We start from the raw sequence: 250,720 nt of genomic DNA, 5'->3' as shown, positions 1-250,720 counted from the left end.
GGCTGGTCGGGTTGGGTGGTATGTATACTTAGAGCATTCAAGGCAATGTATAATGGGGGTATAATGCCCCCCATTATATCGAGCCGTGTCATGGAAATTACACGTACAATACTGATGATGCGCGTCAGTAAACGCATAACAACATCAGCAAACGCCCAAATATAGCCAAAATGAGACAGTATTTTACAACGGTCATTTTTTGAGCCAATCATTTTACAACGTCCTTTTTTTACAACGACTATATTTTAGCAACGGATAATTTATTTTACTTCCTATAAATACACAAAGTATTTTTTTTATTTCACCTCACAATCTTTTACTCCATTATGTCTCCTACTCCCTTATTCATTATTTTCAATCTCTTTACATAATTTTATAAATTTCATTATTTTATCATTATGGATGAGAATCTCAATAGTTTTAGAAATATGTTAAATAGTCCAAATATAGAAAATTCATCTGCTTCACAAAATCAAAACCACCAAATTTTTCAAAATTATCCAAATTTGCCAAATTATCCATTTTCAATTCCAAATTTACCCAATTCCAATCATCCATCAAATTTTCAAAATCCACCACATTTTCCATATCAAATTCCCATGTATCCGTCACCTAATTATTTTAATTCTTCTATGAGAAATCACTATACACCGGAGTATTATAACCTTGGTACGGGTTGTGGAGGCTCAACGACTCCGTCGGAGATAAGGAAGGATTTTGATTTCGCCGGTCAACAAGATAATGCAACACCAACGAAGTCAATTTCGGATTCTCAATTTCCGCCCTATTCAACACAACGTGAGGTAGAAAATATAAATTTCACAAATGAGGCGGTGGAAGAACCTGACGGTAAACGCGTTCCATGAAGTGTGGATGATGACAAATGCTTGCAAGTGCTTGACTCACAATTTCAAATTGCAGCATTGTGAGTAACTCCCAAAATGAAGAGAGTTTTTGGAAACGAGTCGTCGACTACTTCAATGAGAATTGAAAATCTGAACCACCATGAAAATATAAAGTAATGAAATCACAGTGACATTGGTTGAGTCGGATGGTTAATGAATTTAACCAATATTACAACAGATTGGTCGGCAAACATCATAGCGGGTGGAATGACGACCGGATCAAGCAACACGCACGTGAGCTATTTCATCAGAATAATAACAAGTATTTTTTACATGAACATATATGGGTGTTGTTGAAAAATGATTTGAAGTGGAAAGTAGAAACTCCTATGCAGCGTTCTTCAAAAGATAAGGACTGATGAAAGCGGGGCATACACTTCTTCATCCAATGCGGATTCAAAATTTTGGCATCGATGATAATGAAGCACGTGAAGTTCGCCCACCTGATCAAAAAGCATCAAAGAAGGGATGAGAGAAATGCAATAAGAAACTGGCATGATGATGATGAAGAACCAACGATCCCTGTGACTCAAGGTTTAGTAAAAAATTTTCACCATTATCTTCAAAGGAATGCAGAACTACGTGATCGGGAAGTACATCATCAACTTCGGTCGGATTTGGTCGAGCATATTTGGGAACGATTCGGAGGAAATAATAATGAAAAGTATTATTCGTTATATTATTATTTGTATTTTATTTAATTTTAATATTATGTCGTGGAGTTAAATTCAGTAGATAGTGTATTATTAATTAATAATGGATTATTATGCTATTTTCACGTTTGAGGTGTCACGTCAATAATTTATTTTTAAAAATAACTGTTTTTAAAATAATAAATTTATTTATTTATGGGTTATGAGTTGTGCATTATTAAAATAAAAGAGGAGATAGTGAAATACTAATGTGGCATGTGGATCAATGCTATTATACTCTGTGAGTGTAATAAAAAGAGGAGATAGTAAAATGCTGATGTGACACATGGATTATACCCGGAAGAATGTGTGTAAATCATTATGGATGCTATTAGTACTACTAACCAAATTGCAAAGACCTACATTATGATTATGATAATGATGATGATGACGACCAGCCAAGGCGCCGCCCGCTCCCAATAATTTTTTTTGGGAATGGTTGGTTGACTTTGATTTGTTCAAGTCATTTTTTGTGGTCCTATATGAGGAATACCTGTTCAATTATTGAAGAGTCCAAAACGTTGAAGAATGAAGAGTCCAAAAGTAGTTGAAGAATGAAAGAAGCTTGGCAGAACGTGATAGGCCGATGAGAGTATTATTGGTGTTTCAACTTTCAATTCATTTATTCCGGCCCGCCGGAGCAACCCCCCGAAAATAACAAGACATTCCATTCAATTGGGAAAGTGATACTCCATCACTACTGCTTACTACTTTTTTTCTTAAATTTTTAGAAGAAATAAGTTTCTTCTAACTTGAAATTGTTGGATGATAATTTTGTCACAAATAAGCTCTTAAACAAAAAATGCCTAGTTCAAGGGTTTCCGTCAATTTTGAGCGTTAAATATAGAAATTAGGGGCAAAACCTTTCAAACAAAAAAAAAAAAAAATTAACCCACTATTTGGTTAAAAAACCAACTATATTAAGTTAACTAATAATATGGAATTTAATGCTCTTCCTTGTCTTTCATCTTCCACCTTTTTCTAACCCTAATTTGATGAAATAATCAGTCAACGAGACTTTTTAGGTAATTTTCGTGGGTTGATTTTTTTATGTAGTCAATTTTACCCCTAATCCCATCACCTCTAATGGCTAAAATTGACAGAAATCCTTAAACTAAGCTTTTATTATTATTATTATTATTATTATTCAAATGCCTTTTTGTGACAATTTATAGTTAATGGGTCAAAATCATATAAAAGCAATAGTTTAGATGCTGTCCAAAAAATTTCCTCATCCTCAAATATCTTAGATCAAAACCCCCCACAATGCTCTGTTATACTAGCTTATCAAACTAATATGTGTTTTAGTTAATAACTTCTAGGCAAAGCTTAGTCAATAAATATCTAAAAATTTTGAAGCATTTCATTATAAATTTTGTTATATCTATCTATAATCATTTCTAACCATAACTCATCTAAAAACATACTGACTCTAAACATCGTAACTACTAAAGTAACAACCATTTGATGAGAAAAAGGTTGAAATACCACCATTTGCTTTAGTACTTAAAATTTTATATAAAATTATTTCATAAAAAAAGTATTTATGAATTGCACACATATGGTTTGTGATGTGACTAAGCATTAATATAATATAATATAATATATAAAGTGGGAGCAGGAGAGCTGGTGTAAACAATCCGATGTCACTTTTTAAAATTTCTTTTTTACTCTTCAAATAACTTTTCACCATTAATTCACTTCAACTCAATTACTAACATCACACAACCAATAAAATACATGTTTATTATTTAAACATAACCGTTTACACATAAATTGTTTGATTTTTTATATTGTTTTGTGTTATTTATTAATTTACTACCACTAGTTTTTGTTGTAAATAATGAATCTACTACATTCATTAGTTCCACAAAAAGATTTTTTTTTTTTTAGCAGTTGTACGTATCGAAAATAATTTGCGGGGAACAACAATTGCATCCTCAGGAAAGGGGTGGCGATCCTTCTACTCGTACACTTTGTGAGTGGAATCTGGCAGTTCCATCAATGCCGAAGAAGTTCGACGATAGCGTGTTAGTCTGGAAGACGAGACAACGACTTCAAGCTATCTGTCACTTCGATAACGATACAAACGTGCGCGGTAAAATGACGACGACGACGACTTCAAGTCTCCCTCCCCTTGCGTGCTTGTGGAGAAAATCCTTGGTGACCGATCCACAGCCAACAAACACTAGTGGGGACAGCCAAGTTCCAACGACAAAATACTGGCAGCAGAAAACAAGAAGCATGAGCATAATTGTGCTAGGTTTTGCCCCCACTTAATCAAGAAAATTATACACACACACACCTTTGCCTCCCTTGAAATTGAATCCAGTCAGTCGTTAACGATTAGTATTATATAACACCGACAAACCTTACCTTCATAGGCACCAGCGAAAGAGGATCGCCCGACTGCCCATGTTGCATCAATAATGTAATAGGGACAAACATCCATACAAGGCACAAACACACATGATGGAATAGGGAGCCTTATTGAACAAAGGAATAGTAAAGTTTTTGATTAAGACGAGGGTATCAAAATAACTTGTTGTGTTATCAGTTAGCTATTATAATAGAGAGTTGTAGGAATTATAATTGGAATGAAGTAGTAAAATTAATAATTTGAAATATTATTTGAATAGGGTATTATTTGAAATATTATTTGGAATAATTACTGTAGCACTTTTTGTGATGTGATGTATGTGAGATAAAAAGGTGGTTGGGAATATAAAAAGATGGGTTGGAAAATGTGTTTATGATGCAAGCGAAATATTATTTGGGATAAGTTTTGTATCCAAACACTCCCAATATTAATTTGTTGTGTTTAGATTGTATTTTTTTAGATTTTTTTTTTTTGTAGAAAAATTATCGTAATGATTTGATATATGTGAGACAAAAAGATGATTGAAAAATGTGTTCACAGAAAACGTAACAATTTTTCTTTAAAAAATGACTGTCCAAACAAGGTGCAACGAGGTGTTCCAAATTAATGGATGAGGGCATTTGAAATGTTGCAAAGAGTCAATTGTCATCTGTTACTTATTATAGAGTTATAGGAATTGATGATTTGTGTCATCGTTTACTTATTGTAGGAATTACAAAATCGTCGTCTTTTCGCTGCGAATTCATCCACGCTGCTCTTTCTTTTCGTTGTGTGTGTGTGTTTTTTTTTTCTTTTTAAATTTTGTCCCAGACTCAAATGATGCTGGAATTCAACAAATGTTTAAAGTGGAAAGCTGCAATAGTAAAATTTTGTCCCCGATTCCCGTCCACCAAATCCCTGCATATTCCCTCACTGCTCTTTCTCTCTCTATTATTTACCTAAAATCACACCAGTATTTATACATCCACCACACCTACTCAATTCTCGACTATGCATGCATACTACGTACGACTGGATTGATCGTCTCCAACAACCCCCTTCTTCTTCTTCTTTTTTTTTTTTTTTTTTTTTTTAGAGATTAGAAGAGGCAACCCACCCTCCGTCCCCACCCCAGCCCAAAAGCCAAACCCAAAAAAAACAAAAAAAAAAAAAAGAGAGAGAGAGAGAAAGAAATGCTAACACAGCAATCATACCACCAGTAGCACTCACTGCTCTACAGTCTACATACAATTAAAACACATAAACCCGGGCCCCGGGGGGGGGGGGGAGAGGGGCATTTGTGATGGCGGGCGTGGGGCAAATATTTATACGAGAAAGCTCACCATTTTGTTTGCCTAGTGCCTACGCAGAGCACCGGAAAGACTGAAGAGAGAGAAAGAGAGGCGAGGAAAAAAAAGAAAAAGAAGACAGCTCCGCATAACGGAGATGGCTTCCTCTGCAACAGCAGCAGCTGCAGCATTCATTTCTACGAAACTCATAACTCAGCAATCCTCGGACTTACCTCCTTCCTCTCCTACTCCTACTAATAAGCTTTCCTTCCTTCCTACTCCCTCCAACAACTCTGCTTCCTTCAAACTCCTCTACGCCCCATATAGAAATAGGTCCTCTCCTCCTGTTCTCAACGTTCTCAAAACCGCCGTTGAATCCGCCTCCATCTCCTTCTCCGACCCCACCCCTCTCCGTGATTCAATCCTTACCCCTCCCAAACCCACCATTCTTGTCTCCGAGAAGCTCGGAGAAGCCGGCCTCCAGCTCCTCCGCACCTTTGCCAACGTCGATTGCTCCTACAATCTGTCCCCCGACGACCTCTGCGCCAAGATCTCCCTCTGCGACGCCCTCATCGTCCGCAGTGGCACCAAAGTCACCCGACAGGTCTTCCAGGCTGCTCAGGGCCGTTTGAAGGTCGTCGGCCGTGCCGGTGTTGGAATTGACAATGTCGATCTGCAGGCTGCCACCGAATTCGGCTGCTTGGTCGTCAATGCCCCCACCGCCAACACCATTGCTGCCGCCGAGCATGCCATCGCCCTCCTTGCTTCCATGGCTCGCAATGTTCCTCAGGCTGATGCCTCCATGAAAGCTGGTAAACCAAAATTTTCAGTTTCATGTGCAAAATTACTCGACTCTTGTGGAGTACTATTATTACGTATCATTCATTCTTTCTTCTTCTTCTTTTTTTTTTTTTTAAAAAAAATATTTTCTTGGATCAGATCAGTTTTTAAAAACGCGGCTAAAATAGTTGTTGGATGGGATCGGATGTTTCTATCCGTCTTCTTCTTTTTGTATGGTAATAATAATATTTTTTTTCCATGCGTTGTGCTCAAGTTTTGGCTTACTCGGCAGCTACGTACTGACAGACCGTTGGACATGTATTTTGGTGTAAATATATTAGCAGCTGTGGGTTTCTTGTACACTTGATACTCTCTTTTACTTTCCACGGCTGTTACTAGTAGGCTCAGTTTTTGATCCTGCAACATCAGAAGTTTATGATGTTTCACTCGTCAAACCTTCCTACTTCTCCATGTTGCTTCTTTTTTTTTTTTCTGCCCTTCGAAGTTTTTAAGTTTTTGGTCTCCATGCTGTTGATAGTCGGAACTGACTTCTGTACAGAAGTTTGGGCTTATGCTCAGTTATTCTGACTACGAATTACCCCAAATCTGCGACAGCCTTCCAAGAGTATGAAATAAATACTTGGTGATATATGAAATAAGTACAATTTGTGCAAATTACTTGGTTTACCCCGATATTGTGGTTGTCAGATATCAGCTGTTCTTTTAAGGGGAACTGGAGGATTTGCTTTTAGGTAGCATAAGCAGATTCACCAACTGTTATAGAACAACGTCGTGCCTTTAGTAAATTTTGCTGCCAATACAATGTCATATTTGCTCGGAATTCAAATTTGGTCTTCTACTATAAGGTTCATATTGACGGTTACGCTTGGACATATGTAGTTTAGAGCTTCAAATTGGAATTGAACAAGTTTGCAGAGCAATGTGATTTTCCAATACAGCATTTTATTGTAGTTAGATTTTACTTGAACGTGCAAAAACCATGATTTTTCCAGGAAAATGGCAACGTAACAAGTACGTTGGTGTTTCACTGGTTGGGAAAACACTGGCTGTTATGGGATTTGGAAAAGTTGGTTCTGAAGTTGCAAGGCGAGCAAAAGGCCTTGGTATGAATGTTATTGCACATGACCCCTATGCCCCGGCAGATAGAGCCCGTGCCATTGGTGTGGATTTAGTCTCTTTCGATGAGGCAATTTCTACTGCGGACTTCATTTCACTTCACATGCCTCTTACTCCTGCTACTTCCAAGATATTTAATGACGAAACATTCTCAAAGATGAAGAAAGGAGCACGCATTATAAATGTTGCAAGGGGCGGTGTCATTGATGAAGACGCATTAGTTAGGGCCCTTGACAGCGGTACAGTTGCACAGGTATGCTCATCGCGGTTTAACTCTTATTTCTTTTGGTTTTACAGGTTAGATTTTCCATATATCAACCTTTCAGATGTGACAGTCAAAGTTGGGTTAGCCTTCAGTTTGTACCTTTGTCAGTTACAAAAAGTTCTCTTAAGAGTGTGTTTTCCTTTGCTTGCGATATTATTTTGTATGACTTTAATCCAAACTCCGGTGCTTCGTTCTACCACTCAGCCGTGTTTTTATCCTGGCATGCAACAGGCAGCACTTGATGTGTTCACAGAGGAGCCACCGCCAAAAGATAGTAAATTGGTGCAACATGAGAATGTCATTGTTACACCACATCTTGGAGCAAGCACAAAGGAAGCACAAGTATAGATTTCTGTTCTTTTGGGATTATTTTCAACTGTAAATTGACTGTCATTTCTTACTTTATCATCCTTTTAAACACATTCAGGAAGGCGTTGCAGTTGAAATAGCTGAGGCCGTTGTTGGTGCATTGAAAGGGGAACTTGCGGCAACTGCTGTAAATGCTCCTATGGTTCCTGCTGAGGTAATCACTTAAAGGCATTGATGTTTCTATGACCCTTATTTGTTGTCTTCCATTTGGCTGAGGTGATCACTAGAAGACATTGATGTTTCTATGACCCTCCTTCATTGTCTTCCGGTTGGCTGCTGTACTCAGGTGATGTCAGAGTTGGCTCCCTATGTTGTCTTAGCTGAGAAGTTAGGAAGACTAGCTGTGCAGTTAGTAGCTGGTGGGAGTGGCATCCAATCTGTGAAGGTCGTCTATAGATCAGCTCGGGACCCGGACAACTTGGATACCAGGCTTCTGAGGGCCATGATAGTGAAAGGCATTATAGAGCCAATATCCATCTCATTTGTAAACCTGGTAAATGCTGATTTCACAGCAAAACAGAAGGGCCTTCGGATTAGCGAGGAACGAGTCTTTGTTGACTCCTCCCCTGAGTACCCTGTCGACTCAATCCAAGTTCAAATTAGCAATGTTCAATCTAAATTTGCAAGCGCATTGTCAGAGACAGGAAATATTAGCATCGACGGCAAGGTGAAGTATGGAATCCCTCATTTAACAGGTGTGGGATCATTTAGTGTGGATGTTAGTTTGGAAGGGAATCTGATACTGTGCCGCCAAGTTGATCAACCCGGAATGATTGGGAGAGTTGGGAATATTCTTGGAGAGAGCAATGTCAATGTCAGCTTTATGAGCGTAGGAAGGACGGCTAAGAGGATAAAGGCAATCATGGCCATCGGAGTAGATGAAGAACCTGACAAGGATACCCTTAAGAAGGTGGGGGAAGTGCCTGCAGTTGAAGAGTTCGTGTTCCTTGAACTGTAGAGCGCTTTTGCTGGTGACATGTTTTGGTGTCTTTCTGAGGATTATTTTGAGAACAAAAGGTGACTGCTACCAAAACCATGTGTTGCGCTCTATCTACTTCCAGAAGGTGAGTTTTCACGGAAACCCTGTTGTAACTGTTCATAGGGATATAATTATCTGTAGCAAAATGTCAGGAAGTGATTGTTGTTGCTTTGTTTTCATTGTGGAACATCAATTGCGGTCTACTGCTGTATATTGGCTTGTATTTTGTGTTTTTTCTGTGGGGCGGGCGGCCCTTTCATAAAATTTCATGCATTCTGCTTCGTATTCAATCTTCGTTTCATGATATGTGAACGAAATGTTCATTCAAGAAAATATTTAGATCTGACACACTAGTGTTCTCCATTTAGCCTTTCCCAATCTGTGATCCAACTTGCGCTATATCTTATCAGTTAAAACAATTCGATTCAACAACCATTGCAGGTGAGTTACCAACTTTGAGGTTCTATCAAGCTTCATTTAAATCCTTTCAGTTAGGATCATATGTTCCAAAGACATAGTCATAGTCAACCACGATAGGTAGAATACCCCCAAATAACTCCGCGCCCCCCCTTGGCCTCCGCCTCCACCTCCACCTCCGTTACCGTCACCATCACACCCCTCCTCTCTCTCTCTCTCTGCAAAAGGACAAGAAGAGCCAAAAAAAAAAGGACCCTTTGCTTCCTTCCAAGTTCTAACACCACTTTCTAAAACGTTTCGTAAGCTCTTTGTTCAAAACTCCAAATGTCGTTTCTTGTCCAGACTGCGCTTACAAAAAGGACTGGCATTTACCAAGTTGCTGCGGATGAAATGAACGTCAAGAAAACTTAAAACATCCTAAAAGACACAATCGGATGATCAAGTGAAAAGGCACTACCATCTCTTCTTAAACTCCAAATCCATTGTCATCATTAGAGAACTACTACTCAAAACACAAACATGTTAAAATTTTTTATAAGAGCAAGTAGTCCCAGCATCCCAAAAGAGGAAATACAACACTTAAACGAAAATAATAATGAGCCTAAAGATTATCCCTAATTGGCTAATGACGAAGGAGAAAACATAATAGGCAATTGAATTTGAAGCCATTGCCCAATTCATACAACAATTCTGGAAGATACAATTTGGCTTACCAGCTCATACTAAAAGTTAATAGCTGAGACATAGAGCTATGAATAAGAGAAAAGCTATTGAGTATCTAGAATACATCATCACTGAAAATAAACCATCCAAGTGCGCTGGTAGTAACTGAAACATTCACGAACATCTAGGCATCAAAGCCAGGAACATCATTTACCCCTGCAAAAAACGAAATGCAATATGAAATCAGCAAAATTCAAGAAAATGCAATGGTCTTATGTGTTTCAGGATAGCTTATTCTATACATGGGCTTCACGAGAGAGAGAGAGAGAGAGCTTAGCCATACGTGTTCATCATCAATGTGATATTGTCCCCCTTCAGAAGTATCCTCCCTAAACAAAGGCAATATAAACACCAGAGAAGTGATTCAAAGAAAGAAGCATGAAAAATCAGGTAAAGGATGGAAAAAAATGCACATTTCAGTTACTGACCCAATTGCTTCGTGGTCTTCTTCTTTATGTTGACTTCCTCAGCATCTTCCAGGACCAAATTCATGTACTCATCAAAACCCTGTCAAAATAAAGAACAAGAGCTGTAAGACACTAAATCAGCATTCCCTTCGACTGTAATATCTTGTGGAACAAAGGAGTAGAGATAAGATAATGCCGCAACAAAACCCCAAACGAAGGTGAAATTGGATAAATAACCTGAAGCAAGATTAGTAAATAATTTTAATTAAAAAAAAAAGGAAAAAGAAGGCTTACAATGATGCGGCCTTCAATCCTCAAATCCTTCTGCTCAAAGAGCCAAATCTGAATTCGAGCTTTCTGCCAAAGTCGACAGAATGGACGTTACACTACTAACAAGTAATCCCCAACATGAACTTGTTTTTTGCAGGCTGAATATGAACAATTGACCAACAAAATATGCGTTTAATTACAAACAGAAAGAAGAAAAAGGAAGAAGATAACTTACGCTTTGAAGAAACCTGAATATCAGGTTCTGCATCCGCACCCAATTAGACCCCAAAAAAAAATCAACTGTTCAGGCCAAAACAAAAAAAAGGAAAGAAAGAAGAAACGAAAGTGAGTTTGGAGTCAGGGACGACGTACGATAGGTTGGGTCATAATCCTCTGAACTTTGGTGCTAGCCATGGCTGCTGCTGCTGCTGCTTCCCGCTCAGTCGCCTTTCAACCAACCAGCTTTTGCTCTCTGCGCCCCGAAAACCCTAACTACAGACGGCTCCCCCGCTTTCTTCACTTCCTAAACTAAAGATGCCGATCAATAGACTCAGGTTTGGGCTGTGTTTTGTACACTTACTCTATTGGGCTCCTGGGCCTTTTTCAAAGGTTTTCTGTAAGCCGTTGTTGTTTCCTTGGACGACACTTCTGCCAACGCCACCACACTTGCTTGATCATACATAGGCCCCCTACGATTTTCATCAAATCTGTTATCTAAATAATTCTAATTCCCCCGCCAAAATAAAATGATAGCCTATTACCATCTGTTTGGTGTATTTGGCCTCACTTAATTAATTGTGGTGCATGCACATTGAATTGTATTTTCTAGATCGGTTCTCCGATTTTTGAGTGTGTTTGGATACGATATTATTTGGAATGATTATTGTAACACTTTTTTGTGATGTGATATATGTGAGATAAAAAAGTGCGTTGAAAATTATATTTGTAATGCAGGTAAATAATTTGGAGCCACATAAATTTAATATGCTCGTGCATATATTTGTTACATAAATTTAAGTCCACAACTGTCGCTGGCAATTACAGAATTCCTAATCATGATTTACAATGATTTTATATTTTCATCAAACAATGTTGATAGTAAAATTTTATTTACAAACATCTCAGAGTCGAGTAGAGAGAGTAGATATGTTCTGATAAAATTTAAATACAATAAGAGCTAAGTTTGACCCTTAAACAGTAAACTCATCGAAAAAATCATTTAAAGTAGGGAGAAAATTCCAAAAGGAACTTAGTATAGGCGCAGAAGTTAAAACAGACAAATTGTGAGGGGTCTAGTCGAAACTTCAAAAAGGAACCGGGTCTCCGGCTCTCCACAGTAATTCAACCAAAAAGTAGTTTGGTTGGGGTGTTGGGGAAAGGGAAAATTAGCAAACCGAGAAAGGAAAAAAGAAGAAGAGAGGAAGAAATCTCGAGCAAGTAGCAGTACAAAATTCAAATCCATCGGAGAGTTGCGTTGCGTTGGTGGTTTTGGTGGTGGTCCAGCACTAGCCGTCGTTGTCGTTGTCTTACCTTTGCCTGGGACCGCTAGGGTTTATTTCCGATCGACCTAATAGCGGAGAATCACAATTGCTTCTCAATTTCTTATGGCTGGTGCCGGAATTCACCCCTACCACCAGCAATGGCCTCCGGCCGCAGCTCCTCCTCCGCCTCCAGTCGCTGCTCCTCCTCCTCCACCCCCACCGCATCCTCACCCTGCTCCTATCCCCATGGATAATCATAACCGCCTTCCCATCGATGAGGTAAGATTTCCATCGACGAATTATTACAGTAGCGGTGAAAGTGATTTAAAAAAAGGGGGTGAAACTTGAAACTTTTTGCTTCTCCCCTAAGGTTCGGACAATTTTCATATCTGGGCTGCCTGAGGACGTCAAGGAGAGAGAGCTGCAGAACCTACTGAGATGGTTGCCGGGATACGAGGCGTCTCAGGTCAACTTCAAAGGCGAACATCCCATGGGATTTGCCCTCTTTGCCACTCCTCAGCAAGCTATTGCTGCCAAGGATGCCCTTCGGGTAATTGCACCTCCAATTTCTTCTGTTATCCCTATTCTACTAGTTGATCCTTCTTTTTCTTTTTCTTCTTTTTTTTTTTTTTAAAACTGTTCTCCTTTTTGTTTTCTTGGGCAAATGATGTATATGGGCTACAGGATTTGGTTTTTGATGCCGAATCAAATTCGATATTGCACACTGAGATGGCCAAGAAGAATCTTTTTGTAAAGAGGGGTGAGTATTTTCCATCTAACTTCAGACATCAGTATTACGGTTCTGAAAGTGCAAATTTTCTCGCCATTTGGATATGTATTTTCTGTTTGTTCTGCAGGGATAGTTGCCGACTCAAATGCATATGATCAGAGTAAACGATTGCGAACTGGTGGTGATTATACGCACACAGGTTATTCAAGTCCATCTCTTTTTCATCCTCCTCCAGCACCTGTTTGGGGGCCCCATGGGTAAACTGCTTTTCTCGCTGCCTGTTTTTCCCTTGCACAGTTATTCTGTTGCATGGAAGCATGACTTCATGTGCATTATTTGGTCGAATATATGTTTGATGATTGTCCAAAGTTGCCTCTAGATATCAAATTTTGGTTTGCTGAGATTATGTTGTATGGCTTAGGTATATGGCTCCAGCCCCCCCACCATATGATCCATATGCTGGTTATCCTGTTGCTCCAGTACCAATGCCTGCTCCTGCCCCTGTTTCGGCTCCAAGCAGTTATGTACCTGTTCAGGTGACCTACATCTATATTCTGTTTTGATACATGTCTCTTAGTTTAGCAATTTTGCTGTGTTCTAGACAGATAATATGGCTTGAATTTTGCACCCTGATAGTTTGTATCGTTGTTTTGTTTATGTTCCATCTGCTTTCATGCTATTGGATATATGTCAGGGAGCAAAGTCAAAATGCCCGCCTGTAAGGGTTCAAAACCATAATATGTGTAGTTAGAAAGTCTCCTTGGCCAGCACGGCAAAGCATGACGAGTTCCAGAATCTTTGATTAATGTATAAAATGTCATTATTCAGAAGGCTGAATGTATAAAGCTCAATCAGACTACATTATCTACTAAATTTTGGCTCCAATCCTAAGTCTGTCTCTTTTTAATGGTTAACTTTGTCTTTTGTCTTTTTTTGGGTTTGCATAAATCTTTGGGCATATGAAGAGAGGACATTACTGGAAATTTTGATGTAGGGGAATTTAGTGCTTTCTTTTGCTTTTAGGTCAAAAAATAGTAATGATTCACTTATCTTTTATATGGGGGGAAGTCGTCATGAGTAGACATGGCCATGGTTTTAGAACTGCGGTTACAGTTCTAGAACTACTGGTTTCGGTTCCTTGGAATGGTGGAACCAAAACCGCACCTTATATGACAGTTCCCAGTAATGGGTTCTGAAACTTCCAGTTCTGGTTCCCGTTACGGTCCTGGTTTTGGTTCCGGTTCCTGTTCCTGTTGCGAGAATAATGTGACAATATATTTAAAATAAAGCAGATGTGAAGAAAATAAATATAGAAGAAAGTAGGATTTTGATTTTATTATTATTATTGAATAAGGAATAGAAAAAATGATAGAAACTTCATGAAAAGTACAGCAAGGTGCCCATGAATGCGAATATGCCTGTCCTTCCCCCAGAAAAAAAGGGTAAAAGAGGAAGCTTATTGAAAGGTGGGTTATTGCAATTGCTTTCTGTATATTCATCACCTCACACTATTGAATGTTAGTAACAATTTTAAATAGAAGACTAGATACAGGATTTTGGAGAAATTAAGAATATTTCCAAGTTGGACAGCATGGACTTGGCCCAAGCTTTATTTTTCCTCAAATTTTTTAGATGGCTCTGGTTCTATTTTTAGAGAACTGGAACTGGAACCGGAATCGGATCCGTTACCTACGGTTCCTCTCCGGCTCTCAGTTTTGGTTCCAGTCTGGCGCAGTTCCCGGTACTATTAATTTTTGAGTACTTTCTGTTCTTTATCTTCTTCTGCTTCCCCTTTGTGAGGCAGTTCTGTTGCTGTCTTGTAGAACACTAAGGACAACCCGCCATGCAACACACTGTTCATTGGAAATCTTGGAGAGAACATAAATGAGGAAGAGCTCAGGAGTCTTTTCAGCGCGTATGCATCTTTTTCATTTTTTATTTCTTCTTAAGATGTTGAGAGAAGCGAAAATGTTTCTTCAGTGATACTAATTCATTTCTTGTGCTTTGTTTTGTATGACCATAGACAACCTGGTTTTAAGCAGATGAAGGTATTGAGGCAGGAAAGACACACAGTCTGCTTCATTGAGTTTGAAGTGAGTATCCGAGGATGCAATTGCTCTCTGATGCAATTCCTTGGTCTTATAGCTGTTTGCCTTTCTTAGATTGTCATTTGAGTTCTTGGTTTTGTTCTGCAGGATGTCAATAGTGCTACCAATGTGCATCATAATTTGCAGGGTGCTGTCATACCTAGCTCTGGTTCGGTTGGCATGCGGATCCAATATCCTTTGTATATGACTTTTTCTGGACTTAGTTTGCATGTGTGTCTCTACTGTGTGTGGCCGTACACACTCTGACATCCTCATTCTCTCTCTAGATTTATATCAACATTTTCTTGCTTTCTTAATCTAGCTAGTTACATAGTTTTGTGTCTCCTTTTATCCTGGCCATTGTTTTTCTCTTAATATTAGAAACGTATTCCAAGAACCCATTTGGGAGAAGGAAGGATTCCAACCATCCAGCAGTTGCTCCCGGTGCTAATGGAGCCGTGCCAACTATGACCTACCAGTAGCTGACTGGCTGGAAGGGGATGTATTCTGTTCTTTATGCTCTGAGCAAAACAAACCACTACATATGATAGGATGCATCGTGCAGCTGTTGCATGCATCCATTTTGTCATCAAGTCATCAGCATTAGCATCTTACATGTTAATGAATGCACGAAATGGTCTCATGAACATATTGTTGGGCCATGTTATATTTTGCTTATGCAGGACATATGCATTCCGGCAATGCTATCTTAGAATGATTCTTAGCTTGATTAGGACTTTTGTTTCTATATATTATGTCAAGGGTGCATGGGATTGTAGCTGTTGAATCTTATGGTTTTCACTCCTCAACTCTTTACAATGTCAGGAATGCTTTTCTTTTACACATGTTGCCTTGCAAACCAATTTTCTCCATGTCATCAATATGTATTATAGATCCCATGGATACCACATGCCATGCTATGTCACAATGAACTGAGGCTCATCCCCAGGCACAATCATCATGACATGGAAATTTTAGAAACCCATATCATAAGTCATGATAATTATACTCAGATCACGTTGCTGTCACTAGCATCTTTCGATGAAAGCTTAAGCTTAAGATAAGTTCATTAGCTCTATGACGCTCTTGGCGTCCAGGCTTTGCATGATGAGCAAATCCAAGAATCTGGAATGTTGTCCATTCTATTGTTGTTATGCAGGGTCAATTGTTGCTGGAGCTGCTGTTCATTTTGGTGATCTGCTCTAGTTGCTGGATACCAGAACTCCAGTAGGACAGTCTGATTCTAGACGTTTGAGGTTGGCATCTGGTTGAGTTGTTGTTTTACGTGGCTGGAAGTTGGCTCTGAGCTTAGGAGGCCTTCCCAGCTCTCTGCCTGCAACTTGTTTGAAGTCTAGCGCAGTGAAGTGAGAGAGGGAGGGATGGAGGGAGGGAGGGAGAATATTGAAACAAGAAAGATTTGAAGTATATATCTACCCTAGCAATAAATGTTGGACGTTTCTGTTCGTTGCCCCGCTTATTTTCTTTTGTTTTAGCCCTGTGATTGTAAAATTTCAGGTTTTGTAGATCAACGTCTCTTGTAATTGATCTCATGTCTCGACTCAAAAAGTTTGGGCAAAGTGCGGCGCTGCGCTTTGTGTAGTCTGAGTTATCCGTGTGCCCTGATGTTAGCATGCAAGGAGGCTCGGAAGGATTTCTTCCTCCCCTACCTCTGTCTGTCGTGGGTCTAAACGTTGAAGATACCCTAAAACCAAACGACGTCAGAGGACCTTTTTGGTTCCTGATCGACTGTGGCCCTTCTTCGTCGGCTGGTTTAAACAGCCTAATCTAGATTTCACATTAGCTAACTAGATGTTCTCATTTTGATCTTGATTTTATAGTTAAGTTGGGGAAAAGTTTATAGTATTGAGAATCAATAATATATTTTACTGGAATGGTTTCTGAAACGGTACAATTTGGGTTGTCTGAAGCAATTCTCTAATAAGTTTGGTAAAATAATAAATGCTTTTCTGCAGGCGCAGGAGTGAAAGATCATCTCCTAAGACTTCAGACATAATCACTGACTACTAAATCTTTTTGAGTTATTCCTAAAGTTAAAAAATATTTGGGGGTTTTGGGAGGGGGCTGTGTTGGTGGTGGTGTGTGAAATGATGGATCCTGTGGCTGTGATGTATGTGCCTGCTTCCACCGCGCGAGATGAGGTGGAAAATGCGAGTTAATTGAGGAAGAGTTTCAGCTGGAGCCTTAGTGGGTTAGAACTTTTTAACCCACAACCACTACTCCTGTAAATAAATGTGAAACTCCGTTTACCACATCTTCTTTATGACTGACTGATTGCTGCTTCGTTTTGTTTGAAAGGTTTTGCTCCTGGGGAAAAAGAGAGAGAGAAAAGAAAAGGAAAGAAATCAGTCCGCGACCGCGTACGTCAACGGAATCCCCCTTCCTTCACTTCACGACTCACTTTGGTTGGTCATTGGTGTGTGAAACCGAGTAAGAAGAGGTGCTGTGCTGCTTCCCCTCTTCTCCGCTTTATTAGTGTGAGTGATTGACGAGTCATTTTCAATTTCAGCAGAGCAGCCCAAATTCAATTTTCTAGTTTGGAGTTTGGCATCCGAAGGTTGCGTCAGAAATTGATCCCCCACCCCATTTTCCAGGAATTGAGCATGAAATAGTTGGATCACCTCTTCTTGTTGATGCGCTTACCAACAACTTCCACTAAGGAGGAATTGCTTTGAAAAATTCATACAACGTGCAAAACAAAATAAATATGGAAATGAACGCCGGTCCACATTATTGTTATTGCGTGACGTATATGAAAGATATCGAAGCGGTTCCAAGTAGGAGTGTAAATCAACCTGACGAAATCGAACGTTCATATTAACGAATTTGAAATTCTGTTCAAGATTATTTCTTTATTTGTTGAGCTGAAATTAAATGATCAAGTCGACCTTGAGTCGAACTCTGGTAACTTGAGTTTTTTTTACTTGTAAGTAAATTTCAATGTTATGTTAATCAAATCAAACTCGAACCCAATTTGATATTTTACCAAAAGTAAAAGGCTGTTCAACCTTGATTTAATTAGTCCACGTTTTTTTAGCCCTAGTTCTAACACCGATACTATTGTGGGGGGACGGGAACAAACATGAAGAAAACGGAACGAAAGCTGGAAGATTCCGGCCAACTAGTAACTGGGATGTGAATAATTAGGAGGCTAACCAACAAATTTGTGTCCAAGCAGTTTAATTATCCAGAAAGTTATATAAATTTTTAAGAGTCCGTACGGGTAGAGTGGAGACGGTGTTGTGTGGTTGGGTGGATGGCATTGGCAATGGCAATGGCAGACAGTTCCTGCAAGCTCATTCTCCAGTTCCCATTACTAGATTCGTATGGTAATGAAATATAGAAACTGTTTCTGCCTATTTGATTTCTCCCAAGTAACCAAAATAGGGCCCTAGCAGTAATTGTGAGAAGCTGGAAAAAAGAGGACGGAGACAGGAGGATTGTTAAAAAAAAAAAAAAAAGAATTAAATTCGGTGGAAGGATGATGGGGCTGGGTGGTGGCCGGCGTGGTCACTGGTGGTGGGTCAAAAGAGAGCAAAAAGAGGTGATCATCATCTATTATTCTAATGCAAATTTTGATTGATTGGATTTGTAAAGTAGGGAAGACTTGAGGAAGTTGGGTTTAGGGAGCAGCATTAGCATTAGCATAGCATAGGGGCTGTGTTGTCTGTCTTCCCGTTTCGAGTGAGTCGTTTAGTAGTTGCTGTCTTTGATACACTTAATAATAAATTACTAGTATATTATTCTATCCTAAATTCCTAATACTACTAATAAAAAAAAGTTCCTCCTAACCAACAACACAATAAATAGGAGGAGGATGGTAGAGTAGTAGTAGTCTGTCCGTTAACTCCTATAAAAATAAACAAACCAACCCCCTTCCTCTCATTCAGCTCTCAATGCTCTCTACTGCCACTGCTGCTGGGGCCGATGCCTCGTAACATTCATGACCGTCCACCGCCCCCCTTTTCTTCCACCTCATCTGCTTGCTTACTGCTGCTGCTACTCAAAACTCAAATGCTTTCTTCCCACCACCCTCCTCCTCCTCATCACTCTTCTTCCTATTTCCACTTGGGGTCATGTATTCTAGTAAGCTTCCTGCCGCATTCATCTTTGCAATCATTCTTCCTCCTCTTCCTTCTTCTTCTTCTTCTTGTCTTTTCAGGGTAACTATTTAATTCTCGATAATTCCCTACCGTTTCTGTCGTCTCTTCCCGTAGCTTTTCTGCCTTCCTTTTCGTTTTTTGGGATAAAAAGGGAAGCGAAGACAGAAAAAAAAAGAAAAAAGGATGGCAATATTTGCTGTGATTCGTTTGCTGCGTTTCTTGTGCTTGTCCGCATCTGTATATGCCGTATCTGCTCTCAATTCAGATGGAACCGCTCTCTTGTCACTTCTTAGGCATTGGACGCTTACCCCTCCTTCCATCAAATCTACCTGGAATGCTTCCCATTCCACCCCTTGCTCTTCTTGGGTTGGAGTCCAATGCCACCCCAGTCATCAATTCTTCGTGGTTTCTTTGAATCTTTCCGGCTATGGCATTTCTGGCCAATTGGGACCTGAAATTTCTCGTTTATATCACTTGACCGTACTTGACTTGAGCTTCAACGCCTTTTCTGGTTCAATTCCTTCCCAACTAGGAAACTCCACTCGTCTCCAGCACTTGGATCTCTCTTCCAACAACTTCACGGGACGACTGCCTCTCGCCCTCGGCAACTTGTACCGTCTTTCCTACTTAAGCCTGTACGACAATTCTCTGACTGGTACCCTACCCCGCTCCTTGTTTTCCATCCCAGCCCTTCACACCGTTTACCTCAGCACCAATCGACTGACCGGCACCATCCCATCCAATGTTGGAAACGCCAGCGAGCTTGTGTCTCTGTGGCTCTACGGAAATCACTTGTCAGGGACCATTCCGCCCTCCATAGCAAACTGCACTTCCTTGCAAGAACTCTATTTGGGTGACAACCAGTTGGTTGGATCATTACCGGACGCTCTCGACAGTCTTGAGCACCTGGTTTATTTCGATGTAAGCAGCAACATGCTCGAGGGCAACGTTCCTTTCGTTTCCGGGAACTGCAAAGAGATGGACACATTTGTTTTCTCTTTCAACAACTTCACGGGAAGCATTCCACCAGCTTTGGGAAATTGCAGCAGCCTAACACAATTTGCTGCTGTCAGTTGTGCCTTAACCGGCCCAATTCCTCCCTCTTTTGCCCAACTAGGAAACCTGATGAATCTTTATCTCTCGGACAACAGGCTGTCAGGAGAAATTCCACCGGAGCTGGGACGGTGCGCGTCCTTGGTTGATCTGCGGATAGAGGAAAACCAACTAGTAGGCCAAATTCCAGTTGAGCTAGAAAAGCTCAGCCAGCTGCAGAGCCTGTTTCTCTTTACCAACCATTTGACTGGCGAAATCCCTCTTGGTATATGGAAGATTCAAAGCCTTCAGAATCTTCTAGTTTATCAAAACAATCTTTCTGGGGAGATACCCATCGAAATCACCGAACTAAAGCAGTTAAGGAACCTGTCTCTGTTCGAAAACCAGTTTACTGGAGTTGTACCTCAAGGACTGGGAATTAACAGCACCTTAGTGCAAATAGATTTAACTAGTAACCGATTCACGGGGCCTATTCCTCCGGATCTTTGCTTTGGAAATCAGTTGAGGAAGCTGAACTTGGGCCAAAATGATTTTCGAGGCAGCATTCCGCCTGGTGTCGGAAGCTGTTCTAATTTAACGAGGCTGATTCTCAAACAGAATCATCTCACTGGCATCATTCCTGACTTTGTAGAGAATCCCAACCTTGTGTACATAAACCTCAGCAGCAATAACTTGAGTGGGGAAATACCTATAAGCTTGGCGAATCTAACAAAAGTTACCTCTATTGACCTATCCATGAATAAACTCTCTGGGCCTATACATCCCGAGCTAGGAAGACTTGTGGAGCTTCAGGCCATAGATCTATCTCACAACAGTTTGGAAGGTGAATTGCCATTTCAACTGTCCACCTGTGAAAAGCTCTCGGAACTTGAAGTCAGTAATAACTTGTTAAATGGCTCGATTCCAGCCAGTTTTAGGAGCCTGACAGAGTTATCAACCTTGGGTCTGAGTGAGAATAGATTTGCGGGTGATATCCCAGTTTTTCTGTTTGAATTCGAAAGGCTCTCAACACTGCATCTTGGAGGAAATTCATTTGGCGGAAGCATTCCGGCATCAGTTGGATCACCGCAGGCTGGTGAAAATATGAGGTCGTTGAATTTGAGCAGTAACAGATTGATGGGTCAAGTTCCTCCTGAGCTCGGGAGATTAGACATGCTGGAAGATCTGGATATATCTTCCAACAATCTATCGGGAAGCTTAGGGGTCCTTGATAACATGCACTCATTGGTGTTCATAAACGTCTCCCACAATCATTTTGCTGGTCCAGTACCTGCAACATTACTCAAGCTCCTGAACTCGTCTCCTTCTTCATTTGAAGGAAATTTGGGTCTTTGCGTCAATTGTCTTTCAGGTGGCAGCTCGAGTTGTACGGAGAAGAGTTTCTCGAGACCTTGCACTATTCAATCGGAGAATAAAAGAGGCCGCAGCAAAGTAGGAACGGTAATGATAGCGCTGGGGTCATCATTACTTTGCATCTCACTACTCGGTGGGCTTGCTTACATGTTCCTGCGGAGGAAAGGACCTAAACTGCAAAATGCAATTGCTGCTGAAGGAGGTGCTTCTTCGCTGCTCAATGAAATAATGGAAGCCACGGAGAACCTGAGTGGTAAGTACGTGATTGGGAGGGGCGCGCATGGAACGGTGTATAAGGCTTCATTGAGCTCAGGTAGAGTGTATGCCGTAAAGAAGGTTTCGTCGGCGGGAAGTAGGGGTGGAAGCAAAAGTATGATCAGAGAAATTCAGACGATTGGAGCTGTAAGGCACCGGAACCTTGTCAAGTTGGAAGAATTCTGGTTTAGAAAGGACTATGGCTTGATTTTGTACAACTACATGAAGAATGGAAGCCTGCACGACGTTCTTCACGAGCGGAATCCACCTCTTCAATTGGAGTGGAGCATTCGTTATAAGATAGCGCTCGGCACCGCTCAAGGACTATCATATCTTCATTTTGACTGCGATCCCGCAATAGTGCACAGAGACATTAAGCCTATGAACATACTGTTGGATTCTGAATGGGAGCCTCATATATCCGATTTCGGGCTTGCCAAGCTTCTCGATGAACAACAAGCAGCTTCCATGTCATGCAGCGCAGTTATTGGAACTGTCGGGTATATAGCACCAGGTAATTAATGTAATGTGTTTGTGCCATTGCCATTTGCCAAACTCTTTATAGATTGTGTTGGTTTTTTTTTAACACAGGGTACTAACTGGTGGTTGTGGTATTTTGACAATTTTGACAGAGAATGCATTCACAACAACAAAGAGCAAGGAGTCGGACGTGTATAGCTATGGGGTCGTTCTGCTGGAGTTGGTAACTAGGAAGAAGCCACTGCTAGATCCTTCTTGTTCATTCAACGACGGGGAAGGGGAAGAAGACCTTGTGAGCTGGGTTCGGTCAGTTTGGAATGAAGCAGAAGAAATCAAGGATGCAGTTGATCCAGGGCTTTTGGATGAATTTATAGATTCGAGTGTCATGGAGCAGGCTACCAATGTTCTTTTAGTGGCACTGAGATGCACGGAGAAGGAGCCGAGCAAAAGGCCTTCAATGAGAGATGTAGTGAAGCAGCTCACAGATGCATACCCCGCTTCTGCTTCTGCTTCTACTTGTAGAAGCAAATCAAATCCATTAGTATGCAGTTATAGAAACTAAACTGACTCCCCACATCCCATTGAGTAGTAGTGTTCATAATCGGTGGATGTTTTTGTTCTTGTTCTTGTTTTTGTTTTTGTTTGAACAGAATCAGAATGAACCCAGTTTTGTATTGAGAGGACCAAGGATGGAGTGGTGGCAGAGAAAGAGGAAATTGTTACTCTCCACTCACTGCTCCAACGACCAAACTCAAATTACCGGCACACTAGGTTGTACTTCGACCTGTTTGGTTTAGTTAATGTGTCGTCTTCCATTCAAACTTCAATAATTTACGACCTGTATTAGCATTTTCTTCTTCTTTTTTTTTTTTTTGGGAAAGAGCTGCAACGTCAAATACGGATGGATGGCAACTGTGGGGACCGCGGGACGGGAATGGCCACCTAAATTTTAATCTAGAATAATATCCATACGTCTCCTTATATGTATAATATCCATACGTGTCTTTATTTGTATAATATGAAATAAATGCTATGCTATTGTTATTATATAAATATATTTATATGAATTAAGTAACATGTTATGTTATATTAGGGTTGTGGAATTTTTTTTTTTATTTTTGTAGAGAAGAGGTCCCTATATCAAAATCGAGATTTGGGGCAGGGACGGTTTGATGATCGTTTTTGAACAGTTTACGGTCAAGATTTGGCCAAAAAAAATTATACGATTCGGATATCATCTTGTACTTCATTTTTAACAATATGTATGGAATTTACAAAATTTTGTTCTAAAATTACACATTATAAAAAATAAGTTATATCATGTACAAATAAATTTATATCGTGTGCAAAATACATATAACTTTATGAATCGGTTGCACCTATAACCGTTCCTGCCCTGGTCCTCCAAAACCGTCCCCGTTGCCATCCCTGTCAAATCAAAGGCCCAAAGGAGGAAATTAAAATTGCGACAACAAGGACAGTTCTTGGCAGCTCTGCATCTCATGAAGGTCAACCATTCTCAGTCCACGCAATGGGATGGACGTTCATGATCAGTCGTAGACCACAACAAAGCAGGTCAAGATTCATTGAGCCATACTGATTTCTACGCACTGCAGCCATGTTTGATCAAATATTTTTGTTCCAACCACAAGTATACAGTCTATCTTAACCGCTGAGACTTCGTTCAAGCCACATGTATACAGAGGATCCCTACTTTAGCCAACAACTTTAAACTTGTCTTCATTTCTTCTTTCAGCTCTTTGCTTTCTCACACTCGATCCAGCCAATTGTTTGTGGGGGAGGTAGGGGATAGGGGGGGTTCTGGACATATTTTGAATGTTAGTTGAGCTCAACTACTTATTTTGACTAGATAATCTCATGCAGAATCCTGTAAAAAGTAGTACTAAGCTCCTTTACCGACATTTGATCATCATTAACTTCTGGGTCGTCCTCCTGAATGGTCAAAATGCGACGAAGGTTGATGTTGGGGTAATCCTTGATTTGGACACCCTGGTGGGAAAGATTTCCAAAACCTCCATGCTTATGGCACTTGAAGATCACCGGTCCAACAACATTCAGGATAACACTACCATTAGGATTGTCGCTCACCTCAGAGATTCAAAATCTGATTCTGTTGAAGCAGCTTCTGCAGGTACATTACTATAGTACTGGATATCCCCCTCCCCACCTTAATTTGGATGCAAAACTAAAGCACCCTTTCGAGTGTTTCTGTTGTTTTGGCTCTTCGTTTCCCGAATCTCTCTCTCAATTATACCACTGCTTACTATTGATACTTAAAGTATGCGTTGATATCTCTGAATGCAGCCATAGACCTCCTCAAAAATGTCCAAGTCGAGGCAATTTTAGGCCCTCAAACGTCGGCACAAGCAGATTTTATTATCGATCTCGGGAACAAAGCCAAAGTTCCAGTAATTTCGTCAGCCGCAAGTCCATCTCTTTCTCCCAAAGAGTCTCCGTTTTTTGTCCGAGCAGCACATTGTTCGTCCTCTCAGGCTACAGCCATAGCAGAGATTATTAAAACTTTTGGTTGGAGGAAAGCTGTCCTTGTCTATGAGGACAGTCTTTATGGTAGTGGAATAGTTCCCTTCTTGACTGATGCAATGCTAGAAAGCAATACCATAGTTTCCTATCGAAGTGTCATATCTCCTGCTGCTTCGGATGATCAGATTCTTGAAGAGCTATACAAGTTAATTACCATGCAGACCAGGGTCTTTGTGGTTCATCTGCTGCCATCTCTTGCTTCTCGGTTATTTTTGAAAGCAAATGAAGTGGGGATGATGAGCCAGGGCTATGCCTGGATCATTACAGAGGCTCTTACGAGTCTATTGGATTCTGTTAAACCTGCGGTCGTGGACTCAATGCAAGGGGTACTGGGATTGAAGCCTCATGTCCCTAGATCAAGTAAATTGGATATCTTTACAAAGAGATGGAGAAAGAGATTCAGGGAAGAGAATCCAGAGATTGATAGGTTCGAGTTAAATATTTATGGGCTATGGGCGTATGACACCGTGATCGCACTAGCAAAGGCGACAGAGAAAGCCGTTAATATGGCTCAACCACAATCCAAGAAAAAGGCGGTGATAAATGGAAAGAACCTCTCGGACTTGGATATGATTGGAACTTCAGGAATGGGAGCTGAGCTCATTGAATCTGTCCGAAATATCAGATTCAATGGATTGAGTGGCGATTTTCACATTATTGAGGGGCAACTACAGCCATCTGCTTTCGAGATTGTGAATGTAATTGGAAAAGGGGAGAGGAAGATTGGGTTCTGGACTGAAACTTATGGCATTTCAGATAAGCTGAAACCAAATGAAGCTCAATTGGTACATGAGTCTAGTAAGGACAATATCGGTATCATTATATGGCCGGGTGAGTCCAACATTGTTCCTAAGGGCTGGGAAATGCCAACAGGTCATGAAAAGAAGTTAAGGGTTGGAGTTCCGGTCAAGAATGGATTGCCAGAATTTGTGAAGGTGGAAAAGGATCCCTTAACAAATGCTGTCATTGCAACTGGTTTCTGTGTGGATGTATTCAAAGAGGTCATGATGTCCCTCCCATATGCAGCCTCCTATGATTTTATTCCTTTTGAAACCCCTGACGGTGACAGTGCGGGAGATTACAATGATCTTGTATATCAAATATATCTCGAGGTAAGGCTGAAATTTGTTAATTAGACAGCAAACTAGTACTATAAGTTGATTTGGATTGTGTGACTTTACACGAGTTCTACATTATTAACTCTTTTATTTGGAAGAGAAATGTGTACTTAATAAACTTTTGCTGATATCAGAATTATGATGCGGTGGTTGGTGACGTGACCATATTAGCAAATAGATCAAGGTTCGTGGATTTCACGTTGCCTTACACAGAGTCTGGTGTTTCCACCATTGTTCGAATTAAGGATGACGAGAGGAAGAACGCCTGGATCTTCATGAAACCGCTAACAATGGACCTCTGGCTGACTACTGGAGCATTTTTCATTTTCACTGGCTTTGTCGTTTGGGTACTTGAGCATCGTATAAATGAAGAATTCCGAGGTCCACCAGGGAAGCAAGTTGGAATGATATTCTGGTTCTCCTTCTCAACGCTTGTTTTTGCTCATAGTAAGTCCCATCATAGGTGCAATTCATCCTTTTGTTTCCCCACTCTTTTACTGAGTGATTGGACATAGAGTTTATCTGAATTTGGTAATCAATGGGGTTCATATAAATGCATCGTTGCTCCCTCGTTATCGTTTTAAATGCAACCTTCATTCTTTTGTTGCAGAAGAGAAGGTCATGAGCAATTTATCAAGATTTGTAGTAATCATATGGGTATTTGTGGTGTTAGTACTTACATCAAGTTATACGGCCAGCCTGACATCAATGTTGACAGTGCAACAACTTCAACCGACTATTACTGATCTTTTTGATCTGATAAAAAATGGTGAATATATCGGCTACCAAACTGGTTCCTTTGTAACTGAGCTGCTCAAGAGTAAGAAATTCGATGCCTCCCAGTTTAGAAACTACAACACATTTGAAGAGTACGATGAAGCACTTCGTAAAGGTAGCAGAAATGGAGGAGTGGATGGAATTGTTGATGAACTTCCTTATATCAGGCTCTTTCTGGCAAAGTACTGCAGAAAGTACACTATGGTTGGTCCGACATTCAAGACTGCTGGCTTTGGATTTGTAAGTCCTGATACTAAAAAGGTTCTGAGATTATTAATCATCTATTTCTTGATCACATATGGTATGGTTGATGATTTGTAGCTTTAGTTAATCTCCATTGCTCTCGAATGCTTTCAGGCATTTCCAAAGGGTTCTCCCCTCGTACCTGATGTATCAAGGGCAGTGTTAAACGTGACCGAGGGAGATAAAATGAAGAGAATTCTAAAGGAGTGGTTTGGGGAAGAAACAGATTGTTCGGAGCAATATGGAGCAGTGGCTACTTCCGACAGCCTGACACTGGATAGTTTTAAAGGGCTTTTCCTGATAGCTGGATTGTCTTCTTCACTAGCTCTTGCTATATTCTTGCTTATCTTCTTCTATGAGAATAGGGGAGTTCTCGTCTCTAATGGTTCAGTTGTCCAGAAACTTTCTGCAATGGCAAAAATATTTGATGAAGAAAGGAAGGACTTGAGCAGGGCGGCCAAGAAGCAAGGCACAGGAGCCGAAGCAGCAGTTGTTAACGTAGTTTCTCTGGGGAGTAATCATGAATTTGCCCCAAGCCCAGCAATTAGCTTTTTCCACCACCACCACCAGCACCATGAAGAAGAAGGCGTTTGCTCTCATGATGAAGGCTTCTCCATTGCAACAGAGCCTGCAAGTCCAATTCATGATGCCATAGTAATAGTCACGGAGACGGCAGAAGAAAGATAGTACAAGCTCTTCGAGTAATTGGACTTCCCCATTTGTTGGAAAGCAATTACTACCATGTATAACTCTGCCTCGGATAAAACTAGAAAGTAGCAGTACAGATATGCTGTGACAGTCGCAGATGCTTAGAGGCCATCATGTTATTATTATTATTTTTGTTTCCCAAGTATCTGAAAAATTCACCAAGTGTTATCCCCACTCACATCATGATGAGGATGATCATGATTCATACTTTTTATGTGAAGTACTGAAGTTACAGATTTTTAGGAGCATTATTAATATTATGGATTAGTCAAAACTATTTTGAAAGTTTTTTCTAGTAAAGGTTGATTAGTAAGTACCAGCAATTACAATCCTTTTTTTGTTTTTTTTTTTTAGCTTTTGTGCTTAAAACCAAGGAAAATTACACTAATAATTACTCACATGTTATATTTAGAGTTTATTCATCGCTCCCATTTGAAATGAAACACTTTTTTCTCTCATATTCTATTTCTATTTCTGGTCTTTTTTTTTTCAACTTTACATCTAAATTCACAAAAAAAATAACCATTAGAGTTGGATCAGTGATCGAGAAGGAGGACTTTTAGAATTATCTCTCTAATTTGTGTCAGGAAAGGTAAAAAAAAAAAAAAAAAAAGAGAAAAGAAAAGGGCTCTTTCACTAAGCAGTAAGAGCCCTAATTCTTACTCCTTTTTTGCCTCTTAAATGTAAGAATATAAGTGATGTGATGTGAGATATCAAAGTGTTATGACTGTGAGAGGTATTGAAAAGGGTATATGGTGAGATGTGAAGATTTATTTGGCTTTTGTTTTTCTTTTTCCCATAAAAATATTATATTGTCTACTCTTTTTTTTTTTTTTTTTTTTTTTTTTTTTACATAATCGCAAAACAAAAAGAACTCCCCACTCCCCCCGGAAAGAAACCCGGCCACGATAAATATATTTCTTCGACATTTCCAACCCCAAATGAAAAACCTCCCATTTTCGGAGAGAGGGTTTAGGAGTATTAGGGTTTAACCAAGATTGACGCAAATAGGGTTAGGATAGGTTAGGGGTGGAGTGATCTGCAATGGCGGCGTCTCTGAATCTCAAATCCAGTCTGCGAAGAGGTCGTTTTCCTCATCTTTTCTTCATCTGTAATTGCTCCGTCGCGGCAGCATCGGTACGTCCTAGTATCCGCTCCTCCTCCATTTCCAAGCAGCTTTCCGCCGAAACTCTTAACCTAAAACCTGCCACTTTTGTTTCTCGCAACAATTTCACTACTTCTACTTCTCAATTTTTTGCCCCTGCAGCTCCTGCAAATTATCAAACATCTGGTGGTCAGAATCAGATGGACCACAATCGTCGAGGGTATCCTAATAATCATCATCGAAGTCCTCACCCCATGTCCAACCCTGCTTCTGCTTCTTCTTATCCTGGGCAGAGTTATTCAGAACCACATTCCATTCCCCACCAGGGTGGCGGTGGCGGCGGCGGTCGTGGAGCTAGTTTTAACCACTTCTCCAATGATAACGTCAATCCTAGACACAATTATCCGCCGTCCCCGCCCCCCCCTCCTCCTCAGCATTTTTCACACGGAAATGTCAGCAATACTGCGCCAACAACTGCTGCTCCAAATAGCAGTCTAGGTTTTGGGGGAGGAGGGTTTCAGCAAAACCAGAGGGTTTATCCGCAGAACCCCCCGGTTCCCCGTGACTCTCAAAATTTTCCTAATCAAAATCAAGGAGGACGTGCTGGTTTGGTTCAGCCGCAGAATAATCACGGTTATAACCAGGGTTACCAGGACCAAAGTCCATGGAAATCCTCTCAGCACGAAAGTCAGTCTGTTAGGTTTACTCCGCAGGGAATTCAGAACCGTGCTAACCTTCAATCTCACGGTCAAGGGCTGCAGGTTGTTACTGACGAGTTTGCTCCTTTGAGTATTGTTGATTTGAGAAATCTCTGCGAGGCGGGTAATGTTACTGAAGCTCTCAAATTGATGGAGGAGGGAATCGCTGCTGATGCTCATTGTTTTAATCTCCTTTTTGACTTGTGTATGAAGTCAAAGAACTATGGGGACGCCAAGAAAGTTCATGATTACTTCTTGAGATCGACTTGCAGGAGTGATCTTCTGTTGAATAATAAGGTGCTCGATATGTACATTAACTGCGGGAGTATGGTTGACGCCCGAAGAGTTTTTGATCACATGCCTGATAGGAATATGGCTTCCTGGAATTTAATGATCAATGGATATGCCATCAACGGTTTGGGAGATGATGGCTTGGCGATGTTTGAACAGATGAGGAAATTGGGGTTACATCCCAACGAGCAGACTTTTCTTGCTGTTATGGATGCTTGTGCTAGTGCTGATGCAATCGATGAAGGTTTCTTGCATTTCGAGTCAATGAAGACAGAGTACGGCATTGAACCCGGAATCGAGCATTATTTGGGGCTTCTTGGAGTTCTTGCTAAATGTGGACATCTTGCGGAGGCTGAGGAGTTCATTGCAAAACTTCCATTTGAACCAACAGCAGCTGTTTGGGAGGCATTGATGAACTATGCGCGCATACATGGAGATATTGATCTTGAAGACCGTGCAGAAGAACTAATGGTTTCTCTTGAGCCTTCAAAGGCCATTAAGAATAAGATTCCAACGCCTCCGCCTAAGAAGCAGTCTGCAGTTAACATGCTTGAGGGCAGAAACAGGATTGTGGAGTTCCGTAGCCCAACTCTCTACAAGGACGATGAGAAGTTGAGAGAAGCTATGAAACAACAAGCTTATGTGCCCGATACTAGATATGTGCTTCACGACATTGATCAAGAGGCAAAAGAACAGGCCTTGCTTTATCATAGTGAACGTCTGGCAATTGCATATGGTCTGATAAGTACACCTGCCAGGACACCTTTGCGGATCATCAAGAACCTTCGTGTTTGTGGTGATTGTCACAATGCCATCAAGATCATGTCAAGGATTGTCGGGAGGGAATTGATTGTTAGAGATAACAAACGTTTCCACCATTTCAAGGATGGCAAGTGTTCCTGTGGTGATTACTGGTGATTTGATGACGGCTTATGCAACAATGCATCCTAACACCACAAAAATGTTTTGAAGGACCCCAAGTAATCTCGCATCACTCAAGGTAAGTTCTATGCGGGTCAGAATGATGGAGAAGATTGTTGGGATGGTATCCATTTTAAATTTCGAAAGAAATCCTAGTTACGTTATGCGGATGACCAGTTCTTATATTGGGTGTGTTTGGTAAGTAGTTAAATTAGTCGAGTTGGAACTTGGAACACTAAACCTCGATTGAAGTCTCTGTCAGCGACTTGGCTTGTGAAGTACCGGTTACTAGAACTTATGCGTAATGTAGACAGTGAAAAAAATGTCCTTATCAGTGCTGGGAGAAGGTATTATCTTCCTAATAATATCCTTTGAACAATTGCTCTGAACTTCATTGTTGTATTGATATATTGCATATGTTTGGTAGTTCATAAAAACTCTTTTTTGTAAGTACGCTTCGGGAAACAATCTGTTGCATAAGCAGATGTTGCAATTATTGTTAGCTGTAAAGGTTTTTTTTTTTTTTTTGGTCAAAACCCTCCCATCCCCAATTGTCACGTACAGGATTTGAATCCTTAAACCTGACAGAGTACTCCCCTTGATCAATCACAGTGGTTCTTATCTGTAAAGTACTTTACTAAGCTGTAAAGTTCTAAAAGATTAAGGAAAGATGATTAGAAACTCTATCATGAGGCTCCGACCATCGATTCCGCGATGGCACAAATGCTGCTACGAGGAAAGGAACTGGAGAGAAGTGCAAGTACGACTGGATGCTAAACCTTGCAAAACGAAACCATTCATTTCATTATGGACTCGCAAGGCTTTTGTCCTCAAGGTTAATATCCCAATGCACCCTTTGCAAATACAGTTTATTGTGCTGAAAAGGGTGCAATGCAGACTGTTTACCCTCTCGTGTCGAGAAACAATAGGATTTATGAGTTGAATAGTCAAAGAATCGTCCATCTCGATTAGCAGCTTGGGTTTTAGTTGATACATACAAACTCCAATTCAGATAAACCATCATCCTGCTGCAAGGATGCATAGAGCCGTTGTCAGTATCCGGAGATGAGAACTAATGTTGTCAATGGTCCAATAGCTTTCAGAACTGTCACCAAATTCCCACTAACAAACGAATCCCGGTATACAAAAGATTCCAAAATAACAACTGACCATCCTGATGCGCTCTGCTAAGGCAGTTCATAAATTCGACACAGCATGCTACATATCTCAGATTAATCACAAGTACCTAATTTAGTCTTACCTACGTATCTTTATTACGTCCAATAGCTTCAGCATACAATACAATTGCCAACAGAATGCATAAAGACTAGAATGAACGTTGGATCGAATCGTCAAACAACATATACAAACTCCTCGAATGGTCAAAGAATATAATGAATTTTTGAATCGAATTGTCAAATCCGCATATACAGACTGCTTTCCCCAACACGGAAACAAAAAGAATTCCTAACCATAGGCAAACATAAAACTATAGAATGACACTACCATAAACTAATGGCAGAAAGAATGGAATATGCAGGAGCCAAATTACAGAATGATATGGAAATGGGGAAGCGGGGTGGGAGGGAAGGGGGGTGTTTGCTTATGTGAGTACAATAGTCTCTCGAGGGCTAACCATAGTTGCTATTGTTACCTTTACAAATTGATAAATCTTGGTTCTTTAAGAGCTCCCATGAGATCTGACAGATGAAATTGATTGTGCTGAGACGGAGGCAGTTGGACTGTTGAGATCCCGTTCTCCATTTGCAACTTTTGGTTTTCCACTAAGCCTTTCTATTGCTTCTTGGCAAATGTCAACAAACCACTCATCCTCCGGAAGAACGCTAGCAAACAGTTTTTGAAGTCAGTTTTCAGTCTAACCAAGTTAAAAAGGACTGTAGAAAAATACTTGCACCTAAAGAAGCATACAAACTCATAAAAGGATGCACATATACTCATTTTACATACACGAATACACTCTTCGTAGTAGACAAGGAGTCCCACATGACAGTTACCCATAACTACTTAAATACCAATTTTGAACTCTAAAATTGTTCAAGGACAGAGTTTTAGGTATAGAATTTAAACAGCAAGGAAATACAGCGTAACCAAGAAATGCATAAACATTGGCTACTCTCAAATATTAGAAAGTGTGCTACCACATCAAACTTTTATACATCAAAAATAGAAAAGACCACATCCAGAAAGACTTAGTACCCTATACTAGACCATATGTCAATATGTCTGTTTTTTCTCATGAACATTAAAAATTTACAACTTCACCATAAATGTGTTCTAGTCTATTGACATTGGAACAAAAACACCTTGGTGCTTTTACCCCAACCTCAAGAAAGATATTTCAAAGTGCTCTGAACTTTTAAGTTATTTGATTTGAATGATTTTTTCGTGGTCACACTCACTAAGTTAAGATATCTTCACAAACTGATTTTAAAACCATTTTCTGATACCAATATGTGCTCCCCACACATAATGCACCAGAATGAAAAGAGAAACCAATTATGTTGACACTTTACATGAACAAAAAAGTTTAAGTCTGCAATATCATACCTATTTGGATCCACTCCCGTTGAAGAAAATGCTATCATTGCCTTATTTATGATCTCATTAAGAACTCGAAGCAAATTCCTAGACAGGTACCGCCCTTGAGAAGCAAAACACATGACAAATTTCATATCCAGATAGAACTGCAAACAAATGAACAGTGAAATGACTAATGGGTTCAGGCAAAAGAGCACAGACGCATATCCAAAATAATGATTGCAAACCTGTTGCAGACCAAGAGGACCTAAAGGCCTAGGTCCTTCTTGAATATCATCCCAAAAGGTCTGGTCTTCTGAAAGCCACAAGATTACAGTTTCCGTGAGCCTCATCAATAACAATGTTGCAAATCTTTCCCGGCCTACAAACATATCAGCCGCTAAGAAGGCCATTCTGTTTAATTTTGCATAAAGTTCCTGGATCACAGAGAATGATTACACAGAATCAGAACTCAAATTCTATTAGTATCACCTTTCCCATAACAAAACTTGAGAGCTACTTCAATTCTATTCTATAATAATTGACATAATTAAACCCCTTCTCAATGATAAAGAACATGGCAAAACCAAAGTTGCACACGACATAAAACTTGATGCCAGAACTTAACAGATAATCAAACATGCATATGAAAACCCTCTTTCGGCTACTAGAACCTCCTCAATCATTGAAGTCCCTGTTAGGATATGATGTCTTAGGCGTTACAATGCCTCGAGGTGCATCTTTGTAAAGGGACTTGGAATCCAATTTAGAGTTGAAACTGAGGAAGACCATAAACTAGAACATCTAATTTATCTACTAAAAAGATGAGAAAATCTAGAGCAAATGCTTAAGGAAAAATGTACATGAGCAACAAAGTTGTGTCAAGGACGCATTTAATATTGCAGAAAGAAGGGAAATGAATATTCAAAAGAAAAACAGGTAAAAAAAAAAAGAAAGAAAAAGAAAGAACCTGAAATACTGCAGAAGGGAACCATTCTATTTCATCTACATCTCCGTCCATGTTAATATACATATCTGCAGTAAGATGGCTATCACCATCCTCAGTAAAAATAAGATCTAGAGCATGCTGGCGACAAAAACTATCTTTCAATCGATCAACACAGCTCACAAGACGCCTCTTCCATTCCCTCTGTTCAGGGTGACGATTCTGCCTGTCTGAACTTCTTCTACGAGGGTCATCTTTGTAATTGCCCTGGTTCAGTGGGGAAAGCTTCATTGCTGCCCGAGGCAACAATTCATCAGCTAGTAAGGATGCATTTGCAAGCAAAGCCATTTGCTGGGCTTCAGTCTCAGCCATTCGAACAATATTATCCACTGAGCCTTCAAAATTGGCTTCTTCTTCCATGGAACCAGGCAATGCTTTTATGAGCATGTTTACGTAAGAATTAAACACCTGAAATAGACCTTCCAATGCTTTACCACCAAGCTGCATACTTAGCAGGGGTCCCACATCCTCAAAAAAGTCCTGTACAAACAATAGAAACAGGTGAACAGTTGTTAAAATGGTTATAAACTACATGTAAATAACAAACAGAATACATGGCCAAGCGCAGTTTTTTTCCCTGAAAATCATGCTTGCCTGCAGGCTTCAGTCTAAATTCCAAAATAAAATCTGTAAAGTCACAAGGAAGCTAAAGCAGCAGCCTCACTTAAAAAAATAAAAACCATGAAAACAGCATCCAAGATGTATAAGGCAACGGAATGCCATGAATCAGCAGATGAAAGAAAACTGAGAAACACTCAATTTGTCCACTGAAAAAGGATCATTAAGCAGCCAGAATCCAATAGACTAGCCTTCAACCTCACTGATAAAAATATATATATATTCCATGAAGATGTAGGGAAATCAGCAACTTTGCAGAATGTCAGATGATTAAAAAGGATAGGTGAACCTCTTATGATTTCCTTGATCTTGGGCCACATTGTTCATACTAAAACATTGAAGACACAAATATAAGGAAAATGAACTATTGCTCATAAAGACAGTTGTATTTCTTTACCTCGGTCCTGCTTATCAATACTCCTCAACAAGAACATTCAAAGAACTGACAACATCAAGATATTTCAATCTATGCCAGAAGGTGTAGTAGCACTAATCAGATTGCAGTCTGCGTGCAAGTTAGAGAGTGCAAATCCCACTCTTTCTCATGATCTAAACATGGTTAGTAAACTCTTTTCCATAAAAAAGATCTATTAAAGAAATAACATAAAGACTATAGAAAGCAAGTCCAAAAGCAACAGGCCTAATGGAAACATGAAGGAAACTAAATTTAACAACAAAAAATGCCCAAATGTTTTTTGAAAGAAACAAAGCAAAAGAATATGTACCTGGACCATTAAATTGAACCGGTGAGCGCTAGTTGATAACTTATACTGATATGATGCCATAGTTGCCATAGCTGAACCGGATGGCCTGACAGATTGACGTGTCACTGCTGGAAGATAAACAAGTTCCCAATCATCAGCTGCAGCCAAAGCAGCAGAACTTTCTTCAATCCGTTTTAGATTAGCATCCAGAGATTGCTCAACACTAGGTCTAAAAAGCTTCAACAGCACAGGACAAAGGGCAAGCCCCCGGCCTTCCAACAATGAACAGTGGCCCAAAGCTATCTGAACACATTCTGCAGCAGCCCTCAAACCCCCAGCAGCAGCAGATGAGGCTAATGCATGTCTTTTCACAAGAAGTGCAAAAGTCTCAATTTGCTTGGTAGCCCACATCACAAGTTCAGATGCATAAGCTGGCTCCTTACCAAAAATAACCAAAGAATCACTGGCTGCTTGACCAATGGCTGAAAACACCAGCTGCGAGAGGGCTGCTGTATACGCTCCTCCATAAGACGTGCTTGATGGACGGAGGCTTTGCATGTTGTACTGGTATCTCTGGTAATGTGCACTGAGTAGTAAACTATGCGCACGGGGACCATCCCCAAGCTTTTTAAGAGCTAAAACAGCAGCACGAAGCTCAGCTCCACGGGTAGAAGGTTGGCAAGCAGCTTCAGCAAGCTGATCAGCTAGTTTTTTTCTACGTTCAGCAATAGCAGTTTGAAGAGACAAGAGCACAGAAGGACTCAGAGTTCTCAATTCTTTTGCTTCAGCTGCTATGCGTTCTCCTTCATCAAGCCTTGCCAATGCTTCATCTATTCTCCTTTCGGCTAACAACACATCAAGAAGATCAGGAAACTCGATTAACCTTTTCTCCAGTTCTGAAGGCTCTGTGACTTCCTCATTAACTGAGCCATTAGCAGCCAAACCTTCAGCTGCAGAGTCAGACAAGCTACCAATCTGAACTCCTTCAGCTAAACTGTGAATTAAAGTAGCCTGAGTAGATAGCAGGTTCCTCATTGATGAAAGCTCACCTTCCAAATCTGATATTTCTTTAGATGTACTGGAAATTGAAATTGGCGAACAAAATAATCAAATTAATGAAACCAGAAAGTGCTACCCAAGATTTCATTTCAATAAAACAAGAATTCAACCTTCAAATAAATGCAACATGTATTGAGGGAAGACAACACAAATCAGTCTCTCTAACATTAATGCAAGTGTCAGTTTTTCAGCTGAATAATTTCAAATCTTTAACTAGATATGACAATCCAAGAAAAGAAACATGGAAATGACTGTTTTTGATAGAAAATGAAGCTTCAGTCTTTTAAAAACATTGTCGATCAAAATGGCAGGTGCCTCTGCTTCGTTGCAGCTATAAGGCTGTTAAATGAGCAAGGAGAACTTGGTGAAGTTTGTCGCAAATAAAACTTCCAGATCAGAGCAGTGTCTTTCCTAGTTTACAGAGTTTGTTTTTCTTGGTCCGGTTGCCACTGAATTCAATAGTATTAGCTTTCGTAGAACAATTTCTCTTTCACTGTAGGACCTAAATTCTGTACCATCTGTTGCAGGTCCATATGCCAATATGGGTATTTGAGATCCTTTTATTGTCATTCACAGCCAAAGGTAAGTGCTGCGAAAGAAATCTTTATTATCATCCAGGCAAACATAACCAAGGGCTCACCGAATGAAAGCTGAATAATTGGCGTAGACACTTCTGCGCATCTCTTCAGCTGAAGCTTTCTTCAGATCTAGAAGATACGAGCATAGTTGCCTTATTTCCTGCAAACAGAAACACACCAGCATTTAAGAACACAGAAATTTCTGATACGTTCATGCGGAGCAAAGCATCACACACATACCAAACAGAGAAATCTTAACTGCAGCAAAATTATAATGTTGCAATTAAAAACATTCATGACATCTAGGAATTACATTGCTACTTAAGCTGAAGTAACTTGCGTACTGTACTATCCAGGCACAATCTGTCCCCCCAAAACTTGTGAGGCCATTGTATTATGACAGAATTACTCACTAATGTCAAAAGAATCAGTACACAAATAACCTGACAAGCATGATGGTTCACATGCAATCTGCCAGACCACAATCCACACAATTCTGATTAGCTACCCCCCGATAGAAGTTTGATTATTTATACAACTAATATTTGTAATTTAGCATGTGCACGTGGGCAGCATTTATCGTGGTAAATTACACACACACACAGACACATGTGTATGTATGTATGTATTCAACAAACAGCTAATGGCAATTCTTGTAACTAGGACAGAATTTTCTACGTGCACTAAGTGAAATTGAACTTTAAGATGATACTGGAACCTGAATGTGAAGCATCATTTTGCAGCCAAAGGCCTTCTTTGAACACTCTGTGATGAAAGTTTAAGTTTCAAATTTCTTTTTCCCACTTTCCTTAAGTAGTATATACATAAACAACCAAATTACCAAATACGAGGGAGGACAAAAATTTTGAAGAGCAATGACAGTGTCGTTAGTCCTACACCTAGGTCACTAGGCCAATCGCTACTTGAGGTATGCTGTTCTGACATATGAAGCAATTCAAACAGGATAATTTATTGAGCACTTAAAATATACAGAATGTCCATGAGCATCGCAATTGTACTGAAAAGACAAAATGAATGAATGGTAAATTCCTCAATTGCGGTATACGCCGGAGGAAATGAAGCATATTGGTAATACTTAGACGGTCGAGCCCATCTCAAAGTCAAGATATTCTAAGCCAATGATTGAACAACTTTGTAGATTGGCCTTGTCTTTTCTATAAATGATATTCATCAACAGAAAGTTATGTAGGAGGGAGGGTCAACTTAGGGTCCAATGGTTATAGCAACATATGTGGTACAGGTGGAAACACGACCAAATAAAAAGAGACATGATTAGAGCAAACAGAAAGAGTAGGTCGAAGCTGAGTATGAAAAATGGGACGGTTATCAAACTACAAGCCACGCAATTTCAATAATTTGAACCATCCAAAGCGCAGCAGGTAAGTTGTTCCATTTCCCAATATTGGCAAGAACGCTGTTAGGAAGTAGTGGTATAAAATTGGGCAAAAAGAACTCGGAACGCATTTCCGTTGTTCTATAGTCATATGTGGGCAACGTGTCTTCTGAAACGAGCTACAATCCTTCCTTACAGCTAAAATTTAATATTTACGCGGTCTAAACAATAAGAGCTGCAGTAGAGGGAGGAAGAATCTTTAAGTTGGTCCAAACAATAAGAAGCAGTAATTAAATTCCTGAAGATATTAAATTAGAGAAACGGAGAAGAAAATAGAAATATAAGTAGAAGAGAGAGGGTGGTGGGGGGGGGACCTTCTCGTTGAAAGAATTACACTTGGAATGAACATAGGAATCGGCGTCGAAATTATCGGATTTGAAGAGGTTAAGATTATCCTCGAGCTTATTGGCGGAGTCTTTGGGGTGGGCGGTGGTTTTAGCTGGTGGTTGCCTTGACCGCGACGACGATTTAGCAGAAGCCATTTGCTCACAAAAAGGGGAAAAAGTACACCAATTAGTACCAGTTAGCAGTAGAATTATTTGTGCGGGGAGGGAGGAGGAGGAGTAAGGGGATTGGGGTGGAGCTTGTTGACTAGTGTCTTGTCGTCGTCGTCGGAGTTGATGAGCTTGAGAGAGATCCGGATCCGGGGATGTGGAGGAGCTTCCAGTTGTGATATGTGATTTTTTTGCCGGAATTTAGGGATGTCTAACTTCTACCAGTAGTAATTAAAACGGGGGAAAAAAACTACTAGTAATCAGATTTGAAGAAATGGCCTATAGAAAAAGATACACGGTATATGGATGCTGATCTAATTCTCAATTATATGCAACAACGCCAACAGAAAGAAATACCTAATCCTCCTACTACTACCCTTTTTTATTTCAAATGATGATGATACCTACTGTGCACAAGTTTGAGGTTCGTTAGGCTTGTTGGGGTCGCCAGCCCAAGGCCAGACCAGAGCAGCACCCTAAAAGGCTAAAAGCCAGCTCGTTTGGATTATAATTTTTCTCCAAAACATTTTTATGTTTTTTTAACACATTGGGTTTGTTTGGACAGCTAATTATTTTTCCAAATATATTTACTTACATCATCATTACAATTTTCAATACACTTTTTTATCTTTTCAATTACCTTTTTATCTCACATACATCACATCACATTATTACGGTATATTTCTCTACAAAATATTCAAAATATAGTAATCCAAATGGACTTTTAAAACAAACAAACAAAAAGAAAATGTTACTATCAAGTTATTATTGTCGTCGTTTTTTTTTCTCTTTTTTTAGCAGAGTAAGGAGAGGCCAATAGGCCTATCAACTGGTCGAATTCGAGTCAGAATTGAAAATTGTAGACCCGAATCCATTTTAATGTATTAGACCCGAATCCATTTTAATGTATTAGACCCAAATCCGACCCATATATCCAATGCATCGTGTGCTTAAGATTTCGGAACCGGATCCGACGAGTCCCAAATCGAATCCAGATCTACTCAAAAAAAAAAAAGGATCCAACATGTATAATTCATTTTCTTTTATCTATGTTAGCAAAAATGTCCAACATGATCTTAGAATATTTAGCAAAAAGCACTTATATGCAATTTGTGATGAATATATTTCTGATCAAACAAGTTTGCCTCTTTCAATTCCTAATTTCTTAGATGCTTCATCTAAGATACAGGTAATTTGGTTAATTTGGTAAAAAAAAACACTTTTGTTAATTTGGTAAAAAGAATGTATTTAGAAATATTTATATTTTATAATTATTAACGTATTGTTCGGGTCAGGTTCGGATACGGGTTGAAATCCTATATTTCGTATCCGACTCGCTGTTTTGTTAGAATAAATAGATCCGAGTTTTGTTAGAGTAAATGAATCCGGGTCTGAATCCGAATACTAGAATTATTTCTCAACCCATACTTAAAAAAAATTACCCGACCAATTAATAGCCCTAGGAGCAGAGGGCTAGTTTTCTTGTTATAGCCTAAGAAAGCTGTGTGGATAAATATTGGGCGTGTTTGAATAGTTTAGATTTACAAAAAATATTTGACTTGTATCATAAATACATTTTCTAATCTATCTTTTTATATTTTCAACCACATTTTTATCTCATATGCATCACATCACAAAAAGTGTTATAGTAATTATTCTAAGTAATATTTCAAATAATACTCTATCCAAATTGGTTCTACGCTGCTCATCTATGGCATCATTAGGGCGTCAGTTCTTGAATAAATGGTTGGTGATCTAATCCACAATACGTGAGAAGGAAATTGTTGGAAGTAGGGTGTTAGTTGATATGAACTATGTTTGAGGGGGAAATTCTGTAAATTGTTGGATTTATTCCACATTAATTATAGAAGGGACACAGTATTTATTGACAAGTGAAAATTATTGAGTTTATTCCACATTGATTGTGGAGAAAACACTCTGTTAGTTGGGGATGTAATCATTGAGTTTATCCCACACTCCTTGTGGAAGGAGTAGGGTGTGAGTTGATATTCACAGTAGATATGGCTCTTGCACCACAAAAGTTAGCTCATAGGAAAAATCCAACAATCTACCCCCAAACATTCAACCCTAGGATGAGATCTTAAACCTTTCATCCATCTCAGTGTCGGAATTTAAATCTTTTATCCATCCTATAGAAGACCGGACAACAACTGGGCATCCCTTTGTTGTCAGATGCCCAACACATCTTGGTGAAGGAAAATTATCAAAGGTAAGCATAGGAAGAAAATACAAATCCAACAACCATTACTCAGAGCAACTATCACTTAAAGCAGAAGACAAGAAACCTACGAGCTACCATCAAGGACTACTTTTACGTTCACAAACATAAAGGGGAAGGAAAAAAAGAACAAGAAGAAAAATTCATGGACATTAAGCATTCATTCCATTCAAAACCCAGGCAGTTTATAAGATCCAAGTTGGGGATAGCCAAATTATAAAGGGATAATATTCATGCAAGCCCCGTTAAACAAAAATTCTAAGTCCAAAGGGCACCACAGACCCAGAAATGGAGATCCAAGGTACAACTCAAACAACATGTGTTTAGAATAAATGTCTACACCAAAGCGACTTGCTTTGCTGCAACACCATCAAGCCCATTGTTCTGGAGTATCCGAGCGGATGGCTAATGAACAGACAAATGTATATTTGAATTAGAGATTAGACAACTTATGCATTGGAAAGAGAAATATAAGACTGAAAAGCTAACAATTAGATGCAACATGACAAAACTAATTACTAGAATACAATGAGTTTGTTTGGATAAGAGTTTATTTGGATGATTTATTTGAGATATTTACTGTAGCACTTTTTGTGATGTGATGTATGTGAGATAAAAAGGTGATTGGGAAAATAAAAAGGTGATTGGGATTTGTGAGAATAAATTAAGCAAACCAAATTCTCTCTATCCAAACAAACTCAATAAATCCATTACAGCTGGACAAAATGGAATGTGCAATCATCATAGAAATACATGCTGCTGGCATACCACATACTTCTTACCAGATGGCATCATTCCTCAAATATAAACTACTTGTGCAAGAGTGTTATGGATGACACAAATTGCTATCACAAACCAATGACACATTGATAAGTAAATTTCTTGAAAAAAAACTCAAGGACAAGAATTCAAAAATGTTTTTAAAAAATGTTGGTGACCAGCAATGCGACATTGACACACAAGGAGACAAGATTATGCATCCTAGGATAGCCCAGAAGCCACAAAGTTGCTGTGCCTTTCAATTGCAGGTATAAAGATGCATAATTTTGGCACAAGGACCACAAAGTTCATCATATAATCTTTCACATAATGCTTAGAGGCAGAAACAGCTAAACGCCTAAACATAAGAAGAGAAAAGGTCTCATGATTTGCATTTCATTTGCTTAACAGGTCAATGCTCAGCAGTTGGTACTATTGACTAATGTTTCACAAGTTTAAGTAGTGCATATATGTTAAGAGTAAGTTGATCTCGTGTAAAGTGTGCACTTTTGCAATGGTTGCTCCACAATTAGTAGCACAAATTTGCAGTAAAAAAAACTAGAATCAGAATTTGAATTACAAATTTAATCATTATGTTGGACACAATTTCAGTCTTACTCCTATTGGAGCGATTTCCAACTATGCACTGCATTTGCTACATGGTGAGCTTGAACTCTCAGGATTGGGATGACTAGGTTTATATCATGACAATAACATGATGGTAATCCATGAAGAAACCCTCTTTTGCAGAGACAGGAAAAAAAAGGTCCCAGATTTAAATGTCTAGCTTATTAAACTTGATCAAAAAAGAAAAATAAATGAAAAAAAGAAACAGATAAAAAAACCTATTTATTCAAGGGATAATTTCAGATACCTCTCCTGAGGTTTCTGACAGTCTCACTCTCCTCTCTTGTGGTTTCAAAAATATCACAAACCTCTCATGTCAGAATTTAGGTCCCATTTCTTACATCATCGTGGCCAAAAAGACTTAAATAACCTCACAAGTCAGCTAATATTTCGTGATTATCAGGACAAATACATTCCAACTCACGTAATTGCTTTTTTCTACGCTATATCTAATCTCCCTTTTACATGTATACATAGTCAAATAACTAACACCTAACATGATGTATGTTTTTTTAACACCTAACTATTTCAAATTTATGTGTATCATTACACTACCTTTTATAGATATACACAGTTAAGTAACTAACATATAACATAATGTATATATTTGTAAATTGATTATACCTCATATATCACTACGTGTAAGGTGTTTATAGGCAAATTAGTATTAGTCATATAGATAAAATTACATACCCACTGCAACTTGTAAGGAGATGCACAAGTGGGTCAAAACACCAATAACCATTCCAAATGTATACATACCATTGCATTATGCATATTGCTGCGATGACTAATTGCAATATGCATGTTCAACAATTTCTATGCATCGTACTTGGTCAATAACACGGTGTACATTATTTCAATCAGATTGTACATTCACTAAGTATTTATATACATGCTACTTATTGAAGTAAACTACCTCTCTACTAAATATTTAATGCACTCTCATAAGCACTAATGGTTAATTTAATATGCAATTGAAACAAATAACCATCTAGTAAAAGCTTTTGATATAATATTATTGATGAATAACATATTGTATATGAAATTATCCTTTTTTTCTAATTTATTTTTGGTTTTTTAAAATTTTTATTATTTCACTAATATAACTTATACACTTATCTCAGGGGCATTTATGGAAACAAAATTTCCTCTCTTTCTTGAAAACACTTTTTTATGTTCACTTTTGATATCATGGTCTAATTTTGTTATAAAATCCTAAATCTCAGGGGAGGTTTCTGATATTTTTGAAACCACAAGAGAGGAGAGTGAGACTGTCAGAAACCTCAAGGGAGACTTATGAAATTATCCCTTTATTCAATGAAAAAATAAGCAACATCAAACAAAATAAGGAAACCATAGATCCAATAAAATGGCTGAGAGAAAAAAAAAAGGAAAAAGAAAGAGCGATAGAGATGGGGGAAAGGAGAAAAATATTGGGCTTTTAAGGTTTGCCGTCGACCCATTTGGAAAAGGATAAATGGACCTTCTCATGGGTCAGAGCTTCCGACTTATGGGGGTCCTTGAGGCAGCTTCTGACCAAGTTGGCGCAAAAGTTGGAGTAAGTAATATGCCATCCGGAAAAGTACCACTGTAGTCGACACTATGTCCAATCTCTCTCTCTCTCAACTGCCTACTCACCAACCTAATGATCTTCTATTCTTCTTCTTATTTTTGTTGACCGCTTGATGGACTCCCGGTTTAACCCCCGCTCAAATTTTATGTTGATTGGTCCGAAATAATGGCATTTTGGCCGACATAAGGGCCTCCATATGGACCATCCACCACAATCAGCAACCCTAATTCCGCCCATCTTGATGAAATATTACCGGAAACTTTAATTCGAAGGCTGAATAGATAGGAAAGTAAATGGTGGCGATCAATCACTTCAGTTGCACGTACGTTTTCTTTAACTTTTGTTCTTCAATTACCGTATTATGATACCACAGTTGTTTTTTCCCATTGTTTAGCAAGTCTTTAATAGAGTTATTTTCCAAGCATTTTTGCTTTTAAAAATTTGAGGATGGTTTCTAAGACATGCTTTCTTTATTGGACAAGAGGGCCCGTTTCATAGGAAAAGTAAAAGATTAGTTCCAATACTAAATGAATTCATACCATAACTTGGAGGGAATAGAATGAAGAGAAGTTTATGTGGATGGAACAATTGAGGTGAATGTCTCCATCCATCGTAAGATAGACAAGACTATGCTAAATGTTTATGCACTTGTTTTATATTCTTGGATTAGCGCAATCTTTGACAGCTTGTCTTGCTTAGTAGGTGTCTACCAATTCATTCTCCAACATTTATTTGTTTCCCAACATGGTTGCTTAGTTTTCATCATTTTTTATAATTATTTGTTACTAAATTTGTTGCTATCTATTCAAAACCAATTTTGTTGCATTTAAATGAAGCTACAAACCTCTATTGATAGGATTTGGAGAACTCGTGTAATAAGTCCATGTTGTATCATACAAGTTATCAAATCTATAATTCATCAGGGACCAATTTTTCATTACCTTCAATATTTGAAACGAATGACTCTTTTTATTATCATAACCTTGATATCATGCACCATATGTCCGGAGACTATGGTCAAATTAGTAGATGCCAATTTTTTTTATGTGTGTGTGCAACGAAATATAGAGTTTTTAGTTACCATTTCTCAGATAGGATAGTTATTTGAATCCGATCTTAAATGTGCTATCTGACAATAATTTAGTAGGCACATTTAATTTGCCGAGTATTTTGGAGTGCAGTCTGATAAATTTATGCTTTTAAGATACTTCGGTGTGACCTCACGCTACACCTCTCTGACGCCAATCCCCTGGCCTCCCTAAACACAAAAAATACCTCTAAAACTTCTCCTACCTTCCTCAAGTTCTTTGTCATTTTCCTTTGCTTATTTGCCAATCCCTTCCTGGAAAAGTAAAATTCAGTTCCTTAAATTCTGTTTTGTAAAAGTTTAAAATGGAAGGTAACGTGAACATAAGTTTATCGAGTGATGGAGCTTTGGTGGTACTTGCATTGCCAGCTCAACCCAGAGGCGGCTCTAGCGGGTCTCGTCAACAAAGCACAACCCAACCAAGGGCTCCAGTTGTTGGTAAATTTAATTCATCTTGTTTATTAACTATTTTGTTTGGTTTCTGAGAGAGTTATCAGTTGGCATTCTTGTATGTCCAAAAGTTGCAATCTGATATATTCCCTTAAACATCATTTAAAGAGTTCCTGATTCAATGATGATTATGCTGTTGATAGAAGTTTTTGTTAATTTTTTTTTGAAGTTTTGGACTTCATATCTCACCAACAAAAGAGGAGGAGAAATACAAACTAACAACTAAAGATGAAATGTTTTACTAATGAAAAGAAAGAAAGGGAATTCAGATAATTATGGTCTTTGGATATGTAATTTAGTTACTTATGCCTTTTTTTTCTGTTTTGTCAGAAAAAGGGTTTCTATGGATTTGCCATTTTTTCACAAACAAGTTTTTCAATAAACTATAATAACACACTTCCAAAAACACCTAATCCATACAAATCTCATATACGATTAATAAAATAAATAAATAAATAAATAAACCTTCCACCTCTATCTTCTTCTACCCATTACCACCACACACCACCACCGTCCACTATTCCTCCCTTACTCCACAGCCATCGCTGCCCCTCCCCCTCCCCTCTCCTCTCTCTCCTTTCTCCTCCCTTTTTCTCTTTCTTTTCCCCTCCCCTACCTACCTCCTCGACCCTCCACCCCTCTTTCCCTTTCTCAGGTCGCACCAACACGAACCAGAGTAACCCCTCATCCCCCACTTCCCATCTTTGGTTGCAATTGGTGAGACCAGATCTAGTCACGCTGGTCACCACTAGAGAAGAAAGGAAAGAAAGGGGGTCATTTTCTAGTTCGCTCCCCCTTCCCAACCCACCTCCTCAACTAGGGTTATAAACGAATTAAGTCAAGTCGAGTTTTTGTTTAATCAAGTTGAGCCTTGATTTAATTTTATCAAATTTGAACTCGAATTCAACGAACTGTCAATCTAAAGCTCGAGATCGAAAAAATAAAAAATAATTATTTTATTTTTTTAAAAATGAATAAAATAAGTTTTCTCAATAAATAATTAAAAATTAAGAATATATATGTAATTTTATTATTAAAATAATAAATAAATAAAAATATATATATATATATATATACTCGAGTTCACGAGTTGGCTCGCGAGTTAACGAGATTAATATTTTGATATTGAGTTCGAGCTCGAGTTTAATGTGACCAATTCGAGCTCAATATTGATCGAACTCGAGTCGAGTTTTGATTCGAACGGTTCGATTTGTTTGTTACCCTACCTTCAACCTTTCACCCCTCCCTCCCTCCTTTTCTTTGGCTGCATCGACGTGAACCAGAGTAGCACCTTATCCCCTAGCTTCCCCTCTTTGGTCGCGACCTGTGAGACCAAATCTGGTCACGCTGGTCACCACCAGAGACCGAAGAGGGGAGGGAGGGAAGGGGGTCACTTTCTAGTTCGCACTGGTGCAACCAGAGAGAGAGAGAGGGGTGGTTGATGGGGGAGTAGGGGGGAGAGGAAAAGGAAAAGGGAGGGGGAGGAAGAGAGAGGAAAGAGAAGGGAGAAAAAGGGTGAGGGTGATGGTGGTGGTGGAGGGAGGAGGGAAGGGTGGTGGTTGGTGAATTTTTTTTTTTTGAATTTTGAAAAATAGCCCACTAAAATTTTAAATTCTAAAAATACTCCAAAATACACCCCCAAAACACCTATGGAAAGTTTTGCTACAATAAAAGATTTTTTTTAAATGCTGGAATTCGTAAATCAAATCTATATTCTTCACTTTTCGCTCTTGTTATCAAATTATTCTGGCTCACAAGGAAATCTGTTTTTGTTCCATATCTCTATGCTTTTTTTTGAAGGCACACAAAACATGTTGCGTTGAGTGTATGTAACCAGAAACATGTTTAGCTTCATCTGGGATTTTAAAGTGAAAATTTTCTTGCAGGATCCAATTTGGCCAACAATTATATTGTAGATGTGATCGTGGTGGATGCTGGCGAGGTGTCTTTTGATTTTGTTTTTGTTTGGGTTGTTTATCGTTATTCTTTTCCTTCTGATGTAGTTATGGCTGTTCAATTTATGGTCTATTAGTATGTACCAGTTTTTTGTATCAGATTTTTCATTATTGTCCTGTTCAATAACTGCATTTGTATCTGGTTTTGGTCCGCAAATGCTGATGGTTTAAATTTCAATATTTTTGGTTTTCTGTTTGCTCTTTGATAGTTTTCATGTGCAATTTTCGCATAGTTTTTTCTAGATGGGTCAGTTGTGAGACTTGTAGGAGCTGTGTGTTGGCACTATGCACATAGGTTTTAGTCTTGGTACCAGGAAAAAGGTTAGGGAGGGCTGAGAGGTTAAGTTTTTTAAAGATTATGAAGTAAAACAATTATATGGCTATTGGCACGCAAATAAAACGGTCCTTGATGTGAAGTCCTGTAGGACTCGATTCCTTTACGGGCTAGTTTGGTTCATGGGACTAGATGGACTGCAAAAATAGGTCCATACCTATTCTGGGTTTCTGCAGGCTAGATCACTCTTTGGCGGATTGGATATCCGTTGCGTCTCGCATCTCCATCTTATCAAAAGGCCAGACCCACTCTTTTGGATCAAAAGCTTTGAGTTTTTTTTTTTTTTTCTTTCAAGAAGATGACCAGTTAGTTTTTTTTTTTTTTTTTTTTTCCTTCAAGAAGATTATCAAAAATACTAATCTAATTTAATCAAAGTGGCTTCATGAATAAGTTGGCCTGTTAGCGACCAATGCATCTACATAAAAGTTTTCCGTCTGAAATTTAATATACGCAATAGCAACACAAAGTCTATTGACTACTCTTGATTTGATATTGAGATACGTAGAAGGATATAGAAGGTAGTCTTATTTCAAGAATGTCTAGACACAATGGATTAATGTGCATGAAGGAGATGTAACAATAATGTAAGGGATAAGTATAATGTAATTGATATGAGACACATGAAAGGCATCTTCAACTAGTATCTATGCATTGTGAATGATAATAAAGACAATGGTCTATTCATCATGAGTCAGACAATGGTTGGTCTCTACTTGTGATGTTAATTCTTCCTCTCTTTTCTTACCTTTCTTATGTATGGTTTTACCGTGCGCACCACCATTTATAGAAAAAAAAAAAAAAAAAAATTATTTTCATTCAGAGGTGTTATCATATTTGGTTAATTAAAAATGAGCATGTAAGACACCCCCTCATACACGACTCTAAAAAGTCTTTGGTGCTGTGTTTGTGTATTAACATTTTAGAAAATGAATCTGACACCTTCATGACTACCCTATTCAGCTCCATTCAGCATAGACCTTTCCAGCTTAATCTTACAGTACCATTTCTCATTTCGTCCTTATTTTCATTTAATGAAGACTTTGTTCAACAAATACTTCTTAAATGGGGAAGCAAAAAAATTCTTAAACTATCCTATCAGCAGTCAGTTATCCAACTTGAACTGGATATTGTAGTATGACTTAATTTCTTTATCTTTTAATTGCACAACTTTTCTAGGAGCGGTCTGATATACTACTGTTTTATATTTTATTTGATAAACACTTGGTGGAATAAGAACAGTAGTGAATGTTGCCATATAAAAGTAAGTGTTGAAGCTTTTAAGAATTGAGAAAAGATCTGTAAAAGCTGATGATAGATAACCTGATAGAAGAAAGTCAACAATGGTTTTAAATTAGGATTGACAAAGCATATGCACTGTGCATCTGGCATTTCTTTTTTTGGAACATAAAAGCATCTTGGAAACTGTAGTGGTTTTTTCTCTGTTTTGGGAATCAAGATGTTCAAGAGTGGTTTATCCATGAGCATTTCATGTTATTATCTAGATAAAATATATCCATGAGCATGTTCATGGAATTAATGTGGTGAATCAGTTAAGATATCTTTCTTTTTGTGCGCATGCATGTGTGTGTGTGTGTGTTCTTTTGGGAGTTATTGCTATATGCTTATCATTGTTGTATGTTATTCCGCTTGTAGGGCGTGGGCGAGAAGATTCAGTATTATTTTCAAGTCCATCGAAGATTTCCATCACAATTCAGAGGTCATTCTTGTCTCTGTGTGATTTTGTCAGCACAAGGTGCCATATCCGGTCCTAGAATGAACATGCGAGGAGCACAAGTCATTTTTGAGGTTGTATCTTTTTGCTTTCTCTCAATTTTGCAATTGCTTTGCTTGTTATTGTGTGACAGTTGAATCTCAGGCTAAATATCAGCAGTGATGTTATAATAACATCTTTGCAATAGGGAATGGTAATTTGATTGCCCCTAGAGGGTGTCACTTAGTATCACATGGTAACAATTTTAAGCTTGATCTTTACATACATACACACATATGTGTATGTGTGTATAAAATATAACTGAAGGAAGCTTGAGGTTGGAAAACTTCAGCCTCTCTGTCAGAAGGATAATGTTGTTCAGGCTGAAATTTGGGGAAAAAATTGTAGTGAAGGACCCTCTTTACATGTAATTTCATATTTAGTTGGAACTCTTCAGTTTGTAGAAGAAGCCTGATCTTTTGATCAGGAAAGGTGGGAAAAATCGGCTTTCGTTTTGAAATTTCGCCTGATTGTATTGGGGTTGAAAAATGGACGCATTCATGATTTTAGGACCTCAGGTTGATATCTTAGACACTGCTATCTAAATGCACCTCAGCTTGGTATAATTGTTGGAGTAGTTCTGACCTTTGGTTATTGCTGTTGCTCAACTGCTTGATATTTCTTTCAGTCCATATACATATCTATATGCAAACATACAAGTGCTGAAGATTCATTCAGAAGCTCACATGTGCAGGGACTATATGAGATAGTTCGTCTCTCAGGCTTCTTCTTCGTTTCTAACAACGGCCAGGTGCAGCTGTCGGACAGTTTAAAATTGACCTTTCGTGATCCAGATGGTGGGGTTTTCGGTGGCCCTGTGATTGGTTCGCTGATTGCTGCCACACCTCTTCAGGTGCAAACTTTCCATTTCTAGTTCCATCTTTTGTTCTTGATGTTTGAGTCTCGGGTTAAGAATGTCTTTCTCTTTTGTATACTGTTATCTGTTGAATATAACTTCTGCAAAGATCGTCCTTTCCGTTTGTCTTCCGTGTTCACTTCATCGTTTAGATACTTGCTGTGAGGTCCTGTTCTTGTCCATTAGCCTATAGTACTCACTTACTCCTGTATTCTTAAAGTACATAGCTGATCCATTTGTTTGCCAGCTTTGTTTAATCAGATTCATCTGTAATTTGACTTCACTTTTCAATTCTCTGCCTTCCCATGTCATAGGAGGCATAGAGAGCTTCTGAACCTGAAGTTACATTGCTTATCTCCCTTGTGATTCTCTCTCCTCATTTGCCAGGAAATGATGTACTCGACTCGTGGAATTTCTACTTCATAGTTTCTTGAAATTGTGTCGGCTTATCTCATGTTTGTAAGTGTCTTGGTTATGTGTCAGCATAGGAGGCTTGGTTTAACAAGAAGTATTCTTGTACTTGCGTGGTTCTATTGCAGGTTGCAGTGCTTACCTTCATCCATGATGCATGAAGAACAGAGATAAGAATCGGCAAAGCCGCCCAATGATCTGGCCTTTTCAATATTGGCTCTGGTTATGTTTTTCGGACGAGGGAATTAGTTTCAGGTGTCTCTTTGTTTGATGGATGTTTTCATGCATTTCAGACATGTAGACTTGGCAGCATGCACTTTTGCGGCTTACTTTCCTCATGTTCTGTCTAGGTTTGGACGCATGAACGTGAAACTACAAAAAATGATTTTCATAAGCGTGGGTATTGTAGTTAGAGCCGCTGGCCATTTGGTCCAGTGGTCATCACCTCAACGGTGATGCTGGAGTTCTGGGGTTCAACCTTCGCCTCCCACAAAAATTTGCCGCAGTTTGTGACTGGTCTTAATTGATCATTCCCCTTACCCCTTCCTTTAGATTAGGCTAGAATAGTTTATAGGACATCTATCGTTGCGAAAAAAAAAAAAAAGGGTATTGTAGTTAGATGAAAATCTTTTGCATCAGATGGTGTAATTTCTAAATGCAAAGGAAGATCACTATTAAAAGGGTTACACCTTGAATAAAGAAAATGAATCAAACACGAGAACAAAGAAAAAAAAAAAGGTGTGAAGCCTGCGTATTTTGACATGCTACTCGAAAATAGAGGTGGCAAAATGGGCGGGATGGGCGAGATTTGCTTGGGTTTGAGATGGAACCGAGTCATATGGGTTTGGACCCAACCTTACCCACATGTGTTTTGGGACTAATTTGGGCGGGATCACTTTGGGATGAGTTTAGATTGATCCCGCCCAATACCCAAATCTATTTTCTACATATTTTTTTCCTTTAATTCATTTTTTATTTTTTATATAATTTTAATATTTTTGATTTATTAAATTTCTTTTAGTTTTATTAAATAAACATGCAAGTGCTTTATACTCAGGATTCCCACCAAAAATTGGATTAACAAATAAAGGAAAAGATAGATATACAGCCATATTCCAACATATATCAAGATGGCCAAGGTACTTAGAGTGTTGAATATTTATTCTCATCATTATCCAAGGATGACAGGTTTAAACTGATTGAAATGTTGAAAATTCTTGTGGATAATGACTAGGAAGACTACTAGATTATATTTATTGGTATGACTATAAAAATTGTTAAATATAATTTTTGAATCTAAGACTCCGTTTGGATTGGCTATTTTTTCAAAAAATAAGTTTTTCAAATACAATATTACAGTAATATACAATAACTCAAAAAACATCCCATCCATATTAGTATATCAAATATTTCAAAAAAATTTTATAGTAAAAATTTTTCATATACACTACTATAATAAAATATTTCAAAAATACCCCCAAAAAATAGCTAATCCAAACAAAACCCTTGCTATTTGAGTCCAATGGGTACCCAAGTATTTCTCAAAATTTTCCATCAATTAATGGGTACAATTAAGATTTGTCTCATTTTAAACTCAATATTAAATTTCAGTACCCATCCCGCCCAAAGTCCCCATGGGCATGAGTAATCCATTGAAACTTGGGACAAATTGCCACCTCTACTCGAAAATAACACTAGGCATGATATTATTGGGACTCCCCAAGGAAAGTTAGCCTTATCAGTTCGTTCACCAGACAATGCAGCGATTATAGACAGATTTAGCAGAGCAAGTAAATGAGGCACAACATCGAGGCATATGGCAGGCAACTTCCGTCAACTTGGTCCTGTAACCTCCTAACAAACCGATCGCCCACAAATGCCTTCCCATGAATCGCTCATTCTTTTGAGTATTAAACACAAAACAATGAGGAATCGCGGCCATTCGCCAAAGTAACGTATGCTATGTTCAATTCATAGTACAGTAAAATTTTGTAGTCATATTAAGCAACTAACAAAAATGACGAACAAAAGTAGGTAGATGGTAGGTATAAGTAGAAACATCATCGGTGCGTCAGTAAAACTCCAGAGTCGGTCATACAAAATGTCTCTCCATTCCTACACAAGCAAGACAGCATTTATACAACCATCATTCTCAGGATTATTTGTCACTTGAGCATACTTTCCTGCATTGAAAACACAAATGACAATAAGAACACACAACTAAAAACTGAAATGAAGGGCCCCTCCTAGTTTCCGAGACAAAAATGAAAGGACAATCTTACCCCAAACAACTTTTCCTGCAGGAGTTACAAGACCTAATTCACTGACATTCACCTGATATTCAAGTCAGAATACATTAGCAATTATACATCACTCAACCTGAAAAACTAAATATTTATGCAACATCAGATTTAGATGTGTACCTCAATTATAGTTCCCTTGGTTACAACACCAAGAGATGTATACATTGGACCATTGGGATTTTTCTTCACTCCAATAATTTCAAGATTGAAGGTACATTTAAGTTCAGGATGAGTCACGTGAGCCTTGGTGAACCTTAAACCGGTTGGTCGGATGAACCGCTCATATTTGGGTGGCTTCCTTGTAAAACTTGGACCCACAAAAGTCGCTTTAGTGATCATCCTCTTCCACTGCTTTGCTGTGAATAAACCCCAAAAAAAAAAACAGCATGCCAGTAAACAAAATTTCACTGTTGACTCGCGCAATGCACATTTGAACATACACAAAGAACTAAATAACGCAAGCGACAGGTAAATTACTTACTTTTCCTTTTCCCAGATCTGATTACTCTGAACATCTCATCCTCAGCTACAGGGCGGACCTATATATCAAAGAACTAACAATGAGAAAGTTGATTAATTCAAGTATAAGAAATTCACAACCACATGACAACCAGGAATTTAGCAACCAGCAAAATGTCTCAGGAAAACTTGTGCTTCTACAAGGCCAACTTCCAAAAGCTCCCCCCTTTTTGCCTAAAATCTTAACTACTTCAAAAATGTCAGGAGGCAACTGGATGATTCAAGTCGGGAGATGATTAAAGCAACAGAAACATGGAAGGTAGGGGCAATTTTCCCAAAAAAACTTCCTTAAACAAAAAGGGGAGAACCTAGAATTTTTTTCCTTTAGAGAGAGAGAGAGGAAAACTCGAGCTAACTAAAGTGATATTGGCTCCCCAGCTGGTATGGTTCTCAACAAAAGTGTAACTCCAACAGCCAAGACAAGTCCCATACAAGCCAATCACAAACATTGGCAACAGGGAAAAGAGGAAACCAGCAGGGAATTGATCTCCTTGGCAAAGTTGCCTTGGTTCATGTACAACTGAAGCCAGACATCCATCATTCTACTTAAAGATCCTAGGAAACATACCATCAATTAGACAGCTGCAACCCCCCCCCCCCAAAAAAAAAAATAAATGAATGAAATTTTCTCTGATTTATGCATCATATAAGCTTTTAGACATTTCATACGTTGAGAACTTTACTAATTTTTGCTGTCAGGTTTTATCTGCCTTTGTGCTTTTATACACCCAAAATTTAGAAGCACGTAATGACATGGGCCAAGAGTTTTCTGGGATTGGCAAACCAACCGAGGATGAAGAGACAAGTGTGTAGAATAACAACTTAGCTTAGAGTAAGCCAAGTTACTGCAAGCTGTACATTATGGGATATGGACATGAAAATCAAACTGCCACAAATCCCGCCGGGGGGTGACATCATTTAATTCTTTCAGCGATTGCGAAAGACAGTGATATCCAAAATGCAAGGCAAGCCTAACAAACTGAGGCACCCACCTTGGGAAGAGGTACATCCCATTTTCCAGCTTTTTCTTTCCTCTTCTGCTTTATAGTGTTGCTGAGAACCTAACAAAAAGGAAGATAGATGAAAATCAGCAATCAGTTGTACGAACAATATAAGCAAGAACTAGAGAATGGTAATGAAAAAAGGGTGCCTTGGCTCTAGTAGTAGATTCACGATCAAGTAGATAAGCAGGAACAGCTCCTTCATGGACATCATCTTCAACCTGGCGCCGGGCTGATGACTCCTCATGCATAGCCAAACTGTCACACAGCAATGCAAAAGGAAAAGGTGTAAACCAAAAGCCCCATATTATCGACAGCTAATAAACTAATGACCATCTCATCTTAGGGTTCTATTAAAGTAAGCAAAGGGAAATGTTGCAACTGATACTGCGCCCAGCGTCAAAACGACTTGATTGTGATTAAGCTCTTGAACTTAACGAGTAGACATATAAAAGAAGAAAACAAAAGCCTAGAAAGATCTAACAAGTAAAAATATCCAACATAGGAGGGGTGTAAATCCAATTGCAAGTTAGCATGAATAAATAGTGCAGATAACAACAAAAAGATGCTTACCAAAAAAAAGGAAAGAAAGATAATAAGAGTGAAAAGTGATGGAGAAGCATACGTTTTCTTCATGAGGGCTTTCTCGGCATATCGCTTCTTAGCAAACATCTTACCCTTAATACCCAGCGCCTGCCGAAAATGGAAAATGGATGTGTGAAAAAAAAAAAGAGAATCTCGTCATTGAGGAATTAGAAAAGCATAGAGGGAGGGACAGAAGAGAGGGGAAGAAAGAAGGGACCTTTTGGGCAAATTGGGAGCGCTTGTGAACTTCACGAGCTTCCTTCTTGCGTTTGCGCTGGAAGTGGTCATGGCGGTAGCCATTTCTCTTCCTGTGAAGCTCTATATAATCTCCCTGCGGCTGCACTCCCCGCCAGCACCCCCACCCCCAAATAACGTTTATTTGGTTAGGTTTACAGCAAATTCTAATGAATATATAATTTGTACCGTACAAAACAAACACAAATCATCATACTAAAAAAATCATACCATGATTGATTATTACTACTTTCGTTATTGTTGATACACTTGAAGAGAGAAAATGAACAAAGGCTTTGAGCTTTTCTGGTTCCTCCTCCGCCTCCTCCGGAGTCAGGGCTCCAGCTCCCCAGGACGACTATTACAGTGGAGTACTATTTCATCCAAACCCTAGAAACCTCTTTCCTTTTTGACTTTTTGGTTTTCCACCAACTTTGTTGGTTTGTGCCAAACACGTATCGGCCATGTTGAGAAAGTGGAGGATTCCTCACCCGATGAGGTATGGACTTATGAGATAGCCCAAAAAATGAATGATAGGACCACAACTATCCGTCGGCCCACCTTTTCTCTTTATTCTCCTTTTTGTTATTGGATACGTCAAGTAATTTTCTTTTTTTTTTTTTAATATAAGCGGAAGGATTCAAATTCAAATCTCATCATTCTCCCAAACCCTATTCCCCCACAGCCAATTTCCTTCATTTCCCTTTCCTCTACTTCTCTCTTGATCTTTTACCTGCCAAATCAAAATAAAGTAATATCAAAGTTTTTCATTTGAGATATATTATGTTATAAAAAATATATAGTTTTCTCTTATATACTTATAAGAATTATATACATATGTGTATATAACATGCTCTATGTGTTTGGATTTTCTTTTTGCATTAATTGTAATCGGTATTTCTCATATTTATTGGTCTAAGAGTCCTAATTTTTCCATTCTTTATTCAAAATATAACTTAACACATTGTCATTGTTACACTATTATAAAGTGAATTTGGCAAGTAAAATAAAAAATGAAAATTAAATACAAAAGTATAAAAATACCAAGTTTAGTTATTGCTCATATAAATTTTGAATTGAATAATTCAAAATTTCAAATGAGAAGTTGAATCCATAATCAACCCCAAAATTGAAGAGTTAAAATTTGAAATAAAAGAAAAATTTTCCATAACTTGCAATTTGGTCTTACACTTAAAATATACTTATATTTGTACTTTCAAAATAAAATTGAAAAGATAAAATTTGAAGCAAAAGAAAATATGCAATTTTGGTCTAATATTTTTACAATATAGTATTTGTATTTGAAAATGCAAACAAAAAACTAATAATATCTTATAATACCCCCAACTACTACAAAAAAAATCTATATAAAAATGGCATAGCAGTTCCATATTTACATATGAAGAAAACAATAAAAGTACATAAAATAATCAATAATACCTACAGCTATTCTTAGCGCTTGGGTTTTATACTCTTATTCAAATTTAATTAGGGTCGGATTTGGATAAGATATATACAAATTAAGTAGATACAATTTAGGTAAAATGGCCTATATTTTTCCCTTAAGCCGTATTGTTATTCTTTTTAATTTTGATAGAATTGCAATTATTTTTTATTATTTTTTGTCAAAAATAAAGATTTCAAACAAAAATTTTCATATCTAAAGGCTAGTAGTACTTTGTTTATTAGTTAGTGATTTCATAATTAAGGTTTCATGAATCGTATCATTCTTGATTTTTTTAATCCATGACTAGTGAATATTATTTTTTTTCTATATAATTTGCCCTCTTAGTTAGAATTATTAAGTTAAAGGGTAAAATAAATTATTATTTATTTTTTTACTTTGAGTAGGTTTGGTGATGATGTTTTCATTTTATTTAGCCTCAAATGAATAGATTTTAAACCAAATCCCAATATAAGTGAAGCCACTTCTTACTTTTGAATTCAAAAGACATGAAAGGATATATAACAATTTTTAAAAAATCAAAATTCTATAAAAAATTTAATGAAGGGTTGGAAGCATTTTGACTTAACCATATTAAAGCCCCTTCTCAAATTTATATAGATATAGATGCAACCAATAAAAAAGACCATTATGCCATTAGATAATTTATGTTGTGTTGGCAATTTTATTGTTTTACAATAACAAATAAAATTTTTGTTCCAAATTCACCTTTCCATTAGAGGAAAAACCATCACATGACAATTATGTGATTGGAAAAATGTCATTTTGCATAATTTATCTGATATGTATGATAAAAATGCCATTTTACACAATTTTTTCAGTAATTCAAGCATAATTTAGTTTTCCTGTCATTACTTCTCTATATATTGCTTTTTTTTAATTTATAAAAAGTGTATGTGCTTGTGGTTTTTGAGTTTCATACTTGGTTTTCTCTTTTCGTTGTTATCTTGTAGTAATGTGGTTCTATATTCCCCTATTTACGAAGTGTTGTTATCTTGTATTTTTTTTTTGTTTTGCCTTTCACTTATTTATGTCCACTTGTTAAATGAATTTTTTTTCCTTTTACAACTAGCAATGGTACATCTATTGGATGCAAAAAAAAAAAAAAAAAATCATGTAGTGCTTCTTTTTCCTTTTTTTATGGTTCACTTTTGTACCCATTTTTATGGGCACTTCACTGATAAATTGGATGTTGGTGAAATTTTTAAATGTATTTTACTATTATTTTGTGATTTTAGATAGAAATTTGTTTTTATGTAGCAAGGTAGCACTGAGAGTGGAACTGTTTTTATTTAGCAGAGAAAAGCAGCATCGGTATAAAATGAAGTCGTTTGGTACCAAAATTAAGGAGGCAATTGTGTCCGCATAAAAAGTGTTTTGGTCAAATCATTCGGCGTACCACCGGTGCTAGTCTTTAGGAGGTATGTTTCTATTGTTTGGATAGAGTGGATTTATTTGGATAGAGTATTATTTGAAATATTATTTAGAATAATTGTGATACTTTTTGTGATATGATGTATATGAGATAAAAAGATGGTTGAAAATATAAAAAAGTGAATTGAAAAATGTGTTTATAATGCAAGCAAAATATTATTTGGGATAATTTGCTATTCAAACAAACCCAGTATTATTTGAAATAATTATTGTAATACTTTTTGTGATGTAATATATGCGAGATAAAAAGATGATTAAGAATGTAAAAAGTGAATTGAAAAATATATTTATGATGCAAGTGAAATATTGTTTGAAAAATTTTGCTATGAATACGGGGGTGATTTACTACTCACCCATAATTCCAAGGAGGCATTTCATATTTAAACATTTTTCTGAGGGAGGGCAATGTGGTATATTGGCTGTAGGGGTGGCAATTGGGTCGAATTCGGATTGGCGTGTCGGGTTGAGACTTAGGTATAACAAAAAACCCGCTGACTCGAACCTGCCCCGCCAACCCGAAACGGGTCAGAATACATGACACGAACCCAAAAATTTTGAATTGACGGGTCGACTCGAAATGATCCGAAACTTAATTTTAATTTATTAATTTATCACTGTAATTTCTAATAAAATCAATTTCTCACAAAACTAATTACATAATCAAGTAATAAAACTTTAAATAAATAATTCCAAACAAAATTTAAAATAAATTAAACACCGTAAAAGTGTTTTATCCCAAACCAAATATAAAATAAATTAAAACAGTATAAAAGTAAAAAATAATATAACATATTATTTATCCAAATATAATAATTTCAACTTCACATGAATTAAATAAATTCATTTAGGATTAAGTAATTAATGCCTTTGAAAAAGAAAGAATAACTTAGTTTAGTTAGATAAAATAATTTTTATATTTATTAAAATATTTTTAATTCGTAAACGGGTCATACCAGGTCATCAACGGGTTGACCCGAAATCAACCTATTTTCTTTTCGGGTTCATCTGACTCGATCCGATTCTGACCTGAACCTCCGAAATCTCAATCTAAACCCATTAATTTCGTGTTAGATTCGTGTCGTATGTTCAGATCGTATCGAAAATTGCCACCCCTAATTGGCTGTTTTGCTTGTGCATATAACTAGTAGTATTATACTATTATTTGTAGGCTAAAATCAAGTTTTCTGCATTGAGCCTCAGGCTTTAGAGGCATCCACCCTAAAAAAAAAAAAGATATTGGCATCTCATCCTTATATACTAGTCTAACTAATATTAGACTTGTAAGTACTTCATTAGTGAGCTTTGCCAATTGTATACATGACAATTGGACTGGTTGAGTGAATTTTGGGCAGATTGATATTGAGTTTTCATTTAAATGGGTTACATCCAACACGCCAAACTTTAGATTGGATTAATTTTGGATTGGGTCATATTGAGTTATCTCAAACCCATGACCCAAATATGATGCAATATATTAAATAATAGATTTTGATACATAAATTCTCTCAAATATATTTTCACATATAAAAAAAAAATTCACACACATAAATACATTTTTACATAGATAGATATATTTTCACATACTAAAACACTCACAGATACAAATACACACTCACTTTTTAAGTTCTTTTAAAATACGTTATTTTTACACATATAAACACACTAAAATATATACTAATATACTTTCACAAATACACATACATACTAATTGTGTAAACTATTTGGACCCAATCACACTTTAAAGAAAATTATAAACTGAACTTTTGACCCAAAAAATAAACACAAAGGAATCATGCATGATAACGCATCTGAGCCGTTGTAAAATGGAGAAATTAGAAACATCTAAACAATGCACACATTTTAGGCGTGTGTATCTCACCTTGGGCTGCCATTGAATTTGTATTGTGTAACAATTGGACACCGTCATGATCTTATGTTCCTAGAGCTCACAACTCACAAACACAAACATTTAACAGTCATTAGGCTGCATCCCATCGAGCCGTTACAAGAATTTAGCCGCATCAAATTCCCGCTTGCTAAAAGCCGATACACGGATATGACTTGTTTGGATGGTCAAGATTTAGGCAAGTTATCGTGCACTGGGATTACACCTGATTATACGATCTATGGGGCCCTACGTATTGGGAAAGTCGTTGACTTAATAGATCAACTCCTGCGTGCGTTATCGTGCATTTTGTGTTTAATTTGTTTATTTATTTTTTTAATTTAAGTTGGGTAATGGGTGCCCAACACAAATACTCAAACCATCCAAAATATGTATGAATTTTTATTATCCTACCCAAAATTGATCCAATACCCAATTTACCCAACCCAACCTCTCAAATTAATGGGTGGATTGGGTGGATTATTGGATTTTGGGCAAATTGCCAGATCTAGCCAATAGGCATGCACTTGAGTCTTGGACTCTGGATGATAATCCACAGACTCAATTAACCATAGTGCTAGCAGTAGCCAGCTGAGTAGTGAACCATCAATGTTCATTTTATAATTTTCCCTTCTAGAAAGTTACTTGCCTGCGCAAGCTTAATTGAATACCAGTACCACTATTATGAAAAAACCCACAGGCCATTTAGTCAGCTGCGTCCTCCGTTGTGGCATATCTTCACTTCTGTTGTGTGTACTAGACAATACATACCGCGTGACGCGCGATTGTAATTAATTTTTTTACCCACTCTTGCCCACAAAAATATAGACAATAATACGATAATTGTCATTTACAAACCACTAATACAGATTATACTATTTAGATAAGTAAGAAACAATATAGTTATTATCAAAAATTAATGTTTGATAGATAAGTAAGAAGCAATATAGTTGTTAATATGGCTAATAAATATTATAGTGTTTTGCGTATAGTAACTTTAAATGGTCTGGAGAAGGGATGGATTGGATGATATCAAAAAATGGAGTGTAAATGAGAAATTTTGGACTCGAAACCTAACACCTATAATTTGAAAAAAATTAAAATGCCCTGGATGGATCAACTCCTAATCTTTGCATATCTCAACTCTCAAGGTTCAACACCTCTACTGTAACGCTCAAGGTTTATTAACTTTGCCATATCTATAAGGGATAATTTCAGAAATCTCCCCTGAGGTTTTCAGCAATTTCATTTGACTCCCTTGAGATTTACATAATTACATAGACCACCCTTGTTGTGATAAAAAGATAATAATGTCATTTATTAATTGTCAACTCATTGAAAAACTCTATCAAATATTAAAACTCTCTCATTTATTATTAACCAATAATTCAAACCATAGTCTTTTCTATTTAACTATCTATTCTCTTCCTCGTATATCTATTTTTCTTTCAAATTCATTTATTTGTTATTATCAACCAAATGTGTATTGTTGCTACTAATAAAATCATCATACACACTAAATCACCAATATTTATATATATTGGTATATATTCCCAATCATCGATTTTTCATTATTAGTAAATAGTTTCCTTGCGTCTATTTTTGTTTCCAATTTTTTTATAGGTATTAGCAAATTGAAATTGTCAAATGATAAATTGAGTGCTAATTTTATTATCAAATTAGATGGAGATGAAGATAGTGACAGTGATAAAAAATAACAATCGAGGATAAGAAGTGGAATAGAAACTAAATATAGGTTATACTGCTATTGTTATCATGAAAAAAATATTCTTCGTATATATTTATAACTACATTGTGTTTCTATTTTTGATTTACAGTTATTGATATTATTCCTATAGAGAGAATTTGATTGATTTTGAGCTCTGTGCCAATGGAATATATTGGATATTAATATTAGTAGTGATGGTTTAGATTATTTTATATTAAAAAGATGGCAACTATGGAATTGAAATTTAGGGATATTAATGAATATTACAGTATATTAAGTAAAATCTGATATTATTCTAAGATTGCAGGTAAGTTTTTTGATATAAAATGTACCATTTAGGTAAAAGAGAAACATTAAAACAAATATAAGTATTTATTTAATAGTAATTTGGATGTTGATAAGTAAGTAATAGTGGTAGCAAATAAAGATAAATGAAATAGAGACTGTAAATCATTTTTTTTCTTTATAATTTTATAGTGAATTATAGTGAATTATGTTACTTAAATAATGAAAGAAAGTGTAATATTTAGAAATTGAGGGAAGCATTCTATAATTGTTAAAAATCTCAGGGGAGGTATGTGAAATTAACCATAAGTCAAATGACGTGTGCTTGCAACTTAAAACAGATAATATGAGTTGCCAAAGTTAAAAATAGTAGTTTAAGTAGAATCTCGATAATAGCAAAATTTTCATGGCTTGGATATGAACCAAGCAATGAAGCCAATAACAGCGACTGATATTACTTGGCCTTCCAACATTCATCCCAACTTTTCCTCCAACTTTGTCATGTTTTCTGGGCCCATTGCTTTAAGTTCTGTCAATCCATCATTTGGATTTATCAACCGTGTCACAGTTGCGGCAGAAGTCGCATCTTGTTTCTCCTCGTTGGGCCGGTCCCACAGCAAGAATTTTACTCCATTGAACACAAATGTACCAAAAAACAAATTATACATATTTAGAAGCACTTTTTTCTTGATTTGTATCACATAGACAAATACTTTCTTGAGTTTTTTTTTTTTGAAGTGGATTTTGGCACATTGATCTCATGCAGAACAATTCCCTTCTCAACACCATTCCAAGGATGCTTGTAAACAAAAATCAATACAAAAAAAATTCTTAATCTATGATAGAGTTATTCTAAAACATTTGACCAAAAGAACAACTTACTCTATCCTATTTGAAAGTCATATGGACTTCGAAACCAGGTCTCCCACTACTAATTGACACATGGCCTTTCATCTTGGACCAAAAAAACACAGAAACAACAAAAGTAAGACATCAACCAAAGCAAGAAGGATGCACTATCTTCAATACTGATAGCACTATGAATTTTATAACCGTAATTTGTATCAAACCAAAAAAAGGCACCCTAAGAATATTTGAAAACCAGATAGAATCGTAGAAACTATGTGAAAGCCTCACACTTCTTTTATTTTTCCTTGTGTCACTTATCATCACAAGTTTCGAAACTAATTCTAAAAAGTATGGTATAACAATATGGTAAACCAAAAAGGCACCTATGGCTAAAACAACGGTGAATATCCAATCAGACACAAAAAGTCCTCCAACCTCTAGACATTGCAAAATGATATATTCAAAATGTGCACTAAAAGAAAATTAAGAGATTTACAGAACTTAATTGGATGAAAATGTGCATTAGTCAAGGTCAAGGAACTCGATTAACCTTCTCTTTAAATCTAGACAAGCAAAGGAATACACACACAAACACATACCCGGCATGATCAAACTAAGCAACGCTCGGAGGAGGAGAAATGACACCTACAGCTCCTCTCTTTGCCATAGAAACTACCCTCAAGGAACCAGCAGACCAAAACCTCATTTTGACAAGATTTTCCAAAAGTATTGCGCTTGCCAAACAAAAATGAAATAAACTTTGTGAATATGAAGACATCATCCGTGGCCGCTAGTCACTAGTCTAGTGGCTGCGTTTGTTCATGACAAACCAACTCATGAAATTCTTTTTCACAAATAACTTCATGGATTCTCAAATCCTAAAGAGATTTTAAAGCTAAAAGATACCAGATTTATATACATAAGCACAAATGGACAGAGTATGAAATTCGTCCATGAAAATAAGAAGTCATTCTCTTGTTTTACAATTGAAAAAATCAATACGAAGCCAAATAAGTTATCTTCAAACCTAAAGGAGTGCATTTTAAGGTATTTCTATTCCAACTATCTCATTCAAGTTATTTAAGTAAAAAGATAAATGATACTAAATTTAATGTTATACTGTTATGGTTATCATGAAAAAAAGTGTTCTTCGTATATATTTATAACTGTATTGTATTTCTATTTTTGATTTACAATTGTTGATATTATTCTTATAGAGAGAATTTGATTGATTTTGAATTCTGTGCCAATGAAATATATTGGATATTTATATTAGTAGTGATGGTTTAGATTATTTTGTATTAAAAAAGTGGCAGCTATGGAATTAAAATTTAGAAATGTTGATAAATATTGTAGTATATTAAGTAAAATCTGATATTATTATGAGATTGTAGTAGGCATGTCAATGGGTAGGGTTTGGATTGGATCCCTTTGATCCAAATCCAGACCCATTTAATTTAGTTATACCCAGACCCAAAAAAAGAAACAAAGGTGCTATTGATTCAAATTAATAAAAGAAACAAAGGTGTTACATGCCAAAACTTGAAACAAATATTGCACTGATCATCAAATGGTGCAAACCTTTACTTGTTCAATTCCTCCAAAACTTGTTCGAGAACCAACCTATCAACATTCATCAACTAAAATCAGTCATCCCGTAAGGAACACATATATCAAATTATTTTCTCTTATATATTTATTTGGGGTTTGGGCATAGGAAAGAGAAGATCGATATGGCTGCAAAATAAAATTCAAATCATGAGCATCACATCTTGATGATATGAAGTAGCATGAAAAGAAAATAGAATGTTCAGTCATCTGTTTGCCCAGATTCTTTAGGAATTTCTTCATGCTTATAATCCGCTAAATTCATATACTTTGTCCTGAGTTTAGGCCTCATCTTGCTTGCAAGTTGATCAAAATGAATTTCTAATGTACTGTCATCCCTTGTTATTTCAACAGGATCACTCTGTTCCGCTCAAACTTATATCACAAAGGTGGAAGATGCAAATGACTTTAAAGCTCAGCAGATACCTATACATACATTTCTTCTATACCAATTTCAGACAACCTAAGTTCGTTTTAATTAGCTTTCAAGATGTTTGAAAACTAATTGTAAACACCAAATTTTTGTCAATTTTTAATATTTTCTTGAATTTTTTCTATTTAATGAATTATTTATTTTGTTACATTTTAATGTGTATTTTTCTCATTTTTGTAGGTTTATGTTAGGAAAAAGAAAACAAAAACAACAAAAACAAAAACGACGAAAAAAAGAAGAAAATAAAAATCATCCTAATCATTTTTGTTTCACCAAAACCACTATTAACCCATTTCTACACTCCATCCTCATGAACATTTCTTCCCATTTTGGTAAAAAATTCATCATTGATAGCCCATGCATATTTCTTGTCTTTGGAAGAAAAACCATCATTTGGCCCAACTTAACACTCCAAGTCAATACATCACTCGGCTCTCTCTGGGGGGAAATGAGAAAAAGAAAGACAAGCTCCACTTTGGCAAAAGAAAGACTCTCTCGGCTCTCTCTCTTGTCTCAACCGAAAAGAAGAAGAAAAAAAAAAAAGAAACAAAAAACACTCCCTCTCGGCTCTCCTCTCTCCCAAATTTTTTCCAACACATTTGCACACAACAAGGCAGCAATCGGTTGGATTGGAGCTTGGCAATTTCATCAAAAACCTTGGCAAAGGGACCAAACTCTTCATTGAGGTATTTATCTCTTTTTTTTCTAGCTTTTCTTTTTTTAATTAACTAGATTGAATGTATGTGTGGTTACCTTTTTTGTTGCTTATTTTTGCTGGTTTTTGTTGGTGTTGTATGGATGAAACTTTGGGAAATAGCTTGAGCTAGATTAGGGAAAAGGGAGATAGATTTTGTGAATGCATGTTAATTGTTTGAAAAAATGCCAAAAAAAAGAATTTTAGGGACTGTTTTGCCTTAATGTAGTCTTTTGTTGTTGTTTTCTGGTTAGCTAAGATTATAGTTGTAATGTAGAGATTATAAGGCGTATTGTAATATATTTTTTTATGATTTTTGGTGAAAGATAGGATGTTTGAAAAAATGAAAACCGCGGCTGTTTCTTGTCTTTTTAGCCACTTTAAGGTCAATTTTTGTTAAAACTAAGTCCAGAAATGAAATCTACGCGAAAAATCGAGTGGGGGAGTAGATTTTGGTAATTTTTGGCGACCGGAGAGGAAACGGCTGGAAGTGGAGGAAGAGGAAAGAAAGAAAAGAGAAGAAGAAAAAGAAAAGAAAGGAAAGAAAAGAAAGAAAAAGGGTTGGGCTAATTTTTATTAATTTTGGTGGGCTTGTTTCTTATTTTCGAATGGGCTAGAAGGTCAGAGCCCATGTATTTTTGGTTGGGTTTGAGTGATAGAAGACGGGCTGGCCTGTATGTTTTGGTTTGGACTTTCGGCTGGGCTTAGGTAATTAATCGCGTTTTGGGTTTAAAATGGGGTTAGCCTAAATTCAAAATTTTCACACCCTCTCTCTCTCTCTCTCTCTCTCTCTCTCAAGAATAATTTCCTTGCATAGGAACTTAGGAAGTGATTGAGAATTGCATTGGCACAGACTTTTATGGGAGGGATGATGTAGTGTATCCAACACCACCATTGCATAAATCAAGCCCAAATTATATGGGAGCGTTTTGGAATGGGTAAATCCCCAAGCCTCCTGCCTCCTACTACTCTGGAAGACATAAATGTGGGCATTGGTGATTCTAGGCCGTATTGGGCACTTTTAACAAATTCCCGAATTTTTAAGCGTGAAAAGCAAGGAAAACAGAAAAAATAAAATAAAAAAAGCAAGGTTTTTTTTTTCTTTTTGGCATAAATATAAAATACCCTCTTAGAATTAGGGGTGAGTAGTAAATCAACCCCCCTACCTTTATAAAATATACTACTACAATTGATCCCCTGAAGGCTTATAGTCATGCAACAACTTTAACTTTCTATATACGCAACCAATAAAAAGATCATTATGTCATCGGATATATTTTGTGTTGGCCCGTGTCCCCAACCTAAGAACATAATTCATCATTGTTTTAGCATTCTCATAAATAACGATGCGATTCTCGATACGCCAAAATGAATCAAGAACATGAACCACAAGTTCTGGACTAAAATTAGGATCAACGTTTGGAGATGGATGTCTTTAATCTATCTTCGATCACTCAAGAAAAATTAAGACATGTAGAACGACGCCACAATCAAGGCAATTACTTGATTGATAAATCGAGAAAACATCGTAGGTCAACTCTAAGATGTTCAAGAACGGCTTTCACAAGTAAAAAGAATTCTTTCTCTCAAAAAAGAAATTCTGAAAATTTCTCAACGAAATTCTTATTCCATGTGTCTAACTTACTAACGTATAACTAAAGCTTTTATATACCCTTTATGAGAATAAAAAATCCTAATCAAATTAGAAAACAATTAACTAGTTTCTAAATCCTAACTCGGCTTACTATGGTCAAAATGACCTTAGTCATTTAGTGAACCAAACTAATGACTTGAGTAACTCTTAATTAATACTAGTTAAGTAACTAACAACTGCTAGAATTAATTTAAAACACACGCCCCACTTAACAAATAACAAATGATACTAACACAATAGGAATTCGGATGTGGTAACATAATATGAATCCGGATGTGTTAGAATAAACACACTAGAACTATACAAAATTAAGAATAAATAAGGAAGGGATCTCGAATTTGTGAATCTCCAATGAATCAATCACTTGTATGATTTGAACGTTTCTTGTGATTGAAACTTTTTATGTATAATAGATTATTATTTCCAACGGATGCTTTCCAAATTTACCCGTTGGAAGTACCTTAGTCAACTAAAGTTTATGTTTGTCAGGGAGTCATAATTATGTGGATCCTATCTCAATCAAATGCATCTCTTCCTCAACGCATCAATACTAGCCTTATAAAGTAAGAGTTGTTTTACACACTCTTGTAACTTCTCTAAATGGGAATAAATATTAGGTCCCATTAAATTTCTTGGGATTTTTTTACACATGCACAACAAGGGTTAGAATGAAACTGTGGAAGGGAAAAATTGTAGCATGACTCTAATTTTGGGACAATAAAAAAAAAGTGAAATATTACAATAACAATGAGACGGAGGAGTAAGACTTTTTCTTTTCTTTTTTGGCCCTTTATGACTTAAGCGGAAGACATTTTAGTTATTTGATTGGACTAAAGAAGGTCTATTAATTATTGCAATCTTAGGAAAGCTAAGTAAATTTGTCAAAAACCTCAAGGGAGGTTTCTCAAATTAGCATGTTAACTATAAGATGCACTGCAGGGAGCAATTCTTGTTCACAGCCAGACCCAACGAGTACCTTTACAGATAAATTGCCTAGCGAAAACTCAAAACATGATGCAGGACAACTACTGACGAAGTCAAAGCTTCACATTATCAGAAGCTTATCCTTTACATTTTCTTTTTCGTTTTTAAAGGCCATCACCATTTTTTGAAATAATAAAAAAAATTTCCTCCAGTGATGAATGGCGTCGGTATATGTCGTTCAAGTGGCTTAGAAGATGCAGAAATAGCTGGAACTGAATGCGTAAAGCCCGTCAATACATCTCGTAACGTAATTAACCAGCAACTTGGTATGGCCCTGCTCTACTCGTTACCATTTCTTAGGTGTCAAAAAGTGTGGATCCCCCCGCACGGGGAATTGAGGTTTTTGGGTTTTGCTATACCCGAAACTTGCGAAATATTGAAAGCCATCACACAAAAAGTCATCATTCTAGCATATAAACAAAAACAACATTAGTTCAAATTGGTAAACGGCTACTGCTTTCTGCCCAGTTATCCGGTTCCTGGGCAAAACATCCAACTGATAGCTAGAGCAGCTCTATTTTATTTGGCCAGTCAACTTCATGCTCTATTTCTGCTTTCCGTCACTCTTTCCTGCATTTTTCCTGAGTTGCACAGAACATCTCACATCAGAAGTTACCTAAGTTACAGAAGGGAGAAATGGAAGAGAACAAGTAGGAAACAAATGAAAGCATTTAGGCCACTTCCATCTCCCCCTTGTAGTTTCAACCTATTATCAGCAGACTCCTCGATGTCAGAACTAAAATGCCAACCCACCTTGAAAATTTTTTACCGCAGCTGGATAATTGCTGTCTGAACCAGCTAACAATAACCGCAAATTTCACAACTATATCAACATCCAGAATACGACGTAGAAGTGATAAAACAACTAAATCAGATGGAGAGGTACAGAGAGAGCAAAAGAAACAAGCCCAAGATTATGGCACCAGGCACTGCTCTGCTAGCCATCCCCTTCCAAGCCTCCAAAATATCTGTGACAGCCACCATCCTCAACCACTCTCCTTAGCACTTGCACTGAGGATCTAATCATAGTCAAACTCGGCTTTAATTTTTTTAATTAAAAAATCAAAGCCCATCCACCTCAAGATTTATTTTTCCGCCATTCTTTTTTGTTTTTGCCATTTTTGCCCACACAATTTTTCACATTAGTATCATCCAAGTTTAATAAGAGTTGATGGGCATTTCAGCCACATCATATTGCTTCTCTTTTCCTATAATGAATGTTACCATTTAGCAACAGTGGACTCATAGTTCAAGGAAATGGTTCAAAAATTCAAAAGTGACTATACTTCTGAAAAGCAAAATGATAGATGTTGAAATGTACATAGCTCATAATTACAAGATTTCACCAGGTTCATTCCATATTTATCAGCTTAAATCAAGGGCAAATGCATAGATTACAAGACAGATTTAGTGCAATAACAAGGTAAAGAAAGCTAAACCAAGATTTATAAATCTAAACACCTGATAGGCTGTGCGAACCAATGATTCCATCAGTCTCAGTTAAGTATTTACTGGTGTTTCCGCCCTAAAATAAAGCTGATATGCTAACATGCCCATTTCTCAGTGATTCGCTGAAACTACAGCCATCAATTAATGCAGCAACCATATGGGCCAAAAGCAACTCAGAAAATTATCTTAACCACTTTAACAAATTTATCATCTCTGTACTTCTAGGTCACTGGCAAAGCTCCACAAGTCCCTAATTACCACTTTTTCCTGGCAACAAAAGAGGCGGATGAGAAAACATCCATGCCTTTGTGTCAACCGTAATCAGTACCAGCAATAAAAACAGTTTTGAGAGCTGGAGCTATATTTGTACCCACTTAGGTTTCAGTTAAAATTAAAGTACATTAAATACTTGTGATCAGCAGATGGTCACAGTCAACATCTTTCCGAAACAGATATGAATCCTCATAGAAAATTCGCCAACATACCATCTTAGTAGATAGGTAAAAGGTTCAACCTATGTAATTCACCTCCAGACACATAGGCTGAAGTAATGACAACTTTAGATAAGTACAACTAGTTTAGAAAAGAAAGTGCTGTTCCCAAACAGGAAATCTTCAAATAAGGAGTTTGAATCCCAAAAACAAAAGAAAATATTATCTTAATTAAAGTTGGAAAATCCAGTAATTTGATTCATGTTGACTCAGGAAAAACCATTTTGCAGCATACCTCTCAAGCAGAGCTTCCAGCCTCTCCCTGTCGAGTATTCATCAAACAAAATGAGTTACTGAACTACTACCAACACCTTATGCAACCTAACTCAATGACATACAATAGAATTAGAGCCAAACCTAGTCTGCTTCAATTCCTTTATCGCTCTTTTGTATTCCTCCCTGCAACAAAAATATGCCCATGAGAACCTTTAATAAACCTTGTCAATGTCCTTGTTTGATAAGGAAAAACCAGAGAACTGTAAAGTTTGTCTTGAAAAGGAAACTAAAAGCATAGGGAATATGTCTTGTACCACCTCCAGTAGCCACATAATAAATAAGGATAAATCCACACATGTATCACCTTATTATCCCAGTTTTAGCTGAAAATTCAGCTAACATTATACAAATAGCAAACTAAAGTTGACCTATAGGCTTCAATTGGCAAGCTTAGAAAGGTATTTGAGTTTAGGACACAGTCTCTAGGTATCTCCTCATAAAACTACAATTTTCTTTTTATCAATCAAATAAACCACAGGGATGGAAGAGACAAACAATAAAGTTAACGAAAAAAGGAAGGCTCAGAAAGTAGGAAGGGAAGTGAGACTGTTATAGATAAGACAGATCTTAAGCCAAACCTGTTAAGTTTTCTTTCTTCTTCTTCACGTGCCCTGCAAATGGAACATTTACTTCAGAACTTTCAAACTGTAATGAGTAGCATTGCTCAGAAAGTTAACATGCAATGGAGCAGTCCCATATTTAAGATGAACAGAATGAAGCATTTCAAATGAACCTCCAAACTAGAAAATGATAAAGAACCACACTGGTTTGTTTCAAATCCACAATTATTTTTCCCCATTGCCTTTTTGTTTCTGGGTTGGGGGTCTGGTTGGTTGCTTGAAGACCATTCACATCAAGAAACTAACCTAACCAAATACAAACTAAGGAAATATTATTGCACAAAGCAGCTCCCTGTGAACAAGCACAGATGAAAACCTACTTCTCACACATGAGAAGGACCACTAAATCCTACTTCTGATATCAACAAATGTTGATCCTAAGACATCCAGGTTGCAAGCAATGTCGAATATTAAAACTCTCTAATCCATTATTAACCAATAATTTAAACTACAGTTTTTTCTATTTAACTATCTATTCTCTTTCTCATATATCTATTTTTCTTTCAAATTCATTTATTTATTATTATCAACCAAATATATACTGTTGCTACCAATAAAATCATCATATATACTAAACCATCAATATTTATATATCTTGGTAGCTATTCCCAATCCTCGATTTCTATTATTAGTAAATAGTTTCTTTGCGTCTATTTTTGTTTCTAATTTTTTATAGGTATTAGCAAATTAAAATTGTCAAATGACAAATTGAGTGCTAATTTTATTATCAAATTAGATAGAGATGGAGATAGTGACTGTGATAAAAAATAAAAATTAAGGATAAGAAGTGGAATATAAACTAAATATAGGTTATACTGTTATGGTTATCATGAAAAAAAGTGTTCTTCGTATATATTTATAACTGTATTGTATTTCTATTTTTGATTTACAATTGTTGATATTATTCTTATAGAGAGAATTTGATTGATTTTGAATTCTGTACCAATGGAATATATTGGATATTTATATTAGTAGTGATGGTTTAGATTATTTTGTATTAAAAAAGTGGCAGCTATGGAATTAAAATTTAGAAATATTGATAAATATTGTAGTATGTTAAGTAAAATCTGATATTATTATGAAATTATAGTAGGCATGTCAATGGGTAGGGTTTGGATTGGATCCCTTTGATCCAAATCCAGACCCATTTAATTTAGTTATACCCAGACCCAAATCCAGACCCTTTTGGGTCTGAAAAAGAAAATTCATACCCAAACCCTCATGGATTTGGGTATCCAATGGGTATCCATGGGTATTTCTGAATATACTAAAGTAAAAATGTACTAAAAATGGAGAGAATTCATAAATAATATAAATACCATCCAATTTTTGTTTTCAAATAATAAAATAACATTCAAAAAGTTGAATGCAATATTATGAACTTAAATAAAGAACTATTATTGACTACTTGTGTATATTTTCAAAGATTTAACTGCATCCACATCTAATCTTTCATTTGTTTGCTTTTACCTTTTCTCCTTTTCCTGAAAAAGTCTGCACCAATTACAATACCAATTAGGATTAGTTTTTGAAAAAGGAAACAATCATAACATATATAAATATTCAACCTTATTAAAAAAATGTAATTTTGTACCTCTTTTTCTTATTTAAATCTCGATATTGGTAGATGTCTCGCAATTGAGCCCTAAAATAGTGAATGAAATAAAAGTTATTTGACAAAGAATCGATAGTAAATAAATAATAGAATAAGAATATTTATAAATACTTACTCATTTTTTTCTTTGATTCAATCCAATCATCAGTAGTCACTAATGCTTTAACTACATCTGGAAGTAATTTGGCACGAGTCTCATCAATTACTCTATCACCAACACTAAATGCAGATTCTGATGCAACTGTAGTGGTCGGAACAACCAATATATCACGTGCCATTTTTGCCAAAATAGGAAATTTTGGACAATTAGCTTTCCACCATTCTAAAATATCAAAATTGTCCTTTCTTGGAAACTTTTGCTCTTCCAAGTATTGATCCAATTCTAATTTTTGATTTGCATGAAGGCAAGACGAGTGAGACTCGAAGTACCATTTATCAAAGTCACTCAATGCATCGTTACTTGAACTACTTTTCTCAACACTTTCACTGTTCCAAAGATCTAATGATGGTAAAAATTTACCTCCATAATCCATATACAAATCAACTAAAGTACTATGAACCCGTTGAATATATTTTTCAGCATTATGTCCATGAATTTGTCTATAATAATACTCCACCAAATCCATCTTAAACCTTGGATCAAGCACTACAGCTATTGTCAGTACCAAACTACACTCTTCCCCATATTTTTCAAACTTCTCTTTCATTGGACCAGCCATATGTCTAAAAAAGTCATGTTCACTTTGTTCCCATTTCATCAATTGAAGTTGAATGCTACAAATATCAGGAAAAAACACATTTGCTATTGGAAATTTCGTACCACTAAAATGACGAGTTGCATTATAAAAGTGTTTTAGACAACTATGAACAACAATAACAACAACTTCCCACTCCTTTTGAGATGGATTATACTTATAGTTCTTGCCCATTTGGTCTAAACGATCAAAAGCTTCCCTTAGTGGTAATGCAGTATCAAGCATTGTAAATGTAGAATTCCACCTATTTTGAACATCCAAACCCACTTTCCTTTTACCTTTCAACTTGCATTGGTTAATTGCATTTTCAAAATTTTGATTTGCATAAGCAGACTTTTTCAAGTATTTTACTGTTCCTCGAATCTTGCTAAGTAGTCCTCCAATTTCAGCCAATCCATCCTGGACAATCAAATTTAATAAATGTGCACTACATCGAACATGCAGTAGTTCCCCTCCCAAAGGTAGTAGAGACTTGTCAACAAGCCAAGATTTCAAGTATTTGACCATAGAGTCATTTAAAGTTGCATTGTCAACTACTACTGAAAAAATCTTCTTGTCCAAATTCCACTCCATTATCAAATCAGAGATGAATTTAAACAATTGGTTTGTTTGGATTGTAAATTATTTGAGATATTTTTACTGTAGCATTTTTTGTGATGTGGTGTATGTGAGATAAAAAGCTGTATTAAAAATTGTAATGGTGATGTAAGCAAATATATTTGGAAAAATAACCCACTATCCAAACAAGCTCAATGTTTCACCATCATGGGGATATGCAATGGATTTATATGCAAGAATTTTCTTCTTCAATTCCCAATCCTCAGTTATATAATATGCAGTCAAGCAACAATACCCAATATTTGAGTGGTCTGATGTCCAAATATTAGTAGTACAAGTAACTTTAGAAGAGATGTCATCCAAGTGGTTGTACAACCTTTTCTTTTCTTCTTTATGCAAATTAATCACATTTGCCCTTAAAGTATTTCGACTGACAACCTTGAAATTTGGGTTTAAACCATTGCAAAATATCTCAAAAATTCATGGTCACACATATTAAACGGATAATTATCATCGTAGCCATGTCTCTTCTACTAGTTTCTTGATCAAATCTGTAAGGCTCAAGTTTTACAGTCCCATCAGTAACATTCTTTGCTGCAAAAAGTAACGATTGGTTTTTTCTCTTCCTAGCAAAACAATTTTCAATATGCTTTTTCAAGTGGCTAGTACCAGAAGTAGTTTTTGCTGCAAATTTTTTCTTACAATGCCTACATGTTACAACATCATTACTTCTATCGAAATCATCCCATACATTTGAAATTAATTTTTTCTTCCCTTCAACAGGCGTGTGTATTTCTTCGTCTCCCAAGTTGACCACTCTGTCTTGATCACCAATATTAAGAGTGGGATCCGTTGCCATTTTCTAGAAAACAGAAATAGATTGGTTATTAACATGATTCAATGCCTATAAAAGTAATATACCTTAATTTGCAAGTACTATGAATAAAGTAATCAGTAGATGACTATTATTTCATAAAGCAATCAATGAACCAATGCTTTATAATATCATGAATTTATTATTACTTTAACATATCATGCACAAACTATTTATTGTGTACATAGACGAATTGAGAACATTATAGTAGATTCGTTACTACCAAATTACATCATATATTCATATGAAATATTTTTTGAACTTACCAATATTTGAACTTAGTTGAGTAAAACAGTAAAGACAAACTGATAGATGGTAGGGCAAAAGAAATAGTTTGCAAGATTTCTAAAGAAATGAAATAGAGAGGTAGAGAAAGACAATGGAGGCACACAATAGATAGGCATAGGTGGAACTAATTAGTATTTTATTAGGTTAAGAGTGAATCATTTAATCTAACGGTCATGAAGTCTTACATCCAATGGCCATAGAATATTAGATTATTTTATAAATTTACTACTATATATTATTTAATTAAGTATACATGGGTCTGGCTAGGGTTTGATATGGGTCTGGATTTGGATATGGATTCTAAAAAATCAAATCCTACTCAGACCCATGACTCTCTCATAGGGTCTGGGTCTGGGTAGGGTTTGGATTTGAAAAATTAAATCTAAACCCTACTCATATGTATTAGATCTGGGTAAGACCCGACCCATTGACATGCCTAGATTGTAGGTAAGTTTTTAGGTATAAGATATAGCATTTATAGTTGATACAATGGTCTACATCAGAAATTTTTAAGTAAAAAAGAAACATTAGAATAAATATAAGTATTTATTTAATAGTAATTTAGATGTTGATGAGTAGGTAATAGTGGTAGGAAATAAAGATAAATGAAATAGAGATTGTAAACCATTTTTTTCCTTTATATTTTTGTTGTGAATTATAACTCAAGGGCATTATAAGAATTTTGAAAAAAAATATAGTCTTTTGAATCTAGAATTTTACTTAATAGTGAAAATAGAGGAGGGATGTGTAATATTTAGAACTTGAGAGGAGCTTTCTGCAATTGTTAAAAACCATAGGGGAGGTATGTGAAATTAACCCTTAATTTTAATACTTGTCTCTTTGAATCATGTTGTTTTCATTGACCTTACTGTAATATGTGTGCACGTGATATTTTGGTTTATGAATCTAGCAAAATCAATGTTTAAGTTGTTTTGGTCTCTGATTTAGAGGGAATTTTATCAAATTGATCAACTGATCATGAATATAAAGAGCTGCCATAATTGTTGCCATTTTTTAGCCATAGTAATCCTTAAGGTATTAGTTTCTTGTGCAAATTTTTGTGGTGATCGAATTTTAAGGTAATGGTTTAATCAGATGATCCTCTACTCCATTACATAGGCGAATCAGCTCTAGGTATAACTATTTCACATTTGGCAAAGGAGTGAATGATGAATCTTGCATTGATGAGTATTCTTTACTATTCAAACATTTGGAGCGTCAGGCGTATAATGATATAGTAGTTAAAATTCATGTGATATGCTTTAAGAACAAAATCAGTAGTTTGTATATATGTTGATCAGGTTCTTATGCTTGTTCCAATTTAATCTTGGTTTTTTTTTCTTAAATGAGATCCTTCATTGTTTTTTGATGCATTTTCACATTATTCATAATGGCTAGTCATCAACCTTTTGCTTGTAGAAAGTTGAGCAAGGAAATCTTTTTGTTTCAATTTATTTTAGGGCCACTTCTCAATTTTTAAAGATTAGCTAATTATAGATTTTCTTAAGGTTAACACTACATTAGTTTGATGAATTTTATGATGTGGTAGCCAAAGAATGTAAAAGAGGATTTGTTTTATGAATGAAATTCATAGAAAAACAAAGGATCGAATCACGTTCTAACCTCAAAACACGAATCAAAGATTCGAGAATAATGAGAGAATACTCTTGATAATTGGAATAATCAATCAAAGTTTCATTATAATCGATGAAGAAATATTTGATACAAAAGCCCTAGAGAAAGTCCTGGTAAGTTACTTGATTTTTAAGAAAGTCCTAAACATCTAATTAGAACATGAAACAAACTAATATTGCAACTCTAAGAGAATACAATGAAAAACGGAAATAACTGAACAAAATAAAACTGCTAGTAACGATGACTGGTGCCAGACATGACTCCAGTTTTAAGACCGGTAATCTTTTGACACCATGTCTAGCATCGATGATGAAGTCAGTCTTTATGCCAGACGTGCTTGAAAGGCTCCCCGAGCTGATTTCTCCTATTTCTTTTGTATGCTCCTTTGGTCCGATAATACTTATAATAATAATCCTAACAAAATTAATTAAAAATAACAATAAAATCAAAAAATAACCCTAAATAAGACCTAAAATAATTTCTTGAAATGGGAACGACGGAGGTTGTGACTAGGAGGGCAACTTGTTCCGCATTAGACTCCCCTGCTTGCAAAGAACTCGATCTTGAATTTCATGAAGGAGTTTGACACATGATCCATGAAAAAATATAGCAACAATTCTCCCACGAATCTTGTAAGGACAATGCTTGCGGTAGAATCTAAACACCATTCTTGCTCATGAGAAATTTCACATGATTTGGAGACCTGTACGGAGAGCTTAAACCCTACAATTTTATTAGCTTCCACTGTCCAAAAAAATTTTATTATTTTTTCCTGATTGATAAGGAACTCAACTTTCTTGGCCTTCATAGGAAAATATTCTTCAATTGGAGAAAATTTAATTAAAATAATTTCCTTAACAAAAATCAAACTTCACATAATCTTGAACGTCAACTGGCTCAATAGATTTAAGTGGCAACTCTTTTGAGTCGTTGGCCTTTATGGTTGAAGAATCATGAACACTTGCATCTATTGACAAGGAGTTAAAATTATTTTCGACTTTCAAAATCTCAACTATCTCTACTTGGGGCTTTCAATTGAATCAGGAGCCTTTTCTAGGACGTTGGCACATCAACTCCCTTCATACCTATGGTTACTTCACAATTTCCTTACGCATTATTGAGAAATTTATTCTCAATCAAAATAGGGGATTTAGGCTGCAAACTCGACTTCAATGGAACAAGGATAATATTTTTGGCATCTTTGATAAAATGATAGTTATTGTCGTGTCTACTGTGCGTTGCATCTATATCATATTGTCATGGTCTAACATGCAACATGTGTCAAGCATCAACATCTCCGACATAACATAGAACTTCATCAACATATTTCTTAATTGAATATGAAACAAAACATCTTAAATTTACCTCAACAAGTTCGACTCCTTTCATCCAATCAACCCTATAAGATTCGGGATGATCTTCAACAAACAATTTGAATTTTTCAACCATTTCTTATAAACTATATTTGAAAAACTATCACCATTAATCATCAAATTAAAGACGCGATTAGAAATCCTATATCTAGTTCGAAATAGTTGATTTCTTTGGGTATCATCTTCTTTTGGTGAAAGATTGCAAACTACATAAAAATTTGCTAGATGACTAGTTTTTATACAAATTGTGCCAAAACATGTCCATGAAAGTTGTTTAGAGTCAATGAAACATTTGTTGTCTTAATTTTAAGGGATAATTTCAGAAACCTCCCCTGAGATTTTTGATAACTTCACTCGACTCTCTTAAGATTTACATAATTACAGAGACCTCCCTTGTTGTGATAAAAAGACAATAATGCCCTTTATTAATTGTCAACTCATTGAAAAACTCTATCAAATATTAAAACTCTCTCATACATTATTAATCAATAATTCAAACCACAGTCTTTTCTATTTACCTATCTATTCTTTTCCTCATACATTTATTTTTCTTTCAAACTCATTTATTATTATTATCAACCAAATATGTACTGTTGCTACTAATAAAATCATCAGACACACTAAGCCATCAATATTTATATATCTTGGTATATATTCCCAATCCTCGATTTTCCATTATTAGTAAATAGTTTCCTTGTACCCATTTTTGTTTCCAATTTTTTATAGGTATTATCAAATTAAAATTATCAAATGATAAATTGAGTATTAATTTTATTATCAAATTAGATGGGGATGAAGATAGTGACAGTGATAAAAAAATAAAAATTAAGGATAAGAAGCGGAATAGAAACTAAATATAGGTTATACTGCTATGGTTATCATGAAAAAAATGTTCTTGATATATATTTATAACTGCATTATTTTTCTATTTTTGATTTACAATTATTGATGTTATTCCTATAGAGAGAATTTGATTAATTTTAAATTCTGTGGCAATGAAATATATTGGATATTGATATTAGTAGTGATGGTTTAGATTATTTTGCATTAAAAAAAATGGCAGCTATGGAATTAAAATATAGAGATATTGATAAATATTGTAATATATTAAATGATTCACCTCAATTTACTTGAAATTCACCCAGTTGCCTCAAATATTGGAATTAGCAATAGTATCTAACTGGTGTTGCATATCCTTAATCATGGTCATCATATTATTCATGTTCATTTTAACATCATCAAATCTTTCTCTTGTGTCATGAAAATATTTTTCAAAATTAGCCTCTAAAGTTAAAAATGTGACTCAAGTTGCTTTGTTTGAAAATCGGGTGGACTGATAGTTTTTGTGCATTTGATTGGCGTCTCCACCCTAAATTAGGATGATTCTTCCAACCGGGATTGTAAGTGTTTGAAAAAAGATTATTTTTTGAGGTGGTCAATTGTAGTTGTTAACATTATGAACTTGCTCCATATGAAAACAATTAGCACTATCATGATTACCACCACATGTTGAACAATAAGCAACACTTACATGAGAATTTGAACCACTCCCCCTTGTTTACTTGGCAATCTCTCAACATTATCCATTCAAGAATTAAACATGTTTTCTAAGTTAGGACTTAAAAATTTGAGAGTGTCAATTTCATACATACCGACCACTCTTGTTGAGTTACCTCTTTCATTTGCCCATTGATAATTGTTAAAGGTCATTTCCCCTATCAACGCTTGAGCATCCTCAGTTGATTTTCCCATTAAAGTTTCACCAGCGGTGGCATCTATGTTGATTTTGGTTGGGTAGTTGAGTCCATTATAGAAGGTTTGAACGAACAACCAATCAGGGAGACCATGGCAGGGACATCTTCTTTAAAGATCCTTAAATTTCTCCCAAGCTTCATATTATAACTCGCCTTCATGTTGAGTGAAACTTGTAATATCCATGCGAAGTTTAGCCGTTTTTTCGGGAGAAAAATATTTATTTAAGAATGCTTTTGTCAACTCACCCCAAGAAATGAAAGTATTAGGTGGATAAGAATTAAACCATACCTTTGCTTTATCACAAAATGAAAAAGAAAATAACCTTAACTTAATTGCATCATCACTTACTCCATTTATTTTGATTGTACCACATAAATTCATGAAGTTAGCTAGATGAGTGTTAGGATCCTCCATTGCATTTTCTCCAAATTGACTTTGTTAAACCATTTGGATGAGAGAGGGCTTGCTCTCAAAGTTGTTTGCATTAATTGCCGGCCTTGCAATACTAGTTTGCGCTTCCGATTCATTTGGCAAGGCATAATCCCTCAAAGATCTTGGCCTTTGCTCCTCCATTTCGACGATAGTTTCACCTATACTTTCCACCTCAATTTGCTGTTGTTGGGCACGTCTTCTTCCTCTTCTCATTGTGTTTAATTCTTTGAAGGCAAACTGTGCCTTTGGTGAAGAATTTAGTACCTAGAAATAACCAAAATGAAGAACTAGAAGATAGAGAATATAAGATTAGCAAAAATAAAGATAAAGTAACAAAGTCTAGCTTAATAAAGCTTGCTTTAACTCTAGTGTTGCACCTAAGTCTAAGTCCCCGACAACAGTGCCAAAAACTTGATAGGGCTTTTAACGACACTACAAATTTTAAAACCTTATTCCCCTATTTCCGCAAGTATACGGTTCGTTTCTTGAGTATAGGGATAATAGGTATCGATTCCACAGGGACTTAGAGTTTGGCATTCACTTGAGTTTAATCACTTGCTCTGATACCACTTCTAACCCAGGTACGTATATGAATGCATGTATTTAATTGAACTTGCAATAATCATAAAGTATAAGGACTTACAATGAAAGAATGGAGTTTGGAGTAGCACACGGAAGTCTTTGATGTTTGAAACTTGCTTTCTTATTCAAACTTTTGACAATATGGTACAATAGCTTTTTTCTTCACTATTAGAACTAGAAATATCATTGTAATAATCATCTGCTGTACTTTGTTCTTGTTCATTTATTAGTAAGTTTATTAGTTTATTTTTAATTTCTTCTTCGTTAGAGCAAATTTCTGTAATTTTTTCTTTTAATCTACATTTGTTTGCTTTATGTCCTATTTTTCCACATTTATAACAAACTATTTTCTTTTTAATAAATCTTTTCTTTTTAGTTGGTTCATTTTCCTTAGGTTTTATATATCTTGGTTTCTTAGAATATTTTTTAATTTTCTTTTTATATGCTGATGGTGATTTGATTCTTTTAATTCCAAATGCATCACAGAATGATCCTACTTCTTTTCTTTTTGAACCATATTTTATCTGTAGTCTTAATTCTGAACACAACATTAATCCTTCTTTTTTCACAAAAGCAAATAATTGTCCAAAAGTAATATTTTCAAATGAAATTACATCTGTTCCCATTTCTTTTTGTAAATTATCCATTATTCTTTGTGAAAATAAACTTGGTAATCCAGTTATGAATCTTTCTTTCCAAAATGAAGCATTACAATCTGGTCTTCTTAATACATTTGTTAAAAACATATCTTTGTACCATCTAAAATCTGATAATGTTGGACATCTTAAATTTGTTAAAAATGTTTTATTAGAATTTAATTCTTCTTTTGGATTTCCTATGAAATACATTACTATTGTTACTATTAGAAATTCTGCAGCATCTGATTGTATTTGAATGTTTCCTTCATCATCTTCAATTTCTTGTGTATGTTCTAATATTGATAGTTTATCTTGTAAGGTTAAAGCATTATCCCACCAATTCTTTAATTGTCCAGTAAATCCTGAAACTAATAATGTTGCAATATTTCTTTCTTGAATATTTTTTATTTTATAAGCTAGTCTTGCCATTCCCATTTCTTGTAAATTATTTAGTACTTCATATTCAGCTTTGCCATCTATATTCCATTCATAAATTGAATCTCCATCATATTTAGTAGTCCTAAATTTTGATCTTTCTTCATATTGAATATCTGGAGGACTTGGTCTAGGATAATAATTTTTTGAGCTTACCATTTTCCAATTTTTATTGTTACTATAGTTTTTTCTTTTTATCCGATTTATTTGATTATCTTCTTCTTCAAATTGATTTTCTATTGGTAAAAGTATATTTTCTTCTATATCTGAATTTATTGATTCTTCTGATAAATCTTCTAACTCTTCCATAGAGTTATCTTCTATTATTTGATCTAATGTGTTTATTTTGGATGTTGATGGTTTTGAATCTGTAGTTAGATTTTGTAATGCATTAGATATTTTATTTAATAAATTATCTGTATTACTTATCTTTTGATTACTAATACTTTGTACTAAATCTTGTTCTTTTTCTCTTGTCAAACTTCTAGGTTGAAAATGAGGTGCTGATATATCATTGGGAAATTTTAAATCTGGTTTCTTTAGTGTATCAATTTTTGTATTTAATACTTCCATATGTTGAGATATTGTATGAAGAATTTGATTTGTATAATTATTTTGTTGATAAACTTTTTTGAGATCGTTAAGAACCAATCTCCAAACTGTATGACGATGTTGTGTAGAAGTCTTGGATTAACCTCTCGCTTCAAGTCTACGATCAAAATCATTAAGAAGACGTTCCATCTATTCTCCACATGGTTTGATATGACCTATGGAAGAATCAAGGTGATTGAGACTATTATGGAATGCATCAAGGGGCAAATCTTACTCTGAGACCACATGATACAGTAATGGAAATGTGTAAAAAAAGATTAGTTTCATAAATGAAATTCATAAAAGAATAATGAGTCGGATCACATTCTAATCCCAAAACGTTAATCAAAGATTCACAAATAACGAGAGAAACTCTCAACAATTGGAATAACCAATCAAAGTTTTATTGATAATTGATGAAGAAATAATTGATACAAAAATCTTAAATATGCCTATTTATAGACTAGAAGTACTAGTCTAGTAAAGTTACTTGATAGTTAAGAAACTCCTAAACATTTAATTAGAATAGGAAACGAACTAATACTAAAACTCTAAAAGGATACAACGAAAAATAGGAAATAACTACACAAAATAAAACTACTAGCGATGATAACTAGCACCAGACGTGACACCAGTCATCTTTTGACACCATGTTTGGCGCCAGTGATGAATTTAGCCATTACGCCGGACATGTTTGAAAGTTGCCCCGAACTTATTTCTCCTGTTCCTCTTGTATGCTTCTTTAGACGGACAATAACTTATAATAACAATCCTAACAAAATTAACTAAAAATAACAATAAAATATATAACCTTAAATAATTTCTTGAGATGGCGATGATGGAGGTTGCGCTCAGAAGGAGGCAACTCATTCCACATCAATTTAATTTCTTGGAATTCTAGGGTGAAATACAATCCCTAAAAATAGAAAGTTATAAGAATAGTGTGTAAGATATGACTTCGTTTATAGATTTAGATGTAGGCCTAACAAATGTAATTTTATTTTTGGGTTAAGTTATGAAATGTACATAATTTTGAAAGAAAAACTGTCAACATTTTATGTAAATTTATTTTTGATTTAAGTTATGAAATGCACATAATTCTGAAAGAAAAACTAACTATACTTATGGATAGGGTTAATTTCACATACCTCTCCTGAGGTTTTTAACAATTGCAGAAAACTTCCCTCAAGTTCTAAATATTACACCTCCCTCCCCTATTTTCACTATTTAAGTAACATTCTAGACCCAAAAGGCTATACTTTTTTCCAAAATTTCTATAATGCCCTTGAGTTATAATTCACAACAAAAATATAAAGGAAAAAAATGATTTACAGTCTCTATTTCATTTATATTTATTTCCTACCACTATTACCTACTTATCCACATCCAAATTACTATTCAATAAATACTTATCTTTGTTCTAATGTTTCTTTTTTACCTAAACATTTCTGATGTAGACCATTGTATTAACTATAAATACTACATCTTATATCCAAAAACTTACCTACAATCTCATAATAATATCAGATTTTATTTAATATATTACAATATTTATCAATATCTCTATATTTTAATTCCATAGCTGCCATTTTTTTTAATGCAAAATAATCTAAACCATCACTACTAATATCAATATCCAATATATTTCATTGCCACAGAATTTAAAATTAATCAAATTCTCTCTATAGGAATAACATCAATAATTGTAAATCAAAAATAGAAAAATAATGCAGTTATAAATATATATCAAGAACACTTTTTTCATGATAACCATAGCAGTATAACCTATATTTAGTTTCTATTCCGCTTCTTATCCTTAATTTTTATTTTTTTATCACTGTCACTATCTTCATCCCCATCTAATTTGATAATAAAATTAATACTCAATTTATCATTTGATAATTTTAATTTGATAATACCTATAAAAAATTGGAAACAAAAATGGGTACAAGGAAACTATTTACTAATAATGGAAAATCGAGGATTGGGAATATATACCAAGATATATAAATATTGATGGCTTAGTGTGTCTGATGATTTTATTAGTAGCAACAGTACATATTTGGTTGATAATAATAATAAATGAGTTTGAAAGAAAAATAAATGTATGAGGAAAAGAATAGATAGGTAAATAGAAAAGACTGTGGTTTGAATTATTGATTAATAATGTATGAGAGAGTTTTAATATTTGATAGAGTTTTTCAATGAGTTGACAATTAATAAAGGGCATTATTGTCTTTTTATCACAACAAGGGAGGTCTCTGTAATTATGTAAATCTTAAGAGAGTCGAGTGAAGTTATCAAAAATCTCAGGGGAGGTTTCTGAAATTATCCCTAAAAATTAAGACAACAAATGTTTCATTGACTCTAAACAACTTTCATGGACATGTTTTGGCACAATTTGTATACTTTCCAGCTAATTTCAGACATCTGCACATTAAAACAGTGAATTCAAACTTTATTTGCTTTGGAATTTATTCAAATTTATTTTGGATGATATTTTGTGGTGTTTATCAATGGCATATCTGTTTTTATATTTTCTTATAGGACTGAAAATGATTCAATGTTATACGAATTCTGATTTAGGATACATTATTTCTTCTTCTTCTTCTTCTTTGGGATTTTTTTGGTGCAGAATAGGTTGAGAAGAAGTGACACACCAGTATTTAAAAGAAAATTAAGCAAGAGAAATGTAAGATTTAAGAAACGGGAAGGATATAAAAGTATTAGAATTCGTAATCTCTAATCCTCGTAGTCTCAACTTTGGCCACTAAACTACAATGTCACACAAGATTGGATAGCATGATTCGCAAAAATTGTTGAAATAACACTTGAAGAAGATCTGTCGTAATACTTTGGCAATCAAAACAGCCCTACAAGTACCGTTTTTTTCCTTTTTTTTTTGGGGTACTTGAATCACTTTGTTACCTAGGAAGCTGTTGATTTTCATTTGTTAGAAATTGTGTAATCGTCTTCTCACTTGCATAATTATTGTGATGTCACAAAGAGGTGGTTTTTATGATACTTCCCAGTTTCATTATATAACCTGTAACTATCTCATTCTCCATCCTCCGATTGTCAATTATTTTCTTGCTAGAATCTGCAAGTGATGCTAAGGGAACATGCCTTAAATATGTAAAAAACAATAATGTTGTACCAATGAACAGGCTGCATAACATTTATATTGAATTAAAAAAAAAAATCCCATCCCGCTCCAGGAATAGTTTTTCTTTTGTCAAAATTTTATGTGGCCCCAGGCTGTGTCTTAAACAGCCAGGCTCTTCTAATGTTAGCCTATAACGGGTTCAACGCAAAATACAATACCAAACATAATAAATCATCTTCCTCGTTCTTTCTTGTCCATGGCAATGATTTTACACGATGCGTCAGAATTGTAACGAATGCATAGTACTAATGGAATTCCGCCTCTTAAGATTCAGACCATACCGGCGCTAACATATACACAGCAAATACGATATTATCTCATCATTCAGGGAACGAGAATGAACACAAGTTAAAAGGGAGACTCCACAGAAAAATCTGCAGCAAAAACCATGTCAACCTCTCGGATGCAGACAATACAGCCTACTTCAAAAAATACCTGAATCATGCAAACCAAACACACACATAACCTTTTGACAAACTTAAAAATGGTGTAATGAATCATCACATAGTTATCTTAAGCAAATTATGAAACTTAAAATAGTATTAAACCATCACACAGATATCTCTGAGCAAAATCAAGAAGCTGCCTAGTAGGGCAAGAGAGAATGCCAATACCAGCATATCAAACACTTAGAACATCCACCTGGCAAGCGTAAGATATGCATAGTGATATGATACACCAGAGTAAAAGCAAAAACTGATTTGACAGAGTTTGATACAAATTGAAGTATCATGTCATGCACGTTTAATTCATTGAATTAGCTAGTGTATGTTTGCATGCTCTTACTTATGGAGTAAAAAGTACCAAACACCAAAGGGAAGTTTGATACACATTAAAGGATCACGTCAAGCACTAATCACTCACCTTCTCCATCAAAAGCCCAGCTGAAGGTCTGAAGGAAAAAGCCCTTTTACTCCCGTCAAACATAGGACACAAGTGACGTATTAAACTAATAAACAATAACTCAAACAACCCCAAAGATTGTACGCTGAGGCTAACCTATTGAGCTAACTGTGTTCGGGTAAATAGCCAACAAATCCAGCAAAAAATGCAATTTGTTTACAACCATAAATTGCACCAAAAGAATGAGAGGGTCTGAGGGTTTACTGGTACAACTCGTCTATATATCAGGAAAAAACCAAGAGAGTAGCACATGAATAATACACAGCAAGTCGGACAGTGGATGGAGATTTTCATATGAATAAAATAATACACAGTAAGTCGGATGGTAGAATGGAGATTTTTCCCCAGAAAAAGTGCTATTGATTCAAATTAATAAAAGAAACAAAGGTGTTACATACCAAAACTTGAAACAAATATTGCACTGATCATCAAATGGTGCAAACCTTTACTTGTTCAATTCCTCCAAAACTTGTTCGAGAGCCAACCTATCAACATTCATCAACTAAAATCAGTCATCCCGTAAGGAACACATATATCAAATTATTTTCTCTTATATATTTATTTGGGGTTTGGGCATAGGAAAGAGAAGATCGATATGGCTGCAAAATAAAATTCAAATCATGAGCATCGCATCTTGATGATATGAAGTAGCATGAAAAGAAAATAGAATGTTCAGTCATCTGTTTCCCCAGATTCATTAGGAATTTCTTTATGCTTATAATCCGCTAAATTCATATACTTTGTCCTGTGTTTAGGCCTCATCTTGCTTGCAAGTTGACCAAAATGAATTTCTAATGTACTGTTATCCCTTGTTATTTCAACAGGATCACTCTATTCCACTCAAACTTATATCACAAAGGTGGAAGATGCAAATGACTTTAAAGCTCAGCAAATACCTATACATACATTTCTTCTATACCAATTTCAGACAACCTAAGTTCGTTTTAATTAGCTTTCAAGATGTCTGAAAACTAATTCAGTGTAAAACAAAAGTAGGATGACAACTAAAACAAAATTACAAGTTCATATAGATGAGTCCATGGTTCAATATTGCATGATTAAACCCAAGATAGACCGTAAAACACTCTTGCTTATTCAAAACTTTCTTCAAAGAAGTAATTATATTTCTATAACCCTTATAAATGATAAATCAACCCAAAGAACTTGGAAAATTTTCCAACGGAGATAAAAAGTAATATACAAGGAGCCAAAACTTGTAGGTCAAACCTTTCTTTAATTTCTTCTGCTTTAAGTTTATCCCACTCTGCAGCTGCTGCTCTGCAACAAGAGTATCTTAAAGTGTGTTACGACGCATTCACAAGGACAACTTTTTCCACCTCCCTCTCTCTCTACCTACATATACATACATATGCATACATATCTTGGTTTTCCACCTTCCATTCCATATGCAGATAAAAGTACAGTACAAAAAACATGGAATAGATTTTGCCAGGGATGACAAAGAAAATAAAATGCACGTGGCAACATCTCAAGTTCATTCTAACATGATAATTATGCACATTTTCTGCCCCTACTAGGAAATCCTTTTCAAATTTTAGAAGGCCTTCGGTCAAGCTCCCTAAGCAACCATCCGCCACTAAACCAATTGAGGTAATCAAATTCTTCCTCTTCTCAACTCATCTTCCCATCTAACAATTCCTCTGACAAGCCTTTGTCAGGAAAAGCCGCAAATCAAAGGCTGTACATGACTGGGGATACAATACCAGTGATTTGCATGTCCCAGATGAGCTTTGATGCTCATATTTACCTCCATGTAACTTTCAACGGTTTCTAATAGGGAGAATTTCAGAAACCTCCCTGAGGTTTCGTGAAATATCACTAAGCTCCCCCACGTTTTCAAAATCTCTCTTACCACCCCTCAAGTGATTGTGGTGTCACATGTCATTATCAAAATGGACGAATTGTCAACAATAACCTCATTTCTTCTAGCAATTATTTAGCATATGAAAAGCAAAAAAAAATAAAAAATAAAAACAAAAGAAAGATAGCATGTAATAGCCTAAAGCCCGGGAAATAATTGGCCCACTTACAAAAAATAAAATGTTTTGATTTCTAGTTCAATTTTCCTTTAAGATTGAACTTTATAATTTGACTTGGGGCCAATACATAATAGTTTTGACTTTTCATGTGCACTTAGTATAAACCATTATTGATATTGTGCAAGCGTCTTGATAATTTTTTAATATAACCAAATATATATATTTTTTAAAAAAATTACCCATGGCCACCTTTGCTTTTAGTTTCATACTTACCTTAGTTCACTAGTTATTTCTTAATCTATTATACTTAGTTAGGGTAAAGAAATCAGCACCATGTCTTTTGACATCCAACACTGGTAGCAAGTTTAGAAACAAGAATAGGATCCTTATTATTACCCTTTCGATATCTTTTTTAATATGTTTTGTTTTATTTTAATTTTTCTTTCAATTTTCTTCTTTACACTGATATAATCAAAACATGTGACTATGATAATGTTTTTTGGAATATCGAATTTTTTTATGCATACGTCCAATAATAATACCCTATAACAAGGGTGAGTTGAAAGGAAACTAACCTTGTGTATATTGAAAAAAACTGGGGTGGTTTTGAATGGTTGTTCTTAGGAGTTTTTGTAAAAAAGTTAAATATATATTTTTCTATTTACATTGCTAATTACACAGTTTTAAAGTTCCAAGAAGGTGTACAAATAACATAGCACAAACAAATAAATAAAAGCCATACCTTTTGATAGCTAATCATTTTCTTCTACCAATTTCCCCTCAATCTGCCCATTTTCTAAAGCTATTTCTACCTTTTAATATTATTGCCAGGAAGCCAAAACTAACGGAAGAGGGGCAAGAACGGTTGTAGGTTCCTGGCAGTTCACGGCTAAGATTTGGTCAAAAAAATTATACGGTCCAAATTTCATCTTGTATCTTGATTTTAACATATATAGGACCCACAAAATTTTGTTCTAAAGTTACACGTTGTTGAAAGTAAATTACACCATGTGCAACCAAAGTTACTCCGTGTGCAAAATGCACATAACTATCAGGAACGGTTGCACCAAAACTAACCGTTGCCTTCCTAACAGTCATTCACCTTTCTCACTTGTAGTCCAATTTTCATGCGTTTCACACTTTGACCCTCTCACTTTCTACATAGATTTTTTTTGGTCAGCTTAAGGGTATTAAGAGAACTAAAACCCTCTCTCTCCTCCAAAATGCATTTTCTATTAATACTTTTGGTTAGAGGGGCTGACATTGTTAACAAAATATCAATTCAAAGGGTGGTAAGAGAGATTTTGAAAACGCAGGGGGAACTTAGTGATATTTCACGAAACCTCAGGGGAGGTTTCTGAAATTATCCCTTTCTAATACTTCCCCCATCACATCTCATGTGGCCATTCCTAGCATCACATTAAATCAACAACAATCCAAATGACGTCAAAAGGGTAAAAGGAAATTTGTAATTGCTTTTTAGACTAAACAACGCAAAGTTTAAATCCAAAAACCAAATTAAAAACAGCTAGTTTCAGTGGGGATTAGCATGATTGTCTACTTATTGCCAACTCTAGCTCGCATCCAGGCATCTATGTACACAAAGATCCCATTTATTCACAAGGCACCGAGAATAAATTCAGTACATACTCTCTGTTTGAAAACCTTTGGTACAAGAGGAGATGGAAATGATCTGGTATTAAGAGCATGAATTTTGCAAGTAGTATACTTAGGCACTGAATTTTGCTTATGAAGCAAAATGACTCAGATCAGATTCTAAAAGTAATAATTTGTTTACCACATATTTAGGAGATCTCATTATCCCACAACCATTCTAAAAACCAGGTGTGACTCCTATACTTTTCTATTCCTCTTCATATACTCCTCGTTCCTTTAAATGCTTCTGGATAAAATTCACAAACTCTGATACCTAGCTGGATCAACCTCTTTCTCTGGGCTGCGATCGCTTATTAATCCATCTATAACCTACCCTCCAGATTGGCAAAAACTTCATCACTAAGCAAGGTACCACAATCAATTGCTGATATCCTGAGTTAATTTAACTAGACAAAATATCTTGTCATCATAGGAAAACAGATTACATATTGCGAACTTAAACTCCTATCTCTACAATTAATAGAATGCTCTCTATTCTTTAATTTTCATGTTGATTTTTGTGGCAACTTCTAAAAAGTTAATAATCAACTAACCGCAACAGAAAAAATGACATCCCATTCAATTGCTTAAGAAATCATCATAATTGCTAGTAAAATATAATGATAATGATAATATAATGTATGTGAGATAAATACCTAATTGAAAAATACATTAATGATTCAAATAAGTAAAATTATGCGAATAATAAACCATTCAAACAAACCCTTTTTTTCATTTCATGAGTTGGCATCGGCTTAGCTTAATTAAGAAATGAAGGAATTGATAAAGACGGCTTCTCCTTATCTATCGCGAGAAGTGAAAGATGAAAAGGAAAGAATACAGATGGGAAAAATCCTCAAGCCTGAAACTTATAAACTGGATTTAGGATGACCCTTTAATCATCAATCTGTATAGTTTTTCTTTTTTTTTTTCCCAAAAAAAGTTGGGATCATCTTTTCTTGTTTGCAGCCCTACTTTTATTAGTAGTAATTAATCGAAGAATCGGAGTAGCAGCAGCGTCAAATTACTTACTTATTAGGAGGAGCAGGGACGATGGCCTCCTCCCGCTGCTGCTGCTGCTTTGGCTTTACCACCACCGACATCCCAATTACTACTACTACTACCACCACTCGTAGTTATCGCCCCCAATTTGTTCAGCACATGATTCAGCTGCAGCAGCTCCCACCTCACCCCTCTAACCCCTGCCGCCACTTTTTGCATCATTCCCCCGCTTCTTCTTCTTCTGCTCGACTACTAAATGCAACATCGTTGCCTTGCACCTCCTCATCTTCATCTTCTTCCTCACCCTGGGATGATAAACCCTACGAATTGTTGCCGAATGGCAGAATATCATACTTGGACGAGCAGGACATCGTCTCATTTCTTGATCCTCCCAAACACCTCATTCCTTTGGACCCCTCTTCTTTCAATCCCGCCTCTTATCTTTGGTACTTTCAACCATAAACAAAATGCTGCTCTCTAACTACTTCTCAGTTGGATTTTATGTCTTGTTTGTCTTTTTCTTTGGTTAGAAAAAAAAAAAAAAACTGGCTTGTCCATCTGTTTTAATTCCAAGTGTTTGCTTTTGGTTAGGAAGAAAATTGAGGATATTCCAGAGGAAAGGCGGCGTCGTTTGCTTTCTTTGCTCAATCCCAGGTACCTCAATCTCTCTGTTAATTAGATCATCAATAGAAGTATACTCTCGGAAGCACCTTGCCTGACTGAAGCAAGCCAATCTATGATGGATGTCTTTCCTTACTACTAATAATTTGTTAATCGCATTTGTGTTTTTCTTCCGTTTGTGAAAAGTTTTAGTGTTTGCTGCTCATCCATGCTAAATTTATTTGCTTCCCTCGCTGCTTCGTGTTGCTAACCTTACCTGAACTTTATTATGCGTGGAATTCATATAAAAACTCTTGCTTCTCTAAGTCTGTGCTATGTTTCAGGCTCATATCAAGAGCATGGGAAATAGCAGGCACGCGGTATGACGATCCCAAGTTAGCTGTGAAAAGCGCATCCAATCTGCTCTCTCATGCAGATGATCATGCATTGCCACTTGAATTTTGGAACTGCCGAACAAGTGGAGGTACCCTGCTAATCACCCCTCATATATCTTCTTTAGGGAAGCCTTGTTTCTTATTAGCACGCATGAAGAAGCAAGGCTGTGATTCAGTTGATTTAAGAACATGTTATGGACAAATATGTCTTCTACGGTGGAAGCAAATTAACTGTTGAAAGCTTTGCTTAACATCCGTGGACTCTGTATAATGATGGTTCAAGTGCTCCCATGTTTGTTTTTTGCTTCCTGTAAAATAAGGTTCAAGAGAAGTCGTAGGCAACCTTTTGCAACCTGATATTGCGGAAGTTTTAAGGGAATCTTTTCTTGTTTTGGTACAGGGCCACTTGCCATTGCCTGGATGAAATATTTGAAGAAGGTCAAGTCTTTTATAAGTCTCTCTTTAGGCAATGCCGCCTCTGAACTAGTATTCCTTGGACCAAATTTAACTGTTTATTTATGGTTTCGTTGCCAGGCATTGTTTTACAGCAAGGAAAGGACATATGGACGATTCATTGGTATGTTGAGATGGTATTTACATTTTCGGTTTCTGGTTAACTCCTTTGTCCTTGCTTCTGTCCATTTCCTTTCTGTTCATTTCCTTCAATTGAATCGTAGTGGCTCAAGGAACATTTTAAATGGATGGATTAAGTTTGTCTGATGGTAGCCTCCTAGTTATATACTTCTCATATTTTTTCCGAGCAAACACATTAAGAATTGTACCTCTGGCGTCTCTGCCAATTTTTTTTTTTCTTATCAGCTTGTTATCATAATCAGAGAATTAGGCTCCGTTTATGTTGGTTACATGGTCTCAAGACCTGATGCCACGCCGGCTTCAACCAAGTTTATTGTATCAATAGCTGACCGAGTGCAGTATGATGTCTGGCGTTTTAGGGGGATCTCTTCTGGAGGGAATTTCAAGTTCCTTTATCCCGTTGTATTTCACGATCAGAGAAATCCACGAAGTAGTGTCGACAGAGCAGCCTTGTGATTTAGCATATGAATTCGGCGACGGACTGTTGGATCTCTCTGATTATCCCCGGGGCTTCCCCAAGCCAGGTTCGTTCGTTCGTAATAGCATTCTCAATATGGCAAAATCGATACAAGTACGACCTTTTGATTTCTCAATCCACACCAACTTTTATATCCGGTGCTGTTCTTATGCTACATTTCAGCAAAACATCCATGGCCTTTCTGCGATCAAGTTGTCGTATATGTCCGTCATCTGGGACCCGGAGTATTGGTTGGCCAGGCTTGGCAAGAAGGGGAAGCACTGGAACAAGTTCCTACAAAGCTTTGCGGAGAGATTTTAATGGTTAAAGACAATTCTGGTGGCATGTGAAATATTCTCCTACTCCATCCTCTCTCTTTCCTTTCGCTCCAATGTTATGTTGTTGTTAATTCTTCTTCAAGAATGTGGCAGAATGAATGAAAAGGCCACTGCCGCTGCCACAAGGCATTTTCTTTTATTATCTCTGTTTGCCCTTTGGCTTTGGTCAAATGAGTCAGGATCGCAATTTGATAATTTGAGAGGGGCCTATCCCGTATTCTTCGTTAATGAGTAAGGAGCTTCGGATTCAATATATAGTAGTATCTCTTTTGCCATCATGATCTACATTTTCATGAAATTGTCAATAGATATCCCTGCTTCACTGTGTGAACTCGAATGATTTTAAGTATTATATTGTCCTACTCCTACATCAATGATTAGTCAAATGAAGTCTTGTCTGTTTCAATTTTCGTCTGGATTCTAAAGTTATTTACCCATCCAGTTTACTCACTCTTCCCAATTGAAGAAGTTATGAAACAAATTCCATTCTAGAAAAATCTATATATATACTCACACCATTTCATCTTTAAATTTCTCTTTGTTATGTTGCCAGATTGACTTTAAATATTTTGGACTGTGATTTTCTATCAAAAAAACTTTTACGTTTTTCGTGAATATATTTTTCAACTATCTTTTTACTTCACGTACATCAAATCGTTCTAGTATATTTTCTGACAAAAACAAAATCATAAAAATATCAATTCAAACATGACTTTTTTTGCGTTTAAGGCGTGTAAGTTTTGGGAATGTAATTTGATTACATTCACAAGAAAGTAAATTTCATTCAAGATTTTGTGTGTCAGAAATGCATAATAATCTGTGATTTTCAGAGTACTGTTGGTACAAACAAAAAAGATTTAGATCAAATGTTTTAACGCAATTCCTTACGAATTTTATCCACAAGAGAGACAGAGAAGGGAAGAAGGATTTATTAAAAAAAAAAAAAGCTAAATTAATAAAAGAAGGGAATTTTGATTTTATTATTTCTTTGCAAACCCCTTATCGGTTGCCAAAGTTGGAGCTGGTCTCTGCTTCTGAGTCCACTCTTATCTTTTCTCCATTTTCACAGCCATTAGAAAAAGAAAAACCCCATCCCCGGGGAATATCAGTGACCATTTAGTAATTCGGAGCGTTCACCGGAATAATAAACTATTTTTCTTTCTTTCTGTCGTTCTTTTACCGGGAAAAAAAAAAGAAAGAAAGGGGAGAAAAAAAAAAAAAAAAAAACAAATGCTTCTCCAAATCCAATCCCTGACCTCTCACTTCCCACCGTCTGCTCTCCCCTCGACGACGACGACGACGACGACGACTGCCTACTTTTCCAAACCTTCACTTTCTGTTTCTAAACCCAGTCCCAGCAGTCAGTTTTTCACTCAACTAAAACTTCGGAACCCATGTCCCAGATTTCCGGTTGTGCCTCCCAAATGCTCAGTTTCTGTGGTCTCACAACCTGGAAGCTCCCACTTGGAGTTGACCTCCACCGATAATCACAAGCCATTCCCAGCTGAAGTGTCCAGAACCATTGTGGAATTAGCCTCCCGGGGCACTCTTTCTGCCCTCACCCAAGAATCTGAGCATGGTGGTTGGCCTCTGGGAATTGGTGTTCGCTTTGCTGTTGATTCTCAAGGCACTCCAGTCCTGTGCTTGAAATTCGATACCTCCGTTCCAACATTCCTTCCTAATAACGGAACGCGCTCTAGCCTCCATGTTCAGGTTTGCTTCTTCCGAATAATGATACGCGATATTTTATCTCGTACATCGATCAAGTTTGCATCTTTAATTTATTACTCCATCTATCTAAGTTGTTTTTATTCAACTGTTTCTGTTGAGAACTAAAAATTGGCCTTAATCCAGTTGGATCAGTGTCGGTTGCGGACTCCACAGTGCACACTACTGGGGAACCTTCAAAAGGTAGAGGATCAAATGGCTTCCAAGGTAAAAGTTCTTTTCTTTGCCACAATTTTCCTAGTGTCACAGACCTTCTTTTTCAGCCCAATCCAATTTTCCCTTCACGATCGTGTTAGCAAATTGGACAGCATTAATGGCCTGACAGATTCTTCGCATGATGTTCAAATCCACCATCAACATGGCAGCTTCTTTAAGTGCTAATGGATCCACATCGATTGGTTTTCACCTGTTTTTTCGATCCTTGGGTGGAGCACTTATTTTATTGGACCAAAATGTAGAATGCTATTTGAATTCAACGTAATTTAGTGGCAGGCTGTGCTGGGTAACTATAAGTTGGCCAGTACGAGTCTACAATCATAGAAATTCATGGCCTTGCCTTGTATCCTAGCTTTTGAAGACATCTAGAAGCACTCAAATATAAAATATATCCATGAACAGCATCCTATTGAAATTTGGGTTTTCAAATTGTTCATCCAACTTCTCTCTCCGCCTATAGTGAAGTGTGTTAGATATACAAGTTGCAGTGCCTAGGGCATTGTGTACCTTCCAAGGTGTTCTTTATTGACTAACCTATCTATAAATTGTGAGAATCTTGGGAGAAAGCTATTCCTTTATTAATTTTCTGTTATTTATGCTAGATTACCGGAGTGACATAGACAAAGACGCCTGACCGTAGAAGGCTACAGTGAAACTAAAGATTTTGCACTTGTAGCCATCTTTCTTAATCAACTTAGAACAATATCTCTTCCTGCCACTCTATGATAAGCCTGAGGAATATAGTCAAGATTCTATATGCTTCTCGGAGTGGAATAGAATGCAACAAAATCATAATAAAGGAACTACATGTTCATTCTACTTTGTATGATTACATGCGTATGATGTGAAGTGAAGAAATTAAATAAAGAGACAATGCTTGAACAAGTAAAAATAGTTTGGACAAAGAAGTAGAGGAACCATGAACTTTTTGAGAGACATAAGATACGCAGAGTACTAGAACTGAAGGAAATCTCTTTTATGTTGGCACATTGTTGAGTGGGAAATGAGGTAGTCTATTTCGTCTTCTCCTCTAGCCAGAAAAAGGTCTATTTTTGTAACTACTATGTCTATATTTCTAAATATGGAGCAAAAGCTTGTTAGTAAACTGGAGTTTTCTGTTTTCTGGAAACAATTAGTTGCATACTTTTCAGTTCAAGTCATTTTGATTGCCATTCTCTCTTTTGTAGAAGCTTCGTTCTTTATGGAAAAAAAATTTTGGTGAGGAAGTTGACGAAGGCCTTTTATATGTTGTTTCCGTGGAACGTATACTTCACATGGAAGATTTTGGGGAGGTATGTTGGGTGTTGGTTGTTCGTATGCTTTCATCAAACCATTTTCTTTTGATCATTGTTGCTGCCATGTGTCATTGATGTTTGTATTTTTTCTCCCACATTGGTATTGTTTTCAAGTTTGCACTGTTCTTCAAGAAGGAAAATCTTTCTTATAGTACGGATAGTGCAGTGAAAGAGATTAACAAATTGTGATATGTGCTGTTCTAGGATGGTGTGTGGGTCACATCAGCAGATTATAAGTTGGCAAACCCCGACCCACTCCGAGGTTTTGCAGAAAAGATTGTGGATGAGATAAATGCTAACAATATGGAAGATGTCTACCGCTTTTGTAACATCTATGCAGACTTGGGTTTCCAGGTTTGGTTCTTGTAGAATCTTGTAGCTCTTGATTTGTTGTTTGTCACTGATTTTGTGTTAGTTTGAAATCTTTGTGCTAGAAGTGACTGTTAGATGCATGAAGCCAACAATACATTCTACTGGTTCCTCTTATCCATGGTTTACACATTGTATTTCATCCTATATGATGGAAACTAATCATGCCATTTGGAAAATTTCCATCATTCCATGTGAAACTCTTAGAAACTAGTGTTAATTTTCTTGTCTTGCATGATTTTCTGTAGAACATAAGGACTCTTCTATGTTAGACAAAAAGCTGATCTGTAAATATGCTTCTAAGAGGGAGCTAAAAATGCATGATTCATAAAAGTTTCTTGGCAGTTCTGCTGGAACTGTAAAATGGAATTATGGCAATAAGAAATTGGATAAACTTGATGTTTGGTTTTAGAAGTATTTATCAGCTATGAGTACATTTCATTTAGTGACGACTAAGTTCGGCTATTATTTTTGCTAGCACTTGGATTTTTTGGTTAGTATTGGTTCAGGTAAACTAAATGAAGATTCTTGTACAGGTGTTGGATGCCAAGATGGTTTGGGTTGATCGCTTGGGCTTCGACATGCGGGTGACTTCTACTCAAAATGATGTATTTGAATTCCGAATTCCTTTTCCTGGAGAAGTAACAGATGAGAAGGGTGCAAAATCAGCGTTCAATTGTATGTCTCAACTTGCTTGGGAAGTGGAAAAGAATTTCCAGGTCCCAGAATTCAAGCGAGTGAAACAACTGAAGAAGATTACGAGCAGATGCTGAGTAAAAACAGCTTCGGGATCTAAGATTAACTAACTTCTTATGCAATTTTGCTGCATGGATTCATCTTTTGCTCCATTTTACAGGTAGCAAATTTTGTATGTTATTGCCCCACTATTTACGGTGGGGCTGCAAATATTTGAAACTTTTTCTACACAAACACTCCTTTACTGGATACTGGATTACACGCTTGCGGAGTGAGAGAGCCTGAAATCTGCTTCTCCTTTGCAGATTTTGTTATAGGATGGTTGTCATATTCACAACAATATGTTGCCATCAAGATTAGGTTCTCTTGCTTTTACCGCCTTTGCCTTCTTTAGTTGTCATTTTGCAATGTCTGTCTATCTTGGTTGAGCGGTTCAACCCCCCAGCTTTCTATTGTCAAAAGCTCAGAGGAAAATTCTATTTATTCAACCTGTAGTTTAGAGTTCTACAAAAGTAAACGTAGAGACACCAAAGTCTCTCTTGCTTTGAACTTGATTACTGACTGAATGGTGATTAGAAGCCAAATAGTTCAAACAAATTCAACCCGTGATGTGAGTGGCTTGCTGCACTCTCTTTAAGAATATAAATCAAAATTCCAGTTTTAGCAGGACAGTCAACAACTGCTGGAGGGCAGGTAATGCTGAGGAGAAAGTGCAATAAAAGTGCTATTTCTACCTAGTAAGGTGAAACGAGATGCATCATTGACTTTGATCAGAAGGCTTTCTGATTTCCATATATATCGCTTCATATTAGCTTGCTTAGCACAGAAATTGATATCTATATAACATCATTGCTGTACATCAACCCCTTTTTTTTTCCCAAGATTCTGGACCTCATGATAGGGAATTTAATAATTTTAGTCTTACATGAGCTATACATATACAGGTTGAGGTTATAGATGAATATCATGTTGTTTGTATCATATGCAACAAGAACACCTCAGCTAATCGGTCAGAGGTTAAGGGGAGATTGTGCTGTGAAAACTTCGCTTGATCCCAATATTGCTTTACTTTGTATGCATCCTGGAAACTCCGTAACGCATAACTATGTAGGATAGACTTAACTCTATATATGATGAAGTAATTGGTCGCCGAGGATCATCAAACTCTTGACACGATCATGCAGCTGCAGGAGTTGAGGGAAGGTGAGTTGTGACAGCATTCTTAATCTTAGTGGCAAGATGTGTGCATTTGGTGCTGCCATATTTCCCCACTTTCGACTGAAATAGAGAATTGATCATATTCTCCAAGATTGCAGGGGTGTACTTCACGTACTTACTGGTGTCTTCTTCATATTCGATCAGGGGCATGTATTTCTGTATGTAGCTTTTGTAAGAAGGAAAAACACTCTGCATTATAAGCTGGCATGTCCTCAGTCTCAGCCCTCTATCAGACAACACCCAGTAGGATTGCTGTTTATACATGTCTTCAAAAGCATTGCAGAATTCCTCAATTCTCTTTTGTACCAGATTATGATTGATTGCTCTTCCACCTGGGAACAAAACCAAGTCCTCCTCGCTTATTAGTGCTGGAAGTTTTCCCCAGCTCTCACTGACATATGTTGCTGCATAGTACTCCATGTCGTCCTCATAAGCCCTCAACCAATCGTGTCCCATGAGGTCACCAAGCTTTGTTCCCTCAACATTCTTGCAAAAATACCAATAATTGTTCATCCTGAAAAAGTGGGACAGATTGGTGTCCTCGAACGCTTTTGCCCAAGTTTGCAAGTTGAGCTCAAGTGCCTCAAGTATGCGTTGGACCTGGCCTGAGAGAAGTCCCTGTTCAAATTCAAGATTATTCCAACTGCAGTGTATCTCCAGAACTTCCAGCAATATTGACTTGTACTCATCCTCAACCAGTATATTGCAATAATCAATGACAAAGCGTACCAGCCTTGGGACGCTGCCATCACTTGGTGGATTGTATGACCTTTGTGACTCCACTTGAATAGAAAGCTCCCAGAAAAGTTCACAAGCCCCATCAACGACTCCTTTAATGAGGTCTCTGGTCTGAGTTTGAATATCAAAACAGGATTTTCCACTGAAGAGTCTGTTAAAATTTAGTCTCAGCTCATCCAATGCTGCAAAGATGTCCAAGAGCTTCAAAAGCTTGATCGCTTCCTTCTTACTTCGTGTGATTGAGTTGGCGAACTTGATGAAATTCTGAAATCCGGATCGAAGAACAATCTTTGCAAAGCATTCCATACAGACATCAGATCCAGCTTTTTGGAAGACTTCATGGCAAAGCCTGTATTCCATCTCAAATAGATATTTGACGGCAAATTGCAGGTGCTTAACCCATTGGTCTATGCAGCCTTCTAAGTTTTGCACACTATCAAATTCAGACAATGATAGTTCAAGGTAACTAAGATCCAGTGCCTGTAATGCTGTCGTAACTATTGAAGTCCGAACCTCGATGTAGATGGACAGGCACCTGTCAAGACGATTGCTCGCAGTTAACCTCTCCATGATGGTCTGCATCTTCTCTATGTCAGAGTCAGGGAAAGATAGTGGAGGAGGAATTGGACTCACTTCTAGCTCGTCGGGCCGGGGAGGAGGAAAGCTGTTGTCAGTCACAAGGCGTCTGAATTCATTTTCAAGCTGCTTGAAAGCATCCATTAGAAGCCCTCCATTGAGACCAAAATTTTCCTCAACTTCCTGCAACTGTTGAAGTATCATCAAGGATTTCTTGAACTTAAGAAAGTACAAATCTCCTTCAATGCCTTTGTCTTGAAGAAACTGCACTGCATCTTCTAGCCAAAGAGTGACCAACTTGCAACTATCTCTGAGGAGCTTGACTGCTTCCTCCATCCGCTGAACGTTGATGAGATAACTACGCAAATCAGAAGAAGGATCGGCTGAGATGAGCGAAGTCTCGAGCTCATGAACAACGTCAAAGATCCTTAAAACAGCAGCAGCAGGGCCAAGAGCACGGTCAACATGGCCCCTGACGTCATAAAGAGCGCATTTAGAAGCCACATTTCCAATGGCGGATCGGAGTGATGCCAATCGCTGCTCGCTCTGGTCTAATCTCGAGCCCGTTTCTCTGATGGCGAAGTCTAAATCCCATGATTTGTCCAAGCTTTCCTTGAGAATTTCGCGTGCAGCAGCAACGGAGGCAAGGTCCTGCTCTTGCTGTGCCATGGCAGAATGAGAGTTTAATAGTGGCGTGCAGCTCAAAACGGTTGTATATAGTGTAGAATAAGACATTATTGATTGGCCATCCATTATAAGCTGACGGGTGCGAAAGAAAATTCATGGAAGTCGTCTTGATCAGTAACTGCCGGTTTTCTCAACCCTAAGCCAAGTTTCTAACCAAACTTGACTGCCAAAGCAAGAATATTCAGAATCCACAACCACCCAACTGCAGCAGTGGCCCATTCTTTCTGTTTCTTCAATTAACTAAGTTGATTTCCTTCCGTCATCAGTCCGACAGAGTGTCATGACCATGACTCCGTATGCTGTGCTGTGCGATGCTCATTAATTGGCCATCTTTTGTTTTCTCGTACCGCCTAAGAAACGTAGCCTCAGGCTCAGCAAATATATTATTATTATTATTATCAATGAACTATTTTCCTCTCTATTTTTATGCGACTAAACAAACAATATATATTCGTAGGCTTTTTCTTTGCTTGAATTGAATTGTTCTACTCTACTGTAGACTATGAAGAAGGTTCAATCTTGACAACCCTTCCTTCAGACATCCGGAAAAGAAACACAAATGCTTTGCGTAGCAAAAAAGCCATTTTTCCTTTGAGGAGTGAAGGCAACATCAACTCAAACCAAAGAAGAATGAAAGTTCCTAGTCAACATATCAATTCCACATTAATTTCTGGTGACGATCCGGGCTTGAATTGCCTTCGAATAGAGATGATTTTGGTTTGCTGCTTGGGCAATTGGCAAGATGTCAGATTATGGTAGCAAATCCAATTTTAACTGTTTTGGAAAAATAAAAAGGAAAACATGCTGACCTCAAAAAAAAAAATTTTTTTTTTTTTACTCCACTGAAAAGAGAAGCTTCCTCCACTCAAAAAAATTATCGGTGTTCAGGGGATGGGGCCTCTTCTCCCGAACCGGAGTGGATTAGTTGGGCCCCGTAAGAATTGATTCGGACACCCACTCCGTCAAAACAAAAAAAAAAAAAAAAGCTTCCACAAAAGGACCTACTTATCAACTTGCGATACTCTTTTGGGGCCTAAAAGTAAAACGAAGAAACATAATGTCATACTTTTGGGGCCTGAAAATGAAATGAAAGAATAATTCCCGATTACTCCCAAACTCTTTTTTTTTTTTTTTTTTTTTTTTTTTTTTGGGGTGGTATCCATTGGGAAAAGTTAGCCCTAACCTAAAGGAGGAGGCTAGACGCCTAAACCCTTAAACCCTGCCACTCACTCCAGCCCAACGCCCACCTTCACCCTCCGCGATAACCTTCTGCCTCTCCTCCCCTCCGTGATAACCTTCTCCTTGCTTAAGGAAGCACTAGGCGCCCGTCTCCTCTTGCTGTTCTTTGAGCAGACAAGTTTGGCCCAAAGATTGGTAAGGGGATTCCTCTCTTTAATTGATTTTATCCGTTGGATTTCTGTTATTAATGCTTTGGCGATACTGTTGGGGCACTTTCATGGTCTTTTTTTATTGACATTTGCAAAGCCGAAATTTTCTTGATTTGGTCCTGGGTTGAAACAAACCGATTGGGCTGCCTTTTTTTTGCTTCGAATACTCGCTGAGCTAGTTGCCACTGATTCTGTGGAACGGCCAGCCAGGTTCCGGTGACGAGTCTTTGAACCATTGTTGAGTCTCCACTCCGTCTCGTCTGCTTTGTCTCCCTTTCCCTCTCACATGTTTGCCAAAAAAAAAAGTTTTTTTCTTTCTTTTATCACGTCATTGGTTTCTCCCCTCCTCCCTCCTCCTGAACTGATATACTTGCAATGTCATCTTCACAGTGTTTGCTGCTTCCACCTAAGCTTTAATGCCTGCGCCAAAGCTCGGAAATATGCCCGGGAAAAACCCCACAAAACCTCCTCCTAATAAAAAGCAGAAGAAAGAACTTTTTGCAGCCAAACCATCAACAATAGAGGATCTTCTTAGTGATTCCGATGCAACAGATGAACAAGTTGATGAATATGAAACTTCTGATGATGATCAACAACAGGACCTTGATTCTGGTTCTGATTCTGAAATGTCTTCTGTTGGGGATGATCCTTTTGCTCTTGATATTCTGCAAGCTAATGCAGAAGGAGAAGCAGGTGCCCTGTTTCTCAATACATTAGTCTGCTATTGTTTCCCCCTGATATTTTGTCCTTCATCTGTTGTCTTCAAATACTTCGTCATGTCTTCTGTTGCAGAGGAGGTTTCAGATTTAGATTCTGATTCAGATGAATCTGACATCGAGAAGAAGTCTAGGGCTATTGATGAAGGAAGAGCAAGGGAAGAGGAGGAAGCAGAAGCTGAATTGCAGCTTAACATCAAACACCAATCTGATGAGTTCAGATTGCCTTCCAAGGAGGTCCAGTTTCTTTCTTCTCTCGTCTTTTCCTGGTTTGGATTGGGGATTTGGGGGACGGGAGTTTTGCTTTGTTAGCTACTCTATTTTACTTGAGACGGCTTTGCTAAGTATGATATTTTTTTTGTATTTGTTATTTTAGGAGCTCGAAGAAGAAGCCAATAGGCCCCCTGATCTCTCGAATCTTCAGAGGAGGATAAAAGAGAGTGAGTTTTATGTCTGCTTATAAGTTTTCTGCCGTATTCTCTCCCTTTTGGTTATTCCTAAACTCATTCTTCTCTACCTTTACTTAAATATGACTCAGTTGTTCGTGTGCTTTCAAATTTTGGGGAGCTGAGGCCTAAGGGTGTGACACGAAAAGAATATACTCATCAACTTAAGTTGGATTTGTGTTCATATTACGGATATAATGAATTTCTGATCGAAGCCTTGATGGAGGTGATTTATCATCTGTCACTTTTGCACTTCACAATACCTTTGCCTTTTGTTTTTCTTCTCCTCTTTCACCCCTTAAAACTTATGGTAATTTACATTCTCTTTGTAGATTTTTCCTGTTGTTGAACTCATGGAACTTATTGAAACTTTTGAAAAGCCTCGGCCAATATGTCTTCGTGCAAACACTTTGAAAGTGAGGATGACCCTTTTGATTTCTTGTAATCCTATTACATAGTCATGTTTTCTCCATTTAACGTGTTGCATCTTGTTAAAACATACTTGGGCTAAAGACACGAAGGAGAGATTTGGCTGGTGTGCTATTGAACAGGGGTGTCAACTTAGATCCTTTGAGCAAATGGTCAAAAGTAAGAGTTTTTGCTTGTGTCATCTGACTGATCTTTTTAAGGTTTTATTTTTCTGTACTGATCTTTAAAGAATATTGTAAAACATTTCCTGAATTTGTAGGTTGGCTTGGTTGTATATGACTCTCAAGTTCCGATCGGTGCCACTCCTGAATACATGGCTGGTCATTATATGGTATGATCTGTGCTCTTGTTGTTGAAGATTTTTTGTTTTTGGCTGGTCATGCTGCTAACAGTAAGTTTCTTAACAGCTACAAGGTGCAAGTTCTTTTTTGCCTGTGATGGCCCTTGCTCCTCAGGAGAAGGAAAGAGTGGTTGATATGGCGTAAGTAACCACAGCTTGTTCCTGAATCATTTATTGGCTTTTTCTTTCTATGTTTTGAAATCCTTACAAGCTACTTTTTTTTTCCTCCCAAAATTCTTGGCAAACTATTCTGTACTTATGAGCTGCTTCTATTTTCTTCCCAAAATTCTTTTCTTGGCAAAACTATTCTGTGCTCATGAGCTGCTTTTTCCGTACTCTTTCCTTCTTTGCCTCCATTGTGTTTACCCATCTTCATATTCTGGTTGTTCCTTCCTCCTGCCTGCTTCCAGACCTTTTGGCTCATTTATTCTCTATGTCCGTAACTTACTGTTTTCAAATTCTCACATTGGCATGTTTCCAGCTGTGAAATTAATTGCCTAGGTATCAGTCCTTTTTTTAAATTGTTATATGTACTTCATTGAGTGTGTTTGCATCTCTTTTAATCTTCTTTGTAATTATTGTAGGGCTGCCCCTGGTGGTAAAACAACATATATTGCTGCGCTAATGAAAAATAGTGGTATGTTTGATTTATTGATTTATGGCCAATGCTGTTTTAAGTCTTCCTTTGGTGTTTATTTTGGTGACTTGACAGGACAACACTTTTTGGTTGCCATGCCAAAACCTTACATCTTCACATGTGATGCTTGTTCAGATAATTATAACCTTTTCTACCCAGACATACGCCTTCCCTGTCCTTGTATTCTTGCATAGTTTTGCACTATTGTTGTTAACATTGGGAAAACATTTTTTGATGACCAGCTGCTTTTCAGAATTTAAGAACTGCAATGTATTAAGCATGCAAGCAAATAGTAGTTGCTTAGCTTATGCAATGGTGCAACAACTTAAATGAGTGAATTCTTTGGGCATTTTGGATTAGTATTTCCTTGATTGGTTTTTGGGGTAAAGAAGTACGAGACATGATGGGTATTGATTATGTTGCTATTGTCTCTAAAGCATTCCGCTGCTGAATGGCATGTGAGACTTGAATAATCTTCCATTTAATGTTTTGCTGCTGCTATTGTGGAAGGCCTTCTCTTGTTCCTTGTTTTCTTTTAGCTTCCCTATGAGCTTTGAAGAAGCCCCAAAATGGTGGAACCGTTGCAGGACAAACAAATGTCTAACTTTATAGATTGTGGTGCTGGCGGACCATGTCTAAACTTGCTTTCTACTTGTGTTCTCTCTATGTGTGTGTTTGTATGGTTGCATATGCTATAATAAAATTATCCTGGTATTTTCATATTTGCTGCCCTAGAATTGGTAAACTTTTGGTTTAATTTTCCTTACCTGTGCTCTTCCTTAAAACACAGGAATAATTTATGCAAATGAGATGAAGGCATCAAGGCTCAAATCACTCAGTGCAAACATACATCGTATGGGAGTGACAAACGCTGTTGTTTGTAACTATGATGGGAGGGAGGTTAGGATCCTTTTTTATGGCATACTCATTTGTGCTGCTAACTGTGGACCTTTAGTATTATTTATTTGTTATTCTGGATGAGGAGAAATCTTTTAGTAATTACTAGTGCGCATGTAATGTGACTATGAGCAAGTATCATCATGAAGACCAATCATTCTTTCCTATTCTTTTTGGGAATAGTTTATGTTTGTGCCAATCGTTTAATGGCCTTTTGATTTTAAATTTGATTTTCAGCTGCCCAAGTTTCTGGGTCAAAACACTGTGGATAGGGTGTTGTTGGATGCTCCTTGTAGCGGTACTGGGGTATGTGATTAGGGTTCACAGGTTATTTCCATAATTGGTTTCTTCCCCCAATCTCCCCCCCTCCCCCTTTTTTTTCTGTTTCCAATGCCTGATATAACTAGATGCTTTTAATTATATGCGCAGGTAATATCTAAAGATGAGAGCGTCAAAACCTCAAAAACTGCTCTTGATATACAGAATTCTGCCCATTTACAGAAGGTACTTCTGACGATGTCAATACCTTATAAAGAAATAGATTCCTCTATTTAGGTATAATCTGATGTTGCCTATAAGCTGTTATTGGAAACTTGGTAAACTTGTGAGCATCAGAGTATTGGTCATGAGAAAACTTTGGGACTAAGCAGTGTAAGAATGTCGTCTTTTGAGTTGATAGAAGAACTAAGGATATTGCGGTCGCTCTTGTAATTTCAGGTGCCTTCGATAGACAACAGAACCTGTCGCATGTGGATCCCAGTAATAGAAATATCATAGGGTTTAGATTTCTTTTTTGGCCTAATAATTGCAATTGTCTGTTTATCTATATTGGGAGGTGCACGTGCCTTCTATCAATCACGTGTATTTCCTGCAGTTAAATCTTAGTTGTCATAAAAAAAAATTATACTAGTCAAGATAAAAAAATGGAGAGTGCTTGGGCTTATAACCAGCTGAAGGAAGTCGGGTTGAATCATAAATGTTTATGGGTTGAATATATAACCAGCTGTTCTACGAGGAGGTTAAGCAACCTGGTTTGCCTTTTTAATTGTGCAATAATTTGGACTATGTTTTGCTGCTCTAGCTTTTTCAGATGTCTTACCTGGTGTAGAATCTGCTTGAAATGTTTTATTCGAGACTATGATTCAGTTTGATTTGCTACATAGAATGTGCTTCGTTTAACTTGTGCTTTCCTTCTCAGCAATTAATTCTTGCAGCAATTGACATGGTAGATGCCAACTCAAAATCAGGAGGATATATTGTTTATTCAACATGCTCAATTATGGTTGCCGAGGTTAGTGATTCATGCTTCTGAATATCCAGTATGCACGCCATCCATTTGTTGTTGCTTCTTAACATTTGGGCTTTTACAGAATGAAGCAGTCATAGACTATGCGCTCAAAAAGAGAAGTGTTAAGCTTGTGCCATGCGGTCTTGACTTTGGCCGTCCAGGGTATTGTTAATATTCCCAGTTATGTGGATCAGCATGTCTTTGCGCATGAAATAACAGTGGATGTTCTTCCTTAATGTAGGTTTATTCGTTTTAGAGAACACCGGTTTGACATCTCACTGGAGAAGACAAGACGCTTCTATCCCCACGTTCATAACATGGATGGATTCTTTGTGGCGAAGGTATGTTTAGTGACTGGCTGGTAATTCTGATTTTAAAAGATCTGGTCCGTGCATGATTTGAAACACAAAAAGTAGCATTTTTCCCTCACACAGGATTTCAATCACTGTTTGGGCGTCTCTGGCGAGGAAAGATTTTTGCGATCAATTTTAATGGGGAAAACATTTGTATGTTAGTTTTAGTAGTAAAATTTGCACGTTTTAAAATCAATAGGATGCTGTAATACTGACTTAACTGTGCACTACCAATGCTTCCCCAGTCCCCACCACCTGCCAAAGAAACCAAAAGAAGAAAAATGAAAGTAGCATGTTTGCTTAAATTTGCCATGTCTGTCTTGCACCTACACAGTTTTGCACCCCTTGTCTTGAATATAGTTCTGACCAAATTTGCCTACATCTTCTTTCCTTTTGTTTTTCGTTTTTTCCTTTGCTTTTTCTTCCAGTTGAAGAAAATTAGCAATGCCATACCAACACCAACAGACAGTGGGCCCAGAAGGGAAGTGGGCCAAGATACTGAGCAGATCAAAGGCAGCTGCCAGAATAATGTTCCTAATGTGCTTCGCGAGGAATTTGGGGCTGCAAAAGAGAATAGGAGCCGACCGATTCATTTTGCTAGAGATGGAAAAGGAAAGGACCAATACGCCTCTAAAAAGAGGAAGAAGGGAAGAAGGTATGTTGGAAAGGAAGGGCACCGCACAAGTAAATAAAAGGCGGGGCATAGGCCTCACGGGGAGCTACGGACGTATATCTGAGTTATACAGGTCGGGGCCTAGCAAAATGTGTACAGCTATGGATCAGTATTTTTGTATGTTTGGGTTCGGAATCCCAAAATGTGCAGCAAATATGAGCCTGAAACGATTTTATTTTTTTTTTTTTTTTTTTTTTTTTGGTTGGGGTTGTTGCAGGCATACATTTAGGCAACGTCTCGTCTGTGTCATTTTTTTTTTAAATTTTTTGGGCGAAAACCATCCATCCAATTCGACTCAATTGGTAACCTAACTATTTGTGCTGAGCTGAGTTTTAGCAGCTTGAATTTTGGTGAAGCAAATTCCAAAGTTTTTATTATATATCTTTAATTAATGAACGGCTGGCTGTTTCTGATGGAGATAACTTTTCAACTATTGGTCTGGTCGGGGGATTGGATGCCGGAATTTGATGGATGACTCTTTTTAAGTAGCACCGCATCAGTAGCTGCATTTATACCTGGCAATTATGTTCAAAACTCAACAATCCACCCAACCCACTCACTAATTTCAGAGGGTGGATTGAGTAATTTGGGTGTTGGGTCAATTTTGGGTTGGGTAATAAAAATTCAAATATATTTTGGGCGGATTGGGTATTTGTGTTGGGTACCCATTACCCAACTTCCACTTTCATTTGACAGAGATGTTACAGATGTAAAACTTGTTTTTATACTATTGTCTTCTCTAGTTTGTGCAAATTATAAATATTACTACCCAGATTTCTGGTTAGCATCAAATTTGACTCTCAAGCGGATTAAAGTTTTTCTTGAATAAGAGGAGAATAATTTAAGTCTTGGCATTCTTCGTTAAACTTTTACTAGAATTATATTTCATGTTAAACTATGAATTAGGTGACACCCATAATAAGGATCATAGGAATGGCCAACTAATCGTGAAGGATATATGGCGTAATATGGAGTATAACACAAAAATGTTGAACGGAGGATCAAATGCCAAATTCTACTTATGATATATTCAGAATAATTTTCAGATGCAAATTCGGAAGTTATCTTTTAGGATGCAACATGATTCATTTTGTGTTTATTTCTAATTTCTCCATTTTACAACGGCTCAGATGTGTTATCGTGCATGATTCTTTTGTGTTTATTTTTTGGGTCAAAATTTCAGTTTATAACTTTCTTTAAAGTGTGATTGGATCCAAATAGTTTAAACAGTTAGTATGTGTGTGTATTTGTGAAAGTATATTAGTGTGTTTGTATGTGTAAAAATAACGTATTTCAAAGAACTTAAAAAGTGAGTGTGTGTTTGTATCTGTGAGTGTTTTAGTGTGTGAAAATATATCTATCTATGTGAAAATGTATTTATGTGTGTGATTTTTTTTTTTGTATGTGAAAATATATTTGAGAGAGTTTATGTATCAAAATCTATTATTTAATATATTGGGTCATATTTGGGTCATGGGTTTGAGATAACCCAACCCAAAATTAATCCAACCTAATATTAGGCGGATTGGGTGTAATCCATTTAAATGAAAACCCAACATCAACCCGTCCAATTGCCAGGTATAGTTGCATCATAGCATGGTGCATTCATTACCATGCATATTTATTAGTTTTTATTGTTTGTCATAATGGCACATCTAATCTAGTAGTTTAATATACTCTTATTCCTACTGGAGAGAACCTACTCTAAAGTGGAATGATTTGAATTGAGTCGAGAGAACTTGACGGAAACTGAACCACCATTGAATTAGATGGGTGCACCACACACTCGTATGAATTTAGAACAATTTTCATATAAAGGCGCATTGATGGGAAATTTTATTAAACCTCTCATCCCACAATTAATGTGGTGGCCAACTCACTCCTTTAGAGGGAGTTGGTCTATCATATTTATTAGTTTACTGGTAGTGATTGTTGGTAGATTTTTTTTTTAAAAAAAGAAGGTTTAATAAAAGGAAAGGGAAGAAGATTCCCTGAGAAATTTTTTTTTAAAAGAAAAAAAGTAGGCGGATAAGATTAGGTTTGGCAGGTAAATGAATGATGAAGGTGGTAAGTTGTCGTGGTCTGTGTCTTGCTTCTCTTCTGCGCCGTGATTCTCTCTTGTCTTGAGGGAGGAACGTGATGAGATGAGAGGTGAGCGGTGAGGATGGAATTGGATGGTTTTTCTTCCTTAATTGACGCCTTGCTTCTTGCTCCTCCTCGTCTCATATCATTCAACTAACACATCTGGGTTGGGTAAGTCCGCTGGTATTATTTATTTATTTAGTGTACTAATAAATTTCAAATATGTTTTTGTTTGGTCGTTTTCCATTTGTCTCCTATACTATACTATATACTACTTTTGCTCTCCATTTATTTATTTATTAGATAGATTCTTGTCCGCTTTTTGCGTAAGTACCGTACTGAGTATATGCCAATGCGCCTCTCCGTAAAGTAGTGAGTATTTCTCTGCTACGTACCATTCATTCATTCGTCTCATTTGTAGTACGTCAGCTTTCCTTCTTTACATACACTGTCACTCTCTGCTGGTACTTACTTACTACTCGTCTACTACTAGTACTGCTATTGTATACTGTATAGGAGGAGGAATACAAGAGCAAAGCATGTAGTGATTTTTTCTTAAACAAAAAAAAATTTCATAAAGAGGCTTAAAGAAAAAAAAAGAAAGAGAGAGCAGAGTTTGTCGTCACTTTTGTAGCATTGAATTGATTGGTCTACCATAAAAAGAAAAGGGGAAAAAGAAAGAAAGAAAGGAAAAGATAAAAAAAAAAAAAAAAAAAAAAACCAAAAGAGAGAGATGGGCAGTGGCAAGTGGCAACGAGTGAGTGAGGGAGGGAAAGCATTTATTAGTATAAAGACTAGCAGACTTCAGGCTACAGCCCATGCCCACTTAAAATTTTAAGTGGAAATGCATGAAATCAATGGAAGACAAAAGCAGAATATAAGCCCACTTATGTACAGTATATTACTAAATACCAGAGTAAATCTTAATTCTATCACTAACTATTAATTAGTCATTAGCTAAACTAACTATAACTATATTTGGAGATAAAATTTTAATTGGAGTTTAGCTTAACAATTAAGTTTGAAATTCTTATTTATTTCAATATTGTTTAAGAATTGAGATTATGAGTTAGAACTTAGGGTTATGAACCCTTTTTTTTTTTTTTTTTTTGCATTTCATATTTGTTTGAGTAAGTCGATTAATTTTTTTTGAAAAACATATGGGATATTATTATTTTGTTATAACAATTTTTTTAGAGCAAATTAAAATATTTTAACTTGCTACTGATTTTCCAATCCAATTTATCAAACCAAGATTTGGACGGGAATCGGATATTGGACTTAAAAAAATCAATTCCCAAATTATCAAAACTTTTTTTTATCGAATTTTCGATTATTGATCGATGAACACCATAAACATAAGGCCAGACTTGTTTGATCCTGCATGAACGATAGGCCAAGAACAACAATGTGCAAGAACTATTAGCAAATCACTTGTCAAATTATTAAGAATCAAATTATTAACAAGGCACGTAACGAGCAATGAAACAAAGTAATAAAGTTCGACCCTTTCTTATATAGTACTCTTGTATAATAAGTAGATTTAGGCGATGGATCAATGGTTGCCCCACTCCCAAACCCACCAAGTGTCGGTGCTCCTCAGCTCTCATAACAACCCCACAATGCAAATGCACCCATCAAACCAATGCAAATGTAGGACTACGACTGCAGTCTACCTCTTTTACTTTACTTACTCGAACTTTTTTTTTAGAAGCCCAGTCTTGTTATATGGAGTAACATCCTCTTCTTTCTTCTGCATTCCTCTCTTTTTTTTTAGGAAAAAAAACTTACTGCTGCTACTACGGCTACTATAAAATTGTTGTATATATGAATCTTCATCATATCATCATACTATATATATATATCTGTTCGGTATTCGGTTGTTAAGGTGACTCCAAGTTCATGAATTCTTCTTATATAGCGGGCGAAGTACTTGCAGTACTTACTAAAGAAAGAAAGCCCACCAAACCAAACCAACATCATCATCAATCATCAATCATCTGAGAAATGAGAAATTTGCAATTCAAGCGGCGGTCTGAAAACAATTAGCGAAGACGTAGGTAAATAAATGGTCATTTCTTTCTTTCTTTTTATAAGCAAACAAAAACAATAATAATACTGACTATATAATAATAGTAGTACTACTCGTAGAGTCCTAGTATATAGCCAAGCACAGGACAGGACAGGGCTGACCCAACAGCAAAAACAACAAGAAACCCACCCCAAAATCTGCCATATTTCTTCCCACGCAGGCCACCACGCTATCTACTACCTCCCTCCCTCCCTCCCTCCCTCTTGTCTACTACTCCACCTCCTCCTCCTCCTCCTCGAGATATAGTAATAGATATAGATAGAGAGAGAGGAGATCTGGGCTCTGTCCGAAATGGCGGTGGATCCTCGTCAAGTGGTTGCAGGAGTGCTAACTGTCACCATGTTTGTCATGCTTGGAAACATGATCAAGCGCGACCATTTCGAGTCTCTTCAAGTAATTCTTTCTTCTTCTTCTTTTGTGTGTGTATATATATATATATATATATTGGGTTCAACTACTTCTTGTTCTCTGCTATTCTACCTCACAAGCTTCTACTTCTACTGCTTGATGATAGCTAATTAGATATGATGATGCCGCTAGCTTCATGGCTCCTAAACGCTCCTTCTTTTCATCCCCACTTCTTCTTCCGCTCCCCATTGCTATGAAAAACCATCAAATCTTGGAATTTTTTTCACCTCATTTTTCCTTCTCTGCGATCCCCTTTCCTGTTTCCCATGCTTCACTGCCTCTACCTCTCTCTTCTTTTACTCTACCTCTCTCGGCTTACTTATCTTTAATCTTCTCTCTCTGTCCGTTTGTCAGTAACACAGAGAGATTTCGGTGTTTGTAAATCTGAACAATGTGCAGTCCATCTATCTCTCTCTCTCTCAAGTTTCAGCATTGATCTACTTGAACTAATGAATCGTTTTGTTACATGTCTCCTTTTCCGCTACTTACTCCTGTTCATTTTTGTTTGTCTTACCTGTTGACTGAAGGTGAATGACTCCGAAATCCCCTCTCTCCACGACAGCACCAAGGCTTCTGAGCAGAGCCTCGTTACTCTTCCTGATGGGGGAGCTGATGCACCTTGGAAGAAGGATGGCTCCACCCTCAAGCCCTGCTGGACTAAGCCTGTTCTGGGTCAGTTTACTTTATTGTAGCCTGCATTCTCGCAAAGTCGATGACCTCAAAGCTTTCGTTTTTCTAGTTTCAGACACTTTTGAGATCTTTGTTGCTGCTTCCTGTAGTACATGTTCTTCTGACTTTCTCCCTCCTGTATTATGTCTCTCTGATTCATGAACAGAGGAAGTAGAGCAATCGCAAGGGTTTGTTACATTCTCCTTCACTAATGGCCCTGAATATCATGTCTCGCAGGTAGCCTCTTCTCCTTTGCTTAACTAACCTCAAAATGACGGATTAGCATTTGTAAATTACCCGTACTAACAGCATCTGCCTTCTTCTTTAGTCTATCACTCCGTTCCGTTGCTTTTCTGGTGCTTGCCCATTTTTGCCCAAGCTTTGCCAGAGAATGTATATGAATTCTATAGCGCTTAGTTATGCTTAGAGCAAATAAGTGAGGATAAACGAACTATTTCTTCTGCCCTGGTCACTTTCTTATCTCTGCTGATGCATGCACGCCCCCCCTCTCATGTTCACAGCATATCCAGATGTCACCTCATGTATAATACGCCCTTCTTGTCACAACCTCATTGTTTAGTGCTTTAATAAGAAGCTCGCGTGATGTAATCTCAAATTCACTTATCTTACTCGCAAAAATTGGTTAGAAATCTGGAATATATATTTTTTCGTTTTGCATTTCTTGGAGGCCTTTGACCTTCTCCATTAACATTCAGTTGTTGCTTTGGTGGTTGCATTTATCAGATAACTGACGCAGTAAAGGTGGCAAGGTACCTACGGGCAACTCTTGTCCTCCCAGACATTAGGGGAAGCAAGCCTGGTGATAAATGGTTAGTTCTGTTATAGCATGTTTGTCATCTTTTCACTCCTGCGCAATATAAAACTAAGCCAGTGGTTCTGCTAGTGCCTAGTAGAAATGCAATTAGAATGGCTTGGTAACAAGGTTGAACTGTCTGCTACCCTTTCACTCTGGTATTTTCTTTCTTGTCTTACTTGGTAATTTTCTTTTCTGTTTGATTGTATATTGGGGGTGTTGCATTTATTTCTCTTCAATAAGCAAAAGTTCCCCATATGGATTAGCATGAGTTATGTGTAATTTGAATGAACAAAACATTTATTGAATTCTCACTGGCAAAAACAGCTAAACCAGTCGATGACTGACAAGTTTCTCATCTGAATGAATCAGAATTGAATTTCTCTTGTAGTTTTGCTTCTTCTCTCTCTCTTTGCAAGTCTCTTATACTGACTTTGGTTTTCCATTTTGTCGTGCTGAAGATGCTTGGGAATGCCTATGGCTCTTACTGTGGGCATGGATGTTAGAAATTCTCTCGAGGAAATGTTAGTTTGAAGTCTGAAGATGACTGCAAAACCCAGTGTTATATTTTGAATCAGTTCTAATTGACTTGTGCATTATTCTAATTGACTCGTGCATTATTAACCTTCAATTTTATTCTCAGATTTAATTAATATGAACGATATATATCTTCAATTGTTCTGACTATTGGATTGGGAAATTATATTTTATTGGTAATATTCGTAAAATGTTGAACTTTTCTCTGTTGTAGTCAGCTACAATGATGTAAACTGCAATAAGTTATGCTGCTTCCTTCAGGAACTTTGAAGAAATATATGATGTTGAGAAGTTGGTCAAGAGCTTGGATGGGGTGCTGAAAATAGCAAAGCATCAACCCTCCAAAATATCAACACGAAACCTTGCTGTGGTGAAGGTCCCCAATCTAGTTACTGAGGAATTTATAGCAGAAAACATTGAACCGGTTTTCAGGACCAAGGGAAACATAAGGCTAGCTACATACTTCCCCTCAGTCAATATGAGGAAGACTGAAGAAACCAGCAAAATTGATTCGGTTGCATGCATGGCAATGTTTGGATCTCTAAATCTGCAGCCTGCAGTGCGTGAAGTAGTTGACTCGATGATTGAACGCCTAAGGACTCTGGGCCGGAAGACAAGTGGACGGTTCATTGCAGTAGACTTGAGGGTTGATATACTAGAGAAAAAGGGGTGTCAAGGAAGTGGTACCTCTAGATCGAAGAGCTGTTATGGTCCTCAAGAGGTAGCATTATTTTTGAGAAAGATTGGGTTCGACAAAGATACTACACTATATCTTACTCAATCCAGATGGGACAGCAGCCTTGATGCTCTGAAGGATTTCTTCCCAAAAACTTACACAAAGGTTCTTCCCTTCCGTCTAACTGATATTGTCAGTTCAAAGATCATTTTGGGAAATAATCCTTATAATCAGTAATGCTGGTCTATCATACCCCATCAGACCCCTCTTGCTCTTCAGAACAGGACACTTGAGTACTAATTTGTATGTATAGTTATACTGACTGAATGTTTTATGAATGCTTTGTTTTCCCCTGCAGGAAGGCATAATGCCTGCAGATAAAAAGGAAAAGTTCCTTGACTCCGAGGCTTCAGAACTCGAGAAGGTTATTGACTTCTACATTTCCACTGAAAGTGATGTATTTGTACCAGCCATCTCCGGCCTGTTCTATGCCAATGTGGCTGGTCAGAGAATTGCTTCTGGCAGGACTCAGATACTTGTTCCGGCAAAAATTCCTGGTTCCTCTGCCTCTTCTGGGGATTTTATGTCCCATTACGTTACAAAAAGGAACCACTTTGCTTATTCGTGTTTCTGCTAGCTCTCAATTAAGAAGATGAATAGAGATTTCAGGTGCCACGGAGGTTTCTTCTGATCACGTGTGCTTTTGGTGATTGAAATTTTCTTTGCAAGCAGCAGACCAACAAGTTGGATTTAGAATGTATACTTTCGGAAGATACACATTATATGGTATTAAATAGTCAGTGCTGTGTATTTGTGTTGCGAGGTCATTTGGCATCTGCGACTGCAGGACATTTTGAAACCAAATTTGTGTAGAATACATATGCAAAAACCATTTTGATAAGAATTGGTTCGCTGCGGATGAACTAATATGTAGTACGTTTTCTGACGCCTGCTAAAATATGTAAATGGATCTTCCTTCTCCTTCTGGTAAATTCGTGGGTTCTACAGGGGAAAAAAGGTTCGAATCGAAGGGCATCAAAAGGCGAGTCAACTATTTCTTGAAAAGGACACTTGTCATTGACACTATAAAAAGTATATATGACGTTGTTACAACCAGAGTCACCTCTGAGCCCGCAGCCGCACGATGCTTATCCATGTTTTATGTTTCTTTCTATAAAATCCATTTGTATATATGTACTGTACATGCGAGGGTACAACAACAACATGATGCATGCATGAGATGATGACAAGAAGGGGTATGGCGGTTGGCAGTAGTATGTATTGCAACCAAAAAGTCGTCGTCTCCATGCAGCAGCAGTGGCTTTGGAACCGTATCAGCAAATGGACGCACTTATTTCTCTTACTTCATTCAACCGCAGAGATGACAAGCTAAGCCTTACGAGCAGCTACCAGTCGCTGATATGGCTTCGACAAAATTTTTGCCAGGGGAGTCTCCGGAACAGGGATCAATTTTCCAATAATAGCAAGGGGCCAGCTGTTTTAAAAGAAAGCATTAAAGAATCTGTCAAGGAAAATTTCTGAAAAGAAGCAAAGCAGTGTGATGCTTCAAGGCCTTCGGCTTTGGCCTCATATGAAGTGCATAATAAAAATGTCCATATTTCGTCCTCGTACACTCGCACTTTCTAGAGTGTAAAAACGCAAAAAGATGCCAGGCACGTATACCAACCTGAAGAGACCAATGGCAATTGAAACCAACCATAGTTTCCAATCGAGTCTGACGGTCGAAGCAAACTTCCCAAGGAACTCAACGATGATTATCTGCATACGAACAAAACACAAGTCACTTTAACGACAAGAACTGCAAAAGAGATTAACAACACCACCGATGTCTGTAACGAAATGTGCCCCCTCACCTGAAGTACTAAAGTAGTTCCTACAATCCCCGTGAAGAGGTGGTTTTTCGTCACACCAGTAAACACATTGAACTCCTCTGGCTTTCGAGCGTTGAACTCATTGCATATCTGTAATTGAAACTGCTAGTTAGAATTCCATGCTTTGCTAACATTTGTAACTTGATTTGAAATGGCAAAGAGAGCCAGTGATGGCGATGGACACAGGTGTAGTTTACCTGTCTACTGTTTTCTGATTTAATCCAATAACAAGAGTGCCATATACCATATTCCAGGATTTCTAAACCATTTTACCAAATTGTTTATCCACTCATTTAAGGATGGCAGAGACACTTACTTGGCAGAGGACAAATGCATTGAATATCAGAGTATTCTTGACCATGTTGGCATGTCCTGTGTCATCATGCTTCAGGTTAAGAATACTCTTTCCGCAGAAGTGAAGAACAAGGAGGACTCCAACTTGATACAACGCCTGGAATGCCATATAAAAAAATGAAAAAAATGTCAAAATGGACAAGGTAATTAGCTGCTATTCCTGTTTCAACAACAAGGCAAGTGACCTGTATGCTCAAGTTCCTCCACATGATATTTGTCACCAAAGGTTCCCTGTAGATATTTCAATGAAAAGAGAGAAGTTCACGCAGTCAGTGTTACCCACATTCACAAATTATGGACCGCCTTAATTCATAAGCTATTTTTGAACCAAAAGCTTTACATGTCATACTTAAGTAAAGGGGAAAAAAAGTTTCAACCTTCGACCAACAGGTGTTCTGTGCATAAGATGATCGGTTGGTGGCTCAGTGGCCAAAGCCAATGCTCCTAGAGTATCCATGATGAGGTTAACCCACAAAAGCTGCATCAAAGAAGAAAGTGTGTATTATGACATGCTGAGAAAGAACTCGTTAATAAATGAAAATTACAGGACCATAGTCTTGTATCTATGTAGATTAAGAATCCAAGCACCAAAATAAAAAAACATGAATTTTTACTGTATTTGATTCAAAAGCAAAACATTTCCATTTTTTCTTCTTTCCTTTCAAAAAAGACAGGATATAATGTATATGATTTCATTGAAACATTCAACTGGAAAGACATTATAGCATCTAGATATGTCTACTGTATGCATCTCATGGAGACAAGACAATAACATAAATGTCATATACTCATGTCCCAATAGTACGGGCAGACCTGCACTGTATTCAGAGGAACATCGCCAGAAGATACAGCTGCCACAACATTAATGACAAGTGCTGCAACATTAACAGTGAGCTGGAACTGGATAAATTTCTGAATATTTGCATATACAGAACGACCCCAGCGAACAACCTGCAAGAGAAAAATGGAAGCAGAATGACAAGGAGTCTCTTATAAGCCCTAATATACAACCATAAACAAGTTGAAGGAAAATATTACTTGCACATGATAAATGTAAAAATTCTCAGCTAGGAGATTAGTAGGTTTGACCAAGGGGGAGCTTAAGTTTCAGCTCCTTAGGAGCTCTGAGATCATTTGTCAGTCACACTAAATTTTGGTCCACTTCACGGGATCCTCACCTTTCTGAAGCCTTGTTATCGGCTTAATAATGCAATAACTTCTTTCACGAGCTTTTTTTTTTAGTAAAATTGAGATAGCTTTTATTAAGATCAGAAAAGAGAGATTACACACAGAGGATCAAACCTCAGCTTTACACGTATACATTTCACAAACTTAGATAAACCATGAAAGCAAAACATTCCTTAGAAAGTGTATACATAGAGAACTGACATAAGTTTGCACTTATTCCGACTATTGCTATCACGAATATATTGGTTATGAACTTGTTAAGCAGAGAAAGGAACTTCACATGTACCAACTTTTTTTGCCAAAAAACTTGAATATTTGTCAGAAATTAACCTGCAATATAGCTTAGGAAATGGGAATGTCCTAAACTTGACCATTTTTTATCACTGTCGATGGAAGTCCATTGGTAACCATGACATTCGAAGTTGAGAAATGACATGAAGAATTCTGTTGTATAGCGAGAGGTCAGGAGGAAGAATGGATATCAATACAATAGAAGATCCACTACATAATGACTTTCTTATCCAATTATTAACTTTTCTAGAGTTTTAAAATTTCTTTTATAACAAAATTGAGCCTTGTTCATCACTCTTCAGCTGCCTTGCTCTCAAGCTTTATAAGTTAAGACAACAGAAATTGACATTTACTTTACTTTCTTTATGCATATAGACAATGAGAGAACAATAATTTCCACACGAACAGGCCAAGCATTCAACATCATCAATAAAATCTGTGAAAACTCAACATATTTCTCCTCTGGTCCATCACAATTATTGTAACATGCTTGGAGCAAAAATACGAGCAGCAAATTGATTTACAACATCCCCAATATGCATAAAGCAGACGCAGACACAGACCACAAAGACAAATCTTGAAGGATAAATTTGTTCTTTTCTTCAGATAATGAAAATCAATTTCTGATGCTAACCTTCACAACAGAAGCAAAATTATCATCCAAGATAATGATGTCAGAGCTTTCTTTTGCAACTTCAGTTCCTTGGATGCCCATGGCTAGACCTATATCAGCCTAGATCATAGGTAGGAAAAAACGTCATAATCAGTTAAAAGCATTATACTGAATAATAAAGAAAGTGAGGACAGAGGAAAAATAACATATGGATGACTATAAAGAACAAAATGATGATAAAAGCAAAAGCAATTAGGTGCAAAAAAGGGCTTAATTTAACAGAAATTTCTAGATGATTTTTTAGAACAATATTGTTCATAGGGAATTCAACTAGGAAGTTTGTTCGGCTCTTTCACATACTTAATCTACCACAACAATAAACCAACCATGTTAAGTGTGAAACTTAAGTTTCAAAATGTTCTTATCCTTGTCGGATTTCAAGCATATGTTAAAAAGTGACAAATTAAATTATCAGCTTCTCTTGCACTGAAATCCAACACTCTGAAAATCATAAGAAGAGGTAAAGATATCTGATTACGAAGAAGAGGTTGGATCATCCCCTGTTCATGTACCAGGAGCTCTAAAAGATGACCGTTTGAACAAAAGGCCAACATGAAATGCACATCTATGACACCAAGCTGCCAATGCCAAGTCCCAGAACACCAGTGAGATTTGGAGAAACACAGAAGACTAACAAACCTCATGAAGTGCAGGAGCATCATTCGTTCCATCTCCCGTAACAGCAACAACTTCCCCTTGTTTACGTAGAGTTTGCACAAGTAAAAGCTTGTCACTTGGAGAAGACCTTCCCATGACCTAAAACAAAGATCACCTGTTAGCCTGTGACAGCTTCCATATTTGTATGATGAAAATGGAGCAGAAATAGTACTACAGTAATTTCGCGTTTAATACTCACTGATATAGCTTTTGCTATTTGTCCTCTCTCCATATCAGACATCTCCCTGAACGTTCTCCCTTCAATGATTATAGGCTCAATGGCATCTGCATCTGAAGTAAGGATTCCACACTCCAATGCAATTGCCTTAGCTGTTTGAAGGTTGTCTCCGGTAACCATTCGCACCTAAAGTTTAACAAACACCCAGATTTAGTAGAGTTAGTCATCACATCAGTAATCAACTCTGACCAAGTACAATAGGTGGAGAACAAGGAGAGCAAGGAAAAAAATTTTTTTTTTTTTTGTGGGTAGTAAACATGAGTCAAAGGCTTTTAGACAATGAACATTTGGCAAAAAGTTTCCCTTAGATAACTAACACATAAACCTATGAAAAATGATGTCCAAAATTTCAAAAGCAATAAAAGAAATGTGAACATTTTCTGATTTGACATCACCTTAGACCTTTCATATGTATCCAAACAGGTAGTATACTGTAATGATTATGCTAATATTTAAATGACATTAGTCCATTAATAAACTAATTGTGCAACAAAAATAACAAAAGGAAACTAGTTTGTATTTTACCTTTGATAGAATTGAAATGGCTTCTGAGTCTATGATAAGTCTTTATGAGATAAAGAAGAAGTGAAACACTTATGAAGCAAACTATAAGCTAGGTAGATGTTAGATCGTTGTAAACTTGAGGCTTCGACAAAGAGTTCAGTGCTGCCAACATGCCTCATAGTAACCAACACAAATAAAAACAAGATAACTTGTAAAGTGCTTAAAAATTGTCTGAGGATCCCTGTGCCAATGTCCAAGCATGACTGAACCTATTCCCACAAAAAAAAAAGGAAAAAAACACAGGCACACACACATGCACACAAACACACATACACAAAGGGAAAGTTAATGTTTTATTTTCATTGCTATTTAGTGACAAGAAAATCCATCAGAGTGCACCCTCCACTTAATTTCATATATAAAGGAAAAATTTTCAAACAAAAGAAAAATTACCTTAACACCAGCATCCGTGCAAAGTTTCACAGCATCCTTGACACCAGGCCGACAAGGATCCTGTGCAGAGATTTAATACTCAGCCCTGTGGCTACTAATTTAACAAATCAATAATTGATGATAAAAATAATGAAGGATTAAATAACACACACACACACATGTAAATATACTTTTTGAAAGGAAAAGACCTTGAGAGAGCAGCTCCTAATTACTCTGTTTTATCCTTGGCTACAATAAAATATGTAAACACGTAAATGACATACAGCATGATAGCCTTTCATAATGTGTACCTTTATACCAACAATGGCAAGCAGAATGAGCCCATCTTCAGGTAAAACCCATCCTGCAAGCTGTTCTTCATCTGTAGGAACCTTCTCTACTTCACATTTTCTATATGCAATTGCAACACATCTCAAGCTTTTCGCCGCCATAGTTTCTATTGCACTCTTGAAGAATTCCTGTCAGGGATATACTCTTTCAGCAAGCAGCATTGTCCTTACATATTAGACCCTTCCTTATATTTTTCACAATCATCACAGTTTTTGGAAATAAGGAAAACAATGGTTGAATAATTTTTCACAATAGGCCTTGGAATTAACAGAATCTTCTTAGTGCTTTTTTCTTTTTGAAATTGACTGCAGACTTGTTTATGTTAACTAACGAAATCAAGTTTATCTGACCTTATCCTGGTCAATGGACTGCAAGCGGCCATTTATGTCAAGGTACTCAGTACACGAGTCTAGAATTATTTCGGCTGCTCCCTTCCAGTGTATGTGGACTTCAGAGTTACTCTGACGAACAATAGTGAGGAAAATCCTTGTCAAATAACAATTAACTAAAATGGCACACCATATTATAAAAACGACCATGACAATGACCATCAGTAGATCTAATGAACCAGATGATCTGGCAATCGTAAATAATCATTAGAACTGCTCCTACTAGATTGCATACAGCATCCTTTTTTGTCAAAAGAATCTCATAATTAGAAGGTCTAAACAAGCATCCACATTGGAAGAAAAAATTATAATTTGCAGCAATTCAGTTCCCTCAACAAAGATATGATGATCAGAAGTGTCCATATTATGTCCCTTAGTTCCTTGTCAGACAATTTTGATCAGAAAATAAGAAGTTCAGGAAAAGGATATAGCATAATACAGCTTCAACTTTTCTAACCAATATAATGAGTTATCAGTTGGAAAGCAATAAGAGGATGGTCAGAAACCAACTTCAAAGACTAAGTTGGCTTAAAAAGAGTTAACACAGAGAAACAAAATAAAAGGGCCTTAAATCAATCTCTTTGGGATGTCAGGTCCTTCCCAAATTTTGAACAATCGTTTGACTCTGTTTGCTTGTAACTGATGAACCGTGAAAGACTAATATTCATATTATCTCAAAACCGATGCTAACAAACAAAAGAAAACGAAATAGAATTACCTTTCCACGTACTGCAACACCTCCACATTTTTTGGTAGAATTAAATGGTGAAACATGGAGAACTATAGACTCCGATCTCACAACATCAAACTTCATCCCCAGCTGCAACCAGCATAAATGGAACAACAACGAACTTCAGGATCTATATCCCATCATATAATACCTAAGATAATACACCAGTAAAAACTACCTTGACAGCCCATGAAAGAATAGCCTTTTCTGTGGGAGAACCAGAAACCTCTACTCCACCATCCTGTAAATGTAAAGAAATGCAAAGACAATTATTATACATGAGAAACATATAAAACTTCACTGAATTATGGAAAATGAGGCAAAAACTTTGTTTTCCATGGGAAGAAGAAAACAAAAGATTCCCAATTGATTTCATTATTGTCAAAGTACCGTAGTTAAGAAGGTTATCGAGAAATGGATAATCATGTGCCACCTGAATGGCAAAACACTATTTAACTTAAAACTTTATTTTGCAATGGCTCTCGGTATCATTTTTCTCTACTTGCTAAATGAATATCTCTCGTCAAAATATTAATCTTAGGAAGAGGCTCCACACTCCCTTTAAACTTCAGAAGCTGACCTGCCTACAGCTGCCACCTTCGCAAATAAGAATGGAAGTATCTGTACCTTAGAGAGAAACACACTTCCTGCACTATTCTGTGATATGCCTTCATCTAGAAGAGATGAAACAACTGCATGAAGCTTCGATCCATCTTCGGGTGGATCCATCTTGTTTTTCCCAACATACGCCTCAACTACCGTCATCTGCAGTATGCAAAATTCTATCACTTTATCATAACGAGTAAACAGATGCCTAAAGGTCTTGATCTTAGCAAAAGCATGAACCAAAAACTGTGTGAAAAAGCCAACCTGATTCAGAGTTAATGTTCCAGTTTTATCGCTGCAGATGGTCGTTGCAGAGCCCATAGTTTCACAAGCAGAAAGCCTGCGCACCTGCAGACTAGTTGCTGTCAACAGTTCTATACTGAAGTAAGATTGGAGGTGGTAGAAGTGCACCAGGTTTTCATGTAAAAACAGGATGTAAAGAAACATACCAAGGCCTTATCAGCCATCATTTTCTTCATTGAATAAGCTAAGCTGTTAGCATTTCAAAGATCATAATCAATGACATTATAGTGCATAAGGGCTTTTCAGAGATGAACATTTTGTAAAAGTGCCTTGCATATTTTATAATACTTACGTCAAGGTAACTGCCAATGGTAGCCCTTCAGGAACAGCAACAACCACAATTGTGACCTACATGTAACTTCAAGAGTGAGCGCAAAAAAATAGGTACAAATGTGTAGACATGTAGAAAACAGCACTCACTGCAGCAGTGATTATTTTTATGACTCCATCAACTGTTTCACCAATGCTAGTCTTTCCTCGGACAAATTGAGTAGTTCCATCAGGATTTCTTGAATGCCCAGTGAAAAATCTGGAGAAGGTTCAATCAAGGTGGTTTAGCAGAATGTCCATGGGACCTATTCAAGCAAGGCACATTTGAAGCATGCAAGAAAAGATCACAATTGAGTTCCTAGACATCATGATTCCAGTTGCCTTGAGTTTTGTGTTTGAAAAATATTATCTTGTGTCAGAAGTACAATCTATTTAGCTCAAGTCAAACTTTCACTTTTTCTGGTTCACCAGCTGGTAACTTTTTGCCATTACATAAATGGCTTGGTTCATGGTTTCCTCAAAGGTTTTTTGGAGTGAAGAAGAGGAATTGGACAACAGAAATGCTTGAGTACCATCATTAGTGCCCGAGCAATCAATCGGTCAGCACCTAATTTCATTCAACAATAAACTCTTAAGCCAGAAAAGGTTTTCCTAAAAGAGAATCTTAAAATGTCAAGATTTACCACCTTGGCAAAATTCACAAGCTTCTTCAATTGAAACCATAGAAACATGTACTTGAGCCCTCTAACAAGTCAAAGCATGTGCAGAATTTGCAAACCTACTCATACTCTCCCATATCACAGGTCCAGTTTTTCTTTTTAAATTTAGTTTATAGAATGTTATTCCCATAAGACTGACAGGATTGAACTCACCTAGCCAGGAGAACAAGAAGTACCAACAGTGCCACAGTGAGCCCAACTATGCCAATAAATGTTGCAACCCCATTCAAGCGCACCTGTCACATGATATTGCCAACTGAATATATCAGTGATCACTTTATGCATGGTTTGAAGAAAAGAAGCAACATGTCGAACAAGAACCTGTAAGGGGGTTTCTTCTCCAGTATCCTCTGAAATGCTCGCCATCAACAATCCCCATTCAGTGTTGATTCCCACACTAGTTACCTAACATATTCCAATAATTGGCAAAACTTCATAGTTAGAGTTCAAGAGACAGTGTATTGCCATTGTTTTAGTCTAATCTGACCCACTATCAAATAGTGTTCCTAAGACAAGATATAATGGTTTAGATTGTTTGTTAAGTAAGCCACTAAGGGAAACTTCTCCAACATTTTTGATGAGGTATTTAATGGGAATCTTCAAGTATGTCTGGAAATCTGCAGCCACATATATTTGGACATGCACAAAAAAGATAACCTATCAAGTATAACAATCTCCATAAGCATGGAAAATTCAAGGACTTACATTACTTCTACTCCAATAACTTCCAGCAGAAGGGATCAGATAAATAGGGAAGCTGGTCAAAGATGATTTGTTTTCTTTTCTTTTTTTTTTGGTAAACTAACATAATGAAACACATTAAGACATCAAACGCATAGAAAAGCAAATTCAAATTTTCAAAAGCCCAAGCATCTATAAACCCTGGCTTATTACCAGCAGCATCATAAACATACTCCATATCGCTCCAAGAAGATAAATCCAGCATCTATAATCTAACATACTCAACTGCAAAAAAGGATGTTACATTACCAGCATTGTTCCAGCACCATCTGCTACCTTACAACCGGCCATCAAGAATGGAGATTTTTGGTCTTTGTGCATCTACAAAGCAATGTAATTCTTTAGGAGACCAACTTTGCAAAATATGTTACACAAGAAGATTTAGCCAGCTTACAATCTTGCTTTCCCCTGTCATGCTAGATTCATCGATGGCAAGAGAATGACCAACAATTAAAATACCATCAGCAGCGACCTAATAGAAGAAAACAAGAAATGATCAATGACCCCAAAGTGTTACGTCAAAGAAATAATTACTCATATTCACACCAGGCTACCTGATCACCAATTTTGAGAGGTACAACATCACCAACAACAATATCATATATAGATATCTTTTCTCTTCTACCACCCCTAATAACCTACAGAAATATTCATCACCAGTGAGCTCAAATATTATCTTTTTCATCTTAACAAAAGCAAATTTAGAAAGATAAGGACTCTTAACAATATGAATGCACTTGCCTCTACTTTTATATTCCTCTTTTCCTCATTTAAACTTTGAAACTGGAGAGACTGTCGGTAATCACTAGTTGCTGGGATGAAAATGAGAAAGCAAAAGAAAAGATTCATGTGAGGACAGAATATGGAAGTATAAGTTGTCACAAGAAGATTCTCTGTAAGTGTGAGATACCAAGTTCTTTACCACATAATCCTTTATTATCACTCTACACCATTAGAATTCAAACTTGAAGTCGATACTTATACAGTATGAATAAAAAGTTTCAACAAGACACAAACTGTACTAAAACTTATATGTTTGTGTGTCGGTGTGTGTAGATAGATCCATTACCTGTTACAAAAATAACAAGAAGAACGGCAAAAGTAATGCTTCCCCCATCATACCATCCTTCTTGTATGCCCTGCAACAATGAAAACTTAAATCAGGATGCTAATACTTAAATTTGCAATATTTACATTTCTATGCCATCTCTAGGATAATTTTTAAAGAAAGCTTATCCAACCAAGCCTGGGGATGAACATTATCACAGTCACCTCTGTTTTTATTCCGAGCGCCAATGATGCTATGGCAGCTATAATTAATATAATGAGGGTTAAATCTTGCCAAGCCTCCCAAAGGAACCTCTAAAAGATAATTCAGAAAGCAAAAGATCACAATTAGAGATTAGAGGTCAGTGGCCAACAGATTGATCAGAATTATAAAACCACTAATTAAAATTACTAAATTATTACCAAGAAACTCCGTCCTTTTTTCACAGGATATGTATTTGATCCAAAGGCATTCCTTCGGCTTAGGAGTTCATCGGCATCACCCCCAATTCCTGTATCCAGATTTGTTTTCAGCATCTCTGCTATCCCTTTGACCTAAGGAAATTGTAAGCACTGTTATAAGTAATGAGCAAAATTATGAAAAACAAACTCCAGACCAGAGTGGAAAAGACTTGAGAGTGACTTGCCTCTCCATATTGTTGTAGAGCAGAAGTATTCTGGTCCCTAGATATTGATGCCAGTTGTTCAAGTCCAATCCCATAATCACCATTTGGACATGGAGGAGCAACAGTGGCGCCTAAGACTAAGTGAACGACAAAAGCAATATCAAAATAAGAAGATAATACAAAATTTATCTTCTTTGCAACAAAATAGAGCGACAGAGAGCTTTAGAATATATTCATCTGTTATAAACACCACCGCAGAAGATTGCTTGTTTGCATAAATTTAAAGCACGAGTATGCACCACTGGACACTATAACATGACATCATAAAATAGGTAGTGGGACAGCAAGAGGCAACTTTGGATGTCCTTGTTACAAGTTCAATCTGTAAACCTCTGATTCCATGCATATGTTAATTTGGCTAAGAGTCCTTCATATCTTGTGATTTAGTTGCGAAACTTGTTAGATCAAGTAGGATAATCAACAGTGGTCATGGTGAATGCATCTTGAGTTGTGAGAATATAGATGGTTCCTTATTCATAGGTTTTGTTAGTGTAGATCAAGAAATCAAATTTTGAGTTCAATGTAGTTCCAAATGTTTCTTTATTTCGTTGCAAAAAGAATGCCATGGTCTATAGTAGCAATTGCAGGAGTGAGCAGGGCAACCTAACCATGTAGAGTTGACAGAAGCAGTAAGACTGAAGCCGCTTCTTATTCTTAATGCCCAGAATTTTACACTATCATTGAAGCACTTTATCCAAATTCTGAATCCATTATATGCATTTTTGTGTAGTGCAAGTGCAAATGCAAGTGTTGCAGTACCTCACAAGGTGACAAGTGCATTTAATTAGAGGACCATTTTCTTTTTTCCTTTTTTGATTGGAAAATCAAGAGTTTGATGAAAACTAAAGGGACAACGAGTATAGAAGAATAGCCTCTGGTAGAGGTAATATTACCAATTGCTCGCTGGCCAGCCAATTTGAAGAGCAATGCAGCCTAAAAGACAATAGATAGGTGAAAATCAGCAGATTTTATATAACAAAGTTTAATCGGGAAGCATTTCTTTTTGTCCTTTTTTTTTTAAAAGTAAATTATTATGGGCATTACTCTTATGACTTGAGCATGTGCTCTGATCATCCTCCTCCTTTGTTCCTTCTCTTCTTCTTTTTTCAAATCCAACGTATAACGGAATCGGCGTGAAGCATTGAGCACAAGTGATGCTTGCTGCAAAACAACAAGAAAATCAATTCAAAATAAAATCAGAGGAGAAGAGCATTGTCTAAATGATCTGCTAGCCAGCTTGATTACGGGAAAGAGGAAAAAAAATTCGGGTTATCATTTTTCAAATTGAAGCTGATCATGACACAAAGCATGGAGTTAAAAAAGAGAAAAAAAAAGGGGTTGTAACACCATATTAATATAGCTTAAGATGTAAGGTTGAGCAGAAAGAGAATGTAGGTTGATTTGGCATGAGGCAGAGAACCAGTTTGACATGCAAATTACTATGGACACATTTCGTGCAACCGAAACACACTGACATGCCAAATAGCAACCTGCTTTCTTTCTTTTTCTTATTAATTATGTTTTTTTTTTCAGAAACCAAAAGAAATGGAATGATGCACCTGAACTTAAAAAGAGGTAGGACTTTTGAAACAAAAGAAGCGAAATGAATAATGGTTGCCTCCTGAGTCCTGACAGTAGTTGAATGCGAGCGAAAGGAATAATGGTTGCATCTGATGTTTTGAACATAAACCGTTGTTGAATGCGAATTTTGGATTGAGTTATCATTGGACAAGCAATATGACATGAAATGCTAGGTGATTTGGCAGATTGATCAAAATTGGAAAACTATGGAATTCAATATTACCATCACAAATCAATAGATAGGGAACAAAATAAACACCAAATTATAGAGAGAGAATATGGCATTACAAAGCAAGTGTGAGAATGCAAGGTGGATAATTCATGGTGAGAAAGAGAGAGAGGTGAGGTCATCAAATGACACATATACAAGAAATGCAGGACGTCAGAGAGAAGAAATAGCCCAAAATGAGGTCATCATTAGCATGAGCGATGAAAAAGAGAGGAGGAGGAGGAGGAAAAGAAAATGGAAAGAGAAGGCGTGTAAAGAATAATAATGTGAAAAGAGAAGGTACCCTCCAGCGTTTGAGGGACTCGAGGGATGCGGTCTTGGTATTGGCAATGTCGAAGGGATCAGAGAAGCCATCGTCGTCGTCGTCGTCATGATGATGATTATCGTTATCGTGGGAGGGAAGCCACGATCCAGGACTAGGAGGCTGTCCAGAATGTGCAACAAGATGAATGCCGGCCTCGACATCATGTTCATGTTGTTGTGGATGCTGTCCAACATCCATTTTATTATTCTTCAAGGGAGGGGAGAAGGTGGTGGGAGATGGTGCATTGACATTGTTGTTTCCAGTCGTCATAATAAAGGAGGAGGGAGGAGGGAGGAGGGGAAAGGAATGAGGGAGAGTGGTATTGGGGCGGCCGCTTCTTGAACAGAGGACAAGGAGGAGCCACCACCAGCGCCACCCAGGTTTATAATATCAGAATTTAAACTGCCAGAATTGTGGCTTTTTGCTATTTACTTAAGATGGAAAATCATGGTAGGGGGAAAAGAGTGAATGAATGACAGAAATGAGAGAGAGAGAGAGAGAGAGAGAGCGGGGGGGAGAGGTGTGTCCTTGGTTGCAGGGCAAATGGAAAATGTGCAGATAGATAGATGTAGTGCAAATTGCTGTTCCTTTTTTTTACTAACTAACTAATGATGATATAATGAGACTCCCCTCCTCCTCCTCCTTTTCCTCTCTGAGCTGAGAAATAAGGAGAACTACGTACTAATCGACTAACTAACTAAGACAAGACATGACATGATATGGATCCATGCAGAGTGGTCGTGGGCGTGGTCGTGGTCGGTCATACACGATACACGACTTAGGAGACGAGGCTCCCACAAATTTGTTTTCTTAATTAGGCTTATTAATAACTACTCTACTACTAATAATATTGATTGATTGATTGATTGATTGATATTTAGTCCCGCATGTTTGTTGAATTTTTTTTGATGTTACTATTATTATTAGTAGTAGTAAGTCAAGTAAGTATTTGGTAGGTAAAATCATTGACTAGTACTAAGTATGTTTGTTTATGTTTTACATGGCATGGGTAGCTGCTGGCTAGGAAGGGAAGAGGCACTTCATGTTCATCCATTCATAAAATAGTAAAAAAATAAATAACCAGCGGATGACCGAATGATGCGGTGTGGTGCAGTCAGTGCAGCTAGCTAATTATACGCTCGACACTAGCTAATTAGCTAGCTTTTTCTGTATGGAGTATCCCAATTAGCTCAAGGATGGCAAAGAATGAAAATCATTAGTGCCAACAAGCAACTCATTGCCTTGCTAAAAGCTGGGAAAGGCGACAATCCGAATACTTGCCACACTGGTCGAAGACATAAATGTGTTAGCTAATCTGTTTCAAATGTGCTCTTTTGAGGCTATGAATATTAGTAATATGTCTTTAAGTAACCAAATTAGCCATTATGCCCTGAGCATACTTATGGATGAGGAGAGATTTTTTGGCCCTCCTTAAGTGTCAAGGTACACTTTGTAAAGATGCTTGAGCCTTTGCTCAAATATTGTACAGTTTGAGAATTTATAATATATCTTCTATCGTTTCCGGAAAAAAAAAAAAGAAAAAAAAAAAAAAAGATCAGACTCTCACGCACCCGCAGCTGCTCCAGCCTGCATGCACCCACACACCCGCTCCGCTCCCGTGGTGCCAGGCCCGTTGTTCAACTCGTTTCATTCATGGAAACATATACGCACCGCTACTCTACTTAACAGCGGAATGGGAAGTTTTCTAAAAAGCGCCACCTTTCTAAACATGACGGGACAAATACACTGCTTTCGTTTTTAATTGATGTTTTTTTTTTCCTTTTATCTTCTTTTTTTAATTATCTAATAATTATTCTAAATAATAATATAATATTTCAAATGATTTCCTTTCCAAAAAAATACACTAATTGTCTGTAACCTAATAGCTCAAAGAGTGCCTGTAAGGATAACATTTGTATAATCTAATAGTCTAAACATTTGTTTGTATGATCTAATCCACTCTGTTTTAGAGGATGAGAGGGGGGAGCGGGGAGCCATCTGCGCGTGATGGGCCAATTTGTTAGCTGATGAGCTGTATGCAGGAGTAAATAAATACCAATTTGTAGTAGTAGGGTAGAGCGAGTAATCTCAAATTCTCTAATTGACACCTAATAGTCATGGCGAGAGTCACGGCGCAAGTTACCACCACTACTCCGTTTTCAATTTTGGCAATGCGCACAGGCACAGCACAGCACACACGCCTTACTACTAGCTCCTCTCCTGCCTGACCAATTCCAACCAACAACCAAATCAGGGCTTGTAATTACTACTGTACTGTCTTCCTCATCACTTGGGAGTAGGGAGGAGTAATAAATTGGTTTTGTCTTTGTTAAAAAAAAAAAAAAAAAAAATCGGTTTTGTCTGTGGAGTTTATGATAATAAATTCAAAAAAACAAACCTCTAAAAATACATGCAATCTCAAATAACCCACCTGAAATAGCTCACATGGACTTTGAGCGGGTATTGGGCTGATTAGAAGGCCGTAGCCCCTCAGGCTCAGGCATCATCATCATCATCATCTAGTGTCCTCCTTGACCCAAACCTTGGTTGGGCCGATATTAATGGAGGAGACCCCGACCCACTGCTCTCCGCTAATGGATGGACGCGTGCTTCGGTGCTGCTATATACAGGGGTGTGCATCGAATTCGAATTCGGTAATTCGGAAGTTTGAATTCGGAATTTTTCGAAATTTTGGTACCTGGTAATTCGACCGAATTCGATTTCGAATTCACCAATTCCGAATTCGAATTCGTACCGAATTAAATTCGGAATTCGGTAAATTCCGATTTCACCGATTTCACCGAATTCGGAAAAATTTATATATTATTATATAATATAAAATTTATAATAATATATAATATTATATAATATTATATAAATTTTATATTATATTATATTATATTATATAAATTTTATATTATATTATATAGTATAAATTTTATATTACATGTATAAAAAATATATTTATATATTAAAAACGAATTTGAAATCGAAATCGGAATTCGAATTCCGATTTCGAATTGTGAATTCGAAATCGGAAATTCCGATTTGAAAAACTCCATTACCGAATTCGAACCAAATTCGAAATATATGAATTCGGAAAATCCGAATTCGATTCCGATTTCCGATTTACCGATTTCGAAAATTCCGAATTCAATTCGAATTCGGTCGGTAAATCGGAATTTTTCGATTTTGCACACCCCTAGCTATATATATCGTCTTCTCCTCTGCCCTTTTTTTTTTTTATTATTATTATTATGCAATACAATAATAATGATTAATATCCACAGCTGCTGCTTGTATTTGTTCATCCATTGATATAATTAATTAATAACCTCAATGATCATAGAACCGAAGATGTGGTGCAGAATTACTCTACTATTATGAAGAAGAAGATGCGGTGCATCATATACCTCCTCGGTTTTTTTCCAAAAAAAAAACACTCCAAAATTACCGCTTTTAGGGTCACAAAAAACTCTACCATCACTGAGTCACGCAGATGGGCCAATTGGATTGTGAGCCTCAATGTCTACATGCTTTATGCCAGGGACAATTTCCTGTATTTCCTTTTCAAGCCGATCAACCTCACTGCCCAGCGCCGTCACCACTTCCTCACCTGCAATTCAATATGAATAATAGGTAGGATCCTTCTTTTGCCATTTCATATTTCCCACTTCGGAAGCCAAGGTTTGGCGATCAAGACACCCTCAGATTTTTAATCAATTATGCATACCATAGTTTGACATGATCTTCAGTAATGCCGCATCGTCCTTCTGCTCTGCAGCCTCTCTGAACTGTTTAAACCATGAGAACGGAATAAATTCGCATTAGCAAGACCTTGACCGAAGAAAACCATCCGCAATCCCCAAAGCAAGAAAGATCCAGGAGCAAGGAGGTGCATCATTAACTTGAATATATAGAGGAGGGAAGACCAAGGAAGCATACATGCTATACTTCAATTAAACTCTACTCCTACATAATTGCCAAGATACCTGTCTAGCCCAGTCTTCACGTCCTGCTCTATCCAAATAATTTTGCACCAGCACCACACCATTGAAATCTACAGCCACGTGGTGGTGCACGATTACATAAAAGGTAGGAACAACAAATTAACTGCATGTTTTTGTCCATCAGAGAAAAGAAGAAGAGTCGGTAACAATGCAAGGAAACAAAAGCATGCTCTTACCTATTTCAGCCTTAAACCTAAAAAATCCAGGCCCAATAACCTCGCTTTTGCAATCATAGACGGCATCTACCACCTGTGGCAATCACCGTATCATAAGCAGACACTATACGATTTCTAAAGAGTGAGGCAAAGCATACCGTATCATTTTTCAAGAACTGCAGAACTCTTTCCATGTCATTGTTATCAATTGCTCTACCAATCAATGCATGCCGGTTCCGCTGAATCAGAAATATAGCCACCTGCATAATATACACACGATATGATGAACTTGACCTTTTCACAAACAGTACACTACGTAATAAGTCCACTATGCAGAAAATATAGCCATATATATATATATATGCACATGGAGAATAAAGAAACACAACTATCATTCTTGGCTTTTTCAATTTTTTTTTCCTTGAAGCCTGACAAAAGAACCCTACGTAAATGTAATGTAGTGGATTAAATAAAGCCAAGTGATTTAGGGTTCTTGCTCCTCATCTTAGAATGAGAGCTCCAATTCTCACTCTCCCACTAGCCTTTCATCTTCATCCTTCCCACCTCTCCTCTTCTTAAAATGCTCCGATGAAGGCTTTACGCTTTATAAGGTGGATCAATTACTTCATCAGGATCAAACATAGCGCTTCATAGAATTTATCTCCTGAAATAAGCACCTCTAACTATTTTAAAAGATAGCCCCACCCACTCCCTCAAAACACTGTAGCAGTTGGGGCATCGTAATCATGTTAAAGAAGAGCCAAGGAACACGCCATCTAGCACAAGGTATACAGATACAGATAAGCCCATTTGTTAGATGTGCAGTGACATAACATAGCATTAACATCTATTTGCACACAATTATCCTCCTATCATAAGACTTCAGTGGCGCAGCAGGTGTTGCGCAAGTTTGTGGTTAAACCATTACTATATAGATTTGAGCCCAAGGATCATTTGAAAGGAAACCATTTGCACATAGCATACCATCCCGAGAAGATTTCCCACTATAATTGAGCCGATGGGATCATAAACCGGATTTCCAGTAGTATTTACTGCCACCAATGATGCAGCAGCAATGGCAAGGCCTGTAACAGCAGCACCGTCCTGCATGCCAGGGACAAAACCTACTTGATCATCAACCAAAACACTAAAAGGAAAGCTACAGCTTCTACAATTCATGACTAAAGAGCCTATCACCTCTGTCATGACTGCAACTGCTGTTGGATCATGACCACGCCAGATATAGTCCCTCACTTTCATTCCTTCAGCAGCTGCACCTTTCCTGACAGCACTTACGGCCACAAGAAGTGATGCACCTAAATGAATTTAAAGTCACTTCTAAGAAGCAAAAATCAAAAGGGAAAATGAAAACTTATTACGTAATTTTACCTTCGATAAGAAATGATCCACCAATCACTAATGCTGCATACTCAATATGTACAGGGGACTTGACAAGAATAGGAAAATATAGTCAATAAACTCCAGAACATGCGAAGATAAGAGATCATATTCAGAGTGCATTAACATTGAAGATTCCTCAACTCAAATCCTGACTAGTAATTACCTGAGAAGTCCACAAGTTTTGAATTCCATGAACAATAGTGGCACCAGAACCAAGACAGAAGATACCAACTGCGGAGATTAAAGACCAAACAAACCTTTCCTTGGAATAACCATACCTGAGATGACATATATTGAGCCAAGTTCAGAATTTTTTTGTCTTTTTTGCTTTTTGGCAAAATCCGTAAACTCTAAAATATTCAAAAACTATTGTTGGCAATGTGCTGATTCCATGATACAAATAAAACCAACTTCAAAAGTCAAACAAACAAATAAGCCATTCATTTCTTCATGTCTTCAACCAAGAAACTTATTTGTCTACTCGCTGTATTGTGTAACACCTAATTACATGAAATCAAGGGTACAACACTCAAAGTGCTTGACATTCATTGTTAGTACAGAAAAAAAATTGACCGAATTGCAGACTCTATTGGATATTTGACTGCATGGTCCAAAATGGAAAAGTCACTATACTGTTATGAAATCAGGCAATACACACAAATAGGGATTTCTTTTAGAACAATGGCATGAGGGAACTCACGGGTGGATTGCATCTGGGGCACGCTTTGAACTACTCAGACCATATGCCAGAAGCGCCTACAAGGTCAACATGAAGTAAGATTCTACATTCATTTTGGATGGGGTAACAAGTAACATGAAAGAAAGCAAAACAACTCATCCATGAACGAGGAAGAGGGATTTTTGTTGGGGTAGGGGGGAGGGGAAAGAGGAGTTTGGTATGTAATTACCTGATTTAAGAAGTCAGCAATAGAGTGTACAACTTCAGCCAGCATGACATGGCTTGAGGTAGCAAACCAGACACCAAACTTGAGAGAAAAGACAAGAAAGTTGCACCATAATGCTGTGGTGACTGCTCGCTGGCTAAAAAGAGAAGTCTCAGAAAGGCAAAGAGAGAAAATAGACCAAAAGATCATCGGGTGGAAAAAAGGGAACTTAAAAGGGCAACAATAGCTAGAAGGCAGTACCAGTAATTTATTCTTCTGAAAAAGCAGGAAACTAATGAGGTAAAGATAATGCCACAGTCAAGAATGTGCAAAGAGTAGATGCAAAAACTAAAAAATGTTAGCAAGCAGCAAGTACTAAAACGCAGCTAATGGCTAGAAATTCCGAAAGTGGCAAGTCAGGGAAACTCGGTTGTTCAGAAATATTTCCAGCAACGAGTGGGAAGGTATAGAGATGGGGAATGATGGAGCAGTAGGGAGCCCTGAGAATACCCGTGATCATCCACTTCAATCTTTATTCTTTTAGGTCTGGTAAAGAAACCTGTACACACCAGTTTTTGATATCAAGAAATAAACACCAGACGAAACTGAGCAACAAAGGTTTGATTTTTATTGGGAAAGTGAAAAAGTTTAAAAAAGAAAAGAAAAGTAACAAGAGGAACATATGGGTTGTGGGCTCACCGCGACTGAAGGTGAAGCAAGGATGGGGAATGGGATTAGAAGGGAAAGAAATTGAACTGGTGAATGACGAGGGAAGGAATCTGGGCGATGAAGAAGAAGAAGAAATTTGCCTAAAAAGACTCCGAGGGCTGGTGGTAAAATAGCGGACTTGACGACTTGAAAATAGGAGCTGCTGCTGCTGCGGCCGCGGCCGAGGAGGAGGAGGAGGAGCATGTTTATGGTGGGAATGATCAGCTCTTGGAAACTTGGCGTTGCTGTTGGAGCAAAAATGATGGTGCGGATGTGGGTGGGTGGCGTGGAGAGGAGATTTGTCTGCTTCCAACGAAGAGCGAAATGCTGATACAAAAATGTCCGGTAGGATTGGCAGGTAGGGTTTAGAAGTGAAGGGTTGATTGCGGCAGTGGCAAAGGCGAGAGAGAAAATGGGAGGAGGAGGAAGAGGTTCGCATTTCACTTGTCAAATCTCAAAACAGCTAAAATCTTTGTAATCAGATCAAAAGTGGAGACTGGAGACTGGAGGCTGGAGACTGGAGAGGAGGGCCGCTTATGGTTGCCCTCAAGTGCTGCTGCTTACGCATACGGGCTAGTACCATTACTACTAATTCCTCTGCTCTGCGAATTCAATGCAAATTACTACTCGTACATGTTTGTCTCTGTGGCGGGTAGGTGATGTTGTGGAATTTTAGAGGTGATTTCCTTCGATCCATCCCACAAATGCTTGCAAATGTTAGATTTTGATTAAGTAGTTGTGGTCGTTCTCCATGACGACGCTGAAGAGTGAAAAGGAGGAGGACATAGGTTCCGTATTCGTTCGCATTCTTCAACTCACAAATTGATCAAAGCCAGAGACTTTTTAAGGGGAAGGGAGCCCACGGCCACTCTGGCCGCCCCCACCCAGAGTCCAGTCCCGTTGGCCGTTGCCAGATGCATTTTTGCCTTGCCTTCACAGAATTACACAGAGTGTGCTGTTCCCTTTGTTTCTTTCTTTCTTAACCAAATAAAAAGTGAAAAAAGAGGAGGTCTTTACTTTCCCGTTCTGGAAAATCTTGCTGAGGATGATCAAACGTTGATTCTTTACTTCCTTCGCAGGTGCCTACAATGCCTTCCAACTACTGCTATACACTTTCTCATTTGTGTACTTAGATAGATATATAATAACCCTTTCAACTTCATTTTACGGGGTGTTACAACTTCATTACATTTCTGACTTTGTCTTTGTTGCCAGTCATGTTTTCTTTCAAAATGACAAGCCCAAAGCTTCATTCTAGAGACTAGCAACATCCACCCACCCACCCACCAGTCCCAATCGCCAATCAGCACAAGGGAATTTCATTAAAGTTCACAATACTGAAGAACAAAATATGAAATCTAATTTCAGAAACACAAATTTGAGCTGTTACAACTAAATTTCTCCTGTCTTTTATCATGTCCTTTCATTCCAGCAAAATTACAATTTCTTTTTAATCCCAGCCCAAAACTTCCCCATCTGGGGGAGCCACGACTATCCTTTTTTAAGTTTCAAGTGAAGACACAATTCAAAAAACCACTCTATCCTCCTCTTCCTAGGTTACATATTCATCCCATCAACAACAATGAAGCACCAGCATCTATACCTATGACGTACAGTGAGCTCTCACCAACTGGAATAATTGGTCGACCAAACTATTGTCTCTAATGTCCTCCTTGACCCGGAACCCAAAACGGCTTCTTTACTGCTCAAGCTCTCTAATACCAATGGACTACTCTGCAGCTCATGTCTAAGTCCAGAATAGACTTCAATGTCGGGAATAATAAAAACTTCATTCAAAAACTTTAGTGGTCGCCAAAACGACCTTCTTTCCTAGCGCGGGATCTTCTGTCAGGTTTATGTAGTCCATCTCCACCAGACGACTTCACAACTTCGTCATGCCGGGCTTTTATTTTTATAGGGTGTGCTTCGGTGTTGAACACCCACTCATCGAGTGATATTACTGATGAAGGTGAGAAAAGAAGATACAGGTACTTCAGCGTCTCTGCCAGAAAGAAGCTCTGCATCATGTTGTCTTTTACCCCAGTATTCACCTGACAATATCAGCAAATTAATTCGGTTCCAAGTTATTAAGCATATGGAAGAGCATGCATTCATGAAAACAACCCAGAATTAGAAAAAAAAAAAAAAAAAAAAAAAGTTTGCACAATGAAACAGCATCTTCCGATGATACCTTTACGTCATTGTTTACATCAAAAGCACTATGTAGCTTAAAATGAAATGCAATTGCTTCCACAGTATACGCCACAGTAAAAACAAGAAGTAAAAACACTTGTAGCTCAAAAGAACTAGACTAATCTGATGTCATGATTGGGGAAAGCTTACATCCTTTAATCCAACATATCCTGACTCTGTGCGTGAGTTCTTCTCAAATGCTTCAAATATGTTCCAGCCCCACTCTTGATATGTCTTATTGCCAGTTAAACGCCACAGGTAAAAGAGTGATTCAACTGTCTCAGGCCTCAATATGTTCCAAGATGTTCCCACACTCATATCCTATTAATGTCGGATGAGAAAAACCATGGCAAGTATCAGAGTGAGTTCCTTTCCCGGGCATAAAGCTTAAAACATAAATTGCAAAAGTTTTAAAATCCCAGGATATAAGAACGTAACCTGTCCTGCATTGAAAAAATAATTCTCTCCAGCCAGTTTTGTTGGTGTTAACTGGTAGAAATTATAACATGTCCAAGCAAGCTGTACAAAGCCAAAAAGTTGACAGTCAATCATAGAGGTTAACCACTCTGTCAAGTCAAGATTAACAGGAAAATAATGGCATGCACAACAATTCTCATGAACTGAAGATTCTGAGAGTTTGATCCACCTCGTTGCCAATCAAAAAATTGCAAAATAGAAAACAAAAGCACCCCACATGAAAAGGCTGTGAGGCCATGTATTGCATGCAAAAAGGTAACATAGAACAGTGAAACTATTATTCTAAAGCAAGTCAACCAACCAATGCTCAATGAGTAATAGCCAACACAAAAGTTTCTCAGACTCGCAAAACTCCACAATGCACATCCCACAAGGAGACAAACATATTAAGACAAGAAAGTCACATTACAAATGCGAGTAGCAATAATCAATTAAGGGCAAAAATAGGTATTCATGTTAAGCTCGTTGCATATTGGAGATAATACATAAATTAAAAGAAAAATATAACAATAATAGTTGCTTCCTACATTAAATTTAGGCAACAATTGGAGTTAAACAAGCCTATAATGTGGTCTAATAGACCACTACAATCTTAAGTATCCATTCAACACTATATCAAAGTTTCACGATGACAACTGTTTGAGGAGGCCTATACAGAACATGAAATTATGAATCACTTAAAGACTGAAGTACACATTCACCTCTTCAGCCAGTGACAGGAACTTTTGAGACTCATCAGAAGCATAACCAGAAGACCCTAGAGCTAACATTCCCGGAGCAAAACATGCTAATTCATCCATCTGCACATAATTTTGAAAGACAAATACTATAAATTAATAATTACTCCTGCACAAAACAATTAGGATATTTAGTACTTGCAAGTTCATACGTCACCTTGTCAGTTAGAGAATTTCCCATCTTCTCACAGATATATGCAAAGGACGAAGGGGTAGTTCTCTTAACCAAGCTTGAAAGACCTTTCATTGATGTCTCCCACATTTCTCTGCTTGCAGATTCATGAAAAGAGTTACTTCTCCAGGATATTCTAAGTTTATCTCAAAGTGTGAAAAAGAACTTAAGACAGCAAAGTAAAGAAATCTACCCCATGCTCAACAACAATGCAATGAGTAATACGTACATCAAACCTCAATGTCATTAGTCTCTCACTTTGAGCTCATAATACTTTTTTCAAATCACATATACGTGACTTTTCTTTTACCTGTATTTTCTCAGGATAGTCGACACACTTTGATACGAGTCTATATATATATAGACACACACACACATTAACATCAAAATAGAAATGTGAATGCTTTGCAGAAAGTATGCCTTTTGGGAAAAGATCGATACATCTAAGGAAAGAAATGCCAATGGTTACCTGTAATGCTTTACAGAAGCAGTTCTGTTTCCTTGTATCCACACCTTGAGTAAATATTCATAAAAGCTGCCAAAGAGGAGCTTTTACCATTATTATTCAAATTACAAATAATACGAAGTAAAGAAAAGAAAAAAGTATATTGTCAAAGCCATGGAAAGGAGATACACAGAAGAGAACTTTGAAGGGACCTAAATGAAAAACAAATGCTATCTATAGATTATGAGATATATACTAAGCAAGTACTGCTAAGGAATGTAAACATATTGAATAGATTGTACCTGTCCCCCATAGCCCCAAAAGTGACGGTAGAATAGGATGTTGTGCCCCTCTGGGGATTAATATAGATGGGAAGCAAACCATCAGCAGGAAAGGTCCTATTAAGAACTAAAATAACATTCTCCACCTGAAGTAACAGATATCAATCATCAGCTGTCTGTCAGAAACTTATTGGAAAAAAAGGTCTATCCTTATCTAACTCAGCCAATATCCTTTCTTGTTCGAGCACCATAAAATCTTAATATACACTTTGACTATTAAAACTTCCACAAAATGTTCATCTCTCTTTGTCTCTCTCAGACACGCAGAAGAAGGAAAGGGGGGAATGGGGGAGCGAATTACTTGAAAGTGTATGGGGCTATTTTTTGGATACCTTCTGCTGATACTTTGGGTTTCCAGTCCTTTGAGAAAGAGCAATAAACTCCAGCTGCTCTGTGCCAGAATCAGCTAAAATACTATCACCCTGAGAAGAGGTAAAGTTTTACACAATGCGTCATATGCATACTCAAGGCATAGACATGACAATGAACAGAGACAATGCAAGTAGTTCATGCAGAGAAGTAGAGATACAGAAGTTGATTGGGAGATACATGATTTAAATGGAAAGCAAGCCAGGATTAATAAGAGCAATGTAAAGCTCAATTGCCATTATATAATTGTGAAGAAGCAGGGAATATTCAGATCATTATTGTGGCAGGTATTGCTATTATTATATCGTGCAGCTGAGTCTTGAAAGGACCCACAACAATTTTGTTTTGCTTACAAGTATAGCAAAAGGCACAGTTGGACAATGAACTTGAGTCTAAATGTTTCATGAAACAGGAAACAAATTAAGATATGTATCAACTTACACCAGTCCATCCAGGATTATGCGGATTCCCGTGAGCCAAGTTAATAACGTTATAAGGAATGCCAGAAGGTGTGTCCCATGCAGGCAGGAGCCTATCCGCAATATCCTGAGCCTTTTCAAGGAAAACCTTATCCCCAGACAGATCATATGAACTGAGAAGTCCTCCCACCACTCTGGATTTTGTTATGAAACATTCACAAGTAAGCATCAGTAATATGAATGTCTTGTCTACCTCCATTTAGAAAGTTGACAAGAATTTCAGAAGTTAAAACTTATAAGGAAAAGATGAAAACACAAAACTAAAAACACACGAAACATTAAACCTTATAAAGCAACCTTATGGTTGTTTCAAACACACTTGCATCATAGTTTTTGTTAAAATCCAAGGAATTTGCAACCCACCTGCCACCAAATGACCAGATAAGATTAGATAGGAAAAATGGGTAAGCAAATACTTACCGATTAAAGACACTTTGCAATTAAAAAATCACCTTACTACAGTAAAACTTTCAGGAGGGGGGAAGGAAAGCAATTTTCTTTATTCGACATAATGTATCTATGTGCCCATCAAGCTAGTTCTGGGTGCAACGTACACTACTTTAAGGAGTTAACCACATCATATTTAAGAAAATTTGTAGCTAATCACAGCTAATAATCCCCATTTGTGTCTCTATTTGCTTCCTCCACATTATAACTCAGATAACTTATTTGTCGGTAAATCATAATAGCTATTAATCCCCATTCCTATCTCCTATTTGCCCCTTCCACATCGTCACCCGGGTAACACATTGGGGACTCTTAACAGCTAAATTTTACTGCAGGCATATAAGTTGATTAGAAGTCAGAATTCACTTAGTGTTCCAATAGGCTCTTCAAAACCTGTGTTGCAACAGTAATGAAATTTCTGTAGCATGGAGGCCATTCAAGAAACAAATACAAAAAGTGAGAGGTAAACTAAATCAACTGAATCAAAACAGATTAGATGAGAACAAACATTCAACTAGATGTTTTTTTGGGGATTATACTTACTCTTTGGCTCTTTGGAATTGTTCATCCAGTCCCATTATATACAGCGTATCAAGAGAATCGATCAAAGTTGCTCCAAGGCCACCAAAGCTATCAACCCCATTCTTGGTTTGTGGCTAATAGAGAAAAGAATCTACAACTTAATAATAAAATTTATACACAAAGGACTACTTTAATATGATCACTTTGGTTTTAAATCAAAACCAAAGACCATTTATATCTTTTCTTCCCTCTTGTAACTCAAAACTGTCCACAAAAAATGCAAGATGCTGAAGAAAGTAACATGAAGTTGGCAGCTTCAACAAGGATGACAGAACTTCAACAATTCTCGAATCAGTCACAATTAGACCAGATATGAACTAAAGCTCCAGAGCCAGCATCAATCTGCAGACTAGCTTAGTTTAAGTTAATGTCCATTTAGCAGGAATGTAACCAGTACCTGAAGTTCATCATGGCCCCATGCATATTTTTCATAAGAACTCCACGCGTGTATCATAGCATCTCTCACTTTCTCTCTTCGCTGAGTAGCCACAGGGTCCTTTGCAGCATCATTTCCACTCCTTGCACCACTACTTTTGTGATCGAAGTTGAACTTTTCACTTTGAACAGCATTACCATTCTTTGATTCTTCCAACTGCATGCACAAATAAAATCTTTACAGAAAAATCCAAACAAAATGTGAAAACGTAGAAAATAAATTGGGAAGAAAGCACCTAAGAATTCATTCATTGGCACAACAAAAGTACTTGTACAGGATTACAAAAATCGGAAAACAATCAGCACGAATAAGCAATTCTTCAATAAAATAATGAAGTTCAATAACTGATGACTTTTGTACTTGGCGCCTCCGCTAACACAACCAGATTAGATTTGCACAGCTTCACTGAAACCAGAGAAACAACAAGCATATAAAGCTTGTGCTAATTCAAATAAGGCCAAAACATGAGGAGCACAAGAGAAGGTTCTGAATAACTAAGCATTTATATCAAAGACTTAAAGCAAGCCATATCAAGTCCTAATGAACAGAGCAAGAACATGTGCCAGGGCATCTGAAAGGCTGAATCATGAAGAGGAGCAAAAGAAGAAAAATATAAATCTACAAGGAAATTGAGGAGAAATCATTACCAAATTTTGCAGATGAATAATTTCTTCATTCAACTTGGAGACCTTTTCCTGCAACATATAAAGAGCTTACTCAGAAGCATGCAAAGGGAAATTATCTCCCTGGAAAAATATATCATAATTCAATTACAGACCTCATTATAAAGCACAGAGAAAAAGACAGGTATGCAATATAATTTCATTCACCACATAAGCATGGGAAAAGGGTTCCAAAACAAGGCAGTTCTTTTATCTTTTGTCCCGCTAGAGAGATAATTGTCTCTAAAGTCGAGTGATGTAAATTGTTTCTCAGCACGCAATTACAAGAGCAACGCCAAAATGGTACCACGATGTATAAAAAGAGTGCTCAAGTAGCTCTCAAAATGTTAAAAGACTTTTGCAAAGGGAGATATAGGACAAAAATACTAATGTCTTCTTGGGTGAATTACGACGTATTTAGAATGAACTGATTTTAATCCCAAACGAAGCATACAAGATTCTGTTAGAATCAAAAGAAGCTTTCATGCAATTGTTTTCGATATATCTTTACAGTTACACGGACTATCTACTAGCATAAGAGGAATTAAAAGAGCAACGTAACTCTAATTTCATGGGACTCCTCCTCGAGAAGAAGAGAAATTGGGAACAGTGGTTTTAAGTGTATGAACCTATCAAAGATGCATTTGATAGCATCTGAGCTTCAAAAGCAACGAAGCAATGAGCATACACTTATCACCGCCACTTTCCGACACTGTGTCAAAATGTGATGACGTAGAGTGCAAATCGCACGTAATATGATGAATTAAAAAGAATTGAACTTTGATGTCAAAGACGAGAATTTTATGAAAGCAAGTCAGATAAATTACTCATGGGTCATAAGTGAAGGTTGATTCCTTGGGGGAATGCAGGAAGCAAGCAAATTAAAGCAAGAAACTTGAGAACAAAAGAAGAGCTACCCCTAAGGCAAGCAAATTCAGATTGATTTTCATGGCGGCAACAGAAATATGAATTAACCTGCAACACGACCGAAAATAAGCAATAACAAAAAGAGAGAAAAAAAAACAAAGCGAAAGGTGCAATCTTTTAGTTTAGTCGGTAAATTGGCGGGGAAGATAGGATAGGAGGGGGATGAGGGTGCGATACCTGGTGGTCGTGGACAAGAGTATGTCGATCCCAGACGACCAAAGTGGCGCAGACAAAAACCATAAACAGCAAAGCCATTCGCTTAGGTCGCTTGAGGTAATAGGCCGGATTGAAGTATCTCCAGCGGTTGGATGTCCCCGACGATGACGATGATGATCTACTCCTTCCCATTTCCCTATTCGTTATTGATTATACGACGACGACTACTACTACTAGGACTACTTTATTTGGAAGTAATCGGGAAGCAGCAGTAGTAGTAGTATAACAATTTTGAAATCAAATTATGGCTCCTTCCTAATTTTTGTGTTGTTTTCTGGTCGGGGTCATCGGAGATAAAATGGAGGGGAAAACAATAAAAAATATAAGATTTTGAGTAAATATTATATAGTATATAAAGAAAGAAACGGAAGGAATCGAGAAAAGGAGGAGGAAGAATTGTGAAGCAAAGAAAAGGAGAAGTGGATCGGGCGGAAGAAGAAAGAAGGGTCTGGAAAAAGCAGCAGCTGGAGCGAGATCTCTTCTTTGGGTGTTGGTCTCCTCTCGCGGCTCCTCCAACAGAGAGATTATTATTTATTAGTGGGAGTATAATGTTAGTTATACGGCCGGCTCAGGTCCAAGAATTCGTCTGCAGAACCAGAAAAGGAATTCAGATTGACCCGGATCACCACCACCGCCACCGCAACAGACTGAAATTAGAGCGACTCGCCCGCCAGAACGGCTTAACCACTCCTTCTACCACCAAGACTTCACGACTTGACTTTGGCAGGCATCATTCAATTTCAACCCACCCCATTCAATTTCAACCCACCCCACCACCACGCCACTGCTTTTTTATACTACTAATAATAAAATATAAAAAATAACAATAATATATGTTTTACCCTGCTGGGACAGTAGTACTACTAAAATTAGCAAATGCAGGCAGGCACCGTGGCAAATGCTCTCTCTTTTCTTTTCTTTTCTTTTCTTTTCTTTTCTTTTCATTCCCATCCTCCCAAACTAGCTACTAAATTTCGGGTTGAAAATTTGTCCTATATTAATTAATTAACTAACTGTTAACTGCCCCTCAAACTCAAACTATTACTAATTGTTAAGCACTAAGCATCTCGCAGCCAAAAGTTACAAATTAGATGTTTCCAGAGCACCCCCAATTAGATGTTGCCAAATAAGCATCAGTGACTATTATCTTTGACTGTATCCAAAGACTGACTATTCCATATGAATACGATCCCTCCTGCGGCTGAATTTCCAGTCGTTCAGGGCCCCTTTGGATTGCTAATTTTTTGAAATTTTTGTTAAAAAAAATATATGGTAACAAATTAGTAATATACATATATATATATATATATATATAAAAGGTAAAAAATTATTGAAAAACATATTCACAAAACACGTAAAAATTTTTCTGGAGTAAGCTACCATCATCCACACCGCTTCAATTCGATTTTCTTGTGAACAACGTCATGCTCCGGTTACTTAAATCTTCACACATGACACCCACCAACATCAATCATTTTTCCATTTGGTTGGTCGAATTCTCTATTCTATGAAATAATAAAAGCATATTATACTAAATATCAACCATTTCCAGGGTTTCTTTCTTTTTTTTTTTTAAAAAAAAAATATCAACCATCACAAGAGATCAGATCGCTGGTAAATTACAGCAAGGAAGCCATGCCCATCACCACAAATAAACAGTGTGGGATTTGTTATTGTCACAACCAAAAAGGGGTTTCTACTTCTGCCAATGCCCAGTGCTTCAACGTTCACAGCACAACCAGCTAATCCATCCAAAGCTTATATTATATGCTTTTCCTCCTTTTCTCATCAGACACCCAACACAGAGCTGGCTGTTCTAAATAAAAGTAAACTAACATAGCATGAAAATATGAAGAGCCTTAAAATAAACCAACGAAAAGATCCGATGAGTGAAACAACTAAACTCGGCACATACAGATACAGAGATGATAACTCGGGGACGACAAACATCCAAAGCCGTAACTCCAAAGTAAAGTCTCTGCGCAACACAATTAATTCCAGACGCTCTATCGGCTCATCAAACCCAGTCTAGCGTACATTTCTGGTCATGGTCACAAGATCGGGAACGTGGTCATGACGAGTCGTTTCCGTTTCCGTTTCCATTTCCGTTTCCCGCAACTCTGATACCCGTTTCATCAGCTTTGAAATTTCCGTTCTGCCAAAAACACAAATTCGAAACGCGACAGAAAGTTGAATGTAAACATGGTAAAAGTTGCAAAAATCAAATAATATAACTTAAATAGAACCCTTGCCCACCTCATCACTCTGGTTAAGCGAAGAATTTGGTCCCTGCACACCAGCCCCCTTTGAGAGGTCCCTCAAAGCTCCCTTCAATTAGCAAACACGTAACATGAGTAATACACACCCTAATAGCAATCAACAATTATAAGATTTATTCGATCAACTAAAAGCATGGTGTCCCAAGCCATAAACAAATGTGCCAACAAAATTCAACATTAACCTAGAAACTTCACAATCAGTGATTATTCATGAAAAAAGCCAGCTATTAGAGAGATATAGAGAGGAAAAATATAAAATTAAAAAAAAAAAGCCCTAGCATTAAGCAGTGAGAACTCTAAATGATGGTACCAGCATAAGCTGGCAATACCCAAGTGTCAAAGAACAATACACGTTTTACAAGGAACTCCGCCAGATATTTTAAATGTGAAAAAACAATGCACATTTTACAAGGAACTCATACAGACATCAAGACAGAAAGCTGGCACAAGTGAAGATATAAGCCCACAACCGAGACGATTAACTAGCAAGCACAAGATGATACGTGAAATAACAAAAATATAAGAAAAGAAATCATCTGAGGAGAGTGTTCAAACAACTGTGGCACAAAAACGCATTTGATATGCCAAATATTAGAGAGAGAGAGAGAGAAGGGGGGGGGGAGAGAAGGAAACAACCAACACAACCTTATTCGCCCACATAAGTCCACATGCATTACAGAGAGTCCTAGGTCCTTCAGGTCCGCGGCGCATCATTGGAGTAGATTTCTCACTGATCCCACAATGCCGACAGCTGGCATAAACAAACTAATGTTACAGTTCAATTTCAGAACATGTCAATAATCAAATTAATAAGATAATTACATCCAAGAACTGGAAGTAAAATAAAAATATTCGTAGGACCCCGGTCTCTAATCAATCAAGTAGCAGGAACAAAGTCCGCGGTTGTCCAAATTCAACATTCTCATTGGATTCAAAAATTCAAAATCATTGAATGGCAATTTTTTTCATTACTCATACAACAGAAAGTCCAACTAAACAATCTTAATATTGAAACAATATAAGCTCTTAGGGCCCTTTCCAGGTTCTAAACAACAACTGTTGTAGCCAAACATTAGTTTACTTGGTCATTAAGCCAACAACTTTCAAGTTTCTATCCAGGTTGCAGAGAAAGGTTTGAAGTTTCACATCTAAATTGAGCATCCTCTTTTCATCAACGAAAGGAGATTAAAGCTGTCCAGCTTATCAAGATATAAGGATATGTTTAAGTTCATGCTAACCCGTAACCCAAATACTTGGCATAAGAATGCCCATAAAGGCCTGCAAATCAACTGTTTAAGTTGATAAAGGATCTAAAATGTGACAATGTGACCTGGGGAACAATGTACTTTTACCATACCAAGAGAGCTCCGCAACTGGACTTTTTTTGTTTTTCTCATTTCTGGTGATAAAAAAGTGCGAAGGATTAAAGAAAAATGGATATGTAAAAATAAAATTAAAAAATCTAAAATCTTGCCACAAGTTGGTTCAAGTATATATAACGTGTGTTCTTTGAGATATAGAGGTAATTATCTATGCAATTTTATTTAATTTCCTTATAATAACATGACTGAGAGAATTTTATTCCAAGGTTAAAAGAGGACAAGAAAAAATGAAAGCGATAGAAGCATAGATGGTCATACTTTAAAACAAAGAGGCAGACAAGTGAGGTTGAAAATCTTGTTACCACAATACCATTAAAATAAACATATGCACAAATACTGGGAGAGAACCCAACCATCATCAAACAGAGAAGAAAGAAACAAAGATAAACACCAGGAGTGATGGCTAAGCAAAAAGTTAACATGAGAGGAAAACTTACGAAATCTCTTGATTTTGGGATGCACTGGCATCCAAACCCCAATTCTGATTAGAATCCCAGCTTGAAGCAGCTGATGCAGCATCATCATTACTGGGTTTTGAAGATGTAAATTGACCTTTATTCCGTTGCATCCTGCAAAGCGACAAAATCAGTTAAGCCAGACATTCAAAAACTTCATATATCAAAATCGGACTTCAAAAACCAAACATTTATGGTCAACACAAGGTACAGGAAAGTTTACAGAGACATGCAACCTCAAGAATCAACTTAATCATGCCAATCCCATCATACAATTGGGCACAATTCAATAAGCACCACTCGCAATGAAGTATACAACATGGACAAGAAGTATAAGTGTACAATATGCTGGTTCTATAAATGCAATATACTCATATAGTCCAAGTGATTAACCTCAATGGAAAACAAGATATATAAAAGGACAACTAAAATGAAGCTCATAGATGTTGGATTCCCTTATTTTGGAGCAAGAAGTGAACTGGTTTTTACTAAATCTTGATGAGGGACTATATTTGCTTAAGCTGATTTTATATGAATTTAATGGCTGCAGAGGAGAACAAAGATCGTCATACCTAAGAGCAACCTCTTTACGAACAGTGTAACGAATTTTCTTGTCAAAATTTCGTTCTTTCCGCTTCTCCCGAAATCTGATCAATGAAGCTAACCTCTGAGGCACATTGAACTTCTCTGGAGTGCTAGATATGCCCTGTTCATATTGATGATTAATCAGGTAGCATAAAAATAAAAAAAATATACATATTATACATAATAATGGAGACGTAGACGTTGTATCCATACCCTATTACCATGAGTGCTTACTGGGTTAGTAGGCACATTCAAAGGGACTTCACGACCCCCTAACAGAAGAAGCACAGCTTGAACCTGAAGCAAATGAAAGAGAGTCAACACATTCCCTCTATACATCAATCATACGACAAAGAAAGGCGCACTCCAAAGTAGAGTTATAATACAAAACCTTTCGCCTGATTACATACAACTGTCTCTCAAATTCATTGAATCAACTCATAATGTGGTATATGCTAACTAAACGTCTTTGTTTCCGTTTGTGGGTGGGTTGTTTGTTGTTGTGGGGGGGGGGGGGGGGGGCAGAGAGGGGACTTTGCCTGGATTAAAAAAACAGTAATACTGCAGCTATGCTTGCTCCACAACTTTCAAGTTAATCTACACCTGACATCTTCGATCTTTGAGGCAAAGTTCTTCAAGCACTTTTGCAGCAGAAGGATGCAAAGGCATGCAAACAAAAGGATCACACTTTTTCATCAAGTAACAAAATTCCTTTGTGGCAATCTTTATGAAGAGCCAGAAACACAAGGGCAAAAAGCAAAAAAATGATTGACTTGAGTATGAGAACCGGTAAGAAGAGGGTAAAAGAAGGGGAGCTACCTTTTCGGGAGAGACAGAATCAAAGACGTAAACTTGGCCCTGAAAAGAGAGTGTGAGCTGATTATTGTCATTAGTAATGCTGCCACTGGCACCAGGAGGCACCAAAGCACTATGGTTATCCGATAAAGTCGCCTGATCAGTTGAAACATCAGCATCCATACATTCACTTCCACCAACAACTGCACCACTACCAGTATCTTCATGCTCATCACCATGATGGTTCATTATATGGCCACCATTACCCATATGGTGCAGGACATGATGATGATGATGATGATCTTCCTCTTCCAAGTAATGAACTTGCTGGTGCATCGTTCCCGCTTGGCCTCCATGTATTCCGCCTCCACCCTCCATCTTCACTCTCAAATTTATTCCAAAACCAACACCTCAGCTAATATTCTCGTCTGTGAGCACAACCAATTCACCTCTTTTTCTATTTATTTATTTTATTTAAAATTGGCTTTTCCAAAAGCACCAGAAAGAGGGGGGGAAAAAAGACACAAATTTTACAGGCATATTAATTGGTGGGAAAAATAAAAAGAAAGAAACAGAAACTTAGATATGTGCTTACAAAATTAGCATCCGAGCGGAGGGTAGATTCAGCGAAAAATCAAGCCTCGGGAGTTTCCCAAATGGCGAAATGCAAGTCTTTAAAAAAAAAAAAGAAAAAAAAAGAATGGGAATAATCTCCGACTGTTACCGGCAGGATGACGTCGATCTTGGAATTGAAAGATTAACGGCCGTGATTGATTGGGTACAGGAGAGTTGGGGGGAGCTCGACGTTACATTGAATCAAATTCTAGGGTTTACAGATGCAATTATGTGCGAGGGCCTGCGATCTCATTCTCAATCAATTTCTTTCTACCAAAATTTAATTTCAGCCGCTTTTGGCGTCTAAGGGGTGTTTTACACCTTTTATTATTATTATTATTATTATTATAGTAGCAGTAGTACGTGATAAAATGATGAAATACTCCACTGCTGCCACTGGCAGTGGTAGTAGTTATTACTTATTAGATATTCATCCCTAACAACAACTCTCACACTACCTTGACAATTATGAAAAGCCTTGACAATTACTCCCACACTACCATTTCTTTCCAAAGTAAATTACTAGCATCATGATTCACCATCATGTTCAATTAACTTTTTCTTTCTTTCAATACCAACAAATTAAAATGCATTCATTTAATTTTAAAACCAGCTAAGTATTCATTCAAATATATATAAATATATATATATATATATATGCATTCATTTAATTAAAATGCATTCATTGAATGCGACGTACATTCTTCTCTTTCACTTTTATTCATTAATAAATTAATATTTAATGATATTTTAAATTATTTTAAAATATTTAGCGTCAGTTAAACCTGTATAAATCAACTGGAATCGTCACAAACCATAACACTTTTATTCATTAATAAATTAATATTTAATGATATTTTAAATTATTTTAAAATATTTAGCATCAGTTAAACCTGTATAAATCAACTGGAATCGTCACAAACCATAACATGCACTTTTTCTACCTATTTTATTTATACATTAATACTTGATTTTTATCGCAACGAATTTTTTTCCTTTATTAACGAAAGCAATACATTAAGATACTCTTTATAATATATTTACACATGACACTCAACTCATAAATAATCCTTCAAAATTTGTTGCCCTTGAACACTTTAGGGAGGGCGGGCGGGCATTGAGACCTTGCTAGTGTGTGCGTGTGTGTATATGCATGTCTACTGCTAAAATTTACTGAAAACTCTTGCATCCCCCGGCCGCAATGCAATAATAGTATTCAATGGATTATTCTTGCATTGAATAATACACTAAGTATGGCAATGTGAAATTAGAAAAGCTCAAATGTATAATTAAGCATAACAAAATTTAATCTCTTTAAAAGTATAATTACCCATAAACAATTCAAGAAATCTTAAGGATGTGCCACATCTCAAACTCTGAAATGATGATTATATCAAAGTGTTGTTAATAATCAATCATCTAAAGTAGAAGTGATAAAAATAAATCAACACAATTATCTAAAAAAAAAAGAACCCACTCGCACAAAGAAAACCGCAAAAACCCCCATCCAACAGAGTACTACCAGTACCAGAATTCTCGAATAGGGCAATAGCATTGAGAACAAAATCACCATAAATTCTCACAAAATCTAAGGTACACCAAAGTTGCTTTAAGGTGACAATTAAAAGATGAAAATAAAAAATTGATCTAAATACGATGCTAAATCACGTCTACAAAAGGAGTTGTGCATAAACTTAAAAATCCATCGGAAAGGACCTCCAAAATTGTAACAATGATTCATTTATTACTACAATCAATCTAGTTCATTCTCCTGATAAGTTCATTGATATAGTCTTCACGATTGCCAGCATCGCCTCCTTCAACATAGTGATTTCTCTTCTTCTTCAAGCCACCAAGAGGCGCCTTAAGTTTGAATGGCCAGAGAAAATTGTTTGCCTCCTTAAAGTGAGGTCCAACTGTCAGGATCTCATGGGCAAGGTCTTCAATGCAGATAATACCATGTTTTCCCAAAGCCTGTCACACAAAGCACAGGTTGGCAACGCCTCTGGAAATCAACACGGAGAACAGAACATGTGGCATAGTTCAGAAACAAAGTACCTGTTCAATGATTGAGTTGTCAGTCAATGCTATTCTCTGCTTGTTTACCTTGCCATAGCCTCTCTTGTAAATCAATTCCTTAACACTCTTCAAGTTGGGGTATCTGCCAATGAGTAAAAGCAAAGAATTTTCAGCTGTCAATACGCCCAGAACACCACCAACATATACATATGTGTAAGTGCACAGAATTGCAAGTGAGAACCCACCCATAAGCAACGTAAGGCTCAACTCGGTGTAGCATATTCAGCGTTGCCTTGTTAACCTTTAGGAATACACCATTAAATATCTGCAGAGGAAGAGCACAACAGTGAAGAAATCAAAATGGCAAAAAGGCAGACAATAAAATTATGTACATACCTAAAGAATAAACACCAGAAACCAAAACGAAAAACAAATCAAATAGGTCGAAATCTCACTAAGGCAAGGACTAGGAGAGTCCAAAGTCCAAACCAATCACCCCAGTATAGTGTTTTTCTAAGATAAATGCTCCAAACTTGTCATTCCTTGTTATTGCTATCAAATTAATCAGGATGATCATGCATTAATCATTGAATAAAAAGCCCCTAGGAAAATGTATGAAACAATAAATCTGGGAATAACTTATGGTTGCCAATGTCTCATTGAGTTAGAAATGAATAAATGACTGTTTTAATGCTACAAAATTCCTCCAGCTCCTTAAAAAGCCAAATGCACATTGCTTTAGTTCAACAATGACAAAGCTGTGATTAGGCTGATACAGGTGATGATTCATCACCAACCAAATAAATCAGCAAATCAACTGCAGATCAATGGTACAAATTTCGCATATCAGCAAACTGCCCGTGCATTGCCTAATGACACCAAAATCATGCAGCTGAGCAGTTGGAGAATGATCTAATGGAACTTACAATTTCACAGTTATTTTCAGAAACTTGGATGACAGGAGCATTCTGAACTTAACCCTCAACATGTATCAGGGACAAAAAGTCGTTTCTCAACTAGTTGCAATTAACTAGAAACTGAAATTATTTGTCAAGTCATTTCTCAACTTGGTAGAAATAACTAAAAACACAACCACCCTAGATCCTGCCAGAATTATTTTATACATAAAGCTTTCTAAACTATTAAACAAGAGCAATGAGCCAACACAGGTATATATCCGCAAATCACCTGTCTCAGGCGCAGAAGCTGCAAAATCTTCTTGGTCCTTGGATGCATAGCATTGATACTGCAATACACAAAGTTAGAATATTTTTTTTTAACTCATTCAGAACTAGCAAAGCAAACTTGGTTGATAAATCAAATATTAATACATACCCTCGAATGCGAACAATGAAAAGCAACTTCGCTTCCGGGTTGACATAAAAGCCTCCTTTCAACCTTGCTTCACGTTTCAACTTGATAAGCTCCCTTTGCTGAACAGAAATAACAAGTTTTGAGTACAATGTCAAAGGTCCCATGAAAGTAAGAAAAGGCTACCTGCTCGGCGTACTCCTTAGCATACTGCTTAGCTCGGTTGTAGATGAGCTTGCGGTTGGCAAGGTTCTTCTTCTTAGCAGCTTCAAATTCCTGCTTTTTGGCCAATGCCCATTCTTCGTTTCTCTTCTGTTTCTTCAATACTGACTCCGGGACTCCCTTTGCTTGTTCTTCAGCCATCTCTGTGTAAGAAGAGGGGAAAACGTGCTGCTAAACAATCATGTTGAAAAGCATAAAAAAATAATCAAAGTCAGAGAACATAATTGTCAAACCAAAACGCTGGTGCTACTCGATCCACATTCTCAAGGAAAGACGTGTGCAATTCGAGGGTAATACATGAATTTACATAATAATAGGTGGTGAAGAAGCAAGAAAGTGTTGTCACATGTAACTTCGAGTATAGCATATAGTTCACCACTAGGAAACTAGTGGGTGATAAAACTGCAGATGTTGCATTTGCCACAAGTACAATCACCAGACCCTGCACCCTCAGCATCCAACTACTATAACAGTCAATATTAATGAGTGAGAAAAATTCACACGGTTTCTTCGATTGCATGAACGGAAAGAAGACAAAATTAGATGCAACACTCGGCCATTGACAATAAATACATGCTTAGCAGCAAACTCAGAATATATCCTGCAAATGGTAATAATGAAAAGATGACACCACAAATTATTATTTTTTAAATGCATGCTTTCGGAAATCAATAACCACTAAGGCTACGAAGAAATAAAACCCAGAAAGTAACGATCATAAGCTGTGGTATCAGAAGGCATTTTTTCAAAAAAAAAAAAAAAAAACTGGGGGCACCAGGTTGTTAAGTCCAACACAAACATCAGATGTGCGCAGTTTTTGGGAACAAAAACTATAAAAATAAAAAACCAAACAAATAAAAGAAGTAAAAAGAAATGCATATAGAGGAACAAAACAACACAACACAACGTAAATGTCGAATTCTTAAATCAGTAAAAATCAGCAGCCCCCCATCTCACACAGATACGATACCAAGATGTATCAAACTTTGATAACATTTTCTTCAAAAAAAAAAAGAAAGTTATTTTTATGAACGATTCATTTCTAAAACCTTCTCTGCCTTTAACGATGCATAGAAATAAAAAACTGACTTAGAAACTTACAGACAGAGAGAGAGAGAGAGAGCCCTGCTTGCTAACCGGAGGCTGCTGCTGCTGCTTCACTTCCTGGATGAATTGGGTACAGCCAGTAAGAAGTAGGGTTTATAGTACAGCAGTTTTGGGCTCGATCATTGGTCGTCGTCTAATCTATCCCCAGGTCACAACAACGCCTTCAAGGTAAGGATGCCTGTGTAACTCACAATGATTGGTAGTGGGCTTCGGCCTTTATTCCACAATTAAGTTGACCATGTTGGGCCTGCTCGCTAGAGTGCGAACTTCCTTGTTTACTATCCTAGTCCAACTGTTCACGTTATTTATTTTTTTTTCTTTTACGATTGTTCACTATCCACTCATTAAATATATTTGAGATGTTAAATTTTTAGAACAGTAAAATTAATTCAAAAAAAGTGGATAAATATAAATGAGGATAATAATTAGAATAAATCTTTCTTACACTGACGGTGTATACATTATCATCGTTGGATTCATGACATGTGTATAAAAGTTGAATTTCAAATTCAAATTTTGCATATTTATCATTCATCAAACGTTGATAGTGTATATACTGTCAGTGTAAGAAAGATTAATCCTAATAATAATTATTATGTATATTTACATTATAAGTTAAATATAATATAAGTGCATCAATGAGTGGTCATTAGACACTTGTAAAAAAAAAAACACTCGCAATTTAAAAACTTGACTGCTATTTTCAATCACACCATAAATAACTTTCACGCGGTTTAAATGATCTAATGATTCGATAAACAATTAAAAATTTTAATCATAATTTTCGATCCCTTTTATTATCAATATTTAAACTTTAAAGTCATACCAACGTCACATCAACTTATCTTACCCTTCTTATGTCAAATCAAATATCATCACACAAGTTTCACTCGAGGAGGATACCTTTTTTTTTTGGAAATAACTTTGCTGTATTCGGAAAAATTATTGTGATATTAAAAGTATATTTGCCAACACAATTGAGCATGAAGTTTTCGAGGGGAAGGGGAGTTGATATTTATTCTTCATTACCATATGTTAAAAAGAATCTTATCTCTAGGTAAGAAAGTGGTGGAGAAATGTTCAAGTTTAAAAAGGAAAATTTTTGCAAACATTGACCAAACAATTTTCATTCCCAATTTGTTTATCAAATTTCAAGATCGAATCTTATTTACTTTTCTCAAATTTTGTTTTATCAATATTCAAGTTCTATTCTAAATTGAATCGACCAGTTGTATGTGTTTTTGCAATGTCCTCGTGTGTAAGATTGTAATCGATCAAAAACTCGACTCGAACTTAGGTTGATCGAGTTCGAATCAAGTTCAAATAGCTCGATAGCCCTAATAAGTCGAGTTCAAGTATCCAATAGTAAAACTTGAATGCTCGTCGGGACTAATCGGGTTTTTTATTTTTAATTTTTTATATTATTATTATTATTATTATGAAATTACCCTTGTACCCATAAATATAGTTGAATTTATGAAATGTTTTAAGTTGTATGAAATTTTTTAAAAGACGATAATGTCTTTTCACTCAAAATTTGTCAAGAAAAATGAAATTTCAAATCTTTTTTATTCGAATTCAATAAGGCTTATTTTAACTTGACCCAATGTGAGTTGAGTTCAAGTTTTATAAGCAATACATCGAGTTCTTGAATTCCAATAATGCTACTAGCTCGAATTTAGATATCCTTCACGCCACACTCGAGCTCAACTCGATCATACCAACTCAATTCGATATGTATCCCAACTCGTGGGAACACCCCTATCCTCGTGGCCAAAGGCAAAGACAATGCGGGTTGCAAAAACATTCCCTTCAGCCAGAAAGGCCTAACCCTGCAATCTGTACCTGGCTTTCTCCCCCTTCCCCGTAAAAACAGAAAGGAAATGGAGAACAAGAAAAACAGCAGCCGAACCAAAACCGCCTCCTCCTGACCCCATTCCTGAGCCCCATCCCTCAAATTCAATCCCCAAATTCCCCACCTGCTTTTCTCCTCTAATTGCTTTGTACCTAATCCCTGCTTTAGTAGTCCACTCATAATAATAACTTAAAAGGCGTCTCAGGTAGTAAGTTGCTCCACACATGCATATGGAGACGGCATCTCTATCCCTGTCTTCTTCCTCTGTGGAAGCTCTCTCTACCCGTGCTTCTCTCCCTCACAATCACAATAATAAGCTGTTTTCAGACCATACCCCCTCTCCTTCGTCTTTCCCTTCTTTTTATCCAGTTCGGTCAAGAACAACCACCGACAACAAGATTATTGCTGCTGCTGCTGTACCTGGATCTTCCCAAATTAACTCTTGTTTTCTCACTACAACCTCCTCCTCCTTCTTCTCTTCTTCTGCTTCTGGGCGGAGTCCTTGTCTGCCCGCTCTCGCTCGTAAACCTTCCCGTCAGGATCAGGGCCACCACGAAGAAGATGCTTCTTTGGGGAATCCCAACGCCTTCCACTTACTCCCGCACGACTCTCTTTCTCCTCCTCTTCCTCTTCCTCCTCAGGTAATTATATCATTACAGTATATAAATTCGACTTTCTTTCTCCTGTTCTACGATATTAACTAGTACATTAGTAATTCTGGTTTCATTGATTAAACTTAATTTCCTCATTTTTTTTCTCCTAGAGCAACCAAAAAAAAAAAAGTCTGGATTTTGTATTATGGAGATTGAGGAATAAGAAATATAGCATTAGCTGGATATTGGCATTTATGGTTAGGTATAGGCTAGTTGCTTTTTGGGTAATGAAGCTGCTTCATTCTATCGCAACAAGATGGACAATAATGCAATTTATGTCTGATCGGGCTCAATTACCACTCGGATATGTTTGGACCTGTCTTCCATTTTTTTTTCCCTTTGTCAGGATTAGAGATTTTTTGACGCAGCAATTGTCTTGTTATGAATTGACATGTCATCGGGCAACATCATAGAATCATCCGTGGCACATAATTTGCTGGTCAAACACTTGAAAATATTGCAGAATGTTCTGGCCCGTGCTGCTTTATAACAGAACCAGTTTTCCTTGTCTCATCAAATGTGATAAAGTTCATACCTTTCATTAAATTTCACATATTTGAATAGATTTCTGAAATCAACTGATAATGGAAGCGGAGATTGTTTTATGTATTCGCTTGAATCCAGTTCATGCTCAAACAAAGATTTAGATTTCTATTGCAGATATCCAAATCTTATCTCATAAGCATTCACACAAATGACGAACCTTAATTTTATTGTGCTCTCCGTGGCATGTGTTCCTTTCCCTGTTTCCCTCATATAGTACACAAATGGCTATGTCAACTGGCTTTTTTGACTTTGTTGTGATCGTTTCTATCATGTTCTGAAGGGCAATTCAGAACACCAAGAAACCAGTGAAGAAAATTTGGATACGACATCGCATGTCATGACTCCTCTTGTGGCCTCACATGGAAGCAACACAGGAGGAGGTACAAGGGCTGGACTTTTTCGAACTCCAATATCTGGGGGAGTACAAAGTGCCACCTCAGCTCATGGCTTGCCTAGACCAGCTTTGGCAGTCCGTAATCTTATGGAACAGGTAAGACCAACTTTTTGCAGAAAAATTCACAAACATTACTTTTGATACTTTTAAAGTAATATGCTAAAAAAAGTTCAAAACAAATGGGTTTTTTTGGTTTTCTACTTCACTGTAATTTTTCTCCTTTTGCTCCTATTGAACATGACGGCATTTGAAGGCTAGGTTTGCTCACTTATGCACTGTGATGTCGCGGATGCACCATCGGCGTGAAGGTTATCCATTTGGCTCTCTCGTAGATTTTGCACCAGATTCAACGGGACGTAAGTAATTGGAAAACTGCTGTACACTTAGTTATGTACATACATACTACATGTCTGTATCTTTTCTAGTTTCATTATTTCCAGTTTCTCCTTTTACTTTGATGTCCCATCAGTACAGTACAGTACATACTGAACAAGAATTTCTTTGAAACTTGTTTTCTAACCTTACAGACATAATTAAATCACATTGTTATGAGAGAGATATTTGGTTCTCACCCTCAGGAAGGGGTTCTAGTCATTTCTCAGGACTTTTGACAAGTTGCTTTGCTGCCTTTATGTGTACAATTTACTGTTGAGAAAGCTTACATATTGTCATAGGAAACATGCCTCAAATGCGAAAGATCACTTTTGATGCTACAATTTGCAATGTTAGGGAATATGCCTGAAATGAGAAAGATTACTTTCGAAGCTACAATTTGCAATCTCAGGGAAGTGGAAGTGGTTAGGACGTCGGTTTTTTATAGCATTTACCATAAACCTGTCAAAAATATCCAGTAGTTGAAACTGTTACATAATACTCTCATTGGTTTTTTTGTTGTCACTTTGATCTAACTTTGACAATTAAACTATCTGATTTGTCTCCTTGGTGCTTGGTGTGGTGCAAGAGAGAAGGAAAAATAATTACATGGGGAAAAATTAAGGAGAGATGAAGAAAGATCTGTGTAGCTAGCAGATGGCTGTTGATAAACGTTCCTTTTGATGGTAAATAATGGCATATAAGTGGAGCAGAGGGTTGGGATGGAGTATCTTATGGCATCAAATAATCGGATTTCATGGCAGAAGCCTTATCTATGACACTGATACTGAAATGAATGCTGTGGTAGTTTTGTTTCCATTGTAATTTTCTTAAGCTGATGTTTACTGTTTCTGTGTTTTGCTTATAGACCCTATATTTTCATTTTCTCCACTGGCCATACACACACGAAATTTGTTAGCTGAACCCAGATGCACTCTGGTTGTGCAGGTTAGTAACCACATTCAAAGATCTTGGTGTTTTTTATTTTATTTTTTCTATGAGATTTGTGAATGTTTATGCTTTCTAGATTCCCGGATGGAGTAGCCTATCAAACGCAAGGGTAACAATCTTTGGAGATGTTTACCCTCTCCCTGAAGACCAGCAGGTGAGTCTCACTTGCTATGGCTTTTCAGAAATCCATGCTTTACAGCTATTTTAAAAATAGATTGTACTCTGTGTGTTACATGTTTTGATAGATTACTCAGTTAAATGCCTTGATGAATTATTGTTCTTCTAAGGTTTGATAGATCAAAAAGGAAAATCTAATATATAAAGGGGAAAGAGGGAATGGCCCTCCGTATAATTATCAACTAAAGACCTTATACGAATGTTTGAGACTAATGAGTAGCCCACTTCGCTAAGCACAATTTCATCCTCTAGTCAACAGTGCTCAGAGGAGTCGAATCTTACCTTCCATGCCCCTTCCTTGCGTTCTGCAAGTCATTGCTACACAAATTGCAGTGTCGTATTGGAAACAGTTACTCTACTTGTTTCTGTCTTGTTCTGATCTTTGTTATATAATTTTTACTTCTCCTATTTTCTCAAGAATCTTTTGACCTGTTTCCGTCATTTCCTGTGCGTTTAGAGTTGTCTGCTGCTTTATCAGATAAAGTACCTGATTAACCTTTCCAGTCTTGTCTTCCACCCTTTCCAACCCTCTCTGCATTCGATGGAGGGGTGACTTTTTGTGTTAACTTGCATTCCAACTTGTTTACTTGTTATTTACGGTGAGTATCCATTTATAACTTTTCCTGTATGGATCACCAGGAATGGGCTCATAAACAGTACATAGCAAAGCATCAACAAGGACCATCACAACAGTGGGGAAACTTCTACTACTTTAGGATGGAAACTATAAGGTTGGAGACAAAGTATAATGTTGCATGCTGCACTAGTTAAACAGTTGAGCAATGGTGGATTCTGGGATACAACTGTTGCCTTTTCCTATAAAACTCCACATCACTTCCCAATTTATCCAACTAGCATAATTTGGTCGTTATTGCCTAGATGATGTACAAACTATCTTTTCAGTTTTCAGAGTCCATTTTTGGATTTATGCTGTCACCCAAAGTCATTTGAGGCTTAGTTACTGAGCATGAGACATAGTCACCTAGTAAGAAAGCTCGTCATTGTGGTGCCAAATCATATTTAACATGTCAATCATAAGAAAATACACATGGTACATTTGCCAGCTAAATGGGAAGAAAGATTGTAATGGCTCCGTCTAATTGGTCTTAGCATTCTCACTATTTTGCCCTGATTTTCTCAGAATTTATGATTATTCTGGTAGGTTTAATTAACTTTTTATTTCACACTAACTTTCTTTCTTCACCTCTGGAAATGTTAAATTTTGTGGTGGTGCTGATGTATTTTTATAAAATTTTTACTATCACTTAATTTCAGTTACTTGGTTTAACACGTGCTGTTTATTATAAGTCAGAAGAGTATCAACTTAATGGTGTACAAATGTTAAAAAGCATTAAGATATAGTTGACATAAAAAAGGTTGAATCAAATTTAGGTGGTTTACTTGTGGATTAGTTAATTTTTCTTTGTCTCTCCTTTTTTAATATTCTTGCTCATTTACATTTTCTGAGTCCCAATGGTTTGTCTGATTGACATTTGTAAATGTCCTGTAACATGAAGTTTAAGGAGATCTCCTTATATGTCATGCTTTATCTTGTGCATTGATGGCTGTCATGCAGGAACTCCATTTTCGGAGTTGGATTTATGTGCAGGGCAGTCACCTTGATATATCTTGATGTTCTTTGTCTATACAACGTGAGCTTTATAATGATTGGTTTTGTGCTGTTTACCTACAGTGACATATATTTTATTGGGGGCTTTGGTACTGTTGCTTGGGTTGATGTCAAAGAGTACGAGGCTCTTCAGCCTGATAAGATTGCTGTTGATGGGGGTGAACAAAATTTGAAGGTATGTCATTTGGCACACTTGTCATTTCAAGAATGGAGTGTTAACGTTTCGTTCTTGTTTTGTTATATCCCTAATTCTGCCTTTTCCTAAGAGTGCATGCCCTACACAATTCTTTTCTTCCCATCAAATAAGAGAGAACTAGCAGTCATCATATCAAAGAGAAATAGGCAATAGCTATCTGGTAGAGCTGTGAACGTGGAGGATGCTGGTTTGGGATGGAGTTAGGTTTAACCAATTTCAGCTGGCTCATTTACTTTGTATATACCTTGTTCAAGCTGGATTTCCAGTTTTCATAAGCTGGACTACCATGACTGGACTGTTTCTGCTGGCAGCTTGGAGTGTTTCCAAAATAAGCTGTTTTCGACCTATAAATGATTTATACCTTTAATTGACGCTCAAACTTGAACTGGTGTTGAAATTAAGCTAAAAGTTTTTGTCGAGTTTGAACCTAGGATTTTTCGAGGAGAGGAATTAATATACTCAAGCTCAAAACTAATACTACTTTTGTTGTGATTATATGTTATGGATCAGATTTAATGTGCATTTATCTACAGCTCATAAGAGGATCTTTAGTTGGAGCTCATGTTAGTGATTATATATGGGACTAACGAATATATGTTGAAATAGAGAGTACATTAGTATCTTATGATATGGTCATAGGACTCGCATCTGAACAGCTTTGATTTTCGACTCTCTGCTGTTTTTTTTCTTTTATAATTTGACAAATATGCTCAACATAAAATTGGGTGTCATTTGGTAAATATACCACACCACACCATGCCTTGCGCTGGAGAATGGTTGGATGTTTGTTATCCTGCCCCAGGAGTGGGTAAAAGGGTCTTCAAATTCTAATGTGCTTTTGCCTGAGTAGGAACTGAATGCAATATTTTCAAAGCCCTTGAAAGAGCTGTTGTCTCAAGAAGTTGAAGTGGATGATGCTGCTCTCATATCAATTGATAGCAAGGGGACTGATATCCGTGTCCGTCAGGGAGCACAGGTTCTTTTTCTTCCCATTTTGCAATTTTATAGATTATATTAGTTCGTCGAAGCTATTATTGATTGTCTTTACTTACTGCACCCTTGCTGCCATGCTGCAGTTCAACATACAAAGGATATCTTTTGAAGAGGGGCATTCAGCTGAAACGCTGGAAGAAGCCAAGGCAGCCCTCTGGAAGTTGATAAATAAAGGTCGTCTGTACAACTTACAAAAATAAAAATGTGTTTTTTTTTTTTTTTTTTTTGTGGAAGGACTCGTGTGAGCTTCTTAAGACTGTATGTAATATTATTAGCTTAGCCGGAATAACAGATGAGGTGTGACGGTCCACATTTTTTGGGATAAAGATTGTGATGTGTTCGTACGGGAATATGGTAGCATTAACAAAGAAAGAGTTCTTGTTGGATGATAAAGAGTATAACCTCGTGAAATAACAAAACAGAGAATTACAAACCGAATATGGCAATGGATAAGAGTATACAAAGGCAAGGCTGAATATGGCAAATTTAGTTTGGACTTTGCTTAAAAAAAAAAAGAAAAGAAAATGGTGTCAGCAAGCTCCAGATTGGAGTCGTGATTACTAGAATAGCGGCAGCAATTGTAAGGAAAGAAGAAGAAGTAACTAACTACTTTACCTGCCTTTAAAAAAAAAAAAAAAAAAAAGAGTATTCCTCCTTTCTTCATCCAAAGGACGGTTATGTTGTATTAACCAGAATTACTGCCGGTGAAGTAGATTAACAAAATCTGCCGGATACAAGTGGAGACCAATCAGTGGCCAACTGATTGATAAAATGAAAGAACAAGGCAAGACGAAGAAGAGACAAACTACAGAGGAAATTTACAGTAGTTGTTGTGGTATCAAAGGAGGAAGAAAGAGAGAGAAAAAAAAAACTAGAGAGTTCTCCCCTCTGCCCACACCCGAGAGTGTCCCAGTGGGCACTGCAGTGGCCCCCCACCACCACCACCACCAAAACAAGAGTAAAGAGACAGACCAATCAGTAGCCCAGCAGGCATCAGCAAAGGAAAGGAAAGGAAAGGGAAAGGGTTGCAGACAGACAGCAATCAGGTTGCTCCGATAGTCCCTCTTGCCGCCCACCCATGGCTGAAAGAAGAAGAAGCAACGGCAGCAGCAATGAATCATCATCATCATCATCATCATCACCAGGTACAGCAGCAGCGACAGTGTGCAGAATACCGGATGACCACATCTTCTCCATCTTGTTGCGTCTTCCAATAGACTCAATCCTCTGCTTTGGGATGACTTGCAGAAGATTGAGGTCTCTTACTTACTCCGACGCTCTCTGGGAATCCATCTGCAGGCGCGACTGGGGTTCCTCCTCCGTCGATGACCTCATCAAGGCCCATGACCCATCAATCCCCATCGCCTGGCAGAACCTCTATCAGCAGCTCCACCAGTTGGATTCTGTCTACTGTCGGAGGCTCTTGGCTGCTGCTGCACCTGCAACACCGCCAGCCCCCGACATGGTCCCCAGCCCAAGAGCTTCTCATTCACTTAATTTTGTGTCTGGATGTTTGCTTCTCTTTGGTGGCGGCTGCGAGGGAGGTCTGTCTCTCTCTTTCTTTAAAATGAAAGGAAAAAGAAAACTAAGCTCCCTCGTTTTTCTTTTAAGTATTTCTTTTTTTTGCCCTATTTCTTTTCCTCTTTTCTTTTCTTTTTTTTTTTTTTTTGGGTACGCAAAAGATGATTTTTTTTTTTTTTTGGCCCCTAAAGATTGTTCTTTTGTGATTGCTTTTCTTGTTCTTTTCCCAATTCCAACCCTGGTTTTGCATATAAGCTCACAGATTCTGTGATTGCTTTTCTTGTTGGATCCATCTTAGCCTTGACGTCATATCATAACATTTTCTTGCTCTGAGTTAGTTCCTTGGTGACTTAAACTCAACTCGCAAATGTGTTTTCTTTCAATTTTGGATTCTTTGAGCATGATCTTCCAAAAAAAAAAAAAAAACTGTTGGACCCTAGTCCAAAATGAATCAGCTGGATCAATGTGTTAGAGTCTCTAATTTATGTTACGTTGATCCTACTCTACTTTAATGGTCTGACATTCGTATTGTCTTCCTTTAGGTCGGCATCGTGATGATACGTGGGTAGCATATATGGGCAATGACTTGAGGAGGATATTGAAGTGGCAAAAGATCAGTTCAGACATCCCAAGCGGACGATTTGGGCATTCGTGTGTTGTAGTTGGCGATTCCCTCGTCCTCTTTGGAGGGATCAATGACAATGCGGTCCGGAAGAACGACACCTGGATTGGGCGTATAGTTCTGCATGAGACATCCGGTATGACATTGTCCTGGAGACTGCTTGATGTGGGTTCAGTTGCACCCCCACCTCGGGGTGCTCATGCTGGGTGTTGCATTGACAAGAGGAAGATGCTTATTTATGGCGGAATTGGAACGTCTGGTGTTAGGCTGGGTGATACCTGGGTTTTAGATCTGTCAGAAAATCTTTGTTTTGGAACTTGGGTAGAAGTTGTGACTCATCCATCTCCTCCATCTCGTTCAGGGCACACATTAACTCATATTGGGGGAACACGAACAATCTTATTTGGTGGAAGGGGATTGGGTTATGACGTGCTTAACGATCTATGGCTCTTTGAAGCATACGAGGGTTTTTGGAGATGGTTACAGTTACCAATTGACTTGCAAAGTATCCCACATGGACTTTCCCTTCCACGAGTTGGTCACTCGGCCACACTCATCTTAGGAGGTCAATTGCTTATTTATGGAGGCGAGGATTCATGCAGGCACAGGAAGGATGACTTTTGGCTTTTGGACGTCAGTTCATACAGGCAACCCATTATCACTCTCCCGCGGGCGGGACTGCTCACACAAATGTGGAAGAGGCTGAGAGCAGTGGGTGATAATCCCATGTGCAGATCATTTCATCAAACTTGTGCGGATAATTCAGGACGCTACTTGTACGTCTTTGGTGGGATGGTGGATGGCGTACTTCAGCCTGCTGAATTGTCCGGGTTGAGGTTTGATTCCAGCCTTTTTCTTGTGGAGCTTTTGCTTCTGTCCTAAACGTTTATACAGTATTATAAAAGGGTTTGATGATGCCAGATATCGTGGATGCTGCAAATCTGTGAAGCTTGTAAATAGTAGCAGCAGCTCTTTTTAGGGAAGTGCTTCATTAAATAGAAGCTTGTAAATAGGAGTAGCGACTGGTTTGCTGATTAAAAAGGCAAAAAAAAAAAAAAAAAGAGGACTAACCGGGGAACTCCTGGCCGAACAGAGTGGTTATTTGCCTTTTCGGATGGTAGTTGGAAATGCCCTGAACAGAATTGACCTTAGCGCTGCAATTTAAGGCTGATGAATTCCGGATGTTTTTGGGACCATCTTTTCCTGCCAGTTATTAGGTGGTCTTTTTCAGCTTTTGATTTCTGCTGTATCATATCATATACGCCTGTATTTTTGAGTTGTGCTACTATAAAGTATGGAATTAACAACACTAGCGATGGAGAATGGGAACGTGCGTGCATATCCCCAGCAAACCCATGATTCTTCGATAAAAAAGAAACCAAACTGTATACTATTAAGGAAGCAATTCTAACAGTATTATACAACATTCGGTTGACATCTTATCGGGAGCACTGCTACAAGTTCATGAATCTCGGCGAGCCAAGTCATGCTTGTGTGTGCCCCTTTGGAAGAACCATCAATCCTACATATCGATCTCATACCAGCAAAGATACAAAAGTAATCAGAAAAATGGAACTATTCCCTCCCACAATTCCCAACCCCTTTTTCATTTCCTCCAGACGATGTAAACAAATCATTATCACTATAACCTACCTTCTAAACTTACCAAAAAGAAAAAATGCAGATATGCTGAATACATTAAAATAACTGGCAAAAAATAACTCATAAGTGTAACTTAGTTCTCCACATTTCCCCAATGACCTTCCTTGGTGCTGGATCATCAGGTCCCCTGTCTCGTTGTCCAGACGTGAAGTACAACCATCCATTCCAAAAGCCAACAAGAGTAGTTTTCACTCGATAAGGAAGCTTTCCCACGACTGACCATTTCTTTAGCAGTCCAAAACCAGGATTGAAAACAAAACAAACAAATAAAGAAAAATATTTCAGAAAGTCAAATACAGATCAAGAAAGAAGTTTCATGAGAAGATACCAGCAAAATCGGTTGCAAATAACCAGCAGCAGAAATAGAAGAGACCCAAGAATACTCAAGAACTGACTAACACAGTACAAAAGCAAACACCTGCTGTAACGGATTTGCATTTGGAGAGTCTAGGCTTACCACCACATTATGCTGAATACATGTACACATTTATGCTTGTATGAGCACACAAGACACTTTTTTTTTTTTGAGGAAAGAGAGGGGGGGTTGAGAATCCATCTCCAATGTTACATCTGCTGAGTTTGGTAAAAGATTGCAGGAAAAACATCAGCAGAATAGCAACGATTGATGTCTTTGTCTAGGCTATATACTTTTTTCCTAAGTTTTTGAATACGGGTAACAAGCTTAACTAAGGGCTTTTTGGCTGAACTTCACCCATGGAGAAGATGCGTCTTCTAGCATCAAAAACATTAGACCATTAATTATCAAGTTTTTTAGACATTAAGCATACCAGTGTATCTAACTGAAACTGGAATACTTCTCCAACAAGCGTCATCTTCTTTGTTTCAGGGTGCTTCTCTGTTGTGCCTCAAAAACATTAGACCATTAATTATCAAGTTTTTTAGACATTAAGCATACCAGTGTATCTAACTGAAACTGGAATACTTCTCCAACAAGCGTCATCTTCTTTGTTTCAGGGTGCTTCTCTGTTGTGCCTCCAACAATAATGATTGAATTATTCACAATTTTCCAAGCAAACTCTATGTGTGAATCAGGCTTTGGCATAGGCGGTAAGACCTTCCAGTTCATATCATCATCCAGCATGTAAACATCACCATAGACAACCTGTAAGAGTCTCAAGCTGCATACTTTAGAATAGATCTTAGATGTTTCCAAAACATTCACTTTGCTTTAGACAAAATTCTCGGTCTACTACTAAAGAAGAAGTGAATAAATCAGCTCATAACTAACGATGTCATGAGATATTAAAAATTAAGTCCAATTAGAGAAAATGACACTTGCCACAATCATAATTGGTAAAAGAATAAAGCACTATGCTGCTCTTTTTTTTTTTCTTTTTTTTTTATTTCATGAGTAAAAGTGCTTAATGTAGGTGAAAGAAGTATATTACCTCATTCCTGCGAGAGCACTTAAAAATAGGAGACCCAGGCTTTGCCATAAAATCACCCTCTTGACCACCTATGACATACAATCGATCATCAACCACGACACAAGCCCTACATGAATGTGGTTTTTACACCAGAAACAACAAGATCATTCACTCGTGCTGGAAATTCCATTGAAATTACAACTGCAAATTGAAAAACTAGTGTTTCTGAATCGTCCTTAGTGTTTTCTCTAATGTCTTTTAAGAAAATCTCCATCAATTATAGAATAAAGCCCTATTGCACGATAAATATCAGAGATAAGTTCTTCACCTTCCATTGTTTTAGCATATCTTGACGGAAACAGTAGTCATCCATAAATACAGTTGTGAAACCAAATTTGAGCTAACAAAACTTTGTTGTCTAATTACATCAGAAATTCAAGCAACATAGAATGGTCACGTTAACATGAGAATAGACTCCTTAATAAATTCAAATCTTTACAAATCAAACACTTGCATGTTTAAATCTGATCTTTCTAAATAATTTGACATTTAAATTCCCAGCAACAGAAAGCGCGATTGCACAGATAAGAGAAGAAACCAAATGCAAACTTAAATTTTTATGTAGTGAAATCTAACCTCTCTGGAAAATAAACCAATGAAAAAAAGGAACTCTTACAGACAGAACCTGAACAAACTTTCTTCTCCGCCATTACTCTCACCCCCACAAACAGATTAACTGTTTTATTTACTGTGACATACAATTAATTCCAGGTAAGTAGTGGGAACAAACCTGTGAGGTCCACCACGGGGTATGGGAACCTCAGTCCGCCACTCCTTCTCTAAAGCTTTGCCATCTTTTACTGCAATACTCCAATGCTCTAATCCAGGTGTATGACGATTCTCTTTGCTGCCACCCATCACATGAAGTCTTCCCCTCCAGAGTTGAGTTGCAGGTGCATACCTGAAATTATCTGAGTAAATCTTTAACAAAGACATGTACAGAAGTGACAGCCACACCACAGTTGCGTTCTGGGATACACCTAGTGGAAAGTGAATTCAGTACATGCTGAAAATCACATCACATCTTTCATTTTAACAACCATAGGAGAGGGCCATTCAACACCCAACTTGCGCTCGAAAGTAAAGGTGCAGCTTCAAACATGCTCTTCATTAAGTAAGACGGAGGGCAACACTATGTGCTAGACAAGAAATATTTAGTCCCCAAGAAAACCAAGTCCAAATACCAGAATTGGCACACACAACAAAGAATGACAACTTGAGCATTCACAACTCAAAATAGAAGCAGGACAAGACGAGGCATTTGGACGACAAAGTCATGCAAAAGAAATAAATAGATTGAAAGCTCAAGAAAATCGAAGATTAATAAAACTAACCAGGCGGAATGGAACATTCATACCTAGGGAGAGGTAGAGGAGGCATGTTGCTCCACTGCTGCGTCTGTGTGTCAAGCACAAATGTTCGTGCAGTAGGCCCTCTACACTGAGGGCCATATTGCCCAGTAACTACATAAACATACCTCCCATCTGTAACCATACCCAAATGTGAATGGGCCATCTCTTTAGGCATATCAAACCTTCCTCCCCATGTATTGTCGGTAAAGTTATAAATGTCCACATGAGAATGCACCTACAGCAGAGAGATAAAGGGATGATATAGTGAATCAAGTTGAGGTAGGAAATATACGGTGTAAATCGAGAGAGAGTAAGAAAGGAGAGGTGGGAATGGGTTTTACATAATCAATGGTTCCGTATCCGGCAAAGACATAAAGGAGATGGCCGATCTGAATGGCAGCACCGTCAAGACGAGGGACGGGGGCAGGGGCCATCTTCTCCCATTCCAAGAGGGGAGCTGGCAAATCGGAAAAGGTAGCCGATAGTAACCTCTGATTGGTCTTTACATGTTTGTCGGCGGCGTCCTTGGCCTGCATAAATGAGAGTATACACAAAGGGGAAATAAAGCACTCGGAAAATGAAAAGAAAGAAAGGCAGAAGCAGTAGCAGTAGAAAGCAGCCTGGGGTTTTGTATATAAATACTGAAAAATCAGAATTAGAGTTGCTGCTAAATATTCGTGTTAGGGTTTATGAGTTTATTATTATCATTATTTTGGTTGTTTGCTCTAAAGATATGAAATTTGCAGTGGAGGGCAAAAAAAAAAAAGAAGGAAAGGTGAGAGAAAGAGGAGGAGGAGGGGTACCTTGAAGGTAGCGGGAGCGGAATGGGTGTGATTGGGGAAGGGAGAATGGGAGATGAGGACGAAGGGCGTGGAGGAGGCAGGAGAAGGAGAAGAGGCGGCCCAAAGTAGATCTGCGATTAGAGCAAAACCCAGTAGGCCTATTATGCAGGGCAACACCAATTTCTTGGCGGCAGCGGTTTTATGCTGCTTGGCGGTAGCTGCCGTTGGCCTCCCCGATCCCATATGTCAAATCTGAATATCAACAACGTCGCGATCTCGTCATCATCTTCTCTGTTGTTGTTGTAGTATGAAATATAATAGCAGTCGTTTATGATCCATGACCCATCATCATCATCATCATCCACTCGTCTTCTTCCCTCATCTATTCATTCATAGAAGATGTACACATTCATCCTTACAATCATTATATTACCATTCTCGCCCCTTTAATAATCAATAAAATGTGACAAATTATATGTGCGCACAAGTGTCTCCAGACTTTGAATTGAATACTCACAGAAATCAAATACCATCTGCTCCCGCTGTCGTCCTGCACATTGATTCTTTTTTTTCCTTTTTGGGGTATGAATGTATTACGCGTTCCGCGGTTTCGTAATACTACAAAGAAAATGGCCACGTTGGTCTCTCGTGTCTTAGCCAATTTAGATCGCGAGACCCCCCCAACAAGAGTCTAAGTATTGTAATGGAAAATTAAAAAATTCTAATGAATTGGTATGCTGGTTAAACAAAAAAAAAAAAAAAAAAAGTCTGCCCTAATTGGTATCCGGTGACATATAAAGAAAAAAAAAAAGACATGACCCCTGAACGATCATTTTTAACAGTGCACGTCACTAATTCAGTTAGAATTTTTCAAATTTTCATTAGAAATCACATATTTTTTTGATAGAAATAAAAAACTAAAATGATCACAGTGACAGATAAAGGATCGAATTTGCTAGGCACCAAAAATGCCATTTTCCCTACCACTTAAATGGTCACTGGTGCCTAAATTTTAATGAAATTATGATATTTTATACACAAAAAGAAAAAATTGGTGTGCTATTTTTGTTTTGTTATGTAGAGAATTTAACTACTCATTTTTTAAGGTAGCCAAGCTTGGTCGCTCGACTCTTGTATAGTACATGTGCTTGGAGGTTGGGGCTTCGTAGAAGAGGAATCCTTCCAATCCCACCAGATAGCTATGTAGCGTACTTTGGTACTTCAAATATGGCTGCCTAACTATAATCACTCCAACACGAAGGGATTTTAACCATTGATCCTTTAGGCTTTAAGCTGTTGGCCACCATTAAAGACTTCAAAATCTTGATAAAAGGAACGTCAAGAGTTCAAACATTCTTTTCCATCAATTGTCTGCCATCAATGTACCACTAATCGTCTTGCATAATACACTCATCTGATCCGATGATGATCCCGTTAAACCTCTCCCCTATTAAAATAGGTTAGACTAGAAGCAGACTAAACTAGTTGTTGCCGTCTGATAAAATAAAATAAACACACTAAGGGATTTTGGGTGGGCAGTTTTTTATCTTAGGATAAGACCACACACACACACATAGACTTTTAATCATATCATATCCAATTCCATCCCCCCCCCCCCCCACACCATTGCCTTTCTTCTCCACCCTCTTTGCCAAATATATCAAGTACCACCAACACCAACAAATAGAATCTGCTCAAGCATGTATATACAGCATCAAGTTTTCCAATTGCTACTATATATAAACCATTCCGGTACAAAACCTTTCATTTCATGCTAGTATAAGAAATTAATAAAATGAAACCCCCCTTACTCAAAGGATTTAACAATTAAAAAAAAAAAGCAGAGAAAGAAAGAGAGAAAAGAAAAACCATGCACAAACTAACGACATCTCAATCAACCACTATATTTTTGCACTCCTCTACAACCACTACCTATATTGCAAGACAACAAACCTTCACAAAGCAAATTACCCAAAACCAGTCGATGTCATTAAGAAACGAAACCAAATCCACTTAATTATACTGGGATCACATCTATCTTTGATGCGTCTTCGCAGCTCAACACCACACCCTCTAAGCTTGCCGGAAAGATACACTTGCTCCACTGGCATCCTGTTGTGAACGGCTCTGGAGGCGGAACTATCATCAGCACATTCTCGTTTCTCTGCACAACTCCCATCACACTCACCGTGCTCCCTTCTTTAATGTACCTAAGCCAACACGAAAAAAAAAAAAAAGCATTTCAGACACCCCAGCAGATGGAAAAAGCATCATCCCTTTTTTTTCGTTCTTTTCCAGTTTCCTCTTTTTTCTTTTTCTTTTTTGTGTTAATCCCCCTTATGGTTAAACGGTTCACAATTCTACCTTAGGTTATGTAGCTTCTCTAAAATGTGAATGCAAGTCATCAAAAACTGTACCACAACAAGGCCAGAGCAGATTTGAATTATCACTCCATTAATTATATGGAGAGCACTTCTAGTATTACAATGAAACTTCACAAGTACATTGGCAACATGGCATTAATTTTGATGAATAAGAAGGCTTACCCTTCCTTCAACCGCATCACTCGATTATCGCTCGAAAGATTCCTATCCCCCAACCATCTGATAAAATCAGGAGACAGCTCCTTGTTCAAAGGATTGACTTCAACAACGACAGATTCCTGCACATAAGGAGTCACCCTAGCACCATAGCCTGTCTTAACTAAAGCTCTCAAACCAGACTGAAAATCAGAGATGTAGAAGTCAACAACGTGCCTCTGCAAATAAGTCAAACATAGAGCAATTCTCAAAATCTTTGTCATGATCCCTGCAATGCAACAAGAAAAGCATGTACCACCAGAAACATCTAAAAATTTTTTAGCATGTAACAAGAAAAGAGGATCGGGATAGAACTCTGCTACCCTAAAGAAGGCTTCTTACCTGTCCAAAAAGGGGAAAAAAAAGAATATTGCTGTATGTAATTAAAAAAGATTGAGAAGCTAAGTACAGGAACGTACTTCTGATGACCTAAGCCCCCACGTAAAACGACGATGGGTAGGATTTGCAGCTTTTGAGTCCCAACCTCGATACTCATATAAACTTGTAGAAGTATAGACACATCTTGGCACCTTTTGGAAGGATGATTCCAGGGGTACATTTCCACAAGTCACCACCTTTGCAGTTTGACCATAATTTAACCATTAGCATAGGAGATCAAACCACCAAATTCAAAAGCTATAAAAGGCACTTCAATAAAAGTCCAGCAACAGGAGAAAAGGCTAAACACAATGAGGTAAAACACACTAATAAGAATGGCCAAAAATCCTATGCATTTTTTACACAAAAACATTTCTGAAGCAATCCAAAACCATTATTGTTTAATTAAATTTCTATAAAACAAAATGAAAGCAGGATCACTCATCACACGGCCTCTAACATCTAAAGCTGAATCAGAATTCAAATTTGCCCAAGCTCCAAATACATCCTCCTCCAACTGATAGCACTCCTTCCAGGGAAATGGGGATACAGAAGGAAAAGAGGATGTAACCATTCTGAAGTTGCTATTTGTTGGCCAGCAAAAAGCCAATAGTGGTCTTTGGATTAGCATCAGCTTATGAGCAACATAGCAGTTATTGGCCGCTAGGACCATAGACCTTCAAGACAGGCGTTCATACATGGTAGATGTTAGTCGCGGCCCAAGCATTTGTTTCAAGACGAAGTCAGATTGAGATAGCTATTCGTATGTCCCTACATTACAGTAGAAGACAACACTGAATGGAAGGGCCTTGTAACTCTCTCTCAGAGGAACTGGAATCTTTTTCATTTTCATGCCTCTGCGAGGCTGAACATTCTATGGTACAAGTACGGAGAATAGCTTTGGGGGTGATTCATGATGTCGCCAATTCAACTATGGAAACGAATAAAAAATTTAGTAGAATAGAAGTACTATAAATCAGAATTAACAAGTACTTACCCCTGAAACCTTGACATATTGCCCATTCTTTGCAGTTCTCAATTCGGCATCAGGATAATTGGCAATGAAACCAATTATAGCTCTTTTCCCCCAACAAGAATTCCAAAGGAATAACGCCGCAACAATGGCGAAGAGAACAACAACAACAATGAGCAAAATAGCATTGTGCACGGCTCCAAGGATAAAGCCACCAGCAATGAAACCCATGATGAACAGCAAGATCATTGCCCACAGGATAGGCTTTGGAAAATTCCTCTTGAAGGAATAGTCATCTTCTTGACTAAGAGTAGTCACAGCTGGGTTGTTAGCAACAGAAGGACCATGTACTTTGACTGACCCCATTGAGTCCAAAGGACCAGAGACCTTACGTGGGGCACCAGATGAATTCAACGGACCAGAAGAGATTGGACCGGAAGTAATTAGTCCTGTTGTAGGAAGAACTGGAGCGAGTGGACCGGAATTTTGGCGGGCAAGGGGGGTGACCCCACCAGATTGTGGGCCAGATGATTTTTTTATAGGTTCCCCATGTTTACTCAAAGGCCCAGAATTTGATTTCTTCATTGATGCTGAACCAGATGCTCCTGCAGATGATACTGGACCAGAGGTGGAATAGCTGGCTCTAGCAGCAGTATTAGGATTGATTGGTCCTGAATGTGAGGCAGCTCCAGCAAATGATCCAGTCCTTGAAGGAGCATTGGTTACAGGTCCAGATTTCCGTGACTTAGAGCCATCAACAGGAATATCAAACATCTTTCCAAGCTCTCCAGACTTCTTGATATCACCACCAGTGTATGGCATGGCCACAGAGCTCATGGTTGGTGTCCGCTCTTTCGGCTGCTCAGGCCGGCCAGATACATACAAGCCATTGCTCAGCTGATGAGATGGAAATCTAGAACCCATCCCGAGTTCTTATCATGCACTTATGAAGCACAAGTTCTGTAGCAGCTGTTATGTGTGGCTCTGAAATCTAATATCCCCATATGAGCCAAGGAAAATGTTGTCAGTCAAAAACATGCTTCATGTTGCAGAATGCACGACAAAATTATTGAAATAAGAGCAACACGGTAATTATGGTGTGTGCAATCAATAACAATAACTGGCAAATTGACTGAGAAACAAACCATGCACCAGTCATTACGTGGCAACAGAAGCTGCTTTCCCTCATTATCCAAAGAAGAAAATGGATGGCTATCCATATCTCAGTAGCATGAACCAAATAAGAGGGTAGATCACTAATTGAGAAAAAAATCTCAAAATGCACGATGAATGTCATGAAGCAAAAACTTTCTTTCTTGCAATTTGAGTCCCAAAATATTTTGTGAACTTCCTATTCACAGTAATGCACATCATGTAGGACAAGCCCTTGCAATTGGTCCCTCTTCACGCTTAAACCTAAGTTTTAAAGTTCAAATTCACGGACTTAATTTCAGGGAAGTTTCTTCAATGAAAGTGTACAACCCACACTATAACCAATAGATCATTTACATGGGGATAGCCACAACTATGATTCTCACAAATAGATCTCAAAACAAATTTACGTTCATTTGATCCAACACACTCCTACACAAACCCCAAACAAGCACACTATGAGTTTGAAAGAAATAATATAGGGATGGTCAAAAGAGTACGTTAAAGGAAGGCAGAGAGAGACAGATAATCAACAGATACCATAACAAATACTAAACATATGAAAGATTTGGAAGCAACAAGTATCTAAGAATGTTCTAATATATGCACACTATCTTTGACAAATGTAAGTAGAGAAAGTCGACAAAACAAAGCCTGAAAAAGACACCAACTCGACAGCCTTGATAGATTAGTGATAATCGGGGGTAGATCACATAGAACAACTGTTGCATCTTTTGCAAAACCAAAAGTTTTCCATAAAGAAGCATAAATCAACATACACAAATAGATATTGCAAACGTGAAGCGAGCAACAGCTAGGGCAAAGAACCGCAAGTCAGCAGCAAGTCAACAGCTAGGATTGGCATTTCGTTTTCTTCAAAATCAATAAAGACAAGTCAGCAGCAAGGCCAAATGGAGATGTAAGACAGCTGGGACTTAGATCAAACCAAATAAAACATTTTTTTTTCTATTTTTTCTTAATATATAGGTAGCAGCCCTTTTACCAGACCAAGAAGTAACAACTCCACTAGGGTTTCCTTTTGTATATTTTCCCCTTCCACCGTTAAAGCTTCAACCGAGTCATTCTGAGCTCTGGGCAGTCCAGGAATGCAAATCAGCGAGAAATAATTCGAGGAGAAACTGCCTAAATTTGATAACCCTACCATAACAGACAGCTATGTAAATTGGCATACATTTATCCAGTTCATAATGGCAGACCTCAAACAAAAGTACAAACTTTGACATGAAATCAAGAAAACAAGGCAGACCCATTTCACCATTTGGAGCAAAAAGGAGAGAAACACCCAAAGATCGGGGGCATAACCAATGGAGAATGAGAAAGCAAAGAGAATGGAAAAATAATAATAACAAAAGGAATAAGAGAGCGAGAGAGAGAGAAGCAAATTAGGTGAAGGGAGGGAGGTTTACCTGAAATAGTAGCAATTAGAGGAAGGAGAAGGGTGAAACCTGAGGGAAATACAGATCTGGAGACATGAGATGGGAGTAGAATGGGATGGTTGATGGAATATGAATAGTAGCAGTAGCACAACAAACACAGATGCGAAGGGATGAGATGAGATGAGGAAGAGCAAAGAGGAAAATGGGGGTTTGGGGGATGATGTCTCACTCTAATTGATGTAATTTGGGGTTCAGTTAGTGATGGTTGGGATTTTGCTGCTGCTGCTGATGTCGTCGCTGTAGTCGTTGCTGGTGCGATCCCATCAACATCTACTTCATTTCTTTCTTTCTCTGTTTAGTTTTGTTCTCTCTCTACTCTCTAAGTACCCCTTCTCCTCCTAGTACTATATCTTCAGAGTGCCGCAACAACGGGTGGGTTGTCTCGTCCGGCTATAACCTCCTCCAACATCCCGATTTTTCAAAAAATTTATATATACATCAACCTACTACTAAAACATGGACACTAAAAGTTAAAAGAAACAGAAATTTAAAAAAAAAAAAAAAAAACGAGAGATAATAAATACTCTGGTTGTTAAGTCTCAAGGTCGTCACATTATCAACTCAACCTAATTCGAACTTTTCTTCTTCTTCTTTTTTTAAATTAACAATGCGACTAGAGAGCCTGTTTGGAATTTTTGAAATAGGAAAAAGAAAATTAAAATTAAGTAACGAGAGAAAATGAAAGAATTACAAGAAAAGGAAGGGCTAATTTCTCAAAATTATCTAAAAAAAATATCTCAAAAGTGGGGGTTTTCGGGGACCTCTTCCAATCAAATGTGGGGAACTTTTTTTTTTTTGTCCTTCTTTTGTTTGACACCTTTTTTAAAAAAAAAATGTTTCTCAGTCGCCACATAGTATTATGCAATGAGGAAGAAAAAACTTTTTTAAGATTTTAACCTGTCTGTTGCCGCACAATGCTATACAATGACGAGGATAATTTTTTCCATTTCTTTCGGTCATTGCATAATTGTTTTCGGCAATTGACACCTTATTTTAAAAAAACATAATTTTTTTTAAATTTTTTTTTAATGACAGCTTTTTTTTTAAAAAAAAAACTTAGTTCGATCAGTTCAATTTATTTTTCAAATTATTCACTGAATCGAAGCGAAGACATGACCAGTTTGTGGTTTGATTGATCAAATCGGTCAATCCAATCCGATTTTCAAAACACTAGTTTAAACTGATGCATCTACAAAGTGGTATCTTTTGCAGTTGTACCGTACCATCAACAACAAATAGTTTAGAAAATAAAAATCAATTAGCAAGGTGAAATAAGCACTTAACTTAATGCTAATTAATAACACCTACACAGGCCAACAATAACAAACCCCACTCCTACCTTCTCACTAGTTTTCACTAAGGGTGATGCTAAATCAAATAGCTAAACTTGAACTCGCAAACTACTCAATCAACAACTCGATTTGAATTCACTTTAATTGAGTTCAAACTGGAATTTGAGTTGCTCATTTGATCTCACAAATCGAACTCAAGTTCCAAATTCTTGTACATGAAGGATCAATGAGTCTAATCGAGCTTTTTATAATATATATTTCTTTATTTTTTATTTTTATTGCTGTAAAATGTCGATTATATTATTTATTTAAAATTATATATAAAATATTAAATTTTTATTATGCGAGCTTGAATAGACTCAATAGAAATTGATTAGAATCGATTAGATTTAATTAAATTCAAAATCAAGTTCGAGTACGAATAAGGTAAACTGAAGTCGAACTCAAGATCAAATATTTTTATGTCGAGTCAATTTCGAATTGTGCATTATTCGAACTCTGTTCAAATCGAATGCACCCTAGTCGTTGCACTTTCTCTTACACGATCTAGACTCTGCAATATGATGGGAGTTGCTCTACTCTTTTTTTTTTTTTTTTTACTGGAATCCAGGAAGGTATATAATACATTAGTTTAGTATGGGGAATGCTATATGCATATGGCTATTCCTTCCCGCGCATATCCAAATGCAAGCGTACTACAATTTCTGCCTTATATAATCTATGCTATATTTACTACTACCTATATATTATTTTTTTATATATAAAGGGAAAAGGAGGTGTTGGTGTAAATTTTTGTTGGTGGCGCTTTATATCCTTTCATCTAATATGTATTTCTTATTATTTTGTTTTTTCAACTTATTTAGTGAACCTTAATTTTTATTAACAGCTATCAATTATGGCTATGAATTACTACTAAACAATTATTTATTTATATATTTTATTTTAGTGAATTTTCTACATGTCTACTACACCAGCATAAAACTAATTCTCTTGAATATGATTTCAAATATAGTTAAAAAAAAAATTGACACATATTTCTTTTATTATTTGCACACACATTCATTCATGTATGCCATAAACATTAGCCATATAAGTAGTGTAATTTTAATACACCCTCCTCGTGACTCGGGTGGGCCGGCGTAAGCTGAATGACCATTTAATCCCTGATGACCTCATTGAATTCTTCTATCTACGGCTCGTTACGGAGTTATAGTAGTAGCTTTTTACAGCCAAACTATATGAACTAAATTGACCGATGATCCCTGCTCATCGCGAGAGGGTGCAGAACAAAGCCATTAATTATTGTGTAAAACTTAAGAAAGTTGAAGAACAAAATAGACTTTAGAAAACTAATAAATAATAATGATTAAAAGTAATCTGTTGCTTCTAAAGTCAAAACATCTGCAAGTTAATAGAGAGATTTGCAGCACGAACCCAACATTTTGGACACGAACATTCGACCAAATTTCTATCTGGAAAAAACATATGATAAGTACGACTCATACAATGAAAACATTTTTTTTTTTTTTATAAATTTTTTCAATGGGGTCAGACGTTCACTGGGGCTGTGGGGTTAATAATTTCCGGGGTTGTTCACAGTTTGATTCCCTCCTTTAACTTTCACTATCCAACTATTCAGTTGTTAGTTGTTACAGGCAGGTAAGGTTCCCCAACCCCAGCCTCCCTCCTCTTCAAAAGGTTAAAGAGTCCGAAGAGATGGATGTAGCTACTATTTTTTTTTTTTTTTTAAAAAAAGGATTCAATTTCTTTAAGAAGCGTCTTCAAGATAAAAAGATACAAACAGCTTTTAACCATCAGATTGTGTTTGAATTGCAATTTTCTGAAACTTATACAAAAAAACATACTGCAGCGTCTTAATATATGTAAGGTAAAAAAAATGATTCCAGAAAATCCCTTTCAAACTAAGGCCGTCAAGGCAGGGGAGCCGGTGAGAGGTGGGGCTATGTTGGCCCGGCGGAAAAATTGTCAGAATAATTTGAGAAGTTGGTGGCGGTTGTTACTTGTAAGAACGTGCAGAAGAATGGAGGAATCCACGTTCGCTCACCGTAGTCCCTTGTCCTCTAGCATATGTATGTTTAATTATTAAGTATATATATATATATATATATATATATATATATTTTTTTTTTTGGTTAGAAATTAAGTAGATTTATCATCATCATCATCATCATACAAAAGATACAAGCTCCCCAAGCATAGCATTAGCTATTCATCCACAATTTCGTACTCCCACGTGCCGAAGCTGGATAATAAGCCCAAAAAACCTAATGCAGCAGCTGCTTGCAATATGATTTCCTCTCTCGTATTTCTCGAGTTATTATGGTAACAAGAAGGAACCACCAAGTCTGAACTTATTCGGGCCAAAAGACGAAGTACAAGAAGAAGAATCAAAGGAACCTTCCCCACCACAACCTACCGTTAAAAGACACGCTATAAAGAGCATTTTCTCCCTTCCCCGCCACGCTTTAAAGGCCAAGGATGAGCAGGGAGAAGCCATCCCCCTAGAGGGAACTCTGGAGGGCTGGTGAAAAAGGCTATAGTGAATGAGCCTAGACAAGAGCAAGGTAACCGTGGAAGATTCTGCTAAATCAGCAGCAAAATTTGCAGGGGAGGCGATGGAGAAGACAGCAGACAAGGTCAAGACCACCCTCTTGTCCCGTGGAAGAGGTTACCTCAGGCTCGCATTCCCAATCCCCGGCTGAGCTCTGAGATGTCTAATGCTCTCTTATCAGCACATAGGCAGAGTGGAAATAATAGATTGAGACAGCTGAGGGGGGAATTGGCTCTTCGGATATAAAAGAGAGAGAGAGTCAGAGAGGCTTGTCCTTACTACACGATATCCCTCAATACCATCCAGTGTGAATACAATTCTTGACTTTGAATCCCACCATACAAAATCTTTCCCTTCGTATTTCATGCTATAATACAAGTTGCTCCACAACAACGTTAATTGAACTAAGTCGTAAAACATAATTGACCATCCAGAACTGACCAAATCAACCCAGACATAGAAGTAATACCCCTGTAAGAATGCCCATGCATGCCTTCTAATGTTGCGAAATTCTATCCAAATTAAATGCAACCGCAATATTGTCGGCAATCAAGATTAGGGAGTCTTACCAGCTACACCTGAGGCATACCGGAAAACAGCACACCATTGGGACCTGCTCACATACCGATAAGGTATTGCAGTGCTAGAGGTGTTTAAAGGGTTTTATGCCAAAACTAATTGGACGCATAGTGGAAGGCTATACGAATCTCACGTTTGACCATCGTACTTGTGCTTGAAGAATCCTAGAGGTGGAGGACACCTAATGGCGCTAATGCTCTACTTGCAACCTTTATAGTACAACAAAGTCAATACAGCGATTGAAAATAAGAAGAACCTTCCCAGGCGGAAAAATCAACAAAGACCAGAATCACCAATCAATTAGAATGAAGATCAACATCAACATAGCAGTGAAATAGCCAAGCGTCATACGTACTAAAAGTAACAAGTATGTAACAAATTATTTTTCAGCCAAATGCTCCACTGCAATACACATGTATCTTAAGGAGATACACAAAACCATAAACAAACAGAAAAATGGGTCTTCACTGCCACTGCTTCAAAGACACAGCCAATTGAGGACTTTGCTGAAGCTGTAGACAGAGGGCAGTACAAGGATTAGGTCACGCAGAAAGGGAAATGTTACACAAGCACATAGAGGTGGGTGACCCCAAGATCCATGAACCATTCATTACTAAAATGCAATGTAAGAGCATAAACAGCGAGTCACTGGCTTTCAGATTTACAAGTCAAGTTTTCTGCAAAGAGCTAGACTATTTCTTTACGTAAGAAGTTGCACCTCACAGGGCATGGACATAAAGAGGGAGCAAATCCAAAAGTAGCCAGAACACAACAAATGCATCAAGGTAAAAAAAGATGATGCAAATCTAAAAATAAGTTGAAGTACTGCAGATTATCCTGGAGAGTTGTTCAATAAGACAACAACATTGATGAACTCGGAAAAAGATGGGTAACAATTGATAGATAGAAATTTCTAAAACAGAATAAATAGTAGGTTACGTTGATTGTAGAGCTCAACACACAGATTTCTGTTCCAATACAACGATAGGGAACTCCAACCCAGATAAGTATTCATTCTCTTGTTAACTTACTTATTACTAAGTAGTAGATTAGATCCCACATAAAGATTCATAAATTCTGAAATACATCTTACACACTACTGTGATTTGCAGTTATAGGCTTAGGGCTGAGGTTAGTAGCAGCAGGAGAAAGCAGTTACCATAAGGGTAAAAAGATCGCTTGCTCACAGCAACTTTAAGGAAGTTCACATGACAAACCAAAAGTCAACATCTCCCTAGGGTTCGCACACAGCAAGCAAAATTTTCTTTTCTTTTCTTTTTTCTTTTTTTTTATTTAAGCACATACAGCAAGGAATTCAACATTAATTGCGGCAATCATCTTATCTTTTAAAACCGGGCAAGGGTGGGGAATGTGAAAAGTGATACTAGTATAAACATTATAGTGCACTTTTTATTTTACAAACAAACAAGGAAAATAGGTAAGGCATTTGGAAGAGTTTTAAGTAGAAACCTTTGTTTCTTTTTGGAAAAAAGGAAGGAAATGATGGGAAGAAAAGTCAATCAGTGGTGATCGGCGGCATGCTGCTTGTGCTCGAGGTGGCGACGCTCCTCGGGAAGAGCGACGAGATAGGAGAAGATCATCCCGCCAATGCAGACGTGATAGACGGGGTCGAAAGAACTGGTCTGGATGTACTTAGCGTGGTAGTTGTCGAGGCCCCTCTGGACGGCGTTCTTGAGGTAGTCCACCGTGAAATAGGGCTTCAGCTTCGCCGGGACTTCCTTCACCTTCAGTCCTTTCATCTCTCTGTAAGCGTTCCTCATCGCCATTTCTACTAAAATCTTCTTTCTTATTTGTTTCCGATTTGATTTCAGACTTCAAGATTTCCTCTCCAGATCCCCCAACCCTACAGTCCTCCTGACTCCTTCCTTTTACCCTTCGCCTTTATCGTGTCCCCTTTTTATTTATTTATTTATTTATTTTTGGTATAATTGACCTGATTCGATGGAAATTTGGTTGGTGGTCTCTATTTAGTAGGCCCAGCGGGCCAATACATGCTCCTGAGTGTCCAACAAAGAGTCCATCAAACATGGGGCACTAGTTAGAAACATTAGAAAATATGTATTAAGGGTCTGTTTGATAAAATAAAAAATGCTTGAATTGAATTTTTTTAGATATTTCGATGTTTTGGGTGTTTGATAAATAAAAATTTATTTGCTTAACTTGTTTGTAATTTTTTAGTACAAGAATCTTAACTGAATGCTTAATTCTGATAAGAATCAACAGAATTACTTCAACTACCTTATCTTATTTACCATATCTACCATCATTTGTTAATTATGTTCAAAATTCTTGTCTAATTAAATAACCTAATATTCTCTATTCAAAATTATTATCTAATTAAACAATCTGATATTCTCTATCTAACGATTTTTTACTTCTCTGACTTTCACATTTTCTCCGTACTTCTCATATAATATATTTCATCTTTTATATTAATTTGATTTAAAAATAAACATTGTCATTTTCCTATCTAACAATTTTAAACTAATTAAATCATAGGTTCTATTTCTTTTTTGGATGAAAAGATATAAGGGCAAAATTGTACAATTTAACTTATTAAGCATTCAATGACAAATGTTTATCAAACAATATAAATAGTTTCAATATTAAAATTCAGACATTTATATATTTCTTTTCAGTACTTAAAATTCAACAAATTAATTTTTTCAATAATCAGATTTCAAAATTCAGATTCAGTTTATCAAACGGACCTTAAATTAACATTACCTTCCATATACTTGTTAACAACATTTGAGCAATAATAATAATAATAATAATATAGAAAGTAATCAAAATACTACTTGGTTGTATACCAAAAGCAAAGAATATAATAATATGAGCAAATAGCATAGGATTCAACCATATGGATTAGCAATCTTAAACTTTGTTTCCAAATTGGGAAAAAAAAGGAATTAAGAATGCATCCACATTTTATAATGGATTAAAATTTTTTAGATTGACAGTTCACACACTAGCGGTTATACAATGTTAATATGAATTTAAAGTTGAAGTTCCATTTACATTAATTCATTTTGTCAAAAGTTTAAGTGTGAGGTTTCTTTTGAAAAAGGAAGGAAAAAAAAATGAAAGAGTGTGGAGTGGGAAGAGGCCTCCAGGTCAGCCCTAACCGAAGAAGAAGAAGAAGGCGGCTGCCAAAGAACATACTGTTGAACCCCCCGCCCAGCCTCTCTTCCCCTTTCTCTCTCTATATATACACACACATTACACATATAATGCCAGAGAGAGAGAGAGAGAGGGGTCAGCAGTCACTAGACTACTCTCCCTCTAAACACTGGAATCACTTCCCTTTTCTCCATCCCTACATTACATCTTTTCTTTTTTCTTTTCTCTTTTTTAGTCCGAACAATTTACTTCTCCTACACATTTCTTGTTCTTTTACTCCGATAAATAAATAAAATGAGTTTAAAACTGCTATTGCCCGCCTCCCTCTCTCAAACCCTAATACTAATTCCAACCACCAAACCCGCCGCTCCTCCCCCTCACCTCTCCGATCCCCAACGCCTTGGCTGCTCGCCGCCATCATCGTCCAGCGTTCTGCCTCCCTTTGGCTCCGCGATGCCTCCTACTGGATCCTCCCCCCCCCCCCTCAATCCCATGCGCCGCGCCACTACGCCCTCGCCCTTCTCCTCCACAACCTCTCCAATTCCCTCTCCGACGACCAGGTTATGTCCTTCGCCACCTCTCGCGGTTGCCCTTCCTCCGCTTTCTACCTTCAACCGCTGGCCCCAAGGCATTTTTGCCTTCTACCAACCCCACCACCTTCTTTCTTCTTTCTCTACCCCCCTCCACTTCCCTTTTTTCGAACGGTTCTACGTTGGCATTTTCTTTTCAATGCTTATTAGATAGAGCTGTATTGATTCCCCCCCCCCGGGGATGAGTTAATGATTTTCCCAGCGTTCATCCCCCCCCCCCTCTTTGTATGTAGACTAAGAGGCCAAATGATGTTCTTTATTGAGTTGAATGCCCGAAATATTTTTGGGTTTCGTGATTCTTCTCTGAATAGGAAGATCTGATGTCCCTCTCTCCCCATTGACTTGTGATATAACGACCTACGTTATGTGAATTTTCTGCTCTGCTCCGAGCTTAGATTTCTGAAAATCAATGCTTGGGGAGCTTATTCCCTTTATCAACGTTAAGCCTGCTATTTTTCGCTACCCTATGCCTGCTATTTATTGATCCTTCGTATGTTTGGTTTTCCTGTTTCTGTGAGTATTGTCTCTTGTACCTGTACAACTATTTCGGTATTGTATTATTAGTTGTTGAGCCCGCCAATGATGACTGTTAAAGGTTGAATCTGAAATGCTAGTTATAGTATTTGCTACGATACTGTTGATATTGTTTTGTACTAGGACGGTCTGAGGCATCGGCTCCTCCCCACCCTTTCCCCCCATTTTTCTCATTTCCTGTCTTCCCTGCGTCATGCCTGAAATTTTTTATTAAACTCTCCTGCACGTATTTTTTTCTGAATTTTCTTCAAGGCTTGGTTTTGGGGGACAAGGGGCACAGACGGTTGCAGGTGCAACCGTTTGTGCCGGTTGTATTCATTTTTCACAACGCGTAACTTCCATTGCACACGATGTAACTTACTTTGCACGACGTAATTTTACAACACTTTTTTGTGGATCCCACACATGGCGTGAAAATCGAGTTACATGTTGTAATTTGAGCCGCACAAATTTTTGAGGTCACATCGTGGCCGTGAACCTTCAGAAACGGTACCGTTCCTGCCCCATTTCCGGTTTTGGGGTCTATCATGTGTTGTCAAGTTGGCCAATTATGAACTCTGCAGTGCTCATCGTGAATGATGAGAACCTACACTAACAGTTATCCCTGTCTGATTCAATTTGATGTGTTCGTTTGATCTGACGCATGCGCTGCAGGCTAATGATTCCTTTTTTTCCTTCTTATTTATTCCCATTGGCTTTCTTTTACCTTAGTTCTCCTGATTTTGAAAAGGTTTTTACTGATCAACTGTGACATAGAAAAATGTAAATGATGTTGCACTTAAAAACAATTTCTTGTATGCCCCATAAGTTTACCTTCTTTGGTCTGCAATGTATGATATGTATCACTTTGTCTCCTTTATGTTTGGAACAAACGAGTAGCTTATGTCCTCAAACTTACCTAGGGTTACTACTTAGTTGGCATTACTGAGTGTTTGTGGCCGAGAGCTGCAGTTTTTGTGGATGAAGAGTTAAAACAATTCACAGTTATCCCTGTCTGAATTTTCTGAAGGAACCCTGTGACCTGACACAATAACAACTGCAGTTCCATAACAGGCATAATATTCTCAAATCTAAGCTCAAATTGTGAGCAGATGATTGTTAATGTTTAGTTTGCATGTCAATTAATTGCAGCACTACTTTTTTCACACACGAAGAATCCTTTTCATCCACTTTCTGGGTCCTTTTGTTTGCAGAGACTGTGGGAGCCTATGTTGCGAGCTTATGTAGTTGTGTAATGAACTGGGAGAGGAAGATAAGTGCATGTGTTCAAAGCAAAATCTTTTCATGGTTTGCTGGAGAGTTGAAACACATCCTGTTTATGCTTTAGAAAAGGCTCTTGGTGGGAAGAGCTGTTAATCTTTCCTATTGTAGGGCATCTCAGTAATGGCTTTTGACGGTATACTTTGCGTGGTACTCAGCTTGATTCTATTGTACTGATTCTAATAGAAGAGAAGCCGTAGAGATATCTAACTGTGCGTCTGGTTCTGAGGTTGAGGAGGGGTAAAGCACAATACACAATGGGGTGGATAAAGATTTTGCTTTTCAGTTCTGGATTAAAGGCAACATTAAGTCATGTTTGTTGATATACTAATTATTTTGTTTGAGTTTGGGGAGGCGGGTGGACTTTTTGAACGTCTGGTTCTTGCCAACAGTAAAGATGCTGTCAAGAGCTGGCAATTATCCACCTGTAAATATCTGAGAGTGGCAGTTTGCAACTTGCCGTAGGCTTATCTTTTGTCGGCAAGGACTATTCATGGACTTGTGCATATGAACTTGTGTTACTGCAGTTTACTGTCTTGTATTGTCAATACCCAGTGGAAACTATTTTCTGTATCATCATACTTGAATCCTAGAGAGGTGTTAGGGCTTGACAGCATTGGATGTGCGGCGAAGTTTATAACCTTGTACTGGTTTCTTGCATCCTTTGTTTGAATTAGATGTACAGATTGGATCTGACTATATTTTATTACATTATCTGCTTATCACTAATAAAAAGTTCCCAGTATCGCGCACAAATTTTTTATCTTGCATCCTCCAGCGACCCCTTTTTCTTTTTCTTCCATCCAAATGAAGGCATGTAACAATTCTATTTGAGATAACCAGAATTTTGATGATGTGTATGGAATGGAAAGAGTAAACGTACGTTTGAACAAGGTAAAACGTAAATTTGGACAAGGTAAATCTCGAGAAGTGTGTTAAAATCTCAAGCTTAAGGTTATAACATCACTGGTAGTTATATCATGGACTAATGGGGCTAACGTTGCCCTACATGCTACAACAATTGTACAGGTGATGAGCAGAACAGGCGTTGTACGGATGATTAGCAGAACAAGCAGAAGCAGACGGAGTAAATAGATGACTCCAAAATGCACAGAAAAACAAACAGAATTTGTCGTAGTCCATAAAAGATCCATATATTACACATGGGGCTATCCACTACGTTGGATTGATTACTTGATCTAAGGGTAAACAGTGCATGCGGATGTAGTTTTCACCACACTCGCCCCCCCTTCTTTCTTTTAAGCTCTTTCTTCAAGGCATTTCCAGGGAAGGGAATGAGGTAAATAGCAAATTTGCTCAAACAATCACAATCTCCTCAACTCAGACTAATTATGATTAGATAAGCTAAAGGTGCGAAGAAATGAACAATGCAATGTACCTAAAAAGGAGCACCACTTAGAAAATAGAGCTACAGTAATTTTTACCGGAAAATTTTTTTCCTTGCATTGCAAATTGTTTTTCAATCACTTTTTTATCTTTCTAACCACCTTTTTTCTTACATATATCACAAAACAGAAAGAGCTACAATAATTATTCTAATATTTTTTCCAAATAATCTTCTATCAAAGCACACTCTGATATTTCAAAATACCCTGAGACATGCACTGTAAACTTAACGTAAGAACAAACTGATTATCCCAAATACTGGGCTTTACAAGCCTTCCACAATGTTCTCATTGCTTTTGTGTGATTACCAGTTGTATTAACAACAAAACAAGGAAATAAAAGAAGATGATCAATTTGTAATTCCAACAGTGAAACAATGTTTGTGATTAAATGAGATTTCTTCTAGGAAAAAATAAAGCACGGGACCTGGGGACAGGAAAAATTTACATATTACGATTCAACATGAGGTTGGATTGGTACGTGTAATTTGTGCATCTGAGAGACCAGATGTGCCACTGCCACCACAAAACCCTCTGGCTTATGAAGTTCTGAATCCATAATAATGGGGAACCTGAAAAAGGCAGAAGGTTATTATGTTAATCCGTGAAAGACATGTTAGTCGCAATTCCTTCTGCCCGTCAATGAAGACAAAAGGATATTTTACTAACTTCTACAATATAGACATCTAATCTTACAAGCTGTTACCAAAACCAATAGGCAGGCACAAATTCTCACCTTAATAGAGGCCCAACATTCTTAGCTCGGTAATGTGGCTGGGATCAAGATCTGGGACATCTTTACTGGATTCTCGGTCTTCAACTATGTACTCCTGTCAAAACAACATCAGACATCATCACCATAAACTTGATGCTTTACAAAAGAACTACTTTAACCCACCAATTATATGAAAACAGAAAGGGTGGGGAAAAACCTACTGTCAAACACAACAGTGCTGTGAACTTAAGTTTGGAAGAAAAAAACTACATTTGTGTATGTAAAAAAATTACAACATAACGAGGCCTCCTTATTAGGATCATTGTTTCATCAAACAATCATCTTGTACCTTTGTCAATTCTTGTTTGGCAAGTACATGGTAGTGGCGTTCATTGATCCTCTGCCCACAAATTATAGCTATGAAGAAACCATAAAGCAGACCCACCAACACAACTGCCAAAACTGCAAAGTGAAATGAAAAATGCTAAGATGTATTACTGTTGTAATAGGAAGGGACAGAATCCTAACTAGCCTTGAAATAAAAGATGAGAATACAAGGGGTGATGTGCCTAGATTCTTCATTGCTAAAAGAAATAAGAAGAGATATTCCTATGATGATTACAAACCGTAAATAATCTGACAGTGTTAGTAAGGCCATATTGAGAGAGGGAAAAAAAATAAATAAAGAGCTGTAGTTTCTCTTTTAACTTCTGCAATAACAGCCAACGGTCTAAAAATCAACAAAATTAGACTTGTAACCACACATATCGCAGAAGAATGACCCCAAAGGGAAAGTTAATTCTCTAATATACATGCATCTAGTGCATCTGGAAACTAGTAACAAGGACCTTCACTTGCAAACCAAATTCAGGAAACTGGGATCACAACTGAATAAGTACTACATGAATAATTACGAAAATCACATTGGTAAACAGCACTAGTACTAGTTTCTTTCATGTGAGGTCCTAGTCCTTCTATCTATTTACTCTTCTTCCCCTACCCATACCACTGCATATTAGAGCATTTCTACCAACAGAGTCATTAGAAGAAACCTGAAACTGGTTCTAACATATGATCTGAAACTAGTTTGTTATTCGTATTTCTGCTATAGTACTACTTTCTTTCATTTGCGGTCCTAGTCCTTCTATCTATTTACTCTTCTTCCCCTACCCATACCATTGCATATTGGAGCACTTCTACCAATAGAGTAATTAGAAGAAACCTGAAACGGGTTCTACCATATGACACTGACTCAAGAAGTTGGATATTTTGAAATCAATGTTCAATGCACTTTGTGCATTAGTGTGGTGTAGTACCTTTCTCATGGAGTACGAGGTAGAAATCCCATTGCCCATGAGTCAATATAATAAGAAGGTTATCAAGAACAACAAATCACTTTGCTCATTTTCTTTTCTATCCTTTTCCAGCTTTTAAATGTCTTTTGTAGAAATATAAAAGGTGAGGAAGGTGATCTGTATCTCTTTTTCACCCGAGCCATATGACCAGGGCCGCTAAAACTGACTAGTTCTACAATTTTGCATTATTAGCAAGTCATAAGATAAATTTGTTGCAGCAACCAGAGACTTGTACATTATGCACAATTTCCACCTTCAAGGTTACATGTTGGAGAAAAGAGGTGGGAAAACAAGGTCTTCCCCCATGCTACTTGCTGCAAGTATCATGCCTCAAGGGCAGATCAGACACCAACATGCAACTTCATGTTTAAGTGTTTTCTTTCTAAACCATAACAGGTGAAAGCTTACACAGCTTCAAAGGAGCTGAAATTAATGTTCTGTCAGCTAGAGAATGGAGAAGATGACAAATGAAAACATGATAAAAATGATCTTCATGTTTCAAAAAACCTGTCATATGGGCAAATAGTTCATAAAATGTAACCACAAAGTTCTCGTAGTTTTGCAATTTAAAATTGATATGCCAATTACACTAAGGCATGGAACATCAAGAACTGGCTGGTGTTCATATGCATGTAGTAACTAAAAAACAGTTGATGTTCATAGGTGCGGAATGATTTTACCTGCCATGGTATAAAAACCGTAAGGATGTTCTTCATAACCAAACATTTCCCTCAGTTCCTCTCCATAAAATTTGTAGACCAGCACACCCAAAAATGCTACAATCTGCAGAGTTTCAATATATGCATGCTGAAAGTCCATAATTAAGTACCTCAAATAGACTCCCAAAAACTGGAACAGAAAGGCAGCTATAAGGAAATTAATTTTAAAACCTGCATGCAATTAAGCATCTTCGGAGAATTTAAGCATCAAGAACAACATTTTCAGTTGAGCAAGGTGCTTTACAGTCTTATCTCTCAATCCAGCCAATTATGAACCCATTAGTCTTTACTCATGTAACTCTTAACAAGCTAACTAATACCCAGTTAATCCATTAAAAGATTCATTCAGTAGGCAACATATCATGCCTTGTAGCAAGATTAGGAGAATAAAAAGGCTCTATTAGATTGGTGAAATTACCAATTTAATCCTACATACAGCATGGTGATTCCAGTTGGTAAGATCAAGAACTTGGAACAAGTTGCTCTAAGTTGCTGAACTTTCCCTTGATGGACAAGGTCACCAAGATTTTGCTTGGAGCTTCCAAGAAACCGACTAGAAATTTACTAAATCCCATTTCATTCTTGGTTGACAAATGAAAATTACAGGATATAAAAAATATAACATGAACAATTTTGGGATAGAAGGGAAGATATAAGATACATCTCATACATTCACCTAACATGCGCATGCAAACAAAATAATACAGTCGCACATGCAGACAAATATTTGTATATGATTATATAGACCCAAAGAGCAAAAAAAGAAAAAGAGAGGAAGAAGAGGTCGACTATATGAAACCAGGCACAGTCCGTATGGTTAAAACTTTACTCAGGATGTTTCACATTGATGGCTTGCTGATTTGAAGACCAATTTGGAATATTACAGCTCTTATAGCATAATAAGAAGAAATAAGGGAAAAAGAGAGGGTAATAAAAATCATGTCATACCAGCTGAACAATAACAAAAATGAAGGCATGGTCCCTAGCAACAAGGAACTGGAATTTCAACCTCAACCACCAGCGGTCAGGTGGAACATTTGCACGCAATATGAACACTGCCCTGCATTCTGTACAGTGTGAAAAGGCAAAGCCCTCCTGAATGTTGGAAGGCAAAAAATTTAGTGCAAAATCTCCAGATAAAAAAGATTAGCACTGAATCTCAGAACTCCTTAGAATGATACTCTAGTGCTCAAGAGGTTGCCACCCTGCCCTCCAACCCACCCATGCAGAGTCCTTTATTAATTATTGCTTTCACTATTTAATTAAGCCATTAATTAGGAAGTTACATTCCCTACCTCCCCCCACAAGGTGACAAATGCAGGACGAGCAGTGAGTTACAGCAACATGTTATGAGCTGTTGTGTCACATCCTAGGGCAAGATTTTTGATGAGTAGTGAGTTACAACATGTTACAGCCATTAATTAGATATGTATCATGGACAAGATTTTTTCCTTCTGCAGGAGTAAATAATTAACCAGTAGTCATAGTATTTATGACTCAAATTTAGAATAGTACCAAACAATTTTGTTAAGTAAAACAACAATACAATCAGGTTATGTTAATAATTGAACTTTGAGAAGATTCTTTATGGCTTTTAGAAGTCCATGCATAATGTGGAGAAGCAAGTGAAGAGTGTATTGCTGCACAACTCATTGATTTTATTAAATTTAAAGAGCATTACAAAAGATTCGTGTACTTATACGAGATCTATGTTTAGGATAGTCAATGTTGTTTCAAAATTTACCAGTAAGCATGGCATCCAGTCACAAGATAGGGCATCAGTAACATCAGGAAAGCTTGAGCAAACAACTTTGTCCTTATAAAAAGGACAAACATAGACATATCTCTCTTCATCATCAAGTTTATCCCACCATGAAGAGATGCCATTTCTAAAACGGCACCTGGTCCACTTTGTTTAGTGACTGTATGCAAATTTTCTCTGGGTTTGTAGAGTATTAAAAATGATAACAAGTCTTCAGATATTTTTCCTCTTAAATACACAATATTAACAAACTTGTAGTATGACATAGTTTAGCATATATGTGGCAGAGACAAGGAATATCATCAATTCTTTATCTAATCAGAGGTGACTAACAAAAAGGATGAACTACCATTATGTAAACACTACGCAAAATTCACCTTTGTTGATCTCCAGTTATCAAGACATGATCTGTGGACATACTTCTGTGTGCCTTTACAATGACATGGCGCAATCAGATCTTCTCCTGACAATCAATGCTGAATTCTGAGTAAAACCAGAACATCTAAATGTGTATCTCTAATTAATCAAAGAAAATAGTCCTCAGTCATTTTGCCATATACACCTATTGGTGATTAGAAAGGTAAATGCATCAGCATGATAGGTAAATGCACCCAACAAGGCAAAAGGAACATTGAGGTATAAATACAGACACCTCCAGTATCAAGACATATACGGCAAAGTGGTTGGTCTGCATGTACTAAACAACAGTTTTCATCTGCATCACCACTTGGTGAATCATCGACTGTTAGAGAAAATTCTCCGCTGACAGTGATTTCAATTGAAGATGAAGACTCCTCAGATCTCTCGGCAGTAGCGGACTGAGATAAAATCGGCTCTGTTTCCAAAATATCCTCTGCCCGACTGTCATTTGACACTAATTGCATTGCGGAAACTGTTGAATGCAAATTAGATCATAAAATTCATACCCAAAGATAGCACTTGTAAAGATCATTTCAGAAGAAACCCCAATTCCTGCAGACAAGATGAATAATTGCAATATCAGGAGAAAATATCCAGAGTTGATATATGTGAAGCTACATGAATAACTTTTGCAAGAAAGTCTATTCTTGTCATTACTCATCTTCCAATACAAAGTTATCTTATCCAGTGCCCCAATAGCAGAAACGTTACAAGTACATATTCTATCTTGACAAGTTCATATATCCTAGTTGCTCATCTAGAGGTTAAGGTCACTAATCAAAGTCATAAATGGAAATAACTGCTGTTGATGCATATAATAGTAATGTATTAATGTCTTAGGAAGACATACTGCAAAAAGGAGGAAAGTAAATGCATTTTCACCATTTTTCAGCCTCATAAAAAGAAGTATTTACAGCAATCATGGTAACAAAGAAAAAACAACAACGGAATCATTAATCAATGAGATATCCACTAATAATACTGCATCCATTAGTTTGACACTAACTAGTTAGCTCCTATAAATATTTTCATTTTCTGCAATCTACCCAGTCATAAGAGTTAAGAAAGTCCAAAAAAATATTTTAACTCCAGGAAACTTATTTATTCATCTTTCACTCTGGCCAATTTTGTACCACTCAAATTCTACAGCCACCAAACAACACACAAGGAAACTAGGAGTGACAAAGAAGCATAAAACCAATATTCTACCACAACATCATCAAGGTATTAAGAGCTTTTAGTTCCAGTAAAAATAGCCCATAATCTCAGCTACCAACATGTTATGACATCTTAGAGTAATGACATTAGATTGAGAATTATTCAATTCGGTATCTGTTTGATCTGTCTACGCTTCCTCCTCTGCAATTTCTTAATAAAAACCAAGAGAAAAAAGATAAGATATCCATCCTAGCCAGGGTTAAATCTTGTTAAGGCCAGAAGCACAACTACGGGCGAGAGGCACAATACAAAGATCTGTCTGGATGTATTATGCTGATCTGATACATAAGATAAAGTGTTTAAAGGCTGCATACCATTGTTTTCAAAATTTTTGACTCAAGAATATGCTTGTGATTTGTCTGATCGTTTCATCAAATAGGAGTGTGAGCAATAAATTACGTATACTGGACAAAAGCACGTCAAATTTGGGGTCCAACAACGTCCAAGTTCCATGCTTATCATCATTCAAATATTTACATTCTAAAAGAAATTACATTCGTGTACATATCTCTGTGAATGACAATTTGATTAGATACAAAACAAACACGAGGATGATGGCACGCGCCATGCGGGAATAAAGCAAGGTATTAATCCCATAAGTGTTGATGGCATTGTTGAACAGTTGATTCTTGGAGACTAGTAGACATAGGATGTATCATATTTACTTTACAATGGAAAAGCATTTGCCATTTACGATGGAGATTTGGTCAAAGAATTGAAACAACATAATGATAGGGACAAAAATACAAGTAGGAGGAGGAGGAGGAAATTAAGTGAGGTGGATTAGTAGAACAGTAGTGCTAGTCGTCCCAGTTGGGTAGTGTAGTGCGAAGCAGAAGCAGAAAGGGGGGTGAACTGGGTACTGCTTAAATGATCAAACTTAAAGAGATCAGGGCAAGGAAAGGATGCAAGAGTGAGCAAAGCAATAAAGAAAACGGGCAAAGCTATAATCTTTTTGACCGACTGAGAGACAACAACGAGAATTTGCAGGAATTAATCAATCCATACGAGCAACTTAATCAATGTTAATAGATTAAGAAACGGACAACAAGAATCATTAGAAGGAAAAAAAATTTAAAAAAAAAAAAAGAGACGGTGAAATGAGGAGGAATTACCTGCAATTAAGCAATGGGAGAAGAGGGATCCTGGGGAGATTGGAAAAAAGACAGATAAAGAAATTGGAAAGAAAATGGAATTAGAATTCGCAAAGACTTGTTGGTCGGTAGGGAATTGATTTTCAGTTTTTTCGTTTTTTTTTTAGAAAAACTCTTATTGCGAGAGTCGCAGGGTGGACCGACGTCGCAAATGGAGGAGGAGGCAGTAGAAGTAGTTGAAGGCCAGGCAACACAACACTGTTTTGAATAATCAATTGTTTAAAACCCAGAAACAGGAAGGAGGACTGGAGGAGGAGTAGTGTGGATGGTGATGATGAATTATTGATTCAGGATTGCTGGGCGGGCGGAATGGACAGAAGGCATCGTCACCGGTCAGACCTGGAATCGGAAGTCCACATGTGATCTTCCTCCCTTTTGGATCTTTTTTTTTTTTTTAAATTAAATTAACGAGGAGGGAACTCGTACGAGTTGGAAGCATAAGTAGGGAGAAATGCAAATTGGTCCCCAATATTTAACTTACACACTAATTTTGGTGCATAATATTTCGATCAAAACGAATGTGACCCCAAAGTTTCAGCTTTTAGCTAAATCAGAGACAATCACTAGCAGTCAAAATCAAATTGCTGTTAGTCAATAGTTCTGACTTTTCACTTTTGATCCCCTGATGTTTTTTAGCTTGAATTCTTACGATTCTTTGAGCCTCAAATAATGATGTATTGAAGGTCATACGATAAAAATGAGAAAAAGATTAGATCAAAATTATATTGGATGTGCACTAAGGGTGCATTTGATAAAATCAAAATCTGAAATATAAGTCTATTGAGTTATTAAATTATTAAATACTAAAATCTTTAACATTTGAGTGTATTTTGTATTAAGTTATAATTGAACAGTTTATCATTTAATTTTGAGAATAAAAAACATGAAAAAGCTTATTAAACTTTTTTCCCTTCTTTTTTTATATTTTTATTTCATTTTGTTTATGTCACTAATTTCTTATATCTTTTCTTCTTATTTGCATATTTGGTCTCTAATTTGGCATAATATATTTACTTATTGTTTTGCACTGTAGTAATTTATTTATAATGAGTTTTATCATTTTTCACTTGTGTCGAGAATTTATACTGTCTGTTATAAATTCATTTATAAGATATGTGTTGTATGTATTATATGTAAATTAAGATAAGTTTGATCCCTTTTTTTTTTTTTGGGCGCTTCGATAGGTTATCTACTATGATATGCACGAAATAGGTGTCTTGTTAAAATTAATAGAATATTCAACAAATTTATCAATATATATGAACATTTTATTTTACCCCTCCTCACACTCTACTCAAGACCAATTGTCATGTATGAAATTTATATCTTAACAGCAACAAAGACTTTAAAAGTCCTTCTCTTGGTGATTGCGTCGATCCCAGTGGTTGCATATGAACATTAAAGGCATTATTTAAAAAACTTCATTATTAAATTTTAATAGAAAGGAAACACAATAAGAATGAAACAACAAAAGAAGATTAGTAATTATCTTCACTAATTATTTTGATTACATGTCCTTGTAGTCATTTGAAACCTGCTACAAGGACAAGTCATGCACGACGTTGTCTAATAGTGATTTGACTAAAGTCATCTGTTAAAATTAGTATTGTATTTTGTTTTCAACTAATTCTCATGCTATATATCGTCTAAGATTGTTATTTTGATATAATTCATTAAAAAAAAGGCGCTCTTTAAATTAAATTACAGTGTTATGTTGATATAAATAATTTTAACAATATTTTATAGGGATCTGGGAACATAATTGTCACAGAAGTAATTCAATTCACAATTCATTTTATTTAAAACCATAACTATATATATTTAAAATCTAAGAAATCATATTGATAGAAACTCCAGATGTTAGAGATCACAAATACAAGTTAGAATTGTATACTAATGGCAATATGATTTTGATAGTTACCTATCATGATTTTTTGTTAATTGTCATGAATTTGTCTAAAATCAAAAGATTCAAGTACTACTTTTGTTTTGATCAAAATGTTAAGGATCAATTTAGCACATAAACCAAATATGGGGGACCAAGACTGCGTTTCTCCCTAAATTACTATAATAAAATTATTTGTTATCTCTATTTCATCACCTCAATCCGATTGAATTACCTACACCAGTACATTCCTCTAGAATTAGTATCAATAGTAGTATTTATCTATCAAGTCAATGCTCCAATTTAACTTCTTATTCAATTCAAGAACTTTACTAAACCCACCTATCAACTTTAATATTACCCTTTTAAATTTAATTAACTTTTTATTTTTCTTTTTAGAATGTACATGTATAGAATTTAAAAGGGCTATGTTGTTTTTGAACTTGATTATATCAATAGTGAGATAATTTCATGTAAATCTACAAATGGTCTCCAAAAATAGGAATAGGAACAAAAGATAGGAGGATCTTGTGTCTCTCTATATTCTATTGATTTCTTCAAATTGATCTATTATTGACTAATCATTAATAATAAGTGAGATAATTTGTTTTCAATTTAAATTACATAGGAAGGAGAAAAAACATTTAAGACTAAGGCGAATTGCGAATTTTTATGAAAAAAATTTGTTGGCACATTTTTTTTTATTTTATATACATCATACTAAGCATATTTTGCCAAAAATAAAAAAATTTTAAAAACTTCAAATCTAAACGAGGCAAAAAGCTTTTAAAATTGACCTCCAAGAAGTATAGAAAATTTTCAACTAATGTGGGGACTGATTTAGATATTTGCCCATTTTATTGGCTTCAAGCAAAATCCAACGACTGAAGATGTCCTTTTGGACTGCAAAAAGGGAAGTAACGCTGTCGTTTACGCCGGGGGATTGGGCCAATTCAATAGTCTCTCTCTATTTATTGGTTTTTTTTTGTTTTTTAAATCACCCAAAGTGGAGTTGGGGTTGGGGGGACCCGTTATTTCCATGGCTGGCATAGAAGGAATTGCAGCGGTGGGAGGAGCTGGAATTGGAAGTGGAAGTGGAATAGGGGGAGGAGGAGGAGGTGTCTCAGTCTCAGAGGCTTCCCAGCAGCAGCAGCAGCAGCAAGGGACTTCAAGAGTGGCGGTGGTGGAGAGGCTGAACCCAGCAGTTCAACAGCAGCTAAACCTAGACTCCGTCAGGACTCGCGCCATCAGCCTCTTCAAAGCCATCTCTCGCATCCTCGACGATTTCGACGCCATTGCTCGCACCAATGCTGTTCCTAAATGGTCTTATTACTCTCCACCCATAATCTCTTCAATCTTTCCTTTTTCCCCCTCTTGTTCCCATACGTATGGATACCAATCTGATTAATTTTTATTCTTCTTTTTTATGCGTGGATTCCAACCAGGCAAGATATATTGGGGCAATTTTCTATGGTTAATTTGGAACTCTTCAATATTGTCGAGGACATTAAGAAGGTTTCCAAGGCTTTTGTCGTCCATCCCAAGAATGTCAATGCTGAAAATGCTGCGAGTACTAACCTACCTATCTCCTCACTGCTGTTTGTTTGCTTTTCGCTTATCTTTCTCAGTTTTAACTACACCCACACCCTGCTACTTCAAATTCTTAACCATCAAAAAAAAAAAAAAATTCCATCTTTGTAATTTCCCAACATTCAAACGTCTCCTTTTGCTTGCTTTCCCTGCAGTTCTACCTGTTATGCTGTCATCAAAATTACTGCCAGAGATGGAAATGGAAGACAATTCCAAGAGAGAGCAGCTGTTACTTGGCATGCAAAACCTTCCCCTCTCCTTGCAAATTGACAAATTAAAGGTCCGACTAATCATCATTATTATTTTTTGCTTAAACATTTCCCACGCTTATATCTTACACCCATATGTTCTGGACTCCTTTTTCCCCCCCTTCTTCTGGTTCATAGAATAGAATTGATATGATTGGCGCTGCGTGTGAAAGCGCTGAGAAGGTCATAGCTGATACCCGCAAAGCCTACTTTGGTACTAGGCAGGGTCCTACACTTCTTCCAACCATAGACAAGGTTCAAGCTGCCAAAATTCAAGAGCAAGAAAATTTACTTCGGCATGCTGTCAATCATGGTGAAGGTGTTATTCTTACCTTGAATTGCTTTCCATGATAAGCTACTGAGACTTTTTATTTTTTCCCCCCAACTAGTTAAAATTACACCAATTGCTATAGAGTATTGATGATCTTTTGTGTGTGTTTTTTTTAAGTATACTTGATTCCAATACAGGTCTCTAGATAGTGAATTCTGTTTAGTTGATGTGACATAGGTTTTTTATATAGATACAGTATCATCAATTATGAAGCGCAAAATGAGAGTAAACATTCTGGGTCTGCTTTCTCTTGTTTCTCAATGACTGAAATCCCTCATATTGTTTCCAAAACAAGGTTGAGGCTTTAGGAGGGGAGAAGGTTGTAACTGTAGTAATAACATAACTTTATTATTGAGGAGGAGGAAAAAATGAGCGAGTAACAGAAAATTTTGGAAGCAAATGAAATTAATACCCTAGAAAAATAAAAAATTCACTCTGAGTTGATGATTGTGCCTTTAATTCAAATGGTTCTTGTGAAGAAAATAAACTGGGCAAATTGTATTATTTGTTTTTGAGAAGCAAGAACAGATAAAATCATCACTCAGTGCTGTTCTGCACAGCAGTTAAAGTTATATAACTTTGACAAGTTTGCTCTCGGGGAAACCCCTTTGAGCTTTTGAAACTCCTTGACAGTTGAATTCCTAAATGCAAGCTGAAACAGCTTGTCAGAATTGGTATATGCTGGTCTTAAGAATTGATGGAAGTGGTCTGTGTGCAGGGTTGCGGATACCCGTAGAGCAAAGACAGATTACATCTTCACTCCCAGTGCATTTGGTAGATATACTTGGTGATGGTGCCCAGACTTTTACAGATTCATCTGGTATAGTCTATTAGTTTCTCCACAGCATGCCTCTCAAAATTTATTTATCAAAATTTTTGGAGTAACCAATAATCTGACCTTCGTTTTAGGAATGTACATGAAAAGTACACCTCCCCTAGCATCAAGCAACACTAGCAGTCAGGGAGCCATGTTACAGGTTTATACTATCAATTTCTTCAAATTTAACTTCCTCCACATCCCAGGAGGATTTTGAATTTCTTACTGCCTGACATGCCTTTTTTAGCTCATCTGAATAATCTATTATCAGTTTGCATTTAATTTCATCAAATTGTTTTTTGGAATTGGGTTGCTATAATCTCATTCTCGAATTTTTTTGTTTTGAGTTCTTTTTGAAGTTCTGGTCTTCTTTTATTTCTCCTCATATTTAATTAAATTTAGGCTGTCCCAGCTTGAATATAAAACGTAACTTTTCCCTTCTGCTTAACTGGCTCTTGGTCCTGATGAGATGATCTTTAGAATAGGCTTCTGGAGCACCACATATGGGAAGGGCAGCAGCTTCTCCTAGTGCTGCTAGTAGTACCTCTTTTGACCATACAACAACGTCTCCACTGCCGTATGCCAATTCCCCGAGGTCTGGTGCAAGCATGATGAATACTCCATCTCCTCAGCAACAGTCACACCAGCAACAGCAGCAGCAGCAGCAGCAGCAGCAAAGGCAGAAAATGATGCAATTGCCACAGCATCAGCAGCAACTTCTCGCTCAACAGCAGTTTAGGCAGTCATCATTGCCTGGACTAGGGCAGGTAGAATGTCTAGAATCTGCTTAAGTGATTTCGTTGGTTGAGTAATGAAATTACACTAAACAGAGCAAATCCATCATTGCAGACTTAGTACTTCAATGGCAAAGCGAGATTTAACTTAAAAAGACTTCTGCTGGTGCATGACCAAAAAAATATTTTTTTCCTTAACCTTTTTCTTTGATATTTACATTCTTTTTCTTTCGGCTTTCTCCACTGACCCAGAGGGCAAATAAAAATGATGAGAAGTAAGACAAAGCATCCCTCTTGAGAACCTATGATACTCTGTACATTGGATATATTATATCCCTCTTCTTTCCTTCATCTCCCATGAGCTGTTGTTTCAGTTTATATTTTTCAATTGACCTCTGCTGAAGTGTAATATACAACTCTTCAAGTGGCTGAGTTGGCTGATGCAAAACTTTTTCCATTTTTCTCCATCTAGCTGAAATTTTCTTTTGTCAAACTGAATATGGTCTGTACAGAATCAACAAGGGCAGCTGCATGATCTTCAGGGCCAGTCGCAACAAAAATTCCAGGCGGTAATTGCAAACCTATTTTACCTTCCCCCTCCCCCTTCTCTTTATACCTCAGTTTCACGTCTTTCTTATTTGCTTTTCCTTTTCTATTTTCTGTCACTGGACTCCCCTCCTAAGGTAATTTGGCATCATGAATTATTCATGTAGTTCTCTTCCCTGTGCACCAGTTTGTTTTTCATTGCTCCACAAGTGCTTGTTTATATTGTATGACGTACTTGAAAATGAATACGTGCCAAGGCATGCTATGCCTTCCTGGGAATTCCATCTATCAGAGTTCCTTCACATGACAGTATCACCAATCAGCTGGTCATGCTATGCATGACTAGATGGATCTTGGATCTGGTTCTGAGAACTTCTCTATCCTGGTTTTCTCTTATGTGTCTTTTGAGACTTCCAGTGTCCCATGTGCAAATGAGGATGTTGAAGTTATGATGTCATGTTCATTCTGCTGCTTCCCTCTATGCTACTGCTAGTAGTTCAAGTCCTGTTAAATTCCATAAATATCCATGTTCTGGTTTGTCATCATTGCTTGTAGCAAATTGAGCATCTTTTAGTTGTTATATAAGGGAACATCTAGTCTGCAACTTGAAAGAATCTCCCACAAACTTGACTAATATTTGTCCATTGCAAATGGAATGCATACTTTTCTTTTCAATCCCTTCTCGAATAAACTTTAATTTAATTCAATAGAAACATTAAACTTTTGGCTATTTCTACCTTTTGAATACTTCACACACACACACAAGAAGAAGGAAAAAAAGCTAGTGGCCCAACTCCCTGTTTCTAAGTTAGTTAATAGGGAGTTCGACCACTTATATTTTTCACTTTCCCATTAAATCATTTTGTATCCTCAACTCTTCCCTTACATCTTGCCTAGTCAATCTATGACATTCAATTTGGGATGGGGAGTAGCATTAAGTTGTGTCAGGTCTGTCATATTAGTTAGTAGATGGATTGCTTATTCAAGGACTTATGCTGAAGGAATTCTGGGACCATTGAGTTGTAAGTTTGGAGGAGTTCTTAATAAGTGATCGCTTTGTACATTGTGTGTATGGGTCATGTTGATGCCATAACTCTGAAGTTTTACTTTGCTGTAACTTAGCCTGAATGATAAATAAATAAGTCTTAACAATTCATGCCTCTTCATTTCTGTGGTTTTGTAATTCACATTGATTAGTTTTTGTATTATAGCTCTCTCTTCAATATGAATGGGATGACTTAAAACATTTAAAATGCTCTCTCTTTCTCTTTTAGTGGAGAGGCATTATATTATAGTAGTCATTGTTGTACCAGAAATTCTGTTGTTCACATATTTTATCAATAAGAATGTCTCTGCCTTTTCCAGTTACACGGCCAACATCAGATGCAATTCTCTCAGCCACTGGGGGCCCAGCAATTTCAGGGAAGGCAGCTGACATCTGGGGCCATTCAGCATGGTCTGGGTCAAAGCCAACTCAATCAAGGAAGCCAACTGAATCGTCATTTAAACCAGTTTTCTAACCCTGCAAATACTGCATTATTTAGTGCCGCTCAGAATACACCAACTACCCAGATGGTTAGACAATTAGTTTGTTTTCCTTTCAATGCTTAACAGATCTGTTGATTGACCTTTTAAGTCAATTAAAAACACTAGGTTTTTGTCCCTTGTTGTTTGATGCTTTTATAGAGATCTCTATTGGATATATCTAATCAATACTTCCGGTTGCACCTTGTTGTCTTACTTCTCTTGACATACAGATATTAAATACTCAACTCCTAGGAACTCTCTCTTTTTGTCTAGTCCCTGTGAGCATTTATATGGATTTAAACTTCATAATTCCTTACCAATGAGCATAACTTTGGCTTTTGTCTGACAAAAATTTGGTCCTAAGAAGGTAGTTCTGGTTCCCAAATTAGTTCCTTATGATACTTCCTTCTGAGAGTCAATGATGTCGTTAGGCATTCGTACCTAGTTTCTCATTTGGTGTTTGCTCATGGATAGGTTTACTAATAGCCTTAATATTTAACCTCATCTGTTTCTTCCCTTGGTTGTTCAGAATTCTTATTTTGAAATTTACCTACTCACCTTTGGTCTTCACTAGCCAATTAACTGCAAGTTGACTATCTTCTTTTTAAACTATGGTTCTGAAACTCTCCTTCTATTTTGTGTTCCTTTTGTTTGAGTTATTTTGAAAGTCTTTCAATATTGATAAGGTTGTGTATAGGTCAGTCTCTCATACTTTTCAGTTCAATGTCAGATTCCAAACATGTCAGCGATGATGCCATCTCAACCACTTATGCCCAGAATGCAGGTTAGCTTTGCAATTCAATCTGCTGTTCTTATTGCCCTCTTTTCTAGCTTATTGAGAATGATATTGAATGGAGCTTTCTTGGGAGGAGAAGCAAATTTGAACATGATGGTGCTGCTTTGCTTCACAAAGTTGAGGCATGTTTTAAGGGTGAATTAGCTTCCAGTTTTTTTTAGTTTTTGGACAGTCTTAAATTCTCAATATAATACCTTATGTGCAAAGTGATGCAGATGTAACCTGAATTTGAGAATTGTACCTCAGACGTCGTCAAGTTCATCTCCTAATTGACCAAAATACCAAACACCCTGATGTTAGAATCTAGGGCTGATATAAATGAAAAGGTGAAATGGTGGTGCAGATGAACAAAAACTGTTGTTTTGACTTGACAAAGATATTCAAGTTTTCGGACATGATTGTGTGGTATGCCTTTGTAATGTTTGAGAATGACAGTGGAACTGATTAAAAAATTTTAGTGCTGGTCAACAGTTAGCTGTTTTCCGTTTCACATGTTTCAACCAACAGTTAGTTCTTTTTAGTTCTGAGGTAAAATTGCAATCTTCATCGAATCAAAAGGAGGGGTCTAGTTTATACAGTTGAACTTGTTTAAGTTGTCATGATCTTTTACAGCAGTGTTCAACTTGGTTGAAGAAATTCTGTCATCCTTATGAATGTTTTATTACTGGATGTATCTTTAACTGGCAATTATGTCATGAAATGCTCTTACAGTAACTTTGCTGCTTTCAGTTTGGAATGTCTGGTGGCAGTCGGACTCTTACTTCACAAAACCTCAGTGACCAAAGTATGGAATTTGCTGTTTTTCTTGCGCGTACTGTTTTTCGTTTTTTAAGCTTTTGTCATGCCTAATTTTGTGCTATCTAGAATGAGGATGACATATAGACCTTCGTCTAGTTTTTTCTAGTTGGAATTGTAAGCATGCATGTCAACTGTGAGCGGCGGCCTAAAACAAAAATGGGGACCTCTTTGCAGTGTTTGGCATGGGAACTACCAATCCTGGAAGTATGATGCCCATCCAGCAACAGCAGCAACAGCATGGTTCACAAGGTGCTTTTGGAAACATGCAACAGAACATGCAGAATCTACAACCTGGAATGGTGCCTCTCCAGAATACACCGCAAAATCATCCCAATTTTCAACAACAAAGACCGCAAAACCAACAGTGATATTAGTTTATACTTGAAAATTCTTGTTCTAATTAAAATTTTGTTGGATGACTTTCATAGCATAAGACGTGTACAATGATGCTGCATATCAGCATCAAAGTTCTGTATCACATGTATTGACAATTCCAGCATGAAATGGTAAATTTTTTTTATTTTTTTTTGGGGTTTCGGAGATGAATAATGGCAGGGCCCAAGCATCATGCTATATCAGTTTTATGGGAGCTCAGGAAAATAAGACGTAAGATATGAAGCTTGAGGTACACACAATGAATTTGATGAAGAAAAATGGCAAATCGGTTAGAGTTAAATTTCAGTTTGCATGAACAAGATAGATAGTTTTGCTACAATGATTCAAGTGGCATGTCAGAAAGCAGCGTATACGCCTTGCATAAAAGACCTGGCGTTAGAATTGAATGCAGCATTTCAAGCTTGGGGATGTTAAAACTTGAGTGGGAAGTCAGAGACACAAGGAACAATGACTGCAACATTTGAGCACCAACCATTCTAACCTGCGTTATACAAATTGGCAGATGAGCTAACTGAATGGAAAACGACGAGTTTGGTTCTGTATAAAAAAAAAATGAGAAGTGCCTCCTAGTTCTGCAAACGGGGAAAGATTATTGAAAAGTTGGAATGTCAACTTTTACTGGACGGGGAAAAGGGAAGGGAGGTAGTTTTTGAGAGTGATCAGTTGATGACTTAATTCAGTTTATGAAGCAATGAGGATGGGAGATGGAAAGCTTACAAGTCTTTGAGACACGAGCTTTTAGAATCGTGCCCTGGGTGGGCCTGGTAATCCAAGGAAAAAGCCAACGGAGCTGCTGCAGCTGGCTGCAGCAATGGATCAGACGGGTTTGTGTGTAGGAGGGTGAGGCTTTCAAAGGATGAATGGGTGGAGAGAGGGGGTGAAAAGGGCGGCGTTGGAGTGGGAGATGAAGAGAAGCAGTACTTGTGATGACCAGGTCCTACACTGATTGGGAGAGGGGTTGGTGGAGTTGGCGGAGATGATGATGATGATGGATCAGAATAACATGGCTGGGTGGTGGTGCTGCTGCCCATTTTTATTCCTCCTCCTCCTTTTCCTTTGCAACAAACTAAAGAAGATACTACCTTAATCTTGATAATACAGAGTTAATACATTATTGAGAGATGATAGAAGTTTTGTTTTTGCAACGGAGAAGCAAGGATGCGATGTTGGGGGGGGGGGGGACTGGGAGATGTGAACTGCAGGTATGACCAAACGGTCACACAGGCAATAGCAGCCAGCCAGGCCAACCATTCCAAACCAACAACTTAACTGGTGGGAGTGTTAAGTTTTGACTGTTCAAAACTTGATAGTGTAATTCAATTCACCAGTACTACTTTCTTCCCTTTAGTTTAGGGGCCGCAAAGAAAAGACCGTCCCTGATTCTATGGAAAAATCGTCTCTTCTTTATTTGTGATTATCCTCATGAAGCAATTGCCTCCCTTCCTTTCCTGGTCTTGGCTCGGCTACTAACTAAGAGGAAGGGAACTTTTAATAAAAAAAACACACGCACACTGTACTATCCATCCATCCATCCATCCATCAAAGCTTTGAGAAAACGGAGTTATGATGCTATGTCTACAAGAAGAATTAAAGTTTTAGACAAACTTCCAAAAAACTCACGTTCCAAACCTTTTGATGCATGAATGAATATATAAATAAATACCCAATTTGAGGTGCAAGTCGCAATATGGACGTGGTAACTAAGGTGGGGCTGGGGCCTTGCCTTTGTGCTAAGTGAAGCCTCACATTGGGGGTCTGTACCTTGATGAGTTGTGGGCTAATAGTAACTAAAGCTGGACAGCGGCAGAAACGAGTGAGCAGAAAAGGCCCAACAAAAGGAAGGGAAGCAATGCCAGAAAGACGGAGGATTGAGTTCAGGGAGGCCAGACAGCGGGTGACATGAGGCTATTCTAGTCTTGTCCCTCTGAGTCTTCTCAGTCTAGTAGCACAAACTACAAAGCATCTGCTCATCTCTCTCTGTCTCAGCTTTGTGATTTCTTCGTGGACTCTTTGGGGGTCAACCGAAAAAAAAAAAATATATAGAGTGGATTTGAGAGAAGCAAGCAGCTCTTATTTCTTTCTTTCTTCTTCTTAGTTAGTACTTAGTACTGTTGATTCTCTCATATGTTTTTTTTTTCTAATCAATAATCAATAATCAATAATCAATCAGACTCCAGAATACGTAGGAGAACAAGAAAGAAAGAAGTGCCCTCTGTCCTCTCTGAGAGTGCAAAAGTAGTAGGCAGTTTTGAGAGAGAGAGAGAGAGAGAAGAAGAAAGAAATGGGGGAGAATATGGCGCACTCACCCTTGGTCACCTATGTCTCCGTGCTCTCTTTACTTAGTCTCTGCCCTCCCTTCGTTATTCTCCTGTAAGTTCCCAAACCTTCTCTCTCATTTCTTTACTGTCAAATCTACATCTTCCCTTTCTCTCTTCATCTTTTTATCGACCTATGTACATCAAATCTCCCTTCGCTTTCTCTATGCAATAGATAGGATGCAATTGGGATTTGGGACTTGTGTTTTGCTTTACTTTTGTTAATATACATATAAAGATTTATTGATCTTTATCAGAATTCGTAGATTCTTTTTGACATCTTCGACTATCAGTATGACTTGCTCCTCCTTTTTAAGCATGTGATAACAGACTACATAACCATTGCCATTTATCGAGAATAATGCAGATGTGCAAGACTGGTTTAATCCATATGTTCTTACCTTACCCTCTTTACTTACCTGTTCCCGGAATTTCTTCCTTTTGCTTCGCTTGCTTCATGTTGTTTGTACCCTTCGTTTCGAGTATTCCCCCACTCAAACGTATGCTATTTCATATATTTGTACATTTAACTACCGCAGATGGTACACCATGGTACATGCGGACGGATCTGTATTGCAAACTGCCAATTACTTGAGAGACCATGGCATCCAGGGCCTCCTTCAGATTTGGCCCAAACCCACTACGACTGCTTGGAAGATCATTGCTTTTTATGCTGCATTTGAGGCTGCACTTCAGCTGTTTTTACCTGGCAAAAGGGTCGAGGGTCCAACTTCTCCTGCTGGTAATAGGCCTGTCTATAAGGTACTACCGGCATTTTTTGGACTTTCTATACTTAGGGGTGCTTTCTTTTGTTTATTTCGTTTCACCTTATTTAGATTCTGATTTTGCAAAATCAGCTTTTTCTTTTTTAATAAAAAAATGTTCTCCTTTGCTTTTGGACCTAGATTTTTCACTAAGGAAAAAAAAGCTAAAATCTGAATTCTACTCAAGAGTAGCTTGTGCTGATTCTGATTAATTAGCTTTTTTTGTAAAATCTACAACAACCGAGAAGAGGCCCTTGCTCCTGTACTTTTTATCACATGCTTTGTTTTGCAAAATAATTGACTGCCGATTGTGACTTGCTCTATACTACGCACTAACATTTCAGCTTTATCTAGTTGACTAGTTTAGTCTGCTCAAATATTATTCTTCACTTGCAGGCAAATGGCTTGCAAGCTTTTGCTGTCACATTGGTTACATATCTCGGCCTTTGGTGGTAAGGTTTTTCTTCTTCTGGTGTATTGAAATGAATCAGTTGCTCTCACTATTTGCTATTTTATGTTTCTTTTGTTTTTCTTCTTTTTCCTTCTCCATTCAACCAATGGCAACTTATGAATGAACAGTAACTGTTTTGCTTCTACATTTACCTCTTTATTGATCCTCAGGTTTGGGATATTCAACCCTGTAATTGTCTATGACCATCTTGGAGAAATATTTTCGGCTCTCATCTTTGGAAGTTTAATCTTTTGCTTGTTTTTGTACATCAAAGTGGGTACTGCAATCATGCTAAGCATTTTTTGATTATTCTTTATATAGACATATTTACATTTTTCTGATTCATGGTTCATGTGTTGAAGGGTCATGTTGCTCCGTCTTCTACTGATTCTGGATCATCAGGGAACATCATAATCGACTTCTATTGGGTGAGCATCTTTAAAAATTGATCATTTTTGTGGTTAATAATCTAATTGATCTTACCCATTCAATGAACTTTTCCTTGGCATTGTGGGCAGTGACCTATTTATTGTTCATGTTTGTTGTATACGCCTTGTGTAATAATAATGTGCATTCCACAAGGACAAAACACCGCCCTTCCCCACACCCCACCTAAAAGGAAAAAGCAAATAAACAAAAAAAAATGTGCAACTTTCAATCTTCTCAATGGAGTGTCAAATGATGTGATATTTGAGCAACCACATTCAAAGTTGAGAATGTTGCAGGGAATGGAGCTCTATCCTCGCATTGGCAGGAACTTTGATATAAAAGTCTTTACAAACTGCAGATTTGGAATGATGTCCTGGGCAGTTCTTTCTCTTACATACTGCATAAAGCAGGTATTTCTCTAGCATTTACTGCCAAATATTATTAATGGACTTTGGCTATCTATTGGTGATTCTTACTTCTTCTAATGTCTCTTGGACTTTTACAATCAGCATTCTTCCATCTGCCAAAGAAGATACATGAAACACCTCGTACTTCCTGGTTGCTAAGGGACAGGGACCCCATTGGGTTCTCAATATGCCACCTAAAACTAAGAAATGCCCTGTATTTTATTTGTTTTGAACCTTTTGATCTGTGGCCACCCATATGTTTTGTGAAAATTGATGTTGTCAGTTTAACAACCAAATCGAAGCATCTGAAGTTTCAAAGTTGTTTGTTTTGGTTAATCGGTTCTAATTATGTCTCTGTACCTTCCAGTATGAAACTTACGGGAGGGTTGCTGATTCTATGCTTGTCAACACTACATTAATGTTGGTGTATGTTACCAAGTTTTTCTGGTGGGAAGCTGGATACTGGAATACAATGGATATTGCACACGATAGAGGTTTGTAGCTCCACCTTTTCAATTTTGTATTTTCTGGCTTCTATTCTTGATGCCTTTTCTTTAGTTTGTATCTTAACTGTGTTTTCTCCTCCGCCTATTGCTATTGATGATCAAGTCACTCTTTTGGCAATTCCATTGTGTTGTGGCAGCTGGTTTTTATATTTGCTGGGGATGCTTGGTGTGGGTCCCGTCAGTATATACTTCCCCTGGCATGTACCTAGTCAATCATCCCGTCAATCTTGGTGTTCAGGTACTATTGCTTCAAAAGAATGTTGCATGCTGTTAAGTATGATGTGTATTCAATTGGGTGATAAATTGATTTTTTCAATTTAGCTGTAGTGGTGGTATTGTTTAGCTTCAAATTTGGCCCTTTGCTTTTTGTGCATAACGTTGCAATGGAGCTTCCATGATAGACAAAGCATCCAAGTTCCTGGATGTTAGGTCCGTAGACAAATGGTAACAAAATTCAGAAAAACAGAGTGCTGATGTTAATAATTAGTAAATAATAATCCGCTTATGTTTCTTGTTGTCTTATATATTTCTCACAAGGATGATTTTTCTTTTTTCTTTTTTTTTACCCTGTCAGCTTGCTCTTTATATCCTTGTAGCTGGCATTCTTTGCATATATATCAACTATGACTGCGACAGGCAAAGACAAGAATTTCGTAGAACAAATGGCAAGTGCTTGGTTTGGGGGAAAGCTCCATCTAAGGTATGATGCATTCCATCGAGGAGTCCTGAGATTAGTAGACTTTCTGTTTACCATGTCTGCTATTGCTGTCATGTAATTTTTCCTGGCTGGGGTTAAAACTTCGTTTGGTTTGTATCACCTTCAGATTGTTGCCTCGTACACTACAACTTCGGGCGAGACAAAAACCAGCCTTTTACTAACATCAGGATGGTAAGTTATTTCTGCTTGGCCTGGGGTTAACCTTCCAATTCTGTTCATGCTGAGCTTGGTTGATATTTGTTTAAAGATGAACATAATTTTGTTTTGTTTCAAGGTGACGAACGATCAAATGTAATTCTTCATTAAGAAATTATGATAAGTTTAATTTCCCAGCTTGTGATGTGGTGGTCTGCGTTTCTTTGATCTGTGTGAGCGTGGTGGAGTATACCGGAACACTGAAATCTGGATGGACCTTGGCCGGTATCTTAGGTGAAATGACTTTGGACTTCCTCTGATATTGTTAGTTGCTGTTTGTGCAGGTGGGGCTTATCTCGTCATTTCCATTATGTACCAGAAATATTAGCAGCTTTTTTCTGGACTGTGCCTGCTCTGTTTAGTCATGTAAGCAAGTGCGACAGACATAAGAAGTTGTAGTGCTTGAGATTCTTTTTTTTTTTTTTTCTTCGCTCCAAAAGAAGATTTACAAGGTCCTACCAGTATTTGGGTGTCAGGATCTTTTACAGTAAACTTCATAACCCTGCTCTCTTTTTTTTTTTTTCTCTTCTTCTGCAGTTTCTTCCTTACTTCTATGTAGTGTTTCTGACAATCCTTCTCTTTGACCGAGCCAAAAGGGATGACGATCGATGCAGATCAAAGTAAGCTAAGATGAAATCTCTCTCTCTCTCTCTCTCTCTGTGTCTTTTGGTCCATGGGAAGTCTGTTTAATGTGTAGGACACAGAAATCTTTCGCAGATCAAATACAACTTTTTTGGCTTTGAACTAGTTCTTGTGCTTTTTTGAGGTCGTGCATGGAAAATTCAGTCCGTGTCCTCAATGAGTAGTAATATTACAGATGGGGGTGGTTTTGTTGCATGCATGCAGAATTAGGAATATTACGCTGAGTATTGAGTGTGGTGGATGGTGTGCAGGTATGGGAAATACTGGAAGCTATATTGTGAGAAGGTACCGTACCGGATTGTTCCCGGACTCTACTGAGTGAGGAGGTTCTCTCTCTCTCTCTCTCGCAGCCGGTCGGTCGGTGGGTGGCGTCTCATCAAATTGAAGCTGTAATATTATTATATATACAGTATTGAAGATGGATGTTTGTCAACGCATTTTCAAGTGTTTATCTGGGGGCAGAAGGAAGTGGTGGTTGTACTTTGTTCTGTTCTGTTCTGTTCGGGGGTTCACACCAATCAGCACATTGGTAATTACTAACTAATAAGAAATGTTTTGGAGGGAGGCACATTTTATTTTTTATATAATTAATTAGGGACTACTTCTACTTTGTCAGTAGTTGCACATTTATTAGTACTACTATATAATAATATACTGCCGGGGACCAGACTCACCCCATAGTTTTTTTTGATAACCCAAAAAAAAAAGACAGAGAGCAGTATCTGTTGTTATTAATCAAACTGTTTGAATATGCAGAAGATAATAAACAAACCATAATAATAATAATTTAAAAAAAAAAATACCAAAAGAAGCGAAACTGTTGTGAGTGTGAGTGATGTTTGGAAGCGAAAACCAATTAGCAAAAATAGTAGCAAACGCACTACTGTACCAATTGTGAATTAACGGTCCCAACATCTGGGCTTTCCTTCATGTTTTCGTGGATTACTAAAGGGAAAGCAGCCCAGCCCACTGCGAGTCCTGTCCTCAATTAAAAAGCTACCTAACCTACTAGTTTGGTGTGTTTCGCTTCCGACTCAAACTACAGATCGCCCCCGCCGTCACCGCTATCCACCACTCTTCCTTTTGTCCGACCGTTCCCCCCTCCTTTTGTCCGCCGTCTCAATTCCATGCAATTCAATTCGGGTATCTCGTATATTTTAGGGTTCTCTCCTCTTTTTTCCTTTTTCTTCTTTTACTTTTGATCTTTGGATCTCCTCCCCGCAAATGAAACTGATCTATTGATTGATTGTGTGGTGTTGGCGTTTGCTGTCATAACTGAAAGCTATCAATTATTGGTTGGTTTCTTTGTGTTTTTTTTTGGTTAGCTTAAATTGTATTGCTGTTGGATATTCCAAAATAATAAAAATATTATTATTATTTAAAAAAAAAAAAAAAAAAGAGCAAGGAAGAAGGAATTATGTCTTCTGCGTATGAGAATGTGGTCGGAGGAAAGCTGAAACTGAAGGGAAAGGCCCTAGATGTGAAGGCTGCTTCTGGGATAAGGAAGAAGAAGAATAAGAAGAACAAGCAGCTGGAGAATGACAACAAGAATCATCAATTGACTGAACATTTCGACGACGACCATGAGGCCGCCGCTGCCGCCAAGGATAATGACCTGCTTTCAGCTGGTTAGTTACTACCCCTTCCCTCCTATTTTTGTGCCTTGTCAAACTCAAGATGCTAGCATCTCTTATTCACTTCATTTTGTTGGTCCGGAATCTGAAGTTCAACTTCTCCGGGTATTTTAGCTTACCGTCGCTATAGCCGCCCTTGCTATATAGCCGCCCTTGCTACTTGCTAGTCTCTTCTGTCCTCTCCATGGTAGTAATCATCCTAACCTGGCATTGGGTTGGTTTTGATGAGGCTGGCAAAAGGACCTTTCTAGTCATGGTAAAAGGCTGTAGAAAAGTTTTTCGTATGTTCGTTTGGATTCCTTAGGAGGTGCTTTCGTATCAGTAACCTCTTTTTTTTCAATTGCCTTTTACTCTCATAAAAAAAAAAACCTTTTTTCCTTCACTTTGCACACTGCTCTGTGCTGTGTAACTAACTTACCCCCTGCAAATTATGCAGGGTGCTGTGGGAAACTATAGGAAAACTCTCTGTAAAACCTACTACTTTCCTATCAGATGGACACTCACAAAGAAAAAATTATTTAGGGATTCATCTTCCTTTCCACTTTCCAACACTTTTGCCTTCCAACCAAACACCATGTCATGTTAGCGTGCAAAAAATGACTGCAACTTTCCTAGGCCTGACTGCTTGCTTAACGCATCAATACTCCGTGCAATGTATATGCATGGAAGAAGCATATTGTGCTTGCTGGTGTCATTCATCTAACACACAGTTCTATTCTGGACAGACAAGAATCGCAACTTTTATTCTCAGTCACAGGAAGAGCAGCTGCCCTCCGCTGCTCAGTCTTGGGATTAGTCATAGATTTTCATGATTAGACAGCAAAAATATAGGATTTCAAACATTATTGAAGAACGAAGCAGCCACATGGTTGGTATCCTACTAGTATAATAACTAATGAGGATCCATTGGCTTGTGGGAAGTTTGCTATGAAGATATGATGATCATGATCATGAAACTGTCTGGGGCTTTTCCCCCCTTAAAATATTTTTCAGTTTCTCCACAAAAAAAATGGCTCCATTAGTTCTGAAAACAGTCTCTTCCTTGATTCAGGTGGAAGTACTGAAGAATTAACTGATCCCAGCCAAGAAGAAGAAGTTGGTGATGCTAGCAAATCTGCAGGAGAAAATGTTGCTCGTTGGGATGATCATCTTACCCCAGCTGAGAGACGTTATGTCGAGCAAAGGGCTAAAATTGACATGCGTAGATTGGCCAAGACAGCTAATAAATCACACCGTGACCGAATTCAGGACTTCAATCAGTATCTAGCTAATATGAGCGAGCACTATGACATCCCTAAAGTTGGACCTGGTTGAGTACAGCAGCAGACTAATATAAGAGCTGAAAATACCATGTAGTGATAATCTTGCTTGTGAAACAATTGTCTGAAAACGAATGTTTCTTAGTTCGAGCTTCTTAATATGAAAACTCTCGCCTTCATCTTGCTTTCCGTGGCAGAATACCTTTTTCTCACAGTTATCCTGAACTAGTATTCTTCAACTCTGACAACAATGTCCGGTCATTATTTCCTGATGGTTTCCAATTTTGATAAAGCCTGCGTTCTGATCTGTAACTTGACTGTTGGCCGTGCATTTGGAATTTTTGAATTTTGATTACTTATAATTAATTTGCAGTGGATACTGATTAACTGTTTGAGCATGTATATGAGCGAGCGAGCGAGTTTTTACGAGTCTTCGCCTTCCACCTTGTCTGTTTGTCGCTGGAAGGTCGGACGGTAACTAATTTGTGGTTGCAGCAGATGTACGTTCTTTCATCACACACCCTGCAGATTTCAAGATTTGGAAATTTCCTTCAACAAGAGTAATACACCATGAATCTCGCTGGAAGAAAGGGAAACAAAAAGAAAGAAAAGAATGATGATGTCATTTGGATTAGTGCGTGGCGGGAAACACGCTTTTGAGTTGCATTAGCATGTAGCAAAGTGACAATCAAAATACGTTACAACCCAACTAACAGAAGGAATTGAATGAGCCGAATTTAGACAAATTTTGTGCAAACCCTTTTTTTGATGGCACCGCTGCTTCATTAAACATCTATCTCTCTTGGTTGTACAACAAGGTACTGGAAATGCCGTGTGTACTGAAAAACTTTTGAGAATTGAGCACCTCAAACATAATCTACACAGGATGCAATCGTTAGCTGCAGGCAGACGTGTCATATCTAATTTGTACAAAATACTTTTCCGTATTCTCCTGCATCTCACAGCAAATATTGCCCCGCCAAACCCTAGTTACCCTACCAAGGCATTTTGATAGTTCAATGTTGCCATGTACGTTTCTGTCTTCTAAAGAATTATTATAAGAACTGATAGCCATCGAAAAGTGAAAAACAGCAAAAATTGTGGAAAACGAACTTCAACCCAGCTTCGAGTCCGCAATCATTTTTATGTTACATGGCTTTTATTTGAACTGGTAAGAGATAAATATGGTTACAGACTGCTTATTTTGACTTGTAACTGACAAATCAACTGGCCAATATTTATACCTAAACCGATATCCTCAAAACAAAAATAGAAGCCAATGAAAAGCACAGAAATATCGAGTGAAATACAATATAGGCTAGACGAACCAATAGCGTATGGGCCAAACAGAGGGCTGACCAGGAACACAATATATCTAATAACACTCCTCCATTGCTTAAGAAGGGCTTAGCACACCTGACCCGGAATTGAAAACATAGCAACATGGTTGATCGCTAAAACACTTTGTGCTGATGTACAGATCATCGCATTTCGTCCTCAAGGTTCCGGAAACCAGCAGTTAAATCATCACGGAGTTTCTTAAACTTTGCAATCAGAGCTTCCTCTCCTTCAGCTGGATCCTCAAATTTCTGAGACCTGCATTGTTATGAGGAAACATCATATACAAGAAACAGAAGGGACATATATTAGAACCAGAAGATTTCCAGATAATTGTTTAATGAATGCCATTCATTAAAAATTTACTTACACTAAACGGTAGAATAGATCACCCAGCCGATGCTTAATAAGGGTGTAAGTAATCTTCTGGCCATCCATGCCTGCTGCTCGTTCCACCGCCTGTAACAAGAAGGTTACATGTTCAAAATCCAGATCACTACCCAGATCATATACTTTTGATAAAAGGTGTAAAGCACCAAAATCAGCCCAACACATAAGCTCACTCAACTGACTCAAGTTAAACCCAAAAACCATAGATGAGGAATGCTGTATGTGGTACTAAATTAGGACAACTCACGGGAATAACTACTCAAAAAAAATGGCCAACCCTTATTTGACAAAGTGCAGCAAAAAGCAAACAAAAAGTGAAAGCTGTTGACTCAGAAATTATACAGCTTATGAACCTTAAACTTTGTTTTTAGATGTATAGTAATTAACAGAAAACAGGAGTTGGGAAAATAAAAAATAAAACATAAAGAGAGTCTCTGAGAGGAAAGAGTGTAGCAAGCTTCAAAAAAATTATCAATTAAAAGAGCAAGGACAAAGCAAGAAATGGTGCCATATACTTTACCTGATTAGCCAGACTATAGAAATGAATTATGTTGCGCATCATCCATACAGACTTGTAGAAAGGACAGAACTTATCATATCTGTCACCAAAGTTGCAAGATATTGATTAACGCCAAAAGATTAAACCAATTAAATTGACGTGCCAATAGATAGGGACATACGGAGTAAATGCATTCTGTGCAAGGTAGTCCTCCCTCAAAAGCTTTGCTGTCTCCAACGTAATTTTATCTGTTTCAGCCAAAGCATCCTTTCCAACAAGCTGTACAAAAATGCTGAGGCTAAATAACAGCCATACAAGACAAAGCCTATTAAGTCATTTAGTTCCTCCTATTCTTATTTAATTAATTTTGTTCTGCACATATTAACTTGGACAATATGCATATCCTCCCCCATTAATTATCTCTTGCAAAAGAAAACATCCAATGGCAGTGAGATTAGGATATCTTTGACTATAACAATTGATGATGATCTATAAAGGAAAATGCTAGCAGAAAGGATGCCAAGACTTCACCATACAATTTGCCATGCTTCATACCAGGATCAGCTCAAAGCCCAAACACAAAACGTGAGAGAGAGAGAGAGATGAAACAATAAGCAGCGCGTAAATTAGACTATTTGCTCTTTGATTGGACAATGTTGTGTGCCTTGTACAAAAATCTTATCCTCTTACTTTGATCCCTTGAGAACACAAAGTACAGAAAAAATGCTATTCCTTCCAAATTTTATCTCAAGGTGGGTGAAACCAACAAATCACATACCTGCACAATTTCATTCAAGTCATCCTCCCTTTGCAGCACCTCACGAGCTTTAGTCCTGATGTCAATAAAATCCGAATCGAACTTCTCGTAGAAGGACTCCAGTGCCTGGGAACACAGTCAGAGAGCATCAGCATTTTGATCATGAGTAGAAAGATAACAAAAGTAGGCAAAATGCACAATTCAAGGCAGACTTAAATATGTTGAGAACACACCCCTGAGTACTTCGAGTACGATATAAGCCAATTGACAGAAGGGAAATGCTTTCTTTGGGCCAATTTCTTGTCGAGACCCCAGAAAACCTGACCAATGACAAATTTATACAACAGCATAGTTAAAAAAGAAGGATTATTCTTTATGAATATATAGAAGTAGTAGTTCTGTAAACAGTTCACCTGGACAATGCTGAGGGTAGCAGATGTGACAGGATCTGAGAAGTCTCCTCCTGGAGGAGAAACAGCACCAACAATCGTCACACTCCCAGTTCTTTCTGGGCCACCAAGGCATTTAACTTTTCCAGCACGCTCATAGAAGGATGCCAAACGAGCTGCTAGATAAGCAGGATATCCACTATCCGCAGGCATTTCTGCCTATAATGGACAAAAAGTACAGGTCAGCACAAAGTAGACTCTAAACATACGTCTGACCATTCATATTACCAACATTGCCCATTCTGTTGATATGGAGTGACGAATTTGCACGTATGGCAAACATAATTTAAATAACTTATTACAGACTTGACAAGGAATTCCATCAAATTCAAACTAGAAACACAAAATTCAGAGCTAAAGTTTTCAAACTGTTCAACAACTGAGCACCAAAAAGATGGGACCAAAAAGTAGTTCATCTAACAATAACAATTTTTACATCAACAAATTTAAGAACCAGTCAACTAATAGCAATAAAACTCCCAGGAACTATTTTAGATTAGGGGAAAAATTATTATGGTCACATAGATTAAAAATGGAGAGAGAGCGCTAAAATGTAACATTTAAGACTTATGCGGTCTGACGAGTGGGAACTATCACAAGTGAAACTATCCTTGCCTTAAGATAGATGCACTACGATCCCAGTTCAGGAAAGGTATCTTCTAACCTCAACATTCCATTAAAATAAATTGAAGTTAAAAATGCCCTTCCAGTCCAAATATAACAAGCTAAACTAAATTTTCCTCTGAGGAGGTCAAAGACTTTCCAGTTGTAAATATTTTAACCCCTCTCCATCTCAAAAGGTTTGAGCATGTCATGAATAAGTAAAGAATCAGGATGACAAGATGAACGATTAATCTCATTCTCTGCGCACAAATCATTGCAGAAGTTGCTTAAGAAGGGGAATGGAGAAACACGTGGAGGCAAATTGCTGATATGATGTAATGTCACACTTGATGCTTTTAATACAAGCAAATACGGTTATAATGACTACCTCAATAACAAGGTAATTTAAGCTATTACATTATGATCTTTAAAATCACGCGAAGACACAAATACCAATTCTGACATCACCTTATACAGCACTGAAAGATATTGCAGGAAAGCAAGTATGAAAAGTGAATTGCATAGAAGTTTTTACAAATGAACTACATGCCATAGCAGAACCAGGATGGAAACAATTACCAGACGCCCAGAAATCTCACGCAATGCTTCAGCCCAACGGGATGTTGAATCTGCCATCATACTGACATTGTACCCCATATCTCTGAAATACTCAGCTATAGTGATCCCTGCAAATTGACATTTATAAAATTTGAGGAATTGACAAAGATAAGGGACATTTATTGTGCTTTACAGCAAGAGGCATTAAAAAAATATGCAGAGGGTCAAAGCAACAAAGAGTAACAGCATCCTATTGAAAGCATGGCCCACTTACCCTTCAGCACCTGGAACACAACCAGGTTAACAAGCTAACATGCTACCTTACTTCGGAGGAAAAATGACTAACACAAAAAGCAACTAATCCATAAAATGACTACCATTGACTCTAATATACTGCACTTTGAACCTTCCATTTTCAATGAAATGGATTTTGTGCTTCCTGGAAGTACTACTTTTAACTTTTTTTGGGAGTTGGAATTGACAATAGAACATTTAGTGACCAATTTACCTGTATAAATTGATGCCTCACGAGCTGCCACTGGCATATTTGATGTGTTCGCCACAAGTGTAGTACGTTTCATGACAGATTCCTCACGACCATCCGGCAGCGTCATTGTCAATTGAGGGAAATCCATAAGCACCTGGATTTGGGAATTTTCATTCAAATAAATTCAGAAATAAAATAGAATGATGAACCCAGCAAGCATGAATTACAGATACCCGTACAGCCATACCTCTGCCATTTCATTTCCTCTTTCCCCACAACCAACATAAACAACAGTGTCGGAGTTAGAGTACTGCATCCATAAGTAACCAGAAAATAGAAGAATCAAAATTAGCTTACTACTTTCCCAGAACAAAGTCAGCTTACTAATTGCACAAATTTTTCTAGCATCCTCCATTCCCTACATCATAATGGGAAATTCCAATATATAACTCCAGAAGATTACCTTGGAAAGGGCCTGACTAATGACTGTTTTTCCACAGCCAAATGCACCAGGAATGGCACAAGTACCACCCAGCACTGAGGGGAACAGGGCATCAAGAACTCTCTGACACAACAGAATGCTATTTAGAAACAGCAGATTTGCTAGGACTTGCAAACAAATGAACAGTGTGAAAATATGATTTATTTGACAGATCAACTACCTGCCCTGTAAGAAGAGGAGTATCAGCAGCAAGCTTTTCAGCAACAGGTCTAGGTGTTCGCACAGGCCAAGTCTGCAGTTTCCCAAGAAACAATTGTCAGATGCTTTTTTCATAGTGCAACAAACATCACATATAACCCAAAAATTATCTATAAACTGGAATGTGTGCCAACCTGGAGCATGGTATATTGCTTTTTGACTCCTTGAAACTCAAGCTCAAGAACAGTATCCTGCATGTTGATGAAAACACTCAGTGCAAGAAGTCAACAAACAAAATGGATCACAATGGATTATATTGACCTCAGGCCTGAGAGTATTGATGCTAACAAGTAGGTTCGGATGCATGACTTATGAAAATATACAGCATATTTTCATATTTTCAACAGTAATAGACAGAGTAATGCTCCCTCATCCCATTCTTAAACCATGCTTTGCTTTTTTGTCTGACCCAAAATTCTCGCATTGCCCATAGCAGTAGATGCATTTTCCAGCCATTTACAATTTATCCCTCAGGTAAAGGTTTATCTCCCTTCTTGTTAGGACACCATAAAACCTCATTGTCTATGAATTGCAATTTTTCAACATCATACAATCATCTACAAGCGTTAACCGTGTTAGCCAAAAAAGTTTTTGGAGATGTCTTTACACAGAGTTCCCATTACGTTATACTATTACACAAGATTCAAGCAATCGGCAAAGCTTAACCTAGAAAGCAAGGACAATATTTGAAGGTTGAAACTTAAAATGTAAAACAAGTTCCACTATTCTTCCCAGAAGAACAACCAACATTAGAGCCAGCAATAAATTACAAATCTCTGCTTTTCAACACAAGAAAACAACACGTCAACTAGCAAATACTTGCTCCAAACCAATCCAGAAAATGACAAAAAAAAAAAAAAAAGGTTTTCAAACATACCTGGTAGATAAAGAGACATTATGTCACAATCTAATGATAAACCTTACTAAGCACTTCCTTCACAATTCCAACTAGTTAATTACATACTTTCATTGTCTAAGAGTTTTTTCAATCAAAACTAAATGCCTCTCCAGTTCTAAGGAAGACAGAATGCCAAAATGACAACTTCAAAGCATGATCTAATCACAATCACAGGATGGTTGATACTGTGGCAAAATACAGGCAGTAATATACTAACAAATAATTAAAGTTGATGATCCAAAGAATGCATTACATGTCCTTTTGAACCAAAAGTTAGCGTCTGTGTCTTGTACTAAGTCTGAGGAGAAAATAGGAGGCACATCAACTCAAGAATGCAAATGCATAAGCTGTTGGACACAGTGCTTTTGAATACTATTCGCAGTACTCCACTCATGCAATTAACCGGATGATGTTAGCATAATAATGGACTTGATTGAACAAACCTTCAACGAGTATTGACCAGCTGGTGCAATATAGGTTATCTTTCCCATAGCATCAGGAGGAAGAGCAACATGATGTTGCATCAAAGTGTTTTCGAAGACAGTCTACACACAAGATTGATCAAGCAGTAAGTCAAGTTAAAATACAATGGATGCTTATAGAACGGTTGTCCATTCCAAGCTTAAATAAGTCATTTCATACTTACAGCATACAAGTCTCCATTTGTTAAAAGATCCCCCTCACCTGCCATGAAATGATGATACATTGACAAGAATCACAATTTGTCTCTCTCAGTCACATTAAGGTATAAACCATTACAATGCAGCCTAAATATCTAAACTAAAATACTCTAAGCATACCTATTTTCTTAGGTTCAAAATCCCAAAGTGTGTCTTTGTCAAGTGCTGGCACAGACACGCCACGAGGAATATATACATCACCAGACTTTAGCGCAATGGCCTTCAAAGGCCTCTGGATGGAGTAATTAAAGGATGAAAAGGGATTATCATCTGAAACTAATCTAAGAAAGCTTCTACATGAACTTCATGAGCTCTTAGATTTAAGAGGGAAAACAATGATCCACAGACCTGAATACCATCAAAGATGTTGCCTAATATTCCAGGTCCAAGTTCAACAGATAGGGGCTGTAAAAGAAATCAAGAATTCCACAAAAGAATGTTTAAAAGAATTCACATTTGAACAATAGCTATAATGTTTAATAGACAATTTCCTCAAAAGAGAAAAAAAAAAAAAAAGAATAACACAGAGAATAATGTAAGTAACAACCTTGTGCGTCCGTAAGACAGGATCATTCACCATCAACCCAGCTGTTTCCTCGTACACTGCAACAGAGACATACAAAGATCTTATTGTAAATATCAAGCTCCTAAGTTCATTCCATAAAACACTGAAAAATAGCAGGAACCATCTTATTTCTTCTTTTTAAAATTTTTCTTTTTCTGGTTTCAAAAATAGAAGTAAGACATTTACAATTTTGCCCTGTAAATACAAGCCAAAGTTTAGGTATAGAGGGAAGATTCACCCTCAAAAAGGAGAGAGAACTCCCAGGAAATGATAAACTACCTTGTATTGTGGCAGAATCTCCTTCCAAACGGATAATTTCCCCAATAAGATTGTCATGTCCAACACGAACCAGTTCATACATAGCAGCCCCAGCCATTCCATCTGCTACGACCACTGGTCCTGATACCTATTCAGGAAAAACAAATGCAAAAGAGCATTACCATCAGTTGTCAGTAAAAGTTTCCCCTATTCTGGTAGCTTTGACTTTGTTACAGAAAAAAAAAAGAGATTACCAAACAAGAATACAAAAAGGAACTCATTTTTTAACATCTTAGCACCAGATAGAACATGGATGCTGTTCAATGAAAATGCAGAAAGCATCCACACTCTAAGTAGTAGGAAAGCCAACAATATGCAGTAACGAATTTCAATCTGCTGAAATGCCATTGAATGCTTCCTAGCATTTAGAGCAGACATAAGACAGTGAAAAAAGGAAAGGGTAGGTAACACCCCAAAAAAAAATGGAGGAAGTTGAGTAAGTAAAACTGATCTGCGCTACAGAAACTAATACATATGGAAACTAACAGTTTGAATCCTAATTGACCTCCAACAATTGAACGAGCAAGACAGAAGTAAGATGAACAAATTTAGACATTTCTCGGAGCTATCCGAAAAGCAGCTGCTGCCAGTATTCTGATGCCAACATAGCCGATCAGTATTCTGATTGCAGATACCGACAATAGCATTTAAAACCGAGCAAAAGACAGAAATGCCACTTTACAACAGAGAAATAAACCAAATACAATTAGATCAGAGTCTCAGAGCACAGAATCGGAAACGACAAGTAAATATCGTAGCAAGCGATGCGCATAAACAAGTTAAAATAATGGCTTTCAGAATAAAGAGCATGGAAAGATGGAGCCAGAAATAACTACTCAGTATCTAATGGAATATATACAGGGAAAATCAAATTCTCCCAGTATACAAATGTATACGCTATTCCGCTGAGGAGATTGAGAAATTGGATCCTATTGAGCTTGTCAGAAAATATAAGAGAAGACAAAACAAAAAAATAGAAGTAGTAGTAGAAGAGGAAATAGATTGAAGGAAGATGAAGGGGACCTTGCGGACGTAACCGTACTCGCTCTCCTTCTCGGCATCTTCGAAGGTTGTGAGAGGTCCTCCGTACAACGACGGCATCTTTCTGTCTGGCAGATCGGAGACGGAGAAAGTATGCTCGTGTCTCTAGGTGTTTATGAAATCTTATGTGTAGAATTGTGCGAGTGAAAGATACGTGACTGAGGTGAATCTCGCTCCCAAGATCCGATCGGCGATGGAACTCCAACCGATATCTTCCGATTTGGGGTGTAAAAAAAATGAGGAGCGAAAGTTTTTTTTCCCTTTTTTTTTGGACGGGGGTTGGGGGAAGGAGGGGTTTGGTTGGCAATGTTTCTGTGGTGCCTCACAGATGCGAAAGGACCAAAACTGACAGTAATCAATTGAATTGAGGTTTTTGCAAAAAAAAAAAAAAAAAAAAATTGAATTGAGGTGATAGACGACTGATGACACTTGGAAAAAATTACTCCAGTGGCGAGGAGAAGCGAACGTGAACTTGCTGATTTTCTTTTTCTGGTCAAAACTGCCCCTTGTAGTTGACATAATTACACACCTACCCCCAAATAGAATACTAACTAGCAGTAGTACTAACTTGTAAGTATATAAAATTTTCCTTTTCTTTTCTGAAATTTTTATTAAAAAAATATACAGCAATGATTTAATATATATGTGATAAAAATATGATTAAAAAATATGTATACGAAAAATATAAAAAAAAATTTTAAAATGACTATCCAAACATTGCAGTTCACTTTCTTATTTTGACTGACATTATCTAAAATGTAATTCATACTATACAAAAAAAAAAAAATCAAAGTTCCTCGTATAAGGTAATAAATAGCAAAGCAAGAATAAACAAAATATGTAAACAAATGTAATGCTCAATAATAGATTTCAAGATAATTAAGTCAATTTTATATATTTTTTATTTTGACATCTAAAAATTGATTGCACTAAACATTGGAAATGGGATGGACATTTCATTTTGAAATGCATACAAGACATTTATATGAAATATTTTTTTTTCATGTCATTCTGACTAGAAAAAGCCATTTTGAGTGGAAAGACATATTTAGATGATTTATTTGAAATTATTACTATAATACTTTTTGTGAAATAAAAATAAGATTGAAATTTGTGAAATAAATTATTTTTTCTCAAATCATTTCAATCCAAACACACTCATTCATTTTGGACATTCTGACGTACCAAACAGGAGGTAGGTGTGTTTGAATTATTTCAAAATATTATTTCATTTTGGACATTTTCACGAACAAGTTTTTTAATAATCCTTTTTAGTTTATTAATTATTTTTTTATTTTATATATACATCATATAAAAAAAGTATTATAATAATTATTTTAAATAATTCTTTATAAATATTCTCAATTCGCAGTCTTTAGTAACCTGTTATCCCTCACCTTTCCTTCCTTTCTTTTACTTTCAATACTCTATGTTTGGATAGGCATGATTTCAAATAAAAAAATTTACTTCACAAATTTCAATCACTTTTTTATCTTTCCAATCACCTTTTTATCTCACATATATCACATCATAAAAAGTGTTACAATAATTATTTTAAATAAATCATCCAAATAAACTCTTATCCAAACAAACTCTATGATTTTTACCACGCTATCGCTATTGCTGTGAGGAACTTTTAAAAAATACAAGATTGTTCTTATTACTAGTGTTTTTTTTTTTTTAATCAGCAATGATTGAAGCTAAGAGAAAAGTCAACATCTATTACACTTTTGTGTTGAATTCATTTTCACGACCAAGAAAAGAAAGCAAATAAATGACGGAACCAAAAGGAAAGTCATTAAGAATGCCATAATGATCCAAACACGTGTCCGACTTCAGATCATACAATCTCATGCGAGGTCAATAGTTTCTTGCGCCCCAAAAAAAAAAAAACTAATTTAGGGGTTAGTTATCAACATAAGTAGATAACGTCCCACCAGCATTCAGCCAAAACTTTCGTCGTCCTCTCACGTGCCCGGCATGTGGATTGGAAGCATTTAGTCCTTCGCGCCTTGCGCGTTAGCTTCCCACCTGGCCTCGCTGCCAGTATCCCATGTGCTTCTGCTGCCCTCGCTGCCAGTATTCCTCGCTGCCCCGCTGCTTCTCTCTGCAGCTCCTCTCTCTCTTTCTTCTGTCATTCTTTTGCTTCCTCTTTTCTCTTTCTCTTTTTTTTTCCCCCCCCAACAACAATGATGCTTTGTCGCTTATCGCGCGTTAGCTTCCCATTAGGCCTTCTTCTAACCCTAAATCAAACCCAACCTCTGAGGCGCCGCTTCTCATCTTCTCCTCTTCCTTTTCTTCTCTATTTTCTCACCTCTTCTCCTCAGACTCTGTGTTCCTGTCCTCTCTCTCTCTCTCTCTCGTATTTATTCTTGATTCCACGACCTCTAAAAGTTTCAATAAAACCTCCAGACGAGTGAAGATCCGCACAACTCTAGATTAGTAGTTCATTTTGGAATCTCATTACTTGATTCGATGTTACCCCTGATTTTGTTTCTCTTAACTTTTGCCGGTGATTTCGCTTGTGAAGGCCACCAAATTTCTCATTTTCTCTAAAATCTGGCCTCAAACAACCCTTTCCATTCCAAACATGGGCGGGTCAACAGAACTTTGCCGCCTCTTTTAAAACAGAACTCTGCTAGGGTTCACTTTTTTTTTTTTCTCCTTAGAACTCTGCCGCCTCAGAACTCCTCCTCTCTAGAACGTTTGATCTCTTCTTCTTTATTCTCTTTTATTTTTTCCCCTCTCCTGCATTTGTCTTCCTTTCTTTTCTATCTTGCCCTCATCTCTTCTTTCTTTCCTCCTATTGCAGGTGGGTCTCAGAATTTTCTTCAATTTCTATAGTGGTCTGCTCCGGCAAGCAATTAACCCGAAGCAACAATAATCTCTGAGCGCAACCACTCTTCATTCGATGAATACAAGTCAGATACTTGAAAGAGAGAGAGAGACAGGTATAGGGCGAGCACCTTAGTTTGGTGGAGGAAACGTGTAGAAATGGAATGAGGAGGCGAAGGGGAAGAGTTCGGCATGTTACAAACAAGAGATAGAGATCAACATCGAAAGCTTTCCAGGATACTTATTGACCATTGACAGGAACGTATATACAAACTGTGGATTCGAAAGAACCAACACCAACTATGTCAGATTTGATCTTCAGCAGCAAGGTGTTCGGACTAGAAAGCAACTACCCAACCCTTCACTTCCAATCAAGCATGTCTAGCAGCTCGAGGACCTCTTCCTCTGAGTTGGCAGCATCGCAGAAATCCAACTCAATGCCAAAAACATCGATGATCCCTTCATTATTGCCATTATCAATATGCTCGAATCTCATAAACAAAAGGGTAGCTAGGTGAAACATCAAGGTAGTCACTCAATTTCTGTATCTGTGCTTGTAGTGCGCAAGGATTCCAACAAAGTTGCATGCATAATTGACAAATCTGTGTTTGACTATATAGATCGGACAGCTATTATATTTCTGTTCAAACATGGAGTTTCAAATACTATGCATTTTTAGAGCTGCACACCCACCACAGGCTAGCCAACATCGGTAACTCCTTAAATTTGTCTATTTACTTTCTTTTCTATTTTTTTCTAATTTTTAACCAATCTGTCCTTTTTCTTTTGCCCTCTTTGACATGATCTGAATGAAAAGCTTCAAACCCTACAAGGATCAGAGTACCATACTCCCTCGTATCCGTTTTTCCCCTGAATTTTCTTGAAAATGAAAGAAAATAAAAAGCCATTCTTTTTTCCCTTTTATTTCCTAAGGTTTTTTTTCCTTAATTTGAACTAGGATCTACTTATTTTTATAAATTTGTATGGAACATCTGATCATCTTCATTTATTTCCCTTTATTTATTATTGGTATTGTTATAAATTGAGTGCTTAAACTTTACTATTGTAGGTTTGACTGTAACAATCCTAATAGCTATATTAGCAGAAACAGTAATCCCAGAAAGAAAGATAGATTATTTCAAGTAATGCCGCCATCGAACAACAGTTACTTTTTTGCCCTTTTTCCCCAAATCATTGGTTTTACGTGTTCAATTTATTTTTTATTTATAAAGTTTAAATTGCCAAATTATATTGAGGATATTTTTTGTAATTATGAATTTGTCTATAATACTGGAAGCTGGTAATGTGTTATTTCACTTTTTTTTTGGTTAGAAAAATATGAAAGTGATCTATTTGGAAAAGTCGGTATAGATTCTAATGAGGCCTTTGTGAAACTATGGTGGAACCTGTTTCCTTTTTTGTAAATTCTTAACTCTTAAGGTAAGTGTTAGGGTAATTGGTATAAAAGATATGATTTGAAAGCTATATATTTGTTAATGAATATTGATAAGATGAAACTTTTGAAGCAAGTTTAAGGGATAATCCTGAATCCTGTGAAATACTTTTCTGTCTTCTTGTAATCGTGTGTAATTTTTTAATTAAGAAACTAATGTGTTTGCAGGTTGAATGCTTAACTGGGTTTGAAGGTTTTTCTAAGAGTCTTTGTTGTAACTATTTGGGTTGATTTTCTGAGTTCTAATGTTTGGATTTTTGGTTGGTGGCAGTGATACTTGGGAGTGCATTTCATGAGAAAGAATCACCTAGATTTAGGTTTGTCTCTTTCTGTATTTCTTCTCTGTTTGAACAATCTATTCCAATTCTTCCTTATCCAGTTAGCTTCTTGTTTTATTTTTAATACCTGTGTTGCCTTTCTTTCTGTTGTAGATATGAAGTGATTGTAGAGTTGTAAATCACATTTTTGCCCTACAAACACTTATTCGATGGCTCCAAGCCAATTCAAGCACCACACTTAAGTTCAGACAGCCTAGAGGCAATATTAGTTTCTCCACAAATGGCTTTGCCATCATGTACCTTTATATTCTTTTTTACAGCATAAAAAATCCTAAACTTTAAAATGAATATGGTTATGCATGCATGTAGTCTTCTATTCCATGCTTCTACTTTATCTAGAATACCTTGAACATTATTTAACCTTCCTTCTGTTTATTTTTGTTATAGATCTTCCTCTGCTAGCATGCTTGTTTTCTTTATTTCACCAGTTTGGAGATGAAAAAATTTGGGAGAGATGCTCTTACTTCTGTGTGGTTTGTTTGCTTCTTTTTCCTGAGATTTTAGTAGCTTGGCTTTTCTAAAATACATTTGAAATTAATGTAGTGACTATAAGTCTTATAGGGGAGATCTTTCTTTGTTTCTCTTCCTGCAATAACTATTCAAATGTTTTAAGCATTGTTCTCCTTTGGCTGATATTTTTCCTTTTGTTTGTTTGAACTTATGATTTTTTATAAATTGTGAAGCATAATTTCTAATATGTTTGGTTCTGTTTCTCTATATTTTGAAGTTGTGGTTGGTTTGTCTAAGGGAAGTTGCGCATACCAAGGGTGAGGGCAACACCATTGTTGGCTTTGAACAAGTGCTGATGGAGCTTGCTCACATTCATGAGAAGATTAATTGCTTTACTTAGGTGGTAGCTTTGCTCTATCTTATGTTGTCATGAAAATCGCAATTAAGAACTTAAAAAGTGTTTGAGGTTGTTCGCTGCAACATATTGGTCTTGTCATTTTTCTCTTTTTAACCGGTACAGTTGATATCAGAATTGAATGATGTATTCTAGCTTGTGGGACTGACGAATCTACAGAGGATGAAAGTTTTGCAAATTGGCTCTGTTATCTTACATTTTGGAGTTTAATCTAGAGTTGAACAATGTTACATTAGGATTTTAGACAGTAGAATCTATATTCATTATGAGGCTTGATGTTTGATTTGATTTATGGATGTGGCTATGCTAATTATGTCCCATTTGCTAAGGTATTAAACATCTATTGTTAATTTCAAAAGTTTTTTCATGTACTGATTCAGAACAATTGTTCTTGATGTTTCTTGTTATTGAAAAGATACAAAACTTTTGTGAATTTAGATATTGTACTTTTACTTCTGCACGAGTTCAATTTTTTGCATATCTTTTAACTAGAAAGTAAAGAAAATTTAACCTGTATACTGCAGTCATGTGGCATAAATAGGCACCCTTAGTATCATTTTTGTTTAGTTTTTGAGCATTAGGATGCTGGTCTCATCATTCTATGTGGCAGGTTGGGGACAGTGGATCTGCATTTTAGGGGTTTGGTTATAGAGATATGAGGTTCTACGTACTGATAATGTTGAGTTTTGAAAAATGCAGATAAAAGTACTTTTAGGCAGTATTGGTAAATGCATCAAGTCAGAAATGCAGGACCATTGAGAACATCATCTTTTAATTGACCATGGCACCACCAAGATCAAGTTGATAGAGTTGACAACTTATTGCCTTTGCTTAAGTTTCACTTTTGACTCTAAATTCCAGTAAATTAAGGTCATGAATTTTGTATCTAAGAGGTATAATGGGTTAGTGGCATTCTTCACTATCGGTGCTTTGAGCATTTGCTTGCAATTAGTGATAAAGTGCTCCGGATAATGGTATTGAAAGATTGGAAGACAGCATTATTGTTGCATATTTGTCTTCTTATTGATTATTATTGAATTTATGCTAAGTTTTGTGCTAATTTTTGACCATGTACAAGAGATTTCTGTCCCTTGCTTGCTCACTGATAAGAGAGCTTTTGATATGGCTAGCCATCCAAACTATGGAGTCTCCGATTGTGGTTGCTTTGGAAAATTTAGAGACTTTGGTTGGGGTTGCTTTGCAGCTATGCAGACATGCCAGTGTCATGGTTTTTTCAATTGGAAAAGAAAATATAGATGTTTTAGAAAAGAATAGCACAAACAAGTATAATATTTGGATGATGGCCGAGATAAATATATTTTCAAATGGCAAATCCTTTTGTTTGATCCTGATTTAAGAAAACTATATGCTCGTGACAAAAGTTGCTTCAGGGATTAGGTTTTTATTCTCAAAACATACTATTTCATTATACTTTTGGTTTATAATGTTTGTATCAAATTCACAATGCTTTGCTACAGTGACTTGCATGAAGAACAAATATGTATATACTATAGATAAAGATGTACAGACATAGAAACATTGACGAGTGCTTTTATAATTTATGTTTAATTGGGCATGTACTGTTTGGTTGCTAGCGCGCATCTTGTGTATAAATTTCTTCCTGTATATATATTTCAACAAGTTATAATTTTGCATATCCTTGCATTCAACCTGAACAATTTAGCCTTCAGGTCATTTCAGGGCTCCTGCTGGTGCCATTGACTCTTGTGCTGACCATCGTTGTGTTTTGGCATGTTTATCTTATTCTGCAAAACAAGACCACAATAGAGGTTTGCATTGGTAGTGATAGTAATTTTTTTTCATCTATCTGGCATCTGATCAAGTCTGATAACCACTTCCTACCTTTTTTACCATACAGTACCATGAAGGTGTGAGAGCTATGTGGCTTGTTGAAAAAGGAGGTTATCTGTATTCACATCCATATGATCTTGGTGCTTATGAGAATATGATATCAGTAAGTTGTTTCTCTCTTCTCTTGTTCTTAGTGGCAAATAAGAGAGTCTAGAGTAGGCACTTCATTTGGCTGATCAAATTAGGCTCTTTGTGCATAGAAGTTTACTAACTAATACTGTAGATATCATGGTACAACATGCTCTCCGAGATATGGTCTTAGCTTTCTAGGCATTTATACGTGATTTACTTGACTTGCAGGTTTTAGGACCACATATCTTTTGCTGGGTATGTCCCACCTCAGAGCAGATTGGTTCTGGCCTTCGTTTTCGCGCGGGAGTTGATAAGTTAGCAGGGATATCATTTTAGACATGTAGAGCTTGGAGTTTCAATGATTTTGTACTGCTGGTAGTATTGGAGGCAAGGCAACAGGTCCTATATCATTCATTGATGATAATCAAATTCTGGTGTCCGCGTGCTTTCTTTTTGGAAATACAACCATTAAAAAAGAGTTTGTCTTGTGTAGCTCCTCCTTACATCCATGTTGTTGCAGAAGTAGTTCAAAGTTGACTGGGCTTCTGAAGCAGTCAGATGTAAAATAGGACCCTCCTTCTTATGACTTTTTTTTTCCAAAAGTACAGTCCTCATGCAATCATGTACAAATGACAGAGTTCTAGGCTAACTCACAGCAACTTCAAGTAGAAGAGATAGGCCAAAAATTGTAACTTAAAGATGTTGTAATATTGTGATTCTCAGGAAGTGTATGAACCATAATTGATTTAATTGATGATTTGATTGAATTTGTTGCAAAATTTATGTCCCGACTCTGAAATTGGAGAGTTTTATATTGGGCTTCCATTTTCCTTTGTTTGCTGAGCATCTGAAATGTGATTGATGAATGCATTATTACTAGGAGGCATAAACCGCGCGATGCGCATTGGAATGAATAAAAAACATGCCCAATTAAACATAGATTCATGAAATAAGAATGTTTGGTGGATAGTAACCTTTATAGTTTATCAAGAATAAATATTCTTTAGGAGACTTGAGATCCTTGGTCTCATATTTGTCTTCAGCTAGCATTTTACCTAGAAGAGATGATCGTTGGCAAGTATTCTTCTCAGGAGTTGTCATGGCCGCAACAACATAATAGTTTATCAAAAGGACCTTATCAAAAAGAGCAGCCTTTATGGGTGAAGCCAATGCATTTAACTACTTCCCAGTCCTACAATCTCCCAATTTAAGATAGTTTCTTGGCACTCCGCCAGCTTTTCTAAAGCTGCTACAATCTCCCAGTCCTGCAAATACAAAGCAACAAAGGAAATTCATAAATCACGATATTTTCCAGTTTATTAGTAGGAGAGAAACGACTGTGCGTAAAGAAATATGCCACCATCAATGAATTATGGAAAGATCTGAAAACAATTCAACAATCTTAGAACTCTTTGCGTCAGCGAGATATTCTTTTATATTTCACAATTTTAGAACTCTTTTATTGTTATCCAATTCAACTAAAGAGCAATTCAAAAACTGTACCCATATCATTTTAATTTCATTGTTCAACTCGGTTAACTCATAGTCAACTAATATGAGAATTCAATCACTTTTTTTTCAAGCTACCATAATCACAATTGGATCAATATTGCTTTATATAATGAAAATGCCTTCAAATTTAGCTTAGTATTTCCCTTTTTGTCCTGTGAAGCATAATATATACTTGTGGTCACACTCTATGTTTCTACACTTCATGAAAAATAGTAAACTTGATTTTCATGTTAAACAAGAAATGGAGTGAGATAAAAGAAGAATTTCCCAAGCTCCTACAAAAGTAGTTCTATATCTCGACAGTACTTTTTCTCTCTTATGACGTACGAGTACGATATATTCAAATCATCACATCCTACGCTTCTGCACTTCATGAAAAATATTGAAGTTTATTCTCATGCTAAACGAGTAATAAATATTAACTAAAAAAGTATTAACTTTAAATCTTAGCAGTACCTTTCTATAAATCTAAATAAATATTCGTACTATTTTTGTGAAATGATTTTGCCGTCTACTTATTCATGTATATTTATGCTTAGCTGTGTACACAAATTATCAACCAACAAACATTTTTGTTCCATGAATCCACATGCTTAAAGGGGCATATTTTATATTTATCCCAACGCGCAACCCGCGTTTTATGCCTCCTAGTTTAAAGAATGTATATAAACTGGGAAGAGGGTGCAAAGCATGGTCGTCCTCCACGTCTTCCTCACGTGCGGGTTGTGAGAGTTGCGCATGACCTGGAATCTTTTTTTTTTTTTTTTTGTATTTATACTTGTTCTTTCTTTTGTCCTATTCTTTCTATTGTTGTATGGATTCAGCGTCATGCGTCTCTTGTCCTTGGAACCAAAAAAGGCGTCAAACGTTCTCTGTCCTTGGAACCCAGCAGCAATTATTACATCTTTACTAAGAGCCTCATGGAAAGGCAGAATGCTTTCTATCGAGCTGTTAAAAGCAGGGAAGTGATGATTTGCTTCCTATTAAAAGCAGATAATAGAGCTTGAATGAATTACCAAAACTTGCCGCCCCTGTACAGCTTTTTGGTATTTTTGTCTTGGTTTATATTGTAGTGTGATAAATAGGAAATTGCTTGACAACTTTTGCCCAAATTATAGAATATGTCAACAACCCATGCACGAAATTGCTTGATAACTTTTGCCCAAGCTATAGAATATGTCAATAGCCCATGTAATTTTACTAATAATATTATATCATATTACTGCAGTTCTGTGATTTATTAATTACAATCGTATATTATATTAAATTACTGCAGGAAATTGTATTTAAGTGGAATAATAGCACTTGACAATAATGTACATGTTTTGGCTATTTTTGTCTTACCTTTACTTTATAGTGTGATAGATAAGAAATTGGTAAATAATTTTTGTTTAGTGCATGAGACATGGCAATGATCCATGTAATTATGCTAATTGTGTTATGTTAAATACCGCTATTCTGCGATTTATTGGTTAAATAAGAATGTCTTATAGGAACATGATTTTTAGTGAATTACTAACACTGGCCGACAGTATACATCTCTTCATGTGCATGGACAGTCATATATTCACTGGCTACACTAGCTTCTGACGCTTTAATGGTTCCTCGAATTTGTAACGCATAGGTAGGCACTGCACGCTTGTGAGGCTTCTCTTCGTAGCTTTTCAAGAAGTTTCTCCACCCGGCTTTTCATGAACGGAAATGGAAAGTAGCTTTCCATTCAGCTCCCATGCAGCTCATTCTGTACCAGTTGCTCAGCCTCCCCCGGTTTTCTTTTTTCTGGCTCTTGGCATCAGCATTGGTATACTCCTTGTTGCCATGAGGTGGAAGAGGTGTTCCTCCTGTTTCTACTTTAGACTTCTTTTAATCAAATTATATTTCTTGTTTCTTGGCTATCTATCCAGGTTCTTTTAGACTAGATGTTTGCTCCTTTTTCCTTGGTTTCGCACTGTTGCTGCACTAGATGTGTTGCTTCCCTTTCTTACATGCAGATTGTATGTGCATCTCCTGGAGTTGTAGCCACTTTCTACTCTTCGAACTATGTGACTTTTATTGTTTAACCTCCTTTCTCATTCATTCTTTTTGGTAAATTTGTTTAGCCTCTTCTGTTTTTATTTTGCAAGTTTTTCTACTTTTTCTGCTATCATTTGCTATTCCTTTCTTGTTGGTCTTGTTTCTGTTAGTTTGCTTGGATAGTTTGTCTACTATAGATGTTATGTGGTATGAAAGTAGCCATATATATCACCTTCATGTCTTGCCGCTGTTCTGGCGTTTTTTGGCTGATAGCTAACTTGTGTTTGGGAGTGTGTGAATTATTTACTTCATTGGTGCCAGCTTAATGGATAGAAATACCAAGCATCGCAAGCGTTATGCAAAAATGCCACAGGAAAAGAAGGATAATCTCTGGGACGTCTTTGCTGCTGAGCATCAACTGGAACTGGATGAAATTTTAGCTTTCCTTCCTGAATCAGCTTACACCTACAATGTTCTAATTTTTTATGAGTATGGTGTCGAAAAGCAGTTCTCGTGGTATCATAGTTTCCATGTGTACTCCATCATGAAAAATGAGTGAATTTAGATCTATCAAAATAAGAAATTTCCCTGCGCCATGTTTCTTTTTTCAGCGTTTAGTATAAGGACTATTTTTGCTCATGTATTATTCCATCCTCCATAACTCCTTTTTGTTTACTAGCTTAAACTTAACAAATGAAAAACCCTCCTACCGAAACATTTCGTTTTTCTAGCCTCTATGCCTCTGCACTCACTGCTAAAAAACAACCAGAGTGCATATCACAGGCTATAGGATAAGAAAACGAAAATGTATTGGATTATGTCATTTTTCCTTACCACGGTGATTTGGAACTTGCATTGTAATGTTTTTATTAATTATTGGCTCTCTCTCACATGCACACACAAAACTGGAAAATTAAAGGGTACTGTGAAAGCTTTGGTGTCCTTTTGATAATTTACTTCTTGCCTAGGTTGCTATTTAGTTGTGTTTCTTGCATTTATGATTCTTTGCCTTGTTCTTTTTCCTTCTGTTGCAATTGGGTATAGGATGTCAGGATGCTTATACTGCATTCTTTGGGTCAATATGTAGCAGCTTTTGCAATTAAGTGGATGATGCTTTAGAGTTTCTTCTCCCTGTAGACTCACTATGGTGTCTTTGTTTTTGGGGAAGAAGAAAAATTTGTATCAATCCAACTGAAACTGAATGCATTACATTGGAATAGCATTAACTTCTCATGTGGACATTTTAAAGTATAGCATATTCATTTTCTTTGCATACTTAGTGTACACCAGGAAAGCAAGGAATTTTAAATGTTCTGACTATCTCTTTAAATATAAAATAACCTATAGAATTAAAAAAAATTCCAACCAAGCTCAATAAGTTCTCTGTACAACAAATCTCTTCTAAAATAAATATTTACTGTACTTTCAACCTGGGCATGCCTATAACTTACCACCGTGCGCGAGCACGGTGAACATCTCCTAGTCCAAATAACCCACCCATGAGGGGCTAAAAGTTTGTCCAAACAAGCGCGTCTAACATTAACGGCGGCGTTGAGGCTTCTTAGTTAGCAGGACAACGTCAATTGTACACAAACCTATTGTACACATCCTAGATGCAACGCATCTAAAATTAAGTTCCGAGTTCTTTTTCAACAAAAAAAAAAAAAAAATTTAAGTTCCAAGTTGCAAAGTGAAATAGGCAATGGCCGCTTTCAGACCAACAAACACATAAAGGTTATGTTTGGATTGCATTTTTCGTCATTTTTCATGAAAAAATTATTGTAGCGATTTGATATATGTGAAGGAAAAAGGTGATAGGGAAATGTGATCACGGAAAACGACAATATTTTCCGACGAAGAAAACAAACAATCCAAGCATGGCCTAAGTTTTTGACACCAGTTCTGAAGCCATAATTGTCTAAATAAACTGATTTGCATCAGCTGCTTTACTAGATAAAATCCCAAGCCACGCTTAGGTACCATTCTTTGAACGAATGCTTCCAATTATCCCCCTTATCATTTTGCCCAAAAATAGGACCATCAAAACTAAATCCTAATATTCAACCAAAAAGAAACCATAGCTGGCCAAGAAGAGTATACGAACTACAATTTAAGTATAAACTAAAATTTGCTTAATAAATTTTTATTCAAACTCAGGCAAAATAATAATAATAATATGTATATGTATATGTGTGTGCGCGCGTATAGTTGTAACCTACGGCATTAGATTGACAAGCAGTCTGCGATGGCCCTAGAAAGGGCTGTATACTTTGAGATGGTTTGAATATCACTTTCAAAGAAACACTGGAGCCATTACAAGAGTAATCGTTGCAAGCATTTTGATGAGCACATGCAAAGAAGGTCCTGCCGTATCTTTAAATGGGTCTCCCACACTGCAAGTCAGATTCAGAACGAAGTCCATGAGTTGTATATAAATAAGTGAGAAGTGAACTGCTCGAGTTTTCCATCAACACAAATGGAACTGTGTGTCCACACGTGTGCACATATTACCATAAAAGGAGGAAATTGCATTACAAGTAAATCACTAACTAATGAAAATGCACTTACGTGTCACCAGTCACTGCAGCTTTGTGGCAGTCACTTCCTTTGCCTCCAAGAGCTCCGGTTTCAATGTACTTCTTTGCATTATCCCAGGCACCACCAGCAGTGTTCAAGAAAAGTGCCATTAGAATTCCAGAAACTGTAGCAAACATCAGCATGGCAGCCACAACTTTTGCGCCTAGAAGAGGATGTCCAGTATAGTATCCCACTATCCGAAACACCAAACCTGTATAGTGATAAAAGTCGATTTTCAAAGGCAACCAAAAGAAAAAAACAAATATTTGTATTCACCCAAAATCATAGGCAAAAACAAGGTTCTCCATAATGACATCACATTGCATTTCTAGGTGGATCTTTGTATCTATGACAGAAATTTACTAATTTGGATAGGTTTAGATAGTTGACTAGCTGTGAGGGTGGACAGATGCAAGCAAAAGAATCAAAACATGAGAATCAAGTAAAGATGAATTTGGAGCAAATAGATTAAACCTTTTCAGTTGTAGCTAAAGGAAAGACCAGTAATCAAGACAGTGAATAGCCTACCTACAACTATAGGCGATACAATAGCCAAAGCTCCAGGTTTTATCATCTCCCTCAAAGATGCAGATGCAACAATAGACACACACCGACCATAATCTGGTTTTTCCTTGTAATCCTGCCGCAAGTGAAATAATAAGCATTATAGACATCACCTACACACCAAAAGAACTTCATCGGTATATCGTACTTACCATGATACCTGGCCTCTCTATAAATTGTCTTCTAACTTCATTGACAACTTCTTGAGCAGTTCGACCAACAGCAGAACAGGCCCAAGCACTGAACAGGAAAATAAGCATGGAACCTAATAATCCACCAACAAATACTTCTGGGATGGCAATGTCAACCTGCACAATCAAGGGTGTGGAAGTTCAGATGTTAATCGCTGTGTCCAAAAAGTAAGACTTCAAAATATATGCAGAACCACTTTAAAAAGGAAGAAGAAGAAGAATATGAGGAAGAAGGAAAGTCATGGAGGTGACTGAATCCACCTGCTTAAAGGCTACATGAGCAAATGCAGCTACCTCATCCATGTAAGCACTAAAAAGAAGGAAAGATGCAAGAGCTGCAGATCCAATAGCAAAACCCTTGGTTGTAGCTTTAGTCGTGTTCCCAACTGCATCAAGAACATCAGTAATCTCGCGCACGCTTTCCGGCTGCAAAGGTAATGAATCATACACTCATTTGATGAAGACAAGGTTTTAGGAAATAACCAAGGTTCAACAACTCATCTGAACTAACCTGCTGACTCATCTCAACAATTCCACCTGCATTATCAGCAATAGGCCCAAACATATCCATGGTTAGAACATATGCTGCAGTGCTAAGCATTCCCATGGTTGCTACAGCTGTTCCAAACAAACCACCTGTTGAATTCCCAGCTTCATCCACCAGTCCTGAGGTGTGGCCCAGCCAGAAAGCAGAAATAACAGATACACTAATAACAAGCACTGGCAGAGCTGTCGATTCCAAACCCAAACTAATACCAGCGATTATGTTAGTTCCATGTCCTGTGGAGCTGGACAGAGCTAATGTTCGGACAGGCTCATGCTTGTAGTCAGTATAGTACTTAGTTATCCAGACAAACACATACGCCGTCAAAATTCCAACCAAACCACATAAAGCAAAGTTCAACCAGGCCAAAGGTGCTTGTTCAGTATACAACATCCAGCGAGTCGACTGCAAGGAAATGGAAAAGCCATCACCAGCTAGAGAATGTAACTCAACTACCTACCAAGCCACTCAAAGGACATAACCCAAGGGTCCCAAGCAATGACAGAAAAGAACAGTTCCTTCTCATTCTGGACAGCAAAAAGAAGCACCAAGAGGTCAGGAAGAGGAGAGAAATTATGTTTAAAGAAAGGGATCAAAATATTACCAGACCAAAAGTTATAACAGCTAAAACTATTGTAACAGAGTATCCTTTCTGAAGGATCAACATTGGATCCTCTACTACGCCAATTGCTCCAGCATCACGTTTACTCCGAATGGATAGTATTCCCACAGATGATACCACCAGGTCAAATGAGTGAACAACAAGAGGAAACAAAATGAATCCAGATGGGTCTGCATGTAAACAACTAGAATTCAAAGTCTGCAAATAGGCTTATTATGTTGTTGAGCAAAGCACTAAACATGTAGAAAGGGACTTATTTCCCACCAGTGCCTTAAAAAGATGAATAAAGAGAAGAATATCCTTGCCAAATCCAATGAAAGTAGAAACAGGAAAAGTTCAAAATAAACTCGTATGAGCAACTATAAGACCATGACATATGATCCAGTCAAGTAAAATCAACATTGGATGTCTTATAACCACATAAAATGTAATTAGACTTTTCATCAAATAGGTAGAGGCCTACTTGTCTGTTGCTTGGATCAGAAAGCTAGTCGGCTATATTACACTGATTGCTAAGGCAGGACAAACTGAAATATTGGACATAGTTATATCCCTGCTAATGACCAGAGCTGCTGAACTATGAAATTGGGCACCCAATTGTTATTATACACAAGGTTAAAATGGACTTGTACAAGAAAGTAATATAAAGCATTATTGGTCATAATTTCAACCGTTTTCAAAAAGCTCAACCATAAGCATAAGAATTACAACTTTCAGGAACTAAATTTGATAATAGAGTAAAATGATTCACAAGTGAATTCAATTTGAGAACAAAATGATTCACACTATTTCTGGAAGCTCCTTTTCAGGGACAGTACTTGTCATACTGATAAATCACTAGTATCAACCATTAATGTATGCCTTATTTCTAAACAACAAATGTTCACCTCACTTAGCCAAGGGAAAAGTATGACCAGGACAGAAAGTTGAAACTATAAACTCAAACAAAAGAAAATGGGAATCGTACCACCATTCAAGAAGCAAAGAAGTCCTGGCTACAGAAATTGAACCATAGTAAGTTCAAGGACAGATGTCTATAAATTACTTTTCCATGAAAAGCCAGTAGCATACTTTCAACACGCATAGAAGGATGTGCATCTTTGTCATGAAAACAAAGCAGTGACCAGTTCATAATAACATCGAAATGCCGAATGAGATCTCAAAACTGTAGCTCCACTTAAGGAGACACAAGTTGACATCAAATTCGCTTGCAATGCCAATAAAAAACTTAAGCATATTGCATGTTATAAACTTGAATATTAAAACTAAGGTGCAAAGAACAGAAAACATGAACCATACATATGAATCTGCTACAAAATGAAAGATAATTGACACAAAAAGATCTCTGAGCTTTGTCCCCGGTTGCACATAATTGAGTAGTAAATGTCAACAATGAAAATTAAATTATTCTTAAAAGTTAGACAGCTAAGACATTCATACACTGGCAAGAATAATCCAAGAAGTGATTTACATGCCTTCAATCTTGCACCGTTGAGCCATTGTTCCTCCAAGTATCATCGCACTGATTATCTCTGCAGCAATGCTTTCAAACAAATCTGCACCCCGGGCAGCACAATCGCCTACATTGTCTCCAACCTTAAATAAAATGACCAATGAATTAACCAAGAAAGTATCAATTAAATTGGTTGCAACAACCAAGTATATCACTATATAATGCTGCAAAGTACAATCTAATCATAGTATACTACATCCTTAAACAGAATGCAAAATTACAAACACTAAACTTCATATATCAATGTAAAATAAAATCTTGACAGCTACATAAATTTCTACAAGAAACAAAAGATATGAACCTATGCTTCATAGTTCCTTCAGGTTCATCAGTAACAAACTAAAGATGAACTCTCTGTTCAGTGCCCAAAAGTCTACAATAGCCAAAAGATAGAAACCATGTCCTAGAAGTGCCATATCAATTAAAATAAATTGCAATCAACTTTTTGCTGCATTAGAATTCAAACGTCCAAAGCTTAATCTGCATTCATAAATGGAACCAGAAATCCAGCAAGACTCACCAGATCAGCAATAACAGCAGGATTACGGGGATCATCTTCAGGAATTCCCTGCTCCACTTTTCCAACAAGGTCAGCACCAACATCAGCTGCCTTCGTGTATATTCCACCACCCAATTGAGCAAAAAGGGCAACAAATGAAGCCCCAAAACCATACCCAACCAAGAGAAGAGGTACTGCCAAAGGAAAAGAAAATGACAGTCTTATTACCAAGTCAAAACCCTCAATCTGAAAATTCAGAGAGGCTAAAAAACAAGGCCCTTAAACAAATTATAATCAACTAATTTGCAAACTCACAGTCAGTGACCTTCATTGACCCAGGTGAATCCACCTCCAACCAAACATAAAGTGTGGAATAAAGTACAGCAACGCCTATTACAGCCAAACCAACAACCACCATGGCAGAAAAACCACCGGCACGAACAGCAATCTGCATATTTAAGCCAATGAATATCAAATTCTAAATGCATTTTCAGCAGAATCTAAAATCTTCCAAACCAAAAAACCTGCAGTGCCTCCCTCGCAGACCGCCTTGCCGCACTTGAGACCCTCACATTAGCACGTACAGACACCCACATCCCAACATAACCAGCAATACCAGAACATAAAGCCCCAAGAAGAAAGGACACAACAGTGACATAGGCAGACATTGATCTGCATCAGCATGCAAATAATAAATTAACTTTGACAGCTACAAATTTTAAAGAGTAAACAAGATGACCAACTTTAGAATGTTTTACCTCCCTAAGCCAGAAGATTCTTGCTGAGGTGTTGTACTGCGGAACATATATATGCTAAGGATAATGACTGCTAACAAGAATGCCATCTTGGATATGGTTCCGTATTGAGTCCTAAAGAAGCCTTCAGCTCCGTCACGTATAGCATCTGATATCTAGTAAAGTAAACCAATACGTCAAGACCCGTAACTTAAGTATTCAAACGTGAAAAGCCAACAGTCAAATATTTCAATGACTTACAACTTTTCTTTCTAAATAGAAAGATAATAAACATATAAATAGTTGCAAGCGGATGGAAGGCTACCATTTCGTAAAACAAAAGGCTGACATAAGAAGGAATAGCTGAAGCTATTCTTTTACTATGTAATAATATGCATGAAAATATTTACCAAACCTTTAATACACACAATGGTTCAGTTACCAAATGGAAAGAATTTAAGTTATGCATCAATGGAGTTTTGGAATAACATAAATATATTTTTGCAATTTGACATTTTTGCTTAGAGCAAACATTAAGGTGAAAACCACCAATATGTATTTGGCAAAACAAAATTGAGACAGTGCTACCTGTACATGTACAAGGTAAAACTTCAAAATTGCAAGGATTAGAATGGAGATATAGTAACTGCAAATCATATTATTGATAGTAATGTAAGAGTAAAATTTTCCATTCAAAAGAACTCAAAATAGTTGTTAAATGGAACAGAAATAACATGAAAGATGCCCAATTTGGCATAGAATATTAATGGAACAACAGTCATATACGCATCTACAACCATTTTAGTAGTGCTTGACAGTATACATACACATAAGTCCGCATTATTCTAGATCATAAGTAGTTTGAAATGAAGATCAAGTACCTCGACCATCTCAGGAGGTCCCTCATCCTTTGCAAGTACCCACTTAGTGAGATACATTGATAACACAAAACTAATAATGCAAACTGAGAACACGAATACAATAATTGGCGAGGTACTAGCACCAATATAGAAGATTGCTCCGAGTCCAAGAAGTAGAAGCACAAATAGAATACGGACATTAATTCTCTTGATTACACGAAATATCTGCACACAGCAGCAAGGGGTCAATGGTGATAATACCAGGCAAAGAAACTAAAAACAGCAGAATAAATCAAAATATAAAGCAAAACAATTTGTGCAAATCTGTGTGAGAATAACCAATGCTGCATGCTCATGTTCTTTAATATGCACTCAATGAGTATACTTTGAGAAGTTAATCCAGGAGAAAATACTTGTTTTACACACATAATATCCAGACACTTCAAGAATTGTACCAAAAAACTACAATGATACACTTATATTACCGAAAATTTCATCTCTCACAAACACTAAATTGATCGGAAACTGTGGTTCATAATAAGTGCAGCTCAAACTAAACCTCCTCAAACAATTTCAACATCTTTCTTTTTGTGGATAGAAGAAATTGTTTCACCTACTAAGTTATCCTATGAGGAATTCCACCTTAAAACACCATAATAAAAAATATTTAATGTTTGAAAAGAAATTACACTCTTTCCCTCCAGAATCATACTGAGGGATATATTTAGGATACAAAAGTTCCAAATTGAAATACCATGACAGTACATGAGCAAACTTTGCAAAAGGATTCTTAATTTTGTTCTCCAATTCTTCTCACAGGGGTGACATATCAAGGATGACCTTCCATCCTCTTGTCCTTTCCTTCCTTACATCTGATTATAGAGGATTCTAGGAAGAAACAAAGTGGAGAGACAGGTATCACTGAAAAGACTGCCTTAGATCACAGCAAATCAGGTATTGTTACATTTACCAAGAAACGGTTTTCCCATTCATCGCATCATGTCATAGTTTAGACCTTAAGATATTAATACATTTGTCTTTGTAAGCATCCCATCCTTATGTGAATGTCACATTTTTTATTTTGTGTATGTTTAAAAAGCAACAATTCTTTTTCTTTTAAGGGTCATTTACGATAACGAACTCGAAAAGAAAATGGCCTACATTAGGTAAGATTTCATTGGACAAGACATTCAGACTAACTAACTTCAAAAACTATGCTCTGACTGAACTGACAATGATAAAAAATCTAGACATTAAATCCCTCTTGACGAGCAGGCACCTCTTATGTGAAATATCATTGCAATAGAGAAAATAGAAAAACCATCTCATATTACAATTCAACATACATTTTTCTGTCTCTAGAGCTCTTCCTATATGACTTTCAACTCTGTCTTATACCTCATAGTGCCCCCCCCCCCCCAAAAAAATGAAAAAGAAAGATGCAACTATGCAAATTCCATTAAAATCTGGTAGGGTGGGCACTTAATGGAAATTTCATCTTCTGCTCACTGAATGCCAATGAAAACCAGGAAAGGAGTCAAAAGAACTTGAGAGTGGGTGCTACACAGTCTAATTATAACGCATGCATAGGAATAGACAACCCAAACTGGAAGAATTGAAAGCATATCTAAGACTCTGAGTTTTGACTTCAATATACCTATCAATCTGATGCAAACAAGTATATGCTTCAAGCAAACAATAAGATGATTCCTCGACATTTGATGAAGAACTTTAATGACTCAACTTATTTCAACCTCTTCAATTCAAATTAAAACAAGAAGAGTTACTTAAAAAAATGATGTTTCAATAATCTAGGCAGATGCAAATGGACAACGGGGCAAGTCTCCATCACAGATCCCAAACATCGGTGCTCATTTTGTGCAAAGATCATTTGCTTTCGTGGATATGACTATTAATATCAATGGAGAAGGCAGTAAAAGCAAAAAGAAAATGCAACTCTGATTAACAACTAAAACCAAGGCCATGCACTGTGATTCTATTACCTTACCACAAACAAAAATGTCAGACTAGCATAGCAAATGTGAAACATATCAACCTTTGGCACCAATTAAACTTGAACCAACATAAAGAAACAGTGTAAAATTATATAATCAGCAAGCACAGAAGTAAATGTCTGTGGAAAGAGGATAAAAGAGCATGTCTAAAAAGTGATGTACAATAAGCACCAAACAATGATGAAAAGAAATAAATAAAGCCTAGAGAACATAAAGTTGTGAAACATGAGCCTCACCAATGGTGTGTAAGGTTTAGTACGCATGTTGGGGAATATCCTTGGCCTGTCTTGGTAAGGCCCCAAGTTACCACTCTCCATAGCATCATCCATTGCAATCGCTTGGAAGGAATTCACCCTCCGAGCAACAGGGAAAGGGTTGAACTCGCCAGCAGGGGGCAAGTCACCCCCTGAACCCAAACGCTGTATCTTGAGGGGTACGTAATTGTGGCCTTTAAGAGTAAAAATCTCTGCAGAATAAGGAGGAAGCAAGCAACCAGATAATTTTACACTTTAAAGTTATGGCAGAACAAGCGTTCCAGCTTAATTCTGGAAAGCAAACGTATGAAGATGATAGAAGTCCAAATTCATAGCCAATAAAGGGGGAATCATAACTCTAAGCAGAAACAATTCAAACCATGTGATCCCCTAAGAATTTCATTTCAGAAAATGCACCGGACTGTATGGTAAAGAAAGGAAGTTGGGTGAAAGGTATGCTCTAATCCAGAGGATACATTGTTCATGAATGAAATGAACTCATCAAAACACGAAAAATTTGGCATGGGTACAATTGATAAACACCTTCATCAATTTTCAAATTAAAAAAAAGCAGCTATTAATATTGACCGAGTTCGTTTAGGTGAAAACATGAATAGGATACGCATGGAATGCAAATGAGAAACAGATTCATCAATCTTCGGAGCAGCTATTAATTAACATTGACTCAGTTTAGAAACCGACTGACACACAGACTGAGAGCAGGATCGTGCATGTGCAACTCGATCCTGATACACAAGCATGTGCAGTCAAGGGAACCATAGAACACCCCACACTTTCCCATTACACCAGATCATACAATGGAAGTTCAGAATTTAATAATAATTGTTAACAGAAGAAAGGAAAATAGTAGTGAAAGATTACACACAAATTTAAATCGTGAAAAGAAAAAAAAAATCCAGTTAAACCGATGTGGAAATTGGACAATTGGATTAGGGGACAACAAAGAGAAGACGAGTTCGCATACATGTACATATGCATCGGAAGTCGGAAAAAGTTAGGAAGACAACCGGTGAAACGAATAGTTGAGTCTGTCAACCCTACAAAGGGGAAAAAAATACAGTCACCACCACCAACATACAGCACTTCATTGGTAGTAGTTTCCACCGGGAAGGGAACACATAATACACAGTGCAGGAAGGAATTAGGACAATTTACCGCAATGGAGGAGATGACCGGGGAGGAAAGGACGGAGATGGGGAGAGACCGCCCAAGTGAAGCCCAGAACCAATCGGACACTGTGTTTCGGGTGGGCTGGAGACTTCGGGTGTATAATTCAGGGGTGTGGTGGTGAGTACTGCGTAAGTTACTGCTAGTATAATTCTTATTACTACTAGTGTGTATATATATATATATATATATATTTTTTTTTTTTTTTGAATAGTTATTTTTGGTATTTTGCTATTCCCCATCAATCTTCCCACTGATTTTGAATGATCACTGCTCGTAGTTACTACTGCCAGCAGTAGCAAACAGTAGATTGCGTGCGTTTGATAAATTTATTAAATTATTAAATTGTTAAGTATTAAGTTTAATATGTATATCACATAAGTGATAAGTGAATAATGGTTTATCGCTTATTTTTTGAGCAACTTTTGCCTACAAAAATTCAATTTCACTCAATTAATTAATTCAAATATTTAATTTTTTTTATTAAATGAATCAATCTGAATAATTAAATTTAAGTATTGAATTAAATTATTAAACAGTGCTGTTAGCATGTATTACATTAATATTCTTTTTGTTCTATTCTATGGTTCGTTGTTGTTAGTATTTTTTGAGTAAATCTTGTATATATTACTATTGACTGACAGTGTATACACTAGCACAGTTGGATACATGACACATAAACAAAATTTAGATTTTAATTTTAAATTCAAATTATTGATCATATATCTAACGGTGATGGCGTATATATTGTCGGTATATAAAAGATTAATCCATCTTTTTTTTTCCTCCACCCGTTGCAGTTAATCTTTTTCTATCCTCTTTAAGTCAACGATAATCATACTTGTATTAAGTAGTCCTTACACCACCACGTCCAATTATATAAAGCCACACACACGTTATTGCCACTTCATCGCACATGTTTTTGCCATGTCATCCTAATCCATTGGTAATCCTCATCTATGTACTTGCACAAGGCATAAATGAACATTTCTTTTAATAGCTAGTTTGGGAGTTTAGGAAAGAAAAGAAAAGAACAGAAACCTTAAGTTGGAAAAGAAAAGAAAAGTTTATAATATCTTTTCATGTTATTTGGGAGTTTTGGAGAAGAAAGAAGATGAAATAACTTTCCTTTGTTTGGAAGGGAGAGAATTGAAAAGACAAGATTCAATTTTACATAAAACCCTTAAACCTTGAGATACCATGAGAATTTTATTAGGTTATATAGTTATATTTTAATCTTTTAAGGGTAAAAATGGCATATGGTATAATTCATTTAACTCACTCCACTTTCTCACGTTTTTTGCCGATTTTGGGCAGAAAGTTTTTCTGACGTGAAAGGGATCTGACGTCCTTCCATTTCTATTCAATTCTTTCCTATCCAAAGTCCCAAATGTGAGAAAGATTCAACTTTCCTTTGTAATCTTTTCTTTTCTCACCAAATCTGCTCTTCCAAACTAGCTAGTAAGTTACAAGTTCTTTTTCCTCTTCCTCAAAAAAAGAAAAAAAGAAAAAAAAAAAAAGGTTACAGGTTTTTTGGTCAAGGTAACGTCGTTATTTTGCCTTCAACACAAAACTTTTTTCACAATCTATGAACAGTACTCATACCGCATTTACAAATTTATATATTTCTTCTGAATTTTGAATCTTCCTATTTGTTTTTAAATTTTTATCTTAATAATACTCTATGATGTAGGATAAAATTGGAATAATGAATAATAGCATAAAATTTTTAACACCAAATCCAGGTTTTGTGCATTGTATATAGGAAGATGTACAAGTAATCCCACATCCAGGAGGGATGCAATCTATATTTAACCCAAAAAAAAAAAAAAACCTAAGAAATCGAAAGTTAAGGAGATTTGGAAAGAAATCTTCTCATCTCTAATTTGTATTCTACATTATGTGACTGGTATAAATGAAGAGAGATCAAGAGTTAATTGTACAATGTCGGTTTTTTTTTTTATTAATAGAACTGAAAAGTAAAGCTAATGGAGTTATCTACCACAATTTAAATTAATGTGTCTATTTAGCATCCTCCTCCCCCCACCTAAAGAACAAATTAAAAAAAAAATAGCTCAAAGCTACAAAAGAGAAAAAGTTGTTATTGTAATTAGAAGCATATATTTAAGTTACAAAAGTATCACTGAAAATGGAAAAGTATCACATAGAATTAAGAGCAACACTACTATCAAACAAAAAATTGGAGGGACATTATAGAGAAATCCAAGACAGATTCGTGCAATCTGAGCAATTTTACTTGTCTTTTGAGATCCCAAACCATTTTAAATTTCCTTTGGTGATGAACCGATATTGCAAAACAAGATGCATATATAGGAAACAAAAAAAAAAAACGAATGATATGTTCAAATTTTGCCAAGTACCGACACTAATAAAAAGTTAAAATATATGAATTTATCGCATAAAGCAAGAGAACTGTTGATATAACTAAACCTCCATAAAAAAAACCTAGCTAAGTTAGTTATTATTATTATTTTGTTTTAGCAGGGTGGGATATGATTTAAGGGGATATGAACATAAGTTCTCTAGAGTCTATCTAATCCAGCATGCTACTTTAGTACAAAATTACTAATAATTGGTCAACTATTCAAGAATTTCAAGCTCTCGTGCTCCATTTCTAGAGATAAAAAGAAATTAATTAGTTTTTTAAAAGGAGATTGATTTTTAATTTCAAAAATAAACGTAAAAGGACCTAAAATATGACATTAAAAATGTGACAATTTGGACCTAAAAGATAGTTTA

At 37.1% G+C, this 250,720-nt stretch overlaps 32 protein-coding genes, 2 long non-coding RNA genes and 5 other non-coding genes across 64 annotated transcripts; 22 read left to right on the top strand and 17 right to left on the bottom strand.

The window, feature by feature from the left end:
• The first annotated feature begins 5,303 nt into the window (after positions 1-5,303).
• LOC113742786 (D-3-phosphoglycerate dehydrogenase 1, chloroplastic) lies at positions 5,304-9,065 on the top strand. The gene is made up of 5 exons (XM_027270744.2): positions 5,304-6,057; positions 7,039-7,415; positions 7,659-7,769; positions 7,855-7,950; positions 8,083-9,065. The coding sequence occupies exons 1-5, from the start codon at positions 5,403-5,405 to the stop codon at positions 8,752-8,754; spliced, it is 1,911 nt and encodes a 636-aa protein (XP_027126545.1). The 5' UTR covers positions 5,304-5,402; the 3' UTR covers positions 8,755-9,065.
• A 760-nt stretch (positions 9,066-9,825) lies between these two features.
• On the bottom strand, positions 9,826-11,173 carry LOC113741607 (uncharacterized). Of its 2 annotated transcripts, XM_027269171.2 has the most exons (6): positions 10,965-11,173; positions 10,828-10,854; positions 10,617-10,679; positions 10,344-10,422; positions 10,199-10,244; positions 9,826-10,071 (listed from the first exon to the last, which is right to left on the bottom strand). In XM_027269171.2, exons 1-6 carry the CDS (start codon positions 11,004-11,006, stop codon positions 10,062-10,064), a joined length of 267 nt encoding a protein of 88 aa, XP_027124972.1. In that variant the 5' UTR covers positions 11,007-11,173; the 3' UTR covers positions 9,826-10,061. The 2 variants fall into 2 exon arrangements, with proteins under 2 accessions (XP_027124972.1, XP_071902936.1); XM_072046835.1 differs by lacking the exon at positions 10,828-10,854 and having other exon boundaries at positions 10,965-11,140.
• A 665-nt stretch (positions 11,174-11,838) lies between these two features.
• Positions 11,839-16,489, top strand: LOC113741890 (uncharacterized). The gene is made up of 9 exons (XM_027269548.2): positions 11,839-12,352; positions 12,444-12,623; positions 12,758-12,833; positions 12,931-13,060; positions 13,225-13,339; positions 14,627-14,718; positions 14,827-14,896; positions 14,999-15,081; positions 15,276-16,489. Exons 1-9 carry the CDS (start codon positions 12,197-12,199, stop codon positions 15,370-15,372), a joined length of 999 nt encoding a protein of 332 aa, XP_027125349.1. The 5' UTR covers positions 11,839-12,196; the 3' UTR covers positions 15,373-16,489.
• Positions 16,490-18,732: 2,243 nt separating this feature from the next.
• On the top strand, positions 18,733-23,001 carry LOC113740559 (uncharacterized). Its single transcript, XM_027268105.2, has 2 exons — positions 18,733-22,186; positions 22,305-23,001. The coding sequence occupies exons 1-2, from the start codon at positions 19,195-19,197 to the stop codon at positions 22,712-22,714; spliced, it is 3,402 nt and encodes a 1,133-aa protein (XP_027123906.1). The 5' UTR covers positions 18,733-19,194; the 3' UTR covers positions 22,715-23,001.
• Positions 23,002-23,559: 558 nt separating this feature from the next.
• Positions 23,560-27,845, top strand: LOC113742945 (glutamate receptor 2.7). The gene is made up of 5 exons (XM_027270975.2): positions 23,560-24,304; positions 24,478-25,826; positions 25,967-26,279; positions 26,443-26,849; positions 26,967-27,845. Exons 1-5 carry the CDS (start codon positions 24,031-24,033, stop codon positions 27,537-27,539), a joined length of 2,916 nt encoding a protein of 971 aa, XP_027126776.1. The 5' UTR covers positions 23,560-24,030; the 3' UTR covers positions 27,540-27,845.
• Positions 27,846-28,433: 588 nt separating this feature from the next.
• On the top strand, positions 28,434-30,964 carry LOC113741251 (pentatricopeptide repeat-containing protein At2g15690, mitochondrial-like). Of its 2 annotated transcripts, XM_027268746.2 has the most exons (2): positions 28,436-28,697; positions 28,828-30,964. In XM_027268746.2, the coding sequence occupies exon 2, from the start codon at positions 28,866-28,868 to the stop codon at positions 30,570-30,572; it is 1,707 nt and encodes a 568-aa protein (XP_027124547.1). In that variant the 5' UTR covers positions 28,436-28,697; positions 28,828-28,865; the 3' UTR covers positions 30,573-30,964. The 2 variants fall into 2 exon arrangements, with proteins under 2 accessions (XP_027124546.1, XP_027124547.1); XM_027268745.2 differs by having other exon boundaries at positions 28,434-30,964.
• A 990-nt stretch (positions 30,965-31,954) lies between these two features.
• LOC113741250 (exocyst complex component EXO84B) lies at positions 31,955-39,425 on the bottom strand. Of its 2 annotated transcripts, none has more exons than XM_072046834.1 (7): positions 39,395-39,425; positions 37,141-37,238; positions 35,463-36,519; positions 34,084-34,599; positions 33,362-33,550; positions 33,144-33,280; positions 31,955-32,419 (listed from the first exon to the last, which is right to left on the bottom strand). In XM_072046834.1, exons 2-7 carry the CDS (start codon positions 37,179-37,181, stop codon positions 32,257-32,259), a joined length of 2,103 nt encoding a protein of 700 aa, XP_071902935.1. In that variant the 5' UTR covers positions 37,182-37,238; positions 39,395-39,425; the 3' UTR covers positions 31,955-32,256. The 2 variants fall into 2 exon arrangements, with proteins under 2 accessions (XP_071902935.1, XP_027124545.1); XM_027268744.2 differs by lacking the exon at positions 39,395-39,425 and adding an exon at positions 38,807-39,388.
• A 6,060-nt stretch (positions 39,426-45,485) lies between these two features.
• LOC113742369 (AT-hook motif nuclear-localized protein 10-like) lies at positions 45,486-51,514 on the top strand. 2 transcript variants are annotated; one of them, XR_011813385.1, is made up of 6 exons: positions 45,486-45,712; positions 47,611-47,666; positions 49,667-49,819; positions 50,479-50,637; positions 51,180-51,306; positions 51,402-51,514. XR_011813385.1 is itself a non-coding variant. In XM_027270207.2 (5 exons), the coding sequence occupies exons 1-5, from the start codon at positions 45,580-45,582 to the stop codon at positions 51,210-51,212; spliced, it is 534 nt and encodes a 177-aa protein (XP_027126008.1). In that variant the 5' UTR covers positions 45,486-45,579; the 3' UTR covers positions 51,213-51,514. The 2 variants fall into 2 exon arrangements, 1 of the variants encoding a protein (XP_027126008.1); XM_027270207.2 differs by having other exon boundaries at positions 51,180-51,514.
• Positions 51,515-52,868: 1,354 nt separating this feature from the next.
• On the bottom strand, positions 52,869-56,162 carry LOC113742822 (uncharacterized). The gene is made up of 9 exons (XM_027270817.2): positions 55,925-56,162; positions 55,677-55,796; positions 55,500-55,567; positions 55,024-55,132; positions 54,866-54,934; positions 53,836-53,893; positions 53,475-53,710; positions 53,334-53,385; positions 52,869-53,234 (listed from the first exon to the last, which is right to left on the bottom strand). Exons 1-9 carry the CDS (start codon positions 55,925-55,927, stop codon positions 53,167-53,169), a joined length of 783 nt encoding a protein of 260 aa, XP_027126618.1. The 5' UTR covers positions 55,928-56,162; the 3' UTR covers positions 52,869-53,166.
• A 15,334-nt stretch (positions 56,163-71,496) lies between these two features.
• On the bottom strand, positions 71,497-74,492 carry LOC113742368 (zinc finger BED domain-containing protein RICESLEEPER 2-like). Its single transcript, XM_027270206.1, has 2 exons — positions 73,280-74,492; positions 71,497-71,540 (listed from the first exon to the last, which is right to left on the bottom strand). The coding sequence occupies exons 1-2, from the start codon at positions 74,490-74,492 to the stop codon at positions 71,497-71,499; spliced, it is 1,257 nt and encodes a 418-aa protein (XP_027126007.1).
• A 5,995-nt stretch (positions 74,493-80,487) lies between these two features.
• Positions 80,488-80,594, top strand: LOC113743125 (small nucleolar RNA R71). Its single transcript, XR_003461010.1, has one exon. It is a non-coding gene; the product is annotated as a small nucleolar RNA R71 (small nucleolar RNA).
• A 10,977-nt stretch (positions 80,595-91,571) lies between these two features.
• Positions 91,572-94,466, top strand: LOC113743035 (uncharacterized). Its single transcript, XM_027271092.2, has 7 exons — positions 91,572-92,253; positions 92,399-92,461; positions 92,752-92,891; positions 93,203-93,240; positions 93,337-93,379; positions 93,756-93,920; positions 94,037-94,466. Exons 1-7 carry the CDS (start codon positions 91,859-91,861, stop codon positions 94,201-94,203), a joined length of 1,011 nt encoding a protein of 336 aa, XP_027126893.1. The 5' UTR covers positions 91,572-91,858; the 3' UTR covers positions 94,204-94,466.
• An 817-nt stretch (positions 94,467-95,283) lies between these two features.
• LOC113740565 (glutamyl-tRNA reductase-binding protein, chloroplastic) lies at positions 95,284-98,870 on the top strand. The gene is made up of 5 exons (XM_027268110.2): positions 95,284-95,904; positions 96,046-96,126; positions 97,323-97,427; positions 97,635-97,784; positions 98,336-98,870. Exons 1-5 carry the CDS (start codon positions 95,422-95,424, stop codon positions 98,570-98,572), a joined length of 1,056 nt encoding a protein of 351 aa, XP_027123911.1. The 5' UTR covers positions 95,284-95,421; the 3' UTR covers positions 98,573-98,870.
• Positions 98,871-99,671: 801 nt separating this feature from the next.
• Positions 99,672-101,696, bottom strand: LOC113741873 (exocyst complex component EXO70A1). The gene has a single exon (XM_072046769.1). It carries the CDS (start codon positions 101,694-101,696, stop codon positions 99,672-99,674), a length of 2,025 nt encoding a protein of 674 aa, XP_071902870.1.
• Positions 101,697-102,858: 1,162 nt separating this feature from the next.
• On the top strand, positions 102,859-109,277 carry LOC113742901 (26S rRNA (cytosine-C(5))-methyltransferase NOP2B-like). Its single transcript, XM_027270917.2, has 17 exons — positions 102,859-103,088; positions 103,493-103,795; positions 103,895-104,055; positions 104,195-104,258; positions 104,357-104,490; positions 104,597-104,680; positions 104,778-104,852; positions 104,953-105,024; positions 105,101-105,174; positions 105,618-105,670; positions 106,461-106,570; positions 106,805-106,873; positions 106,997-107,071; positions 107,766-107,858; positions 107,938-108,017; positions 108,097-108,196; positions 108,637-109,277. Exons 2-17 carry the CDS (start codon positions 103,519-103,521, stop codon positions 108,898-108,900), a joined length of 1,785 nt encoding a protein of 594 aa, XP_027126718.2. The 5' UTR covers positions 102,859-103,088; positions 103,493-103,518; the 3' UTR covers positions 108,901-109,277.
• A 3,649-nt stretch (positions 109,278-112,926) lies between these two features.
• On the top strand, positions 112,927-117,151 carry LOC113742748 (protein MANNAN SYNTHESIS-RELATED 2-like). The gene is made up of 6 exons (XM_027270689.2): positions 112,927-113,448; positions 113,991-114,135; positions 114,299-114,369; positions 114,877-114,962; positions 115,745-116,324; positions 116,518-117,151. The coding sequence occupies exons 1-6, from the start codon at positions 113,347-113,349 to the stop codon at positions 116,794-116,796; spliced, it is 1,263 nt and encodes a 420-aa protein (XP_027126490.1). The 5' UTR covers positions 112,927-113,346; the 3' UTR covers positions 116,797-117,151.
• Positions 117,152-117,213: 62 nt separating this feature from the next.
• LOC113742747 (calcium-transporting ATPase 9, plasma membrane-type) lies at positions 117,214-130,873 on the bottom strand. The gene is made up of 33 exons (XM_027270688.2): positions 130,324-130,873; positions 129,275-129,391; positions 129,124-129,163; positions 128,192-128,307; positions 127,968-128,099; positions 127,770-127,859; positions 127,567-127,636; positions 127,239-127,309; positions 127,052-127,135; positions 126,892-126,969; positions 126,747-126,818; positions 126,078-126,161; positions 125,910-125,992; positions 125,188-125,296; positions 125,060-125,115; positions 124,914-124,956; positions 124,729-124,812; positions 124,486-124,623; positions 124,037-124,099; positions 123,847-123,948; positions 123,090-123,200; positions 122,700-122,867; positions 122,410-122,469; positions 121,414-121,578; positions 121,197-121,313; positions 120,519-120,617; positions 119,219-119,356; positions 118,783-118,883; positions 118,591-118,636; positions 118,368-118,502; positions 118,034-118,141; positions 117,847-117,938; positions 117,214-117,654 (listed from the first exon to the last, which is right to left on the bottom strand). The coding sequence occupies exons 1-33, from the start codon at positions 130,612-130,614 to the stop codon at positions 117,549-117,551; spliced, it is 3,369 nt and encodes a 1,122-aa protein (XP_027126489.1). The 5' UTR covers positions 130,615-130,873; the 3' UTR covers positions 117,214-117,548.
• Positions 130,874-133,621: 2,748 nt separating this feature from the next.
• LOC113742937 (metal tolerance protein C4-like) lies at positions 133,622-138,725 on the bottom strand. 3 transcript variants are annotated; one of them, XM_027270966.2, is made up of 13 exons: positions 137,494-138,725; positions 137,305-137,353; positions 136,819-136,951; positions 136,611-136,666; positions 136,074-136,188; positions 135,899-135,956; positions 135,707-135,825; positions 135,494-135,613; positions 134,668-134,769; positions 134,531-134,603; positions 134,337-134,404; positions 134,078-134,138; positions 133,622-133,960 (listed from the first exon to the last, which is right to left on the bottom strand). In XM_027270966.2, the coding sequence occupies exons 1-13, from the start codon at positions 137,939-137,941 to the stop codon at positions 133,836-133,838; spliced, it is 1,527 nt and encodes a 508-aa protein (XP_027126767.1). In that variant the 5' UTR covers positions 137,942-138,725; the 3' UTR covers positions 133,622-133,835. The 3 variants fall into 3 exon arrangements, with proteins under 3 accessions (XP_027126767.1, XP_071902934.1, XP_027126768.1); XM_072046833.1 differs by having other exon boundaries at positions 137,056-137,353; positions 137,494-137,594; XM_027270967.2 differs by having other exon boundaries at positions 136,819-136,947; positions 137,494-137,580.
• A 115-nt stretch (positions 138,726-138,840) lies between these two features.
• LOC113742156 (mannosyl-oligosaccharide 1,2-alpha-mannosidase MNS2-like) lies at positions 138,841-146,757 on the bottom strand. Its single transcript, XM_027269896.2, has 14 exons — positions 145,947-146,757; positions 144,828-144,875; positions 144,142-144,336; positions 143,706-143,818; positions 143,013-143,078; positions 142,678-142,849; positions 142,200-142,289; positions 141,829-141,953; positions 141,551-141,616; positions 141,067-141,175; positions 140,874-140,972; positions 140,134-140,214; positions 139,846-140,016; positions 138,841-139,553 (listed from the first exon to the last, which is right to left on the bottom strand). The coding sequence occupies exons 1-14, from the start codon at positions 146,115-146,117 to the stop codon at positions 139,305-139,307; spliced, it is 1,755 nt and encodes a 584-aa protein (XP_027125697.1). The 5' UTR covers positions 146,118-146,757; the 3' UTR covers positions 138,841-139,304.
• A 754-nt stretch (positions 146,758-147,511) lies between these two features.
• Positions 147,512-152,467, bottom strand: LOC113742840 (GATA transcription factor 28). Of its 3 annotated transcripts, none has more exons than XM_027270843.2 (8): positions 152,077-152,461; positions 151,506-151,859; positions 150,900-150,983; positions 150,674-150,807; positions 150,084-150,215; positions 148,910-149,015; positions 148,242-148,313; positions 147,512-148,140 (listed from the first exon to the last, which is right to left on the bottom strand). In XM_027270843.2, the coding sequence occupies exons 2-8, from the start codon at positions 151,857-151,859 to the stop codon at positions 148,057-148,059; spliced, it is 966 nt and encodes a 321-aa protein (XP_027126644.1). In that variant the 5' UTR covers positions 152,077-152,461; the 3' UTR covers positions 147,512-148,056. The 3 variants fall into 3 exon arrangements, with proteins under 3 accessions (XP_027126644.1, XP_027126642.1, XP_027126645.1); XM_027270841.2 differs by having other exon boundaries at positions 151,506-151,965; positions 152,077-152,460; XM_027270844.2 differs by having other exon boundaries at positions 150,921-150,983; positions 151,506-152,467.
• A 1,162-nt stretch (positions 152,468-153,629) lies between these two features.
• LOC113742727 (large ribosomal subunit protein uL30y) lies at positions 153,630-156,944 on the bottom strand. Of its 3 annotated transcripts, none has more exons than XM_027270655.2 (7): positions 156,750-156,944; positions 155,613-155,816; positions 155,451-155,548; positions 155,304-155,361; positions 154,361-154,440; positions 154,155-154,257; positions 153,630-154,070 (listed from the first exon to the last, which is right to left on the bottom strand). In XM_027270655.2, exons 2-7 carry the CDS (start codon positions 155,787-155,789, stop codon positions 153,855-153,857), a joined length of 732 nt encoding a protein of 243 aa, XP_027126456.1. In that variant the 5' UTR covers positions 155,790-155,816; positions 156,750-156,944; the 3' UTR covers positions 153,630-153,854. The 3 variants fall into 3 exon arrangements, with proteins under 3 accessions (XP_027126456.1, XP_027126454.1, XP_027126455.1); XM_027270653.2 differs by having other exon boundaries at positions 155,613-155,791; positions 156,750-156,910; XM_027270654.2 differs by having other exon boundaries at positions 155,613-155,819; positions 156,750-156,891.
• Positions 156,945-158,521: 1,577 nt separating this feature from the next.
• LOC113742532 (uncharacterized) lies at positions 158,522-164,872 on the top strand. Its single transcript, XM_027270370.2, has 9 exons — positions 158,522-159,251; positions 160,090-160,299; positions 160,457-160,559; positions 161,444-161,523; positions 161,603-161,680; positions 162,343-162,434; positions 163,397-163,508; positions 164,380-164,505; positions 164,606-164,872. Exons 1-9 carry the CDS (start codon positions 158,835-158,837, stop codon positions 164,720-164,722), a joined length of 1,335 nt encoding a protein of 444 aa, XP_027126171.2. The 5' UTR covers positions 158,522-158,834; the 3' UTR covers positions 164,723-164,872.
• Positions 164,873-165,324: 452 nt separating this feature from the next.
• On the top strand, positions 165,325-167,974 carry LOC113742531 (F-box/kelch-repeat protein At1g51550-like). The gene is made up of 2 exons (XM_027270369.2): positions 165,325-166,066; positions 166,586-167,974. The coding sequence occupies exons 1-2, from the start codon at positions 165,601-165,603 to the stop codon at positions 167,545-167,547; spliced, it is 1,428 nt and encodes a 475-aa protein (XP_027126170.2). The 5' UTR covers positions 165,325-165,600; the 3' UTR covers positions 167,548-167,974.
• Positions 167,975-168,032: 58 nt separating this feature from the next.
• On the bottom strand, positions 168,033-172,404 carry LOC113742533 (kelch repeat-containing protein At3g27220). 2 transcript variants are annotated; one of them, XR_011813384.1, is made up of 7 exons: positions 171,931-172,288; positions 171,469-171,657; positions 171,133-171,362; positions 170,506-170,676; positions 169,737-169,842; positions 169,116-169,450; positions 168,033-168,552 (listed from the first exon to the last, which is right to left on the bottom strand). XR_011813384.1 is itself a non-coding variant. In XM_027270371.2 (7 exons), exons 1-7 carry the CDS (start codon positions 172,150-172,152, stop codon positions 168,388-168,390), a joined length of 1,290 nt encoding a protein of 429 aa, XP_027126172.1. In that variant the 5' UTR covers positions 172,153-172,404; the 3' UTR covers positions 168,033-168,387. The 2 variants fall into 2 exon arrangements, 1 of the variants encoding a protein (XP_027126172.1); XM_027270371.2 differs by having other exon boundaries at positions 169,244-169,450; positions 171,931-172,404.
• Positions 172,405-173,616: 1,212 nt separating this feature from the next.
• LOC113742970 (uncharacterized membrane protein At1g16860) lies at positions 173,617-178,888 on the bottom strand. 8 transcript variants are annotated; one of them, XM_027271006.2, is made up of 8 exons: positions 178,618-178,887; positions 178,419-178,457; positions 177,995-178,149; positions 177,771-177,864; positions 175,864-176,830; positions 174,908-175,063; positions 174,456-174,667; positions 173,617-174,119 (listed from the first exon to the last, which is right to left on the bottom strand). In XM_027271006.2, exons 5-8 carry the CDS (start codon positions 176,761-176,763, stop codon positions 173,927-173,929), a joined length of 1,461 nt encoding a protein of 486 aa, XP_027126807.1. In that variant the 5' UTR covers positions 176,764-176,830; positions 177,771-177,864; positions 177,995-178,149; positions 178,419-178,457; positions 178,618-178,887; the 3' UTR covers positions 173,617-173,926. The 8 variants fall into 8 exon arrangements, with proteins under 8 accessions (XP_027126807.1, XP_071902932.1, XP_027126805.1 ...); XM_072046831.1 differs by having other exon boundaries at positions 177,995-178,082; XM_027271004.2 differs by having other exon boundaries at positions 178,419-178,887.
• A 4,284-nt stretch (positions 178,889-183,172) lies between these two features.
• Positions 183,173-184,803, bottom strand: LOC113742851 (uncharacterized). Its single transcript, XM_072046826.1, has 2 exons — positions 184,362-184,803; positions 183,173-183,403 (listed from the first exon to the last, which is right to left on the bottom strand). Exon 1 carries the CDS (start codon positions 184,676-184,678, stop codon positions 184,412-184,414), a length of 267 nt encoding a protein of 88 aa, XP_071902927.1. The 5' UTR covers positions 184,679-184,803; the 3' UTR covers positions 183,173-183,403; positions 184,362-184,411.
• Positions 184,804-185,967: 1,164 nt separating this feature from the next.
• LOC113742462 (uncharacterized) lies at positions 185,968-189,175 on the top strand. Its single transcript, XR_003460839.2, has 2 exons — positions 185,968-187,138; positions 188,353-189,175. It is a non-coding gene; the product is annotated as an uncharacterized lncRNA (long non-coding RNA).
• On the top strand, positions 186,877-186,949 carry LOC113743080 (small nucleolar RNA snoR64a). Its single transcript, XR_003460970.1, has one exon. It is a non-coding gene; the product is annotated as a small nucleolar RNA snoR64a (small nucleolar RNA).
• LOC113743083 (small nucleolar RNA snoR20a) lies at positions 187,201-187,295 on the top strand. Its single transcript, XR_003460971.1, has one exon. It is a non-coding gene; the product is annotated as a small nucleolar RNA snoR20a (small nucleolar RNA).
• Positions 187,727-187,805, top strand: LOC113743067 (small nucleolar RNA R38). The gene has a single exon (XR_003460957.1). It is a non-coding gene; the product is annotated as a small nucleolar RNA R38 (small nucleolar RNA).
• LOC113743142 (small nucleolar RNA R38) lies at positions 188,112-188,191 on the top strand. Its single transcript, XR_003461029.1, has one exon. It is a non-coding gene; the product is annotated as a small nucleolar RNA R38 (small nucleolar RNA).
• Positions 189,176-190,072: 897 nt separating the features above from the next.
• On the bottom strand, positions 190,073-197,564 carry LOC113741449 (uncharacterized). 2 transcript variants are annotated; one of them, XM_027268981.2, is made up of 8 exons: positions 197,130-197,564; positions 195,029-195,348; positions 194,754-194,839; positions 193,563-193,709; positions 192,576-192,744; positions 190,890-191,002; positions 190,562-190,655; positions 190,073-190,397 (listed from the first exon to the last, which is right to left on the bottom strand). In XM_027268981.2, exons 2-7 carry the CDS (start codon positions 195,258-195,260, stop codon positions 190,563-190,565), a joined length of 840 nt encoding a protein of 279 aa, XP_027124782.1. In that variant the 5' UTR covers positions 195,261-195,348; positions 197,130-197,564; the 3' UTR covers positions 190,073-190,397; position 190,562. The 2 variants fall into 2 exon arrangements, with proteins under 2 accessions (XP_027124782.1, XP_027124783.1); XM_027268982.2 differs by having other exon boundaries at positions 192,576-192,678; positions 197,130-197,563.
• Positions 197,565-199,933: 2,369 nt separating this feature from the next.
• LOC113742722 (mediator of RNA polymerase II transcription subunit 8) lies at positions 199,934-206,965 on the top strand. Of its 2 annotated transcripts, none has more exons than XM_027270646.2 (12): positions 199,934-200,376; positions 200,499-200,623; positions 200,799-200,923; positions 201,030-201,210; positions 201,941-202,042; positions 202,132-202,199; positions 202,525-202,806; positions 203,286-203,342; positions 204,685-204,894; positions 205,577-205,630; positions 206,372-206,426; positions 206,615-206,965. In XM_027270646.2, the coding sequence occupies exons 1-12, from the start codon at positions 200,093-200,095 to the stop codon at positions 206,806-206,808; spliced, it is 1,737 nt and encodes a 578-aa protein (XP_027126447.1). In that variant the 5' UTR covers positions 199,934-200,092; the 3' UTR covers positions 206,809-206,965. The 2 variants fall into 2 exon arrangements, with proteins under 2 accessions (XP_027126447.1, XP_027126448.1); XM_027270647.2 differs by having other exon boundaries at positions 199,959-200,376; positions 206,537-206,765.
• Positions 206,966-207,079: 114 nt separating this feature from the next.
• Positions 207,080-207,692, bottom strand: LOC113742723 (uncharacterized). The gene is made up of 2 exons (XR_011813383.1): positions 207,554-207,692; positions 207,080-207,317 (listed from the first exon to the last, which is right to left on the bottom strand). It is a non-coding gene; the product is annotated as an uncharacterized lncRNA (long non-coding RNA).
• Positions 207,693-208,972: 1,280 nt separating this feature from the next.
• On the top strand, positions 208,973-213,873 carry LOC113742633 (7-dehydrocholesterol reductase). The gene is made up of 13 exons (XM_027270509.2): positions 208,973-209,206; positions 209,691-209,913; positions 210,312-210,367; positions 210,537-210,639; positions 210,729-210,794; positions 211,092-211,205; positions 211,570-211,696; positions 211,846-211,946; positions 212,283-212,408; positions 212,533-212,597; positions 212,906-212,987; positions 213,159-213,241; positions 213,515-213,873. Exons 1-13 carry the CDS (start codon positions 209,118-209,120, stop codon positions 213,579-213,581), a joined length of 1,302 nt encoding a protein of 433 aa, XP_027126310.1. The 5' UTR covers positions 208,973-209,117; the 3' UTR covers positions 213,582-213,873.
• A 409-nt stretch (positions 213,874-214,282) lies between these two features.
• On the top strand, positions 214,283-216,355 carry LOC113742634 (uncharacterized). Of its 2 annotated transcripts, XM_027270513.2 has the most exons (3): positions 214,433-214,558; positions 214,663-214,891; positions 215,949-216,355. In XM_027270513.2, the coding sequence occupies exons 2-3, from the start codon at positions 214,681-214,683 to the stop codon at positions 216,209-216,211; spliced, it is 474 nt and encodes a 157-aa protein (XP_027126314.1). In that variant the 5' UTR covers positions 214,433-214,558; positions 214,663-214,680; the 3' UTR covers positions 216,212-216,355. The 2 variants fall into 2 exon arrangements, with proteins under 2 accessions (XP_027126311.1, XP_027126314.1); XM_027270510.2 differs by having other exon boundaries at positions 214,283-214,891.
• An 899-nt stretch (positions 216,356-217,254) lies between these two features.
• LOC113742632 (V-type proton ATPase catalytic subunit A) lies at positions 217,255-225,763 on the bottom strand. The gene is made up of 20 exons (XM_027270508.2): positions 225,422-225,763; positions 224,360-224,486; positions 224,063-224,118; positions 223,864-223,920; positions 223,636-223,747; positions 223,482-223,519; positions 223,279-223,380; positions 222,072-222,128; positions 221,900-221,971; positions 221,701-221,802; positions 221,485-221,547; positions 221,259-221,391; positions 220,772-220,878; positions 219,554-219,748; positions 219,374-219,460; positions 219,162-219,266; positions 218,565-218,662; positions 218,405-218,483; positions 217,865-217,953; positions 217,255-217,752 (listed from the first exon to the last, which is right to left on the bottom strand). The coding sequence occupies exons 1-20, from the start codon at positions 225,497-225,499 to the stop codon at positions 217,638-217,640; spliced, it is 1,872 nt and encodes a 623-aa protein (XP_027126309.1). The 5' UTR covers positions 225,500-225,763; the 3' UTR covers positions 217,255-217,637.
• Positions 225,764-227,524: 1,761 nt separating this feature from the next.
• On the top strand, positions 227,525-233,653 carry LOC113742630 (probable protein S-acyltransferase 16). 3 transcript variants are annotated; one of them, XM_072046824.1, is made up of 8 exons: positions 227,525-228,143; positions 228,252-228,801; positions 228,895-228,986; positions 229,999-230,044; positions 230,793-230,915; positions 232,615-232,720; positions 232,810-232,905; positions 233,103-233,653. In XM_072046824.1, exons 5-8 carry the CDS (start codon positions 230,890-230,892, stop codon positions 233,208-233,210), a joined length of 336 nt encoding a protein of 111 aa, XP_071902925.1. In that variant the 5' UTR covers positions 227,525-228,143; positions 228,252-228,801; positions 228,895-228,986; positions 229,999-230,044; positions 230,793-230,889; the 3' UTR covers positions 233,211-233,653. The 3 variants fall into 3 exon arrangements, 2 of the variants coding, with proteins under 2 accessions (XP_071902925.1, XP_071902924.1); XR_003460863.2 differs by having other exon boundaries at positions 227,525-228,801; positions 232,622-232,720; XM_072046823.1 differs by having other exon boundaries at positions 227,525-228,801.
• A 4,855-nt stretch (positions 233,654-238,508) lies between these two features.
• Positions 238,509-248,109, bottom strand: LOC113742629 (pyrophosphate-energized membrane proton pump 3). 3 transcript variants are annotated; one of them, XM_027270506.2, is made up of 16 exons: positions 247,949-248,109; positions 247,758-247,830; positions 246,755-246,984; positions 244,525-244,728; positions 243,668-243,819; positions 243,434-243,581; positions 243,225-243,357; positions 242,931-243,103; positions 242,373-242,493; positions 240,880-241,067; positions 240,243-240,680; positions 239,993-240,157; positions 239,693-239,848; positions 239,505-239,616; positions 238,968-239,187; positions 238,509-238,792 (listed from the first exon to the last, which is right to left on the bottom strand). In XM_027270506.2, the coding sequence occupies exons 3-16, from the start codon at positions 246,845-246,847 to the stop codon at positions 238,693-238,695; spliced, it is 2,403 nt and encodes an 800-aa protein (XP_027126307.1). In that variant the 5' UTR covers positions 246,848-246,984; positions 247,758-247,830; positions 247,949-248,109; the 3' UTR covers positions 238,509-238,692. The 3 variants fall into 3 exon arrangements, with proteins under 3 accessions (XP_027126307.1, XP_071902923.1, XP_027126308.1); XM_072046822.1 differs by having other exon boundaries at positions 246,755-246,966; XM_027270507.2 differs by lacking the exon at positions 247,758-247,830 and having other exon boundaries at positions 247,949-248,088.
• Between the last annotated feature and the right edge of the window lie 2,611 nt (positions 248,110-250,720).

The sequence above is a fragment of the Coffea arabica genome, chromosome 4e, assembly GCF_036785885.1.
Source record: "Coffea arabica cultivar ET-39 chromosome 4e, Coffea Arabica ET-39 HiFi, whole genome shotgun sequence".
Classification (NCBI taxonomy): Eukaryota; Viridiplantae; Streptophyta; class Magnoliopsida; order Gentianales; family Rubiaceae; genus Coffea; species Coffea arabica.
This window is presented reverse-complemented; position numbering and strand designations above follow the sequence as displayed.

Bases quoted from the DNA above. Each gene is read 5' to 3' on its own strand.
- LOC113741607 (XM_027269171.2), bottom strand. From the start codon at position 11,006: ATGGCTAGCACCAAAGTTCAGAGGATTATGACCCAACCTATC. The intron at 10,423-10,616 runs GTAAGCCTTCTT...TTATTTTGACAG, and splicing joins GGATTGAAGGCCGCATCATT to GGTTTTGATGAGTACATGAA. The intron at 10,245-10,343 runs GTCAGTAACTGA...GCCTTTGTTTAG, and splicing joins GAAGACCACGAAGCAATTGG to GGAGGATACTTCTGAAGGGG.
- LOC113742629 (XM_027270506.2), bottom strand. From the start codon at position 246,847: ATGGATGATGCTATGGAGAGTGGTAACTTGGGGCCTTACCAAGACAGG. The intron at 243,104-243,224 runs GTGAGTTTGCAA...TTCCTTTGGCAG, and splicing joins GTCAATGAAGGTCACTGACT to TACCTCTTCTCTTGGTTGGG. The intron at 238,793-238,967 runs GTAAGTGCATTT...TCTGACTTGCAG, and splicing joins GCTGCAGTGACTGGTGACAC to TGTGGGAGACCCATTTAAAG.
- LOC113742945 (XM_027270975.2), top strand. From the start codon at position 24,031: ATGCAGAATCCTGTAAAAAGTAGTACTAAGCTCCTTTACCGACATTTG. The intron at 26,280-26,442 runs GTAAGTCCCATC...CTTTTGTTGCAG, and splicing joins AACGCTTGTTTTTGCTCATA to AAGAGAAGGTCATGAGCAAT. The intron at 26,850-26,966 runs GTAAGTCCTGAT...GAATGCTTTCAG, and splicing joins AGACTGCTGGCTTTGGATTT to GCATTTCCAAAGGGTTCTCC.
- LOC113740565 (XM_027268110.2), top strand. From the start codon at position 95,422: ATGCTTCTCCAAATCCAATCCCTGACCTCTCACTTCCCACCGTCTGCT. The intron at 96,127-97,322 runs GTAAAAGTTCTT...TCTCTTTTGTAG, and splicing joins AGGATCAAATGGCTTCCAAG to AAGCTTCGTTCTTTATGGAA. The intron at 97,428-97,634 runs GTATGTTGGGTG...GTGCTGTTCTAG, and splicing joins ACATGGAAGATTTTGGGGAG to GATGGTGTGTGGGTCACATC.
- LOC113742970 (XM_072046827.1), bottom strand. From the start codon at position 176,763: ATGGGTTCTAGATTTCCATCTCATCAGCTGAGCAATGGCTTGTATGTA. The intron at 175,064-175,863 runs GTAAGTACTTGT...CAAACTGCAAAG, and splicing joins AATATGTCAAGGTTTCAGGG to GTGGTGACTTGTGGAAATGT. The intron at 174,668-174,907 runs GTACGTTCCTGT...ACTTATTTGCAG, and splicing joins GGGGGCTTAGGTCATCAGAA to AGGCACGTTGTTGACTTCTA.
- LOC113741890 (XM_027269548.2), top strand. From the start codon at position 12,197: ATGGCTGGTGCCGGAATTCACCCCTACCACCAGCAATGGCCTCCGGCC. The intron at 13,061-13,224 runs GTAAACTGCTTT...TGTATGGCTTAG, and splicing joins CCTGTTTGGGGGCCCCATGG to GTATATGGCTCCAGCCCCCC. The intron at 14,897-14,998 runs GTGAGTATCCGA...TTTGTTCTGCAG, and splicing joins TCTGCTTCATTGAGTTTGAA to GATGTCAATAGTGCTACCAA.
- LOC113743035 (XM_027271092.2), top strand. From the start codon at position 91,859: ATGGCCTCCTCCCGCTGCTGCTGCTGCTTTGGCTTTACCACCACCGAC. The intron at 92,254-92,398 runs GTACTTTCAACC...GCTTTTGGTTAG, and splicing joins AATCCCGCCTCTTATCTTTG to GAAGAAAATTGAGGATATTC. The intron at 93,921-94,036 runs GTTCGTTCGTTC...GCTACATTTCAG, and splicing joins CCGGGGCTTCCCCAAGCCAG to CAAAACATCCATGGCCTTTC.
- LOC113741251 (XM_027268745.2), top strand. From the start codon at position 28,605: ATGGCGGCGTCTCTGAATCTCAAATCCAGTCTGCGAAGAGGTCGTTTT.
- LOC113742747 (XM_027270688.2), bottom strand. From the start codon at position 130,614: ATGACGACTGGAAACAACAATGTCAATGCACCATCTCCCACCACCTTC. The intron at 125,297-125,909 runs GTGAGTTCAATC...AACCTTCTCCAG, and splicing joins CTTCTTGTTCTCCTGGCTAG to ATTTTTCACTGGGCATTCAA. The intron at 121,314-121,413 runs GTGAGTATTAAA...TCTTTGTTTTAG, and splicing joins AAATAGCAAAAGCTATATCA to GTCATGGGAAGGTCTTCTCC.
- LOC113742633 (XM_027270509.2), top strand. From the start codon at position 209,118: ATGGGGGAGAATATGGCGCACTCACCCTTGGTCACCTATGTCTCCGTG. The intron at 212,409-212,532 runs GTATGATGCATT...TATCACCTTCAG, and splicing joins GGGGGAAAGCTCCATCTAAG to ATTGTTGCCTCGTACACTAC. The intron at 213,242-213,514 runs GTAAGCTAAGAT...GATGGTGTGCAG, and splicing joins GACGATCGATGCAGATCAAA to GTATGGGAAATACTGGAAGC.
- LOC113742369 (XM_027270207.2), top strand. From the start codon at position 45,580: ATGGAAGGTAACGTGAACATAAGTTTATCGAGTGATGGAGCTTTGGTG. The intron at 45,713-47,610 runs GTAAATTTAATT...ATTTTCTTGCAG, and splicing joins ACCAAGGGCTCCAGTTGTTG to GATCCAATTTGGCCAACAAT. The intron at 47,667-49,666 runs GTGTCTTTTGAT...TTCCGCTTGTAG, and splicing joins TCGTGGTGGATGCTGGCGAG to GGCGTGGGCGAGAAGATTCA.
- LOC113742851 (XM_072046826.1), bottom strand. From the start codon at position 184,678: ATGGCGATGAGGAACGCTTACAGAGAGATGAAAGGACTGAAGGTGAAG.
- LOC113742156 (XM_027269896.2), bottom strand. From the start codon at position 146,117: ATGGGAAGGAGTAGATCATCATCGTCATCGTCGGGGACATCCAACCGC. The intron at 142,290-142,677 runs GTAAGTTGATAC...ACCTCTTCTCAG, and splicing joins ATAATCCTGGATGGACTGGT to GGTGATAGTATTTTAGCTGA. The intron at 141,176-141,550 runs GTAACCATTGGC...ATCTGCAAGCAG, and splicing joins GCTTCTGTAAAGCATTACAG to AGAAATGTGGGAGACATCAA.
- LOC113742630 (XM_072046824.1), top strand. From the start codon at position 230,890: ATGAGAAGATTAATTGCTTTACTTAG. The intron at 230,916-232,614 runs GTGGTAGCTTTG...TGAACAATTTAG, and splicing joins AGATTAATTGCTTTACTTAG to CCTTCAGGTCATTTCAGGGC. The intron at 232,906-233,102 runs GTAAGTTGTTTC...CTTGACTTGCAG, and splicing joins CTTATGAGAATATGATATCA to GTTTTAGGACCACATATCTT.
- LOC113742632 (XM_027270508.2), bottom strand. From the start codon at position 225,499: ATGCCGTCGTTGTACGGAGGACCTCTCACAACCTTCGAAGATGCCGAG. The intron at 223,381-223,481 runs GTAAGTATGAAA...TCTTGTGTGTAG, and splicing joins CAAATGGAGACTTGTATGCT to ACTGTCTTCGAAAACACTTT. The intron at 221,392-221,484 runs GTATGGCTGTAC...TCCCAAATCCAG, and splicing joins GAGGAAATGAAATGGCAGAG to GTGCTTATGGATTTCCCTCA.
- LOC113742937 (XM_027270966.2), bottom strand. From the start codon at position 137,941: ATGCGAACCTCTTCCTCCTCCTCCCATTTTCTCTCTCGCCTTTGCCAC. The intron at 137,354-137,493 runs GTGAGCCCACAA...TGGTGTGTACAG, and splicing joins TTGCTTCACCTTCAGTCGCG to GTTTCTTTACCAGACCTAAA. The intron at 135,957-136,073 runs GTAATTACTAGT...ATTCTTGTCAAG, and splicing joins AAAACTTGTGGACTTCTCAG to TCCCCTGTACATATTGAGTA.
- LOC113742822 (XM_027270817.2), bottom strand. The intron at 53,894-54,865 runs GTGGGTGCCTCA...TTTGATATATAG, and splicing joins GGGATGTACCTCTTCCCAAG to GTCCGCCCTGTAGCTGAGGA. The intron at 53,386-53,474 runs GTACACATCTAA...CTTGAATATCAG, and splicing joins CCAAGGGAACTATAATTGAG to GTGAATGTCAGTGAATTAGG.
- LOC113742786 (XM_027270744.2), top strand. From the start codon at position 5,403: ATGGCTTCCTCTGCAACAGCAGCAGCTGCAGCATTCATTTCTACGAAA. The intron at 7,416-7,658 runs GTATGCTCATCG...GGCATGCAACAG, and splicing joins ACAGCGGTACAGTTGCACAG to GCAGCACTTGATGTGTTCAC. The intron at 7,951-8,082 runs GTAATCACTTAA...TGCTGTACTCAG, and splicing joins CTCCTATGGTTCCTGCTGAG to GTGATGTCAGAGTTGGCTCC.
- LOC113742634 (XM_027270510.2), top strand. From the start codon at position 214,681: ATGTCTTCTGCGTATGAGAATGTGGTCGGAGGAAAGCTGAAACTGAAG. The intron at 214,892-215,948 runs GTTAGTTACTAC...TCCTTGATTCAG, and splicing joins TAATGACCTGCTTTCAGCTG to GTGGAAGTACTGAAGAATTA.
- LOC113742727 (XM_027270655.2), bottom strand. From the start codon at position 155,789: ATGGCTGAAGAACAAGCAAAGGGAGTCCCGGAGTCAGTATTGAAGAAA. The intron at 155,549-155,612 runs GTAGCCTTTTCT...ATTTCTGTTCAG, and splicing joins CTAAGGAGTACGCCGAGCAG to CAAAGGGAGCTTATCAAGTT. The intron at 154,441-155,303 runs GTGATTTGCGGA...CTTCCTCTGCAG, and splicing joins AGCTTCTGCGCCTGAGACAG to ATATTTAATGGTGTATTCCT.
- LOC113742533 (XM_027270371.2), bottom strand. From the start codon at position 172,152: ATGGGATCGGGGAGGCCAACGGCAGCTACCGCCAAGCAGCATAAAACC. The intron at 169,843-170,505 runs GTTTGTTCCCAC...ACATTCATGTAG, and splicing joins CCCCGTGGTGGACCTCACAG to GGCTTGTGTCGTGGTTGATG. The intron at 168,553-169,243 runs GTATGCTTAATG...GGACTGCTAAAG, and splicing joins AGTTTCAGTTAGATACACTG to AAATGGTCAGTCGTGGGAAA.
- LOC113741250 (XM_027268744.2), bottom strand. From the start codon at position 38,974: ATGGCTTCTGCTAAATCGTCGTCGCGGTCAAGGCAACCACCAGCTAAA. The intron at 34,600-35,462 runs GTACATATTCTT...TTGTTTGTACAG, and splicing joins GGTTCAATTTAATGGTCCAG to GACTTTTTTGAGGATGTGGG. The intron at 32,420-33,143 runs GTATGATATTGC...ACTGTTTGCTAG, and splicing joins ACGGGAGTGGATCCAAATAG to CGTTCTTCCGGAGGATGAGT.
- LOC113740559 (XM_027268105.2), top strand. From the start codon at position 19,195: ATGGCAATATTTGCTGTGATTCGTTTGCTGCGTTTCTTGTGCTTGTCC. The intron at 22,187-22,304 runs GTAATTAATGTA...CAATTTTGACAG, and splicing joins TGTCGGGTATATAGCACCAG to AGAATGCATTCACAACAACA.
- LOC113742840 (XM_027270843.2), bottom strand. From the start codon at position 151,859: ATGGAGGGTGGAGGCGGAATACATGGAGGCCAAGCGGGAACGATGCAC. The intron at 150,216-150,673 runs GTATGACGATCT...GTCGCTTTGCAG, and splicing joins CGTAAAGAGGTTGCTCTTAG to GATGCAACGGAATAAAGGTC. The intron at 148,314-148,909 runs GTTGTGTTGGTT...TGCTAATTGAAG, and splicing joins GACTTATGTGGGCGAATAAG to GGAGCTTTGAGGGACCTCTC.
- LOC113742722 (XM_027270646.2), top strand. From the start codon at position 200,093: ATGGCTGGCATAGAAGGAATTGCAGCGGTGGGAGGAGCTGGAATTGGA. The intron at 203,343-204,684 runs GTAATTGCAAAC...TGCCTTTTCCAG, and splicing joins CGCAACAAAAATTCCAGGCG to TTACACGGCCAACATCAGAT. The intron at 205,631-206,371 runs GTTAGCTTTGCA...TGCTGCTTTCAG, and splicing joins CACTTATGCCCAGAATGCAG to TTTGGAATGTCTGGTGGCAG.
- LOC113741449 (XM_027268981.2), bottom strand. From the start codon at position 195,260: ATGCAATTAGTGTCAAATGACAGTCGGGCAGAGGATATTTTGGAAACA. The intron at 193,710-194,753 runs GTGAATTTTGCG...TCCAACATTCAG, and splicing joins ATAACTGGAGATCAACAAAG to GAGGGCTTTGCCTTTTCACA. The intron at 191,003-192,575 runs GTAAAATCATTC...TTCACTTTGCAG, and splicing joins CGGTTTTTATACCATGGCAG to TTTTGGCAGTTGTGTTGGTG.
- LOC113742901 (XM_027270917.2), top strand. From the start codon at position 103,519: ATGCCTGCGCCAAAGCTCGGAAATATGCCCGGGAAAAACCCCACAAAA. The intron at 108,018-108,096 runs GTATTGTTAATA...TCCTTAATGTAG, and splicing joins CTTGACTTTGGCCGTCCAGG to GTTTATTCGTTTTAGAGAAC. The intron at 108,197-108,636 runs GTATGTTTAGTG...TTTTTCTTCCAG, and splicing joins ATGGATTCTTTGTGGCGAAG to TTGAAGAAAATTAGCAATGC.
- LOC113742531 (XM_027270369.2), top strand. From the start codon at position 165,601: ATGGCTGAAAGAAGAAGAAGCAACGGCAGCAGCAATGAATCATCATCA. The intron at 166,067-166,585 runs GTCTGTCTCTCT...GTCTTCCTTTAG, and splicing joins TGGTGGCGGCTGCGAGGGAG to GTCGGCATCGTGATGATACG.
- LOC113741873 (XM_072046769.1), bottom strand. From the start codon at position 101,696: ATGGCACAGCAAGAGCAGGACCTTGCCTCCGTTGCTGCTGCACGCGAA.
- LOC113742748 (XM_027270689.2), top strand. From the start codon at position 113,347: ATGGCGGTGGATCCTCGTCAAGTGGTTGCAGGAGTGCTAACTGTCACC. The intron at 114,370-114,876 runs GTAGCCTCTTCT...TGCATTTATCAG, and splicing joins CTGAATATCATGTCTCGCAG to ATAACTGACGCAGTAAAGGT. The intron at 114,963-115,744 runs GTTAGTTCTGTT...TGCTTCCTTCAG, and splicing joins AGCAAGCCTGGTGATAAATG to GAACTTTGAAGAAATATATG.
- LOC113742532 (XM_027270370.2), top strand. From the start codon at position 158,835: ATGCATATGGAGACGGCATCTCTATCCCTGTCTTCTTCCTCTGTGGAA. The intron at 160,300-160,456 runs GTAAGACCAACT...CGGCATTTGAAG, and splicing joins TCCGTAATCTTATGGAACAG to GCTAGGTTTGCTCACTTATG. The intron at 160,560-161,443 runs GTAAGTAATTGG...TTTTGCTTATAG, and splicing joins TGCACCAGATTCAACGGGAC to ACCCTATATTTTCATTTTCT.
- LOC113742368 (XM_027270206.1), bottom strand. From the start codon at position 74,492: ATGGAGTGGAATTTGGACAAGAAGATTTTTTCAGTAGTAGTTGACAAT. The intron at 71,541-73,279 runs GTAAGTATTTAT...TTCCATTTGCAG, and splicing joins TGAATCAAAGAAAAAAATGA to GGCACGTGAAGAAGAAGAAA.